This window comes from Cervus elaphus, chromosome X (genome assembly GCF_910594005.1).
Source record: "Cervus elaphus chromosome X, mCerEla1.1, whole genome shotgun sequence".
NCBI lineage: Eukaryota > Metazoa > Chordata > Mammalia > Artiodactyla > Cervidae > Cervus > Cervus elaphus.
Window position 1 is genome coordinate 162,192,598 of NC_057848.1, and position 288,358 is coordinate 162,480,955.

Genomic DNA, 288,358 nt, shown 5'->3' on the forward strand with positions numbered 1-288,358 from the left:
TTAAAAGAAGTTCTTCAAGCTAAAATGAAAAGATGCTAATTAGTGACAGAAAACCTATCAAAGTACAAAACTCACTGGTAAATATAAAGTCAAAATACTTTAATGTTGTAATGGTGGTGGGTAAATCCCTTGAAACTCTAGCATAAAAATTAAAAGACAAAAGGACTGAAAATAACTATAATTTGTCAGTGGATACATGATGTAAAAAGATATAAATTGTGACATCAAATACAAAATGGCAAGAAGTCTATAAATGTACAGCCTTTGTATATGTTCAAAATTAAGTTGTTATCACGTTAAACTGTTATAAATATGTTTTATGTAATCCCCAGGGTAACAGCAAAGTGAAGAGCTATAGAAGATACACAAAAGATAAATCTATGCATAACATAACAGAAAACCATCAAATCACAAAACAAGAAAAAACAAAGGAATACAAAACAATAAAAAAATTAAATGTCAAAAGTTACATACCTATCAAAAATTACTTTAAATGGACTCTGAAAAACAGAATGAACTGAATCACTTTTCTGTACACTTGAAACTAACATAACATTGTACAGTAACTTTACCTCAATTAAAAAAAAAGTGGACAAATGGATAAAAACAACAACAACAAAAGACCCATAAATAATGCTGCCCACAAGAGACTCAACTTTAGCTTTAAGGACAAACCAGATTGAAAATGAAGGGAGAAGACAGCTGGCAACTCATGAGCAGAATGCATCTGGATGGCCGTGCAGATACTTGTCGCTGGTCCCGATCTTCCTGGTGCACATTTCTCCACTTGGGGCTGACTGAGGAGCCGGCAAGATTATTTCTGAACATCCCTGGATGGGGTATGACTACGGGTAGGGGACAGATTCCTCCCTCCCCAACATGCTTCCTGACCCATGCTTGGCTGATTCCGGGGACTGGAGTTCACTTCCAAGTTTCACCATAGGTCAGCCTCAGCCAGCCCAAGGAGGTTGAGCAATTTTCACCATCATCCTCGGTCAGCATCACACTTTGTGCATGCATGAAGAAAGTTTCCTTCCCCCCTGCCCCACTGCCACCACAACAAGAGAACATCCATAAATGAGACAAAAACATAGTAATATTGAAAAAAAAATTTTAAAGCAGAGGTAAAAATTCTATGCAAATAGAAGTCAAAAGAAAGCAGAGGTGCTATACTTTTATCATACAAAGTAGACTTTAAGCCAGAGACTGTAACAATACAAAGGAGGTCATAATGTAATGATATAGAGGTCAGTTCAGCAAAACATTTAACATTTGTAAATATTTATGCAACCAATATAAAAGCACCTATATCACGAAGTACAGTAATCAAAACAGTATGGTACTGGCATAAAAACACACACATAGATCAACAGAACAGAATATGGAGCCCAGAAATAAACCTATGTATATATGGTCAACTGATTTCCAACAAAGGAGCCAAGACTATGTAAGAGGGAAAGAACAGTCTCATCAATAAGTGGTGTTGGGAAAATTGTATAGGCACATGCAAAAGAATGAAAACTGACCCCTATTTCACACCAAACACAAAAATCAACTCAAGATGGATTAAAGACTTGAAGACATAAGACCTGAACCCATAAAATTCCTAGAAGAAAACATACAGGGTAAACACTGGTTTTGATGAGGACTCTGATGTCACACCAAAAAGAAAAACAAACAAGTGAGAAATCAAAAACCTTTTGCACAGTAAAGAAAATAATAAACAAAATGAGATGGCAATCTATATAATGGAAGAAATATTTACAAACCACGTTTCTGATAAGGGGATAATATTCAACACATATAAAGAACTCCAATAACTCAATCCAACAACTCCAACTCTCACATTCATACATGACTACTGGAAAAGCCATAGTTTTGACTAGATGGACCTTTGTCAGCAAAGTAATATCTCTGCTTCTTAATATGCTGTCTAGGTTGGTCATAGTTTTTCTTCCAAGGAGCAAGTGTCTTTTAATTTCATGGATGCAGTCACCATCTGCAGTGATTTTGGAGCCCAAGAAAATAAAGTCTGTCACTGTTTCCATTATTTCTCCATCTATTTGCCATGAAGTGATGGGACCGGATGCCATCATCTTAGTTTTCTGAATGCTGAGTTTCCAGCCAGCTTTTCACTCTCCTCTTCCACCTTCAATAAGTCTCTTTAGTTCCTCTTTGCTTTCTAAGCCACAAGAGTGGTGTCACTTGCATATCAGAGGTTATTGATATTTCTCCTCGCAATCTTGATTCCATGTGGTGATTCATCAACTCTGGCATTTCACATGATGTACTCTGCATATAAGTTAAATAAGCAGAGTGACAATATACAGCCTTGATGTACTCCTTTCCTCAATTCTGAACCAGTCTGTTGTTCCATGTCCAGTTCTAACTGTTGCTTCTTGACCTGCATACAGAGTTCTCAGGAGGCAGGTCAGGTATTCTGGTATTCCCATCTCTTTAAGAATTTTCCACAGTTTGTTGTGATCCACACAGTCAGAGGCTGAAGTAGAAGCAGATGAAGCAGATGTTTTTCTGGAATTCTCTTGCTTTTTCTATGATCTAACAGATGCTAGGGCAAGTTGATCTCTGGTTTTTCTGCCTTCTCTAAATCCAGCTTGCACATCTGGAAGTTCTCGGTTCACATACTGTTGAAGCCTGGCTTGGAGGATTTTGAGCATGACCTTGCTAGCATGTGAAATGAGTGCAATTGTGCAGTAGTTTGATCATTAGAAGCCTAAGGAATAATAAACACCCCCAAATCTCCTTCCCGTTTTAGTATGGAACTTAATGGCCAAACAAGCATCACCAGCAAAGACAACTAGCCCAATCTGAATATGTAAAGAGGAAGGAATCCTCTAGGGTTTCACTGGAAAGACAGAGTAGACAGACCCTGCCTGTGTTATGCTCTGGGTGACCACTGGTTAGCACTGAAACTCTAGAATAGAAAAACATGTGTTTGTATTTTCAGGGACAAACCATAAGGAGAATGTCAGGGAAGATGGCCTCCTGTTTGACAGGTGGGAGCCCAACACTTAAGAGGAAGGGACACAACTGAAAGTTCGAAAAGGGAGGCCTAGAACTTGACCAATAAGATAAGTTCTCAAGAAGATATAACCTAAGACAAAAATGGAGGGAAAAAATAGCAGCTCATTTCAGTATAATGAAAGGCCTAAGAATGAGAAACCCTGAAGAGGTGTCACTTGACTAGATTATTTTTCATTTATTATTATAGTAGCAAATAGAAGTAAGAAAAAAAATCACACTGGATTTCACATGATTTTTATTGAGCAGTTTGTCTCACTACAGAGAACTCACAGGCCGTTAATTATGATATCGGAGTAAGAAGCTGGGCAGCAAACACGGCTACCATATGTCATCTGGTTCCTCATGGGAAAAGGCTGCAAAACTAAATTAGGGAAAGACAAAAATTTTTTTAATCTGTTATATTCTTGTCAAGTTTATTCTGTGATCTATCATGTTCTCATTCCTTTCCTGTGGGGTTTCTGCCCTTGCTCATGATTTTTATCAGTAATTTGACAGGTTAATAAAATGCAATAGATTTTTTTTTGAAGTCAGTCATTTTGACTGATTCAGTTACAGGCAGACTCAAATATCTGAACATTCCCCTAGCTGAGAATGAACCAGCAATATGATAAATGGTTTGCATAAGAACACAATGTTGGGGACACCATACCTTTCATCTTTGTCACTAGATGGCAGCGTGTCCAATTGTGAGCTCTCTCTGAACACCTTTTTGGAACTCTGACACAACGAGGCGGGGGGAGAGGAATTTTGCAATTAGATATATATTCAAAACTTTATGATTTCTCTAAGAACTGTTTTTGAAATATATAAGTAATTGAGTCTATAAAAGCAGTGACTTTTAAACATGACATTCAGCAAGCACATCAGAATAAGCTACCTGGAAGGTATTCTCAACATAGTACCTTAGACTTAGATAAAATATTACTGTCTCAGAACTAACTAACTCATTCATTATTCAATCATAGAGCTTTCATTTATTTCTTGTTCTGAAAATAATAAGATATCCCAACTTTTACAAACTGACAAATCAAAACTTTTTCAATCTTTTACTCAAACAAAAGCCATGATTTGTCAGGAGTGTCAGATATTGAAAAGGCTGGAACTCTATGTGACCTTCAGATTCTCTATGCTTTTCCCTCTGTCTCCAATGGAGACAGCAGATCTTTATCACAAGGTTTTCAAGTAAACCAGGACTTCCCTGGTGGCTCTGACGGTAAAGCGTCTGCCTACAATGTGGGATATCCAGGTTCGATCCCTGGGTCGGGAAGATCCCCTGGAGAAGGAAATGGCAACCCACTCCAGTACTCTTGCCTGGAAAATCCCATGGACGGAGAAGCGTTCTAGGCTACTGTCCATGGGGTTGCAAAGAGTCGGACACGACTGAGCCACTTCAGTTTCAAGTAAAACACAGAAGCCCTCAGCATTCCCCACCCACAGACGCCCGTCCACAGCATCAGCACCTTATCCGTGGTGTCCTGGTCTGGATTCTGTTGCAGGATTTTCATGTATTTCTCTAGAGGATTTTCACCACAAACAGATTTAGATTTGTCTTTCATTTCCTGAACACTTGATTCGTATTCTTTTTCAATTTCCAACTTCAATGATTCTTCAATTAGCCTCTGAAACAGATGGGTACCAAAATAGGAACTATACCTCTTTTAGAACTTCTAAGGGTTGAAAAACACAGTATTGTAATCCTGATCCTTTACCTACAACCTGCATGCCAGAGAACTGTTTTTTAATTGAAGTCACTGCTACCATCAAAGGGGCACAAGTGAAGTGGCCTGAGTAATCTGGGACCAGCCTAAGGGCCAGGAGCACATCAAAGAAAAGAGGACAGGGGAGCCCTGAAGCAAGAGGCTCTTTTTTTAACCTCATTTACAATGAGAAAATCAACTGCAAAACAAGGTCCTCCTCAATCATGAGCCTGTTTTCAGGACCAGATGAGGATGCACGGGACTGGGCTGGCCCTCTACCCTGAACCAGAAGGCCTGTGTGCTCCACAGCTGTCCTCAGGCCGCCTAAGGCTGGTTCACTTCCCCACTCCTCCTAGGACTTGGAGACACAGGGGACTCCCTCTCCCACCAGCATCACTACCCTCTCCTGCTCCAGCTTCTCAAGTTCTCGCCGCTCCCTCTGCAGAGTTTCCCGCCACTCGCTCTGCCTCTGCTCTTGCCCCTGCCTTCGTTCCCTCGCCTGCTGTTCTCGGAGTTTTTCTTCTTCCTTCTGTTCTCCAAGTGATTTCTGGTTGACACCTAATGGGACAGAAAATAAAGAACAAATAGCTTCTGGCAGCAGATTTTTCAGACAAACATGGGATGGGTATGCAGGGGTTTGGCTGAGCCCCAGGGAGACGGTGCAACTGTCAGCCGCCTCTGCTGGCCTCTAAGCCCTCAGCCCCAGACCTGGCAGCACACCCTGCGCACCTCTCGTGTCCCCAGCCCCTCCTTCCTCACCGAGGGGAGCCTTGTATTTCTGCCTCTGCATCTGGTTCTGAGCCCGCCGGATCCTTAGCATTCTGACCCGATCATTTGTCCCCATTTATTCCCACAGCATTATGGTCACTACCCCCACACTACTTCCACAGGGGTGCAAGAGTCTCCTGCCCAGAGCAGGACAAAACCACCAACCACCCTCCCCTCCCTGCTCAGGCCACCTGGCCATCACTCCATTCCCTCCAGGCGGATCCCTCCCTGGGGTTTGGGGCTGCCTCTGTCCCCATCATCCCCCATGTTTTCTCTTGTCCCTCTCTGGCCTCACACCAATGCTTCTACGGGGAAGTTCCCTGCCACCTGCATGTGGCAATCCCACAACGCTGGCTTCCTTTGCCGAGCTCACTCTACGCTCTGTCCACCAACCTCCAGGGCTTCGGGCTCCCACCTCTCCTCGTCCTGCTGCTGCAGTGAGGGTCCTGACCACCCTTCACCGAGAGTACCAACACCACAGTCTCTGCACTCCCTGACACCAGTCTCTCAGCCTTCAAGCCTGTATGCTTCCTTAGCACCAGTCACCTCCCAAAGAGAAGGGAGGGAGGCACTGAGCGCTGTCTCTGCTCCGGTCGAGTCCAGACCATGGCAGCCAAGGCCCCGACAACTGGTCTTTTCCTATCAGACTGACTTCCTCCACCATCACCATCACTTTTGCACATCCGACCTCCACACACACACACCCCCGGCACGTTCACTATCACCTGACTCCAGCTGCTCTTCTCTGCCCCCGCCTTTGCTCCCACAGTCTCCCCAACTCGACGTGCTCCCTCCCCATCTCTCCCCGGGGACTCCCCCCTCCTACCAGGTGAGCCCCCACCCTAGTGTACCCCGGTACCCCCACAGGGGCAGGGAACCTCTCCAGTGCCTGCCTTGCCCACAATGGCGTGCATCTATTTCCGTTCCTTCTGGCACGGCCCAGGCTTCATTTGCTGACTCCTGAGAGCCCACAGCTCAAGTCCCTGTACCTCATGGTTCAATCACCTTCCAACCCCGCTGATGCTTGTGTGACCTTTCTCCTCCAGCCCTGGCTGAAAAACCTCATCTCTGACCCACGCTACCCCCTACCCCCAACAGTGTGCAGAAACAGACGAATTCTCTAGTTCACCAGAGGACTCTGAATCTCTGTGCCGGGCCCTCGTTCCACGCCACCAATGGGAGACAACACAGGCTTGTCTGGCCCTTGATCCTGGCCATGAACCTGACTACCGGAGGCAGCCAGTACTCATTTCCACAGGCAGAAAGGCAATCTTCTGCTCGTTCCTGGGGGAGAAGGGTCACTCCTGAATGGTGCAGCCACACTTCTGAATACTCATTTTAGAAGACCTTATTATACTATCTAGTACCTCTCAGAGGCAGAACACCTATCTCCTCAGTTGGTTTCTCTTACTCTGATATTTTTATTACCATCTCCTCCAGATGGCTGCCACCATCCCTACTGACTACCCATCTGACTGGGGCTCCTTGGTGATGGCTTGCTGACCATCCCCTCCTCTACAACCTGCCCACCCTGAGAAGCTCCACAAAGCAGGGGCTGCTTGACTGCAGGATGCCCAGCCCCCGGGAAAGTGCCTGGCATAGAAAAAGCTCTTGAGCAAGCCATCCTGAATGGATGTTTTCCACAGTGATTTACACTGGACTCAGCAAAATCAACCCTCTCACAATCTTTCTTCCGTCAGCAATTCTTCCTGTTCCTGAGTACGGTGACTTCACACTGCCTACAAGAGGCTTTGCACAGCTTTGGGGGAGGATGGTTTTACTAGTAGGTGGTTTTACTTGAGGAAGGGTGTGTACAATGCTTCAACACTTTGGTCCAAGGAGAGAAAAGGACCTGTCCACTGGCCAAGGCCTGAACTGCTTCCACACACTGGTGAGGGAAGGGGGAGTCTGCAGAAGAGACAGGAAGAGAAAGTGGGCCAGATGGGAGGGAAGGATATAATGACCACTTTTCTTTCAGGGTCATCACTGTTTTGAAGACTAAAATATAACAGGTTAACCATCCTAACTTTTTAAGGTATGAAGGAAGCAAACAGATAGAAAGAAAGCAATATGAAATGTTATTATTGACATACCTCGTTAGTTAAAACAGAGGAAAACTCACCCGAGTACTGAAACGAGATGGGCCTGGTGGGTACAGGGGCTGTAGCGCCGTCCACATGAGGCATGTCGCCAGCATGATGGAGGCCATCTCTCTCGAACTGCCTTGGCACACTCCGTCCATCTATAAGAAGTGCAAGTGAATCTCCCCTAGCCCTCAGCAGCAGCAGGAGAAGAGAGGGTGGGGATAACTCCTTGCTGAGCACTGAAGTTTCAGACAAAGCAACTGGACCAGCCCTTTACTTACAGGGTTCCAGGAACTCACTGGAATCACTCGCCAATGTATCTGCTTCTTAAAGCATTCTTAGGAGATTCATTGACAAATTTGATTTGTTACCCAGGAGGGAAATCAGTCTAGTGACAGCAGAATTCATCTGGCTTGGCGAAAAGCATCTGAAGTCTATTTCAATAGCAGTGATTTAACATAGTTAATGAAGTTGGTTCCAAGATTTCATAAAATATACTAAGCCCTTTCATTTCCCTGTTCAAAGTACTAGACATTCAGACTTGAGGATGGAGTGCTCAAGGCAAAACTATAGGTTAACGCACAAATATAAAAACTTTCTGGGGGATGGGATCAAGATGGTGGAGGAGTAGGTCATGGTCATGTGGGTCACCTTCTCCCACAAACACATGTGTATGTGGAATGATTCTCACTACTACGAAAACATCAACTAAACACCTCAGACTTAACAGAAGGGCAAGAAAAACTCTAGGTAACTGGGTAGAATGGAAGAAAAAAAAAAAAAAGAAAGGAATTGGGAGTGGACCTGCACCCGTGTGAGGGAACTGTGAAAAAGGAAAGGTTTCCACACCCTGTGAGCTGAGGCTCAGCCTTCAGAGGTCAGAACCTGGGAGACAGCCTGAGGGCTAGAGTGTGGTATGCCACAACCAAAGGAGTACGGCAAGAACCTGGATCAGCCAGGTTGTTCATGGGGTCACAAAGAATTGCACATGACTTAGTGACTGAACAACAACTGACGGATACCTAGGTTGTTTCAAGTTTCCGGCTATTATGAATAAAGCTTCTACAGCCAAAAAAAAAAAAAAAAGACTCGGTAACCCAGAAAGAACCTCAGAGCTGGTTGACACTACATTCCTATTGTTTAGTGAAGCAGTAGGCTCTGAGGTTGAACAATCTAAGGCAGGACCAAAGCCAGGACAACAATTTCTAGTCTCTTAAGCTAATACTCTTTAATCTCCTTTCTGTAACTAAGGAAGGTATTTCTAAATCTGAGGCAATTGATGGAATCACTATAATTCAAAAAGTCACTTAACATGTTCACATTCCATAAAAGGGGGGGGAAGCAAATTTTAAGAAGTCACTTACTTTAAATCTGAGGCAATCCTAACCTTCACAAAGTAAGGATTCATTTACAAGCTTCATTTACCCCATGAACAGTATGAAAAGGCAAAAAGATATGACACTAAAACATGAACTCCCCAGGTTGATAGCTGCCCAATATGCTACTGGAGAAGAATGGAGAAATAACTCTAGAAAGAATGAAGTGACAGGGTCAAAGCAAAAACACCACCCAATTGTGGACATGACTGGTGACGGAAGTAAAGTCTGATGTTGTAAAGAACAATATTGCATAGGAACCTAGAATGTTAGGTCCATGAATCAAGGTAAATTGGAAGTGATCAAACAGGAGATAGCAAGAGTGAACATCGACATTTTAGGAATCAGTGAAGTAAAATGGGCTGGAATGGGTGAATTTAACTCAGATGACCATTATATTTACTACTGTGGGCAAGAATCCCTTAGAAGAAATGGAGTACCCCTCATAGTTGACGAGAGTCCAAAATGCAGTACTTGGGTGCAATCTCAAAAACGACAGAATGATCTCTGTTCGTTTCCAAGGCAAACCATCCAATATCACCGTAATCCAAGTCTATGTCCCAACCACTAATGCCGAAGAAGCTGAAGTCGAACAGTTCTATGAAGACATACAAGACTTTCTAGAACTAACACCCAAAAAAGATGTCCTCTTCATTACAGGGGACTGGAATGCAAAACTAGGAAGTCAAGAGATACCCGGAGTAACAGGCAAATTTGGCCTTGGAGTACAAAATGAAGCAGGGCAAAGGCTAACAGAGTTTTGCCAAGAGAACGCACTGGTCATAGCAAATACCCTCTTCCAACAACACAAGAGAAGACTCTATACATGGACATCACCAGATGGTCAATACTGAAATCAGACTGATTATATTCTTTGCAGTCAAAGATGGAGAAGCTCTATACCATCAGAAAAAATAAGACCAGGAGCTGACTGTAGCTCAGATCATGAACTCCTTATTGCCAAATTCAGACTTAAATTGAAGAAAGTAGGAAAAACCACTAGACCATTCAGGTATGATCTAAATCAAATCCCTTACAGTTATACAGTGGAAATGACAAGTAGATTCAAGGGATCAGATCTGATAGACAGAGTGCCTGAAGAACTATGGACAGAGGTTCGTGATATTGTACAGGAGGCAGTGCTCAAGGCTATCCCCAAGAAAAAGAAATGCAAAAAGGCAAAATGGTTGTCTGAGGAGGCCTTACAAATAGCTGAGAAAAGAGAAGCTAAAGGCAAAGGAGAAAAGGAAAGATATACCCATTTGTATACAGAGTTCCAAAGAATAGCAAGGAGAGAGAAGAAAGCCTTCCTTGGTTATGAATGCAAAGAAATAGAGGAAAACAATAGAATGGGAAAGACTAGAGATCTCATCAAGAAAATTGGAGATACCAAGGGAAAATTTCACACAAAGATGGGAACAATAAATTATTGGACAGAAATAGTATGGACCTAACAGTAGCAGAAGATATTAAGAAAAGGTGACAAGAATACATAGAAGATCTATACAAAAAAGATCTTCATGACCCAGATAACCATGATGGTATGATCACTCACCTAGAGCCAGACATCTTGGAATGCAAAGTCAAGTGGGCCTTAGGAAGCATCACTTTGAACAAAGCTAGTGGAGATGATGGTATTCCAGTTGAGCTATTTCAAATCCTAAAAGATAATGCTGTGAAAGTGCTGCACTCAATATGCAAACAAATTTGGAAAACTCAGCAGTGGCCACAAGATTGGAAAAGGTCAGTTTTCAATGCAATCCTAAAGAAAGGCAATACCAGGGAATGCTCAAACTATTGCACAATAGCACTCATCTCACATGCTAGCAAAGTAATGCTTAAAATTCTCCAAGCCAAGCTTCAACAGTACGTGAACTGTGAGCTTCCAGATGTTCATGCTGGATTTGGAAAAGGCAGAGGAACCAGAGATCAAATTGCCAACAACCACTGGATCACTGAAAAAGCAAGGGAATTCCAGAAAAACACCTACTTCTGCTTTATTGACTATGCCAAAGCCTTTGACTGTGTGAATCACAACAAACTGGAAAACTCTGAAAGAGATGGGAATACCAGACCACCTTACCTGCCTCCTGCGAAATCTGTATGCAGGTTAAGAAGCAAGAGTTAGAACTGGTCATGGAACAATAGACCGGTTCCAAATTGGGAAAGGAGTATATCAAAGCTGTATATTATCACCCTGCTTATTTAACTTATATGCAGAGTAAGTGAAAGTGAAGTCGCTCAGTCATGTCCGACTCTGTGACCCCGTGGACTGTAGCCAACCAGGCTCCTCAGTCCATGGAATTTTCCAGGCAAGAGTACTGGAGTGGGTTGCCATTTCCTTCTCCAGGGGATCTTCCTGACCCAGGGATTGAACCCAGGTCTGCCACACTGCAGGCAGACACTTTTACTGTCTGAGCCACTATATCATGCGAAATGCCATGTTTGATGAAACACAAGCTGGAATCAAGATTCCTGGGAGGAATAGCAATAACCTCAGGTATGCAGATGACATCACCCTTATGGCAGAAAGCAAAGAGGAACTAAAGAGCCTCTTGATGAAAATGAAAGAGGAGAGTGAAAAAGCTGGTTTAAACTCAACATTCAAGAAACTAAGATCATGGCTTCTGGTCCCATCACTTCATGACAAATAGATGGGGAAACTATGGAAACTGTAACAGACTTTAATTTTTTGGGCCCCCAAAATCACTGCAGATGGTGACTGCAGCCATGAAATTAAGGCACTTCCTCCTTGGAAGAAAAGTTATGAACAACCTACACAGCATATTAAGAAGCAGAGACATTACTTTGCCAACAAAGGACCATCTAGTCAAAGCTATGGTTTTTCCAGTAGTCACATATGCATATGAGAGTTGGACTATAAAGAAAGCTGAGTGCTGAAGAATTGATGCTTTTGAGCTGTGGTATTGGAGAAGACTTTTGAGAGTCCCTTGGACTGCAAGGAGATCAAACCAGTCAATCCTAAAGGAAATCAATCCTGAATATTCATTGGATGAACTGATGCTGAAGCTGAAGCTCCAATACTTTGGCCACCTGATGCAAAGAACTGACTCATTGGAAAAGACCCTGATTCTGGGCAAGATTGAAGGCAGGAGGAGAAGGGGACTACAGAGGATGAGATGGTTGGATGGCATTACTGACTCGATGGACAAGAGTTTGAGCAATCTCCAGGAGTTGGTGATGGACAGGGAAGCCTGGCAAGCTGCAGTCCATGAGGTCACCAAGAGTTGGACACAACTGAGCGACTGAACTGACACGCTTAGCTCTGATTTGCAATTGTTGTTTTTCAGTCCCTAAGTCATGTCTGACTATTTGTGAACCCATGGACAGCAGCACACCAGGCTTCCCTGTCCTTCACTATCTCCTGGAGTGTGTTCAACTCATGTCCGTTAAGTGGGTGATGTCATCCAACCATCTCATCCTTTGTCACACGCTTCTCTTCCTGCCCTCAGTCTTTCCCTAAGTTTGCAATTTAGTTATCCTGAAATTTTTAACAATGGAACTGAGAACCTAAAAATCTTCCGGATACAAAAACATGGTACTATACCTGTATCACTGATTTTATCAGAAAATAAAAATGTATTACTTTGTAACTGCTTTGCATTTTGTAACAATTGGTATGTTTTGCCAAAACGTTTTACATTTTGAAACAAGTTCTTCATATAAAAGCAAGTATTAATATTTAAACTTACATTCAAAAGATGGTTCAAATTCCTCATTATCCTTAAAAACGAGCTTGTCTGGATTTGAACATTCACTTTTGTGTTGAAGTTCTGTAGGTCTTTGATAAAGACTGGATGGGAAGAATAAAATTCAAGAATGTGAAGTTTAATAATGTAAGACACAAGAGCAGAAGGTGATGAAAAGCCTTTTGTGACTTGAGAAAATGCTTTAGAAAATTAATTTCTCGTGGACACATAGTGAATGGGAGCTACTCTGCACTGGGCGCTCTCCATGCACCAGACATCATTCCAAACCATTAATATGCATTAACTCAGTCACTCTTCCACATTGCCTCATGCCATGAGTTGGGTACTACCATTGTTAATAAGGAATATCCTGGCACTCTCAAAGCGGTTCCGAGGAGGAATTTTTATTTAAAGAACTTGAAAAATTTTTCAAAAAGCTCTTTATACCATTACCATGAGCCAGCTGAAGATGCCATGCATCACAGTGCCCTAACTCAGCCCACATGTGTCCTGCCTCTCTTTTTGGCTTTAACCCAGAAGGACCATTATGAAAAAAAAAAAAAACTACTTTAGGACCAGACAAGCACCTGTGCTAGTTTTCAACTTTGTACAGTAGATGAGCATCAACATACAGATGCCCAGGCCTGAGCCCAGAGAGGAGGAGTCAGAATCTCCCACCATGGGGACTGGGCACAGGTAGGAGGCCCACCCTGGACTTGAATCCCACCTGCTGCCCACCCCCGCCCCCAAGCTTCTCGATACAGCCACCCCATTGTGCTTCAGCCCGTGTATCCTAAGACTCACTACCACTTTTGAATTTATTTTAACGATTGACACTGTGGAACCTTATTTGCTTATATTTAAATCCCTAAATATTTGTAAGTGACTTCTTAATGATGTACAAAACTATTTAACGTTTACAGTGAATTGGTTTGCATTTGCAAATTTTTTATGTCTGTTTTATCTTTATAAACCAAGTCTATTCATGGAACTATGAAGATGCTTATTAACACCCAAGTACATACACTATAGGGCTTCCCTGGTAGCTCAGTTGGTAAAGAATCCACCTGCAATGCAGGAAACCCCAGTTCAATTCCTGAGTTGGGAAGATCCGCTGGAGAAGGGATAGGCTACCCACTCCAGCATTCTTGGGCTTCCCTTGTGGCTCAGCTGGTAAAGAATCTGCCTGCAATGCAGGAGATCTGGGTTTGATTCCTGGGTTGGGAAGATCCCCTGGAGAAGGGAAAGGCTACCCTCTCCAGTCTTCTGGCCTGGATAATTCCATGGACTGTATAATCCATGGGGTCACAAAGAGTCAGACACAACTGAGAGACCTTCACATATACACTATACATCAAGTTTAGCAAACAAGTAGAATTTTTTTTTCCTCCAGGCAATAATTCAAATGATTCTCAGAGATGATGCATCTTATAATCTGATTGCAAATTCTATCCTGCCACATGGTCTTTAACATTACCTAAAAAAACGGAGCCAGTCCTGGCTGAGACCACAGGAAGCTAACCAGCCTCAGCAGAGGCCTGGCAGAGAACGAGGTACTTACCCGGCCTTCTGCTCCAGAGGGCTGGACAGTGAGTGCACAGAGAGGTTGTGCCTGGACTCGGCAGGCGAAGGCTGTGGCTTTCTGTCGGGACAGGTGGCAGTCACAGTGGATCGGCCCAGACCTACGCGGCAGGAGGAACCAGGACAAGCACGTTACAGATTGTGTGGAGAAGATGGCAGTGCAGCTTCTAAAGATTTCTACCACTTTGAAAATGTCTTCGATCATCTTTGCAAGCAGTAGGGTATGTGAAAATCATCCACAGAACTAACAATTCAGGCATGAAAATGAAACTTCAGTGATAACAAGAGAATACATGAAACTAACCAGCAGCCAAGGAAAAGCCACAGTCACTCTCTGAAAACCTCCACGTGCCAAGCAAAATGCCGGCACTTGACCCTCCATCCTATGGCCTCCACACTACCTGTAACCTGGGGTGGAGGAGCCATGGTTTCCCAGGAGCCCACAGTTCAGAGGCTCCCATGACTCCCAGTTTATCAGCCTCCAGCTGCACTGTTACCCAGAGGAGACGGGGGATGAGGAGCAACCGACCCCCGTCCAGAGCATCCACAGGCCTGTATCCATAGCTCACCTTCTAGGTACATTTCACTATCAAGGCTTCTCGATTTGGGGAGTGGCGTGGAGGAGAGCCGTCTGGAGGCTACGCTCTTCTGTGACCTTGAGGCCATGCTGCTGGGCACCTCGGACACCTCGCTCTCGTCCCCTCCGCGCGTGCTCACTGGAGGCTGCTGAGAGGTGACTCTGGTGTCCACAAACACACACCTCTCGGGAACAGCTGCAGTGATGTTCTTGAGAGTTCCCGGCAGACGCAGCAGGGGTGGGCTCCTGGCTGCCAAGCGGCTCTTGGCAGGGCACTGACTGACCCTTTGATGGTAGCTCTGGAAAGCTTTTTCCAGGCGCTCTGCCTCCTGCTCCAGCTCTCTCACCCTTACCTTGGTACTGGCTACAAACTCGAGGTCGGAATCAGGGGAACTCCCCTCTGCGCTGGCATTTGGGTATTTGGGGATCCGCGGTGCAACTGGGCCTGCTGTCACCTCCTCTTGTCTCAGAGGATTTTTCAAGAAATCCCCACTGATGTCGCCATCACGAGGCACCACCCTGGTGCTCATTAACCCGCTGATGGAGCGATTCAGCAGACAGTGCTTCGGGTTGCGGTACACTTCGTTCTCTAGCGCTGCAGGTCACAAACAGAGAGTGTGAGACACAAAGGGAAAAGGTGGAGAACCAAACTGAAATGTTTCAGCAATTTTTAGTTGAAAAATCAACTAGCACATTAAACAGTTTGTGGCGTGTGATCAAGATGCTGGAGTAGTAAGAAGTGAAGCTCACCTCCACCCACAAATACATCAACAAACAATACATCTATGTGTGGAATGATTCTCACAGAATATCTACTGAATACTGGCAGAAGACCTCAGACCTCCGAAAGGGCAAGGAAATCTCCATAGAACCAGGTAGGACAAAAGGGGGGAAGAAAAGGCAAGGAAGAAGTTGGGACAGGATCTGTATCCTCAGGAGGGTGCTACAAAAGAGACAAGGTTCCTGTACCCCACGAGATCAGCCAAGATGGAGGTGAGCTCCAGAGCCTTGGGGGAGAATGCAGCCTTTGGTATGCAGCAGCTGGGAGGGAGAAACCTGCACAAAAGGTCAGCACCACTGCCCTATACTCCCCAGCCCGAGACATGTGTCCACCCAGGCAGGCAGAAGCTGGGTGCTGAAGCTCACACTTCGGAAATCAGACCCAGGGAGAGGGCTAGGGTGGGCTGTGTGGAAACAGCCTGAAGGGGCTGGAGTCTGGAGCGGTCGCTCCTGAGGGTGTACATGAAGGAAGCTTGGGTCGCCTTAGAGGCCAGGTGCTACTGATGGTTGGGGTGTGTGAGGGGAGTGGTGGGACACACCACTGCAGCCTTTTCTGCTGTGCACACTCTCAGGTGGCATCACACGGCCTACAGGAGTTCCAAGAGGGGTCACGAGCAGCAGCAACCGCCACCTGCGTGCCACAGGCTTCAGGATCTGTTCTGAGCCTCTGCTGTGACCTACTCCCTACCTCAGGCTACAGAACCAGTCTCGAATGGCCACCACTGCCGCCCTTCTGGGCTCCAGGAGTGGTCTCAAGCCACCAACGATCCCATCACCTGTTCTGGGAGTGTGTGAGATCCTCCACCAAAGCTGAGAACCTCAGGACTGGGCACCAGCCACCACATCTGCACACCCTGATTATAAGGGGGATAATGACCATGGCTAGCACACGCTGAGTAAAGAGGTCACAGGCATCCATACCAAAAACAGTATGCCAAACACACACTAAACCCACAGAAGCTACACAGTGATGCTTCCACATATAAATAGTCCCCCAAGACCACAGTAGATAATTTCTCTTCTGTAAGTTTGGGAGAGAAAATTACGTAAAATGAAGAAGAGGAACCATTCCCAGTTAAAAGACCAAGACAATTCCCCTGAAAGAACAAACAATGAAACAGACCTCTTCAGTTTAACAGACACTGATTTCAAAAAAGATAATGAAAATACTAAAGGGATTAAGGAAAAATTATCAGTAGAAAAGGAGAGTATTGCAAAAAGGGAATAGAAACTATAAAGAGGAAGCAAGAAAATTACAAAACTCATTTGCTGAGACAAAAACTGAACTAAAGGCAAAGAATAATGTAAAAAAACAGGCAATTCCCTGGTGGTGCAATGGTTAGGACTCCACACTTTCACTGCTGAGGGTGTGGGTTCAATCCCTGGCCAGGGTACTAAGATCCTGCAAGCCATGTGGCATGGCCGAAACAAAACAAAACAAATAATGCTGAAGAATGAATAAGTGACCCAGAAGATAGAATAATGTAAATCACCCATTGGTTTTTACAGACAGAAAGCCAAATGAAAAAAAGAAAAAGAAACCTAAACAAGAGACCTGAAAGTAGTGAAAGTGAAAGTTGCTCAGTCGTGTCCAACTCTTTGCAATCCCATGGACTATACAGTCCGTGGAATTCTCCAGGCCAGAATACTGGAGAGGGTAGCCCTTCCCTTCTCCAGGGGATCTTCCCAACCCAGGGACTGAACCCAAGTCTCACACATTGTGGGCAGATTCTTTACCAGCTGAGCCACAAGGGAAGCCCAAGAATGCTGGAGTGGGTAGCCTATCCCTTCTCCACTGGATGTTCCTGACCCAGGAATCAAACTGGGGTCTCCTGCATTGCAGGCAGATTCTTTACCAACTGAGCCAGAGACCTATGGGACAATAAAAAGCATGCCAATCTATACATAATAGGGATTCCAGAAGGGGAAGAAAGAGAAAAGATAAAAAATGTATTTGAAGAAATTATAGCTGAAAACTTCCCAAACCTGAAGATGTAAACAGATATCCAGTGCAGGAAGCAGACAGGGTTCCACATAAGGTAAACTCAAAGAGACCTACACCAAGGCATATTTTAATAAAAAATGGCAAAAGTCAAAGAGAGGATTCTAAAGGCAACAAGAGAAAGAGAGTAAGAAACTGTAAATTTACCCCCCTTCCTAGAATGTGTTAGAGTCTAAGGATGGAGTTAACATACTTGAAAAACAGGGTAACTACAATTCAAAAATATACAACAGATTCACAAAAACCAAAAAGAGCATAAATATAATACAAAAGAAAATCATCAAACCACACAAAGAAAAACAAAAAGAAATGAACAAGTATAAAATCAATGAGAAAACAAGCCTTAAAATGGCAATAAATGTATATCTAACAATAATCACCTTAAATGTAAATGGACTGAATGCTCCAATCAACAGACACAGAGTGATTGACATTGATGGGATTTAAAAAAACAAGAGCTTAGGGCAAAGGACACAGACTGAAAGTAAAGAGGTATAAAAAGATATTTCAATCAAACAGAAATGAAAAGAAAGCAGGGGTCACAATACTTTAATCAGACAAAATAGACTTTAACACAAAGGTCATAAAGATAATGAAGGACACTTTATAATGATAAAAGGATCAATACAAGAAGAAGATTTTACATGCGTTAACCTAAAATATATGCACCTAACACAGAAGCACCCAAACACATAAAACAAATACAAACAGATATAAAGAGATAAATTCACAAGAATATGATAATGGTAGGAGACTTTAACACGCCACTCCCATCAATGTACAGATCTTCTATGCAAAATAATAATAGAACAACAGAGATCCTAAATGGTACAACAGAGCAGTTAGACCTAATTGATATTTTCACGACATTATATCCAAGAACAAAAAACCAATACACATTCCTTTCAACTGCACATGGAACAGTCTCTACAACTGACCACATACTAGAGCACAAAACAAGCCTCAACAGATGTAAGGGTACAGAAATTATCTCACACATCTTTTTCTGACTACAAAGGCATGAAACTAGAAATTAACCACAGAAAAAGAAATGGGGAAAAAATGACTACATGCAGACTAAACAATATGCTAATATTTCCATATCCATGGAAAACCAATGGATCAACAAGGAAACCAAAGTGGAAATTTAAAAATACCTTAAGACAAATGACAATGAAAACGGAACCATACAAAATCTAAGGGACATAGCAAAAGCAGTTCTTAGAAGTTCACAGTAGTACAGGTCTTCTTCAAAAAAACAAGAAAAATATCAAATAAACAACATAATATACCACCTAAAAGAATCAGAAAAAGAAGAACAAACAAAACCTAAAGTCAGCAGAAAGAAGGAATAAAGATAGAAAATAAAGTAGCAATTAAAAAATGGAAAAAGTCAATAAAACCAAGAGCTGGGTCTTTGAAAGAGTAAACAAAATTGATAAACCTCTGGCCAGGCTCACCAAGAAAAGAGGCAGAACCCAAATAAATGAAATAAGAAATTAAAATGAGATACCACAGCCAATACCACAGAAATACACACACAAAAAAAAACCCTAAGGGAATACTAAGAACAATTATATGCCAATAAATTCGACAACTTAGAAGAAATGGACAACTGTGTAGAAATACAGAGCTCACCAAAACTGAATCAAGAAGAAATAATTTGAACAGACTGATCACTAGAAGTGAGAGAACCTGTAATTAAACAAACAAAAAACTCCATACAAAGTACAGGACCAGATGTCTTCACAGGTGAATTCTTCCAAACATACAAAGAACGTATACAGATCCTTCTCAAACTCTTACAAAAACTTAAGGAGGTAGGAACACTCACAAAGATCTTCTATGAAACCACCGTCACCCTGATACCAAAACCAGACAAAGACACCACCAAAAAAGAAAATTACAGATCAGTATCTTTGATGAATATACATGAAAAATTCCTCAGCAAACTATTAGCAAACTGAATCCAACAATACACACAAGAGATCATATACTACAACCACATGAGATTCATCCCAAGCTCACAAGAATGGTTCAACGTACACAAATCAATGTGAAACACCACATAAACAAAAGACAAAAACCACATGATCATCTCAATAGATGCAGAAAAACCGCTTGAGAAAACTCAACATCCAGTCAAGACAAAACTCTTACTAAGGTGGGTATAGAGGAAACATGTCTGAACACAATAATCACCATTTATGAAAAACCCACAGCCAACGTAATACTCAATGGTGAAAAGCCAAAAGCCTTTCTAGTAAAATTTAAAACAAGACAAGGATACCCACTCTAACCTCTTCTATTCAATACAGTACTGCTTTCAGGTATCCAAATTGGAAAGGAAGAGGTAAAATTGCCACTATATGCAGATGACATGAAACTACATATGTAGAAAATCCTAAGGACTCTACACAAAAGCTACTATTTCTAATAAATGAATTCAGCAAAGTAGCAGGATACAAGATTAACCTTCAGAAACCAGTTGCATTTCTTTACACTAACAATGAAATATTAAAAAGGGAATGTAAAAAAAACAGTACCTTTTAAAATTACTTCCCCCACAAAAAAAGAAAAAGAAACTTGACCGAGGTGAAAGATTTATACACTGAGAACTATAAAATAGGATTCTTTACCAGCTGAGCCACCAGAGAAGCCCATGAATACAGGAGTGGGTATCCTATCCCTTCTCCAGTGGATCTTCCAGACCCAGGAATTGAACTGGCGTCTCCTGCATTGCAGGTGAAATCTTTACCAGCTGAGTTACTATGGAAGCCCATCAAATATTAATAAAAGAAATTAAAGAGGATTCAAAGAAATGGAAAGAAATCCATGCTCTTGGACTGGAACAATACTGTTAAAATGGCAATACTACGCAAAGAAATCTATAGATTTAATGTGATCTCTATCAAATTACCCATTATATTTCTTCACAGAACTAGAATAATCAATCCTAAAATTTATATGGAACCGTAAAGGACCCAGAATTGCCAAAGTAATCCTGAGGGGAAAAAAAAGAAGCCATAAGGCATAACCCTTCCAGACTTCAGACAATACTACAAAGCTACTGCAATCAAAACATCATCATACTGACACAAAAACAGACATATGCATTAATGGAATAAAATAGAGAGACCATAAATAAACCCACACATCTACAGTCAATTATCTTCAACAAAGGAGGCAATAATATACAACGGGAAAAACACAGTCTGTTCAACAAGTGGTGCTGGGAAAGCTGAAGAGCTGCATGTAAATCAACAAAGTCAGAACACACCCTCTCACCATACACAAAAATAAACTCAAAACAGCTTAAAGACTTAAACATAAGACATGATACTATAAAACTCCTAGAAGAGATCACAGGAAAATATTGTCTGACATAAATCACAGCAATGTTTTCTTCGGTCAGTCTCCCAAGGCAATTGAAATAAAAACAAAAATAAACAAATGAGACCTAATCAAACGTACAAGCCTTTGCACAGCAAAAGAAACCATAAACAAAACAAAAAAACAACCTACACAATGGGACAAAATATTTACTAACAATGCTACCAACAAGGGCTTAATTTCCAAAATACATACACTCAATGGCAAAAAACCAAACAACTCAACTGAAAAATGAGAAAGAGTATGGAGGTTCCTCAGAAAAGTAAAAATAAATTACCATATGATCTAGCAATTCCACTCCTGAGCATATATACAGACAAAACTCTAATCCCAAAAGATATATGCACCTGTATGTTGACAGCAGCACTATTCACAATAGCCAAGACATGGAAACAACCTAAACCTTCATCAACAGATGAGTAAAGACGTGGTGTGTGAATACACACACACACACACAGAGGAATATTACCCAGTCATAAAAAGGCCAAAATAATGCCATTTGCAACAACATGGATGCAACTAGAGAATACCATACTAGGTGAAGTAAGTCTGAAAGAGAAAAATACCATGTGGTATCACTTATAGGTGGAATCTAACATGACACAAATGAGCATATCTACGAAACAGACTCGTAGACATTGAGAACAGACTTATGGTTGCCAAGGGGGAGGGAGTTGGGGGAGGGATGGAATGGGAGGCTGGGGTTAGCAGATGTAAGCTACTATGTATGGAAGGGATAAACAACAAAGTTCTACTGTAGAGCACAGAGAACTATATTATGATATAGTATCTTATGATAAATTGTAATGGAAAGCAGTACCAAAAGCAATCTATATATATGTGTATCCAAGTGAATCACTTTGCTGTACAGCAGAATCAACACAATAGGGTAAATCAACTATACTTCAATAAAAAGAAACAGTTTGTAAATCGAAAGTTATACCTGGTGGCTCAGAGGGTAAAGAATCTGCCTGCAATGCAGGAGACCTGGGTTCGATCCCTGGGTGGGGAAGCTCCCCTGGAGAAAAGAATCGCAACCCACTCCCGCACTCTTGCCTGGAGAATCCCATGGATGGAGGAGACTGGCGAGCTACAGTCCTTGGGGTCGCACAAGAGTCGGACACAACTGAATGACTAACACTTTCACTTTCACAGCAGAAATCAACACAATAGGGTAAATCAACTATACTTCAACAAAAAAAAGTCTGTAAAACCATAGTCAAAACAGTAATTATTAACATTTGAGAGCTTATGTGTACCAACTATTGCTTCATATGCCTTCTTTTGTAATGCATGCTATTATTTCACAATCCATTATGCACGACCTTGAAAATCCATAAAGCTCTGAGAACCGAAAAGGCATTCACAATGTATTCAGGGACAAAGCCTAACCAGACTTGAACTCATGTGGTTGAAAAATCTGACCTGATCTGATATAAACCCATTTATAATCTTTATTTCACCAGCAGGAAGATTCACACACTTGACTTCAAAACAATGAATGTGTCTCATTACAGGATGCCACCCCCGAACTCCCAGGGCTGCAGCAAAATCTACTGCATACAGCCTAAGTCTCAGAGAGGGGAAGAAGGGCGTGTGGTCAGGGCACCACCGCGGGCCCAAAACTCTCACTGCTCCCACGTCACGGACAGGAGACTATAGCTGAATCACCCAATAGCAAAGCACCAAGTCGCTGGGCTGGCCTAATGCAAAGCCACCACATGTGACCGCTCCTCTCCTGCAAGACCACCTTGATGATGCCAGGGACAGATGCTTGGGAGGCCCGTACTCGTGAAGCTTCCATCCTCAATGAACTATTTCTAATGATCTGAGCTCGGGACAGTTTCAGCAGTGGGACGTCTGGCAAATGCAGAGTTGTGGCAAGAAAACAAGCAACAGGGAAGAGTAGAGATGAGTGAAGGACGGAAATAAAAGCAGAGTGGGAAGAAGGGGCCAAGGGCCTGAGGAGGAAGAAGTGCAAATAGGAACTGAGGAAGGCTCAGAATCACAGTCTCACGAACTTCTGCTGGGCTTGAAAGCAGCTCAAGAAAGTGCCAAATTCAGCGCTTGTTATGAAGGAGGGGCAGATGTCATGCATCGACAGGAAGACACGGTAATAAAATGGCAGCTGTGGCCATTTGCCCAGTGTTTTACGTGCCCCAGGCCCTGCACTGGGGCTGACCACATAGCCCCTCATCCTCCACGGCACAGAAGGTATTACCCTCATTACAGAGGGGAATCGAGGCCCAAGGAAGTTGAAAGAAATGTACCCAAAGCCAAACAACTAACTGCAAAACGGGTACAAAACCAATTTTCTGATTTCAGCAGCAGTGCTCTTTCGGCCAGGCCATGCTGCCTCTCCCACTCACATAAACCTGTCAGGGAATGTATAAAACCACTCAAGAATTGACTGGTCTTATTATCGGGATGTGTGAGTGTTAGTCACTCAGTCATGTCCAACTCTTTGCGACCCCATGGACTGTAGCCCGCCAGGCTCCTCTGTCCATGGGTTTTCCCAGGCAGGAACGCTGGAGTGGGTTGCCATTCCCTTCTCCAGGGGATCTTCCTAACCCAGGGATCAAACCCAGGTCTCCTGCATTGCAGGCAGATTCTTCACTGTCTGAGCCACCAGACAGCAAATAAAAAAGGAAAGCCTAGGTCCAGGATGAATTTGGGGGCTTCTGTGTCGCTATCACACCTATCTGTGGTATGAGGTTCCCCCAAGCATGGGGCACCTGTGAAAACAAGTCACGTTAGCTGACCACCTGGCTGGTATCCCTGAAATGGACAGGGAGCTTGACTTCTGAGATGGCACATTTCTCTATGACTGTTCCCTACGAGGTGCTGGTGCTCAGCTGTGTCCAACTCTGTGGCCCCATGGACTATAGGCCACCAGGCTTCTCTGTCCATGGGATTCTACAGGCAAGAACACTGGAGTGGGTTGCCATTCCCTTCTCCAAGGGATCTTCCCAACCCAAGGATCAAACATATATTTCCCACATCTCCTGTGTTGGCAGGAAGGTTCTTAACCACTGAGCCACCTGGGAAGCTTCCCCCTACTATGAGAATTACTAAGAATTCAATGAGTAACAATCACATTTTCACAAATGTCAGAAGTTTTACACACACACACACACACACACACACACACACAGAGGTTAAAAATGTCTCTAACCTGTCTGAGTTTGTTTTAGTTGTGATTTTAAAATTGAAACCTGCGCAGTTAACCTCTTGACAGAAGCATCATATTCTAATACCTGGGCCTTCAGCTGGGTGGAGTGCTCAATCTGCAGAGAATCAGAGAAGAAAAGAAATGAACATAAAAGAAATCACAGCTCACTTCAAAGGGAGCTATTCTCTCATTGGGCTTATTCTCTTTTGCCCTTTTGCCAATTCTGAGCAGCATTACACCCTTTAACGCACAGGGTCCCTACAAGATGACAAACGATAAAACAAGTTTCCACCTCTTGTCACATGCAAGTTAGAGCAGCTACTCCAGAGCAGACACAAGAAAGACGGCAGCAATATTTCCAAGTCAGGGTGAGAATCAAGACACCGCCACTGTGGGCACCACCAGGACTTGAAAAATTGTGTGTTTAAGTGAGTTTGCTTGCCTCTGGATTTTGTGACAATTATGAATATAAAGTCACATGATCACTGGAGAGTTCTCTCAGATGAGAAAGCACACACTTTAGCACCTTGGGGGAGCTCTGATGTTGAAGTAAACCCCATTTACACTGGTGTGGCGTGTGCCAAGTTCATGTATCTATGCAGCAGACTGGCCCAACCCCTGGCTGCACAAGGAGCAATACTCACTTCGCTTTCAAGCTGTTTTTGTAGAGCTTGCTTGTGGGTTTCAAACTCCTTATGCTCAAGTGCAATAGCGTTTTCTGCTTTCTTTAATTCTTTCTGAAAAATCAGCAGTTCAGGAGACGGCTGAGCTATGCCTAGGAAAGTAGCAGAGCATGATTGTTATCAAACTGAAGTTTTCTCACTGACCTTTACTTTTAAAAGCAGCTAGAGAAGTTTCAAATTGTTCTTCCTTTTTGGGCATGCACATAATTTTCTATCAGCTCCATCAAATGGACAACGAGCAATTCTGCTACAGGAATTTCAAAACAATTTAATGCACATAAATGCAAATTTTAGTATTCTTGAGTCCTTCTCCATATAATAGAGTTCTTTTTAATCCTTAAATTAATTTGAAAGCCTGCCTCTCCCCTCTACCAAGCACAGAGGTAGAGAAGGAACGCTCTAGCAAAACCTATCCATGACTGCCCTGAGGTCCAATTCGATCTGTGCATCTGTGTCAGTGGCTCTCAGGGTCCAGGCAGAAAGCAGATGGCATCTCCAATTCAGGTCATTGGAGAAGTCTTCAAGGAAGACTGGCTTAGGCTGGTCCCTAGCCACAAAGGATGATGTAGTTCCCTAGACTGCTAATGGGGCCAGGCTGTTGGCTACCAGCCCTTGGGCCTGGAGGGCCTGGGAGGTAGAAAAACTCCCAGAAATGGGGAGAGTGAGCATAAGTCCTAGCCACGGCAATCAGAGACAAAAAAGAGATGAAAGGAATCCAAATTGGAAAAGATGAAATAAAACTGTCATGTTTGCAGATGTCATGATACTATACAGAGAAAACCCTAAAGATGCCATCAGAAACTAGAGCTCATTAATGAAATTGGTAAAGCTGCAGGTTACAAAATCATTCCACAGAAATCTCTTGCATTTCTATACACTAACAATGAAAGATCAGAAAGAGTAATTAAGGAAACAATCCCATTCACCATTGCAACAAAAAGAATAAAATACCTAGGAATAAATCTACCTGTATGTAGACAACTGTAAGGTGCTGATGAAAGAAATCAAAGACAACACAGATAAGAGAGATTTACCATGTTCTTGGATTGGAAGATTCAATACTGTGAAAATGACCAGCAAAGGAATGCTCAAAATTCTACAAGCTAGGCTTCAACAGTATGTGAACTGAGAACTTCCAGCTGTTAAAGCTGGATTTAGAAAAGGCAGAGGAACCAGAGATCAAATTGCCAGCATCTGTTGGATCATAGGAAAAGCTAGAAAACTCCAGAAAAACATCTACTTCTGCTTTATTGACTATGCCAAAGCCTTTGACTGTGTGAATCACAACAAACTGGAAAATTCTGAAAGAGATGGGAATACCAGACCACCTTAACTGCCTCCTGAGAAATCTGCATGCAGGTCAAGAAGCAACAGTTAAAACTGGACATGGAACCACAGACTGGTTCCAAACAGGAAAAGGAGTACATCAAGGCTGTATATTGTCACTCTGCTTATTTAACTTATATGCAGAGTACATCATGAGAAATGCCAGGCTGGATGAAGCATAAGCTGGAATCCAGATTGTTGGGAAAAATATCAATAACCTCAGATATGTAGCTGACACCATGCTTATGGCAGAAAGCAAAGAGGAACTAAAGAGCCTCTTGATGAAGGTGAAAGAGGAGAGTGAAAAAGCTAGCTTAAGACTAAACATTCAGACAACTAAGACCATGACTTCCGGTCCCATCATTTCATGGCAAATAGATGGGGAAACAATGGAAACAGTGACAGACTTTACTTTCTTGGGCTCCAAAATCACTGCAGATGGTGACTGCAACCATGAAAAGACACTTGCTCCTTGGAAGAAAAGCTATGACAAACTTAGCATATTAAAAAGCAGAGACATTACTTTGCCAACAAAGGTCCATCAAGTGAAAGCTATGGTTTTTCCAGTAGTCATGTATGGATGTGAGAGTTGGGACCATAAAGAAGGCTGAGTGCCAAAGAATTGATGCTTTTGAACTGTGGTATTGGAGAAGACTCTTGAGAGTCCCTTGGACTGCAAGGAGATCAAACCAGTCAATCCTATAAAAGAAATCAATCCTGATTATTCATTGGAAAGACTGATGCTGAAGCTGAAGCTCCAATACTTTGGCCACCTGATGCGAAGAGTTGACTCATTAGAAAACACCCCGATGCTGGGACAGATTGAAGGCAGGAGGAGAAAGTGATGACAGAGGACGAGATGGTTGGATGGCATCACCAACTCGATGGACATGAGTTTGAGCAAGCTCCAGGTGATGGTGAAGGACAGAGGAGCCTGATGTACTGCAGTCCATGGGGTCACAAACAATTAGACATGACCGAGCGACTGAACAACAACCCAAGGCAATCTACAGATACAGTGCAAACCCTATCAAATTACCAATGGCATTTCACAGAATTAGAACAAACAATTTCACTATCTGTATGGAGACACAAAAGACCTCGAACAGCCAAAGCAATCTTGAGAAAGAATGAAGCTGGAGGAATCAGGTTCCTTGACTTTAGACTATACTACAAAGCTACAGGAATCAAGATGGTATGATACTGGCACAAAAACAGAAATATAGATCAATGGGACAGAACAGAAAGCCCAGAAATAAACCCATGCACCTATGGTCAATTAATCTATGACAAAGGCAAGAATATACAATGTTGAAAAGACAGTCTCTTCAAGTGGTGCTGGGAAAACTGGACAGCTACATGCAAAAGAATGAAATTAGAACATTCCCTAACACAATACACAAAAATAAACCCCAAATGGATTAAAGGGCCTAAATGTAAGCCCATGCATGTGTGCTCAGTCATGTCCAATTCTTTGTGACCCCATGGACCGTAACCCACCAGGCTCCTCTGTCCAAGGGATTCTCCAGGCAACAGTGAAAGTGAAGTCGCTCAGTCGTGTCTGACTCTTTGAGACCCCGTGGACTGTAGCCTATCAAGTTCCTCCATCCATGGGATTCTCCAGGCAAGAGTACTGGAGTGGGTTGCCATTTCCTTCTCCAGGGGATCTTCCCGACCCAGGGATCAAACCCAGGTCTCCTGCATTACAGGTTATTCTTTACCACTGAGCCACTGGGTAAGCTCAGATATTATAAAACACTTAGAGGAAGACACAGGCAGAACACTGATATAAACTGCAGCAATATCTTTTTGGATCCACCTTGTAGAGTAATGAAAATAAGAATAAACAAATGGGAACTAATAAAACTTCAAAGCTTTTGCACAGCAAAGGAAACCATAAACAAAATGAAAAGACCACCCAAGAGAATGGGAGAAAACATTTACAAATGAGGTAACCAACAAGGGATTAATTTCCAAAATATACAAACAGGTCATGCAGTTCAAATAACCCAATCAAAAAGCAAGCAAAAGATTTAAATAGACATTTCTCAAAAAAAAATATAAATGGTCAAAAAGCACATGAAAAGATGCTCAACATGACTAATTATATTAGAGAAATGCACATCAAAACTACAATAAGATACAACCTCACACCAATTAGAATGGCCCTCATCAGAAAGTCTGTATATAATAAATGCTGGAGAGGGCATGGAGAAAGGGGAATCCTCCTTCACTGATGGTGGATATGTAAATTGGTACATCCACTATGGAGAACAGTATGAAGGTTTCTCAAAAAACTAAAAATAGAAATACCATGTGATCCAGCAATCCCACTGCTAGGCACATGCCTGGAGAAAACCATAATTTGAAAAGATATACGCATCCCAATGTTCACTGCAGCACTATTTACAATAGCCAAGACATAGAAGCAACCAAATGTCCATGGACAAATGAATGGATAAAGAAGATGTGGTATATATACACAATGGTATACTGCTCAGCCACAAAAAAGAAATAAAGCCATTTGCAGCAACAAGTATGCAACTAGAGAACACCATACCAAGTGAGGCCAAGTCACAGAAAAAGACAAATATCTTATGATATCACTTATACGTGGAATCTAAAAAGTGATACAAATGAACTTATTTACAAAACACAACAGACTACACAGACTCAAAACACAAGTTTATGGTTAACCTAGGGGAAAGGCAGGGGGAAGGATAAAATTAGGAGTTTTGGATTAACAGACACACACTACCACATATGAAATAGATAATAAGGACCGACTGTACAGCACAGGGAACTCGACTCAATAACCTGTAATGACCTACATGGGAAAAGAAGCTGCGAAAGAATGGATATGTGCATATGTATAACAGAATCCCTTTGCTCTACACCTGAAACACAATGCTGTAAATCAACCATACTCTAATCTAAAATAAAAAGTAAATTTAAAAATGTTTATTCTTACAGACACTATGAATTATGGAATAGCAAGCAAAAAAGAAGGAATTTCAATCTGAGAATTTTAATTTTATAAAACCTTCCCAACTGAAGCCTCCCCTAGAGCAGTTTCCTGGAACTTCCCTGGTGGTCTAGTAGTTAGGGCTCTGCACTTTCACTGCAGGGGGCACAGGTTTGATCCCCGGTTGGGGAACTAAGATCCCACATTCTCATGGTGTAGCCAAAAAAAAAAAAGCAATTTCCTAACATGAACCTAACATGAATTACAAATCATGTAAAAAAAAAATGACTTACGGTTTAGGAGATGCATGTTTTCACTTTTCATGTCTTCTACTTGTTGTTTAAGTAGTTTATTTTGTGCCTGAAGCTCCAGTTTTCCTTCTTTCAGTAGAGAATAGTCACTCGTCTCTTTAACCTTCTCACTTAGCATGTGGTTTTGCTTTGTTAACACCAAACACTGTGCTCTGACAGACTCCAACTCAAGCTGGAATTGGAAAAGGAAAACCTGTATTTGAACGGCGACTCTACAGGACTGAGTAGGTAGATGCTGACAGTCTGCTCTCAGCTTTGTGGCATAATTTAATTAGGGTCAGTTCGCTGGTCTGCTTCTCTGGAACAAGATGATTCTAACTACAACAACTTCTGTCTTGGAGCTGGAGCAAGTTCATACAACTCAATTTATGCAGAACCCTGTCCTACACAGCAAGTCCTTCAGATTCTCACCCAACTTTCCAGATGCAACTAAGGACCCAAAAGCCATCACAGAGTTAATAATGTCTTTTTTTTTTAATATGAAAAGGTGAGATAGATACTACTAAGGTGCTGGGAAGTGCTCTCCTTCCCTCAGTCTGATATATCTCATTTGAAGACAGGAGCCTATAAAGTTCTCAAGTAATACATCACAGTTGCAAAAACAAATCTTATATACAGAATATATTTTAAGTATCTGAAGGTCCAGTTCTGGGCTTTGGATAGCAAGCACAGAAACGAACAAAAAAAACTAACAGTATCATGTGAAAAATGCCTCTCATTTTGCTTTAATCTGTGAGATCCCAATATAGTGACAGGAACTTTTACCTTGTGCTGACGGGAAGGGAAAAGAAGCTGAGCAGATACTAGTACATGCCAGCCACCTGCTATGGAAAGGCAGAGAAACCAGCTGAAGTCCCTGAACAAACCATGGGATGTGGGCAATATTCCAGAGTTTACAGATAAGGGATCTGAGGTCACAGATCTTGCCCACAGGCACACAAACAGTGAGGGAGACAGGATTCATGGATGACTCTGGGCCCCAAAGGACATGCTCCTTCTACGCTTCTCTAGGAGACAAAGATTGAAATGAAGAGCTACTGAATTAAGTTCATCCATCACCCTCTGAATCATATAATAAACAGTCTAAACATACAAAGGATCACTTGAGATAAATTATGTGCGACTGAAGTTAAAATTTCCTGTGTTGTCTAACATCTATTTAAAAAAATAAATATGATTAACAATTACCTCGAGTTCTTTCACACGGTTTATAGAACGATCAAGTTCTTCCTTTTTACAATTAAGAGCTGCAAGTTCCTCTTGCAAATGTATAGCTTTCTCTGAAAGACAGAGCCAAGCAACTAAATATAAAGGTTTCCCAGTGAATACAAGTCATTTAAGCATTTACAGCCAGTATGTCAGACCTAATGACCATTATTTCATCATCTAAACTAACAGAGGGAATTCCCTGGTGGCCTAGTCATTAATACTCCATGCTTTCACTGCCCAGAGTGGTTTGATCATTGATCAGGAAATTAAGATCTCATAAGCCCTGTTGCATGGCCCAAAAAAAAAAAGATATAAAACAGCAGATACTGGGTCAAAAAAAATTAACAGGCAAGTAAGTCCTGTTACTCAATAGGTAATGTGAAGTCAGTTGTAACGGTCATATATGTGGTGACCTTCCTGCTACACACAAGTCACCAGGGTTACACCACCTGTGCGGAATGCGGGGCCCTCCTGCCAACAGCTCTGAATTTCCTTAAAGACAAAGAGTGCTCTGGTAAGATTTTATAGTTACTATTTTGTCATTATCACTTCATCTAATATAAGGCTATATAAATGTATCATCAAAAAGTCACAAGCTAACTACATGGCAATACCAATTCCTATAGAAGTATTAATATTAGTCTGAGCACAACAGGTGCAAAGGAGCAGCCACACACACCTGGTGACCTTCTGATAAGGAGCAAGTACCCAGCCCTGGTTTACTCCTTGGAATCCATTTGAAATATCTACCCAAAACTCTTGTCACAGGATAGTTCCTAGAAATACACTGCAATGTAAAATATCTGAAAGATCAATAAATTACCCAACTTTCCTCGTCTCAGGGTAATATATACAAGAGTTTAGGAGGCTATATGTGAAAATAAAATATCATGAAGCATAAATATGTGTTAGAAGTTAAAAAAAAATAAGAAACCAGGTCATGAGGTACAGAGAATTAAAATAAAATTTATCCTAAGTAAAAAATAACACCTCTCATGGTTTAGAGTAGTATTAACCAATAGCAGTAAGCTGCTGCCACGTTCTTGACATCACAGATTTATTCATCAAGATATACTGAAATACAGTTGAATAAAATTCTACCAATAAATCACTGATCTGTGAATATACAAAAAGTTAAACAAGAAACAAAAAATTAAAAGGACAAAATCTATGTCAGTTAATAGTAACAATGAAGTGGAAGGTACCTATTTTTTGGATTAAAGAACAGACCCAACTTAAGAAGCTAATAACCCGTGTCGAAATTGAAAAATACAGCTTCCTGCCCTGCCCCCAAAATCACCTTTATTTTTCCTTTCATCTTCGATCAGTCTGTTGGTTCTAGTGATATAGTCCTCCTTCAGTTCAAGTTGATACCTGAGAATCAGAAGGATGGAAAATGAGTTCCTGGTCACTTCCCTAGACAGACTGCTAACAACGATGGCGTCAGGGCACTGAAGGATACTAAACAGGACAACGCATGAACTTCAGGAGCACTCAGTGCTAAGGCCAGGGGTCCACATTCTGGCTATAAAAAGTCCACTAAAGTCTTGCTGCAGTTCTATAAACCGGGTCCCAAAACTCAAGCACAAAATGAAGGGTCATGTTATTGAGGCTATAGAGGGCACTGTTCCTCAGCTGGCATCCAGTGACACAAAAAAAGTAAATTTACTTACTTTATACTGTATACAGCAGACTCTAAATCCCAAAGGATAACAAGTCAGTCACTTCCAATCCACCTGTCCTGCCTTCCCACCCTCAAGCAGGATAAGACCTTTTGCCCTACGGAGCTGAAAAGTAGTACTAAGAGCTACTGTCAACAGCAAATATATTTGGACTGGTAATACCAGTCACATTTTCATGAAATTTTACCATCTCCACCAGCTGTTAGCAGCTGACTTTCTGGTTCAAAGATTGGAAAAAGGAAAGAAGTACTCCTGTGGTGAATACCCTCAGAACCTCAACACCTGCCAAAGTCATATGAAGACACCCACGGACAAAGATACCTGACAATTCCACTCCATAGCTGTATCAAGCCAACATACACACTTTTATTCACTTATTCCTAAAACTTTAACAACTATGGATTCTTTATAGAGCTTATCTCTAAAATAGACAAATCCATAAAATATGTGGATAAAAATCTACCACGTCAAAACTGATCCACAGAAAAGTGCTATATTTTTTATTAGAATTATTTTAAAGAATAACCTCCAAAAACCTTTGAAGGTACTATATCATGAACTATCAATGACAAATTATGGACAAAGCAGTAGAGAGAGGCCAACGATGAAGAAACATCGAGAGCTGCTGTGTTGAGTCATCACTTCACTATAAATTCACTGCATCAATAAACATTAAGTGAACACTTACTTTGCACCAGACGTCACACTGAGCACTGGAGAAAAAATTTTCCACATATGCACTGAATGCCTCTGCACTAAGATACTATCCACTAGAACACAACAGAACTCAGACTAGAGGAAAGCCGTGGTACCATAGCTGTACATATTTTCCTTTCCCTCTATTGTTTTTTGCTTTATACAGTTAATTCTAATTTGTTCCTTTTGATTCTGGCTTTACAGAATCTTGAAGGAATACAGATCAACAAATACTATAACGAATTAGCAGAATAATTTACAGATCATTAGATATTCCATCTGAATGGCAGTATGAGTAGGGTAGAGGAAAACATAAAAAGTGACTATAATCCCCATGTTATAGCTTCTCAGCAAGTTACAAGGTGCCCTAAGAAATTCAAACAAATCATAGGCCCTCAATAAATACTCCAGAAGTGACAAGAACAAGCAGAGGATGCTATTTCCTGTACTATATCTTTTTAAAACCATCCTAACTCGAATATTCACAGGAAAAGCTCGACTGTCAATGAACATGTGCATTTTTTTAAACATTGGATTGTGCCATAAAATACTAGTCTTATCTACTTTATTAGTGTTGCTGTGTTTCCATCAACTTAATTCAAACACGATACTTTTTCTTTTAAAGATGCCAAACAATTACTTTAGAAGTTCGTTCTTGAGCTTTTGGTCATAGGTCTCCTCAATGCTCTTTATATTCAACTCCCGTCTCCTCAGTCCATCAGTCATGCTTTTATTTTTTTCTTCTTGCAGCCTCTGGGCCCTGAAATTAGCAAAAACAGATAAGGCAAAATTGAAAAATATTAATATTGGGGAAAAGACACCATGTGTTTTTAGCCCCACAGCCTCAAACTGTTCTGTGACTGTCATGGCTAGAGAGTAAAAACAAAGGGCTAGAAGTGTCCCACTATTTTAGGAGCTGATCTAGTGATGATGGATCTGAACTACAGACAGAACTCAATAGTTCTCTGGCTGGGGCGAGTGAGAAAATGCCAAAACCAAAGTGGTGTCTCACAGGATATGGTTCACACTTTTAAAAAATGGTCACAAGTGGTAAGTGGCCATAATCAATTCAGGGGTAAAAGATTACTGTTTTAAGTTACAAAGCTACACACACACTTCAGTTAGCATACTCAAGTGCTTGTTTCTTTTATAATACTGTTTCTAACTGACTAGCCCATAGCTATTAAAGACATAAAATTTGTTCTGGCCTTTCATAATCTACTAGTTCAATATCAGTGAACCAAATCAATACTGAAGAGAAAATACTGAAAAGAGAGCAAAAGATAGATGGATCAATCAGAACATCCCAACACCGAAGAAAGGAATGGTCTTGATAGTGAAACCTCAAGTCAAGCACAAAATCAATTCCAGAGCCGGGGAACTGGGTTCACAGGGACTCAGATCAAGCTAAAACCAGAAGTGCTAGGGAACAGAGACTATTCCAAGCAAAGGATAAACCGTCTGTGTGTTAGCGCCCTCTGCTGGTTAATCTGTAAAACAAAGGACAAGTATTTAGCTTATATGATATGCTTCCCTGATGGCTCAGATGATAGACAATCTGCCTGTGATGCAGGAGACCTGGATTTGATCCCTGGTTGGGAAGATCCCTTGGAGAAGAAAAGAGAAACTCACTACAGTATCCTTGCCTGGAGAATTCCATGGACAGAGGAGCCTGGTGGACTACAGTCCATGGGGTCACAAAGAGTCAGACATGACTGACGACTAACACGTTCACTTTCAGTATGCTTAGAAAGGAGGAGGAGGGAAAATGGAGGTAAATAAGTGATTACATAATCATTAACTATCAGTGCTAAAATTGGTTTCCTTTTCTCTCTTATGGTCAATTTACCTCTTGAGTACTGCCCAAAACAGTAAGGTTGGCAGAGAGAAGAAATCAAACAAACCTAGCCTATATAAATGAGAAAACAACATTCATGAAAACAAAGACAAATCTTTTAAGGAAAGAAGATTCCTGGAGTACCTGTGAGTGCTGAATAATGGCAGCTCCCAAATGGGAAAGAACGCTTATTCCATAAACTATACAATGCTGAGCTTGCTATGTATCCTAGGTAAGATGTGAAGAATGAAAGACTGGTGAATGTATAGAAAAAGGCAACACACATATTACAAGAAACAGTTTCTCCCAGTACAAGTCAACTCAGAGCCACCGTGCTGCCCTTTTTTGCCAGCAGAGCAGGTCAATCTGGCAGGTCTGGCTGTCTGGAATTCAGTTACTACATGCACATGAAACTGAGATCTGAATGGTTGACATAAATGGGAAATGTACGATCTGTTAAAGCATTATTTGCTTCTCCAAATTATTTGTCTGGTCCCACTGTAGCCTGATGATGGCATTTCCTTCCACTTTCATCCCAGTGTCTAATATTAAAAAAAAAATACTCATCCTCATTTCTCCTGAAGTGTGCCTTTGAAGCTAGGTGATATCACCTTTACAACCAAGAACTCTATTCTGTAGTATTAGAATATGTAGACATATTTAGCAGTTCTTTTTCATCTCGTTCATTCTGAAAGTCCAAAATGGACACATTTTACTTACAATTCAAAGGCTTCAATTCTTTGCTTCAGCTCGGCTTCTCTGCCTCTCAGCAAATCTATGTCTTTTAGTAGAAGTTGCCTTTGAGCATAGATTTCTTTTGTTTCATTCTGTAGAAGAAAGCATTAATTTTTACCAAGCAAGCTAAAGAAGACAAAGGAGATTTGAACTAATACATTGCTCCTAAATTCTAGAAAACAAAGGGTGGACATTTAGAGGAACAATTTTCAAGAGGTTCCAATGCAAGGTATATGTTTTGCCTTTTTATCCTCACAAAAATTGATTCCCCTCCTCCCTCAAGGACTGTTAAGTTACATTACCCTGTATTTCCAGCATCCCTTGTGTATAATTACTTTGTTACGTCATTAACATCTCCCAGACACTTAAAAAAACTTCGTTAAGTTCTACAGCAAGAAAAAAAATGAAACAAAATGTTCATTCAGCAATAAGATAAAACTTAAAAGATGATGGCCCGAATGAATGGCCACACTTCCATGTATGTGTTCCCTGAACACCTATCATGTGTTCAAGGCCACACTGGGTGCTGGGTACACAAAGATAGACAGATACAGGTCAGTCTCCACCTTAAAAAAAACAACTCAGTTTATTCAGGGAGAGACAGACAAACCAAGAGTTACACTACAGCATGATGATTTCACAAAGTACATCAAAACTCCATGGGACGAATGATTCCTAGAGGAGTCCATCAGTGGGGCGTCAGGAGAGGTATCACGAGGACCTGGCATTCCAGCTGGATTTTGAAGGGCTGGATGGTTTTATCAGGCCAAGAAGGGGAGGGGCATTCCAGGTGGGGGAATAAAGGCATGGTGCTCTTCACAAACTGCAACCTTCTCAAGAGCCTTCAGAGAACAGTTGAATAAACCAGGGTTCGAGTCTGTGAACTGGTTGATCTAGTCAGTTGTCTTTTTTTTTAATGTTATTGAAGTATAGTTGATTTACAATGCTATTTTCTGCTGTACAGTAGTAACTCAGGTATACAAATATATCTTTGTTATTTTCTTTTCCATTATGGTTTATCACAGGATACTGAATATGGTTCCCTGTCCTATGCTGTAGGACCCTGTTGTTTATCCATCCTATAATAGTTCCCATCTGCTAATCCCAAACTCCCAATCCATCCCTCCTCCACACCCTTCCCCCATGGCAACAATAAGTCTGTTCTCTGTGTCTGTGAGTATGTTTCACAGATATGTACATTTGTGTCATATTTAGGACTCCTCACTTAAGTGATATCATATGGTATATTTATTTTTGTGAATTTGGACAACTCAGCAGTGGCCACAGGACTGGAAAAGGTCAGTTTTCATTCCAATCCCTAAGAAAGGCAATGCCAAAGAATGCTCAAACTACCGCACAATTGTACTCATCTCACACACTAATACTGTTCAAAATTCTCCAGGCCAGGCTTCAATAGTACGTGAACCGTGAACTTCCAGATGTGCAAGCTGGATTTAGAGAAGGCAGAGGAACCAGAGATCAAATTGCCAACATCCTTTTTGATCATCGAAAAAGCAAGAGAGTTCCAAAACAACTGCTACTTCTGTTTTATTGATTACACCAAAGCCTTTGACTGTGTGGATCACAACAAACTGTGGAAAATTCTGAAACAGATGGGAATACCAGACCACTTGACCTGCCTCCTGAGAAATCTGTATGCAGGTCAGGAAGCAACAGTTAGAACTGAACAAGGAACAACAGACTGGTTCCAAATAAGGAAAGGAGTACATCAAGGCTGTATGTTGCCACCCTGCTTATTCAACTTATATACAGAGTACATCATGAGAAATGCTGGGCTACATGAAGCACAAGCTGCAATCAAGATTGCTGGGAGAAATATCAATAACCTCAGATATGCAGATGACACCACCCTTATGGCAGAAAGCAAAGAGGAACTAAAGAGCCTCTTGATGAAAGTGAAAGAGGAGAGTGAAAAGTTGGCTTAAAGCTCAACATTCAAAAAACAGATCATGGCTTCTGGTCCCATCACTTCATGGCAAATAGATGGGGAAACTATGAAAACAATCACAGACTATTTTTGGGGGGCTCCAAAATCACTGCAGATGGTGACTGCAGCCAGGAAATTAAAAGATGCTTGCTCCTTGGAAGAAAAGTTATGACTAATCTAGACAGCATATTAAGAAGCAGAGACATTACTTTGCCAACAAAGGTCCATTTAGTCAAAAGCTATGGTTTTTCCAATAGTCATGTGTGGACATGAGAGTCAGACTATAAAGAAAGTTGAGTGCCAAAGAATTGATGCTTTTGGACTGTGGTGTTGAAGAAGACTTTTGAGAGTCCCTTGGACTGCAAGGAGATCCAACCAGTCCATCCTAAAGGAAATCAGTCCTGAATATTCATTGGAAGGACTGATGCTGAACCTGAAACTCCAATATTTTAGCCACCTGATGCGAAGAACTGACTCATTGGAAAAGACCCTGATTCTGGGCAAGACTGAAGGCAGGAAGAGAAGGGGACAACAGAGGATGAGACGGTTGGATGGCATCACTGACTTGATGGACATGAGTTTGAGTAAACTCTGGGAGCTGCTGATGGACAGGGAGCATGGACCGGCATGCTGCAGTCCATGGGGTCATAGAGTCAGACACGACTGACTGAACTGAACTGAATGGTCTTTCTAACTTCGTCACCTGTATTCAAGATGACACTGTTAGTGCTCACTTTGGCAGCACATATACTAAAAGTAGAATGATACAGAGAAGATTAGCATGGCCCCTGTGCAAGGATGACAGGCAAATTTGTGCAGTGGCCCATATTTTTCCTAGAATACTGCTTTGCCATTATTAATGAACTGTGAGAAGAAGCTCAAGACAGTGTTCCTCACCAGTAACTCCAGGTGAGGTTAAGTTGAAGACGACTGAAGAAAAGGCTGGCTGTTTAAGAAAATAACTAAAACCATCAGTTACTGGTTTCAGTTGATAACGGAATGGTTTGTTGCTGCCACTGTCCATGTCTACAGATAATTTATTTTGTATTTTTGAATAAAGACAGTTGTACATTCTTGATAAATGAGCACAAGAGCCATGTACCAATATACTGCTTTCAACTTAAATCACTGAGGCATTTTTACTACAATGCTGTTAAAATCAGGATTTTAGTGTTTGCCATCACCAGATGAGAAGTTAAGAAGCTTTTCTATGGAGAGTAAGAATAACTGTGTACAGAGTAGAGAAATATCCAATTATGTGAAAACCTTTCTGTAATAAAAATTGTTTAAAGTTAAGAAAAACAGATGATATTGTTAGTATAAACACAATCCAAGCCTCGCAAACACCTGTCCCTCCAACATTTATTTTACAGCTTGTTGTTGTTCAGTCACTACATCGTGTCCGAATCTTTGTGAATCCCATGGAGTGCAGCACACCAGGATTCACTGTCCTTTACTATCTCCCAGAGCCTGCTCAAACTCATGTCCATTGAATCAGTGATGACATCAAATCATCTCATCATCTGTCTCGCCCCTTTCCTTCTGCCCTCAATCTTTCCCAGCATCAGGGTCTTTTCCAGTGAGTCAGTTCTTCACATCAGGCGGCCAAAGTATTAGAGCTTCAGCTTCAGAATCAGTCCTTCCAATGAATATTCAGGGTTGATTTCCTTTAAGAATGACTGGTTTGATCTCCTTGCTGTCCAAGGGACTTTCAAGAGTCTTCTCCAACACCACAATTCCAAAGCATCAATTCTTCAGTACTCAGTCTTCTTTATGGTCCAATTCTCACATCCATACATGACTACTGGAAAAACATAGCTTTGACTATAGGGACCTTTGTCAACAAAGTGATGTTTCTGCTTTTTAATACACTGTCTAGGTTTGTCATAACTTTTCTTTCAAGGAGCATGTGTCTTTTAATTTCATGGCTGCAGTCACCGTCTAGTGATTTTGGAGCTCAAGAAAATAGTTTCTGTCACTGCTTTCACTTTTTCCCCATCTGTTTGCCATGAAGTGATGAGACCAGATGCCATGATCTTTGCTTTCTGAATGTTAAGTTTTAAGTCAGCTTTTTCACTCCCCTCTGTCACTTTCATCAACAGGCTCTTTAGTTCCTCTTCACTTTCTGCCATAAGGGTGGTGTCATCTGTATATCTGAGGTTATTGGCATTTCTTCCAGCAATCTTGATTCCAGTTTGTAATTCATCTAGTCCAACATTTCACATGATGTACTTTGCACAGAAGCTAAATAAGCAGGGTGACAATATATAGCCTTGTTGTACTCCTTTCCCAATTTGCAACCAGTCCGTTGCTCCATGTCCAATTCTAACTGTTGCTTCTTGATCTGCATACAGGCTTCTCAGGAGGCAGGTAAGGTGGTCTGGTATTCCCATCTCTTGAAGAATCTTCCACAGTTTGTTGCAACACACACAGTCAAAGGCTTTAGCATAGTCAGTGAAGCAGAAATAGATGTTTTTCTTGAATTCCCTTGCTTTTTCTGTGATCCAACAGATGTTGACAATTTGGATCTCTGGTTGCTCTGCCTTTTCTAAATCCAGCTTGTACATCTGAAATTTCTCAGTTCACGTTCTTCTGAAGCCTAGCTTGAAGGATTTTGACCATTACCTTGCTAGCATGTGAAAAAAGCATAATTGTATGGTAGTTTAAACGTTCTTTGGCACTGCCTTTCTTTGTGACTGGAATAAAAACTGATGTCTTCCAGCCCTGTAGCCATTGTGAGTTTTCCAGATTTGCTGGCATATTGAGTGCAGTGTTTTAACAGCATCATCTTTTAGGATTTGAAATAGCTCAACTGGAATTCCATCACTTCCACTAGCTTTGTTTGTAGTAGTGCTTCCTAAGTCCCACTTGACTTCACACTCCAGGATGTCTGGCTCTAGGTGAGTGATCACACTATCATGGGTATTCCGGTCATTAAGACCTTTTTTATACAGTTCTGTATATTCTTGCCACCTCTTTTGCTTCTGTTAGGTCCTTGCTGTTTCTGTCTTTATTGTGCCCATCTCTGCATGAAATGTTCCCTTGGTGTCTCCAATTTTCTTGAAGAGATCTCTAGTCTTTCCCATTCTAAGTGAGCCCAATTCTCAGAACTGCTTATACATAACTTGTAGAGGCGGTGCAATTACCATTCAATACCTGGGTCTTTTTGAGAAGCTCCAAGCAAAGGTGGACGCTGGGAGGAAGTCTCTTACTTTCAACACAACTTCCTGACAGAAGCCCCGGCTGTCCACAGGAAGCAGGGCCCCAGATGCAGTCTGGTCTAAGACACGACCTTAACAAAGGAACCAGCTTTTCCTAAAGCAATGGATCCAATCTCTCCCCACACCCACTCCTGCCACTGGGCAACCTCTCTACCTCCCGTCCAGCCACCATTCTGATGGACAGGATCACACAGCCATGTGGCAGCCCTGGATGCCTCCACCCCGGGGACCTCACCTCTGTACCCATGGCTGCACGTTGCATTTTGCTTCCATTCTTGACCTCAAACCCCTACCTGCAACTCTGTCCTCTTGACCCATCTTCTTCTTCCACCCATCAGAATCCCCAGACCTGCTTCTCAGTGTCTTTCAGGCAGCCATGTCACCGTCCCTGTTGCTTTATATTAGCGGCCACCTGCCATCTTGAGCTCCCTTCCCCACCCTGCCCGACCCGTGTCTTCCATGAAATGGGCTGCCTTTCTGAAGCCAAGGAGATTCAGCTCTCTCAAGCTCATCTCCCTGAGTAACTCCATTCCTCCAGCCTTGCCAACACTACACACCCTCCTGAGAGCTGCACTGGGGCCGTCACCTGGAAGCCCTGGACTTGGTCTACTGCCGGCCCAGGCTGCCCACCCTGGCTGAGCTTGACAGAGCTCAGCAACCCTGTCTGCTTTCCAGGGCTTCATTTCCTTTAGTGAAGGCAGCTACTTCACACCTCTGATCCTCCCCTCCCTGCTGTTAACCAAACCTCACAGCTGCTGCTGCTTTGGTGCAAATTTTTCCCACTCCCATCGTGGACCAGCCCATGTGCAGTCCGTTCCCTCCAGCTGTCTCGGACGAAGGACGCCAGTACATCCTTTCCAAGTCCCATGCTTTCCCTTGAGCTCTTGACTCTGGGCCCTACTCAAGAGATAGCCCGAAATGCCCCCCACCCCAGCAAATGATTTTAGAATGTTACCTCCTGGTGCTTTTGAATTCTCTCAAGGGTTATCTTTTCCTGAGACAGCAGGGCTTCAGATTTTGCTTGACAATTTCTCTCAAATTCGTTCCGGAACTCAGCAAACTCCTTCTCACACTTCCTCTTCTCTTCCATTTTAACTTTCACTATTTCAGTATCTTTAAAGTATTTCAACTGCCAATTAATGACAAAAAATTGTAAATACCAATAACTATAGTAAAGAAACAGTAACAAATTCTCTCTTCACTGTTAGCTTTATCATTAACGCTATCTAAATATATTTAGTTTAATTCATGTTCATGTTTCATCTCATTCACTACACTTACAGGGTGTATTCAAAAGTCATAAAGAACTGACACCATCTGGCAAGAGAAATAGTATGCACAACAGTATATTATCACATTCATTAGTAAAGATTGTAGTGATTTCCCCACATACTGAAAGTGAAGACATTAAAAGACAAACAAAAACATCACTCTTAATGATAACAAGATAAATCTTACCTTCTGACTCATTTCTGCCCGTAGCTGCTGTTCTATTTCCCTCTTATATTCATTTAACTTGACTTCTAAGGATTCTAACTTTGGCTGTTGAGGGCAAGCACCGGCAAACTCATTGTCAATAAGCTGAAGCTTCTCCGCTACCAAAAAATAACACAGAAAATGAGGTCAGAGAGACATAGGCAGGTGAGCAAAAGGCCAGAGCTCAGCTCATACACAGTGTATACTTAGGAGAAAGTGTTAAGGATGTCTGCCATTTACTTATTAATACAAATGTATCCAAAAAGTGAGAGAGCTTAATGGACAGACAGGTAAGTGATTAAGCAAGTGTAACAAATTTCATGGCAGATTCGAGGTGTGTAAGTGTTTGCCATAAAGCTTTCAACTGTTCTGAAAGTTTGTGAATCCTATCTAAAATATAAAATAGCAGGGGAAAAGAAAACAAAAAGTATACTTTAAGTCAAAAAACAGTGGCATCCCTTTCTAGTGTCTATGTGCCACAGGAGAGGGCTCTTTCGCTGCATTTTGCTTAGAGCTGACTCATGCTTTCAAAACACTGACCCTAAGAGGAATCAAAGATCACGTGTTTCACTTCCTCCACTTCACAGAGGAGGAAACTGATGCCCATCCAGTTGAAGGGACTTCCAGAGGGCTAAACAACTACATAATGGCATCAATGGGGCTAAGGCCAGGTCTATGATTGTCTCACGTTCCAGCAGTCTTTCCAGGAGACCCCCAGCCCTCAAACCAACTGTGGATTTGAAACCAACCAGGAAGCACACCGCAAACCTGGCCCTCTCATACCGTCTTAATCATGTGTGACACCAATATCACTAAAAAGCAGGCAGAGGAAAAAACGGCTGGCAGAAGCAGACTAAAATATGTGTGCTCATTTGTGTCCGACTCATGGACTGGGGCGTGCCAGGCTCCTCTGTCCGTGAGGCTTCTCCAGACAAGAATGCTGGAGTGGGTTGCCATTCCCTTCTCCAGGGGATCTTCCCAACCCAGAGATTGAACCCAGGTCTTCTGTACTGCAGGCGGATTCTTGACCGCTTGAGTCATCAGACAGTAAAATATTGGCAGTGATGTCTCTGATTGGCAAAATGTTAGGTATGGTTTTCCAACTACTTTTCTGTATTCTATAGAAGCCTGTACAGTAGAAAAGGCTCTGGGTCATGGACCAGAAAACTTGGACTCTTCTATCAATTCTGACCCAGACAAGGCATTGCCTAGTTGTTCTTCCTCAAGTGATCTTAGTTCTGTCAACTGTAAAATGAAAGGATGGCCCACTGACTTGTCTAGTTCCCTGCAATGCAAGTAGTCTGAGATCTTCCCACTTTAGTGGCTATAACATAAAGTCAGATGAGACAAAGGGAAGAACCTCCCAGTCAAGAGAGCTTCAACCCAACAAACAAGGAAAGAAGTGAGCCTCTGGATCCCCGTGAGAGTTGGAAAGCATAGCCCTGGTGGTCAGGAAGGAAGGAGCAGCCCTGGAGAGGAGTTCCTGGTCCTTCTGAGAAAAAATGAGCAATGATTCCAGAAAACATGCTACCAGCAGCCTGCAACCCTCTTAGTGAAGCAACAAATACATAATACAGTACATCAGGCTGTCGCCTTCACTGAAAAAAGAAAATGGAAGAAGTATAATTATGGAAGAGGATCACAATTACCAAGAGAGTCTTTGACAGGAAATGTTGAACTTGTCTGGGTTTCCATATTGCAACTTTTTTTATTCTGATGATATTCTGCCAATTCTTTCAGAAATTGTACAAGAAATCCTGAAAGACACAATGTATACAGTTTTGTTTCACAACTTTCTTTCATTCAACCATTGCTCAATCACTGTTTATGCAATCTTGGTATTATAGCATCATCTTTTTTACATCATGTATCTTTTAAGAATAATTTCTGAGGAAAGGCCTTTCCAAGTATGACATCAAACATGAAAATTAAGAACTTATATAAGGCATGAAATAACAAAGTCAAAAGACAAATGATATACTGGAAACAAGTATTTGCCATAATATGGAGACAGGACTAATTTTCATAGTATAAAGAGCTTTTAAAAATCAGTAAGAAAACAGAAAAATAGAGCAAGATATGGACAAAGTTTATAGAAAAAATTTTCAGTGTTAAATAAACATGAACAAAATAAAAATCAATGCAAATTAATACTACAAAAGAAAGATTATATTTTCCCAATACACATATTATCAAAGTTTTCATCTTTAGCACTTTAAGTGTTGGCAACGGAGCAGGGAAGCAGGCGTGCTCTTTCACTTGGGAGGGAAATTGGTCAGTGTTTATGGATATTCAAAATCCAAGTATTCAAAAACCCTTTAAGCCAGTCATTCTACCTCTCTGAATTTACAGAACTACACTTTCTCAAAAGGGAGTAGCACTGCACACCACATGCTTCTAATGGCAAACACCAAATAATAAAATCTTCATCAACATGGGGATAATTAAATACATTCTTTAAACATAATTAGTCTTAGTACACTGATAAAAATTTATTGCTGGATAAAGGAAGCAAATTGCACAACAATATAATATGATCCCATTTATGAACATATGTGGTTTAACTACATATAGACTTTGACCCCCATAAACTAAATGCTGGTAGGATACGCAAGACACTCTTCATTCTAGTTATCAGCAGAAAGTAAAATTAGAGAATATGAACAGAAGTTTCTATTTTTCTTTTACTTTATACCTTTCTGAATAGTTTGAAACTTTTTTTTTCTTTTTGGCTGTGCCACGTGGTTTGTAGGATCTTAGGTTCCTAACCAGAGATCGAACCTAGGTCCCCAGCAATGGAAGGATGGAGTCCTAACTGATGGACCACCAAAGAATTCCCTGAAACTTGTTTTTGGGTTTTTTTTTTTAAGTCATGAGTATAAATTTTATAAGTTTTCACTTTCTTAGAACAGATGACTGGATTTCTGAATCAGCCAAGGGCCTTTTTTCTTTACTACTGAAGATATTACAATATACTAGATCTTTTTAACTGTGGGTGATTGACAATGTTACTTTCCTCTGTACAGCAAAGTGATTCTGTTTTACATATATGCACTTTTTAAAGAACATTCTTTTCCATTGTGATTTATCATAGGATACTGAATATGGTTCTCTGTGCTATACAGTAGGACCTTGTTGTTTATCCATTCCGTATGTAAAGCTTACCTCTGCTAACCCCAACCTCCTCCCCCTTGGCAATCACAAGTCTGTTCTCTAGGTCTGTGAGGCTGTTTCTGTTTCCTTGATAGCTTCAGTTGTGACATAGCCTAGATTCCACATAAGTGATGTCACACAATGTATTGTTTTTTACTTTCCCCACTGGACATACAAACTTTTCTTTCACATTCACTGCCTTGTAACTCTTCTCTCTCATCCACCCTCTTCTCCGGACCATTTCCTGTGAGCCTGATCTCACCTCATCCCCCGCCTGTCACGCTGGGGCCAGATCTTGGCTCTCTCGATGGGAAAAGGTCAACATTTGGCAGAAACCTCTAAGATCCTGCAGCAGGTCATCTCTAGACATGAGCTCTTCCATCTCAGCGTTTCTAACACTGTCAGTTCTGCAGGGCTTTCCACAGGCCCCTAGACCCCTACTTAGTTCCACTTACCCGCTCCCTCCTCCACAACCCCCCTAAGAAGGATATGGCTAATCTCTTCCTCTATCCACTCATTTCTTTATATGAGTATGAATCCCCTACCTTATACTTTGGTAATTACAATTCATAGGTAATTCTGTAACTCATATATATAACCCAATCTTCTATTTTGTTGCTCCAACTGTTCTAGCTTTGGGGGCACTTTCATCGTTGAGTTTTTTTCTTAAGTACTTCCTTAGGCTCTAGCACTGTAAGGGGCTCCAGGCTCATTATCTTGGCTAGTCTCTGCTCCATTCTGGGAATCAACTACTGCTCCAAGGAGCCCTGGTTCCGATCATCATGGAATGGTTTTAGAAACTGAATCTTAGCACTGCAGACTGGGCTTGAGGTGTGCTCATTGCGACTGGGGTGTCACTGCTTCTAGCCCCTCAGCCTGCAGAGTAAGGAAATATGAATGTACACTAACCTATGTATACATGCTGCTGCTGTTAAGTCGTTTCAGTCATGTCCGACTCTGTGCGACCCCATAGACGGCAGCCCACCAGGCTCCCCCGTCCCTGGGAGTCTCCAGGCAAGAACACTGGAGTGGGTTGCCATTTCCTTCTCCAATGCATGAAAGTGAAAAGTGCAAGTGAAGTGGCTCAGTCGTGTCTGACTCTTAGTGACCCCATGGACTGCAGCCAACAGGCTCCTCCATCCATGGGATTTTCCAGGCAAGAGTACTGGAGTGGGTTGCCATTGCCTTTTCCATACGTATAAATACTTATTTATAAATATCTCTATGTCTCATCCATATCTATGTTAAGCTAAACATGAGTTTATACAGATATCTCCAATGCCACCATTACCATATGAATCTTAGCCTCCTCCTGTTTATCTCTAAGTTTCCACCTGGCTCCCACCATCTCCTATTCCCTTACTGTATTGTTCAACTCCAGCCCACACATATAACAGTTTCAAAACTGTCAACCAACACCCCCATGAGAAGTAACTCTCACCTTGACTACATAGCCTATGTATAGTTTCTTCTGTCTTCAGCTGCAGTCTTCATCCCTCTCCAGAGCTAGACAGGTAGGCAGATTTTTCCCCACTCCCTTCAGTGAGGTTACTATGGTTACATTGTTTTGTCACAATCAGCATTTAATCCTGAGGTCACCTGACCTCCTACCCTTGCATACATGAAGGCTCACTCTTTGTAAAGCTCCACAGGATTTGACAAATGTCTAGTACCATGTATTCTACCATTACAGTAATTTAAGAACACTTTCACCACCCTAAAAAACATCCTATGCTTCCCCTCTTCAACCTGCTACCCCTTCCCTCCACATCCTTAGCAACCACCTAGCAACAGGGTGGTCAGGTGTGCTGACCACCTCTATAGCTTTGCCTTTCCCAGGACGTCACATATATGGAATCATAGACCATGGAGCCTTTTCAGAGGGGCTTCTTATATTAACAACACAGAGTTGTGATTCATTTCTCTCTCTGCTTGATAACGCTATCAAGCTATCAAGCTTCACGGCTTGATAGCTCACTCATTTAGCTGAATAGTATTTCCCTGTTGGGATGTACCACAGCCTGTTTATCCATTCACCCACCAAAAGACATCTTGTTTGTTCCCAATTTCTGGCAACTGTAAATAAAGTTGCTATAAACATTCACATACAGTTTAAGTCACTTGGGTAAGTACCTAGGACAGGGACTGGTGGATCATCCAGTAAGACTATGTTTAGTTTTACCACCAAACTACTCCCCCCCACAAGGGGCTATACCATTTTGTACTTCCACCAGCAATGAGTGAGAGCATCTGTTAGTCCACGTGCTTCCAGCATTTAGTGTCATAGGTGAGCTGGATCTTGGCCATTCCAATAGGTGGGAAGTGTTATCTCATTTCTGTTTGAACTTCCATGTCTCATAACAAATAACACGGAGCACCTTTTGATACGCTTACTTGCCATCTGCTATCTTCTTTGGAGAGCTACCTGTTCAGACCCCTTGCTCATTTTTCAACTGACTTGTGTCTTCATTGTTGAGTTTTTAGAGTTCTTTGTATATTTTTGACACAAGTCCTTTATGGGATGTCTTTTGCCAATACCCTCCCCCATCCATAATTTGTCTTTTCACTCTCATAGAAAGGCAATTTTAAATTTTAACAAACTCTAACTAGTCTATTTTTTTCTTTCATTTAATCATGCTTTTGATGTTTGTATCTCATCACCAAAACCCAGGTCACAAAGATTTTCTCCTAATGTTTTCTTCCAGAAGTTATATCGTTTTGTGTTTTACATTTAGATATATGATTCATTTCCAGTTAATTTTTGTGTAAGCTGTAAGGTCTGTGTCCAAGTTCACTTTTGTGCATATGCATGTCCAATTGCTCCAGCATCACTTGTTGAAAAGTCTAACTTTCCTCCACTAAATTGCTTTTTCCTTTGTCAAAAACTAGTCAACTATGTTTGTATAGACCTATTTTTGGATTCTCTATTCTGTCCCGCTGATCTATTCTTTTGTCAATCACAGGTAAGGATTTTAACTTTCAAAAAGAAGAGCCAGTGTCCAAATTCTCCACCCAGCTATTTTCTGGGTACCATTTATCTCTGAAAGAAAAAATTAGGTGTGGGAAGGATGTGTGAGTGGAATCTAGGGGAAAGCACCAAAACCATCCAACAGATCCACATCCTCAAAGTATAAACACAGTTAGATAAGACCAAAGATCTCTGTCAGGAAATACACAACTGTCAGGTACAAAACATCTTCCTACATGTTTTTTGATGGTCTCAATTTCTTGATGCCAAAGCTCCAGTACTTTGGACACCTGATGTGAAGAGCTGACTCACTGGAAAAGACCCTGATGCTGGGAAAGATTGAAGGCAAAAGGAGAAGGGAGCGACAGAGGATGAGATGGTTGGATGGCATCACTGATTCAACAGACATGAATCTGAGCCAACTTCGGGAGATAGAGGACAGGGGAGCCTGGCGTGTTGCAGTCCATGAGGTCTCAAAGCATTGGACACAACTTAGCAACTGAACAATAACAATTTCTTAATTGGAAGTCACCAATTTTAAAATCATTTCATTGTAACAGTAGCTGTTTTACTGTTAGCCAAGAGTTTAATCCAAATTATGCCACTAGAATACCCGACGTGTCTGCAACTCAGTTTTTCTTACTTTCAGGGATTTTATTAGGAGGCTGGGTGAAGCTGGTATGAGATGTTGACCCGACGTCTTTCTGAACTAGAAAGACTCAAAGAGCGAGTTTAAAAGCGAAAAGCTATTTTTAATAATATACATACCTAGAAATAAGTGGATTATTTAAAAACCCCTTACAGCCCCTAATTCCTTTCTGAAATAGTTACACTACAGACAGCAACTATTTACTTAGACCTGTGCTGTCCAATGTGACAGCTAGTAGCCAAAAATCATGTAGCTATTTAAACTGTAATCTCAGTTCCTCACACCAATCACATCTGAAGTGCTCAATAACCCCATGTGGCTAGGGCTACCATATCAGAAAACACAGATTCAGACATTTCCATCATCACAGAGTTACACTAGACACCACTGTCTTAGAATCTACAACCTTGGATCACCTATCATCCTCAGCTTCAGTAAGGATGAGCTACTCTGCAGGTGGTTTATCTCGTGATCCAAATATTATATATAGCATGGATAAGCAACAAGATCCTACTGTACAGCACAGGGAACTATGCTCAATATCCTATGATACTGGATATGTGGGAAAGAATATGAAAAAGACTTTATACGTATGTATAACTGAATCACTTTTCTCTACAGCCAAAATCAATGCAATACTGTTAAGTCACCTATACTCCAATAATACAATGAAGTGAAGTGAAGTGAAAGTCGCTCAGTTGTGTCTGACTCTTTGCGACCCCATGGACTATACAGTCCATGGAATTCTCCAGGCGAGAATACAGGAGTGGGTAGCCTTTCCCTTCTCCAGGGGATCTTCCCAACCCAGGTCTCCCACATTGCAGGCGGATTCTTTACCAGCAGAGCCACAAGGTAAGGCCAACAATACAATAAAGTAAAACAAAAATAGAATGTCGTGTGATTCACTTATCCTCTGCTAACATTACGCTCAGGAGGCCAGGCTGTTAAGTGACAGACGAATGACTGGCAGAAAGTAGGTACTCAAGTGTTTGCCGAATGGTAATAAATGAATGTCCCAATGAGGATGGTAGTAACGTTGGCAACAGACAAAATCCAGGAGCATACCAACATGAAAGGGCCATTACATCATGTTACAGATTTTTTGAAAAGCTCTAAGTAACAGCTATGCAACACAGGCAGGTTACTGGCTTACGTTCATACTACCAAGTCCATCAAGTCTAGGCCGTGGCCTGGCACTCACAGCAGCTGTAAAGAGAGAAAGAACCTCAGCTTCCCTCCTTCCGTGTAGGCAAAAATCCACCTCCTTCACCTCTCCGCTCCCTGTCAGCCTCCTCGGCTTTTACACAAGACAGGGCACCACACTTCACTCCTGGCACCCCTGCTCACCCAGAGTGTGGGGGTGTCTCCCCTGCTCACCCAGAGTGTGGGGGTGTCTCCCCACACCAAACCACACTCTTCTGAGGCCAGCTGCGTGTCCTACAATTTAACTCAATTCTGGCACTTGTCTACCTGGAGCTAGGAACTGATCCCACAGGTGAAGGGCCTCACTCCCACAACACTGATCCCCCACCTCTCCCAGATATAGTAACACATCCTTCAGATGCCAGCCCCAAGCCCAGGTTGTCACCTTTGCTTCTGAGCAATGGCTATTGATAGGAGAGGCCATCCTCCTCCTTGGGCTTGTTGAATGTGTCTGACAGCTCACAGAACTCAGTGAAGCGCTTAGACCTGGCAGTTTATTAAAGGACATGATAAAGGATACAGATGAACAGCTGAACAGGAGAACTGCACAGGAGCGGAGCAGGAGCCTGGAGTTCCATGTCCTCTCCAGGCATGCCGCTCCCCCAGCACCTCCACCTGCTCACTGACCTGGAAGCTCTCTGAACCCCGTACTTTTGGGATTTATGAATCATCACACATGCGTGACTGATTATTAACACCATTTTTAGTCTTTCTCCCTTCAACAGAATGGGCGGCAGGGCTGAAAACCCCAAGCTTCTAATCACGGCTTGGTCCTTCTGATGACCAGCCCCTATCCAGGAGCACGCCCAGTGCTGGCTCATTCAAACAAGAGACATCCAGAAACTACAAGGGTTTCTGGGGTCCTGTGTCAAGAACTGAGGTCAAAGACCAACACCAGAACAAGAGCTGCTCCGTGTGCTCTTAGACATTACATGGGTTTGGGGAGCTGTGTGCTGGGACTTGGGGGCAGAGATCAATACATATTTTTTCTATTATCTCAGAGTAGTTGGGCTTCCCAGGTGGCGCTAGTGGTAAAGAACCCACCTGCCAATGCAGGAGACTTAAGAGACGAGGGTTCAATCCCTGGGTCAGGAAGATTCCCTAGAGAAGGAAATGGCAATCCACTCCAGTACTCTTGCCCAGAAAATTCCATGGACAGAGGAGCCTGGAAGGCTACAGTCCATAGGGTCACAAAGAGTGAGACATGACTGAAGCAACAGCATCAGATCTATATAAACACTTGATTACAAAAATAACATACAACATACAGTTCATTCTTCAAGCAAATATGAACACAATACTCGATATACTGTACTTGGGGGATATCTAGGATACAAAGACGGATGCCTAAACTGTTCTCTTTGTTTTGGAAATGTTCCATACAGTGGGTATCTTAAAAAAAAAAAAAAAAAAAAAACTAGCTTTCAACCTGTTGTAGGGCTTTTGATGCTATCTCTAGCTTTCTTATTTGAGTAAGAGCTATCTTAAAAGGTTGAAAATTGGGGGAAAAGGATCCACATTTGTCAAGACAGATGAATGGTTCTATTTTAAAATGAACTGCCACAAGAAAAAGCTGATGATTCAATTTAAATTCCCTATTCTTCCACCTAAAAATTATTAGCTTCATATTTTTATACAAAAAAAACACGTAACAAAAATGTTCCAATTCTCTACAAAGATGAAGTCTCCTACCTTTTTGGTTTTCTTTATCAAATCCTGAAATCTGTTAAAAGAAAACAGTTTACTTTCATTCAACTACTCAGTTATTATTAACAAACCAAAGCAGATTATTAAAAACTAAACAATCCTACCAGTGACTTGTAGAGGTTGGATTCAGGACTGATTTTAAAAAGATGCAATAGATTCTGCATAGTAAATGCCTTAAAAAAGAAAAAGTACACATATTTTAACATCAATGATTAAGTGATGATTTAAGCTGTTTCCAAATATAAGACTAAAAATCATGGTTCAGACTAAACAAGCTTATAAATACATGCTAATAACGTAAAATGTAAATTTTCTCATACTATTAAATAAATTACACTAAACTTTGAAGTCAAAAGGATAAAATTTCTCTTGATCATGTAATTAACCTCCAAATAATTCACATCAAAGATGATATACCTGGGGCTTCCCTGGTGACTCAGTGGTGAAGAATCTGCTTGCCAATATGGAAGACATGAGTTTGATCCCTGGTCTGGGAAGATCCCACATGCCAGGGAGCAGGTAAGCCTGTGCACCACAACTATTTTATTTAAATTGTGGCTGTTTATTTAAATTACACTAAACTTTGAGGTCCCGAGTTGATGGGGACCTCAGGGAACCTCTCACGTTACCTCAGGGGAGTCAGGCCTCCTTTCGAGTTGCAAGGGGGAATGCTGGATTGCTCTCGAGTCACTGCAGGGGAATTGAGAGTCATCTCACATAGAGGGGGGAACCTCGTGGTTTTTCTCGAGTTGCGGTGGAAAGCTCGGGGTTCCTCTTGAGTTACGACGGGAACCTGAGGGAACCTCTTGTGTTGCCTCAAGGGAGTCAGGCCTCCTTTCGAGTTGCAAGGGGGTACTTGGGATTGCTCTCGAGTTGCTGCAGGGGAATCGGGCCTCATCTCGAGTTGCAGTGGGAAACTCTACAGCTCACATGCTACAACTACCGAAGCCCCTGGGCCAGAGAGCCCGTACTCCACAAGAAGGGAAGCCCCGGCAATGAGAAGCCTCATGCTAAAACAAAAAGTAGCCCGCTTGCCACAACTAGAGACAAGCACATGCAGCAATGAAAACCCAGCACAGTCTAAAATAAATTCAAAAAAATTTTTAATTATCTTTAAAAAATGACATGCCTGACAGAAATAACAGAAATGGTTAATGGCTTACAGCTGACACTCAAATATCTGAGTTCACCCATGAACATGTGAGTGTATTCCAGGGTCTCTCAATGGCAATGAAGTTTTAAAATTACTATTGCTTCAAAATGGAAATAAACTAAGTTTTCACTCTCTTTGAAACTATGAATGTTTAAAGCTATTTTAGATATACCTGTGGTCAAACATTTTGAGTAATTTTTTTTTAATTTTATTTATTCTGGTTGCACTGGGTCTTCGTTGCTGTGCATGGGCTTTCTCTAGTTGTGGCCAGTGGGGGCTACTCTTCACTGCAGTGCGCAGGCTTCTCATTGCAGTGGCTTCTCTTATTACAGAGCATAAGCTCTAGGGCTTGGGAGCTGATTTGCTCTGCAGCACATGGGATCTTCCCAGGCCAGGGAATCGAACCCGTGTCCCCTGCATTGGCAGGAGGATTCTTAGCCACTCCACCACCAGGGAAGTCCCTTGAGTAAATATTTTTAACATGGATTTCTACTATCATGTGTATTGTTTATTCTGTCTACCCTGAGGACATTGATATAATCTTCAGTTAGTTTTCCTTTAAAGAAAATATTTTATAGTACAGAAACCTTTAAGTGTGTAAACTACATCAGTGCTATAACTATGTGATTGACTATTATTCGTTTGAGCGGCAAAATTGTGAAATATGAGAAACACAGATGGAAGGATCAAAAAGGAATTTCTAAGGCTGGTAAAATTTGGTTGTTTAAATATACTGTATCTATCCATTATTTATTTACTTAAGTATTTATGTACGTATTTGGCTGGGCTGGGTCTTAGTTGTGGTATGTGAGATCTAGTTCCCTGACCAAGGATTGAACCCAGAACCCCTGCATTGGGAGTGTGGAGTCTTAGACACCGAGCCACCAGGGACGTCCCTATGCAGGATATTTAAATTTTAAGTTTTTCCAAAATAACAACTCCGTTGTTCTCTTACAACTTCTGAGTATCCCACTTCTGGGCATTTATGGCCAAGATAAACAGCAAAAACACAGGGACAACCCCAAGACTGAACTCTGATGTAAACTACAGACTTCAGTGGATAATGAAGTGCCAATGTAGGTTCACTGAATGTAAAAATGTACATAGTAGAAAATGCTGGGGTTGGGGGGGAGGCTATGCTTGTGTGGGGTCAGGGGGCAGATGGGCCATCTCGCCTTGTGTTCATTTTTGCTGTGAAACTTAACTGCTATAAAAAAATTAAGTCTTTAAAAAAAACCAGAAAGTTGGCTATATCTACCTTTAAAATAACAAAGTGTAACTACCATGTTCAATGGTTGGTGGAGAGACAGTTAAAATAATTAGGAAAAAGCTGTTTCACTATTTAAGAACTCCACAGGTTTTTAAAAGGTACTTATTCTTCTCTTACTTAATCACAAACAGGACAAGTATCTGAAGAGACTGTAGCAGAGTCAAGAAAGTACACTGTAGATGTAGATTAATGCCCTGGTTGCCACTTACAAATCATGTCAGTTTGAGTAAATCATTTCACCCCTCCAGAGGCTGGATCCTCACCTCTAATCCATCACCTATTTGCAGAGTGACCAGCAGCACTAGTCTCACAACAGATGTTCAACATAAATGGCAGTTTAGGGTCTCAGACTACATAGAGTGTCAGGTCAATTCTAGCTCCAAAACATCACAATTTTATAAAGACAAACCAAGCCACCAAGGAACTGATAACGATGTTAGATTTCATACTCCTTTGTCGCATTATTAACAAATACATGATGTAATTTCAGAGACAAAAAAGAAACAGACCCAGCTCTCTAGGGAGCACTTAGCTATTACCTGAGGAAGAAGCTACCAACACAAAGTTCAGAAAAGCAAAGATGTTACCTTTTCTTTTGCCAAACCACTTTCCGGAAAGAAGACAGAAAGCGAATACTCGTAGCCACATCTCTGTAAGTGATCGGCCACTAGAGAGTTGGAAGCTCCTATTAAGAGGGAGCTCTCTTCCACTGAGATGGATGGGGACTGCACTTTGCCATTTAGAACAGGGTGCATCAGTTCGTGAATCAGCTGGTTTCTGAGTTGTGTCTAGAACAAATACAAAAATTAAACAAAAGAGAAAACAATTTCAGCACTGGAGGTACACGGATTTGTCGCATGAATTAGAATCCTTCCTTTTACTTCCAGAATGGTTCAAGATTCATGGCCAAAAGTTAGGAACCTTCTCCTTTGCACCCTGTGAGACAAACAGCCCAGTGGGTTCTGGAAAGAGCAGCTTGACTGGGGGTGAGCCACAACGTGGTGAGACTCACTTCACTTTCCAGTTCAGGAACTTTTCATTGGGGTTTCAAATATAGGAGAAAACTTGGCTACTCCCTCACTTCTCTGCAGGTTATTGGAGGAGATGAAAATATCTGGTTAAATATGTTAAAGTATATTAATCAAAGTAAAATAAGGTTCCCCAAAGGGAAATAATATATGCAAGAGAGAAATCAGTAAACCCAAAAACACTTATTAAGATTCACTTTCATGTGGACTGTTTATAATTCTAGACACTGTAAAACATCATAATTTTCCTCTATCTTATAAAGGAGAAAATTAAGGTTCAAGGTGGCTAATTTTCTCAAGGTTATAACATAAGCATCATTATTCCTTTGGGTTTTAAGAAAATCCCCTAAGTTATTTGAACTAATGGATATTTATTTTAAGTATTTTGCACATAATCTGGAAACATACAATTGGGCCGAGTTTAAGAGTACACTGCCTAGATTCATGGCACTTCAGCAGTAAATAACATCTAAGAAATTGTTATTAATAGAATACAAACAAGAAACAAATGGACATCTTGTTACATCTCTTCTATCCTTTAGCTAAAGAGCAGAAAGTATATACTTAGTAGTGTAGAACAGAATTTATTATATGTATATTTAAAATCCTATAGTAAACAACACTTTTACACTAAATGAATATACATGCTTTGCCTCATCTGATGCAGTTAAGTAACTGCAAGAAAACTATAGCCTTCCCCACCAGTAAAATGTAACGGTTTAATTTAATTTGAAACATAGGGAAGAAGAAATATATTCAGATCCAGCTTAATTAAAAGCATTTAAAGTGTCTTGCAAACAAGTACTGAAATGGGCAAGAATTAAATTAGGGATATAAGTTGGGTTAAACGAAAAGAAGAGTAGCAAACAGTGGAATGACATTATAGACGAATTTCCATCTAGACAAACACAAAAAGCACACCATCTACCACTTGCTAGAAGGAATCCAAAAAGTGGCTGGGGGCTTTCCAGAAGCCAGTGCAAGGCGGCAAATCTATTTTCAGAATTCAAGCCTGCAGTGTCCCTAAGACAGAAATAAGGACAGAGCCCTCACCAGAAAATCTGTCTATTAAAAATTTCTCCCCCAAAAGCACTGGGGAGTTTGGGATTTTGAGCATGAGCCACCTATTCTCCTTACTTGGCCCTGCAATAAACCTTTCTCTGCTCGAAAAACAAACAAACAAAAAACCCCACAAATGTTGTGGGGGGTGGAGGGGAAGTGGGAGAGATGAAAATTATGGATCCTCAGCACACCTCTCAGAAATTGACAGAGTATAAAACCAACATTACACTATCCAGTAAGGATCTCACTCATATTCAATGGACAAATCAAAAACTTAACAGACAAGCAAAAGCGAAGAGAATTCAACACCACCAAATCAGCTTTACAACAAATGTTAGAGGAACTTCTACAGACAGGATACACAGGAGAAGAGAAAGGCCCACAAAACAAACCCAAAACAATCAAGAAAATGGTGACAGGATCATACATATGGATAATTACCTTGAATGGAGATGGATTAAATGCTCCAACCGAAAGACACAGACTGGCTGAACGGATATAAAAACAAGACCCATGTACATGCTGTCTGCAAGAGACCCACGTCAGACATAAAGACACATACAGACTGAATATGAGGGGATGCAAAAAGATATGCCATGCAAATAGAAATCAGAAGAAAGCTGGAGTAGCAGTACTCATATCAGACAAATAAGACTTTAAAATAAAGACCATTATAAGAGACAAGAAGGACACTGCATAATGATCAAGGGATCAATCCAAAAACATACAATTATAAATATATATGCACACAATATAGGAGCATCTCAATGTATAAGGCAAATGCTAACAGCCATAAATGGGGAAATTGACAGTAACAATAATAGTGGTGGACTTTAACACCCCACTTACACCAATGGACAGATCATCCAAGACAGAAAATAAGGAAACACAAGCTAGAAATGATACATTAGACCAGATAGACTTAACTGATATTTATAGGACATTCCATCTGAAAGCAGCAGAATACACTTTCTTCTTAAGTGCACATGGAACATTCTCCAGGAAAAATCACATCTTGGGTCACAAATCAAGCCTCGGCAAGTTTAACAAAATTTAAACTGTATCAAGCACCTTTTCCAACCACAATGCTATGAGATTAGATATCAGTTACAGGAAAAAACTATTTTAGAAAAACACCTGGAAGCTAAACAATACACTAAATAACCAAGAGATCACTGAAGAAATCAAAGAGGAAATTAAAAATACATAGAAGCAAATGAAAATGAAAACACAATGACCCAAAACTTGCAGAGCACACAACAAAAAGCAGTTAAAGGAGGGAAGTTTATAGTAATTCAATATCACCTCAAGAAACAAGAAAAATCTCAACAATCTAAGGTTACACCTAAAGCAACTAGAGAAAGAACAACAACAAAATCCTGCAGTAGAAGAAATCATAAACATCAGAGCAGAAATACATGGAATAGCAACAAAGAAGACAACAGCAAAGATCAATTAAGCTAAAAGTTTGTTACTTGAGAAGATGAACAAAATTGATAAACCTTTAGCCAGATTCATCAAGAAAAAAAGGGAGAGGATTCAAATCAATAAATTAGAAATGAAAAAAAAAGAAATTACAGCTGACTTCACAGAAATACAAAGGATAAGAGACTACTACAAGAAACTATACACCAATAAACAGGACAACCTGGAAGAAATGAACAAATTCTTAGAAAGGTACAACCTTCTAAGACTGAACCAGGAAGAAATAAACAGATCAATAAGTAATAAAATTGAAACTGTAATTTAAAATCTTCCAACAAACAAAAGGCCAGGACCAGATGGCTTCACAGACCAATTCTAACAAACATTTAGAGAACAGTTAATATCTATCCTTCTCAAATTCTTCCACAAAACTGCAGAGGGAGGAACAGTCCCAAACTTGTTCTACAAGGCCACTATGACCCTGATACCACAACCAGACAAAGATATCACAAGAAAATTACAGACCACTATAACCGATGAACACAGATTGAACAATCCTCAACAAAACACTAGCAAACAGAATCCAGCAACACGTTAAAAGGATCATACACCATGATCAAGTGGGATTTATCCCAGGGATGCAAGGATTCTTCAATATACATAAATCACTGTGATATACCATATCAACAAGTTGAAGAATAAAAAGCATATGATCATCTCAGTAGATGCTGAAAAAATCTGACAAATTTCTATATCCATTTATGATAAAAAAAAAAAGAAACTCTCCAGAAAGTGGGCATACAGGGAACCTACCCCAACAAAAGCCTGGAATAAAGGCCGTATACAACAAACTCACAACTAATAACATTCTCAATGGTGAAAACCCAAAAGCATTTCCTCTAACATAAGGAACAAGACAAGGATGTGCACTCTCACCAATATTATGCAACATAGTTTTGGAAGCCCTAGCCATGGCAATCAGAGAAGAAAAAGAAATAAAAGGAATACAAGTTTTAAAAGAAGTTAAACTCTCACTGTTTTCAGATGTACTCTACATAGAAAAATCCTAAAGATGCCACCAGAAAAACTACTAGCACTAATCCATGAATTTGGCTTGCATTCCTATACACTAACAATGAAAGATCAGAAAGAGAAATTAAGGAAACAATCCCATTTACCAATGCAACAAAAAGAATAAAACACCTAGGAATAAATCTAAGGAGGCAAAAGGCGTGTACTCAGAAAAGACTGATGAAACAAAGTAAAGAGGATATAAACAGAAATAGATGTGTTAGATTGGAAGAATATTGTGAAAATGACTCTACTACACAAAGCAATCTACAGATTTAGTACTGCTGCTGCTGCTGCTAAGTCACTTGAGTCGTGTCTGACTCTGTGCGACCCCATAGACGGCAGTCCACTAGGCTCTGCTGTCCCTGGGATTCTCCAGGCAAGAACACTGGAGTGGGTTGCCATTTCCTTCTCCAATGAAGGAAAATGAAAAGTGAAAGTGAAGTCGCTCAGTCGTATCCAACTCTTCACCACCCCATGGACTGCAGCCTACCAGGCTCCTCCGTCCATGGGATTTTCCAGGCAAGAGTACTGGAGTGGGGTGCCACTGCCTATCAAATTACCAATGGCATTTTTCACAGAATTAGAACAAAAATTTTCACAGTTTGTATGGAAATACAAAACACTCCAAATAGCCAAAGCAATCTTGAGAAAGAAAAACAGTTGAAGGAATTAAGCTCCCTGACTTCAGACTATATTAGAAAGCTACAGTAATCGAGACAGTATGATACTGGCAGAAAAACAGAAATACAGATCAGATCAATGACACAGGATAGAAACCCATAGGTAGGCCAACACACCTACCATCACATAATCTGTGAAAAAGGAGACAGGAACATACAATGAAGAGAAAACAATCTCTTCAGTAAGTGATGCTGGGAAAACTTGACAGCAACATGTAAAAGAAGGAAATTATAACATTCTCTAACATGATACAGAAAAATAAACTCAAAATGGATCAAAGACACAGATGTAACACTGGACATTATAAACTCTTACAGGAAAACATAGGAAGAACACTCTGATATAAATCACAGCAAGATCTTTTTTGACCTACCTCCTACAGTAATAATAAAAAAATTTTTTTAATAAATAAATGAGACCTAAATAAACTTAAAAGCTTTTGCAGAGCAAAGGAAAACATAAACAAAACGAAAAGACAACTCTCAGAATGGGAGAAAATATTTGCAAATGAAGCAACTGACAAAGGATTTATCTCCAACATACACAAACATCTCATGCAGCTCAATATCAAAACAAACAACCCAGTCAAAAAATGGGCAAAGATCTAGACATTTCTTCAAAGAAGACATAAACATAGTCAAGAGGTACATGAAAAGATGCTCAACGTCACTAATTATTAGAGAAATGCAAATCAAAACTATAGTGAGTAATCAGCTCACACTGGTCAGAATGACCATCATCAAAAAATCTACAAACAATAAACGCTGGAGGGAGTGTGCACTGATGGTAGAAGTGTAAATTGATACAGCCACTAAGGAGAACAGTATGGAGTGCCTTTAAAAAGCTAAAAATAGAACTACCCTATGACCCAGCAATCCCACTACTGTGCATATATCCTGAGAAAACCATAATTCAAATAGACACATGTACCCCAATGTTCACTGGAGCACTATTTACAACAGCCAGTACATAGAAGTAACCTAAATGTCCATCGATGGATGAATGGATAAAGATGTGGTACATAAATACAATGGAATATTATTCAGCCATAAAAGGAAATGAAATTGAGTCATTTGCAGAGATGTGGATGGACCCAGAGTCTGCCATACAGAGTAAAGTAAGTCAGCAAGAAAGAAACAAATATCATATATTAACTCATGTACATGGAATCTAAAAAAAAAATGGTACACATGAACCTATTTGCAGGGGAGGAATAGAGACATAGACATAGAGAAGGAACATGCAGACACAGGGGAGGGGGAGAACGCATGGGAAGATTAGGAATGACATATATACACTACCATGTGTAAATAGACAGCTAGTGGGAAGCTGCTATAAACACAGGGAGCTCAGCTCGGTGCTCTGTCATGACCTAGAGGGGTGGGATGGTGGGTTCAAGAGGAAGGGAGGAATATATAGGTGATTCACTTCATTGTACAGCAGAAATTAACACAACATTGTAAGGCAATTATACACCAATTTAAAAAAAGAAACTGACAGACCAGATTCAAAATAAGGAAAAAGATTTCATAAATTTCATTTAACAGATACTGATATAACTTTGGACTTAACCATTAAAATAAATTCTTTTAAAACACTCAAACAGAATGTGAATTAGACCACTAAACACTTCAGGGAATTTCAAAAATTAGAACTCACCCAAACCAGTTCTTAAATTGAGAAAATAAATTAGCTCAGACTGAGAAAGTAAAAATTCTTCCTGTCATTGATGAAGCTAAAGTAACAGAAACCGAATGGTCAGCTGCAAAGAACAAAGAGTATTTCTGAGGGTAGGCTGCAGCTGTAAAGAGAACGCGGCTAGCATAATCCTGATACCAAAGCCATAAAAAGGATAATGATAAGTCACTATCAATGGTGACCACACACATGAAGTATAATCCTACTAAACTAAATCCAAAGCACAGTAAAAGAACATACACCATGCCTAGATGCAAAAAACGTTCTGCATAAGAAAGTGGACTAATGCACGACATACTACAATTAATTCCAAGTAGGTTAAAGACTTAACTGCAAAAAAATGAAACCTTTTTAAAAACTTAAAAATTGAATTTTCAAAAAAATTGAATATTCATTCTTAGTGGAAATGACTTACTGAGAATAATCAGTAGAAAATAGTGAACAAGAGATTTGACCATAGAAAAATGCAACTTTAGCCTTTTTAGAGCCAAAATAAAATTGAACACCAACAGTATTGTCACAAAATGGAAAGATGACTAATTTGCCATTAAAAGAGCATACATCAATAAGAAATACATCAATAATAAAACACTAGCACTCTAGGGGAAAAATACAGGCAAGGGGAACATGTCACAAACAGACAAAACAGTATGCCAATTGGTTGTGTTAGAGATGACGTCTCTCCTGTACGTTTTTCTATATTTCAGATGAGTTTGAAGTATTTTTAAGGTACAAAAACCATGGAGCAGCCAGAAGAAAAACTTTTCCCTCTATTTCCTACTTTAAGTGTAAAATACTTTTATGAAATACATATAGAAAACACATTTGAGCCAATCCTACTTCCTGCTGTTAATTCATACACAAAGTGTCCTAAGAAATATTTGCTGCTCAAGTATTTATACCTTTCAATATATTTTAAAGAAGAAATTTCTCTTTCCCCAAACTTTTCTCCAGTAAGTAGTCCCTTAATGTTTCCTATATGGTGTCAATATCCTCCATTCAAATATGAATATTACAAAACCACTTAATAACTCAGGAACATCTAAGATTTCTTAAAGAAAAAAGTTACTAAAATGTGTTTTTTTTAACGATTAAAGAGTTACACGGGAACAGAGCAATATAACTCACCAACACAATCTGTGTATCACGCCAGTTTTAAAACCCAAGACATGGATGTATTTACATGTACTACCTTTCACGGGTTACACTTGCAAAATCTACCTTAACAGATATGCCTAAAACTGATACCTTGAGTGTGTCCAGTACACCCCGATCCTTAAACGTCTGGTACAGCTTTTTGCGCAGATCATCTTGACTCAACACATCAGATTTGGGGAACATGATGGACCAGAAGAGAATCGGTTATGGTTTACCTGGCGGGCAGAGCAGAGAGGATGTTAAATTCTGCACACAGACCAATGGTCTCCAAGGAAGCCCTCACAAGCCCAGGGGAGAAAGGCGTTTTAACGGAACCAAAGGCTTCACTTCCGCCCGCCTCGAGGAGGCTGCAGGTGTATCTACCTGAGCCATCAGGTGTCGGCTTCCTCCCGAGCCCGCCCCACCGTGCCCCAAGTTTGAGGCCGAACCTGGGATGCAAGCCCTGGCCTAGGGGAACCCCTGCCTTCAGAGTCCTGCCTTAACCCCAGAGTACCAGGAGGAACAAGGTGAACCTTCCGCTTCGCACTGCGAACTAGGAACTCGGACAGAGACGCGCACTTCTTGGAAGTTCTGATAGGTGGGCGTGGCTATGGCCCACGAGCGACTCTCACGGGCGGAGACCGGAACGCTGAAGTCTAGAGAAAGTGCAGCATCGGCCGGAATTCGCGCCGCCCAGAGCCGATCCCAGCCCTCCCCGCCGTCCGGCAAACAGAGCAGCCTTCGTCTAGGGCATTACGGCGCAAGCGCCAAGCTGCGTAGGGCTGCGGCAGGAAGCTCCGCCCACTACGCGAGGGCGGTACCGCGGAGTCTCGCGAAGACTGCTTCCGGAGTCCCTACGGAAGTTGAGGAGCGCGGTTCCGTTCCGCGGCAACTGACGGGGCGTTTCGGTTGCCGGCGTCTCGCCGCAGGTAAGGGGATGGAGCGAGTGGACGGTTGACGCTTGGGGACTCTGGGGGATATGTCCTGTCCCGCGGGAGCCGGGTGTTGGCCCTTTCTCTCCCCTCTGTCCCTGGCCGGCTGAGCTCATCAACAGCCCGGCCGGCCATACCACACCGAGATTCAATCTGCAAACGTCCGCCTGCTTAGGCGCTTTGCTTCTTGTAATAACTTTCATTGGGTTGAGTTATTCAGCCCACCCTGGGTTTCTTAACTGCGGCACTATTGCCGTTTGGAGTCGGAAAATGCTCCATTGTGGTGCTGTCCTGCGCACTGTAAGATGCTGAGCAGCATCCTTGGTTTCCACCCAATCGATGCCAGTAGCACCTCCCTCCCAGTTCTGATAACCTCCTGACATTGCCACCTGTCCCTGGGAGGCAAAGTCGCCCCTGGTTAAAAACCAGTGAGCTACACTTGGTGCGTGCTGTGAAGAAGATAGGTGAGCTGGGTCCCCAAGGTGCTTAAATCTAATTAGAAAAGTCTCTCGAGAAGCAATGCTGAAAACGTAGCCAGAGAATTGGCTAAGAACTAAGATGCATTGTGGAAAGTGTTACTTGCTTAATTGTGTCCGACTTTTTGCCATCCCATAGACTGTAGCCTACCAGGCTCCTGTGTCCATGGAATTCTCCAGGCAAGAATACTGGAGTGGGTTGCCACTCCCATCTCCAAGGGATCTTCCCAACCCAGGAATCGAACCGGGGTCTCCTACACTGCAGGTGGATTCTTTACCATCTGAGCCAGAGATGCACTGTAGACTGAGTAAAGATTTTAGAAAAAGTGGTTGGGGATATACATGAGTGGGCACATCTCTGAAAACTGTGACTTCATCAGGGCATTGTTAGGTAGTGCTTGGATGGTGGACAAAAAGCAAAGGAGGAAGGGTGAAAATTCTGAAAGGAATAAAAAAAATCAGGACCCTTTCAAGAACAGTGAGGTATCTGGCCTGACTCCAGAGCCCCATGCTGTGGGTATAAGGTATCTAAGGCCTACCTATGAGGATGAAATTGGGCCAGTGTTAGCTTTGTGAGCAGCACTGAAGAGTACAGTGAATTTTCACCCCTAGCCATGAAAGGCTTAAACGATTTAATAAGCATCAAGAGTGACAGGACTTAAATAGGAGGTAGAGACCATGTAGGTTGGGTTGGGAAATACTTGGAGAAGGAAGGATTTGGGTAGACTTTGAAAGATGGGTAAGGTAAACATACAGAATTAGAGTATTCCAGGCATGAAGAGAGAAATAAGTCTGGACTGGAAACAATCAGCTGGAGAGGGAAAAAATAAGTATACCAATCCATTGTAGCTGAGGTAGAACAACATGGGACTAGGTTTTGGATACTGGTACTTAGTTAGATGAGAAGCACTAAGGCTTTTGAGCAGAATAGTGAGATGATGAAGAATGTTCTAAGATGTTAGTATGGAGTCATTTCACAAGGCAACCTGATAGTTCTTGGTCACTAAGTTCTCAATTATATTCACCCAAATGTCTTTCCAGGTAACTTCAAAGGAGCAGCCCTTGGCTTGGCCTCTGGAACAGTTTGGAATAAATCTGTCTAGTTCAGATTTAGCTAATGCTGGGCACTCGCATAGGCACTGCCCTTTCCCAAACCCATAGCAGATGTGGTAACTGATCACAGCAGTCTTTCCCCCGACCACCCTTAGTCTCAGAATCGTTCTCAGCACTAGTTCCTGGCCCTCACTACCAGCTGATTAGAACAAGCTCATGGGGAAAAACCAATTGGCGTCCCTAGTCAAATCCCTTCCCATGGACAGCATCATATTTATAAAGACTGCACCTATTCCACTGCCTCCCCCCACCCCCAACAAAAGGTCTTACCCTGCCTCCATTTTAAACATCCTCAGCTCCTTCAGTAGCTTTTATCTTGTTCCCAGGGCGTTCCTTAGCCTAAATGCTTCCCTCCTCCCAACGCACAAAGTTCAGAGTTAATGAATTTTAAAACTGTGATTCCCAGAACTGAGTATCTTCCCCAGAGATGGTGTTATTAGTCATAAGGACATTATCTTTTCTTAATGCAGTCTGGAATTGCATTAGCTTTTCTGGCCAGTGTATTGGATTGCTGCCTCTGACTATGCTGGCAGTAAATGAGAAGTGGTCCCTGCAGACGAGCTACTCTTACACTAGGCTTCCCTCATCCCCTTGTGCTGTTGATTTTTTCAGCCCAAGTATAGGACTTTATTTCGAATTCTTTAAATTCTGTCCTGATCGTGTCACGTATTTCTCCTAGCCATGGAGGTCTTTTGAATCCTAACTTTAGCCTTCTAATAAATTAGGTGCCCTTAGCATGTTATCTTTGAGTGTGAGAAGTTGGCTTCATCTCAGTTACTGATGCAAACCCCTTGAGCTGCACTAGGTTAAGGTCAACCTCCAAGGCTCCCGAGAGACCCCATGCTGTCCAGTGACATGGAGCATGTGAATGTTCCAGTCAGTCCCCTACTGTCCCTCCTTCAGCAGAGAACGTGCACGTCCTGGATCCCCAGCACTGCTCTTGCTCTGGGGGTACCAGAGGCTCTCACCCAGACTACTGGTCTCCCATGAGTTCTTAGGTGGAGAACCACATGAGTTCAGAAGGTGACTCACCATCTCCCTAGTTCCCTTCCACAACAGGGAGTGTAGGTCTGTAATGACTTGTTCTTCTAGAACAAGTGAGTAGTAACCCACTCTTTCTAAGGATTACACGTTAAAGGACTTACTTTATCACAGAAGTTCCCAGCATAGGGTCTGACTGAAGACAGGCATTTCATACCTGTTTCTGTTAGTGTTTTAATCTCTTCAGTAGTACTCAGACTTCAAGATAAAGTGAAAGTGAAGTCTCTCAGTCGTGTCCGACTCTTTGCGACCCCATGGACTGTAGCCTACCAGGCTTCTCCGTCCATGGGATTTTCCAGGCAAGAGTACTGGAGTGGGTTGCCATTGCCTTCTCCAGGGGATCTTCCTGATCCAGCGATCGAACTCGGGTCTCCTGCATTGCAGACAGAAGCTTTACTGTCTGAGCCACCAGCAGGGCCAACAAGATAAGCATTTTTGTTTTCCGAAAGTTGGCATAACAGTTACTAACCTCTGAAAGCCTGGCTCTTTCTATTCCTGTGATTTCTCAAATGTCCCTGGTCAGTAGTCACACCATCAGAATTGTTAACTCAACTGTTTCTTTAACAGGCCTGTCTTGGGGTTCATAGCCTGCCTAACCTAATGTCTTCCACACTTGCTGTGTGAAAACCATTCTTTGAGAAAACTCAAATTCGGCATACCTGTGTCCCGTGTTGTTTATACACCAGGGGCCTCAAATGATTGACCATTCTCCCTTGCTTTTTCCTGATAGTAGCCTGCACGTTTCTTGTTTTTAACATATAGCACACATTTCAGCTCGTGTGGGGCTTTTGCCCTTCTGACTCAAGCCTCCTGGCTTTCTGGTCCTACTTTATGACCATTACTAGCTAGTGCTCTACTTCTCATATCTTGTACATGGTCTCTTCAAGAAGTCCAGAGCTCCTTGTTGATTTCTTCAGTTCTCTGTCTCTCAAAAGCAGTTCAAGACATTTTAACCACCACAGACAGCTGTTCTCGGCACAGACAGGAATCCTGGCTCCCCTCTGTTCAGCCAACAAGTCCTGCCTTTGTAAAGGAGGGTTTCTTCATCCTATTTTAACAACTGTGGCAACTTCTAACAAATGTGCTGTTCATTACATGACACAGGCTTCATCAGTCAAGGCCCTGGAGGGCCTCGTCACTAGAACTTTCAGAAGGTTCTCGTCCTTGTTGAGGCTAGTTAATCCCGCCTCCCCCACCTCCTTCCTGCCTTCCCTTTCTTATATTCTGGCATTATGCCCTCCCCCTGGAGGAGGAGATCGCAACCCATTCCAGTGTTCCTGCCTGGAAAATCCCATGGACAGAGAAGCCTGGCAGGCTACAGTCCATGGGGTCACGAAGAGTAGGACATGACTGAACATACAACGCCATGCCCTCCCCCTGCTCCCTGCAGGTCTGTCCTGCGAGCACTGAGCAGTTTTCCTGTTAGGGGTATGAGACACTAGCTGGAAAACCCAGCCACTGTTCGCTCCACTCTCGTCCCTGTACTGCTACCTTGATGCACCATTGGCCCCCCATTTCCACAGGACTCTGAAACCTGTGACCCATGGAAAATAAGCTCACTTTGTCCCCAGTCTCTTCTACCTCCCTTTTTCTTAAGCCTGCAGGTTTTTTCAGTTTTGACGTGTTGTTGGTTTCCTACTGCAGCCATAAAGCATTACCACAAATTTACTGCCTTAAAACGACACAGACTTATCATCTTACCCTTTTGTAGGGCAGAAGACCAACGCGGGTCTCACTGGGTGTAAATCCCTTCTGGAAGCTCTCTGGAAAAATCTGTTTTGTCGTCCTTTCCAGCTTCTAGGGGCCACCCACATTCCTTGGTTCATGGCTGTTTCCTCCATCTTGAAAACCAGCAAGGTTTCGTCTCCTTGGTGATCCACCCACTGCCATGCTTCCCTCCCCAACAACCCTCGACTCTTCCCTGGGGTTCCACCCTCTTCCACTTTTTAAAGACTCTGGTGATGACACTGGATCCACCTGAGTAGCCAGGATCCTTGTCCTACCTGAAGATCAGCTGATGGGAGGCCTTAGTTGCATCTACAGCCTTAATGCCCTTTGGCACCTAGATTAATTTTCAGTTCCCCAAGCCTAGGATGTGGGTATCTTGGTGGGGGCCCAGGGAGCTATTTTGGCTGCCACCACACATGCAGAATTGACCTGTTCATTTTCATCCCTCTTCCTTCCCTTTCTGATTTCCTTTATAGCTTCATCACCTTGATATTCTGCTTGACCCCCTCAGCCAGACGTTTGGCAATATCCTGAATTCTTCCTGCAGTTCCCCAGTTTCACCCACTGCCAAGCTCTGTGTAACACCTCCACACCTCGAGACCTTGGAGACACTCAAAGGGCCCCTATTTCAGGTGACAGAAAGACTGCGTAAATGGAGATCATCTCTCTCCTCGCAGAAAGTTCCATCCATCAGACAGCACAGAATTCTAGAGCAAGTCTCAGCTCTGCTCACCACTGAGGCCAAGGAGGCCCCACATATTAAATAGTTGTAGACGTTGCCTTCCTAAGACAGGGAGGTTATGTGCTCTTGCCTCTTCCTTTTCTTCCACTACACCTCTCAGCTTCTCTGCATCCTTTCTTCAATCCTGTGTGAAATCATGTGACTAGCAGCTCACGTTCTGTGTAGCTGACGGCTTTGTGATCGCCCCTTTCTTTCTTGCAGTTTCTTGTTTATCCTCATGCTCTTCTTAGGATTGCTTTTCTCACCCACATGGGTCTCCACATGGGGCCGAGTGGGTTCGGGGGCTGGAGAAGGGTAATCTTCCTTTTACATATAGTGTCTCCTGTTGCTTAACATGTGTGCAGAGGGAGAAGTATCTTCCTTTAGTATTTTTTCCCTGCTGCTTAAATGTTTGTGCTGAAGAAAGCAAGCCCTTCCCTTGACAAACTCCACCTATGAAACCTTTTCCAGCAAGGAATGATGTCATTGTTTGCTCTGGAAATTTCAGGCTTCCACCCCCTCACTTGAGCTTGAGGATTCATTGCCACTTCTCCTAGTTGTGCAGAGCTTTGGTATCATCCCTGCCTTTGTCTTCAGATTTCATAGCATGGAAGTCCCGGTGCGGCTCGATGAGCCCTGGGTTCTGACACACCTTACTGTCGGTGCCTGGTTAAGTGGGTTCCCGCCCGACATCTCCGTGTGCCTGTGCTTGTGTCACTAGAGCTAGACATGAACCTAGCTTTGTCTGATTCAGACCCCATGCTAAAATTACACACATGAGTCCATCGCCTGTCTGTCCATCCATCCGTCCAGATTGTGATTGTGCTAAAAGTCACGGAATCATTGATTTCTCCCCCAGCACCCCTACTCTCTTTATGCCCTTAGCAAACCTATGAACCCTTGTTCCAAGAGCTCTTTATGCCTCAGAATGTCTTCCTTTTGGATTATGATTGCTTCCGTCTTTTCTAGAGTACAGCACCGTTTCTTCCTCTTTTGAAAGATTCCTATCATGGGCTCCTCTCTGTGCAGTTGCACTCACAGCACAGAGCTGTCTGGTGGGGAGCAGACAGGTACCTCCCGGTGTGTAGATGACTGTATAGCAGTGCTGTAAGTGCTCTGCAGCGGTACACACAGTGTTTCCTACTCAGCACCGGGTGTCAGCACCCAGGCTGACTGGTCCAGCCCAAGGTGAAGCCCGCTTACCGTAAATGGTCCACACTTTCTGATCAGGAGAATGTTGTTTTTATGATTTCATGTTAGAGGTCTTCGAATCTCCCTATGAAAATACAGTAGTGGAGTCTCCAGAACATATCATAAATAAATAAACTGTATCAGTCACAAGCTGTTTATCTATAGGAATGGAATGATTCTCGTCATTGTTTGCTCTGTGAAAATTGCAGGCTTCCACCCTCTTCCCCTCACTTGAGCTTGAGGATTATTGCCACTTCTAGTTTTGCAGCACTTTGGTATCATCTTGGCGTGGTATCTGTCACTTGGTATCTATCAATCTTGGCATGGAAAGCATGCCACTTTAGGGGCCACTTCCTCTACAGTTTAGGTTTAAGTTAAAAATGGAGTTCTTCACTTCCTGGTTTTTGGTACCGAGTACTAAAAATACACATTATTTTCATTTAATTAGGAGCTATATTGAAGACGATGTCTGGAAGCTTCTACTTTGTCATCGTTGGTCACCATGATAATCCAGTTTTTGAAATGGAGTTTTTACCAGCTGGAAAAGCAGAATCCAAAGTGCGTATGAAACCTTAAAAAAGCCCGTAGCACTTGTGGTGGTGCTGTAATGATACTGGTGTGATATGACTGTGGAATTGGAAGGGATCTGGACAAATGAGGTCACTGCGAACCCAGCACAACCACAGGTGGCTTGCTCTGCAGTCCCGCAGGTTGAGAGGAACCCACCGGGAGTGCCCTCTGCACTGTGTCTTCGTGCTCTAGTTCAGCAGCACTTGGCACAGGCTCAGAGGATGCCCTGCGTCTCCTCTCCCTGGTTGTCAGTCCCTAGACTCCCGTCAAAGGCGGTGATCGTACTGGGTCTGCAGGGGCAGGCGCTCCAGCCCTGAAATGCCAAGAAAGCCCCTTCTGTGCCCTCACATCACCTTTTTCAGCAGGACAGACAAGCTAGAGGGTTGAGAGAGACCTCGACTCCCATGTCCTCCTCATGCCCCCAGGATGGTGGCTGTTGTCATCAACTTCCCACAGCATCCACTGGCCATGTGGGGCCCTCATGCTCTCCTCCCTGGCGACGGCACCCAACTTTCTTGTTAAGAGTGGTTCCAAAAAAACCAGCTTGCTTCAAGAACGTGGTGCCACTCAAGAGTAAACAGACCTGTAGGGTCTTGGGATGAGGAGAGCTGGTCCCTCCATCTCGCTGTACAAAGCCATATTCCAAGTATATTGCTGACCACTGTTCTATGTTTCTCCCAGCCTCCAAAAGTAGACTTTAACGTCCTTTAAGACAGGAACTGATGTTTGAAATTAGTCATGATGTCCAATGTAGGACGCTTTTCAACTGTTCAGACCTTGCCACTGAAATAGGATGGAAATCTAAGGTATTGTCTGAGTAGGTGGTGTTGCTCCATCATTTGCCCACATTCCCGGGAGCACACTGCTGTTTGAAACCTGGATGGGAGGCATCGCTGCAGCAGTACTTGCTTTGTGTGGTATGCGGCTACTAAGATACAGTTTTTCTCTCATTTCACTGGCCTTGTGGTAGGCAAAGCGGTGCATATAAAAACTGTTGCATTACTTGATCTTAGGTCTTTCTCCTCCTACCACTCACCTTTGTAAACCACTCCTACAGTTTTCTTCTGATCTATCTAGTTTGCTCATCAGTGCAAAGGGAAAGACTGCCATGAGCCAGACACAAAACACATCCATTTCTCTGAGAAATAAATTAGTTTTGTCCACATGCTGAAGTATAAACGTGCTTTACTTGCGTGAGGGATTCCAGGGCACCTGACCACGTTCCTCCAGCCCAGGCACAGCCTCCTCAGCCAGGAAGTGCCATTCGTTTCCCAAGGCTGCAGTCATAGTACCAAACACTGGTTGCCCGAGGAGAGCAGAACCGGACTGTCTCACGGTTGGCGAGCCCAGAAGTCTGAGATGAAGCCGTCAGCAGGGCCAACCCCGTCCGAAGGTACTAGGGAAGGCCTGTTCCAGGCCTTGCTCCCAGCTGCTGGCAGTTTGCGCCTTGTGGCAGAATTGCAGTCTCCCGTGGCTTTCTCCCTGCATGCGAGTCTGTCTCCAGATTTCCCCTTTATAAATACGTCAGCCACTGGATTAGGGACCCACTCGCTGCTAGCATGACCTCATGGTAAATGATGACATCTGCAACGACCCTCTTTTCAAACACAGCCACATTCTGAGGGGTAGGACTGCAGCACAGGAATTGGGGGAACCTAAAACAGAGGGGTTCTTTGAAAAATGCACTTTGACAGTAAGCATCTCATGTGCGTGAGGCTACATTCCAGATTGTGAATTTCCTCTCCACAATCAAGGGGCACCGCCTTCTTCAGTTAGGCCTTTTAGGCCCATGAGAAGGACGTCTCCAGCTTTGACAGGATCACCTTGCGTTGTCACTACAGGTGACTGCACACAGCTGGCGCCGAGCCAGGCTGGCAGCCCTGGGATCTCCCTGCACCTCAGGGCAGCCAGTGCCAGGCTGTCTGCCCTGCGCACCAAGCCCTGGCCCTGCCCCGACCTGAGGCTGGTGCCTGCGGCTTTCCTCACCACCTCCCTGGCCTACCTTGTGTTTTCCTGTCTTCCTCCTCAAAAGATGTGTACTTCTTGAAAGCAGGATCTGAGCAGAGGAGAGGGGAAGGGGAGAAAAATTGAAAGCAGGATCTACTCTTTTTTTTTTTTTTTTAAAGGAAGTATCCTTTTTTTTTCCCCCATGCTTAAATGCTCATGCAACCTGATAACATCCTCCTTGGCAAATTTTAAAAAATCTTTATAGTTTCTTGAACACATTTCATAAGTAATTGACTGTTTCTATTTGAGTTTTAGATACCAGATTAGAAAATAGTGTGAAAACACTGAAGACCTTTTATAGCAGAAAGCTTCCCCCCACCCCCCATGAGCAAGCTGTGTCTAGAATTCCCTGTATGGAAGTGTTAATCTGGTGTCACTCACTGTCACCTAGGATGATCACCGCCATCTGAACCAGTTCATAGCTCATGCTGCCCTCGACCTCGTAGATGAGAACATGTGGCTCTCGAACAACATGTACTTGAAGACGGTGGACAAATTCAATGAATGGTTTGTCTCGGCATTCGTCACTGCAGGTCATATCCTTACCTGTTTAGAGCTCCAATGAAGGGTTGGGGTGACAAACCAGACCAGCCTGAGATGTGGATGCCAGGTTCTGAGTCTGTGGACTGCAAAGTGTTAGGTAAAAAATGACCATTGGTGGTGCTTTTTTTTTTTTTGAGGGGGGAACATCTTTTGTTTAACAGATAATTTTAAAGTCCAATCTCATAAAATTAAGGTTTATCTGAACCATATCAAGGGTGATTTTATTTTGTAGTTACTTTCTAACTTAAAAAGATTATGTTCTCTTCAAGATAAAACTAACCTAACTCTGAACCCAGTTTATGTGTTTATCTTTTCTATCACACAATACACTGCATGTGACTCGAAGAATATTGTATCAACTGATCAACTTTTCAGCTTTCATTTCTAAATATTATACCTTAATTATTTCACATATGAGATTTATTATGCTGCATGATGTCAGGCAAGAAGATGGAATCAAGAACTTCTTTACTGATGTCTATGATTTATACATAAAGGTATGGTATGTTCTGTACCTTGTAAAATCTGATTATAAACGACATGCCAACTTTGGCAGGACACTGGCCTGTAGAGGGAGCCCCCTTAGATGCACAGTTCTCCTCCCTGCCTAGCTTTCCCCCAGCAGGACTGTTCCTCGCAGCCCCCTCATCAGGCAGGTCTCTTAGCAGCAGCTTAACACGCATGTAGGACAACTCATAGTCATTTTTAGATCAGTTTCATTCTTTCCCTTTTGATGCACATAGTTCATTTTATGAGGGAACCCTAACTAGAGACACAGAAGTAGTCTATATAAGGGAAGTTGCTTCATGATTTTATTCCAGACTGTTTCCCATCTACTTATTAACAAGTAAGTTACAGTGCAATCAATGTAGATCATAAACCAGTAGGAAGTGATTCATGTACTATCAAAGTCACTCAAGGAGAAAGGGGTCACTTGCATTTCTCGATAATTAGGAAAACTGAAATAATAATATGTGAGTGGTTAAACTGCAGTGCTAACAGTATATTCTTAATAATTTAAATTTCTTTATTTGCACAAGATATTTTGCATATCAGCATAGTTAACGATCAATATTCCTAGTCAGAAGTAGCCGAGAATATTTAGTCCTCTTATAAAGATGGACAACACCAATTGATTAAGGTATAAAAGTTGGTAACTCCTTTCCTCACTCGTGATTCCATCCAGTACTAATTTTCCCTCACATATATTATGGTTTACTCATCATATTATCTGAGAAACGGATCACTTGCCTTGTGTTAAAGCAGAGTATTAAAAATCTGATTGTTAAAAATTACCAAACTTTTAAAAGTAGTGTGGTGTAACTTTTTCCTTCAATCAGAGCATATGGCAGATTTTTAGTGCATTTTATATAGCCAGAGGCCTTCCACATGAATGAACATCTTCATAGTTGAACATGAGTGTAATTGTATTTCACACACAGGGTGGATCCCAGGAGTTGGTTTTGCTCACACAGGTAGTGCTTAGATATGTGCTGCCATGGGTTTTGCCACAGGTACTACCCTAAAACACCAAGACAGAAATTTCCTTAGTGGGACATTAACATTTAATAATGGAACATCTTCACTGAAACTTAAAAATGTGGTCTTTAGACTTCTGAATGTCTTTGATGACTTAATTTAAAACTTTAAAATATTTTCCTTTTAGAGACCTATGATTTGTCAGCCTTTTTTACTTTGACAAGCTCACCTGAGTACTTTCTTCTCTCCTAGTTTGCAATGAATCCATTTTATGAACCCAATTCTCCTATTCGATCCAGCGCATTTGACAGAAAAGTTCAGTTTCTTGGGAAGAAACACCTTTTAAGCTGAATGCAAAAAAATTCAGAAGTACACAATGTCACTACAATGGGGTATACTCAGGAATGTGTACATTGTAAGTAACGATTAAATAGCATGGTAAAGTTTTACTTGTAGTTTGTTTATCTAAACCTAATGAAATTGCTTCTATATTTAAAAATAGCATATTCAGTTTCTTACAGCTAAGAACAGATTGATATTTGCTTGTGAACACTGTTATTTATAAAGAGCTCTTTATTCGTAATCTTGAAATATCTTTATTTTTAAAAATTGAGAATAAGCTTTTGACTTTCCTCATTCAGATAGTTGATCTTGATGAAGCACTCCAGAACCAAATATCATTGTCAAGATTTGGTAGACAGATTTAAAACTAAAAGCTTCTGCAGTAGGGAATGAAGTTGATAGCACATACATGGGCTCATCTATAGATCCAGAGATGTTATGAAAACACATAGGCAGTATACATAGCTTTGCCCAAGAAGCCAGAGCAGACCATGTTGCAGTGCCAAGTGCCACAGGCCTGTCCTTATCAGAGCCTAGAAACAGTGATCCTGCTGCAATTTGAGACTCCTCAGCCCAGGTTTGTATAGTGGGAGGCCAGGACCACTGTGACAGGTTCTGTTCTTGTTTCCTTTCCCTCAGACAATAAACTAAGGATTAAGTGAACCTGTTGATAGCTGTGCTAGTAGAAAGTCTTAAGGCAGTTTTAGAATTCTAAACAAAGAAAAGCTTGTATCACATTAGCACTTGTACTCGAGGCTTTTCAGGCTGTATACCTGTATACCCAAGTGGGCGGGGGTGGTCTTTTTTTTTTACTGTAACAGTGTGGGATCTTAATTGTAAACCAGTAAATGTCCATTGAAAAGCAAGTAAATGTTCATTGAAAACCAGGTATTTTCTGTGCTGTGAGCACTTGAAGAATATTGTTCCATTCTGAGTGACCTGAGCAAGGAATTCTCAGTTTGGTCTTGTATCTGTGTGTGAAGCTGCTACCACAGTTTACCCTATTTATTTGATTTCCTAAATAAAGATGTTTGTCCAAGATTATGGAAGCTTAGTATCAATTTTTTTTTTAGCTGCACTGTACAGCTTGTGATATCTTAGTTCCCTGACCAGGGATCGAACCCGGGCCCTCAACAGTCAAAAGCACCATTCAACACCAGGGAATTCCCAATGTTGATTTTTTAGGTGCTGCTCTCCCCACCACCTCGACCATTTTAGTCCTATCTCCCCTAATGAAAGTCTGCAAACATACATTGTAACTCATTTTACAGAATTCAGATCTCCTCAAACTGGGTGCCAGAGCTTTGGGAGCAGAAAAAGATAACTCAGAAATCCAGGAGTAACTCAGCCATGTTCACTGGAGAGACCCACACATGTACTTATCGTATATAGTTTGCTCTACCCTCCAGGAGCATATAAGGCAGAGGGAGGCAAAGCCCCAGTCAGGAGCTGAGCCGCGTTGTGTTTCAACAGGAAGTTGTCGGGTGGAGATGGTTTCCGTCCCCGCCCACCCACAGGACAGCAGTGCCCCGCAAATAGCCTTGCCACCAGGCTCTTGACAGTGAGATGGGAATGAGAACACAGGCCCTGTGGGCGCAGATCCCTGTGGCTAAGGCTTTCACATATGCCTGCCTCTGTCAGAGCGTGAAGGCAGATCCAGTGCTGGGCATAGGAGTGGGCAGGATCTCAGAGATGGGCTGTGCTGGGAAAGCCTGCTGAAGTAGGACAGCTGAAAGGATGGAACCAGGACTCATGTAAGGGGAAGATCAGGGACTGATCATTAGGAAAACAAAGCAAAAAAAAAAAAAGGCAAAAGAGCTTGCAAAAAAGAGCTAAGTGATGTCACTTAAAGTTCCGGAACACAAGACAAATTGGGGACATCAGTAGCACCCTGGGCATCAGGCCCACCGAGCATACTCAAGTCAGCATTAAGCCTGTCATCTACACTAGCACTCCCAGTGATCCAAATAAAATGCACAAGCCTGGTTCACTCCTCTTTCACTACCTAGGATGCTTCAGTGGTGCCCACATTCTCCACGTAAGCAGGGACCGTGGGTCTCTCCTCCGCCCTGCTACACCCACATCTATTCCCTCTATGGTCAGGACAACACTTCCTGGTTGACAGTCCGCAGTGGTAATTTCTCAGAATCCATGGGCTACACTGAGCCTTCTTCCTACCTACCGCTTCCCTGCCCCACCACCCCAAGCCGCCAGCACTGTCAAAGCTCACACAGGGTTTCACAGAAACATGAAACGCCAGGTTTTAACATGTGGACCACCTTCGATACTTTAACTTCAACTGGGGAGTTTTTCCCAAGAGGAAAGGAGGAGACAAAAACAGTTAAGTATTCACTAACAAATATGCACTTTGCCATCTTCCATGCAGCACACTGTAACCGCTACGTCAACTGTCAAATGTACATTTGTCCATCCTCCCAAGTTCAGCAGTTTGCCTTTTCCTTAACCCTGCCCTGTCTCAAAGGCTTTACATCCAAAGACAGCACAAAGCCCCCATCAGACCTGTAACCCTGGGGTCCCTGGTCCAGACAGGGACAGCGTGCCCCAGTCCTCCCCTCCTGCCTGCCCCCTTGGGGCTCTGCAGCTGCTTGCACCCTTCCTGCCACTGCAGTCGCCTGCTTTGCTCCTCAACTCTTTCTCCATTTCTCATCTTTGTGCAACACCAATCCGAGTGCCTTTTACTTTCTTAAAAGAATCAGACTTTCAGCTACCTTTTGCTGCAGCATGAAGAACTCTTCCATCAGTGAGTTGTTGCTGTGACGGCCGAAGCTCTTCAGTCAGGTCTTGTTCCTCCCCTTCTTGTCCCATTTCAGTTACTGGCTTTGCTCAGTGAGCCTCTGTTCACCAGGTCTTTTAAGTCACACTGTGAAGCTAGATTACTCCCCCTTCCATCAGCCTGTCTTTACACACACAAAAATATGGTCCTTTGATCAAAACTTGTTGCTGCCCAGCTCTAGACCTCTGAAATGCCAGCTAATCTTTAACTGGAAAAAGGTTACTGAAGAGATGCTTCAAAGTTTGGGAAAATGACTAAGCTATTAGTTAAATCTATACAAGTATCAAAATTATATATTTTATAAACACCTACACACACGTTGTGTGTAAGGGGCTGAATTGTGTTTCCCAAAATTCATATTCAACAAGCCTAGCCCCCAGTCCCTCAGAATGTGACTATATTTGGAGACAGGGCCTTTTAAAAGGTAATTCGAGTTAAAATAAGCTCCTTATATGTAAAATAAACAAGGTCCTACTGTATAATACAGGGAAATCCAATCTCACTAGTATTATTCCAAGAGAAGGAAATCTGGACACAGAGAGATGGGGTTAGGGAGGTAGGCAAAGAGTTGTATGCAGAGGAAAGGTCCTCTACAAGCCATGATGAGAGGACTCAGGAAAAACTAAACCTGTCAACACCTTGATCGTGGACTTCTAGCCTCCAGAACTGTAAGAAAAGAAATCCCCATTGTTTAAACCACCCAGTCCACATGTTATGGCAGCCCTGGCAAACTAACACAACATGCTTTCCTTATGTACTAAAAATCTACATGGATATCCAAGAGACTGATACATGGCTGCCTGCACAAGCAGGAAATGGAGACACTGGTTCCTTATGCCTTCTACTTTTCAACCATGTGACTCTATCATCTATTCAAATGATAAACAACCAAAAATTTACTCCTAATATCCATTGGTGACCAAGGTGTAGGAAACGTTAATATCCTACTGCTAGCTCGCTAGCAGTCAAGAACAGCTTGACTGTGAGACATCCATGCAGCAAATAAATGAGGTTGGTCTACTATAATGGAAATACATCCAGACAGATTAAGCAAAAAGGGCATGTCACGAAACAATGGGCACGCTCGGTTTAAAATAACAAAGCAAGTCCCCTAGAGAAAAAAATAAAGGCAATATATAACATACACTAACTTGTTAACAGTAGATGCCTATTTTTTGAGTGGAGGACTAGTTTGGAGAAGCGAAATTGATTATAAACAATAAAAACTAAAGCTCTGTCTTCTCCAACCTGAGAACATGAAGAGATTTAATCTCCCCAAATTTAAAATGTGAAAATGTTTTGTTTATGGCCAAACTGTCTGTTGTGTTAGGAAGTTAAAGACTTTCAAAATCTTAGCTTACTGCAATGATATTCTTTGTCAGTGGCTCCCAAGCTATGAGGCCAGGGAGAGAAGTATCTCAGTCAGCCTGTTCCAAAACATAGTCCCCTGCCACAGGACCACCACCAACCCGCCCCCCTCCCCGCCGCCAAAAGCATGTCCCTTGATCACCCACTGCTCTACAGCCCAGGGTGCTGTCCTCACTCACATGCAGTCCAGGCATCGGTGTGCCTCTGCAGCGCAGGATTGGCATGAAGGGCGCAACACCCACAAAAGACCGTAATTTCCTCTATCAATAAGTCTGGTCATTGAGGCAGAATTGACAAAAGATCTCCTTGCAACCAAATCACCACACAGTTCAGTGACACTGGATAAATACATGCCCAGATAAAGAGGTCTTCGCTTACCCTCACACAAAGTACCAGCCAGAAGTAGGATTTCCTCCAAACATGATAAAAGCTGGCTTCTATGTTGAAGGGGGTATGGCTCACGCGTGGCACACAAATGACAAGTGATTACTAGTGAGATCAATTCTGATAATGCAGAGTGAAAAAATGAACATAAAGAGAAAGAAGTAGTAATCAAATCACCACAGTGCAAATGCATTCAATTTTAATCTTTAATATCTAACATTATTGCTTTAGGACATGCTTTCCCTGAACCAGGTACAGAATGCTAATTACATAAAAATATACACATAGAAAAAGTAGTTCTCCATATTCCCAGGGAAAAGACAGTAACTTCTAGAATACTCAAGTGTTTTAATTATAAAGTCTTGGTCATTTATTAGCTCTGTAACATACATATTTAAATTAAACATTATTAGACAACCGTTACAATGGGTACATGTAAGGTGCCATTACTGAGTAAATGGATTCTCCCGTGAGGGGATGTGTCGCCTCTCCCACCCACTGATGAGGCAGCAATACGGTTAGTTGAATTTTTGAGTATGTGATGCATCGTTGCACACGCTTATCCTCTTCTCTGCCCAGTGCTGATCTGCGCATGTGGGTGAGCTGGTTAGGTTGCACTGGCTACCTCTCTAACTTCCACAGCAAGACGAGCTGGGCTTGGGCTTTCGGTGCAGACTGACCGTGTCTGTCTGAATCAAGGGATCTGACCTATCCTCGGTAGCAAGCACTCTTCGAACTGCTTCCTCAAAGGCTGCTGCGACATTAGTGGCATCTTTCGCGCTCGTTTCAAAGTAGGGATAGTCGCCGTTGTCCCGGCACCAGGCTTGAGCTTCTTCTGCAGACACCTGCCGCTCGCTGATGTCAACCTTGTTGCCCAGAATCACAAAAGGAAAGCTTTCGGGCTCTTTCACATCTGCGTAATATATGAATTCTTTCTTCCAGTTACTCAAGTTCTGGAAGCTCTGAGAATCATCGACACTAAAGGTAAGCAGGCAACAGTCAGAACCTCTGTAGAATGGCGTCCTCAGGCTTCTGAAGCGCTCTTGACCAGCCGTGTCCCAGATCTGCATGGTGACAAAGTGTCCATCCACCTCCAAATCTTTATTTAAAAACTCCACACCTATTGTATGGAAGAGCTGGGCATCAAACTTATTAGTCACATATCTGTTCATTAGAGAACTCTTCCCAACACCACCATCTCCAAGGAGAATGACTTTGAAAAGCGATGATTTTCCTGCCATTATTAATCTCAAGATCTCTGACTGTGGAACTCTGTAAAACAGAAGAGTACCATTACATTCCTTTAGACCTGTACCTAGCTCCATGTGCCTCTCTGAACATCAGTGCTAAGGGAAAGAAAACGCAGGCAATACCTGACAGCAAGAGATGTCACCTACTGAGCTCTGCACCTCGCGCCAGGCACCACCCGGCTGTCACTCCCTACAACCACTGCTGAGGGCTCGTTCTTCCCCTTCCTCCAGTCACCCTTGACTGAGGCTGGCTCTCAAAGTCGAGTCTAACCCCCAAACCGTCTTCTCAGCTCACAACAAGCCCTGCCACCATTTGTTAGAGAGGCAGCAGGAGACCGAAGTGGGCACATTTCTAGAGCAACTGCAAACCGCCCTCTGGTGGCATGGTGACCATGTTCACTGATGGCTTTCCTCTCAGGCCAGGGGGCTTCTAGACAATTCCCTCTTTCTCTTTCCCAACACTATCACCAGAGGAGCTGGCAAGCAGGGAACAAGAGACAGAGTTTACTGATGTGGCTGTGAACAGACCAAAGCCAACCACTTGAGTAAAGGACTCTGTTCTCTTCACTGGGGACACTTTTTTGCATTGGCTGACATTAATGTCAGCACCAATGGAATTTTTATCATAATAATATATATGATAACCTAGCACATTCTACCCACAAGATTCATTTGAGTAGCTCCAACACTTCTGGACAAATGTGAGCCTGGGCTGTTTGTTACTTGTATTTCGAGAGGGAATGCAATGAACCTTAAACCAAAATGTGGTATGGTGCCCATGCTTTAAGGGGAAGCCCTGGGGAAGCACTAGACTGCCCCTTGCACCAGCCTGGGGAAGTGAGGAGGGTAAGGGTGGGGTGGGGTGGCATATGGAGATTCAGACACCCATTTACAGCCTGGTGGGAGCGTTGTTCATATTTAAGGCTTCTATTTTAACTCTTTATTATGGAAAATGTCAAACATACACAATTTTGGAATAATGAGAATAATATAATGATACCGCACAGACCCTAAACCTAGTTTTGCCAATTATCAACTTACAGCAAATCCTATTTCCTCCATAGTATCCCCTTTTCCCTTCTCCCAAATTATTCTGAATCAAATTACAGCATTTAGTCTATAAATATTTCAGTATAAAATGGCTTTAAAGATATTAAAATTTGTAAAAGAAGACAATCTTTAGAGTAGTACCGTCTAACATTACTTTCTGCAATGAAGGAGACATCCTCCATGTGGACTGTCTGATATGACAGCCACTAGCTACACGTGGCTATTGAGCACTGAACTTGTGCCTGGTGGGAGAAAGGAAATGAACTTTAAATTTTATATAGTCTTAACTAATTTGAATAGTCACATTTAAAGAGCAAACAGCTGTACTGGACAGCACAGCCCTACAGCAAAAATGGTAATTAACTTTCACATGAAAGGAGATAATGTGAATCCCTCAATGGGAAAGTAGTAAAGGCATGAACAACAATTGCCATATTGACTAGGATGAATTTGCAGATTCACTGCAGTATGGACCTCCCTGGTGGTCCAGTGGTTAAGACTCCATGTTTTCACTGCAGGGGGCCCAGGTTCGATCCCTGGTTGGGGAACTAATAAGATTCCACATGCTGAGCCTCATCACCCAAAAGAAAAAATAAATCATTGCAGTAAACAAGCATTATCTGGCAGCCTCCTGGTATACACAAGCATGACCCAGTATAACGTAATTGAACACTTCCCATAACCAGCAAGAATTCTTCATCTCCTACTACATGGTACACACTATTCTCACAAACATGTGGCAACTTGCTGCTCTTATCGGCTCTTTGAAATTACTACAGCAATTACTACTATAATCTATACAATTTAAATTGGTGAGGCAATCAGGGAACATACTACCTGGAGACTTTCCAACCTTAGCACATGGTTCTGCCCAGTGCCCAGGCTAAACTACTGTCGGAAAGGAAACTGAAACTATCTCAAACCCCTTCATTTCCTGACATAGTAACAGCACACTAAATCGTTTCCTTTGTTTAATTCTTTGGGATCTTGCTTACATGACTTCAACCCAGAAAAAAAAAGTAGCAAAACCAAAAATGCACACCAACTGTTCTTACATAGAGAAAGTGAAAGTACTAGTCACTCAGTCCTGTTCAACTGTTTGCGACCCCAAGGACCATATCCCGCCAGGCTCTTCTGTCCATAGGATTCTCCAGGCAAGAATATAGGAGTGGGTTGCCATTTCCTCCTCCAGGGGATCTTCCCAGCCCAGAGATCAAACCCGCGTCTCCTGCCACTCCTGCATTTCAGGTGGATTCAAGACAGATTCTTTACCACTGAGCTACTGGGGAAGCATCTGCTAATGTCCCCTCCTTAACATTCTTTAGTGGTCTTCCAGACTCAGGTCTAAGTCCAACTTCTAAGGCAAGACACCTGGTCCTGTTCCCCATTCTTGGCATCAGCCATTCAGAAATGTACTGTCAAATGGAAGTGAAATTCAGATCCCAGGCTCAGCCCACAAACTCACCTTTACCCTGGCCCGCGCTGCTCCCCCTGCTGGCGACCCCACCCACTGCACCTAAGTAACTGTTGGCCTTCAGAACGCTCAGTCATCCCTAACACTGTAAACTTCCCCCAGCAGCCCCTCATTCTAGGACTGTTCCTTTCCCAGGGTTTTCAAGATACATAAACACGGACGTTTCATGTTGTGTTGTAAGGGTGTAAAAGACATGCTCAATTCTAGTCTATCATTTAGCCCAGGACTCTAGTTAAAGTCTCTAACTGCCTTGCTAGACACAAACTTCCACTTCACAGCATCAACTTGTTAGTTACATCACATTATAAACCAGACTGTGCAATCTAACAACCTCCACCCAGATGAGAGGTTACATATCTACCGAATTAAGTCTTAGAAATTCCTTGAGATTTGTAATCATAACTTTTATCAGGATACTTTGATAGTTCTTTTCTTCTTGCATAATAATGTGGGATTTGGGATATGCTAGACTCACACACCAGGAAACAGGTACATTTTTTACATTTCCCATATATAATTTGGGGCCTCCCAGATATCTTATTTGGGAGTATGCTGGCATTTGCTCAAACAACCAATATAGACATACACAACTCTCTCAGTCTAGCTGCAGCAATGAATATAGACACACATATGATAATTATACAAACTATCTTATTTCCCACTGACATCTAACAAAAGTTAGCTTGATGCAGTTATCATTAACATAACATAATTAGCTTACAAACATTAAATTTTTCCCTTTTTCTTCTCTAAAAACAGAAAAATCCTTTGAAACCTCTTTAATATAAGCTGAATGAATAAAGGTATCCTGCTATGTTCTTTTCAAGACTTACCTTAAAATGTAACATGAAGCCTTTTATACTTCAGTTTAGGATTGCCCAAAGGCAATAATCTTGACTCAGCTAAAAGATGACTTCAGCAATCAGCTAAACACTATAAAGAAATCTAAATAAGAAAAGCATAATACACAGGCCATAAATCTTACCTTAATTGTTCAGTTCAAACATCATCATTATCTGCAAAGAAAAAATGTGAAAGTTCACCTTAGCAATATACATTCAGTCTGTTTTCATAATTTTAAGAGTAAACACAAGAATTAAAAAGTAAAAGAAATGTTAGTTTATGGCTGATTCATGTTGAGGTTTGACAGAAAACAACAAAATTCTGTAAAGCAATTATCCTTCAATTAAAAAATTTTTTAAAAAAAGGAAAACTGCACCTGCAAGCTGTCCATGACCTTTCCCATAACCTTTCTCAGCCTAAAAGCAGCCCTAGAATCAAATACTACACTTTAACTACTGTTTTTTTTAAGAAATTTTTCACATGTCTGCATCCACCCTACTTTTCTAAGTATCCCATTCAGACAAATATAAAATCTGGTTAAGATGAAATATAAAACATTTCATTCATTGTTCAAATTCTACCCAAATTTTGAGTGATTTAGAATAATCATATTCCAGAGAATAAAATCAAGGCATCACCGACTCAATGGACATGAGCTTGAGCACCCTCCGGGAGATAGTGAATGACAGGGAAACCTGGCATGCCGCAGCCCACCGGGATCGCAAAGTCGGCTGAGCAACTGAACAATACCAACAAGGATAAAAGAAGGTCCACTCAAGGGAGAGGCACCCAATGTGACACAGAAAAATTTGGGCTAAGGCAGCACAGAATATCCTGAAGCTTCTTTCTGGGCAGCCAGAGCAGAGGGCAAACTTTCTGAGTTAACAGAAGCCACTGGCAGAAAGGAGAACTGGCTCCCTGTGCCAAAGGCCAAGAGCCCGTACCCGCGGCCAAGCTCTAGGACACCCTGCAGCTTGGGGACTCTGGCGACAGCAGGACCTACCGGAGGGCTGAGGGCAAGATTCACTGAGACATGGACACCAGGGAAAGCGGCTCACCACTGTGCCAGGCTCATGACCTGAGCGCAGACAGCTTCTGCAGAACAAACACGTGAAGAAGCCTTTACTGATAGTTTCATGGAAACCACACAGGTTTCTTTCATGGCCATTACTTCAGCCAAATTTCTGAAAGAGTCACAGGCAGAGCAAATGAGAGGGCAATGCAGGTCGACATTAGGAAGCCAAAGGATCCTAGTCTTACACACCAAATTCAGCGTGGAGGTTTTCTGGGCCAACTAGGCTGTGCTAAAGTGCTAAAAACCACTACAATATTGTAAAGTAATTAGCCTCCAACTAATAAAAATAAATGAAGAAAAAAAAATAATAAAGTGCTAGCCTCTTTCCATCTAAACCAACAGTTCCAAACTCCTCTCCCTCCCTTTTTTAAAAGCAAAGGGCATTTCTGCAGGACTTACATAAAGCAGCCTTCAACTGATAAATTCAATCAATGAAAAACACGATACCCTTCAAAATCTTGACATTTGGGGAATAAGGACACCACCACCACCACCCTCATACTGACTGAGCCCTCCAGGCCACTGACTTTGCATCTCTGCATCCACTCGCCACCAGCTACCCTAGGGATGAGGACTCTGACTCAGAGAGGTGACATTCCTTCCTGGCGGTCACACGGCTAGGAAAGGGGTGCAAGTGTCCACCCCAGGGGCCTCTGACCCGGACAAGTGGCTCTGACCACTGCACAGCTCCGGCTGGAGGAGGAAGGAACTGGGTGGGGGGTACGACTGGAACCAGGAAGCAGGACCGAGGTGCGAAGGCACCCACATGGCCAGGGAGAGCCCAGAGCGGGGAGCAGAGCACCTGGGGGTGGGGGCGGGGGGCTGTGGAGTGAGGAACGAGCTGTGGGGCCACGGGACTTCAGGGGCAGGCCATCAAAGGACTTCTGCCAACGCCCTTGAAGTGAGCCTACCCGCATCCCTAAGCAGATGCGGAGTCCAGAAAAGCAGCGTGTCAGCGGGCTCTGGGGTGGCTGGCCTCCTAGTAGAGACTGCAGTAAGCTACTCACCCCAAACCCCTCCTACTGCTCACCCCTGGCCAGGCGGCTAGACCTCAGCTCCCGGGAAGCCCTGCCCCCGCGCTCCTGGCACCCCCCGTAGACAACTCTGTATTCAAAGGCAATACTGAGATCAGCGTGCCTCCCATGGCAACTTCACGTTTGTAAAGAAGCAAGATCTCGAAAAAGATTCAGTTAAGGGAAATGTCTTATACTGTGATAAAAATGCCCAGATTTTTGAGTCGTCCATTTTCTAGATTACACCAAAAATACATCCCCATACCATTCTAAAACCACTCGCCCTCAAAAAAAAAAAAAAAGAAAGCAAGAGAGAAAAAAAATTGCAAAAATGTTCCCAGTGGGGCAAATGGAAATGACCTAAATGCATAATTGGGGATGCTCTGCAGCCCTTGAGAAGACTGGAGACACGAGTCTGTAGAAATGCATTAAGTAATAAACCCAAAGAACGTGTATGCCATGATGACACCATGTAAAAAATTCACAGGTTAACATGAAAGTCTGCAAGAAAATCTCGAACAATCAACACCAAGTCTTTGAAGTCCTGAATTGATTTCACACTCATACTCCTTTTTCAAATATCAAAAGTATTTTTTTAAAACAACAACAATCATTTATTTTGCTCTTGAATCTGCAATTTAGGCAGGGGTTGGCAAACTCAGAAGCATTCTTTAAAACTTCATTTCCACTTAAAGCCTAGCTTGACTGAATGCTGTAACTGAAATAGAAATAATTTTCTTTTAAATTTTCTTCAAATACTGCTATCCACCAGACCTTAAGGACAACTGCTTCCTAAATTTTTCTGTAACTCAGGTTATATCAAAAATAATTCAACATGAAACCCAAAACACAAGCAACAGATGAAAAAATAGGTCAAATGAACTTCATCAGAATCGAAAACTTTTGTGCTTCATACGGCACTATCAAGAAAGTGAAAAGACAATCCACAGGATGGGAGAAAATACTTGCAAATCACATATCTGATAAAGGACCTGTATCCAGGAACTCTTAAAACAGTAATTTAGAAAGCAATTTAAAAATGGGCAAAAATGGTCAATATCATTAGCCAGTAATGAAATGCAAATGAAAACTATAATGAGATACCACTTCACACCCAAAAGGCAGACAATAACAAGTGTTGCTGAGGGTGTGTGAAAACTAAACCTGTCATACACTGCAGGTGCGAAGGCAAAGTAGTGCAATGACAATGAAGACAATCTGCGGTTCCCCAAAAAGGTAAACACAGAGTTACCATCAGTTCAGTTGCTGTCGTGTCTGACTCTTTGTGACCCCATGGACTGCAGTACTCTCCTAGGTATGTACTCAAGAGAAATAAAAATACATCCACACAAAAACTTGTACATGAATAGCACAGTATTAATCATAATAGCCAAAACATGGAAACAGCACAATGTGCATCAACAGATGAATAACTAATAAAAATGTGGCCTCTCCATACAATGGAAGATTAATCAGTCACAGAAAAGAATGAAGTTCTGATACATGCAACTACATGGATGAACCTCAAAAACATTATGATAATTTAAGGAAGCCACACACAAAAGGCCATACATTATACCACTTATATGAAATGTTCAAAATAGGCAAATCCACAGAGACAGAAAGTAAATTTGTGTTCCAGGGAATGGGGAGTGACTGCTAATAGGTACAGGTTTCTTTTGTGTGTGTGTGTGTACGGAGAAGGTATATGACAAAAATACTCCAGAATTAGTGGTGATGATTGCATGATTTAGTGTCTATACTAAAAACAACTGAACTGTACACATTAAAAAGGTGAGCATTATTGTATGTGAATTCTAACTAATCTAGACATATTTTTATTGATACGCACACACACTCTGCCTGAGAATTAGCAATAAGACCCTAAAATTAGATTTATACGTACCACAAATGATCTCCTTGTCCCTTCAGCAGTATCCTTTTCAATAAGCCAGTTACACACACAATAAATACTCTGTTAGGATTACAAGATCATGTGCTGGCAACAATGAATGTTAAATATGGTGCACACTAATCTGAATGGGAAGTTGGTTAAGTAGGTTACTGGCAGGAAAGAAAATGAACTATGTTTTCAACAGATACCTCAAAACTAAAAGAGCATTGAATGCCAGCCCTTTCCTTCTTTTTTTTTCCCAATTATTTTTATTAGTTGGAGGCTAATTACCTTACAATATTGTAGTGGTTTTTGCCTTTCCTTCTTATAACACTATTTTCCAACAACTTTTCAATTGTACACTTTTATCTTGCACTATCAATTGTTTACCGACAGTGTATCATTAGGAGGCTTTTCTCTGGTCTCTATCTCCATGCTGGCTTTCAAAGCTGATTATTACAATAAACCAAGGGGGAGTCACCTTCAAGCATGGAGAATATATATCTCAAACAGAAATGTTTGTATGGATTAAAGGTAGACCCTTTTTATTGGTCATGGACCTAACTGCCTCCATTCGTACACATAACAAAACCCATTTCTTTCTTTATTACTTTTATTATATAGGATTTTGAGCACAGCATTCAAACAGCTCTCCAACCTCACATACTTGTCTTGTCCCATTTATAACCCTCCAGGTCACCACCCCCAAACCTATCAGGCATTTACTGTCCAGCCTTTGCTCAGGCCCTTATCTTGCACTAGGAGTTCCCTCCCCACATCTTGACAGCTATGAAAATCCTAGTTACCTAAAGGCCCACTTTTGCCACATCCCTCACAACCTAATCTTTCTCTTCATTTTCATAATCATTCCACTTCTGTTACAGCTCTCATTCATTTATAGTTTCCTAATTACAGTGTCAACTCCCTGGGACGGACACACAACACCTAATGCCACCCATTCACTGGTCCTTTTTTGGGTCTGCAACATCTAGAACAAAACTTTCCACACACTGAGGTACCAAATGGATGCTAAATTGAGAACAACGAGTAAACTACTTCCTCCTTCATTCTTGCTGTTCTATTCTTATTTTTCTATTTGTACTTCCCGTACTTACAGTTTTTTGTTTCTCTATCCAATCAGTTCTTCCCCCATTCTGTTTTTGAGGTCTATTAAAATATGTGGGAGAGGACAAAAAAAAATTTGATTCTTACTTGAAACTCAAATGAGAAAACCACTTTAAAATAAATACTCTGGAATGCAACAGGAAATGCTGAAGACCCACATTCCTGTTAACAAGCTGCCGAAGGGATGCTAGGGCAGAAGGGATGCTAGGTTTATAAACAGCTTCCTCAAATTTTCAGGTTTTCAAATCTGAAACCCCTTGACTAACTTTCATTTCCAAAAATTTAAACTGAATTGATCACTCCTGGTTTAAATTTAGGAACAAATCTTTTTTTTTCTTCTTTTCAAAATCACATGTTTCTTTTGCACTCACTCTTAAATGTCCCAGTTAGAGGCACACCACTTTATTTCATATCACGGCTTAAGAAACTGAGGCTCAAAGAAACTAACCAAGGCCACAAAAGCATGGTTCATCCCTCCATTGTTTCTATTTTCACCTAAGCTGTATTTATTTCCTTATCTCTTAATGCAGGTGTGTCTCGCTTAACAGCCTTTTAGCTCCCCTCTTTGATTTCCGGTCTTCCTGGTTGTCCTGCTGAACAAGGCATGGCAAGGAGGTCATTAAGTATAATAACGGGCACTATCTCTACAGCAAGAAGTGGGGCATAACAAAACGAATTAAGCAAATAGCACAGGCACAGACCAACCTGGGAGGCACAACTTGCCAGATGAAAACACGTTATCTAGGTGACCACTGAGCATTACCTCAGAGACAGCTGGAGAAGGAAAAAACTCTACAAATCAAACCACGCTATATCACGAAGTCAGAACAGCTCATCCTACTTAAAGAAGTCATTCCATAAGTGCTCTTTTATGAAGATCAGGCATCTAATTGAACTTTTAAGAAATATAAACTGTGTTTTGCTTAAAACAAGGTACCTTTGTAGTCAGATATACTAACTAATCATTAACAGTGGTGGAGTGAGTGGGTAGGGAGAAGAGAGGAGAAAAAAATAGATTTGGTTAAGGAACTCAATTTTCTTAAATTATCCTGAAAGTAGAGAGCAGTGTGCTCCAACACAACTTTCTGTGATGAAGGAAATGTTCTTACATTCAATATAGTAGTCACAAACCACATACAGCTACTGAGCACTTGAAATGTGGCTGGTCCAACTGAGGAAGTGAAGTGTTAATCTCATTTCAATTCGGTTACATTTAAGTTGCTACGTGAGTACTGCATTGGAAAGTACAGGTATGGAGTGTGCTTAACTGAGAGTCCATGAAAAAGCTGCAACGGGAAAACCTTCTAGAAGCATATGTGAGACAAGGGTGAGTGAATGGATGGAACTGTGTGCTTGAGCCTTGCTCTCGAAAGAGTCAAAAAGGTTTCATCAAAAAAAAAAAAAAAAAAAAGGTTTCATCAGATTCTTAATGGAGTATGCACCTCAAGAAATGATCAATTAAAAATATTTTTTTAAAAAGAAATGATCAATACGCATCTGCAACATTTGTATATTTCATGTGATTAATCTGTGTAGTTCATAAGACCCTCAAGACTTTTACCTTTACTTGCCATTACTATTTCGAGGTTCTCTCCCTTACCCATGAGACTTCATTAATATTACACTTGGACCATGAACTGTGACAGTTCAATCAAGAGACTTATTCACAGAAAACTGCTAATCCTTTAAGTGAGGAAAACATTTTGTTCTTTGTTTTATTTAATGAAGTCCTCAAAAGGAACAAGCATAAATTTACCTGTAATGAAGGCACCTAAAAAAGGCACTTGAAATGCTTGACAGAAAAGAGTGGGGATAGTTTTACGGCTGCACTTTGGGGGACAGAATTAAAATGCGAAGAAATGGATAAAAGTCACAAAATAGGAATACTACACTAGGAAGTAGAGCAGGGTATTTCAGGAAAAAGACCGCATTGTGAAAGAAATGAATGTGAATGTGCATGTTAGACAAATATATTAAGAGCAACAAAACACAAACTGAACATGATCTGCAACGCTCTGCTGTAACTTAAGGGAACCCTGGTTCTGACTCGTCTCTTCAAGTTAGATAAGAAACCTACTATCTTTAATTTGAAGCAGAAAGGGGTGAAGGCTGGAGAAACTTCCATGTACGCTCAGGGAAGAGTCGGTATAGCAACCCCGCCCACAAGGCAGGAGGCCACAGCAAGGTAGAACTTCTGGGCTGTTAGAGAAATTAAGTAAGAGGGTGGAATTTCCCAAGAAGATCTGTTTCAAGAGAACAGCTGTATATCCGGCATATAGGACTGAACGAGATTAGAGACTGCCATTCTGCTGGGAAACCGTCACCAGGTCAAAACGAGAAGAAACGTCAGAGCGCTGCAGGGAGCTTTCTGCAAAGTTCACTTCATCGCATGTCTCCATTGCTGATGCTGCAGTTTGCCCGACTAAGGTACTGAAGCTGACTTGGCTTACAAAAACCTCCCCGAGCCCAGACTTACTCCGCCATCATGACACACTTCACTCTGTGCCTGATCAACTCTGCACCTGCTCACTGAATGGAGGTTCCCAACCGCTCTGTTCCCCCTGAGCATCAGCAGAAGTCACAGGAGACTTCCCAAGGCCAGTCCAAGGGCTTCTCAGTCCTCATCTAAAACCCCTAAGGCGCACACAGCCCTGAAGCGATTGAAGAAAAACGTGCCCCTCTGAGGACTGCCCTGTGTACACTTCTACAAACACACCCTCATGGCTGACCAGTGTCTTCACCAGAGGCCCACCCAGTGGATAGTGAATTCTAAGATGGAGCAATTTGTCTGAACATATTACCTGACATCAAATCTCAGGAGTACCCTTCTGAGGGCATTTTTTTTTTTTAAAAACAGGTAAGATAATGGAGGCCCAAATGGGAAAGGGTCTTGCAACTACCACACCTCTAACTAGAGACATCAGTGGGACCTTCAAATCTTAGCCGGGACTCAGTCACCAGTACCGTCTCTCTTAGGTCTAACGGCCTGGCAATGACCTTGAAAACGCTTCCTACTTCATCGTCCATAAAGCTACCCTGCCTTCTCCGCCCCTCACCCCATTGGCCTTCTGCAACCCCAATCGCTCCCTTAGAGCCATTTGGCTCTCTTAGAGCATATCTAGCACCAGGCTGGTGCCCTTGCTGTCGTTCAGTCACTAAGGCATGTCCGACTCTCTGTGACCGAAGGACTGCAGCCTGCCAGGCTTCCCTGTCCTTCCCTCTCTCCCAGAGTTTGCTCACTCATGTCCGTTGTGTCCATGATGCCTTTACCTCTTCCCAAACCATATCTTCCTGGGATACACCACCTAGTGATTCCTAAAGTCCACCTCCACCCTTCTGCCCCTTGGGCGCCAGAGAAGAATTCCAACTCCTTTTATAATAGAGTCATCTGATGTATTCAGCTGGCAGTTCAAATTCAACAGATCTAAAAACCAAGCTAATTATTCTCCCCATTTTCAAAATCTCTTCTGTCTCACCCACTTCACCCACAAAAGAAACGTGTCCAGTTCAGTCCCTACCTACTGCCACTGTCTTGTTTGCTCAAACAACAAATGCTATGACTACAATAACATCAGCCGCCGCTGTTCCCTGAGTGTCTGCTAGGTACCTGGTGCAGAGCACCTTGAAGTCACCTGCAACTCAAGATGCTACCACCCGTGCTTTACAGCTCAATGAACCAAGTTCATAAAGATTGAATAACTTCCCCCTGGTATAATTGAACAGGGCAGGTCAAACATGTGTGACCTCCACCCCCATCAAAAGATAAAAAAAGTTAAAAAAAAAATACAAAGCCAAAAAAGACAGCAAGAAAATAACTGTAGGTGAGAGGCAGCAACAAAACCAGGAAGATGGAAAGCAAATGGTCCAGCAGTGACAAACCGAAGAGCCAGGAAACCTACCTGGGGAGAAACAGTTGTCAAGGGGGAATCGGCCCCCAAGGCCTGGGGCGCTTCTCAGCTGGCTGGGCAGAAAGCACAAGGGGAGACCCCATGACACCCCCTCAGCACCCAGGGGCCCCTCTCCCTACCAGCAGACCTACTTCCTAATAAACTGTTCGCAGCAGGAGTTGGGGATGGAACTCTCCAGATGAGGAGGGAGGGGACACCAAGCGTGCAGGAACTGGGCAGGGCAGGTTTTTGACACTTCAGAGGGCATCACAGAGGTGCTGGCGGTCCGCAGGATGCCGCACGACCGGCACTCAAAAGGGAGTTCACGAGTTCGCGGTAGGTCACACCACATTCCTTTCTATGACATCGGATCTTTGGGAGGCGGTGTTCCCTGGGGCTAGCATGATAAAAATCAAGTGCTGCACAAATATTAATGCGGAACATGGTATGAGGGTAGCAGCTGTTTGTTCCCAAACATTTCTGAAATTTTACTGAAGGGAACTGGAACTCATTTTGGAAATGCTTTGTATTCACCAACGCGTGGCCTTCCAGCAGCTCTTCTGTTCCGACTTCCATCGAAACCACAGATGTATGTTCAGGTGTGTCCACCTAGTCACTGCTCTGATTACACACCCCAGCACGAGACTGCGCCCACGAGAGCGGTCGCCTAGCCACATGTCGCACTCCAGCGAGTTCTGATATTTGCGAACCTGTTAAATCAGTCAAACCCTCCGTTATCTGTGATATGCTGCCACAGAGCAAGTGCCAGGAAGAGAAATCTGTAAGGCGCTTTTCAGACTTCTCCAACACTGACAAATACAGCCCCTCTCACAAGAGTGAACCTTCTGGAAACGACCCAAGCCTCTGTTCCCCCAAAACCTAACTCGGTTCACAAGAACCTGGGATGAAAACGGTTCAGCCCACACTGACCCAGCAGTTGGTTCACTGGCTGCCGTGCTCTGTGATCCTTCACTCCCAGATAATGAATGGGGCCACGGGAGGAATGTAGCAAGCTGTTCCATACTGTTTCTCCGTCCCCCTCTAACAATAGCAGACACTAGGAAGGCATCAGGCCGTGGACACAGTGGGGCCTGTGTTCTGAGTCCCTGCACTCAAACGAGCAGGTTGAGGGCAGCCAGTGTGGTGAGTCTCGCCCTGTTCCTCTTCCCAGACACAGGGCTGGCTCTCCCCAGCCTGTGCTGATCTAGCTGCGACCTCACCTACATTCGCTCACCGCTCGTCATCCTCTCTATGTTCGTGATAAGCACCAGCAAGCCCTACTCTGCACCCGGCATGGTCAAAAATTAACAGAAGGTAATGGAAGAACCCAGGATGTGCAAACACCCAGAGCTCAACTTCACAACACGTGCCATGCCAAGAGTCACGCTAGGGAAGTTCTCTCCAGAGCACAGGCACCCCCAGGCTTCCTGGCAAGCTCCAGCCTCGCCTCTCCAACCCAGGGCAGCCGGGCCCCTCCTCCACCTCCACACCTGGGTCCCCGAGCTCTCCTCCCACAGGAACCTTGACCTTTCATCTGCATCACAGCTCTCCAAACGCCCTGGGGCCTTTGGTGAGTTCACCACCCCCCTCAAAAAAAAATTCTTAATACAAGTTCTGTTGATGATCTACTTAGTCACGGGCTCTATTTTCTTTTCCTTGGTTTTGATTAACAAAGTTATTACTGAGCTACCTTTCAAGTGAGACCTGTTTCTCACACACACACTTTTCCATTTGGCTGGTTTCCTTCTGTTGCTTCACCAGCTTGCCTGAGGCAGAACTCCAGGCAGCCCTCCTTTTACTGCGCTTCAGTTATTCGGGGCTCTTTACAAACTGAAGGTTTCTGGCAAACTCTGCATGAAGCAAGTTGATGAACGCCATTTTCCAACAGTATTTGCTCACTGCTTGTCTCTGCGTCACGTTTTCATAATTCTTGGGTTATTTTAAACTTGTTCATCATTATTATATTTGTTACAGTGATCTGTGATCAGTGATACCAGCAGTGCAAAAAGATTACAACTCACTGAAGGCGCCGACAATGGCTAACAATTTTCAGCCACAAACTATTTTTTAATTAAACTGTGTATGTTGGTTTTTTAAGGCGTGATACACAGGTATGGTATTAACGTCTTATAACTTTCATAAGCAGTGGAAAACCAAAACCTCTGGTCTGAAACCAAATCCAAAACATCTCCGAGGTATATCTGTATTTGGAAGCCAATAATTTGACGTCTTTACTTGGTGTCATAGATCCACACAGGCATTACAAAGTACAACCAGCTCTCCATTTTACAAAGAAAGAAATGTGACCTAACGTGGCCAGAGCAGCAAACCAAGTGTACATAGAGCAAGACTCCCCAGAGGCCAGTGGGTGGGCCTCCTGCACCAATTTCCCTTGATCCTCCCCAGGATAAAGCCCCTCTGGTAGTAACAGAGCACACATCCCTCTGGTAGACTGCACTTGATAGCCATCATGTTTAGGTGTGTAATTCAGCATCCCCTCTACCCCACGGCAGACAACTCCTGATACAAGGCAGAGAAATCTCTTCATTGGCAATGAACACACTCAGTGTCCATCAGCACGAGGCAAAAAGCAAAGCTCCTCACAAAAGATGCCATGTTGACCGAATGAATAACACTCTCACAGCAATTCCTAAACAGAGCCAATCTTTTTTTTTTTTTTTTCCTGGCCGCGCTGCAGAGCTTTCAGGATCTCAGTTTCCCCAACCAGGAACTGAACCCAGGCCACGACAGTGAAAGCCCCAAGTCCTAATCACTATGCCACCAGGGAACTTCCAGGGCCTTTGGGACTCCTCTCACTCACAAAGTTCACCTAGGAGTTACATCTGCCACCAGAATGAAGCAGTACATGGACTGAAGGGGCTAGTTTTAGGCATGATGAAAACATGCCGGAAAAAGTCAGAAAAAAAATGCAAAAATCAATTAAAAATTTTTATCGCTTATTTCTTGAATTCATTGATAAAATCCATGCAGAACTATTGTCCACTGAAGCTAATTTAAGGAAGAATTTTATGCTCAACAAGAATGGCTTCCCGATTTGTTTCTTGTAAATATTCACAAGTGTTCAACTTACAAAGCTATCAAAACCACATCAACCAGAGCTTGGGATTAACATACACACACTACTATATATAAAACAGATAATCAACAAGGTCCAACTGAGTAGCACAGAGGATTCTACTCAATATTCTGTAATAACCTACATGGGAAATGAATCTGAAAAAGAATGAGTATGTATATATGTATAACTGAGTCCCCATGCCACACACTGGAAACTATACACTGTAAACCAACTATGGGGTAGTTGCTCAGTCCTGTCTGACTCTTTGCAACCCCATGGACTGTAGCCCACCAGGCTCCTCTGTCCATGGAATTCTCCAGGCAAGAATACTAGAGTGAGCTGCCATGACCTCCTCCAATAAAATTGAAAACAAAAAGAAAAAGAGAAACACATCAACCTTTCCCCATTTCACCACACACAGTAAATACCATGAAACAGGTACCTATGTGCTGGTGTGCAAATGTTTTGTTTAACACCACCTGGCCCACGACCTTGAGTAGGTTGGGTAATGAACTTTGTGGGAGGACAAAGTTAGAACCAGATCTCATGACTGTGTCCAGACTGTATGCTTCGGGGAGGGGGGGACTCCCCACTGCCCTTGGTATCACTAGCACCTTTTTATCAGCAACTGAAGAGCTACTCAGAAAATGTTTGCTGACAATTGGAATAATACTGAAACCAAATTTCCTAAGTCTGCTTTAAAGGCCCTAAATGCCCCTCGAGTTCCTTTCAACACTTTTGCCGACGAAATAGAAAGGGGGGGGGGATTTCTGTTATCAGAAATTTTTTGGTCACTCTTATTCTTTCAAATGGATGAATATGTCTCTTAGTCAAGGGAGATCTCTTCAAGTTCCCAAGTCCGGGAGGTTTCCTAAACAGGAACCCACAGCACATCTGAAGGACTTAACAGAAGCACTGACCATGAGCTCTGGAGTTACATGGACTGACGTCAAGCGGGATTTCTCAACCCCGGCACAAGCAACATTCTGGGCTGGGCAACTCTCCATGGGGAGCTGTCCTGGGCATTGTAGGATGTTGAGCAGCACCCCTGGTCTTTATAGACGCCTGCAGCACTCTCTCACATGTGTGAAACAAAAAAGGCTGCAGAGGTTCTAAATTCACAGGGGCCTACTCGGAATCCTGGCTCTTATCTTCAGTCCTCCAGAGAACCACAGTCTAGATGGAAGAAGCGGCTGAGGAAGAAAGAAATGGAAAGAGGAGAGCTTGGACAAGAGCGAACAGCACTGAAGTATTTCCTTCGTCTCCAAGAATTCGGCCAGGAGTCAAGGCCAACAGGGTTCTACTTAGTTTTCCTCGGCCTATTCTAACCTTCCAAATGACAAACCAAAAATCTCTCCAACTCATAAAACTCTCCAAAGTAAATAAGTCAGCAAGCCAGAAGCTTTTTAGTATAAACTAGAGGAATTTACTATTAATACAATACCCACACATAAAAAACTGAAGGCACCAGACGGCCACATCAGATGCAGAGTTTGAGACAAGTAGTGAAGGTAACTTCAACCCAAGGTTCTAAAAGAGAAACGAAAAACAATCTTCTTAAAAGTCCCTAGCAGAACAGTACTGAGCTTCCTTCATGTCTTGAGTTTTGTTCCAGTGAAAAGTTTCTGAGATTACAGGCAATTTAGGAATTTTCCACTACAATGATGATGGCAGAGAAAGACAAGCACGAAAAATAATTTTTCATTAATTTTTTAAAAAGCAACCAAAATCTATTTTTATCAGGCCACCGAAATCCTACATAAAGAGCGTGTTCACGTGACGATTTGGAAACTACCCGAAGTCATTCCTCAAAAGAACCCTGGTCACGGGATGTATCATCATTTGAAAAACAACAACAACAACAACAGCCCAAAACCCAACTGATAGTCTCTGACTTAAATAAAATTAAATCGACACAAAATTTTCATCTTGTCTCTTTAAAAAACCAAGTTGGAAGAACGAGAGGAACACGATTCGGAAACCTTGGCCAGAATCCGCATCCGACAACGACCCAAACCGCCTCCAGCCCCTAGGATTAGTTTTATATTGCCCCCCTCGTCTCGGGAGTGGTACTAACACCTCAGCAAACGTTCACCTGGGTCAGGTCACCTGGAAGCAGGTCAGAAGTCGCTAGTATCAAACCGTGCGCGCCTCTTTCTCTCTGTGAGTCACGTCAGAGTGGGTTGCTTTGGGGTGCCTGGGTGGATTTGTCCGTGTTTGTGTTTCCCTCTGGGTAGCATATGCCCTCTCTCCCCGCAGGGGTTGGTGTGGCTGTGTCCCTCTCCCTGGGTGTTTGGGTATGTGTGTCCCCAGCTGCTAAAGGATCTCTTTCCCCGTGTGCGTCTCCAGGACTTCTGGGTGTCTGTCTTGGGGCGTGTATCTCTCTCCCCGGGTGTGTAGGTGTGGGACCCCATCTTTCCACCTGCGTCAGACACAGTAGGAGGCAAGGGGCTACAAGTTGTCCCTTCTCCCGGGGGAGGGGAGGGTGGAAAAGTGACCCGCACTGGCCGCGCGCGCCCCCCGCCCCAGTGCCCGAGCCCAGGCCGCACTCGCCGTCGGCGGGCTCCGCTCAGACCCGGACGCCCGCGCAGCCGGCCCCAGCCCCCGCCCAGCCCCGAGGGGAGTCGGCGCCCCGCTCACCTCACGGCCACACGGAATAAGTTCGGGAGCTCCGGGCCGGTCCGTCCAGGGGCAGGGGGAAAAAAGTGGAGAGGGTCGAGGAGCCAGCGGGCAGGAGACGTGGGCGGCACGGCGCGGGTCAGTCTGCGGTTGCCCCCGTCCTGCACGGAGGGAACAACATGGCGACGGGCCGGGGCGGGGCCCGGGGAAAGCGGGCGGGACCTAGTCGGCGGGGCGGGGCCCGGGGTGGCGGGAGCCCTGGGAAGGTGGGGCGGGGCCTGGTCGGCAGGAGCCCTGGGAAGTCGGGGCGGGGCCTGGTTGGGGGGCCCCGGGCGCTGGGCCTCGAGGTCGCCTCCGGCCCGCCCTCACCCATTCCTTGCCTCTAGCTGAATCACGGGTTTTCTTCTGGTGGGCTATTTGTTTAGTCCTCCGGTTGTGTTCCCGGGAAAAGAGAGCACGGATACTAGTTACCTTTAAAAGCTGACGTAAAGTGGGAATAAACAGACCGCAAAAGCACTGTCACACGATGCTGTGACTACACGGCGAAATGAATATGCAAATAGAGAAGTGAATAGATTGAAAAAAGAAAACAGCTGTGATATTGTGAAATAACAGGATTTTTTGATTAATTTTTTAAAATTTCCTTGCTCTTGTTAAAATTTTTACTGCCTCTCGCCTCTCTAAATATAACGCAGTAGTGGGAAAAGGTATAAAGAAGCAGTGGGAAAAGGCGGTATTGAAACTCTTAATTCCTCACTTGAAATACGGAGTTAAGTGCAGGTCGATACTAGAGACCAGAGAGGGATTTTCAGTCCCTCTATAAATATATTTTGTAGGGCAGATTTAGTTTATTTTCCAAGAAAAGGATCTCACCTTTATTGCTTCCTGGGCCCACAATCATTAACGTCTGGCTCTTTACTAAGTCATTTTTGGGTAATGAATCTAATGTAATTATTCAGTACTAGAATGGTTCCCTTTGAGAGAGTTTGTCACAAGCATAAAAGGCAATTTTAGAATCCTTGTGAAAGTGAGGCATGTGACTGAATTCTAGTTTAAGCTTAAATGAATTTTTCTTTCATAGAAAAATGTCATATCCATGCAGGGTATTTCCCTAAGGAAATATGAGTAAAGGTTTATAAAACACAAATCTACTGATAATAGGGAGGATGAAGAGATTCATTATCTTATTTTAAAACACATAGTTAAAACTGCACAACAAAACATGTTAAGAACTTCAGAGTTAATCTTTCAAAAGAACACCAAAATGGGTAGTGTTAGATCCAGTGGACTAAATTGCAACAAGGAACCCATGGGTCACTAAGGAAATGCTCTCTGAGAAATTCTAGATCTATGTCATAATCATAGACAAGGAGTGATGCAGTAAGGGTTTATCATCATAATCGCTAATACCAACCAGCTATTTACAGGTGCACTTATGAAATTATTGTATCTTGACTTAAAGAAAGCCTTGAGAAATCTAAGAATTTTCAAGAAAGGGTCCTAAGAAGGTCCTACAAGTGATTCTCAGGCTGTTTCAAAATGTGAGTGAGCCATATAAGCATATCTGATTGCAACCATAGTCAGCACCTGAAGAAAGAACATGGTGGTGGTGGTTGAGTCACTCAGTCGTGTCCAACTCTTGCGACACCATGGACTGTAGCCTGCCAGGCCCCTCCGTCCATGGGATTCCCTAAGCAAGAGTACTGGAGTGGGTTGCCATTTCCTTCTCCAGGGGATCTTCCTGATCCAGGAATCAAACCCAGGTCTCCTGCATTGCAAGCAGATTCTTCACCGACTGAGCTATGAGGGAAGCCCCAAGAAAGAATATGGAAAGGTACTTTTTCTGAAATAACTCTTACTTGGACGCTAGCCAACTGACACATAAGAGTACTTGTATATTCTGGTCTCTTCCACCATCCACTTCTTTACCTAATTGATATGACAATGCGAGAGTAGGCTGAGTGGAAAGATTCTTCCCTGAAGGGCAAGTTTGGGGATTTTTCCTGTGGATGTGTCTAGTTGGCAAGCTGACACAAGTTAGATAAATATGGTCTCTATTTATTGCTCTTGCTTCATGAACTTGTTTATTAATGAAAAACATTGAAGAACTGACCTAGTTTGGCTCCATTCATCTAATTAGGGTTTTTGCCTTTATATTCTGTAAACATCTAGTGCATCACTCAAGGCGGAAAAAGAGGTCAAGGTTGCTGGGCATTAATCATGCCTTTCCTTAAGTAACACCTACTTATTACTATGAGTGCTAGGAGTTAATACTCCATTTAAAGCTGGAGTCTGAAAGAGATCACCTCTGGTATCTCTGATGAAAAGCTACAAGTAATAAATATTATAATATTTATTATAATAAATAAATATTATATTTATTATAATCAATAAGAAATATTGATCATAATTAAATTGACTGTGGACTTCCCTGGAGGTCCAGTGGTTAAGACCCTGTGCTGCCACTGCAAGGGGTGTGTGGGCTGGATCCCTGGTCAGGGAACTAAGATCCCACATGCCTCAAGGCGGAGCCAAAAAAAATTAAATTGATTATACCTTTCACATATAAGGAAAAACACAGAACTCAATGGTAGGCAATTTGACCATTAAAAGACAAATCTGAATAATCAGACCCTGGTGGCTCAGTGGCAAAGAATCTGCCTGTCAATGCAGGAGATGCAAGAGACCCGGGTTCCATCCCTGGGTGGGGAAGATCCCCTGGAGAAAGAAACGACAACCCACTTCAGGATCCTTGCCTGGGAAATCCCATGGACAGAGGAGCCTGGCAGGCTACAGTCCATGGGGTCACAAAAGCGTCAGACACGACTTAGTGACTCAACAACAAACATAATCAGATATGTGGCCCCTCAAGTACTAAGGCTACAGCGGGTAGACAAGACACTGGAGGAATTCAGGGGTGTCTCCAGACACTCTCCCACATTTTTGCTTCTATCCTCCAGCTGTGTTTATATTATATCATATGACCTTACCTTGCTGAATGACATAGATTCAGTCTGTTTCCTAAGAGAGCTCAGAAGAATGGAGGAGACAGTAAGTAAGTACACGGATATACAGTTATAAATTGGATGAAGGGCCTTGAAGGAAATAAACAAGGTGCAGCTGGTGGGAATACAAGGTGATGGGACCAGAGAAGGTATGAGTGAGGAGGTGATTCATACTGACCCCCAAAGATGAGCATGTGGCAGTGGGCAGGGCTGGTGCAAGTTGAGGGGACAGCAGTTCACCAAGAACCTAGCACATTGCTGCAGCCAAGAAAATGATAAAGATGCAAACTATTACAAAATCTTCAGAATTGGTGGAAAAGCTGAAATTATACTTGTTTCTCTAGTCATAACTAGACCTAATGTGCTATCTTAAAAATAACAAGTATGTGTTGAATAGGGCTGCTCTTTCTTTACCACACTGTAAACATAGCATAACCCAGGTAATTACAGAGGGCAGAATGAAACAGGCATTAACCTTCAGGAATGAGGTGGGGAATTTGATCCCTTTGCTGATTTCCTGATGAATGTGAGTCATAAACTGAACTTCACCTTTAAGGGCAGCAGAAGGAAAATCCCAGGCATACCATGGTATGTAAAAATATGCTTGTGTGTGTTTGTGTGGATCTTTGTACATATGAGTGTTTATTTAAAAAAAGAAGAAGAGTGGTAAGGAAGTAGGAAAATCAAAACAGTTGAATTGCTATGAGAATAGAATTTTGGGTAATTTTTTACTGAAATTTTGAATCCCACATTATAATATGCTTTGAGCAATAGGTAGAAATAGGTGAAAATAGGTTGCAAAGAGTCAGACATGGCTGTGTGACCGAACAACAACAACAATAGGTGAAAATTTTTTACTGAAGCAATATTAGGCACCTGTATAAATACTTGCTGTGATGTCAAATGTAATATTTGCCTTAGACTACACTGGTAAAATCACTGCAGATGGTGATTGCAGCCATGAAATTAAAAGACACTTACTCCTTGGAAGGAAAGTTATGACCAACCTAGACAGCATATTTAAAAGCAGAGATATTACTTTGCCAACAAAGGTCCATCTAGTCAAGGCTATAGTTTTCCCAGTGGTCATGTATGGATGTGAGAGATGGACGGTGAAGAAAGCTGAGTGCTGAAGAACTGATGCTTTTTAACTGTGGTGTTGGAGAAGACTCTTGAGAGTTCCTTGGACTGCAAGAAGATCCAACCGGTCCATCCTAAAGGAGATCAGTCCTGGGTGTTCATTGGAAGGAGTGATGCTGAAGCTGAAACTCCAATACTTCGGCCACCTCATGCAAGGAGTTGACTCACTGGAAAAGACCCTGATGCTGGGAGGGATTGGGGGCAGGAGGAGAAGGGAACGATGGAGGATGAGATGGCTGGATGGCATCACCGACTCGATGGACATGGGTTTGGGTAAACTCTGGGAGTTGGTGATGGACAGGGAGGCCTGGCGTGCTGTGATTCATGGGGTCGCAAAGAGTCAGACATGACTGAGCGACTGAACTGAACTGAACACTGGTAAGAGCCAGACAAAAATCCAGTTATCTTAGCAACTCATTCCTTCAGATAGAAGTCCTTCCAAATTCACGGACACATCCAAAATGTTGAGCTGCTCCTAGAACTCAGGACAGTAACACGAAAGTGTGGTCCTCCTACCTCCCCACTGCCATACGTCTGAGCACCCAATGCACATCAGCAGCTTTCTTGACCTTTTCAGTATAAGAGCTGAGACCACTATCATGCTCACATAAGCAATTTCTTTCCTCTCATGTCACTGTCATCCACATAGGCATACATAACCCAAGCTGGTTCAGGCTGCTGGCCACAGCTGTAGTTAGACTCAGCCTAAACTCAATCCCTGATTGGATTAAAGTGATAAATCCCTCAGCCCATCTGCCTATTGGAGGACAGAGGGAACTCTCAGTGGTGGAAGATATTAACTAGAGCACTTATTTTGCATTTATGCACAATGCCCAGCACACAGCAACAAAAAAAATTAGCCATGCCAAGAAGCAGCAAAGAGTGACTCATAATCAAGAGAAACCAAAACAACAGGGGCTTCCATAGTGGTCCACTGATTAAGAGTCTGCCCTGCAATGCAAGGGACACTGGTTTGATCCCTGGTCCAGGAAGATCACACATGCCATGGAGCAACTAAGCTCACATGCCACAACTGCTGAAACCCACGAGTCCTAGAGCCTGTGCTCCGCAACATGGGAAGCCACCACAATGAGAAGCCCTCACACCGCTACTAGAGAATAGCCTCTGCTCACCACAACTGGAGAAAGCCCAAGTGCAGCAACGAAGACCCAGCACAGTGAAAAATAACTAAATAAATAAAGTTAAAACAGCAGCAACAACAATAGAATTGAATATGTCATGACAATTTGAATGTATCTCAGGAATGTATGCTCACGGAAGCCTGGTGTCCATGGGGTCACAAAGAGTCGGACACGACTGAGCAACTGAACTGAGCTGAACAGGAATGCAAGGGTGGTTCAACATTAACAGTTTAAATGAAGGAAAAAACAATCAATTCAATAGATGAAGAAAATAGTACATTCAATTAACAGCCATTTGTGATAATCTTAGCAAACCAGGAATAAAAGGCAAGTTTCTTAACCTCATGAAGAATATCTATTGAAAACCTATACTGAATAGCATTCATTCTTAATGGTTAAAATCTGTTAAGTATGAGCTTTAAAGCAGGAAAAAAGTAAGTATATCTCTTTAATATTGAACTGGAGGTTCTAGCACACAGTAGTAAAAGAAAGAACAAAGGGACTGCAAAGGGAGACACAAAACAATATTAAACACAGATGATATGCTGACAAAATCCAAAGGACACAATAGAAAATTTACCAAAAAGTTTAACAAGTCGTCTTACTGTAGACTGAAAGTTTGTATCCCCTCAAGATGCATATGTTGAAATCCTAGCCGCCAATGTGATACTGTGGCCAATCACATACTCTCTTTGAAGGTCTGAGTCTCGGGCAAGCAACACAGAGATGCTGGAACAGTTCAGAGTTCATTCTTGAATGGAAGTCGTGGCCCCTGGTATCCAGTGACTAGAGATAATGCCAGTGGTGATGATACCAGTGGCAGGATCTAGTACCTCACAAAGACGGCATCTTAATTAAGTCATTCACGATCTGGATTCCTGTTTTCCTTGTGCGTGTGTGTGCAACCCTATGGACTGTTGCCCACCAGGCTCCTCTGTCCATGGGATTCTCCAGGCAAGAGCACTAGAGTGGTTTGCCATTTCTTCCTCCAGGGGATCTTCCTGACCCAGGGATCAAACCTGCGTCTCCTGTGTCTCCTGCATTGGCAGGAGGATTCTTTACCACTGCGCCACCTGGGAAGGCCCCAGTGTCCAAACTCCATGCTCCATCCTTGCCTCTAAGAGCTACCCAGTATCTCCTCAAGAAATTCCTTTTCTAAGTTGATGTCTTTATTTGCAACTAGGAACTCTGAATGGTACAGAGTGAGAATGTATCTTACAGATTATCTAGTGCCAACTTACTGTGATTCATCATATAAATGCAGCTAAATGGAATTATACCTCTCTTGATATTTTTGGATTGGCCTTGCTTAGGCTTAGCCACGGCAGTGGTAAAAAAAAAATGACCGCTCCCCAAATCTCCATGGCTTACAAAAACGAAGATGTATTCGTCACCTTCACGTCCATTATGGGTCAGCTGGGGCTCTGCCCCATGTCATCCTGCTGGACCCAAACTGATGAACCTGAGCTAGCGGCGCAGCCTCTGTCTGATATATTGCAGGTCTCAGTGGTTGAAAGCAAAAAGATCAAACTAATATCCCTGCTAGCTCTTAGAGCTCCCACCCAGAAGTGACATTCATCGTTTCCACCCATGCGCATCACCCACTGGGATGCACATTCCTTCTAAAGGGAGGAGCACTGCATGTCACGTGGCAAATCTGACCTGAGTGGTGTGTTCTACAACTGGCTCACTGGGAGGGTCACCAAATATTTGAACAGTAACACAATCAAACAGAGCTCTTACCACTCAGGGCTTTGTTTTATAAATTTGATAAGTTTTACAGTGTATAACAGCAATGAAATACATTTATTTTGAAGAAGTTCTTTTTCTGGAGGTTGGCTTTGAAACCTAAACAACAGTAACATTTGGTCTAGTTTATTAAAGTTGGATGCGGGCTTCCAAAGTGAGGGGTCGAATATGAAGAATACAAACACATAGGAACTCATACTGAAATTCCACTCTAAGTGAAAACCTATTTTACAAAGTCTCATTAAGCAGAGTTAGCCTCGGGGCTTTGAGAGAGATAAATACAACTAAGATGTGCACAGGGAACTTGATGGACAATTCAGGGGGAAAAAACATGTCCACAAATAATATAAGGCAATGATAAAATAGAGATAGGATAGAGAACAATTCATAGGATTAGCTAAGCGTGAAATCCTCCAGCCTAGAGATACTATAAAATTCTATGAGGAAGGCGCTACTTTACAACAAGCCATACAATTCAAATGCATAATAATTTTACACCACAGGGTATGTGTGTTTTAGACAGAGACATGCAGAGGACGAAAGACTGATCTAATATGTTGCTAAGAATTCCTAACTTTAGTCCTTACAATGGTTATAGTGATGACATTTGATTAAACTCATCTTTGCCAACGAAATTGAGAAACTAGGGGGAAATTTCCAAATTTCCTTTTTCTTAAAGAAAAAAAAATTATGACCTTTATCTTATAGATAAAAGGGTTTTTTTGCTTTCAAAATGTCAAATTTGGCATGTGGTTAACCAAAAATAATTGCTGACACAAAAGTTTGAAGAAGTGTAATTGTGACAGATGTAAATATTAAATTATTTGCGTAAATTCAGTTAAAGCTGCACTTTAAATAAAGGTCAGTAGAGTTCTTTTGGTTAGTAAAAGATGGCTTACTTCTTGAGTTTTCAAAAAAGCACACATGTGAAAGAAGCCAGACACAACAGACCACATATTGCATGATTTCATTTATAGGAAATGCCCAGGACAGGCAAGACCACAGAGATGGAAGATGGATGGATAGTTGCCAGGGGCTGGAGGCACAGGGGCATGAGGAGGGACTGCTAATGGGTATGAGGTTTCTTTTTGGGGATGAAAATGTTCTGAAATTGGGTAATGGTGATGGGGATACAACTTTGTAAATACACTAAAAACCACTGAATTGGAACAAAAAACAAATGCACAAAAGCTTAAAAAAAAAAAACTCTTAAGTTGCAAATAGGGTATATAAAAGACCCACATTTAGAAGTACTGATCTATAGTCAGGTACAGTCTGTAATGCATAAATAATCAGGTCAAAACAAGAAAATCACCAAGCAGCTCTTTTAATTCTATTCCTTATCAAATATTTGTAGGGTCTTCTGGCAAGTAAAACAGTGAACAAGTAGAATTTTATTTTTGATTTCCTTTTCCTTATTTATTCCTGGTGATAATGCTATTGAACATGAAAATGGAAAATGTAAAAGAAAGGGAAAGTTATAAGACAACTGGACAACCATCTGTACGCTAGTTTGAGCATGTGACATAATACTTGAAGGTGTATCTGATGCCCACTCAAAGACACTACATGGGGAAGAAAAGCTTGAAAATATTATGGAAAAAAAAAAAAGCATGTTCTCTCTTTTCCAGTTCTCCATTCTCTCTACTCTGAAACTGTTTTGCCTGTTGCAAATTACAATCACTCCTTCTAAACTTGCTTTTAATCCTTCATATAAATGTATGTATGTATCTACAGGTCACATTCCTGGCTCTTCTGGTTTTCTTAAGTACAGAACTTCCACAAATATTTATTGAAGGTTTTCTATGGGCCAGGAACTGTCCTAGGGGCTGTGAACCAAAAAGGCAAATATCCCTGACCCCATGGATTTCACAATTTAGTTGGGGGAGGGAGGAAGCAGACAATAAACTATATAAGCAAGGCATTGAATTTAAGTAGCAAATAAGCTCCATGAAAAAACAAAACAAAACAGGGTGCTAGAAAATGTAATAAACAGCCAGAGAAGCTTCAATGCCCAAGACGACATTTGAGGTATGGCTTAAGAAAGGTAAGTTAAGTTGTTAGGAATCTGCAGCAAGAGCATTCCAGGCAGAAGCAACCACCCATGCAAAGGTCCTGGGGCAGGCATATGCCTGGCACAGTCAAGGACTAGCAGGAGGCCAGCATGACTGAGTGCAGGACATAGTGAGGAGGGAAGTGGTAGTGAGTTGGGAAAGGCAGGAGAAAGTCTAGGAAAAGTAGCAGAGGGGCCAGACAGGTAAAGCTTTAAAGAAAGACCACTGTAAGAACTTCGCTTTTGTCATAGAGACAGAAACTAACAGAGAGTTTTGAATAGAGGGGTGACATGATTTGATGTGCATATTTCCCAGAATCCCTCTGGCTGTTGTGTTGGAAATACACCCAAGGGACAAGAGTGGAAGTCAGGCAACCATTTAGCAAGGTGTTGTGGTCACCCAGGTGGGGGATGATGCTGGCTGAGATACAGGATGGTGGCAGAGACCTTGATGCAGTCAGATTCTGGATACTTGTACCAGCTTTACTGAAGTACAATTTACATACAATAAGAGTCACTATTTTAAGCACACAGTTGAATGACTGTTAGACTTTGTATAGCCATCACAATCCAATTGCAGAGCGGCTCCATCACCCTGGTTGGATCCCTCGTGCACAAAGGCAGTCACTTCCCAGTCCTACCCCCAACCCCAGACTCATTTACTTTCTGTCTCTGGGTTTGCCTCTTCTGGACATTTCCTGTAAAGGGACTCATAGGAAGTGTGGTCTTTTATGACTGGCTTCTTTCACTTAGCTAATGTTTCCACAATGGTGGTTTAGTTGCTAAGTTCTGTTTGACTCTTGAGACCCCATGGACTCTAGCCCTCCAGGTTCCTCTGTCCATAGGATTCTCCAGGCAAGAATACTGGAGTGGGTTGCCATTTCCTTCTCCAGGGGATCTTCCTAACTGAGGGATCAAACCCAGGTCTCCTGCACTGAGGCAGATTCTTTACCAACTGAGCTACCAGGGAAGCATTGCTAAAGCACGTATAACTACTTCAGTCCTGTATGTTACTGAACAGTATTTCTTTGACTGAAAAGACTTTATTTTGTTTATCCATTTGCCAATTGATGGACATTTGGATTGCTTCCATTTTTTTGACTATTACGAATTATACTGCTAAGAATATGCACATACAAGTCTTTGTGTGTATGTCTGTTTTCATTTCTCTTGGATATGTACCAAGGGGAGGAAGTGCTGGGTTTTTTACGTAACTTCTTTTTTTCAATATTTATTTTTATTTATTTGGCTGCGCTGGGTCTTCGCTGCAGCATGCAAACTCTTAGTTGCGGCATGTGGGATCTAGTTCCCTGACCAGGGATATAATTCGAGCCCCCTGCATTGGGAGCACAGAGTCTTAGCCACTGAACCATAAGGGAAGTAGCTGCGTAACTTGTTAACAAGCGGCCGAACTATTTTCCAAAGTGACTGCACCATTTTACATTCCTACCAGCACTGTACGAGGGTTCCAATTTCTCCACATCCTCTCCAACACTTGTTATTTTCTAAGTTTTTATTATAGCCACCCTAGTGGGTATGAAGTGGTATCTCGTGCGTGTTTTGATTTGCATTTCTCTAAAGACTAAGGATTTGGGGTGTCTTTTCATATGCTCATTGGCCATCCCTGTATCTAATTTCATCTTCTTTGGTGAAGTATCTATTCAAATCTTTTGCCCATTTTTAAGTTGGGCTTCTGGATATATATTTGGAATAGAGCCAATAGGATTTGTTGATTGCTTGGAAGTTTGATGTGAGAGAAATAGAGGTATCACTCATGCCTTCAAAGGTTTTTAGCTCAAGTTATGCGAAGGTGGGTGGAGAAGGAAATGGCAACCCACTCCAGTATTCTCGCCTAGAGAATTCCGTGGACAGAGGAGCCTGGTGGGCTGCTGTCCATGGGGTCATACAGAGTCAGACATGACTGAAGCGACTTAGCATGCATGCATGCGTTGGAGAAGGAAATGGCAACCCACTCCAGTATTCTTGCCTGGAGAATCCCAGGGATGGAGGAGCCTGGTGGGCTGCCATCTGTGGGGTCGCACAGAGTCGGATATGACTGAAGCAACTTAGCCTGCATGCATGCATTGGAGAAGGAAATGGCAACCCACTCCAGTATTCTTGCCTGGAGAATCCCAGGGATGGAGGAGCCTGGTGGGCTGCCGTCTATGGGGTCGCACAGAGTCGGACACGACTGAAGCGACTTAGCAGCAGCAGCAGCAGCATGCAAGTGCAGAGTTGCCATTAAGTGGACAAGCAGTATTGGAGAGAGCCTTGATTTTAAACATGTTAAGGGTGAGATGCTTATTAGACATCCAAGTAGACTTTTCAAGTAGGCTGTTAGACTTCTGGGCCTGGAGTGCAGAGGAGAGATGCAAGCCTGAAGATAAGGAAGGGAAGTCATCAGCATAAATGGTACAGAAAGCCATGGAACTAGATAAATCAACAAAGGAATATGTGCAGATATCCGAGGTGTCCAAGGACTGAATTCTAAACCCTCCAAAATTAAGAAGTTGGGAAAATAACAAGGAAGCAGCAAATAATATTGAAACAGAGTGACCAGTAAGAGGGAAAGCCAAAGAAAGCACAGCCTACCGCAAGTCACCTGGGAAAAGGTGTCCTCATGATGGAAGCTAGCGTGTCAACTGCTGCTGCTAGGGTTCCGGGCTGAGACTTATCCCTTCAGTTTAGCAACATGGAGGGTGCAGGCGGCCGGTAATCAAGACAGGTGGGGAGAGCACAGTGCTGGTTAGGAACTCAGGCATTTCATCCAAAAGTATATGTAGGAAGACAGAGTTCATAGGCCCAGTTCCTGTGGACGAGTCAGCATCTCGCAAGTCATAACATACATAGGAACCACTCAGAGTTTTGTAGAAAGACAGACTTGGATTCATTAGGTCCGGGATGGGGCCCCCATTTCTGAACTGGATCCCAGGTGATGCTAGAGCTGCCGACCCCCTGGCCGCGCTGTGAGGAGCAGGAGTATAGGGCGAACTTTATCTGCAGCTTCTTTTCTGAGTGCAGATCTAACCACAGACATCAATGTCAGCCCGCTCTGGGTTGATTCTGTATGATTTTCTGTGTTCCAGAGGCTTGATGTCATCAATGGTGTAGCTCAAATGTGTGGCTTGAGAAATGGGGAAGAAACGGAAGGGGCAGTGATCATGGAGGGAAACTTTAGCTCTGTTTGTTGTGCGGCTGAAAGAAGGAGGGGCCTTCTATGCAGAAATGCAGAGGCCAGGGCCAGCACACGGCCTGGAGACAGGCCAGGGTTGCCTGCTGGAAGGCTCCTCTTTATCTGTCAGTGAGCTGGTGGGGTGCCTTCCGGAAGGCCCCTTTGAGGAAGACTGCCAGTATTTCTCCATGATATGTGTGAGTAATCGGGATCCTAAAGGTTCAGAATGACTCACTGAGATAAATATCCGATAGAGATTCTATCTTTGCTTTCCTTCCTCACTCTACCCTCATTTGACTTTTTAAAATAATACTTTTATTGAGGTATAATTCACAGACCATAGAATTCACCCATTTAAAGGGTATAATTCAGGAGACTTCCCTAGTGGTCCAGTGGTTAAGTCTCTGCGCTTCCAACTCAAGGGGTGGGGGTTCGATCACTGGTCAGGGAACTAAGATCCCACATGCCACACGGCATGACCAAAAAACAAACATAAATGAAATAAAGGGTACAATCCAATGGTGTTCAGCATATTGGCGGAGTTGGGCAACCATCACCACAATCAATTTTTGAACATTTTCGTCACCCCTCCAAAGAAACCCCCAAGTCCTTGAGTCACTGGCTCATGTAAAAATGATATCAAAATCCACTATGATGTTTAGAAACTTTCTGCTCAGTCATTTGTGAGATTTCACAAAGCTGGGCACAGGGGAAGGTTAAAAGTCCATCTGCTGCATGAAAACACTCTACAGAGATGGAAGTCCTCAGTCTAAGAAGACACTAAAGACCAGATTACATGGCCTGGTGGACTCAGAGATTGCCAACACATGATCCACTAGGAGCTCTTTCCTGTTGGACATGGGCGAATGTCACTTGGCCTGACTCACACCATCCCAGGAACCCTTGGAAATGTCTGAAGTTTTTGTTTCCACCCACAAAGGTGAAAGTAGCCAAATTATGATCCTATTTTGATTATTTAAAAGCAACCTCTGGGAGCTCTCTTTATTTATATACTGAATATATTCCAAAAAATTTGAAGTTTTGGAACAGGCCCTGTTTTTATTTGCTTATTAATTAGAGCTGTAACTTTTCCATGGCTGTTTTAGATTTTTTTTTAAATACACGTCATCATATGAAAAAGATTAATGACTACTTAGAACCTACTCCTATTTGTACCTTGTTTGCATTTTAAAAGAAAGCAAGACTATGTAAGACAAATGTATTTTAATTCTATTTATTTTCAATTTCTAGCATGTACATCTGTAGTAACTTAACAAAGGATGTAAAACAGCTTGCCTCTCTTGTCATAACTGATTATCTGTGTCATATATTAATAGTTTCCCTAGGTCATAAAGAAAGAGAATGAAAATGTAAAGGCCACTATATTTCATAGGAAATGGTATTTGCAACTGCATTTATATAGCCTTCAAACTCATAAAAGACACATACATGTCCCTTTAAAGTGTTAGTCACTCAGTCGTGTCCGACTCTTTGCAACCCCATGGACTCTAGCCCACCAGGCTCCTCTGTCCCTGGGATTCTCCAGGCAAGAACACTGGAGTGGGTTGTCATTCCCTTCTCCAGGGGATCTTCCCAACCTAGGGATCAAACCCACATCTCCCGCATTGCTGGCAGATGCTCTATTGTCTGAGCCACCTAAAACTACATGTTTTTGTATGTTATTACTAAAATGTAAGTATTTTATACATAACTAATGAGAACCTACTATTTAGCACAGGGTACTCTACTCACTGCTCTGTGGTGACCTAAAGGGGAAGGAAATCCAAAAAAGAGGGGAAACATATATATATATATATATATATATATACATGTATATATATATATATATATATATATATACATGTATATATATATATATATATATTTGTTGCTCAGTTGTGTCCAACTCTTTGTAACCCCGTGGACTGCAGCACACGAGGCTTCCCTGTCCTTCACCATCACCCGGAGCTTGCTCAGACTCATGTCCATTGAGTCAGTGATGCCAAATATGTATGCGTATAAATGATTGACCCTGCTGTACAGCAGAAACTGACACAATATTCGAAAGCAACGATACTTCAATAAAAATTCATTTTGAAAAGTTTAAGTATTTTAAAAATCACTTACTTTTCAGAAAACCAGATTAAGGCACCTGGGTATCACAAGAAGGTTCAAGAAGGTTCTCCTGTGTCAGGAGCACCAGCAACCACTGCCAGGCATTCCTGGGTGGTCGCTCCATAGAGGGACCCACAGCACTGTGCTGAGGTGACGGCTGCAAACCACACACTCCTGTCATTGGGAAAACAAACCACAATTGAAAAACAGCTGTACCTTGCATGCCTGGACGTTTCTGGAAGCAAACTGATATGCAAAAATAAAATTAAAAAAAACCCACCTGTTTTATATGAATAGCCCTGGCTTTGTCTCTGTGTACCCTAGGCAAGTAATTCAACGTCTCTCAGCCTCAGTTTTCTCATCTCTAAGTTGCTGGCTGGCTAGTTGTGAGGCTTAAATGAGATGCTATATATAGTGTCAGGATCTAGCAGGTCTAGTGATAGAACATCATCCTTGCTTCCTCTGCCTGGCTTATTCCTCTCAAGATTTGCCCTAGGGGTCATAGCCTCTTAAAGCCTTCCCTGACTCACTGGGTCCTTTGCACCTGTGCCTCTCTTACAGTTCTTGAAATATAAAATGACTCTGGCTACACCACCTGCACGTTGTGGGCCCTGAGACCTAGGATGACGCCTAGCTCATCTCTTCCCCCCCAGCACCTGGAAGAGTATAAAGCAATGTGCAATCATTACTTTATAGCATTTCTAGTAAAGCTTAGTAACATCTCTGGAAGTTCAGTTCAGTTCAGTCGCTCAGTCGTGTCTGACTCTTTGCAACTCCATGAATCACAGCACGCCAGGCCTCCCTGTCCATCACCAACTCCCAGAGTTTACTCAAACTCATGTCCATCGAGTCGGTGATGCCATCCAGCCATCTCATCCTCTGTCATCCCCTTCTCCTCCTGCCCCCAATCCCTCCCAGCATCAGGGTCTTTTCCAATGAGTCAACTCTTCGCATGAGGTGGCCAAAGTATTGGAGTTTCAGCTTCAACATCAGTCCTTCCAACGAACACCCAGGACTGATCTCCTTTAGGATGGACTGGTTGGATCTCCTTGCAGTCCAAGGGACTCTCAAGAGTCTTCTTCAACACCACAGTTCAAAAGCACCAATTTTTCAGTGCTCAGCTTTCTTCACAGTCCAACTCTCACATCCATACATGACCACTGGAAAAACCATAGCCTTGACTAGATGGACCTTTGTTGGCAAAGTAATGTCTCTGCTTTTTAATATGCTGTCTAGGTTGGTCATAACTTTCCTTCCAAGGAGCAAGCATCTTTTAATTTCATGGCTGCAGTCACCATCTGCAGTGATTTTGGAGCCCAAAAAAATAAAGTCTGCCACTGTTTCCACTGTTTCCCCATCTATTTCCCATGAAGTGATGGGACAAGATGCCATGATCTTAGTTTTCTGAATGTTGAGCTTTAAGCCAGCTTTTTCACTCTCCTCTTTCACTTTCATCAAGAGGCTTTTTAGTTCCTCTTCACTTTTCACCATAAGGGTGAAAGTGAAACATCTCTGGAAACCTAATTTTAAATAATAATGTAAATGAGACTATATGAAGTTATCATACTGTAAATGGGACTATAGGCGTTTTCATCAATGGGACAATAGGAAGTTATCAATAACGGAAATGGGACTATATGAAGTTGTCAGATTGTGGGTTCTTCTGAAAGCAAGAAGGCACCTTTTACAATCAAGGTATTTACAGTAAATAACCTCTGAGGGATGAAAAAATATTTTAGGAAAATATCTACCATTTACTGGGAAGTTATAAATAACAAAGCAAATCTGACCTAAAAGATGAAGGCCCAGTCCTTGCAAAGGCAGTGGAGCCCTGCTGGCTGCAGGCTTCCTGACTGGTGTTTAGAAATGGTAATCGGGAATGAAAGGAACCTCTCATCACAGGAAGTGCTCAGGGAAGAGACAGAGCTGCAATTGTATCCAATTTTTAATCTAAAAAAAAAAAAAAGCAGCATGGACAAAAGGAGAGCGATGTGTGAAATCCCATGAAGACACCCTGCTACAGTCAAGTGTAACACTGATGTTTATGTCCTGTGCGGGTGTTCCCCGAACCAGGGCAAGCAGGAGCCAAGCTATACATGTGCTGAATTTCTGTGCTGTTTGTTATTTTTTTTATTATAGGTCATGGGTTGGGAATTCAGGGTTGTGGTGTTTTATGAAACATCCATTTCCAAAACTGCCAATGTAGGAAAGGAAAAAATCGTTTTCTCTCCTAACCATCTAGTTCTTGGCTGGGCCTCTGAAACAAAAGCCAGATTAATAAAAAGAAAGTACACACGGTTGGGAAAACTGGACAGATACATGTAAACGAATGAAATTAGAACATCCCCTAACACCACACACAAAAATAAACTCAAAATGGATTAAAGACCTAAATATAAGGCTGGATACTATAAAAACTCTTATTAGAGGAAAATATAGGCAGAACACACTTTGCCATAAATAGCAGAAAGATTGTTTTTGATCCATCTTCTAGAATAACGAAAATAAAAACAAAAGATAAACACATGGGATGTAAAAGCTTTTGCACAGCAAAGGAAACCACAAATAAAACGAAAAGACAACTCTCAGAATGGGAGAAGATATTTGCAAATGAAGCAACCAACAAGGGTTTAATCTCCAAAATATACAAACAGTTCATGCAGCTCAATATCAAAAATAATAACTCAATCAAAAAATGGGCAGAAGATCTACATAGACGTTTCTCCAGAGAAGACATACAGATAGCCAAGAGGCACATGAAAAGATGCTCAATATCACTAATTATTACAAAAATGTAAATCAGAACTACAATGAGGTATCAATGGTCATCATTAAAAAAAATGTACAAACAATAAATGCTGGAGAGAATGTGGAGAAAAGGGAAGCCTCCCACACTGTTACTGGGAATATAAACTGGTACAGACAGCCACTATGGAAAACAGTGTGGAGGGTCCTTAAAAAACTAAAACACAGAGCTAGCATATGATCCAGCAATCCTGGGCATATATCCAGAAAAAACCATAATTTGAAAAGATACATGAACCACTGTGCTCACAGCGCTGTTTACAATAGCCGAGACATGGAAACAACCGAAATATACATCAACAGAGGAATGGATAAAGAATATGTGCTACACATATACAAAGGAGTATTAGTCATAAAAAGAATGAAATCATGCCATTTGCAGCAACATGGATGGACCTAGAGAGTGTCAGACTAAGTGAAGTTAGTCAGACAGGGAAAGAAAAATACAGGATATTGCTTTTATGTGGAATATATTTTTTTAAAGGTACAAATTAACTTATCTACAAAACAGAAACTGAGTTGCAGATGGAGAAAACAAACTTATGGTTACCAGGTGGTTATGGGATGTGGGGGGAGGATAAATTGGGATGTTGGAATGGACATACACACACCACAGTATATGAAATAGATAACCAACAAGGACCTACTGTGTACCACAGGGAACTCTACTCAGTTGTCTGTAACAACCTATATGGGAAAAGAATCTAAAAACAGAGTAGATATATGTGTATGTATAATCGATCCACTTTGCTGTATACCTGAAACTAACACAACACTGTAAATTGACTATACTCCAAGAAAAATTAAAGGGAAAAAACACACACATTTCTGTAATATAAATTTTATCCAATCTGGGAGGCTTCATAAGGAAATGAAGACTCAAAGAAACAGTTACCCCTGAGTGTTTCTAGGTCTGATGAAGGGTGGAGAGTTGTAGGAAATTTCAACCGGGGGAAACCCAACAAGGACAGTTCCTTCAGATTCCCTCCAGCATCGTTCCATCTGCAGAGAAAGGAATGCTCCTCTCCTCCGGTATAGGGGTGAGGAGCACCTCTAACCTGAGGGTCTTATGACCTGCCTCAGGGGAAGGGCAGAGGCCTTCCTGCACCTGCCATTTCTCAAATTCCTTCAGCTTAAAATATTCACTACGCCAAAGGGCCAAATGGGGTAGCGTGTCCTCAACCCCATCACTGAGGACTCCATCAACTATAAGGATGCAAGGAGCGCAGTCTTTGTGCACTCTTGCTAGAAACAAGTTAAATGACACTGGTGCCCCTGCCTCTGTCCTTGCTTCCCTCCTCATCTGCCTTTACACAGCCGCCAGAGAGATGCTTCCTGAGGTCATTCAAATTGCATCACTACCCACCCTCAGCTATCATGGTTTCCTATCAAGCTTGGCAAAAATTTCAAAGTCCTTGTCATGACTCACCAGGGCCCTCACGAGCCTGATGTCTCAGGCTCCTTCATCCCCTTCTTCCTACTGTGCCTTGTCTGTGTCAGACACCCTCCCATCCTGGGGCCTTTGGATTTGCTGTCCTTGTAAAAATGATTTTAACGGAAACGAGAGCTCCTTTACCCCATGAGTGCCTTAAAAGAGAACCCCTTTCTTTTCAGGAGATAAGCATAGGATGTAAAAGAACTCTTATCTATACTTAGAAAATGTAATGCTGTCTCATTGACTAAAAGAAAACAAAAAACGATTACTATTTTCCTATCTATAGTTGCAACAGTCACTGACAAAGTTGATACAAAATGAAGAAGACATGCATACATGTACATATGTCAGTTGCCCTGTTGTGTCCGACTCTTTGTGACCCCATGGACTGTAGCCCGCCAGGCTCCTCTATCCATGGGATTCTCTAGGCAAGAATACTGGAGTGGGTTGCCATTCCCTTCTCCAGGGGATCTTCCCTACCCAGGGATCAAACCTAGGACTCCCACATTGCAGGCAGATTCATTACCGTCTGAGTCACCAGGGAAGGCCATAAACTTAGAAAATGTAATGCTCTCTCACTGACTAAAAGAAAAAAAAATCACTATTTTTCTATCTATAGTTGCAACTCACTGACAAAGTTGATACAAAATGAGGAAGACAACTCAGATTTTTAGATCTTGGAGAATAAAGGAATTTCCATTTCAAGTGCCTCTATTCATCTGCACATTCAGTTTGCAAAATCCTGGTACAAATAAAAAACACCAAAATAAAAAACAAAAAAATCCTACCCGCTAAAACACACCCCAAAAGCCCCAAACCAAAAGACAAACCCTGACATGAACTAATCACACGCGGGTTTCATGTGCTGTGCTTTTTTCTAACCACTGAATAGTTTTTAAGACCGCTCCAAGCAAGTCACATGAAACCACACTTGGTGAAACTTGAAGTTCTAGTTGGCTGTGCAGAGTTCTTCTTTAAAAGACTGTTACATCACAATGGGCAGTGCTGGGAAGCCTCCCGGAGAAAGATAATCAAAACAGAATTCCTCCCAGAGGGCCTCAAGCTGCTTTCTTTAAAACCGTTTGAAAACACAAATATATTTGCTTTGTGTGTTCTGCACATTTCGGGGAATTCTGTCATGAGGCAGGTAAACTGTATAGTCCGTGAAGACTTCAGAGCTCTGCCAAAGGGACTTAGGAGAGTAAAGAGAGAAGAATGGTGAAAATGTGTAGGTTTGGAGGTAACTTACAAACTATAGTGAAAATGATAAAAAGTAAAATTCTATGAACTTCTAAAAAAAATCAGCTGTAATCACACAGAAGGACTGTTGTATTTGAACATTATACAGGTTGGTTTGACACTGCTTACAAAAGCCTCACGGAAGTGATTCCCTTTTCATCGAGGAGACAAACATTGGGAGATTCAAAGACCGAGGTAACGGACTTCCTCTGAGAGGTTAATGCCAGTTTTTACAAAATCAGAATTGGCGCTTCAGACTTGAAGGGGTTTGGAGCATGCCACCCTCAAAATACAAGGGCAGAAGGATCACTGCAACTGAAAGCATATGAAAAAGAGGAAACACGGCTGAGCTGTCTGCCCTCCCCCAACTGCCTGAAAGCAGAACCTAAATTCCCCTTGTGAATTCCCTACCAGGGGATAACCACCCGATCACTGGAGGCAGCATAGCACAGAGAGGCGTCTCCCCAACCCTGCTAGACGACCCATATCGTCCATCAGTTCCCTAAAGGACCTTCCCACAGCCTGCTGCCCCTAAAAGCCTACAGCCATTTTCCTTGGTATTAGTTGGAATTTCACTGAAAGTTGTTGTCTCTGCTCTCATGGCTCAGACGGTAAAGCGTCTGCCTACAATGCGGGAGACCGGAGTTTGATCCCTGGGCCAGGAAGATCCCTTGGAGAAGGAAATGGCAACCCACTCCAGTACTCTTGCCTGGAAAATCCCATGAACAATGGAGGAGCCTGGCAGGCTACAGTCCATGGGGTCGCAAAGAGTCGGACACAACTGAGCGACTTCACTTTCTTGGTCTTTCTCTACAAATGGACTGTTCTTTCTTAAAATGTTGTCTAAGCCCAAGTTCTAAACATCCCTTTGAGTTACTCATCACTGAGTTTCTCCTGCAGGTATAGGTGCTGTATGTGTAAATAAACTTGACTTCTCTCTTGTCCATCTATCTGTCTCGGCATTTCTAACTTGCAGGGTCCCAGCTATAGAGTCTAGGGTTTTTGGGTTTTTTTTTTACTTCCCTACAGATCTAAACACATGCCCTTGAGAACATGAGGACTCCCTAACATCAGTAACCAAATGTCCTAAAGAGTTTATGTACCCTGGAGAAATTGTGTGGAGGAAAAACAATGTGTCACTCCTATGACGGAGCAAGAGGGCTGGAAACAAAATTCTAACTGGAATTAATAGGGGAAATTTCAGGGCTCAAGGGAGACCTGTAAAGTGGAAAGAGAAAAGAGAATGGAAAACAACAAAGCCACGTCCCCCGATGTGAGAACTTGAAGGCACTATTCATTTAGTCCCACATCTCCAGGGCTGTATTTCTCAGGAGTCAATATGGAAGTCGTCTCAGACAGGGAATTAGAAGGAAGAAAATCTAGCCGCAGTTCATATGTGACTATTTATGGTTGTGCTGCGGAGGTGAGCCACAGGACGTCTGTGGACGTTTCCTCAACTGTGAAGTGTACAAAATAACACTCTTTTCTTAAAGGTGACAAAAGGATCAAGTGCAAGCCTTTGGAACTCTGACCGCATCTTCAAGTAACTTGAGGAAAGAAAACAGAAATGTTGATGCTGGGGCTGCATCCCCATAGTAAAAGTCAAAGTGTTAGTCACTCAGTCACGTCCGACTCTTTGTGACCCCACAGACTGTAGCCCGCCAGGCTCCTCTGTCCATGGGATTCTCCAGGCGAGAATACTGCAGTGGGTTGCCATTTCCTCCTCCAGGCATTCCACAGATCCAGATGTAATTGTCCCGGAGTGGGGGGTGGTCAAACTATCCCCCACAAAGCACAAAGAATGCTCCAACTACCATACAATTGCACTCATCTCACACGCTAGCAAAGTAATGCTCAAAATTCTCCAAGCCAGGCTTCAACAATACGTGAACTGTGAACTTCCAGATGTTCAAGCTGGTTTTAGAAAAGGCAGCAGAAACAGAAATCAAAGTGCCAACATTGGCTGGATCATTGAAAAAGCAAGAGAGTTCCAGAAAAACATCTATTTCTGCTTTATTGACTATGCCAAAACCTTTGACTGTGTAGATTACAATAAGCTCTGGAAAATTCTGAAAGAGATGGGCATACCAGACCACCTGACCTACCTCTTGAGAAATCTGTATGCAGGTCAGGAAGCAACAGTTAAAACTGGACATGGAACAACAGACTGGTTCCAAACAGGAAAAGGAGTACGTTAAGGCTGTATATTGTCACCCTGCTTATTTAACTTATATGCAGAGTACATCATGAGAAATGCTGGGCTAGATGAAGCACAAGCTGGAATCAAGATTGCTGGGAGAAATATCAATAACCTCAGATATGCAGATGATACCACCCTTATGGCAGAAAGTGAAGAAGAACTAAAGAGCCTCTTGATGAAAGTGAAAGAGGAGAGTGAAAAAGTTGGCTTAAAACTCAACATTCAGAAAACTAAGATCACGGTGTCTGGTCCCATTACTTCATGGTAAATAGATGGGGCAACAGTGGAAACAGTGGCAGACTTTATTTTTGGGAGCTCCAAAATCACTGCAGATGGTGACTGCAGCCATGAAATTAAGATGCTTAGCTTACTCCTTGGAAGGAAAGTTATGACCAACCTAGACAGCATATTAAAAAGCAGAGACATTACTTTGCCAACAAAGGTCCATCTAGTCAAAGCTGTGGTTTTTCCAGTGGTCATGTATGGATGTGAGAGTTGGACTACAAAGAAAGCTGAGCGCCGAAGAATTGATGCTTTTGAACTGTGGTGTTGGAGAAGACTCTTGAGAGTCCCTTGGACTGCAAGGAGATCCAACCAGTCCATCCTAAAGAAGATCAGTCCTGAGTGTTCATTGGAAGGACTGATGTTGAAGCTGAAACTCCAATACTTTGGCCACCTGATGCAAAGAGCAGACTCATTTGAAAAGACCCTGCTGCTGGGAAAAGTTGAAGGTGGGAGGAGAAAGGGACAGCAGAGGATGAGATGGTTGGATGGCATCACCGACTCGATGGACATGAGTTTGAGTAAACTCTGGGAGTTGGTGATGGACAGGGAGGCCTGGTATGCTGCAGTCCATGGGGTCACAAAGAGTCAGACACGACTGAGCGACTGAACTGAACTGAATCACTTTGCATACACTTGAAACTAATAAAACATTATAAATTAACTATACCTCAATTAAAAAAAAAGAATAGTATCTATAAGATTTAAAAGACAAGCATAAAAAGGTGGTACAAATAAATCACTTCAGTTATCTGCTCTTAAAAGAACATTTATTTATAATCACAAGCACACCCACTTGTTATGATACCACTGCTCCCCACACTCATTGCAGATGACATAGGTCATCATTTCTTCATCTGGGCTTGAATTCCGCACCCAACTTGGAAGGAAGAGTGTCCCTCTGGGGATGATGGTGACCTGGCAGTTGAATTTCTCGCAGCGCTTGCATTTTATTTTCCTGGTCGGCGTGCCCTCCACCACTTGGGGCAGGTAATGTTCCCGTAAGGCAGATTTTGTATAGGAGGCTCTCAACTGCTTCAGTTCCTGGCTGGCCATCTCCATGGCGGTCATTTCAGCAAATTCCTTCGGAGACGTGGTCCCAGAGAGCAAGTTCTGCTGTAAGTGAGAATTGCGGGGGTTCTTCAGATTGGCCACTTTGCTGCGGATGCATGTTTTGTATTTTTGGAGGTTCTTGGGGTGAAGGGCAAAAATGTGCGCTTCGATTTCTTGTGCCAAGTCGTGCCACACGTGGGCTCTGGGCTGGCCTGGGGAGGAAGCAGTCAGAGCTTTGTACAGCAGCTCTGTGCATCTGGCTCTCACGGGCACTGCAGGGTCTGGCTGCCCACTCGCTGCCAGGTCAGTGGACTGAGGGTCCTGGGTGCTGAGAGGCACTGCCTTAGGCTCTGCTCTGCCACAGCTATCTTCCGGCACGATCGTTTCAATGGCTCCTGCCACATCTTGGGATGTGAATAGAGGATTACACCTGGAGCCGCCCTGTACCTCCTCCTCCTGATTTGGGTCAGGAGGAAGGCCTTGATTTTCTTCTTGACTTCCACCCAGAGGAAATCGTTTAGGGCTGCCCTCTGGCTTGCAGAGAGTATACTTATACAGTGCTTTCCATTCTGACAGCAAATGCTTGGCTTTCTGTTTCAAAGCCGCTGTGGGGCAGTTTTTGAGGACTCTGTACACCGCCCTGACCACCTCCGTCTCCTGAAGGTGCTCTGGAGTCACATGCAGAGTTTCCAGCGCAGTGAGGTGATGGCCGAGATCCTCAAAATTCCTCTGAGACATCAGCTGCTCGATAAGGGAAACTCTGGCTGTTATCTGGTTTTTGTCAGACATCGTTAGAGCTGCCAAGAAAAAAGGGCTTTCCGTGTTCTCAAGCTTGCGTTTGCCGGGCGCAGCTCCCTCATACATGCACTGTGCTCTCTGCCAGGTACCTAGGCAGAGAAAAAGAAGAAGAAAGATGCTGAGTCGTGTCCAACTCTTTGTGACCCCATAGACTATACAGTCTATGGAATTCTCCAGGCCAGAATCCTGGAGTGGGTCGCCATTCCCTTCTCCAGGGGATCTTCCCAAGCCAGGGATGGAACCCAGGTCTTCCACATTGCAGGCAGATTCTTTAACATCTGAGCCAGGCAGAGAAAGAGTTAGGTAATAAAAATGGGTGTGACATGTTAGAAAATGCAATCCGCAATGCAGTGTGGTTCAGTCTCAAAAGTCTGAGTCTCAGTAGTTAAAAAAACAACAGCAACAACAACAAAAAAAAACAGCAGCCCTGTAAATAGCCTCTGCATTAACAATCACTTAAAGGAAGCTTGCTGAAAGAGCTGCTGTGACTTTCACATCTCTACTTTTACAAATGAATGCCCTTTCCAGATCAAGATTAGTCAACTCCTTTGTGTGGAATTTGGTGGTTATGTTGGGAATGAAAACATGCCAATGTCAGCGTCCATGGGGAAAGGCTGAGGAGGCCAGACTATTTTCCCCTGTGTTCAGCTATTTAAACTGAACTCCTTGCTGATTTTACAGTTTATTTTTTCTTTAATATATAGCTTTTATTGGCTGTACTGTGGCTTGTGGGATCTTAGTTCTCCAATCAGGGGCTGAACCTAAATTCTTAAAGAGAGTAACACAAGACAACCCGACCTGCCTCCTGAGAAATCTGTATGAAGGTCAAGAAGCAACACATAGAACTGGACACAGAACAACAGACTGGTTTCAAATCAGGAAAGGAGTACGTCAAGGCTGTATATTGTCACCCTGCTTATTTAACTTATATGCAGAGTACATCATGAGAAACGCTGGGCTGGAGGAAGCACAAGCTGGAATCAAGATGGCCGGGAGAAATATCAATAACCTCAGATATGCAGATGATACCACCCTTATGGCAGAAAGTGAAGAAGAACTAAAGAGCAAGAGATTTGCCATCTATTTGATGAAAGTGAAAGATGAGACTGAAAAAGTTGGCTTAAAACTCAAAATTCATAAAACTAAGATCATGGCATCTGATCCCATCACTTCATGGCAAATAGATGGGGCAACAGTGGAAACAGTGGCAGACTTTATTTTTTGTGGTTCCAAAATCACTGCAGATGGTGACTGCAGCCATGAAATTAAAAGATGCTTGCTCCTTGGAAGAAAAGTTATGACCAACCTAGACAGCATATTAAAAAGCAGAGACATTACTTTGCCAACAAAGGTCCATCTAGTCAAAGCTGTGGTTTTTCCAGTGGTCATGTATAGATGTGAGAGTTGGACTATAAAGAAAGCTGAGTGCTAAAGAATTGATGCTTTTGAACTGTGGTGTTGGAGAAGACTCTTGAGAGTCCCTTGGACTGCAAGGAGATCCAACCAGTCCATCCTAAAGGAAATCAATCCTGAATATTCATTGGAAGGACTGATGTTGAAGCTGAAACTCCAATACTTTGGCCACCTGATGCAAAGAACCGACTCAATGGAAAAGACCCTGATGCTGGGAAAGATTGAAGGCAGGAGGAGAAGGGGACAGCAGAGGATGAGATGGCTGGATGGCATCACCGACTCAATGGGCATGAGTTTGAATAAACTCTGGGAGTTGGTGATTGGACAGGGAGGGCTGGCGTGCTGCAGTCCATGGGGTCACAAAGTCAGACATGACTGAGAGACTGAACTGACTGTGGCTTGTGGGATCTTAGTTCTCCGATCAGGGGCTGAAACTGGGTTCCCTGGAGTGGAAGTGTGGAGTTCTAACCGCTGGACTGCCAGGGAATTCCCTGATTTTATAGTCTTGACATAGGACTTTTCTGAATATAAAAGCATAAAAAACAGAGCCAAAATCAGATGCTGTTCAGAAGTCCCAAGGAATCTACAGAAATGATGAAACACCACAGGTGGGGAGGCAGCTGGACACAGGTCAGATGGGCCCCAACAGTCACCAGGCCACATGGTGCTGACGTCTAAGTCTTCTGAACATCGGGGTCAAGGTTCTGACTCTGCAATCCAGAGGATTTAGGACTTTGGACTAATGGGTCCCTAGGCCGGAATTCTGTTCCATTAACTTTTTTCCCCCCACTTTTAGGTGTAAAAAGCTGGTTATGTCTGTGTGAACCTCATCCCGAGAAGGCAAAAGTTCACTTTATCTATAACCTGTCTCTTTTTCTCTCCACCTAATGCACACAACCTTGCGTACAAAATACCCTTGGATCTGTATCTCCCTGTTTGGTCTAAATGTGAACATAAGCATTTTGATGGCAGGGATATCATCTTTTCAAGACTCCATGGACTCTTGTTTTATAGCACGTGATATTAAATAACAATCACCAAAGACACACAGGCTCACAACACTGAAGTGATTATAGAGATAGTTAATGCAGTCTTCCTAGACACCATCTGACAAGTGCTGTAAAGTTTAAGGTCCTTTTAGTCAGCAATTCTATTTCTAAAAATTTACTTTAAGGAAATGAGAGATGTGGAGGCTGTTTTTGTAAGAATTTTCTGCAAACTTAGAAGAAACGATGAGGTTCCAAATGGCTAGGCTTGCACACGAGCATTCCTAGCAGCATTGCTCGTAACAGACAAAAAGTGGAAACAATCCAAATGTTTATCAACTGAAGAATCGAGAAACAAACCATAATATATCCATACAATGGGATGTTGACACTAAAATGAAATTCTGATACAGACAACATGGATGAGCCTTCAAAGCTTTATGCTAAATTTAAGACACAGATTGTATGGTTTCATTTACATGAGATGTCCAGAATACACAAATCTAGAAACAGAATGTAAATTTACGGTGGACGAGGGCTGGGACGGAGGGAATCAGGGAACCAGTGGGGTGGAATGAAGAGGCAGTGGCTATTAATGGGTACACAGCTTTTCTTGGGGGAGGTACAGATTCTTCTCTCAAATTGACTGTGGTAACTGTTGCACAGCTGTGAATATGATTAAAAAAACCCCACTAAACTGTACACTTAAATTAGGTGAACTTATGGTACAAAAAGTGTATCTGAACAAAACTGTTATTTAAAAACAACATCGAGGGAATGCCTTGGCAGGCCAGTGGTTAGGACTCAGTAGTCTCACTGCTGAGAGCCCGGGTTCAATCCCTGTCCAGGGGACCAAGATCCCATGAGCTGTGCAGTGCGACCAAAAAAAAAAAAAGCTAAAAATTAATAAAAATAAAACAACATCTAAAGTCTATTTATTTGTATCTTTAATATTTTTTCTGGTCATGCTGCACAGCTTGTGGGATCTAAGTGAAGTGAAGTCGCTCAGTCGTGTCCGACTCTGCGACCCCATGGACTATAGCCTACCAGGATCCTCAGTCCATGGGATAAAGTCTGATCCAAATTTTATTTAAAAATCACATGTGAAGAGAAAAGGCTGAAAATAGATACAAAAGATTTCTGCCAGTGTTATTTTCTGAATGGCAAGATCTCAAGTCATTTTTGTTTGTTCTTTTACTCTTTTTTTCATTTTCTATTGATGTATACATATGCACTGTTTTCCTAATCAGAAAAGTTATGGGTCTATTACAATTTCATGATAAACCCTATATGTTCCAGAGATTTGCCTACTGAAAAATGACATGGTACATGGATCACCCCAGTCCTACTGCCCTTTGGAATCAGGACACCAGAAGGGAAGCGCCTCACCTCATCTGTGACTCTGCATTCTTATCAGCTCTCACCTTCCTCAGAAGCCCACTGCTGCACTGGAAACCGTTCCGTCTCCCCTCAAACCTGATCCCCAAATATGAACAGGTGATCACCCACAGCTACAACTCTGAGGTTCCCACTGGTTTTTCCCCATTGCATAGTGCACATGATCAAGGTTCTGGGTCTTGTATTTTTACCACCTGGTGGTCTTTTTTAGTTATTATTCTTTTTTAGTCAGTTAACAAGAATGCAATGGGCCACTGATTCTGGATTGTAAGTGGTATTCTCTAATTATTGAGAACTGGTACTTCAAGATCATTGTTTTTCCTTTTTGAATCCATTTCTTTTTTTGAATGATCAGAATGAAGATTTATGTATTGATTAATTTTTCTGTACATAAAGTTTTATTGGAACACAATCCTACCCATTTACTTATATACTGTTCCTTTTAAAATTTTATTGTAGTTGATTTACAATGTTAATTTCTGCTGTATAACAAAGTGATTCAGTTATATATAAATATTCTTTTTCATATTCTTCTCCATGGTGGTTTATCACAGGATGTTGAATATAGTTCCCTGTGCTCTACAGTAAGACCTCATTGTTTATCCATTTGTATATAGCCAGTTTGCTTCTGCTAATCCCAAACTCCCAATCCTTCCCTCCCTCACCCTGTCCTCTTGGCAACCCCAGTCTGTTCTCTATGTCTGTGAGCCTGTTTCTGTTTCATAGAGAGGTTCACTTGTGTCTTATTTCAGATTCCATAGATAAGTGATACCATATAGTATTTGTTTTTCTCTGACTTATTCACTTAGTATGATAATCTCTAGGTCCATCCATGTTGCTGTAAATGTCATTATTTCATTGAAATCCACTGCAACAGTAAAAAGGGTCTTCCTAAGAATCAAAGGCTCAGTCAAGAACAGGCAAGACAGCACAGAAAAATTAAAAATACACATCCTCACTTGCTGACTACTGCTCTCAGCACTGTCTGCTTGAGATCTCGGGACCTGGAGGAAGTCAAGCAAGGGAGTCACGACGGTCCGGTCACAAGGAGCTCAGGGCACTTGAACCCTCCCCCACGTGTGGGAACATTTCCTAGCAAGGACTCAGTCTCCTCACGTTCTATACTCATTCTCTACGCATCGTTACCTGAGAAAGCAGGATTAAACTGGGCTGGATGTCAGCAAGGGGGTTAATAAGACACTGGTCTAGAGTTCCCCCAAGGAGGTTAGGCAATCTTTAACTCAGGTCGAATTTCTCAATGAAAGGTCAGAGCTTTAAGGAGACTCTAAAGGCGAAGTTAATTGTAGCTTCAGGGCTTCAGGGAGATGGAAGCACTGTTTGTTGAAACTTTTTCTTTACTCATGGAAATCTACTGAAGTTAAAGGTTTCATATATATAAGCACTCTGCTCTTCATTTCATAACCCTTTTATTTACTGTTCCTCTACATTTTAAAATTTTGAATTGTGGTAAAATGCACATATAATTTATCATCTTAACCATTTTGACATGGATGGTTCATTAAGTACATTGACACTGTTGTGCAACCAGCTTTTGGAATGCTAGTTGTCTTGCAAAACAAACTTTGCACCTATTCAACAGCTCTTCACTTCTTTCTCCCCTGCATTCCCTAGTAACCATCATTCTACCGTCTGAGTTTGACTACTTTAGATACCTCATATAAGTGGAATCATACAGTATCTGCTTTTTTGTGTCAGGCTTATTTCACACAGCATAATGCTCTCAAGGTTCATCCACATCAGAGTATCTGTCAGAATTTCCCTCCTTTCAAGGCTAGATAAGATTCCACTGGATGGGTAGACCACATTGTGTTTATCCATCCATCCGCTGATGGACACTTTAATTGCTTCCACCTTTGGGCTCTTGTCAATAATGCTGCCATGAACATGAATGCATAGATATCTTTCTGCTTTCAGTTCTGTCAGGTATTTACCCAAAAGTGGGGTTGCTGGATCATATAGGCATTCTATTTTTAATTTTTTGAGAAACTGCCATATATATTTTTTTTGGAGGAGAAAGTGGCTTTATTACTTGGCCAGGCAAATGGGGAACACAGTAGGCTAGTACCTCAAGAACTGTGTGCCTCTCTTCCATATTTTCTGCAGCATTTCAATGACGTCAAACTTTCTATTCTCCCTGTGGGAAAGTCATGTGGATAGAAAGCAATTTATTGCCTTAGGAGGCTGTAGTATGTAAGCAACTGGGATATAAAATTTTGACAACTGCCATAAAAAGATGAGTAGGCTGTGTGTCCAGTTTAGAGTTCTACACAGTTCACTGAATAAATATCTGTTATGTATCTCGTACATGATAGATGCTAAACCTAACGAGATACTCTCTGCCATAAAGGAGCTGACAGCCCAGCAGAATACAGACAAGAAACTGGCAAATACAAGGACAGACACCGCTGCTAAGGGGCACACGTAGGAGGGATACACAAACCTGTACTGCTGCTATCTGGCTGGCTCCAGTTCTTCACTGCTTTCACTCTACTCATGACATTTTGTTAGAGGGATCATCTTCTAGTAGAGATTTCAGCAAAAGGTCCCCTCCTTTTCTCGCTTAAGGCCCTTCAGAGATTCCCCTCTGCTCTCAGGATGGAGCCCAAGGTCCCTGGCCAGTAATGAAAAGCCCCTTTCCAGCCTCTTTCGTGATCTCACTGAATCACTGGCAGGCACTTGCATCCCCCAGCTCAATGCCTTTGCTCCACTAGGTCCCCGAGCCTGTGTGTCTCTCACCAAAAGTGGTTCTCACTCCTGCCTGCCAAGCTGTGTCATCTGGAGAACTTACACAGCCAAAAGAAAAACAATGCCAGGGCCTCACCCCAGACAGAATGAATATGAATCTCTGCGGGCAGGCCTGGGCACATTGCAGCTCTCCAGGTGACTATGATCTAAACCAGAGCCATCACCACGGCCCCGAACACACAGGCACAACCCCTCTCCTGCAGCAGGACCGACCCGGCTCGTGGGCCTCCACCCAAAGGCAGTTCCCGACCTGCTCCTGGGCTAAACACACACCACCTCTCCGACTTCACATTCTGCTGGAGGGAGCCTCATTAAATTGTGAAATGTTTAAAAAAAAAAAAAAAAAAACCTGCTGTGCACAACTCACCTGAAAACCTTCTCTACAAACTCCAACCGGTGACTGCAATGTTTTCAGCATCACTGTGTACCCAACCCCCTGCATTCATTCCTGCACTTACCTCCTAACAGCAGAAAGCAGTGCACGTGGAGTAAGTCTGCGTGCTATAGACGCTCAGCTCCATCCTCACAGGTACAGGGTTTACCGCCATCTTACAGATGAGGAAACCTGTTAAGAACATCAAATATTTGTACCTTTTTTCCCCACGGTGCATATCACACTAAAGAGGAGAGTGAAAAAGCTGACTTAAAACTCAACATTCAAAAAACGAAGATCATGGCATCTGGTCCCATCACTTCATGGCAAATAGGTGGGTAAGCAATGGAAACAGTAACAGATTTTTTTTCCTTGTGTTCCAAAATCACTGCAGATGGTGACTGCAGTCATGAAATTAAAAGACGCGTGCTCCTTGGAAGAAAAGCTATGACAAACCTAGACAGCATATTAAAAAGCAGAGACATCACTTTGCCAACAAAGGTCCATCTAGTCAAAGCTATGGTTTTTCCAGTAGTCATGTATGGATGTGAGAGTTGGACCATAAAGAAAGCTGAGCGCTGAAGAACTGATGCTTTTGAACTATGGCATTGGAGAAGATTCTTGAGAGTCCCTTGGACTGCAATGAAATCAAACCAGTCAATCCTAAAGGAAATCAATCCTGAATATTCATTGGAAGGACTGATGCTGAAGCCGAAGTGTCAATATTTTGGCCACCTGATGCAAAGAATTGACTCATTGGAAAAGACCCTGATGCTGGGAAAGACTGAAGGCAAGAGAAGGGGATGACAGAGGATGAGATGGTTGGATGGCATCACCGACTTGATGGACATGAGTTTGAGCAAGCTCTGGGAGTTGGTGATGGACAGGGAAACCTGGTGTGCTGTAGTCCATGGGGTCACAAAGAGTCGGACATGACTGAGCGACTGAACTGAATTGAATCACACTAAATAATTTTTTTCTTGTCTGTTTTCCCTACAAGACCACAGAAGAATGATGTTTGTTTCATTCACTGATACACATTTGGCAACACCTGGCCAGGGCTCACTATTACTCAACAAATTCTCTCCTCTCCGCTTGTGAGCATCATCCTTTGCACCACAGACTGGCTTGCTTGTACCCATTGCGCCTAAGCCCCTCAGCTTCTTCCATGGGAAACCAACCTTATCTCAATTTTAGTTCAGAAAATCATTTTAAAATATTCTAGTTTAAAAAAAAAAACCAGAAGCACAGTGCCTCCTGTGGGCTAATCAGCTGGACCCCAGGAGTCAAGTCATTTGGGGATAAGGAAGGACTAGAAGGCACAGTTCCCAGAAGTATGTTGAGTATGTTCGTGGTGGAGGGAGAATGCAACATCATAGGATTAATATGAGAATTAAAAGGGACAGTCCTTACAAAGTCCTTGGAACTATGTCACACACTAAGCCCAACTGAGGATTATATAGCAATGAAGAGGAATAATATATATTCATTATATATACAATGAAGAGGTTTACATGTATCTACCATACCTGACATTGTTCTAGAGCAGAGGTTCAGCAAACTTTTTCTATAAAAGGCCAGATGGTAAATACTTGAGGCTTTGTAGTCCATCCAGCTTCTGTATGGACTACTCAGCTTCACTGCTTTTGTAGCAGGAACAGCAGCCACAGACAGTAAGTATTGTGTTACTGGGTGGTTCAGACTGTAAAGAATCTGCCTGCAATGCGGGAGACCTGGGTTGCCTAGGTCGGGAAGATCCCCCAGAGAAGGAAATGGCAACCCACTCCAGTATTCTTGCCTAGAGAATTCCACGGACAGAAAAGCCTGGTGGGCTACAGTCCATGGGGTCCCAAAGAGTCAGACACACCAGCCACAGACAATATATAAATGAATGGATATGGCTTTGCTACAATAAATCTCTTTTTCCAAAGACAGAAATGCTGGATTTGGTTGCAGGCAGTGCTGTCCAACAGCAGTATAACAGCAAGCCAGACAAAGGATTTAAAAATCTCTAGTGGCCACAGAAAAAATATAAACAGGTGAAATTAGTAAAACATCTTATTTAACCCAGTGTATCCCAAACAGTCATTTCAACACGTTGATTGATATAAACAAATTGAGATAGTTTGCATTCTTTTTCATACTAATTCTCCAACATTTGCCATTTTACACTTAATGCACATCTCAGTTCCGACTAGGCACATTTCAGGTACTCAGCCTTATGGACCTAGTGGCTACCATACTGGACAATTCTAGAGTATATGCTAGAACCGATAATGCTGAGGTACACACCTATACCCCTAGCTACTCAATACATATCAAAAACAGAGTTTATACAGTGCCCGAAATATCTGTTGAAGGAATGCATACAAAACCTTGTTAATATTAACTGATGTTACAGGTATATGCAGAAAGTACACACATCTGCTCTAAAAGCTAACAACAGATCAAAGAGAAATCTCCAAAAGCTGGTAACAAATCAGCAATAACCTAGCTCAGTTTAGACCTAAGATCTAAAGAGAAATTTTAAATTTCTAGCCACAACCCAGGTATACCTCTTTGGCTATACAGGCAGCCCCTTCATCTATGGCGAGAAATTATGCTGTCAGGAGCATCGCGGTTTCTGAAGTGGCACAATACTGCTCTAGCGCCGTTCTGCTTTATGATGACCAATAGCAAATGTGCAGTGAGCGGAAGGGACAAGGGGAAAGGACTGACACAAGGGCCCACTCTGGCCCGGGTTCGGGTTCCAGTGGGTGGGGTGGAGTGACAAGCAAAGTCTGCTGCAAGACTTCCAAGGGTGGCAGCCTGGCACCCAGCGCGCAGGGAGCGGCGGCCCTGAGGGATCTAGCAGAGGGGAAGGCGAAAGCACGTCCGGGTCTACCGGCCCCGGCAACACCGACAGCCTCCCCGAGCGGGGTGGGCTTCCACTGGGAACAGTGGGTCGCCTGTCTGCAGCCAAAAAGACATTGGCGAAACCTGAACACCGCTCACCCAGAAGCACGGGCGAAACCCGGAAGTCCTCGGTGTCCTCGGGTTCCAGAGAGGACTTCCGGTCCCAGGGCGGGACCGCGAAAGCTCAACCAATCCATCCAGCGGACTGGAGAACAAGGCCCCCAACGCATGCGTGCTAGGAAAGTGGTGTCTGCGCAGAGCGATCGGCCGGCAAGAGGCCGGCCCCACCCCCGCCCCCAACCCCGTCAGCTCCCAAATTCGGGTCCCGGTCTGGGGCCGGCAATCTGCAGCCGGCCACGAATTGGAAAAAAATAAAAAGAAATAAACAAACAGCCCTACTGTTGCTTTTGAGCATCGAAGTTTGTTGAACTACCCTTTCTGTTTCCCATCAAGACAGTGCTCGGCTAAATGTTGACAACACTTAGGACGAAAACGAATTTACTTAACGCGGTAATTAATTCAACAAGTACTTATTGCACCCCTTCACATGCATCAGTTGATATGAAAGCAGAAGACATTCATTAAGGAGCCTGGTGCATGCTGCGTGTCCCACCTGTACACATTCTTTCCCTGCCAGAGTCCCGTAAAGACACCCTGATGGTAGGACTAGAGAAAGTGGCAGCCTTCTTTGCTGATCCCTTACTCTAGGGTAACTTGGGGGAAGATTCAAGGAAGCAGGTGACTGTATGATTGAGCCACGTGATAAACCTTACCTAGAAGGAGGGAGGATAGGACCAGGACTAACGCTATAATCAGTAACGCAGGAGCAGCGACTTCCTCTTAAAAACCTGAAACACTGCAGATTTATCCTAGATGAAATCTAAGAGACTAGTTTCAAAAAGCTATTGCTATGAAATTGTTTCCAGCACAAGAACAAAATGCTGCTGCTGCTAAGACGCTTGGGTCGTGTCCGACCCTGTGCAACCCCATAGACAGCAGCTCACCAGGCTCCTCTGTCCCTGGGATTCTCCAGGCAAGAATACTGGAGTGGGTTGCCATTTCCTTCTCCAAGAACAAAATGAGACACCTATTAATCTAATTTATTGAACAGCCCCAGCTCTGTAGGGTGTAAGTAAGAAGAAACTTTAAATTTTTTCTCACCATTGCCTTGAAACACACTCTGTTGGCTCTCTTCCTGCATCTTGGCTCCTCTAGGGCTGGAGCTTGAGGCTTGAGCAATCCCACAGCTTTTCTTTTCCTTCCAGTTTTATTGACATATAATTGATGTGCAGCACTGTATAAGTTTGGGCTTCCCATGTGGCTCAGCTGGTAAGGAATCTGCCTGCAGTGTGGGAGACCTGGGTTTGATCCCTGGGTTGGGAAGATCCCCTGGAGAAGGGAAAGGCTACCCACTGCAGTGTTCTGGCCTGGAGAATTTCATGGACTGTATAGTCCATGCAGTCACAAAGAGTTGGACAGGACTGAGCAACTTTCACTTTCACTGTATAAGTTTAAAATGTACAGCATAATGATTTGACTTATATACATCATGAAATGATGACCACAGTATGTTTAGCGAACATCCATCATCTCATATAAATATAAAAGAAAAAAGTTGTTTTCCTTGTGATGAAAGCTCCCAGGATTTACTCTGAACAACTTTCATATTCAACATACAGTGCTTGTCAATTATCTTTATCACGTTGTACATTATAGCCCTACTGCTAACTCGTAACTGGAGGTTTGTGTCTTTTGACTACCTCCATCCAATTCCCCTTCCCCTTACCTCCCCATAGATTTTTCTAGTCACTTTCAGTATAAAGAAACAATCTGAAGTTGTTAAAAAGTCCATTCTAATCAGACCTTCATTACTTAACCAATTCAAAGCACCAATGCTCCCTCAGTTCAGGTGTGATCTGTAATTCTGTGGACCAGCAAAGGACACATGGATCTATTCCTTCACTATCCTTCTTGTACCCTTTCTTGGCTTCCTGTGCTATGTTTTGGTCTCTCTGGGATAAGGACAGGAAGAAAGAGGGGTAAAAAGTTTTATCTGATTAGAATTGTGGATTGAATGGTGCTCTGCCTCCCCAAGAAAGATATATTCTCTTTCTAACACTGGAACCTATGAATGTCACCTTATTTTTTTTAAAGGGGGGGGGCTCTTTATAGATATAATTAAGTTAAAGATCTTGAGATAAGATCATCTCGGATGACCTGGGTGAACCCTAACCCCAGTGATGAGTATCCTTAGAAAAGACAGAAGAGAAGACACAGAGACAGAGGAGAAGCCATTGAAGATCAAGGTGGGCATCAGGGTGATGCAACCACAAGCCAAGAGACTCCTAGAGCCACCAGAAGCCACAAGAAGCAAGGAAGGATCCTCCCCAGAGGTTTTTGGAGGGGCATGGTCCTGCCAAAACTTTGAGATTGAACTTGTAGCTCCAGAACTGAGAGAATAGATTTCTGTTGTTTGAAGCCACCCAGTTTTTTATGGCAGCCACAGGAAACTAATTAATGATGGTGTTACCTGGTATCGGAGCACTCCGGATGCTGATATTCAAAGACTGCCTCTTTTGTGTGCTCACTTTGGGGATATTTTTTGGAGACCCCCCACCCCCTTGCTGGGGGGCCCCTACTCACCCATTCTCTGGTTCAGATGGTACAGTGGTTGACCACCAGCTCCTGCATTTAGTGGCATGTTGCACCCAGCCTTCTGTTGAGTCAGGCCACCTGCAGACAGGCCTCCTAGGTGAGGTCCTTCCAGAACAACCCAGCTACTTGCTTGCTATGCACTTAGCCCTTGGGAAAGTCCTAGCAGCTCTGCCCCACTCCCCACCCCACCACAAGCCCTGGAAGCAGAGGCTGCTCCCTCTGCCATCAGAGGTCGACTTAAGCAGCCCCTGCTAGCTCCTCACTTGTAGGGTTTTTCCAGGGAGTCAAGCACTTGTGCCCTTTCAATTCAGTTCAGGAGCATCTGTCAGTCTCTCTTGAGTGGTTCTCTCAAGTTCCCCTCCATTTGCCGGAAAGGCCGGAGGAAGTTTCTAGAATTCTAACAACCATCTTCCAATTTTGCCTTCTCTGGTGCATCAGCTGAAAAGGGGTGACAAACCATGGTTGGCAGATATAGTGTTTTGCTCCCCACTTAGCCCCATGTAGACTGTCTCTCTAGAAGAGTGCCCAGAGGGCACTTAGACACTGAGCTCAGATCTAGGTGAAGTCAAAGTCAGGAAATTCCTGTTTAATGTTCTCTTGCCCCTGAGGTGACCCGCAAGTCATTTCCATACCTCTTGTTCTCCCCTCCCACACCTTCTGTCCATTCTGCCCTTTCTCTGGAAGGGAAGTTCTTTTACCATAGATTTGTGGCAACAGAGTAGGAGAGAATGAAGGATCCACAAGCCTGGCTTCCATTACTTGGTGGTACATATCATTCAAGAGTCAGCAAAACAACATTGATACTACTTGGTCACTGTTGGGGGGAGCTTCACAATCCATGTAATCAGAAAGATAGAGAAAAAGTACAAAAAGAGATGGGATGAAAGGATACCAACTTAAATACCTCTGCCTGTCTATTCAGCTGACTCCTGCATTGCTGTTAACGAGTTTGAGCTGAAGCCCAACCCCTGGGACGTCACTCTGTCAGAGTTACCATGAGGAACACGTCTACCTGTGATGTGGACTATTCCATGAGAGCCCCCACTGCATTTGGTTCTCAGGGTTTTCTTTTACAAGGATGTTGTTTTGTAAGAGCATTTCATCAGAGGAGCAGCATGTGTCCAACTCTTTGTGACTGTAGCCCACCAGGCTCCTCTGTCCATGGGGATTCTCCAGGCAAGAATACTGGAGTAGGTTGCCATGCCCTCCTTCAGGGGATCTTCGAACCCAGGGATCAAACCCAGGTCTCCTGCATTGCAGGCAGATTCTTTACCATCTGAACCACCAGGGAAGACCAAGATGTAAGCAGTGAATGAAAATCCATCGATGTATGCTGCTACTTTGGTCTTTCGTGCTTGTACGCCACAGCCTGAAGGCTTATTGTCCCAGATTCACCACTGTACACAGAATCCACAGACCCCCTTTCCCCACATAACCAGGGCATGCTGCCAGAAGCGACCATTCATCAGGAACAACAATATGAAGGAGAACCATGCTCATCCCAGGTCTTCTGAGTCTTCAGTGGGAGATGCATTTGCCCAGAAGTGTACCATTCTGATTTATGGTGCCCAAGAGAAGCAGTTTTTCCATTTCAGCCTCACTTTCCCCCCAAAACAACCTACCACATTCTAGTTGCTACATCATTTGGTGCATATAATAGTATTTATGTTATTATTCATTTCAAACCTGACTGAACCACCACCTAGGTTTCTAGCTGCTGAAGACGATGGTGTTCAACTCCTTAGTCATGACAAGAGTAAATTACTTAGCTTGCTATGTTGGCTGGGACAATTACATGTACTCAATACCAGCTTTTATGTGACGGAGTTCATGTGGTGGACTCGGACAGGTTTTTCAATCCAGCTTTCACCCCACCTTCTGAACAGCCCATCAGGTGCCCTGCTCTGCCCTAGCCAGGGGACAGTTACATGATCCAAGGCGGCCTGATCGCACACCCCTCCCTGGAAAGTGACTTTTGTGGAGCAATGTGGAGAGTAACTTGGTGAGAGATTATTCCAGCAGATGGTGGCTTCCTGATCAACAATGGCTTTTTCCTATCTACTTCTAGCCCTGGAGCTCATTTCCAAGGCTGGGTTGCTGGGCTTTCCATCTTCCTACACACTCGTCTTTCCTTACTGTAACTTCCCTTTGCTGTAGGTTAGCAGAGGTCTGTTTTCTGTTGCTGGCTACCAGCAAACACTGACTCAGCCTCCATCTTAATGCAGCTGTGTGATCTGACTTATCAGAGGAGAATCCCTGATCTTGCACAGTGCTGAAAGTGCCTTCTTACCTGTTCCTTGGTATTAAGGCAGTGGAAGCTACTATTATAAAAGAGTAAGTATTATTTGGGCTTCCTTGGTGGCTCGGTGGTAAAGAATCTGCCTGCCAATGCAGGACCCGTAGGTTCGATCCCTGGGTCAGGAAGACCTCCTGGAGAAGGAAATGGCAACCTACTCTAGTATTCCTGCCTCAGAAATCCCATGAACAGAGGAGCCTAGCGGGCTACAGTCCACGGGATCGCAAAAGAGTCGGACACGACTCACTGACTAAACAACAACAACAATTACTTAGTAAGGTTACAGTTCCAGCTCTTTATTCCTTAAGCCTGAGTTGTTTTTTTTTTTTTTTTATAAGGGTAGTTTCCTTTTCATTTGTCAGAGATCAGCAGAATGGGACACAGGACAAGTCAATGTTGACAGGGCGAACAGGGAGAGACTAAGAGGCCTGCAAGCTTGGATTCTTCAAGATCTCAGGGGTGAGTGACTGGAAGGTTCTGGGTACCCAGAAAGAAGCATGGGTTCACAAGACACTAGGGAGAGAAGAGATGGAATGAAGAGGAAGCAAGAGATGCTGAAGACAGCCCTTTTTGCTGTTTGCCAGCCACACACGTGCACGGAAGCTGCCACGAGAGGGCACTGCTGGAACTTTGAGAGAGGAGCTGGAAACCAAAACAGGCAAGTGCCAACCGTCGCTTTCAGTGGGGGAGCTGTGGGACTCCAGCTCAAATTCAGGAGGAAAACTATTTTAAAAGGACAGTGACAGGGAGCGCAAAGGGGGATGCGGAAACTTTTATCACTGCTGAGAAAGACCAACAGATGTTGGGGAGATGGGGGTTCCAGGCACCCGAACAGCGGGGAAGAGACCCTCAGGCCTGAACCCCTGGGCCTGTTGAACCCACTCCTCAAGATTCCAATGCTGGGATTTCCCTGGTGGCCCAGTGGTTAAGACTCCGTGCTTCCAATGCAGGGGACCCAGGTTCCATCCCTGATCAGGGAGCTGATCTCATATGCTGCGTAGCATGGCCAAAAAGAGCCGGGGGTGGGTTCCAAAGCCATTTGTCCCCAGGCCAGGGTCCCTAGGTATCCTGGATGGCAGGCTAGGGAACATCCCCAAAGTCAAAGTCATTAGTGGCTGGATTATGCATGAGTCTGTGGAACTGCAGTCACAACCTGCCCGTATTGAGAGATGAATTCATGTCCCAAGTCAGCAGGCACCAAGTCACACTGATGAGGTTCATCTTAATGAGGGGTAACACTTTCACTTAAGTGAAACAATGACCACCCCCCGAAGTCCCCCTGTGTTCCTTCCTAGCACCCTCTCCAAGGGTAAACACAATGCCAACTTTGCCACCACAGATTCATTGCCTCTGATCTCAAAACTTATATAAATGTGTGTGTGTGTGGGAACATATATATGGAACCATACAGTATGTACTGTTTTTTTTGTTGTTGTTGTTTTGTTTTGTTTTTACTTTTCGGGTGTGCTGTGTGGCTTGTGGGATCATAGTTTCCCAACCAGGGACTGAACTCAGGCCCTTGGCAATGAGAGCATGGAGTCCAACCACTGGACCACCAGGGAATTCCCAGGCTTCTTTTGATCAATGCCATATTTCAGAAATTCATCAGTGTTCCTGTAAGTAGCATTAGTTTGTTTGTTCTCATTTCTTGCTAATATGTCCCTGAATAAATATACAGTTTATTTATCCATTCTACTCAAAAGGGACATGATGGATATTTGAGTTGTTCTAGTGTGTCTATTATAAACAATGCCATGATGCGTTTCTATCGAGTATATACCTAGGAGTGGAGTCCTGGGTAGGTAATATGTGCTGTTTTGGGTCATAAATGATGCATGACCATAAATTGACAGATCAAGTCTTCTGTATGATTTTTGTACCCAAAAAAAAGGCACTTCCAAATGTGTTTTGAGCAACATTGCCAGTGAAATACATATATAGGCTCTCAAAGAAATTACTGAGAAGGAGATAGTAATTAGTTCTTACCTAATTGCACTGAATCCACCACCCATCATGGTCTAGAAAGTGGCCACAGGGTGGGAGAAACCATAACAAACAAAACCACAACCTAGAAATGGAAAACAATTTCTATAACATTCCCAAACCGATTAGAGATATACACGGGACAAGTTTTGGTCAAAAATAGGCAGATGTAACCTTTCCATTCTAAACCCACTTTGGGGAGCCCTCCTCAGCTCCAGGAGGGGCTCTCACCGCCTCACAACTGCCTCTCAGATAAAAGTCAATTTGCAAACTGTTCTACAGAGTTTTTTCACATGTGTGCTAAGGATGGAATTTTTATGAAGCACGCTAGGATATTTAAATATGTAAGAGTTCCCCAGAGGTCATAAATAACTACTCCAATCTACAACTCCATTTTCCACAGGAAGAAAGAACCCCTATCTGTACACATTTACAGAAATCCCAAATTGCTAACTGCTTTGCCATTCCCTGGCCACACAGAATGAAGCTGCCTCCATGTAGCAGCAGGATAAGGCTTTGAGTGAAGACTGAACACAGCGATCTGGCATTTGCAGTCACTGTTTCACTGACTTGAAGAGGAAAAAGAAAAAGGTTGAACTCATTTACAGTGGCCTTTTAGATCTGACCTGGTCTAAACCTTCTCAAAGGGCCTCAGGCCTGTTAAAGGAGTTTTAAAAATATCTACAGGCAAAAGTGGTTAGGGGCATTCCTCTATAAAAGGCAGTTTGAAAATAGACACATGTGTCTAGACTACCCCTAGCCCTCATTCCTGCTTGGGGAGCAACTATCAGGCATTTGGTCTATCTGTCTGATAGCACTTCACCGACCAAAAGAACTGCATTTACTTGAAATGATGCTAAATAGTCATTATCTACTTGGCCCTGTCAGATTTCTACAGCACTTTAAATGTTCTAAAAGGCAAGCATATTTGACTTAAAAACAACCATTACTGGAGAAAAAGTATCAAATTATAACATATTCTAAAATTTTTGGATGCCATTTGCAGCAACATGGATGAACCTAGATTATCATACTAAGTGAAGTGAGTCAGACAGAGAGAGACAAATATCATATGATATCACTTACATGTGGAATCTAAAAAGATGATACGAATGAACTTATCTACAAGACAGAAACAGTATCACAGACTTTGAAAACAAACTTATGGTTACCAAAGGGGAAAGGTGAAGGGGAGGGATAAATGAGGAGTTTGGGGTTAACATATACACATTTATATAAAATAGATAATCAACAAGGACCTACTGTATAGTGCCAGGAATTCTACTCAATATTCTGTAATAACCTATATGGGAAAAAAATCTGAAAAAGAATGGATATATGGACATGTTTTAACTAAACCACTGTGCTGTACATATGGAATACAATATTGTAAATCAACTCTACCCCAATGTAAAATACAAATAAAATTACAAAAAATTAAAAAATTGATAGTTCTTTCTCAGAACATAAAATGATTTTACTTTATGTCTGTTTATTTTGCAGAAACTAATTCACCTGATTTCTTCTGGTCTGATTGGAAAAAGATTTAAACATCAGTCCTGGAAAAGTAAGTTCCAGAAAGCAGTAGTATCAAAGGTGAGAATGTTAGTTGCCAAGTTCTAAACTTCTCAGGAGCCCACACTGCTGCCCAGCTTTTCTCACTGCCATCCCCTCACCCAACTGACTCCTGAAAAGTCCTAAGGGGCTGCTGTCAGGAGGCCATTCTCCATGGGTCTCGTGTGTTTCTGCCCGTTTTCTGTACAAAGGCGTTGGCAGCTTTTGTTCTGTGCTGTCTTATCAAGGATGGTGGTAGGGCACACAGTCTGGGAGAATAGAGATAGTATCTTATTTCTCCAGAGCAGATTTGTTTCCTGACAAAGGCAAAAAACCCAGTCTCCTTCTAGGGCAAAGTTTGGGCAGGTGGGCTAGGGGCTTTCCTTATAAGACTGGGGCTTTCCTTAACTCAGGACTCTTCAGCTGGGACACAAGCTCACCCTGTATCTGGCATCCCTCTGGACCCGCCTCTTTGTTGCCCCGCCCCCTGGGAGACTCGGGGTGGGGGGTAAGGGGCAGTGGGGTGACCCTGAGGCCCATGCTACCTGTTGTCCCATAAGAAATAAAGTCTCTCTTTGACCCAGGAGGCTTTTCTTTTCTACTGATACCTAAGAAAACTGCGACAGGTCAACTTATTAGCTTTGCAAGGAGGGCAACAATTCTTGACATCTGAAAACATCTTCAGGCAAAAGTATTCCAGAGTCATTCCACAAGTATTCTGTGCCTAAGGAAAAAAGAAGAGCACCAAAAATATAGGCGACATCAGGCCACGCTAGAGATCAGTGCAGTCTTCAGGAGGCATCAAGTGCCCGAGCAGAAGGGGTTGTTCAGTATTCCTCCTTGCTTAGGAGAGGAGCAGGCGTGATGGGGAAGGGGCAGAAATGGTGGGAGTTAGTGTCTAGAGGAGGGAGCCCCTGACAGCGACGGGAGGAGAGAGTGGGAGAGGATGAATGACAAGGGGAGTTCCATGTTGGGTGGTGGCCAGGGTCCACAGGTATGGGAGTCGTGGCTGAATTATTTGACCTTGGGTTCGCCAAAGGAATCCAATGGGATTCCGTGCTGCTGCAGGCTAGAGATCCATAACTATAGGCTGTGGACTGGAATTCGAAACAAGATATTGGTATTTAAGGTCCAAGAAGTTAGCCCCAAAGACTGTGGTCTTGCAGTGGACATAGCCCCAGGGCAGCCCTCTGGGGCTCAGGAAGAATGGTCACCTGACACTGGATTATGTTTTGTTTGAAATCCTATCTGATAGGCCAAGAGAGGACTTATTTTTGTCTCATGTAACGTCAAGCAGTGACCAGTGTGGGACAGGGTAGACATGCCACCATGTCATCAGGAACCCAGCTTTCCTCCAGCTGTGTACTCCACCATAGTTTGTGGCCCTTGCCCTCATGGTCACAAGGCAGCTCCCAGAGCTCCTGCCTTCACAATCACATTGCAGGCAGGAAGGAGGAAGCAAAATGGAAAAAGGAACTGCCAACTGAGAGCCTTCTTTAATGATCCTTCCTGGAAGCCTCACCAATGACTTCAGTGAGCTCCCCGATCTGAAGGAGAGGCTGGGAAACACAGCCTTTTAGTTGAACACACTGCAGTCCTCCCATATATATTTATACATGGTTATACTGGTAAGGAAAAAGGTGAGAAAGGATATTGGGCAGGCAACTAGAAGTCTCTGCTACAGATACTAGAGAAACATGCAATATTACTAAATTCAATTTAAATCAGCTTCATATTGATTTTCTCCCTATATGTAACATAGTTGCAGGCCTCCCTATTTCATTTCAGTTTAACATCTCTTCCTATAACATGGGTTACTGGGGCACTGACTGGCCTTCACTGCACATTCTCCTCTCTATCTTCCTTTACTCTAAGCCATAACTATGCTCTCAAATTTCCTTGGTCACTGAGGAGACACGGTGGGGGAGGTCTTCTTCAGGTTCTAGCACAGTCATATAATAGAAATCACTTGTGTCAGTCAACTTTTGCCGTGTAACAAACCACCCCACATTTTCATTTTCACATCTTAACACAACCATTTTATATTATCTTTTACCATTCTGTGGGCTGATTTCACTGAGCCAGGCAGTTCTTCATCTGGTCTCACTAGAAACACTGTTTTGGGGGTTTCTATAACTAGTAGTTATCCTAACAGATACAGCCACAGTCCTGTGTCGACTTTCTATGGGCAAAGAACTTCACACTAAACGAAAACAATGTATTTTTTCCCACCATCTTAAAAGTTCGATTTAAACCCTTGTAATCCTTCTTCAGATCCAACCAGTCCATCCTAAAGGAGATCAGTCCTGGATGTTCATTGGAAGGACTGATGCTGAAGCTGAAACTCCAATACTTTGGCCACCTCATGTGAAGAGTTGACTTATTGGAAAAGACCCTGATGCTGGGAGGGATTGGGGGCAGGAGGAGAAGGGGACGACAGAGGATGAGATGGCTGGATGGCATCACTGACTCGATGGGCATGAGTTTGAGTGAACTCTGGGAGCTGGTGATGGACAGGGAGGCCTGGCGTGCTGCGATTCATGGGGTCGCAAAGAGTCGGACACGACTGAGCGACTGAACTGAACTGAACTGACTGAATCCTTCTTCTTGTCTTTTTTTTTCTTTTAAATAATCCTTCTTCAACAAAGAAGAAGGATTACTATGAGTTTCAATATAAAAAAACTAAGAAAAAGGCTACAAATTTTAAGGATTAGTAGGTGGACACATTCTCGCTTTCCTTCCTTTTACAGGTCAATGCCTTCGTTGCTTCCAGGGCTAACAGGCAAATATCTGGGGAATCTTCTGTTTGGGAGCTATCCCGAACTGCCTTCCAACCTAGAATCTTAAAACAGAATATACTTTCATCCACATGAATGTACACTCAGGATTCATTACCACACAAAGCAGTTCTTGAATTCAGAAGAAAAGAGAAATAGACAAGGAGGCATTAGTCTTTTTTGGAACCTGGTTACTAGCATCATTTGATTTAGATAATTCTCTGAGACCTTCAGTTCAACAATTTAAGTTAATTGGCATCATAGTTAAGAGGCCTAAGAAAGCAGTTGTGTGTTTCCATAATAGCAAGTAATTTTAAGAATTTTTAAGAATATAAGTCAAAAATAATATAAGTATTTTCACAGAAAAAATATAAATATAAAACACATTTTCTAGCAAAGCAAATAACCATACACATAATTAAGCATACAATCAACAACACATTTTATTACTTAGAAAAACTTTAACCATGACACAAGGTGGTTATTGGATATTATTATATTATTATTACAAAGGACTTAAATATACAAACTTGGTTGTAAAAGATCTGGCTAAGCCACTTAGGTAAAGTCTATCTGTGATGTTATAGTTTCTAAGAAGTGCCATAAAAGTCAAACAGTTAAACATTTCTCTGTGCTGCCTTTTTTTTTTTTTATAATTCTAGAAACATCACATAAAATGGTTCATCAAGTCATGTAGACACATCAAATGTACTGGGGTGGGGAGGGCTGAACTGATACATCCAAATTTTATAGACTCAGAAATGAATGAGAAGATACAATGAATGAGAAGTACAATGGTACTATATTTAAAGCAAATATCAGTATATTGTATACAAGAAAGGCATCTTACAATAATGAGTCTGTTTGTACACCACAATTTTTCAGTCTGTATTTCTAAAATGGTGGGGGGGAATCTATGATATATTATAAAAAAACAGAGAACTGACATAAAAAGTCAAATATAAAGATATAAAAGATAACAGTAACATTCAACCATCCACAGATAAAAGGCCATCTGGACATAAGCCTGAAACCAGCAAGACACCGTCCACTGCAATTTCTCCAGTCTTGCCCTTGCCACGTTCAGCTTCAAAAATGATCTAATAATGGAGAGGGAATAAAATATTACTTGAAAATATTTAAAGCAATGATAAAGTCCCACTATTTAATTGCTATTAAACTGAACTCAACTCATATGTCCCTATTCCATAGAAACAGGCTTTGACATTGAATACATGGTAATTTATTTTCCAGATGCCTGGTATCTACACTGAGTGAGCTACAATCAGAGAAAACAGGGCTCCTGCAACACCTAAAAGAATCTGGAAAGCCCTGAAAAGCTGAGAACAGTAAAGTTTAAGAGGAAATTTTGGAATTCCTTCCCATTTAGAAGGAAAAAAAAAAGCAAAACTAAAGGAATAATACGATTTTCTTTTCAAAACCCAGGCTAGAAGAAATTTAATTATCATCGTGAACCCTCCTACTCCACTGGTGGGAATGCAAATTGGTACAGCCACTCTGGAGATCTGTATGGTAGTTCCTTAAAAGACTAAACACAGAGCTACCCACTCCTGGGTGCCAAGAAAACTGTAATTTGAAAAGACATATACATCCCAATGTTCATTGCAGAGCTGTTTACAATAGCCAAGATATGGAAGCAACCTAGATGTCCATCAACAGATGAATGGAAAAGAAGGTGTGGTATAATGGAATATTACTCAGCCATAAAAAAGAATGAAATAATGCCATTTGCAACAATATGGATGGATCTAGTTGGTCCTACTGAATGAAGTAAGACAGAGAAAGACAAATGTGATATGATTTATATGTGGAATCTAAAAAAAATAGTGGAAAAAAATAGTACATATGAACTTATTTACAAAACAGAGCCACAGACATAGAAAACAAACATGATTACCAAAGGGGACGGGGTAGGGAGGGATAAATTGGGAGATTGGGATTAACATATATACACTATCATATATGAGATAGTAACTGGGAATTCCCTGATGGTCTTTTGGTTAGGACTTGGAGCTTGCACTGCCAGGGCCCAGGTTCCATCCCTGGTCCAGGAACTAACATGGATGGACCTAGAGAATATCACATTAAGTGAAGTAAGTCAGACAGAGAAAGACCAACACCATATGATATCAGTCATATGTGGAATCTAAAATGTGACATAAATGTGGACTTCCCTGGCAGTCCAGTGGTTAAGACTCTGCACTCCCAATGCAGGGGGCATGGGTTTGATCCCCAGTCAGGGACCTAAGATCCTGCATGTGGCACATTGGGGCCAAAAAATAAATAAAATAAAATATGAGACAAGTGAACCTATCTACAAAACAGAAACAGATTCACAGACATAGAGAACAGACTTGCGGTTACCAAGGTGGGGTGGGGGAGGGATGGATTGGGAATTTAGGGTTAGCAGATGCAAACTGTTAGAGAATGGATGAACAGCAGGTCCTACTGTAGAGCACGGGGAACTATATTCAATACCTTGTGATAAACCATGATGGAAAAGATTAGGAAGAAGAATTACAGTTAAGTCCCCTACAGATGAGCCTTCAAGTTTCTAGCTTTCAGAGATGCAAATGTATGTTCCATTCATGTCAGGCCTGAGTAACATTACAGCTCGCCCTCCGTCTCCTATTGCTGACGATCCTTCAGCTCTACCATCTCCCACCTCCTCTCCCTCCTCCATCGGTAACTCTTCTTGCCTGTCCACTCGATGCCAGCCCCTGTGTGCCAGCTGTTATTCTGCACTACTGTGCTTTTCGAGGTACTGTACTATAAGATTTAAAATGTTTTCTTTATTTTTTGTGTTTGTTATGTATTATTTGTGTGAAAAGTATTATAAACCTATTACAGTACAATACTATATAGCCAATTGTGTTAGGTAGGTACCTAGGCTAAATTTGCTGGATTTACAAATGCGTTCTAGGAACAGAACTCATTCATATGCAGGGGACTTACTATACAGGGGACTTACTCCATATAAAGGTAGAATTGAGTCACCTTGCTGTACAGCAGAAATGAACACAACATTATAAATTAACTATACTTGAAGAAAATAAATATTTTGGAAAATGACCTTCTAGTTTCCATTCATTGTGATAAGTGCTGGGCACAAAATCAATGAGCAGGATGTGCTTTTCTGTCGTAAGGAATTTAGAGCCTGGTTTGGAAGGAAGTTGGTGGGAGGAGCCTGACACATGAGCAGTTCATTTCCACAGAATATGACATGCCTGCATCTGACAAGTATTATCGTTAGTTGTGCTGTTAAATACCTTGCCTATTTCACTCCAGAATATAAGCTCTTTATTTAAGTGGAGGGGAAAGTCTTATTTATCTTTGTAGCCCCAAGGCCTAGGTACTTCAGTAAGTGTTTTGCTTTGTTTGTTAAGTCACTGAAAAAGAATGTAAATATCTCATTTAATACAGTTTTCCACTTACGCTTTTGGGAGTATCAATTCCATGATACAGCTGAATTTTCCCCATCTTCCAGCGTTCGTCGTCGGTGCTCCTGGTTTTCTCCCAGGCCAGGGCGCTGTTACTATTTTTTGCAAACACTCTAAGCTTCCCTACTTTGTTTCCAGCCAGCCGGTAATGAAAGAGCAAACAGAAGTTGCTGTGGGGTTGCAGGTTGGGGAGGAGAAGTTTCAAACGGCCGATGTCCTTCTTCTGACCTGTCAGGGCTGAAACAGCCATATAGTAGCCAACAGCTGGAAGAGAAGAAAAACCCACAGTTAATGAGGCCATTGCAAAGGGTTTGGCTACAGTGAATAAAATAGCTGTTAAAAAATGAACACTAGGCTCCTATAGGGAAAGCTCAAGTTCTTTTCATTTCAAATATTTAGGAACAAAATTTTCATGCTAACATGAATTTTAGTATCCTAGGGCTGAAATTCTTTGCTCTGTAGAGAGGAAAACTGAGAGTTAGAGAAACTGAGGAATCTGTTCACATTCACAAAGCTTGGTAGTAGTAAATATGGGGTAAGGATCTAATTTAATGGTCTTTGAGCACTGTAGATAATTTTCAGCTAACAGAAAACTTGTGTTCCAGAACTTTCCACCTTGGTTGTTTGACCCTGGAATGCATTTCTCCACTGAGTTGTATGTATGATGGCTAGCTGGTTAGGTGGGTCCACAGTATGGTATTTAATTCACAGGATACATGAATTTGTACTAATGGTATCATGGAGCTCAGCCACCATGTGTAACGTATCACTCCAAGTTCTGTTTGAAGATGGCAGGAACACAGATCACCTTCTGTTTCTCAGATCCTTTTCCCAAGAATTTTGTAACCAGTGTAGTAGATGTTTGCTCATCTGCAGCCTTCTGGTTGTGGCTTTGATGGACTTGAACAAAAACTCTCATAGGGTGGGGTTCGAAGAAGTTGACAAAAAGAAAATATTCCTCTAGTAGCCAGGAGAAAGACATGGTGGGTGGTGGAGTTTTCTGGTAGTCCAACTCCTAGAGACATTCTCAGGGCCCAGGTTGACATTGCTTTAGTTTTCACTGGACCCAGAGACTGTCTGGTCTTCTTCCCCCAGTTAGTAAGTTTGCCAGATTCAGAGAATAAAAGTACAGAATGCCCTGTGAAGTTTGCATTTCACATAAACAACATGTCTGAGATGTACTAAAAAGCATGTGCTGATTATCAGAAATTGAGGCATCCTACATTTTATCTAGCAGTTCTACTAGCTACAGTCTTTTGTGACCCACCGTGGTAGGTTTCCCTTTCACTCCAGTTCAAGCCCACTTTGATCTGTCCTTGAGATTTCATCCTTCTAAAAATGTTGATTCATCCCGTGTTGAGTGAACCTCAGAGTTATTTGCAAATCAGGGGTTTGTAAATAGTAGGGAACTTCTATCCTCTACCTTAATCCCATGTTCTAAAAGGAATTTTTGTTAGGAGATACCCAGGTTTCCTGATTGCATGTAAGGGCTTGCAAGGAAGGCTCTCAGGGAGGAATCAGTGTCAAGGAAGGATCTAGAAGGATCTTTTACCTGAGGGCTGGGCATATACCTCCCCAAATAAACACTTTGATTGGTAAAGAACCAGATTTCCTGAAGGTATAACAGTTATTTCTAATTACACTCAGCCTTAAATGACCAAAATTCAATAAATGCTCCAAATGGGATCTGCCGACCAAATGCTCTGCCTCAAAGGAAGTTAGAGCCCATCAATAGTAGACAGTGAAAAGTAGGCAACTCAAAGCTTCGGCAGAGAAAAATTCAAGGTTAACTGGAAAGAAAGAAACCCTCCAACGATAGGTGGGCGAGTCCAGTCCAGGAGTTCAGAATGCTGATCTGTTGCTTGTTATTATTTCAGTGCTCTGAGGGGTGACACTCCTAAAACTCCAGGTTTAGGGAAAGGTCATATTAATATTTTCTTTCGAGATTCATTTCCCCCTCCTCCTAAGCTCAAAAGAAAACCACAGAGCACCATAGCTGGTAAACTGGGGAAAGGAAACAACTTCCTTCTACCTTTTCCCAAATACTCTTAAACCTTATACAAAGTGCTACATCTGTGTCTCAGCAGCAGGGGAGTGAATATGGAAGAGGTTTGCTGGAGAATCCTTTACAGGGTAGGTGGGTGGGAAACAGACTAAGTCAATCATTTATCAGGGAAGACTTGGGAAGGTCTAAAAGCTTCCAAACGTGACCAACAACCCTGACTTCACAAGCAATGAGAACAATTACCCTTGAATCACTGGATAACTTTAATTCCGGGGCCGGATCACAGGACATGGATCAGAGAAGACTACATACCATTATCTCGGTCTGCAGGATTCCAGTCGAAATCATCTTCTACGTCCTGTTTCCAGTCACAGATGCCGTGGTCAAAGGTGCAGTCAACTGAGATATTTAAATCTGCTAAGAAAAAGGGTGCATTTCAGCATCATTAAGCGGATTAGGAAATGTTTTAACATTGGGAGCTTTGGAAGGCGTGGCCATGTTTGCAATTGCTGTCAAGAGTTTAGGGAATTTGGGACTAAAAGATGCAAACTATTATATATAGGATGGATAAACAACAAGGTCCTACTGCATAGCTCAGGGAACTATATTCAATATCCTATGACAAACCATAAGGGAAAGAATATAAAAATAAATATGTGCATATGAATGTATAACTGGATCACTCTGCTGTGCAGCAGAAACTAACACAACATTGTCAATCAAATATATTTCAATTTAAAAAAAAAGTTTAGCTAAGTATGGCTGTCTTGGCATCCATTTTGCTTGGCCCTGCAGTCTGCGAGGGCCTTAAACTGGCACTAGCCCTCACGCAAGTGCAAGCCCTAGATAAGAGCCCATGGAGTCACTAATAAAAGTGAGTTCCTCATATGACTTTCTTAATGTCCCCTGTGATTGACACCCTCCCCTGCTTCCCAGGGCCTTGTGTCTGCCTTAGATAAGATCCCCCTGAAGCTTACTAACACCCTGTTTTTGTTGGAATCCATCAATGCAACCTTAGCCCAACAAGCCCAAAGCACTACACACACATGGACTCTCATAGAGGCGCATGCCCCACATTCTGCTTGGACTTCCCTCTGGGGCCCCTGGAGGCCTTGCCATGTTATCCCCCCAGACCTGGAGTAATAAATTTGTCTATTTCAATTTCTTTTGTGGTCTTTTGTTGAAGCATCTGGCACCCAGGGGCTCGATCTAACAAATGTTCACTTAACAAATCCTAACAACTGCATGGAGTACAGGGTCAGCTAGCACAACCTTTGACCCAGTGCCTCCAGTTACTTTTATGTAGATTGGGGTCAGCAAACTAACATCCTGGCCCACTGCTTGTTCTTGCAAATAAAGTTTTATTGAAACACACCATGCCTATTCATTTACTTATTGTCTGTGGTTGCTTTTGAGCTGCAGTGATAGAGCTGACAGATGCAACAGACGGTGTATGGTTCACAAAGCCTGAAATATTCACCCTCTGGCCCTTTATAGAAAAAGTCTTGACCTCTGATGTAGGTGTCAGAAATTACCACTGGGAAAAAGAGGAAAGACTGAGATGTTTCTGATTTGTAACGAATACCAGACTCTGGCTTGGAATGGGGGGCTTTTGCAGTTTATACTAAGGAATACAGGAAGGGCAAAGAAAGGGGAAAAGCTAAAGTGATAAGGGGCAGCAACTGGTTGTTGATGCATTAAGGATTTGCAAAGCATTTTCATGTACATTACATCATTTGATGTGGCTGCCACAAAAATTCTACAATCATGCCCATTTTCAAGAAAGTAAAACTGAGAGTCATAAGTGATTTGACCAAGTCCTCCAAACACTGAAGGCTGGAACTAGACCTGACTCCTAAACTAGATTGGAATCCAGGCTGTCCATCTACATATATCTTAAGCCAGTACAAACACATGGCCTCTTCTCTCACTTTCCTTTCTTCTTAACCAGTATTTTCCCCTATTCCAAAAAAGATATTTTATTTCTAACATCTAAAATTAAAAGATGCCAGATAATGCTTGCTTCCATTCTTCAATATTCTTTATGAGTGCTATTACTCCTAAAATATACTCATTTCTAATATGTTACTCACCTTTGTGTTTCAGGTGGGATGATATAGTTTTTCTTTGGACCAGAACCAGATCAACTTCACCCGCTTCATTCACCTTAGGGGCTAACAATGAACACTTGATCAGTAAAAAAAAAATCCCTAAAGCCCCACATACTAAGAAGGTATGAATCAATGAACAAAGAGGGTTTATCATATATGGCTTATCATACACAGCTGGCCACTCATAACCACAGGCTCCACATCCACAGATTCAACCAACGACAGGTTGAAAATATATATTTAAAAAATCCAGAAAGTTCCAAAGAGCAAAACGTGAATTTGCCTTGCATGCCAGGAAACCATTTACATAGCATTTACATTGTATTAGGTCTTTTAAGTAATCTAGAGACTACTTAAAGTATAGGGGAGGATGTGTTTAGGTTATATATGAATACTGCACCATTTTATATAAAACTTGAGTATCCATGGAAATTTGTGTCTGCGGGGGTTCCTGGGACCAATCCCCCAGGGATACCAAGGGACAGCTGTGTTCTACTTACAGAGTACGTTACAGCAGTGTTTCCCTAACATTTCCAAAACATTCATATTGGTGCCAGTTTCCTCATCTAGAACATCTTTTTCAAAAGGTGCCCCTTTTCAAAAGGTGGACCTCATTAGGCATCACCTAACTAACCCAAACACAGCATATTAAAAAGCAGAGATATGACTTTGCTGACAAAGATCTGTATAGTCAAAACTATGGTTTTTCCAGTAGTTATGTATGGATGTGACTGTTGGACCATAAAGAAGGCTGAGCACTGAAGAACTGATGCTTTCAAGCTGTGGTGTTGGAGAAGATTCTTGAGAGTCCCTTGGTCTGCAAGGAGATCAAACCAGTCAATCCTAAAGGAAATCAATCCTGAATAGTCATTGGAAGGATTGATGCTGAAGCTGAAGCTCCAATACTTTGGCCACCTGATGGGAAGAACTGACTCCTTAGAAAAGACTTTGATGCTGGGAAAGATTGAAGGCAGGAGGAGAAGGGGACAACAGAGAGTGAAATGGTTGGATGGTATCACTGAGTCAATGGACATGAGTTTGAGCAAGCTCCGGGAGATGGTGAAGGACAGGGAAGCCTGGTGTGCTGCAGTCCATGGGGTCGCAAAGAGTTAGACATGACTGAGTGACTGCACAACAACAACAATGAGGCAAGCACAGATAAGGCAAAATAGAGAGGGAGCAACAGATGCCTGGTGAGAATGAAAGGGAAAGTCATAGACTGGGTCAACATGGAAATCCCCCTGCAGGAGCCGAGGCTGATGATGGCTCTGCATGGTCACCGGTGCCAATGGTGATTCTCCGGCTCATGTAGAAAACTGAAGCTTAAGCCCTATATAGAATGTTCCTCTGTCTATTTTACCTTTTTAAATTATAACCACACAACTCTGACATTCTCCTTTCACTGAGTGTGCCTGTAAAAAGTGCCTTCAAGAAGGAAAAAGGTAGAGATCAGCAGATCTACCTGGGCTGCAGGGGGGCTCTCTGGGGTTTAGGGGTGCATTGCATGCAAAGCTGGGCAGCCAGATGACTGAGCTGGAAGGACAAGCAGGCTTCCTTGGTCAGGAGCAGAATGAGGGGCTGCATCAAGTAGGACACCCCCCAGGTAAGTGGAAAGGACTGACCTTCTGTGCATCCCACAGCAGCAAATGTGATTTTGTATCTGCAGAAGATGTTAGTTTCCAGACTGTACAGAGAACCTTGCTTCTTAGGATTTAAAGCTGACCCCATCTTACTTAGGCTTCCCTGGTGACTCAGATGGTAAAGAATCTGCCTGCGATGTGGGACACCAGGGTTCGATCCCTGGGTTGGGAAGATTCCCTAGAGTAGAGATTGGCTACTCATTCCAGTATGCTTGCCTGGAGAATTCCATGGGCAGAGGAGCCTGGCGGACTACAGTCCATGGGGTTGTAAAGAGCTGGACACGACTGAGCGACTAACTGTCACACTTTACTTCACCATCTTAGTTATGGCATGAAACTATCTTCCTCTTTCCTATCATTTGCCAGGGAAAACTACAATTCACTTTTCATAAGGTGCATAAATTAACAAAAGTCATACTTGATACTCACAAAACACATCTCCACGAAGGCTTTGCTCCTGCTCCACATGGTTCTCATCTCTTTTCTCATCCTCCAGTCTTTCTTTCTTTCTGTGTTCATTCCTCTTTTTTTCTCCATGAGGGTTCCCAACTCTGGAAACATTGTCTTCAGAACTGAAGGACTCCAAGTCAACCTTTGGGGTGGGAGTCCCTCTGGATCCTTCAATGGTTTTCATTTTTACCTTCTTTCTCATGCTATTCTTGTGAGCAAGCAACTTCTTAATTCTGTCCTTGATGGTACCGGGTGCTCTGAGGAATTCTTTCACAGAATTTTCGGGGATAACTAAAACCAATAGTAAAAGAGAAGTTCCACACTGACCAATAATTAGATCTCTCACAAAAATGGAGCACTTAAAAAATGTCAAAGTGCAGTCAATGAATGCTTCCAGAATCAACACATATAAGGCTCAATCATCTGATATTTTAGAAAGAAATGCATTTGCATCTATTTTAAGTGGTTTCAATGGTTACAGCAGGATCTTAACTACCTTAATCATTCGAAGACAAACTTTCATTTTGCTTCATAAACTATGATGATGAAATACCTGCTCCTACCAAGCTGGGTTATAGATCACAATGTGATGGATTTTCCAGAATCCTCTAATATTTCTGCTTTCACATTGGTATTTGTCAAAGCTGCTGTTGCCCAGGGAGCCCTGCAATTTGTTTAAATGTGATGTTAAAAAAAAATTACAGCTAGCATTATGTTGAACCATATGTACATTGCCAATAATGAGCCATTTGTGACATACAAAAATGGTGATTTTTGATTCAGTGTATATGTATCTTTGAATTTCTTCACCTCAACCAACTAGTATCAAAAGCTAAATGATTTTACTTATTATTTATAGAGAGGCATCTATATTCAGTTTTACATTCATTTCATATTTCTCACCACTAAATTAAATTCTTTTTTAAAATGTAAATCCATGGCTGATTCATGTCAATGTATGACAAAAACCACTACAATATTGTAAACTAATTAGCCTCCAACTAACAAAAATAAATGGAAAAAAAATGCGTCTTTGTAATAGACTGACAGACATAGAAAGCAAATTTATGATTACTAAAGGGAAAAGGGAGGGAGAGATAAAATAGGAGTTTTGGATTAACAGATACACACTACTGCTATATGTAAAATTATCAATAAGGACCCTACTGTATAGCACAATCCCTGATTGGGGAACTTAGATTCCATAAGCCACTTGGTGCGGCTGGAAAAAAAAAAGAATTTAAAAAGATTAAAAACTCTGACCTTTAAAATCAAATATATTGTCTTTTTATAAAACATCCAGGCATGTGCTAGTCTGAGACTAAGCAGAAAGGGTCTAATACCATCTGAACCAATTCACTTGATTCTACAACCTGGATAGAGTTCAGAGGGAAATGAAATAAGGGAGTAGGCACCAATTTCAGTGTTCAAAAAGAATATTACAAAAAGGCATTGGATTGGGATTTTATTAGAATATTTTTCTTGTGTGTGTTAGTCACTCAGTTGTGTCTGACTCTCTGCAACCACATGGACTGTAGCCCGCCAGGCACTTCTGTCCATGGAATCCTCCAGGCTAGAATACTGGAGTGGGTTGCCATTTCCTTCTCTAGGACTAATACAAATAATGCATCATTACTCATTTACTTGACCTTCAGATAGCCCGTTTCAGTTGATTTGCCAGAAGCTGCATAAGTTCTGATTTTAAGTAATGTGCATATATACATCTTCCTCTGGAGGCCCCACTGTGCAACTCTGTCTACAGGACTCAGATTCCTTTCCCAGGATCCAGAGTGAAAAATTAACAGGAAATACCCATTCCCTGAAAATTTCCTTCATGCAATCAGTAACATGACACTAATGACCTTTAATATTATAAATAATGAGGAGAGGGTTTCAATCCACACCAGGCAAACCTAAACATCTGCCTTTGGTTTCTGCTTTGAAGTTTTGAGTTTTCCCAGTGAAAAAAAAATCAATCAAACAACGTTTGTGGTGTCAACAATTTCACTTCTTTAGTATGTAAAGAGCTGGGGCAAGGGCAAAACAAACTCTGCCTATGCATGACTATGAATGGATAGATTCGGCTGTGTCTAGGTGCTGCTGTTTCATATTGGACATAGCTGATGACTGTTTCTCTTGAAAATTTCTTGATTAGCACATCTTCTTTTTGAGAATATATAAACGTGGCAGGAAGCTGTGGCAGGAGGGTCTGGCACATTTGGGGATCTCAGACATAAAAACAGGGACTTCCAGGGTTTTCACATGCACAGGTCAGTCTTATGTAAGTGAAACTGACAATTTCTCTTGGGAGAGATCTGAGATTTCTCTAAATATCCACTTTGTCAAAAACTTCAACCTACCTAGATCCTCACTTTACTTGGAGAAGATCACAATGATGTGAGAACATCTTTCCCAGGAGGAGCATGACTCTGACAATTCATTTCCCTGTGCTGAGCTCAGCAGATGTTCTCCTATCACCTGGCAGCATAAACTCCCCTCTCATTCACATCTTAGACATAGTCTTGGGTGGAGAGGCTTAGTCATGGGTGAGGAATACACTGCACCATGAGATGCAGGCATTGGGAAGGGGGTAGGACAGCAGAAAAGCTGAGCCAGGAGTGTCTGATGGGGAGGGCCCAGGGGAGGCATCTACCCCAGAGGAGTAGCCATGAGTCACGGACACACCATGCTGCCTTGAGGCACACAGACCTGGAACCCAGGTTCCTGGGTATGACTCCCAATTCCTTACACTTTCTAGTCCTAGGACCTCGAGCCCACTTCTCTTTGCCTCAGTCTCTGCATTTTTCAAGCTGGGATAGGGACTTCCCTGGTGGTCCAGGGGTTAAGAATCAACCTTGCAAAGCAAGGGGCACGGGTTCAATCCCTGGTCGGGGAACTAAGATTCCTACATGCTATGGAGCAACTAAGCCAACATGCCACAACTAGAGAATCCATGTACCACAATGAAAGATTCTGTGTGCTGCAACTAAGATCCGACACAGCCAAATAAATAAATAAATGACAAGTTGACTTTAAAAAAAAAAGCTAGGATAAAAAGAGGGCATTCATAAGGTTGAAATGAGTGAATACATGTCAATTACTAAGATCAGTGCTCCACATATATTGGGCCTGTGTTTACTATTATTTTTAGAATTCACCACCAGAATGTCAAAAATCTTATACTAAGTTAATTTTTTTTCCAAATCATACCTCTTCTGCTTATGTTATTACTGAAGGAAAAAGTATTGGAATGGCCTTGTTGTACTCACACCTATATTCTTGAATATGCTCTGTAAAATGTGAACTTCTAATGATTAAAGCATATTTTCAATGACTAAAGAAGCTGCTTTCCAATGGGAACCATCATTGAATTTTGGTAAAGAAGCCATTGTCACTATTACTTCTCCTATGAGTGCATGGTTATAGAGCATTTAACACATTCTGGGCTGGAGTTAAGCCCTACACATGGATTTTTTTATTATTATGGATTATTTCATATAATAGCCAAAACAGTATTAAGACTCAGACACTATTATGGGCTTTCCAGGTGTCACTAGTGGTAAAGAACCCACCTGCCAATGCAGGAGACATAAGAGACACAGGTTCAATCCCTGGGCTGGGAAGATCCCCTGGAAAAGAGCATGACAACCCACTCTAGTTGCCTGGAGAATCCCATGGACAGAAGAGCCTGGCAGGCTATAGTCCATAGTGTTGCAAAGAGTCGGATATGACTAAAGTGACTTAGCATGCATGCACGCACTATTTTGAAGAGAGAAACTGAGACCCTAAAAGTTTAGTTTGTTCTTAGACCATAAGAATTAGGCTAGGGAGCCAGGAATCAAGCCAAGGTAATTTGATTCCAGAAGCCATGCTCTTGGTAACTAAATGACACAGTGTCCTTTCTTAAATTGACTGTTACTAACCAAGTTGGTTAGTACTAGAGTTTTGATTTCCTTAGAATGACATATAGCTGCTGTCAAACTAAGGTCAAATTATCTAATGGTGCATTATTAATACACACATATTCCCTGGTGGCTCAGATGGTAAAGAATCTGCCTGCAATGCAGGAGACCCGGGTTTGATCCCTGGGTTGGGAAGATCCCCTAGAGAAGAGAATAGCTACCCACTCCAGTATTCTTGCCTGGAGAATTCCATGGACAGAGGAGCCTGGTGGGCTGCAGTCCATGGGGTTGCAAAGAGTCAGATATGACTGAGAGACTAACACAAACACACACATATAAGAACAGTAAAAAAAAACAAACTACACACATTCACATTTAGGTTGCATTGTTCTTTGGATATAGCTGGTGCATAAGGATAATTGACTAACTCCTCTTCTGTACTGCCATGTAGGGTCTGGACTTTTTCAAAAATAATAAACTCATAATAAAAGCTGCTTTATTATTATATACAAGCAGTTCACATGGATACACATGTATTTTACAACACAGCATTTTATAATGCTGAACACTAATTAGATGTGATTCTCTCATTTTTCTATGACTTTTCTTTTCATGTAAGAGTGGATTTTGGCCATGCTTTAAGCAATGTGTGTTAAGACGTTAAGATCAATTTTCAAAAGAGACATGGCTGTTTATTTTACAGAGAATCAATCAAAGCAGAATGGAAAGGACTGGGCAAATAACATAGTGAGTGACCTGAAGATAGTTTTCTCTTGTAAATAAACATTTTGGCAAAAGACTAGAGAAATGATTCTGCCGCAGAATGGATAGTAACAAAATGGATGATTTTTCAGATATCAAAAAGAACATTGTGAAGAGTTTGAGGTTTTGAAGAAGCAAGAAAAATTTGTTTTAAACTACTCCCTTAAATAAGCTTAGAGTTGGATGATCAAAGGAAAAAAAAGTTTTCTTAGCATAAGAAATGTTTAGGTTGACCAAAATAACAAACAGCTCATGCAACTCTATGTCAAAAAAACAAGCCAATCAGAAAAATGGACATTTCTTCAAAGAAGACATACAGATGGCCAAAAACCACATGAGAAAATGCTCAGCATCACTAATTATCAGAGAAAGGCAATCAAAACTACAATGAGATATCACCTCATACCAGTCAGAATGGCCATCATCAAAAAGTCCCCAAATAGTAAATGCTGGCGAGGGTGTGGAGGGAAGGGAAGTCTCCTGCACTGTTGGTGGGAATGTAAATTGATACAGCCACTGTGAAGAACAGTATGGAGAGTACTTAAAAAACTAAAAAGAGAACTACCACACGATCCAGCGATCTCACTCCTGGGCATGTGTCCAGAGAAAACTCTAATTCAAAAGATACATGCACTGCTATGCTCATAGCACTATTTACAACAGCCAAGACATGAAAACAACCTAAATGCCCAGCAACAGAGGAATGGATAAAGATGTGGCACATATATACAATGGAATATTACTCAGCCATAAAAAGAAAAAACAATGCTATTTGCACCACATGGATGGACCAAGAGATGATCAGACTAAGTGAAGTCAGTCACATAGGGAAAGACAAATTTCATATGATATTACTTATACATGGAATCTAACTTTAAAAAGTGATACAAATGAACTTATTTACAAAACAGAAACAGACTCACTTATTTCAAAAACAAATCTATGGTTATCAAAGAGGAAAGGTGGAGGGGTAGATAAATTAGGAGCCTGGGATTAACACATACTCACTACTATATATAACATACATGAACAACAAAGGCCTACTGTGTAGCACAAGGAACTCTACTCAATATTCTGTAATAACCTATATGGGCAAAGAATCTGAAAAAGAATGTGTGTGTATATATATATGTATATATGTGGACACACACACATACATACGTATATATATACACACACACATATCTGAGTCACTTTGCGGTACACCTGCAACTAACACAACATTGTACACAAACTATACTTCAATAAAATTTAAAAACTGTTTGGGTTGATGTGGGATTTATAATCTCTAAACACTGGGCTACAATAACAAAAACATGGGTTGCAAACAGCTACCCACTGGCATGCTTACAAATGGTGCCTTCATTTGGACGTTGATGACACACTGCGGTTTCAAGAGGGAGCAAGTGATTAAGAAGGAAGAGCACTCCAGGTCTGTTTTGACCAGTTCTTCCTAATCTCTGTGATTCTTTGGTCTGGGGGGCAGGGATGAGTACATGGAGGTGAGGTGAGTTGCTCCCTTACTGACACAAGTATTTTCCCAGTGCATCTTTTTTTTTTTTTTCTATGCACAGCATTTTTCTGCATTTGCTTTTACAGGATTTCAGAGTCAGGAGGAGCTAGACCTTAATGAATATGATTGAAACTGTGCTAATAACAGTCTGAGCCAGAGCTAACTTTATTGAGCATCTACTTTGTGCCCAGCTGAACTAAGCCCTCTATCTATACTACCTCATTCAAGTCTCAGTGAACCTATGAGAGAGGTATTGGGAGGAATGTGGGGCCCTCAAACATAACCCAAGAAAAAGATTTGGGTGCTGGTGGTTTACTTAACAGGTGATTCCAGGAGGTGGAAGAGGGGTAAGAGGGACAGTGAGACAGGAAGGGAGGAGAGTCGAAAATGGTGCCTCAATGGACAGGTAATCACTGTGGGTGACGAGGGACATCTGGGGACCAGCACAGAACCCGCCTCAGAGTTGGCCCGCTGCACAGGGGAGGCTGGGGGATTGAGGTGTAGACCCTTGGCCCTCACGGCTTGAGGACTGACTGTCCCTGGGGGTGAGAACTTGGGGGTTTAGCTCCAGGGGGAAGCCGCAAGGCCACAATGCAGAGAGAGTCCACTGCCCTGGGGCTTGGGACATGCACAGAACTGTCCCCCACCTCACTGAAGTCAAGGGTCTCTGAGGGATGGCGGCCTGGCCCCTTCTGAGGACTTGCTAAAGGACCACCATGGGGCCCATTTCAGATAGAAAGACACAGAGTTTAGAGAGGTGAAGCACCTGGCGAAAGACCGCAGGCAATATGGGGTACAGCTCAGATTCAAATTCAGGCCTTCCTAGCCCTAAGCTGGGCTGTCGACCAGACGACCTGAGACCAGCGAGGCCAGAATGGACATGTGCAAATTTGGTGGCATGAAGGAGCCCTTGACCACTGATCCTGTGTGGAAAGTTTACTGATTCCATCTCTTCTCTGCAGGTCTTTCAAAATTATGGCATCTTTCCCACCATCCCACCTACCCATGCACATCCCTGCATAGGAAGCCAGTCTCTCAGTCTTTCTTTGACTAAAGTTTCAGAAGGACACACAGGCATGTCTACACAGAGGGACGGAAACCACAGCAACAAGCTATTGGAGACCGAGGAGTTGCTGAATCCCAGCTCCAGCCCAAGGCGGGGGCCCTCCTGGAAGCCATGGTCCCCACTCCACAGATTTTCTTCACTCTGAGACCCCTGGTGGGGAAATTTGTCAGAGAGAATGCAATCCCACCCTTGGCCTACTTCGGCTATGGGAAGGCACTTTTACTTTTGTTGCTGTTCAGTCACTCAGTCATGTCTGACTCTTTGTGACCCCATGGACTGCAGCACACCAGGCCTCGCTGTCCATCACCAACTCCTGGAGTTTGCTCAAACCCATGTCCATTGAGTCAGTGATGCCATCCAACCACCTCATCCTCTGTCGTCCCCTTCTCCTCCTACCTTCAATCTTTCCCAGCATCAGGGTCTTTTCCAGTGAGTTAGCTTTTTTACTTTACGTTCCTCAAAATATTGACAGACACTATGTCTGCTTTTCCACACTTTTTTTTTTCTTTTTTCTTCCAGGTTAAACACTGCCCAGTTCTTTTGGCAGTTCTTCAAGGAATGTGATTTCCAGACTCATCTTCTTTGCTTATACTCTTCTGTACATCATCTCATCCAGTGCCGCTGGGGTATGATGAATCTTTTATGAGTGTGGTGCTCAGAGTCCATCATGGTGTGTGGACTGTTTATTTTTGCCATCACTGAGTTCGGCTCTGTTGTCATCAGGAGTATCAGCCAGGTGGGGGTACAGGATGGGATACAGGTCAAGGGACGACTTACAGTCATATTTATTGGAATATGTGGCCATGCTCCTAAGGCATTTATGAGAGAGTAGAGTCAGGGTGGCCAACGAGTCTTGGCACACAATGAGCCAATGCTAAAAGGGACATGATCAGAGGATAAGCCCAGGTGAGTAAACAGAGTGGGACACAGTTGGTCAGGCACGTGACCATCCTGTAATCTTTGCTGGCTGGTCTTGGAAGACATTCAGGGTGCTCACCATGATTTCCAGTTTTCTTCTCTTTCAGGATGCATGACAGGATTAAATATATTTTCTCCCCTGCTTCCAAGCTTAATCATGATTGTCCACACTTCTTTAACTGCTGTGAAGAACCCTCAGCCTTGGATTGACACCGTGATACCATAAGACAGTGGGACCTCTGTCAACCTGCATTCCTAAGTGACAATGTGGACAAGAAACGCCCTGACAACTCTCTCTGGGTATAGCACAAGTGGCAAAAGAAAGTGTGATTATTGTTGTAGCTTTTGATGCAGTGATGTTTTCTTATTATACATTGAGTGTATCAGAGTTTACCAGCTGAGCATTAAAGAATTCATCAGCAAAAACCATGGGACTTGACTCTACATCAAAAAAAAAAAGTTTATAGAGGCTTGAGGAGGATGACAAAGGGAGGTTCATCGTACTTTTTTTTACAGCTGTACGTTCTGAAAAAAGTCCTGACTCACATGGTTAAAAACCTTCTCTGGTTCTAAGCCACTGATACTTCAGAACTGTTTGTTATTGCCCCATAACCGAGCCTCTCCTGACTGATACATTTGCTCAGTGTCATTGTCCTCAAATCTTATTTTCAGTATTTGAAAACATGTCGTGAGCAGAAGACCCTTCACAACCCTTGCAGTACTTTAAGTGCAGTGCCTACAACTTCTGTGAGAACTGGAGGTGTGGTCTGATTAGCTGAGACCACCAGTCGGAGGCAGAGTTAAGTTTCCAAACACTGTATGCATGCATCTTGCTCCCCCATCCTCCCCCAACACACAGAGGGGAAGGAGCAGGGAGAACAAAGGGAGGAAGAAGACAAGGAGTGAGTGCTTTATAGGGAAGAGCGAAGATACTGTGACCAAGTGTACTTACGGGCACACTGCAGTCCGCTGCCTTTATACCCTTGTTTGCACTTGCACTTGAAGGATCCCTGGGTATTGAGGCAATTGGCATGGAGGCTGCATGTGTGGGTATTCGCAGCGCATTCATTTATATCTGAAAATGTGAACAGTCCCATGAATCATCTTGTGATAACAGCACTTGCTGAAAGACTATCCCCTGAACTTGAGTAACTCCAGGGCCAACCACTCCACCCAGCCAGCGAACCCTGTGTGGCCGGGGAACTGAGAAGCACTGAGGATGCCTGGTGCCTTGGCCCAAAGCCCTGGCTTTGCTTGCTGCCCGGCACCTCCCCCACAGCAACCTCCTCTCCGCCTTATCAATGCTACTGACATCTCGAAGCTGTTTGGGCTTGATTGCTTAACATTGTCATCCGCCAAACATACCACTAAAAAACAATATCAGAAAGTAAATTCTGTACATGGAAGGGCTTGGGACTCCTAGCCCACAAAGAACAAGATGCACTAAGAAGCACTGACATCATCTGAAAAATGTGAACCTTTTCTTCACAGGCTGCCAGGAGCAGGGGTCAGGCCGGTCTGAGCTCGTCTGTTGGGTTTAGACTCAGAAAGTTTACTGAATTCCACCCATGTGACAGCTTCCTTGGCCTTTTTTCCCCTCCCACTTTTTTTCTATACTTCTTGAGGGCTTCCCATGTGGCACTTGTGGTAAAGAACCCATCTGCCAATGCAGGAGACATGGGTTAGATTCTTGGGTTGGGAAAATCCCTGGAGAAGGAAATGGCAAACCACTTCAGTATTCTTGCTTGGAGAATATGCACACAAAACAGGCTATTGTTTGCTTGTTTAATTAATTAATTTCTTTATGGCCGTGCCATGTGGCATGTGGGATCCTAGCTACCTGACCAGGGATCGAATCTGGGCCACCCTGCACGTGAAGTGCAGGACTGCACCGGACTGCCAGGGAGGTCCCCTAGGCTATTGTTTTTAACTCTGCCACAAGGGGGCTCAGGTGCTGATCTTAGTTCAGTACAGTTCAGTTCAGTTCAGTTGATCAGTCGTGTCTGACTCTTTGTGACCCCATGAATCGCAGCACGCCAGGCCTCCCTGTCCATCACAAACTCCCGGAGTTTACTCAAACTCATGTCCATCGAGTCGGTGATGCCATCCAGCCATCTCATCCTCTGTCATCCCCTTCTCCTCCTGCCCTCAATCCCTCCCAGCATCAGGGTCTTTTCCAATGAGTCAACTCCGCATGAGGTGGCCAAAGTATTGGAGTTTCAGCTTCAGCATCAGTCTATCCAATGAACACCCAGGATGGATCTCCTTTAGGATGGACTGGTTGGATCTCCTTGCAGTCCAAGGGACTCTCAAGAGTCTTCTCTAACACCATAGTTCAAAAGCATCAATTTTTTGGTGCTCAGCTTTCTTCACAGTCCAACTCTCACATCCACACATGACCACTGGAAAAACCATAGCCTTGACCAGACGGACCTTTGTTGGCAAAGTAATGTCTCTGCTTTTTAATATGCTATCTAAGTCGGTCATAACTTTCCTTCCAAGGAGTAAGCGTCTTTTAATTTCATGGCTGCAGTCACCATCTGCAGTGATTTTGGAGCCCCCCCAAAAATAAAGTCTGCCACTGTTTCCACTGTTTCCCCATCTGTTTCCCATGAAGTGATGGGACCAGATGCCATGATCTTAGTTTTCTGAATGTTAAACTTTAAGCCAACTTTTTCACTCTCCTCTTTCACTTTCATCAAGAGGCTTTTCAGTTCCTCTTCACTCTGCCATAAGGGTGGTGTCACCTGCATATCTGAGGTTATTGATATTTCTCCCAGCAATCTTGATTCCAGCTTGTGCTTCTTCCAGCCCAGCGTTTCTCATGATGTGCTCTGCATGTAAGTTAAATAAGCAGGGTGACAATATACAACCTTGATGTACTCCTTTTCCTATTTGGAACCAGTCTGTTGTTCCATGTCCAGTTCTAACTGTTGCTTCCTGACCTGCATACAGGTTTCTCAAGAGGTAGGTCAGGTGGTCTGGTATTCCCATCTCTTTCAGAATTTTCCACAGTTTATTGTGATCCACACAGTCGAAGGCTTTGGCGTAGTCAATAAAGCAGAAATAGACGTTTTTCTGGAACTCTCTTGCTTTTTCAATGATCCAGAGGATATTGGCAATTTGATCTCTGGTTCCTCTGCCTTTTCTAAAACCAGCTTGAACATCTGGAAGTTCTCGGTTCACATACTGCTGAAGCCTGGCCTGGAGAATTTTGAGCATTACTTTACTAGCATGTGAGATGAGTGCAACTGTGCGGTAGTTTGAGCATTCTTTGGGATTTCCTTTCTTAGGGATTGGAATGAAAACTGACCTTTTCCAGTCCTGTGGCCACTGCTGAGTTTTCCACTGCTGGCATATTGAGTGCAGCACTTTCACAGCATTATCTTTCAGGATTTGAAATAGCTCAACTGGAATTCCATCACCTCCACTAGCTTTGTTCGTAGTGATGCTTTCTAAGGCCCACTTGACTTCACATTCCAGGATGTCTAGCTCTAGGTGAGTGATCACACCATTGTGATTATCTGGCTGGTGAAGATCTTTTTTGTACAGTTCTTCTGTGTATTCTTGCCACCTCTTCTTAATATCTTCTGCTTCTGTTAGGTCCATACCATTTCTGTCCTTTATCGTACCCATCTTTGCCTGAAATGTTCCCTTTATATCTCTAATTTTCTTGAAGAGATTTTTAGTCTTTCCCATTCTGTTGTTTTCCTCTATTTCTTTGCACTGATCGCTGAGGAAGGCTTTCTTATCTCTCCTGGCTATTCTTTGGAACTCTGCATTCAAATGGGAATATCTTTCCTTTTCTCCTTTGCTTTTTGCTTCTCTTCTTTTCACAGCTATTTGTAAGGCCTCCTCAGACAACCATTTTGCCATTTTGCATTTCTTTTCCATGGGGGGATCTTAATCACTTCTTAAATCACAAAGATTTGCTTCCTTTGACAGTTTCCCATGTGGACTCCCCCCCGTCCTGTGGCATCTCCCTCTAGGTCTCAGGAAACAGGCTCCAACTCTGTGACACAGCCTGGAGATGGACCCCAGAGATGGTGGGGTCTGGAGCAGCTTGGAGGATCCCAGCTCACAAGAAGTGAGGATTTTACAAGCTGGATTAGGATGGCCTTTAGGCTTGAGGGAAGAGCTATGGAGGCTTCATACGATGTGTTCAAAACCCAGGAATGGATGCTACCCCAACACGATTACACAGGACACGTCCTGGTCAGCTCCGAGCTTAGGGTGGAAAGAAATCCTACTTTCCCTGCTGCTGTTAGCTTTCCGTGTTACGCACACATGTCTGTCATGTGCACATCATATAAACAGGACACTCCAGGGGGACGAGATGTCCATGGGACCAACCCCATCCATGCTCTATCAAGGGCAATGGAAAGCCATCTAAGGGCTCCCCAAATACCCCACTTCACTTGCTCATTGAGGCTTGGAATTCCTTCCCTAAGGACAGGATCTCTGATTTCACCCGTATCAGGCTGAGAGCTGAGTGATATCTCAGTCTTATCATAGACTGATCTTGATGACTCCAGAAAGTGAACATTTTAGGGGACATAGAGCTGGAACCATGGAAGGGTTGAAGGAGGAGTGAGGAAAGAGCACATCGCACCTCCTTCATTCATTTTTCTAAAGCCACTCCTGATGGAGACTTAGGCAAGGGCCGCTGAGATCAAGATTAAGCAGGACTTGGTATTCCTCCTTTTATCAAATATAAATATGCTTCACTGTCCTCATTTTTAGGGCTTCCCAGGTGGTACTAGTGGTAAAGAAGCCTCCTGCCAATGCAGGAGACATAAGAGATGCAGGTTCCATCCCTGGGTCGGGAAGATCCCCTGGAGGAGGAAATGGTGATCCACTCCAGTAATTTTGCCTGGAAAATCCCATGGACAGAGGAGCCTGGAGGGCTACGGTCCATAGGGTCACAAAGAGTCGGACACAACTGAAGTAACTTAGCACTTTTAGCTATACCTGGAGATAGAATCAAAAATATAAACAAAACAAAACCAATCTTTTTTTTTCCAAAAAACCCACAAAAATCATCTCAAGCTATTTATCTCCATAATAGAGCTGCAGAGACTGCTATTCTTTACTTTAAACTTTGACAAACCTGGCTTCATGTAATTCATGTCATCAGAGTTCCCAAATGACAAAAATTTAAAAAAATATTACTTTCTCTGTGTTGTTAAGCTGGTCAGTACAGTAGATGGTTCAACTAATAGACGGAACTGATGTCTAAATATCTGTAGAGAAAGCCTATAGGTTTCTTACCTACACAGTCGTACCAGCCACTGATATATTTCAGTTCAAAACCAACATGACATTTGCAATAGTAGCTTCCAAATGTGTTCACACATCTTCGATTGTAGGGGCAGAAGGCTTTATCAGAGGCACATTCATCAATGTCTAGGATGGAGAACCAGGACATGTCAGACACACCAAGAAAGCACCCTCCCTCAAACACTCTCATGCCCGCACACAGAGCACACAGTGCACACACGCACGTGTTGTTTCTTCACTGGAAAACTCTGATTATTTTGCTACCAAAGTCCTATCCTCTGGGAAGAGTTCTGGATCCCCGAGGCACATTCACTGGATTTCTATCACTTTATACACCTTGTTTTAGAGGTATTACCTTGCTGTAATGGCATTACTTATATGCACATTTTTTCTCTCATTAGGCCCTGCCTTTTCTGAGGCAGGGAACTTGGCACTTGGTACACAGACACTCCGTTTTGCTGAAGGAATTAATATTATTCCAGCTATGGATATTGCATGGCAAACTTAATACACAAACATTCAAAGCTTGCATTTTACAAAAGAATTATTTCATTAGCAACCGCCTCCAAGACCTGTCGTATTGTTCCAAATCACAGAAACACGGTTTTTAAAGAACGTACTGATACATAAATTGTGGGTCAAGTGGAATGAAGCCATGATGCAGCTTAGGAGACAAGAGGCTTCCTTCCTTTACTACCATGGAAAGTCACATCACAGGGGGGCCGACAACTATGCAGACCAAACCATTAAGACTCAGACTTTGCCTTAACTTTCAGATGTCAAATCAAGTAAATTTGGAACCATCATTATTTTGTAAGAGTGGTTAAACATGAAACTTGGGGCTGGCTTATTGTTCTTTTTGCATTCTTGATATAATTAACAAGTAAGTGTTGGATTGACCAAAATTATTTTTCAGGGATTACTTTCATATACATCAAGTTTCTCTTCCAATAAAAATGGCACTTGACAAATCAAAGAGGCGTGTGAACACTTGGATTCATTTGGCCAAGAATTAGCCTTAACATAAATCTGATTTTACTGAAGAGCACTAAACCCTGTGAATTGAATTAAATATTTGCCTGCTCTCAAAGAGCAGAACCAAATTTTTAATTTATACAGACTTCTTATTAAAGTCGTTAACTGATTTAGGATCTGTTTGGGTGCGCTTTCTAAATGTGGTTTATCAAGTTATGTATCAATACATTTAGGGTAAATAAGCACCAACCACCTCAAACAAAAAATATATTTCTATTGTAGTCCAGAAGTTAGAATATGAAATCATAGTGCTATTTGCTTGCTTCCATCAAAAAAGATTAAGAACTCTTTCAACATTCTGTTTGGTTTGACATCCCCTATTAATGCTATGTGTTAACTTGGTCATAATATTATCTATCTTTAGTGCAATATAGTTAAATACACTAAGAATATATACAACTTGGTAGTTGAAGCAAAAAGTGCAGGGTAAATATACAAAAATAAAATTACTTATATCTTTTTCCATTATGGCATCAGGCAACCCAACAAATTATAGAGAAGTGTTTTCTCTAGCATGGCAAAGTGTGTTTAGAACATATGTGCTATAAATGTCATGGAAATGGACATAAATCTGTCATTTCAGGAACTTTCGATGTCTAGTCAACAAGTAGGCTGTGGCAGATGAAAAAGGAGGAATGGAATAAAAGGAGAAGTCAGGGGAGGAGGTGACCCCGGATACTCTACCTAGACAAGCTCTTCCATTGGGGGCCAAGCGGAGGCCCGGGGAGGGACACAGACAGCGCGGCCCCTCTTCTGTGTCTTTACAGCCATACTGGCAGTTGGTCATGGCACACGTCCTAGAGTCTGTGAAAAGAGGCACGGGTCAGCCTTTTCCCCAAGAGATGATAAAAAAATGCTCACTAAGGAACAATCCCTGACCCCTGAGACATGAAATGTAACACGTGGAATGGTATCAGAGGACAAGCTTCATCATCTGAGTCCCAGATGGAGATCCAAAAGGAATCTGTGCAGGGGTGGTGTCTTGATGGCCCCATGGTTGATTCTGTTGGCCAATGCATTGCACTTGGCTGTCTTTAGGCAGAGCATGCACCCCTCAGTCACCAAAGACGGCATCTCTCTCTCTTCCTATACAAGCTCCAATGACTCCTTCACGTCACCTGGTTGGTCTCTACTATTGACTGAAATGAAACCTCTGAGGAAGATGAATCATTTGAATAAATAGGGTAAAAAAATGCCAATTCTATCCATCTCTCTATTCATATCTAGCCTCAGTGAGAGTCACTCAAATCACAAAACCTTGTCTTTTAGGTGTGTGTATTTTGTCCTACCTCCTTTCGAAGACAATGGGCTGCTTTTCTGGGCGCCTGATGACCTCAGCTAGCGATCAGAAGTTGTTTTGTGAAGTTTGCTCTGCGTTCAGTTATTCTTTTGATGAATTTGTAGGAGAGAAAGTGGTCTCCCCGTCCTACTCCTCCGCCATCTTCTAGGTGTGTGTATTAAAACACACAGCAGATAAGGCTGATCAGCTACCCAAAAGCCATTCCCATTACTGAGGCTGAAAAGCCAGTTACACATCTTTTTCCTAGCTTCCCCTGCAGCAACAAGGGAGTGGCCATATGATTCGGTTATAGCCAAAGAGATATTAAGATAAGTCTGCTGGAGTTTCTGGAAAAGATGCTGCTGCATGACAAAACAGATGGACATAAAAGAGGCGTTTGTTTCCTGGCATCACTCCTTTCCCTTCTGTCTTGCCTACCTTTGATGTGTGTGTGATATCTGGAGCTAGGGCAGCCATATTGTGACCACAAGGCCACAAGCATGAGGATGAAATCAATACCCTGAAGATGGCAGAGGCTGAGTCCTTGCTGACCTGTTCTGGAACTGCTTGCCTCCAGCTTTTAAAAATAAAGATAATTTAGTTCAATTTTTCTGTCACTCATTGCTAAATAGACCTTGTCTCACAAAAACACATATCCCTAGTAGGGTTCCGGTATATATGGATCAAAAGTGCCTATAACGGGAGCACAGTGAATATCCTCTCTTTATCCACCCGCATCTATAACATGCCAGTCAACCAGCTGGATGAAAGAGGCTGCAAAGGGCTGGGTAAATAAAATCAGCATTCAGGGCCACCTGGCCACTGCAAGCTATAAACAGGGAGGCAGAAGCAACCCTCACATGTATAGTAATAGACAAAGAGGGTACCAGGACAGATACACAGTATCTGTGTATACGGCAATATAGCAAACACTGACTGATGGTTATATTTCTAGTTTATCCCTTTTCTCTTGAGTTGTCTTCTTTCAAAATTAATCTTCAAAATTTACCTCATTTTATCTTTCCATTTGGAGAAAGATATCTTTTTTGGCACTAATTAGGCTTTTGTGGAATGTTTCAGAAACATCCATTAGCATATATCTTTTTAAAAATGTTAAGTGATGACTAGAAAACTCTGGACAATTGTTCCTAAGGGGCTGGGGGGTGAAGAGGGTAGCTCTGGCAAAGTTCTATTTGGTAGTGGTTACATGGATGCTGGCTTTATAAGAATTCATTAAGCTACATATTTGTTTCTTGGGGATTTCTGTTTAATTTATAATAAATATTTTTAAAAATACTCAAAAAAAAAAAAGACTCTGAATGCCTGCTTTATCTCTTAAGCATGCTTGCTAATGGAGACTCTAGTGGTGTTGGGGCACTTTGCCAAGTGCGGCGAGCAGCTAAAGGATGAGGTGGGGTGGGGGAAGTGAGCTATGCATTAGCCTGAATTTTACAACCGAGGGAGAGCCCAGGATAGGCTGGGGAGTCAGAGGACCCTGCAACCATGGGAAGCTGGCAGAAGGCACAAGCTGCAGGCTTGTTGGGGGTGGCAGGGTGGATGGATTTGCTTTTCAGCTGCAACATAAAACCTGAAAAGCCTTCCTTCTCAATAAGTGAACAGATATAGACATTTAGTCTCCCACAGGACATGGGTTCTCTTTATCAGAGAAGGGCTTTTCTTTTCAGGAATGTGAACTGGAATGGACTTCCAACAAGAGTCACTAATCTTTGAGCGTGGGGCAAGGGGCGTGAGAAAGAGAGCTGGTGGGAAGAACTGATGTCCTGAGATGGAACTGAGATTTATCACCTTCCTGAAACAATATGCTTATATTTTCAGTATGCTTATTTTTTTCATGAAGAATCCTAGTTCATCCCTGTATATAGAGAGATACTCAATTTATCTTTCTCCTCAGTTAGTCTTTTTATTTAAAAACGACGTGGCCAGAACAAGCAAATCCAGAGAGACAGAATGCAGGGCTGGGGTGGAGGAGATGAGTGGAGAGTGACTGTTAATGGGGACAGGGTTTCCTTTTGGGGTGATGGAGATATTCTGGAGAGTGGTGATGGTTTGCACAACATTGTGAATGTACAAAATGCCTGAATTGTACACTTAAAATTGTCAAAATGGTGAATTGCACAATATACGTATTTTGATACAATTAAAAGTAAGTCCTAGAGGGTAGGGACATATATATATGGCTGATTTGTGTTGATGTTTGGCAGAAACCAATACCATTGTGTAAAGCAATTATCCTTCAATTAAAAAATAAATAAATTGAAAAAAATAAGTGCTCAAAGATATTTTAGTCTAGGGTGATGTGAGAGTCTTTGGGGTGGGGGGTTTTCCCCTCTAATAACTCAAGTCAACTTTGCCCCAAACATTAAATGGCAAAAGTCAAGCCTCTGGGTTGACTGAGAGCAGGCCAGCTGCTGAAACTTACTGGAACATGTGGCGTCCGGCAGGAGCATGTGGCCGCTGGGGCAAAAGCACTTGTAGCTACCATGTGTATTCACACATCTGTGTTGGCATGGCCGGGGTTTGAATCCACACTCATTCACATCTGCAGGGGGCAGTCAGAAAATGGAGAAAGGTGAACTGAAGGAGGAAACACCCAGATGTGGAATGGGGTTGGCCTCCCTGGACCCCAGCTGTGGGGGTAGGTTCAAAGGGTGGTGACTCGCCTCTTCTCCGACCATCATTAAAGCTTTGGTGAGGATGTGGAGCAAACTGAATCATCATACACTGCTGGAGGGAATGCAAATATAGGTGCAACCACTCTGGAAAACTGTGTGGCAGCTAGATACAGACATACTCGTGAGCCAGCCATTCCACTCCTGGGCGAATGTCCAACAGAAAGAAACATGGGTACATGCCCACCAGACTTCCCTGGTGGCTCAGTCAGTAAAGAATCCGCCTGCAATGCAGGAGACCTGGGTTCAATCCCTGGGTCAGGAAGATCCCCTGGAGAAGGAATGGCAACCCACTCCAGTATTCTTGCCTGGAGAATCCCATGGACAGAGGAGCCTGGCAGGCTATACAGTCCATGAGGTTGCAAAGAGTTGGACACGACTGAGCAACTAAACCACCAAAAAATCACATGCTAAAATGATCACAGTAGCACTATTCTGAACTGCCTCAAACCAGAAAGAATTCAAATCTCTCCTCCTAAAAGGATGGATAAATGACTTGTATACTCATGCAATAGAATACTGTGCAGTAGTGAGACTGAACAAACCACAAGTACAAACAACTGTGGATGAAACTCAGAAACATGATATTGACTGGGAGAAGCTGGACACAAATGAGCACACTGAAACCCAGGCATGAGTGAAAGAAGCAAAACAAATCCAGGCCAATGACTCTGTGGTGTGAGAGACAAGGTACAGTTCGGTGTTGGGGGCTGGGGGCAAGTGATGGAAGGGAGCATGAGGGGTCTTCAGGGAGGCTGTTTCCATTTCTGGATCTGAATGCCAGCTACATGGGTGTTCTTGAACATTCATGGAGTTGTACATTGTTGACAGGTGTACAATTTTGTGTGTTTCCTACTTGAATAAAAAGTTAAAACATATCATCTAGACAACTGCTGCCTTTAATGCTGTCCCAGGTAGCCTATGATAGATGCCAACCACACAATCTCCTTTCAATTATTATTCTGAGCAGCCTCATGATGGCCAAATGGCCTTGTCTCACACCTTTCCTGAGGGAGCCCTGCCAGGCAGCTATTTATTACTGGTGGTCAGGTCACAGGACAATATTTAATCCCATATAAAGGTGCTCAGAGGATGCTGTTACACAAGAAGTTTACAAAAATATGTATATAGATACCACATTTTTAAAATAAGCATAGGAAAAAACACCTAGGGAAATTCCCTAGCAATCCAGTGGTTAAAACTCAGCATTTTCACAGCTGAGGTCCATTGGTCGGGCAACTAAGATCCTGCAAGCCATGTGGCACAGGCAGAAATGAAAAACCTTGGGAGACCAGGCTCTACACGTTTATAATGGTTACCTCCTGGGAAGATTGAGTGGGACTTTCTATTCTGGGCTTTTCAGGGTTTAAAACGTGAAACATTAAGAATGAATTAGCTTTTATTAAAATAAAAAATGATACACAAGAAAAAAACTTGTAAAGCCATCATGGGTTTCATCTTTGGGTACATGGTGATGTGGGTGCCACATGTCATAACTCCCTCAAGGCAGATACAGCAAGGAGAAAAGAACCAAATTCCATGTAATATCAAAATTCAGCACAGTAACAGGCAAAGGCCACTCTTGAAAATAAGTAAGTGGCTGTTTTCACCTCTGAAAAGAACCTTACGTGGAGATTTTCCAACACCTTAGCTGGACACTTGAACCCCCTTCTCTATCGCCAGTCCCCTGTACACTACCATCTCCTGTCTGGATCCTAACTGCTTCAAAGGCATGAATTAAATAATGCTGGTTGGACATAACAGGAAAGCCAGGGATATTCCATCACTTGGCCCTAAGTCAGAGGCGTCTCTTGGAAGAAGCATTTTGGGGAAAGACATCAGTTGGGTTGAGGCCTGTGGCCATCAGTGGATATACATGGACTTTGATCAGGCAGCCCTGGGGCAGGGAGGCTGTGGGGAAAAGCCAGACAGGCCCACATCTGAGCCAACTGGACACTCCCTCAAAGTGAATATTTTGCTGGGACTTGAAAAGCAGCATGAAAAAATGCCTTCTCCATTCCAACTCTTTTGAGAAGGTATCTTGGTACAGAATCCAAGACATATGGAAAAACAGGTCTTCTGGTGGGAAACGCTCTGGTAAGGGACATGGTTGAATTATTACTTATGAGAGCAGGGCTCCTGCCGCGCTTCCTTCAAGCCTTCTGGACACGGTTCTGAGGAGCCCCTTGATAGTGCTGGACCCCGTCCTGGGGTCGGGACAGGAGAGCTAGAGGGTCCTCCCTCAGCCTGCAGGTCTGCCAGCACAAAGAAAGGCTATGTGAGCATCTGGCCTTGGCAGTGAGGTTGGTGGCGGGGGTGGGGGGGGCGGGTTGCAGAGTGGGGCAGACCCCTGGCTTTCTCTGGAATTCCATTCTCCCTTCTAGAACCCTGGCAGGGCTCATTCCTAAGGGCAGCTGAACTGGATTTGCTGCTCTTTGCTTAACTGTGTTATAGAACTGGGGACCCTTTCTTAATGAGCGCAGGTTTCTTGGTGCCTGGGCTCCTCCACACTGTGGACATCTGGGGCCAAATCACCCTTAGCGGGGGGCTGCCCTGTGCACTATAGATGTTCAGCTGGGCTCTACCCACCAGAATGTCTCCAGGCACCGCCAGATGACCTCGGGGGTCAGACTTCCAGATTTATCAAATAAAAATACAGGATGCCCGGGTAAATGTGAATTTTGGAAAAAAGACTAATATTTGTTCAGTGTACATATGTCCCATACAACATTTGCAACATACATACACTATATAAAATTATTTGTTGTTTATGTGAAATTGCATTTGAAAATAAGATTTAAATCTAACTAGGGATATGTATTTTATCTGGCAAGTCTTCCTAGGGGACAAAACTGTCCACCTTCAGAACCACTGTTCTTAATATTATAACTGCTTTAATATCTTCAGATAAACAGCCTATGACAAAAGTCATAAACTGCCTTTTAAAATATATCAATTGCAATAAAAATATGCATGTCATTCAACCCAACAATTCCATTTTTAGATATTTACCCTATAAAAATACTCAAAGGTGCAAGGATATGCATAGGATAATGACTGATATAGTGCTATTTGTAATGGCAAAAAATTGGGGACAACTTCTATAATAGTGGTTAAAGTACTTTTACATAAATGACACAAGCATTTGCTCGCAGGACTAAGATAGAGCCTTAAAAATATGAGACAGCTCTCTATGTGCTGACATGCAGAAATGCCCATGAGAAATATCCATATTTGTAACTATAACAGAAAAGAAACTGCAGAGATTAACTCTTAGCTATGGGTGGAGGATGGACTGTGGGTGTTCACACTCACTTTTTAATTTATATCCTTTTGTTTTGTTGCATTTTCTTAAATAAAAAATATGCATTGCTTCCTTAGCTTAAAAAAACAATACACATTATTTGTTTTGAGGGAAAATAATGTTTTTTATCTGGCATCCTAACAAAAGCATCAGAATGACTTTGACATTTTTCTAGAAGAGACTGATGGAAAAATCTCATTCTGAAACCACTTTCGTTTGAAGATTGGAGTTACAAACTGCAGAATCCTGAGTGCTATGCTGTGTCCCAAACACCACTGCACAGCCTGAGTTGATTCTGCAAGCTCTGGGGTAGGTCTGTATTACCACCGTGGTCTCTAGTACTGACCTTGACTGCAGGTTTTCCCGGTGTATCCTGGAAAGCATCTACATTTGTTTGGCCCCACACACTCGCCGAACTTGCATCCAGGTTCACACATAGCTGTGGAAAGAAAAGGTATTTTGATGATTAAAAAATAGGAACCAATAGGCATATGAAAATATGTTCAACATGGCTAATTATCAGAGAAGGGCAAATCAAAACTACAATGAGGTATCATCTCACACCAGGCAGAATGGCCATCATCAAAAAGTCTACAAATAATAAATGCTGGAGAGAGTATATAGGAAAGGGAACCCTCCTACACTGTTGGTGGGAATGTAAATTGGTGCAGTCACTAGAAAGAACAGTATGGAAGTTCCTCAAAAAGCTAAAACAGAGTTGCAATCCCACTATTGGGCATATATCTGAACAAAAATTTAATTTAGAAAGATATATACATGTACCATCAACAATGGCCAAGACATGGAAATAACCAAAATATTCACTGAAAGGTAAACATATGAAAAAGATGTGATACATATATACAACGGACTATTACTCAGCCATAAAAAGAATAAAATACCATTTGTAACAACATGGATGGACCTAGAGAGATTATCATAATAATTGAAGTAAGTCAGAAAGAGAAAGACAAACAACTTATGATACCACTTACATGTGGAATCTAAAATCTGAGACATATAAACTTATCCGCAAAACAGAAATGGACTCACACACATAGACAACAGACTTGTGGCTGCCAATGGGAAGGGAGGATGAGAGAGGGCAGGACTGGGAGTTTGGGAGCAGCAGATGCAAACTAGTATATACAGGATGGATAAACAACAAGGTCCTACTGTAGAGCACAGGGAACTATATTCAATATCCTGTGATAAACCATAATAGAAAAGAGTATTACAAAGGAATACAAATATATATGTATAACTGAATCACTTTGTTGTATAGCAGAAATCAACACAACATTGTAAATCAACTATATTTCAATAAAGAAATTAAAAGGAACAGGGGTAGTCAGCCCAGTGAAATGCACACGTGTTAAACTTAGCTGCCTTCTGCGCGGCAGAGAAATCCACGGTGACATACAATACAGAGGGTGATCTGCTTCCTCTCCAGTTTGTTTTCACCTTTAAAATACTGAATAGTGCTTCGCTTCTGAACTACATTACCAGTCCCCATCCCCTCACCCCCTTCCACCCCATGAGTACAAGTTGACCTTAACTTTGCCTAGCACTGCCATACCTCCAGTGGCATTCAAAGAAAAAGAGAGCCTCTTACATCGCAATTAGCCAGTTTTGTATGTAAACACAAAAGATTTAACAAAAGGAATATGATTTGTGAGCTGGAAGAAACTCCATAGTTATACTGGGCCAAGGTCCTTCTCCCCCTTTCTACTGTTTTTTTTTTTTTTCCTCTTCTGTATTATTTTCCCCGTTTCACTTTTGAATGATCAAAAACTTTCAATTCTGTGTGTCATCAGCCAAAATGAACAAAGCACAGGTTGGAGGCAGGGAGACGCTGCCTCCGGTTCCAAGGATGGGAACCACAAGCATGATGGTGATGGTGATAGTGGTGGTGACGGAGGCATGCCAAAGGCAGGATTTGGCTTTCTGATTTATCCACTTCTGTATCCAGACACCTGCCACAAACTAGGAACTCAATAAACATCTGTTGGATGACTGAAGTGGCAGGAGAAACAAGAATAGGATGGGTAACAGATTGGATTGGGGGCAAGAAAATGTAGTCAAAGATGGTGGAAAGTTTGAGTCTGGCTCATAAGGAGGAGATAGGGAGAAAACACTATGGATAGAAAGAAAGGAAAATGGGAGAACCCCAAGACATGAGGGGAGTGAGAGGAAAAGCAATGAATGAGAGAGAAACTAGGCAGGTAGGGAATCATGGACTCTCACATTTTCTGGATCTACTAGGAGTTCCAGAAACAGCCAGCATATGAAAGGATGACTCAGCAATTGCCAGAAATGCTTGCTTACTTCTCTGCACATTGATTCTCTGGCTCATAGAAGGTCCACTCCTAGGCAAGCCTGTTCCTAAAGACTCTGGCATGTTCCCATTTGACCCAACCCTACCTTTGCTAATGTCACCGTTCATCTCCCAGCTACCTGGAGTCAAAATCTCAACCGTCTCTATTTATTCTTGTTCCCCAAACAATCACCTAACACACAATCCCCAAACAATCCCCAGACAAGCACCCTACCCCTTGATCCCTGTTTCTACCACCAATTTCCTCGAGTAAGTATTGGGTTAGCCAAAAAAGTGTGTTTGGATTTCTCTACAGTCACTTACAGAAAAACCAGAACGAACTTTTTGGCCAAGCCAATATTTATCCAGCTGCTTGGAACCACTTTGCCCATAGATGTCTGGGAGATTTGTCACATGCCTCTCTCTCTTTGCTTTCCTCACCACAGTCTGTGACCAGGGCTTGGCTGACACACAGGTCTAACAGCCTAGCCCCTGGTTTCTGGGCAGGACAAATGCTGCAGTGTAATTAACACTCCAGAGCTCCCTGTGGGATCAGGATGAAGTCAAACTTCTCTTTAAGCCACATCTTTGCCTCGCTTCTTCCCCAGTTTCCTCACTCCCTTACAGATTTCTCCCGAGTGCCTCTCAACAGGATATTTGTGCAAGAATCACCTTCACAGGTGCTGTTCCTAGGTTATCGATGTCCAATGTGACATTAAAGGGATATTCCAGAAGTATAGCTCTGATAATGCCATGCACTGCCTCAGTTCAGTTCAGTTCAGTCGCTCAGTCGTGTCCGACTCTGCGACCCTGTGGACTGCAGCATGCCTTCCCTGTCCATCACCAACTCCCGGAGCTTACTCAAACTCATGTCCATCAAGTTAGTGATGCCATCCAACCATCTCATCCTCTGTCATCCCTTTCTCCTCCCGCCTTCAATCTTTCCCAGCATCAGGGTCTTTTCCAATGAGTCAGTTCTTTGCATCAGGTGGCCAAAGTATTGGAGTTTCAGCTTCAGCATCAGTCCTTCCAATGAATATTCAGGACTGATTTCGTTGCCTAGAAGTCATCAAATAATCTCTGTTGGGTCCTGAATCCAGGACAGGGGTCATAACCATGACCTGGCCTCCGCCTTCTTTTAGTCTTACTCTGTTCCCTGAACCCAAGCAATGATGAGGTCAAACCAGACTGCCTGCTCTTCTCTGACCTACTCTGAACTTTCTACCCAATCTCTATTGTTACCCCACACTGCGGCACCCCTCCCCGCCACCCCAATGGTTAATATCCTAATAATCCTTCAAGGACTACCTTGTAGGGCCCCTCCTTCCAGAAGCTTGTACAGATTTCTCCAGCCACACATGAACTTCTGCTCATCTCTGAGAACTCCACAGAACTCTGGTAGGCTTCTCCCATGAAACTGATATCTTCATCTTATTCAATAACTAGCCAGATATTTCGCTTCTATGTTTGACTTCTATCTACTATCTGATACTAAGTGCTTTCAGAACAGGGATATAAACATTCATCTTTGTTTCTCCTCTTGCATTTAATAGTGTGAACATGTTAGACAATGAAATAGTTTTGAATGACAAATAAAGCACTAAATGTAGAACTTTGAATAGGGAAACATTTCAAGGCTTGAAGTAGATCGTGAGAGAAGGTAGGGGAAAACACACTTCCCACCAAAGTTCTTCTACTTTTGGAGGTAAATGAGATAGAACTGGATTTCCAGGGTCTATTTTGTTATGGTTATGTTCTTGGAGAAGCAGCTTTAACTGTAAATGTTAGAAAAATAAACCTTTTTTTTAAGCCCCAAAGACCTCTGATTGCTCCCTGGAAAGTTATTTTCAATGTAGTCCAGACAGGAAAGCCCAGGATAAATGCCAAATAGGAGAGAGGAGAAGTGGTGAATATTAATACCCTTGCTGTTTGGAGATCAGCACTCCAGAAAGACGTTTTTGATTTACTGTAACTTCGGATCTGTGATGGGAACAGCCAGTCTATGGCATAGGGAAATTCTGTTTATGTCTAAAATGGCCTGAGACTTAAGTGTGCTTTAGATAAAGGAAGCTCTCTTGTTTAATTTCCCTGCAAACTCCTCCATCTTTCTGGAGTGTTGGACGGCTCTTTATCCCATATCTCACTAAGTGACCCATATCTGAAGGCTAACGATACTGAGTGAAGCAGACCCTGCCCTGGGAGCAGATTTAAGCAGGGCGGAGGCTGAGATCTAGAAAGCTCTGGCATAGAAGCAGGGCCTCTGAAGGACTGAGGGGTGATTAGTCAATGGAGGTGAAGGCTGGGGCAGACTGCACCCTCACAGGCTGGAGCCTGGCTCTGCCTGTTTAGGCAAATTGGCATGCATTTCTATCTCATCACCATGCACCCCATGGCTTAGAAATCAGAGGCCTGGTGATCAGGGACTAACTAGTCTGTTACCTGGTGCTTCGAGAAGCATATGACTTTACCATCAAGAAGGACCATGCCGATTAGATGTAATATGATAGCATAGATACAAAAATCATTGTCATTTACTGTGTCAACATTTGACGGGGGCAGGCGATGGGCTGACCATCTCTTTGGCTTGCCAAACACGCAGTGGGAGCAGTGTGTTGGAATGCCCTTTAGCATCTGGCTTTCAATTCTCTTCAGGCCTCTGGTATGAATATTGGTCACAAAAGCAGTGAGAACGTGATTGGTTGTGTGCACCATGGTCAGACTGCTCCGATCTAGTTATAGAATAGCCCTTCCAGAAAAGCAAAGCTCACCCTCATTTATTCACCAGAAACATGCAAGTTTTATGGCTGGAGGTCCTGAGGTTCATGTGACTGTAACAGAGATTCCAAATCAGGTATCCTGTGTGGTTTTTGGCCCTTTCCACCTGACTGACTTCAAAGAAAAATGTATTATGTTGTGTTTAGAAGGAGAAAAAAAGCAACACTGAACCCCCTCATCACCTGCTGCTTTGATGGACAGAAGTCTGCAAGGGAGGAAATGGAGCCTGAGTGAGCTTATCTACCTTGCCCAAGGTCACCCACATCGGTCTGGTTCTCAAGACAATGCCCTTGATCATGACCCACCCGACCAGTGTGAGGACCACCCTTTTCAACCGACAAAGTCCCAGGGAAATGTTCTAACTTTCTTCTGCTAGGCAGGCAGTGATGGCCTTCAAACATTTCTTCTACTATCTTCACACTCTTGTCATCTCCTCGTAAGGAAACTGCGACAGTGCAGGGTTTTACATAGTATCAAACACGTGGGAGCGAGATCAATGTCCTCCAATGTTTCATGGATTTCGGATATGATCAAGTTCTGCCCACAGCTATGGTCTACCCAGGTTATTTTTTGAACCAGCTAAATCTAAGAGGAGGAGGTTGGGGCAGGGAAAGAGAAGAAAAAGAAGGTAGAATTATTCTTCTTAAAAATCACTAACACTTTTGGGCTTTATAGTTTATAATCCAATATGATCCGCACCAGTGCCTAAAGTATATGGGGCGTGCAAATGTCTGTTCATCCCACTTAACAGATTAAGGATTCAGTTTCTATGCCACCTACTAGATACACAAGGCCCCAAGACCAGATTCCTGCCCTGAAAGAATGGTTAGTCAGCTACGAAGAATACAGATTTATTCTTTTACACTGTGAGTGTCGATTATTATAGAAATTTACATGAAAAACAATGCAACACAAAACTCTGTGCTCATCCCTAGCCTCCCCAACTCTTGAAATTGTCAGAGGCCTCTCTTGGAGTTCCTAACACTGGTCTGAGAAATGAGGTCAAAAGCAAATTATGCAAACTTAGCTTGAAATGTACACAATAGAACCATGCATATCTTGCATCCCTTGCATCTTGCATCAAGGGATGCACGCATCCCTTGAAACCATCTAGAAATTGGCACAATGGACTTGAAAAATGTGAGTAACTGAACTACAAAGTAAATGGCTAACCTTTTTGTTTGTGACCAAAGCCTACTGGTTGGGTAATTCATAATTAAAAAGTGGAACTCATTAGAAATCAGTTGGAAAAATTATAATTAGAATGAGGTATTTCTTGACCTGTTTTTGCCTAACTCAGTTTCTCTAGATTAAAACAAAAACAGCCATACTGACTAAGAGAACAGCAGAAATAATTGATGAAACAGGGCTCCTAAAACAAACACATCATATCAAGGGTGATGGTGTCAGCCATATTTTGAATGGAATGAGATCTTAGACCTTGGGTGTCAGTTAGGACTGTGTCCCTGCTCTTGGAAAGCCACTGGTAACCTGGTGACAGCTTATGGTGTCACAGAGAAAAACCGCAGGACCCAGGCCAACTACCTGAACACAGGGTGGTCTGAGTTTTTACAAAAGTACCTTCACAGACTCCCTTGCTGCTCCTTCTCCAGCCATAGCAGCAGGCCAGTATGGTTCCATAGCGACAGACACCAGGCTGGAGTGATGATGCCAACAACTCGTGATCCCTTGGACTGTGGATAAAGAGCCACATGTTAGTACTGAGAAAACAGGAAGCACCACAGAGACTCTGCCCTGCTACTCTATGGACAGGAGACATGACAGTTACCTGGTCAATTTCCACAAACCTGCTGGAAGTGCTAGATCGGATTTTGAAAACCTGAATTTCAGATTGCCAGCCTCTGCTATCATCCCTTGCCAGCCTTCACCAATGATTGTGCTAAGTCACTTCAATGATTGTGCTAAGTCTGACTCTTTGCGGCCCCATGGACTGTAGCCCACTAGGCTCCTCTGTCCATGGGATTCTCCAGGCAAGAATACTGGAGGGGATTGCCATGCCCTTCTCCAGGTCCCCAATATTTAGCATCAGCCATTTCTTTCTTCCCCAGGGTTAAAAGAATTGGATTACATGGGACTTCCTTGGGGGTTCAGTGGATTCTTATCCACCTGCCAATGCAGGCCACACAGGTTCAATCCCTGGTCTGAGAGGGTTCTACATGCTGCGGGGCAATGAATCCCATGCGCCACAGCTAGTGAGCCCATGCTCTGCAACAAGAGAAGCCAGCGCAATGAGAAGCCTGTGCACCGCCCCTGGAGAGTAGCCCCCACTCTCTGCAACTAGGGAAAAGCCCGCGCAGCAACAAAGACCCAGCGCAGCCATTAAATAAAGAAATAAATAGAACTGGGTTACATATAATCTATGAAACTAGGACACATGAAAGTGGCCCAAATCGTCTGCTTCTGAGCCCTGGAGAGGGCCCGTTTTCAGATCTGCCCTGTACAGACACACTGGCTCCCCAGGTCTGTGTCCAGCTCCGTGCCGTGTGCTCACGTGACTCCCTGGCCCCCGTGGCTTTGTCCCAGACAAGAGCGCTGTCCCCTGCCCCACTGGCCACCTGGGGGCCACCGAACAAACTGGAATCTCGATACACTAGAGACGGTCAAAGCTGGAAAGATGCTACAGAGAGCCTTCATGCAAGCCGTCTCCTGTTCCAGATGAGGCAACTCCAGCCCGAAGGAGCAGTCACAACCCCAGCAGAGCCCTGTCAGCGGGTCCAGCCCAGAGCACCCTCCTCACTCCTGGAAACACAATTCACTCAACTCTTTATCTGTAGAGCAGAGGCTGGCAGATGTTTTCCATAAAGGGGCAGATGGTAAATAGTTTAGGCTCTGTGGGCCACGGGGTCTTTGTCCAAGTGCAAAAGCAGCTGCAAGCAACAGTAGATAGATGGGCATGGCTGTATTCAGTAAATATTTATGGACACTGAAACATTTGAATTTCATAAGCTTTCCACATGTCATGCAATAATATTCTTTTTTTGGTTTAGTTTTAACCATTTATAAAATAAAAGCCATTCTTAGCTCAAGAGCCACATAGAAACAGAGGGCCACCTAGCCTTGGCCTGAGGGCTGCAGTTTGCTGACGTTGACCTAGAGGCCGGAAAGAGTGGGCCCCGACCCCAAGCGCCAAGGCGGTAGCTCACTGCGCACTCAATGACTGGACAGGGTTACCACCAGATTCTGGAGGAAAAGACTTCAGCTATATATTTGGTGGATGGCTAGGGTTGTTTCCTCTTGCATATTAAATACACGGTAAAATGCATGTATATTGAACACCCGGGCACTTTAACAGACCAGGAATGTACATTTGACCATGCTCTTTCTGCTGCAACTGTCACCACCATCCAATTCTAGGACATACCTAACAGCACTTAATTCCCAATTCTCCCCTCCCTTCATCCCCTGGCAGCCACAAATTTACATTCTGTCTCTAGATTTGCCTATTCTGGACATTTCACATAAGTGTAATCATATATTATATGGTCTTTTTGTGTCTGAGTTTTTTCATTTAGCATGTTTTCAAGGTTCATTCATCTTGTGGCACATAAGAGTAGTTTGTTCTTTTTTACTGATGAATAATGTTCTATTATATGAATAGACCACATTTATCTGGTTGTCAGTTGATGGACATTTAGGATGTCACTACTCTTTGGCTATTAAGAATAATGTTACTATGAACACTGTGTATTAGCTTTTGCATGAACATATGTTTTTGTTTTTCTTGGGTATATACCTAGGAGTGAAATTGCTGGATCATAGGCATTCTATGTTTAAGTTTTTTAAGAACTGACACACTGTTTTCCTTCCTTTTCTCCTTTGCCTTTTGCTTCTCTTCTTTTCTCAGCTATTTGTAAGTCCTCCTCAGTCAATCATTTTACCTTTGCATTTCAGGAAATGAATGGAAGCCTGGCTGCAGTCCATGCAGTAACAAAGAGTTGGACATGACTAAGCGACTGAACAAGAACAAAACACTGTTTTCCAAGATAGCTGTATCGTTTTACACCTCCACCAACAGTGTATGAGGACTCCAACTTGTCCACGTTCTCAACAGCACTTGTTATTGTGCATTTTTAAAATTACAGCTATTCTAGTGGTTGAGAAGTAGTACTGTGCTTTGATTTGTATTTCCCAGATGGCTAATGATGTTGAACATTTTTTATGTGTTTATTGGCTCTTTGTGTATCTTCTTCGGAGAAAGGTTTATTCAGGTCCTTTCCCCATTTTCCAATTGGGTTATTTGTCTTCTTATCCTTAAGAATGAAACACAAAGATCAAAACTAATTGGTAAAAACAGCTGTCCCCATGCCTTGATGAATAAGGTAATGCAATTTTACCTCACCCTGAGAAAAAAAAAAATCTTCCATCTAGATCCTCAAAGAGTCAGTTTATTTTTACCATGTTTGTATTAAACTTTGACTAAGTGCCCACATCTGTTTTTTCTTCCTTTAACAACATGGAGCTGAGTTTGGGGAGCAGAGTGGAGGGAGAAACTGACTCTGCCCAGAAAAGAAGATGTCACATTTCAGGTGGATTTAAAAAGAACATATGACAAAGAAGAAACCTATAGAGAGGGATATTCTGCCTATGGGAATTTAACTACATATTTTTATAAGGAACGTGTAGTTCATTTAGTGAGATTTCAATCTATCAACAAATCATGGAGCTGACCTGTAAACTTCTTTTTTAAAATATTTTTATTTTGTATTGGAGTATAGCTGATTTACAATGTTGTATAGTTTCAGGTCTACAGCAAAGTGATTCAGTTAACATATACATATATTGAGTCTTTTAAAATTCTTTTACCATTTAGGTTATTACAGAACACTGAGTAGAATTCCCTGTGCTATAGAGTAGGTCCTTGCTTGTTATCTATTTTAAATATAGCAGTGTGCACAGGTCAACCCCAAACTCCTAAATTATCCCTCTCTCCTACCTTTCCCCTTTTCCCACTTTTCCCCTTCTTGACCTCAGATTTGCAAGCAATAAGTGCCCCAGCTCCAACAGGAAGGGCCTTACCTATTCCCTGATGCCAAAAAACCCAGCTTCATCCTCAAAAGGAGCCATCAAGAACATGAGGGGTGAGTGGCCTGTAAGTTGGAGCAGAGAAAGTGGTGTGTGTGTGTGGACCAGGGGAGCGAGAAGGGAAACAGACAGAACAGTGGGAGGGAGAAGGAGCAGGAGATAAACGAGGGCCAGAAAGGAAGGGCCTGTGTCCACATGAAACATTTGGCCCATCCTAAAGGCGCCAGAGAGTTATACAGAGATTTCAGACAGTTGGAAACAGCAAGGATTTTGCAAGACACAAAGCAGCTTCCATAGAAGTGAGGTGAACTCAACAGGCGCCAACAAGATTATTGAAACATTACACCAAAAGCAAAGGCAAGAAAAGCAAAAGCAAACAGGTAGGAACTACGTCAAACTAAAAGGCTCTGCACAGCAAAGGAACCCAACAGAATGAAAAGGCAACCTACCAAATGGAAGAAAATATTTGCAAATCATGTATCTGATAAAGGGCTAATACCCAAATATAAAATATAATGTAAATATTTATCATATAAAAGGAACTCAAACAACTCATTTCCAAAGAAAAAAAAAACCACTCTGATTTTAAAATGGGTAGAAAATGTGAAGAGACATTTTTTCAAAGGAAGACACTCAGATGGCCATGTGAAAAGATGCTCAACATCAACTAGTCATCAGGAAAATGCAAATCAAAACCATAATGAGGCATCACCTTACACCTGCCAAAATGGCTATCATCAAAAGATAACAAATAACTAGAGTTGGTGAGGATGTGAAGAAAAGGAACCATTCTACACTGTTGTTGGGAATAAATATTGGTACAGCCACTCTGGAAAACAGCATGGAGGGTCCTCAAAAATTTTAAAACAAAACAAAACAACCATACAATCTAGCAGTTACATTTCTGGGTATTTATCCAAAGAAAATCTATATGCTCCCCTATGTTCACTGCAGCATTATTTATAATAGCGAATATATGGAAACAACCTAAGTGTCTATCAATGAGTGAATGGATGAAAAAAGAAGTGGTATGTGTATACAATGGAATATTATTCAGTCATGAAAAAGAATGAAATCTTGCCATTTTCAACAACACGGATGGACCTTGAGGGCATTATGCTACGTGAAAGACAGATTCTGTATGACCTCCACTTAAATGTGGAATCTAAAAAACAGATCAGAAAACCACCCCAAGCTCAAAGATACAGAGAAGAGATCTGTGATTGCTGGCAGGAGCCACAAAACAGGTAAAGGGGATCAAAAGGTACAGACTCCCAGTTATACAATAAATGAGTCCTGGGGATGTAATATACAGCATGGCCACTATAGTTAACTGTGCGTGCTCATGCTCAATTGCTAAGTCATGTCTGACCCTTTGTGACCCCACAGACTGTAGACCGCCAGGCTCCTCTGTCCATGGGATTCCCAGGCAAGAATACTGGAGTGGGTTGCCATGCCCTCCTCCAGGAGATCTTCCCCAAGGATCAAACTCGAGTCTCCTGTGGTGGCAGGCAGATCTTTACTACTGAGCCACCAGGGAAGCCCCATCATTAATAATACTGTAATGCATATTTTAAAGTTGCTAAGATAGTAAATCTTAAAAGTTGCATCACAAGAAAAAAATGCTGTAACTATGTATGGTTTAGAGATGATAACTAGGCTTACTGTAGTGATCATTTTGCAGTGTATACAAGTATCGAATCACTGTGTTGTACATCTGAAATGAACATAATGTTTTATAACAATTATACCTAAAAAAAGATTATTGAAACTGTGAGATGTGAAATTACAAAGAACCAAAGTAAAATGTTGAAATATGATTTTTTTTTAAGAAAAGCTTACTTAGAAACTTTGGTGAAAAAGCCCAGGCTTCCCTGTACAGGTGGTCAAACCCATTTCATATGTATTTGTCAAAGTCAATTAGTTTTGATTGTGGAGAATACTGCCTGGGGTTAACTAAGAGGAGAAAGTTACCAGAAAGTGAAATTCATATACTGTTTGTACATTAACAGAACTCTACAGAGAAATCTGCTTTCTCGAGTTTTATTGCTTTCACATGTTTGCCTTTAGGTGAAAAGGTGAAACTGAGAAATCTGAGGTGTATTAATTTCTTCCAAGACATCATTTTTGACATTGTACAAAGTATCACTTGTAAAGTTCTCCAAAATGTTAATGATGAACACTTAAGCCATCAAAAACTTGTTAATGAAGTCAGATTTCTTATCTACTATCAGGGATTCTTTCCCTGGTCACAAATGCATTTTAGTATTACAGCTCTGTTGGAAGACATCAGAAATTCGACATTACATCTAGCCTTCTCACTTGTTTAAAATATGGAAAGAACAACTAAGACTCAACTCATGATTGAGAAATATACAATGGATTCTGGATGTTCAGGCAACCACACAAATCATAAAACATCGCTTCGGTCTCCAGCTGCTCTATGGATGCAGAGACATGTTCTGTGCATATTTCCTACAGGAGAGCAAGCACCTTGAAAGAACTCTGTAGAAAAAGCCATCAGAGAACCATGTGCGTCCATAAATGAGCAACGTGCCTGGTAATTAATGAGTGTGCAGTTCATGTAGTCACCCAGTTTTGAGAAACAACTTCAAAGGGATAGCCACAAATGGGATTTTACTGGTTTAATCATCAAATTCTACATCTGGTCAGGAAAGTGGGAAAACAGTTTAAAAGAGGGAAATCACTAGTGGATAGAATGGCTAATAATTACTTGCTGATTTGTAGATGCAGGAGGAAATTCATTTATTACACCAAGAATCCAGTTCTGCATTCTGTGCTTGCTAATTTTTTTAATTCACATATGGCAGCTATTTAAAATTATGGATAAAAAGAAAATTAATTATTTAAAATGTTTCTGATTAAGCTGAAACAATATTATTGAGGAGAAGAGAGAATCTACCACAAGCAAACACAATATTGATGATAACAGTGGGACACATTTTCTTATAAAATCTTTTTAAAAACTGCTAAAAAAAATTTTTTTAACTTTTTGTTTCTCGATAGTTCTCAAATGACATTGCAAGTAAATGTTAGTAAGGAATTCAGATTACTTTCCCAGCATCGTCTCCTACCTGCCTTTTGCCCTAATTCCAGGGCCAATCACTAACTTTCCCACCACTAATTCGATCACTGTTTTAATATCTAGTTGTGAGTACTCTGGATAAGAAATACAAACTATTAGGTGAAACCATATGAAACTATGATGTTAGAAGTTAAAAATGTCCAAATATCTGTTGTATCATATGTTACAATTTAACGATCACAGAAGAGAAGGCTAAGTGCTCAGTAAATCCATTTCTGTGTCTTCTGGGCACAAAGCTACACTATCCTTCCCAGCCAGCCTGCTGGTTAGGTGGGGACACATGACTGGTTTTGGCCAAGAGAATAGGAGTAGACCATCTTCAAGCCCGTGCACAAAGCCTCCTGTGGGATCCTCGACTCTGTTTCCATCAGCCCAATATAGAGGACACTGTGGCCCTAGCCAAAGATGGCTCCTCAAGATGGATGGAACCTGGTCCCATGTGAAAGCATGTAGCAGACTCTCTCAAATGTGTGTTGGACTTGAAGGCAGGCAAAGAAATGAACTTCTACTTTGTTCAGCCACTGTGATTTTGGGATGGTTTGACACATAGAGTTAGCCCACCTTGATGAAGAGAGTAATATTCTAAGACCATTTCTTTTCCTAAAGTCTAGTACACATGACGGAGAAGGCAATGGCACCCCACTCCAGTACTCTTGCCTGGAAAATCCCACGGATGGAGGAGCCTGGTAGGCTGCGGTCCATGGGGTCGGGAAGAGTCAGACACGACTGAGTGACTTCTTTCACTTTTCACTTTCACACATAGGAGAAGGAAATGGCAACCCACTCCAGTGTTCTTGCCTGGAGAATCCCAGGGACGGGGGAGCCTGGTGGGCTGCCGTCTATGGGATCACACAGAGTTGGACACGACTGAAGTGACTTAGCAGTAAGCAGTACACATGATCTTTTCCTCATGTGTGAATCCACTGAAACAACAAACAAAAACTTAGAAAGCTATCAGTGTGATTTGCATTTAGTTTCATATTTAGTGAAGCATTTTTTTAATGTACAAAACTGGAGCAGTGTGTTCTGGGAGATCAAGAATGCATGGTTAAGGCATAGTCCTGAATTTAAGAGATGTCTGAGTATAATGAGCTCATATGCATTTGGCTGGATTAATCCAACTCCATGGAACTTATAAATCTGGGGTGATCAATAAAAAACAAGTTCCTGATTCTTTCAGGAACTTAGAAAGAGAAAGCTAGAAAGAGAATTCTTAGTCTTGGACTGAAAGAATCCCACCAACATTCTCTGCCACCCTGGGAGGTCTGACCAGGCTAGACAGCTGCTGGCGCATGTGTGGTTGTGTGCTCTGCCTCTGACCTCTCTTCCTAAACAACACTGGACATATAGAAGGCTCAGGGCACCCAGTCCTGAGGCAGGGAAGTGGCACTGTGAACAGTCTCTGTGGGGAGGAGGCCCTGAGCTGTGGCTGTCTGAGCTACATGCTGAATTGCCCAGAGCTCCTTTCATGCATCATACAGCTTGCTGTCTACATTGATCAGATTAATCACAAATCGCCGTCTCCACAGCTGAAGTTAATTTTTAAAACATTCCAGGGATTGTGTAAGTCGTATAGTATTTCTTCATGGGATTCCTTATTTTCTGCACAAATACACTTTGCCAGAATTCTTAGTATGCTTGTTTATGGTAATGTTCCAGGAAACTTTATGATATTCTCCAAGACAAATTGAGACGCTAAAACTTTTTTGCTGATGTTTTTACATTTAAATATTGCCAAACGAAAGAAATGGAAGAGTTTCCTAAATACGGACAACAAGGGCCAGCCAGAAGAGATTTGTTTTTGCTTTCTCCTGTTTTTATCATAACTCCCAGCATGGCAAGTCCATAGTACCCAACTAGTTAAGATAAATTCTGGGCTCCCATCCATCTTTGACATACAGAGTCCAAGTCCAGCAGGCCCAGGGATGCCCCCAAAACATCTCACTTTACTGGATGTGTAGGCAGCTGAGAACCCAATCCAAAATGCTCAAGCTATCAAGTGTATCCCAGTGTGTGTTGATGCATCTTCAAATTTCCCATGCCATGAGTATACAAAACTTTGAACTCTCCACTGCTTCCTCTATTTCTCTCACTTATTCTTAATCCAATGGAGAGTCGCTGGAAGGTTTTAAGGAGAGGGCTGACCTGACCTAATTGATTCTCAAGGAGAAAACTCTAAGACATGGACTAGAGGGGACAAAAGAAGAAGCAAGGGGAAACCCTTGGAGGGGGGGTGGTTCCAGTGAGAGAGGACGGTTATGTGGCTGGGGGGTGGCAGGTAGGAGGGAGAGAAGGAGATGGACTTGACACATGCTCTGGAGTAGGACTTAGCACCTGACTGCGTAAAGTGGGGAGGAAGAGTGAGTTGTCAGGAATGATGCCCAGGTTTTCGACACCAATCAGTCTGGACACTCCTGGAATGGGGGGAATGGATGAGAAGCAGGGAATGAGTTTTGGAGAGCTGACCAAGAGTTCAGTTCTGGATGTCCTAAGCTCAGTGAGACATCCCGAAGGATAGGGCAAGAATTGACAAGGGATTAATCTCCAAAATATATAAACAGCTCATGCAGCTCAATATCAAGAATACAAACACCCCAATCAAAAAATGGGTGGAAGATCTAAGTAGACACTTCTTCAAAGAAGACACTACTCAGATGGTTAAAAAGCACATGAAAAGGTGGTCAATATCACTAATTATGAGAGAAATGTAAATCAAAACTACAATGAGGTATCACCTCACACCAGTCAAAATGGCCATCATCAAAAAATCTACAAACAATAAGAGAGGGTAGGGAGAAAAGCAAACCCTATTACACTGTCAGTGGGAATATAAACTGGTACAGCCACTATGGAGAACAGTATGGAGGTTCCTTAAAAAACTAAAAATAGAGCTACCGTATGATCCAGCAATCCCGCTCCTGGGCATATATCTGGAGAAAATTATAATTCAAAAAGATACATGCATCCCTGTGTTCATTGCAGCACTATTTCCAATAGCCAAGACATAGAAACAACCTAAATGTCCATCAATAGAGGAATGGATAAAGAAGATATGGTACATATATACAATGGAATATTATTCATCTATAAAAAAGAATGAAATAATGCCATCTGCTGCAACATGGGTATATCCAGAGATTGTTATACTGAGTGAAGTAAGTCAGAGAAAGACAAACACCATATGGCATCACTTATACGTGGAGTCTAAAAAAAGTCGGTACAAATAAACTTATCTACAAAATAGCAATAGAGTTACAGATGTAGAAAATAAACTTGTGGCTACCAGGGGGTAAAGAGGGGGTAAGGGATAAACCAGAAGATTGGGATTGACATATACAAACTACTATATAGAAAATAGATAACCAATAAGGGCCTACTATACAACACAGGGAACTATATACTCTGTAATGGCCTATATGGGAAAACAATCTAAAAAAGAGAGGATATATGTATATATGTAACTGATTCACTTTGCTGTACACTTGAAACTAACATTGTACACTTACTTACATTGTAAATCAAGTATTCTCCAATAAAAATTAGAAAAAATTAAAAAAGGGAATGCAGCAGAGAGAGCCTAAGATTTAAGATTCACATTTTTAAGTCATCAACATATAGATGGCATGAAAGAGCAAGGACTGGCAAGATCACCTAGAGATAGTTTAGATACGGAAGATAATAGGGTCAGAGACTTATCTCTGTAGAAATGAAGGCTGGGAAAGGAGGCTGAGGAGTAATCAGTGTGAGAGAAGGAAAATGAGAATGCTTTGTGATGTTTTTAAAATATGCCCACCAATTCTTTGATATTCCTCCTTTTAAAAGTTAAGCCCAATTCGCCTTCCCTTATGAAATAGAGCAGGACTCTATAGTCTTTCCCCAACATGTCTTCCTCTTGCTTTTTGTCTATAGAAAAATTTAATCAGATAAGTGAGAAAATGCAGAAGCAAAGGAGACACAATAATAATAGTTTCAGTTCAGTTCAGTCACTTAATCCTGTCCAACTCTCTGCGACCCCATGAACTGCAGCACACCAAGCTTCCCTGTCCATCACCAACTCCTAGAGCTTTCTCAAACTCATGTCCATCGAGTTGGTGATGCTATCCAACCATAATAATAATAGTTTGGTCATTAAGAAATGTCAAGGACCTTTAGTTCCTCCTCAAGAGCCATAGATAATACTCTGAGCTATATCCTTTGAGTTGTTTCATAGACACTAAAGCCCTCACCATGTGCAAGAATGTGACTATACAGTGACCAGGCTGTAGTCATGACATAAGCTGCCACAGTTCTGAGAACTGGCCTCAAAGAAATGGGAACAAACCAACCTTGGAAGCTGAAGATTAACTGCACTTAAAACAATCAAGATTAACACCGATCAGACCACCACATGATCAATTCCAAGATAGGACTGTCAGAGTTGACTATGTTGTTTCCACTTGTAGCCCCCTCCCTCCATCAATACACCCCTGAAACTCCCCTATGAGAGCTCTTGCCTACTGATTGTCAGTGAGGAGTTGGCCTTTGGACATGAGTTCACCCCGTCCTCTGAAATTAAGCAAACTTCCTTCCCACCAATCTTGCCTCTCAAGTATTGGCTTTTGAGTGGTGAGCAGTTGGACCTAACACTGATGTGGGGCTGTAGTTAGTGACTGGTTTCTGATGAAGAGATTATCATGGGAGTGATGGAGAGTAACTTCTGAGATTAGGACATAGGAGGCATTATAATTTCCTCTTTGTTATCTCTCTTTTGTAACTCTTGATATGTAGGAAGTCAGCTGATACCTCATAAGGACACTCAAGTAGCCTTATGGAGAGGTCCACAAGGCGAGGAGCCCATGGCTGTGTGAGCACGTCATCTTGAAAGAAGATCCTCCAGGTGGAGTCAAGCCTTTCGATAACTGCAGCCTCGGCCAACAACTCAACTATAACCTGGTGAAAAACCCCAGGCCCCTTTCGGGCATACTGCTCCTGAATTCCCCATTTGCTGAAACAGTGAGATAATAAATGTTGTTTTAAACCACTAAACTTTGCAGTATTTTGTTGAATAGCAATAGATAACTGTAATAAATGTGGGGACTAGAGATCGAACAAAGGGAAAACTTGAAGGACAAGGTGATGATCTTTATAAAGGTATTTGCTGCTTTGGGATTTTGATTTTTAATTTGTATTAATCAAATCTGAGATACTATGGACTATTACTATGTACACTAGGGGAAAAAATGTTGCCAGGTAAACTAACTTATTGCTCCTTATCTTAAAAATTATTTTGTGCAATTGTGTGATAATTATGAGCATGAATTGGAAATAATGAGGTTATCATTAAAGAATTCAGCCAGCGATGCCCTGCTTTGCTCTCTACTGCCCTCAGATCAAAGCTCAAATTCCTTACCCAGACATGCAGGGCTCCTTACAGAGCCCATGCTGCCTGTGAGCATGGCAAGCTGAACACGTAGACTCGGCATCCTCTGAGGCCCTCCACCAATGACTGCTGGGAGCACAGATAACCCAGCTCCTGAGCCTCAGCAGGGATCATTCTAAGGCTTGGGCCCTACTGTCTTCTAGAACTCCCCAGCAGAATTAAATCACAATAGTAACTTATTTATATAACATGTCTTTCCCTTCTCTATCCTACTAAAACTAGAACTTTTGGGGACAACCTCCCAAATAAACCATGCACATTTGAATTTTGGTCTCAGAGTCTGCTTCTTAGAGAATGGAAACCTAGAGAGGAAGGTCTTGGGAGAATGGAGCACCAGGAACTTCCCACTTATTCTACACACATCCCTTGATGGTGCTGGGCAAGCATCAAGCTCAACAGGCTCACTGGTGATAACATGTGAGAAAGTACTTTGTAAGAACGTCAGCTTTTATGTATTCAATTTTTCTTGAGAAACAAATTTGAAATATTGGAATGTCACTGTTGTTAGGGCAGAAGACCAAATCCAATGCAGTTCTTGAGGAATTATCTAATTTCAATTTTCTCCATCCCACTGTCTGTCAGAGACCCAATACTTATTTCTTAGGATTGAAGAGACAGTTGACTGAAATCACACTGAAAAAGTGTTGACACATAATAGTGTTTCAACAAAATTAGCTGAATGCCAATCTGATTTATGAAGACTAGATAATATACTTATTCATTTTAATGTTTACATAACCTTAGATTATGTACATAAATTACATAGAAATAGGACTTTAACACCCTTTAAACCAATGAAACGATTGAAACAAGACTGCTCAGAAATGATTTCTGTACTGTAATTGGGCATTTCATGGTCACCATTTCCTAGAAACACTCAGCTCTTGAGTTTTGGGTATATTCCCACAATCCCTGGTTTAAAGAATAAAGAAAGGAATGATATGCCAACCACTCACAAGTCATTAAAATCAAGTTTAAATATAAGATCCAATCCATAAAACCAAGAAAAACAGACTCATAGCTCAGACTTCCTGTGGCAGGCTGAATAATGACCCCCCAAATGATGGTCATGTCATAATCCCTGGAACCTCGAAATGTTACCTTATGGAACAAAAGGGAAATTTCACATGTGCTCTTGTGCATCTTAAGACAGGGAGGTCACCCTGTATTTTCTGGGTGGGCCAGGTATAATCACAGGGGTTCTTTTTAGAGGGAGGAACATGACTAAGAGTTAGAGAAAAGGCAAGGTGACAAAGGAAGAAGAGATGCAGTGATGTGCCTACAAGCCAAGAACTGTTGGAGCCTCTATAAGTCTAAGAGATAAGGAATGGATTCTCCCATGGAGCCTACAGAAGGAACAAATCCTGCCAACAGCTTAGTTCTAGCCCCATAAGACAAATTTTGGACTTCCAACCTCCAGAACTCTAGGAAAATAAATGTATATCCCTGCTCCCACCCCTGCCCTATGCTGCAAGGCTTGTGGGATTTAAGTTCCCTGGCCAGGGATCGAACTGATTTGATTTTAGTTCCCTGTGCCCTAGGCAATAGAAGCACGGAGTCCTAACCACGGAACCACCAGGGAAATCCCAAATTTATGCTATTTTAAGCCACTAAGTTTGTGGAAAATTGTGACAGTGGCACTTCCTTAGCAGGGCTCTGAGAAGAATCAATTCTCAAACAGGGTGTAGTTTGCAGAAAGCAGGCCTCTGTCCATGAATACATGAACTCAGTAATTCCTTTATCTCTCACATTATTGTTACTTGAACTCAATAGAGAAAAAAATGTATATTGCATAAATATAAGAAGGGAGTTGTTCCACACATCAAACTCAAGAGCAGCAAAGTTAATAGCATATTTATCTTATGTGCCCAAGGCAGAAAGGTACCAGTGTCAGGACCTGGAATGCTGGAGATGGAGTTCAGATCAGTAAGTGTTCTAGACTAACACCATGCAATAAAAATATAATTTTAGTAGCCATATTGTTTTAACTGTAAAAGAAACAGGTGGAATTAATTTTAGTAATATATTTTATCTAATGCACTATATCCACAACATTATCATTTCAACATGTATTCAATATAAAATGATTAGTGAGATGCTTTATGTTCTTTATTACAAAGTCTTCAAAATGTATATTTTGCAATCACAGCACATCGCAACTTGGACTGCTTATGTTTCAAGTACTCAACAACTACATGGGGCTAGTGACTCCTGTATTTACTGTATTGGACCAAGCAGGTTGAGAGCATCTAAATAGTCCCAAAGCCCAAATGGCATTAAAACGCATGGGGATCACATAGGGAAATAGTCAGTACTTTATAAGAACTCTGTATGGTGTGTCAGCTACAAAAATACTGAATCACTATGTTGTACACTTGAAAATAATACTGTAAGTCAGTGACACTTAGAATATTAGTTTGAAGTAGCATACAAGATAAAAGTAAAGGGTTTACGCCAAATTCTGACACTGAAGATGAAAAAAATGCATGCTGCTGAGGATTTATTCACTTGATGACTGTTAATTGACAGCTGCTGCTGCTAAGTCGCTTTGGTCGTGTCCGACTCTGTGCGACCCCATAGACGGCAGCCTACCAGGCTCCTCCATCCATGGGATTTTCCAGGCAAGAACACTGGAGTGGGTTGCCATTGTCTTCTCCATTAATTGACTACTAATACACTAATCACCATTTAAGAGGCATATAATCTTCTAGGTCACTGAAATTAAGGTACGGTGTCTCAATTAAAAAATACAACAACGGGTGCTTATCTTAGAAATCCCTATAAAGCAGTCAGTTTTTATTGAAAGTCGTAAAACCTCAGGAAATAACCAGTGGACACGCTCTCGTGCTCCGAGCTCCTTGCCTTTTTCACGTGCCGTCTGTAACCTGGGGGCTGGGGGTGATTACACCTGGTCCCTGGGCAGTTCCTGAAAAACTGAGCATGAGACGTTTCCAAGCATGTTGCACAGATAATGAGCGTACCAGTTCGTGAACCTGAGACCACAGAAAGAAACCACTGCTCACTTCTTTAAAACTGTGAAACTGCAAAATCCTGATGTCAAGCCTCCATTGTAATATTCTTGGGTTTAACCTGGGAGCTTTTCGACTTCTGATTTAATTTGGTGGCCCTCTGAAACTGAGGCTCCTGGACGTCAGTTTGTCCACTGCTAAAACAACTATTAATCTCATCTCCAAATAGCACTTGATGTTTCTTAAGTGGGCTTTCTAGCGATGCCAGAACCTCTAGCATTCCAGGAAATGTGATCATGAGCAAACTGCATCTCCTTACATTTTTATCATGAAAAGGAAATTGAAACTTGTGATCATACATTCTAAGAACTGGGTCTAAAGCTTATTCTATTTGAACTTCAAAATCCCTTAATGTTGTGACTGACACTGATGAAAGATTTTTCCTGTAATTCAAACAAAGATAGATGGCTCACCTTTAAGAAGCCCATTCCAAACCAAGGCTCTCAGCCAGCTCTCCACAGAAACTGTTGACTAAAAATCTAATAGTGCAGAGGTCCTGACTCAGCTGGAAACAACTGTGCAACCCCCCCAGCCCCATATCAGTACTTTGGGCAATGTCTGGACCCAATTCTGATTGTCACAACCTAGGAAAGTTGCTACTGATCTAGTGTGCAGAGGTTACAGATGCTGCTAAGAATCCTACAGTACATAGGACTGCTCTCTAACCACCCTGAACAAACAATTGTCCTGCCCAGCCCAATAGGGCTCAATAGTGCCACAGCAGAGAAAGAAACTAGGGTATGCCTTGGAAAGCAAGAGAAACAGGAATACTTTTTCAGTGAGTGATTCCCAAAAGGCTGTTCTAGGGCTTCCCTGGTGGCTCAAAAAGTAAAAGGTAAAGAACTCGCCTGCCAATGCAGGAGATGCGGGTTCGATTCCTGGGTGAGGAAGATCCCCTGGAGAAGGAAATGGCAACCCACTCTGGTATTCTTGCCAAGAAAAGTCCATGTACAGAGGAGCCTGCAGGGCTACAGTCCATGGGGTCGCAAACAGTCGGACATGACCCAGCGATTAAACAACAGCAACAGTGCAGCACTGGGGAAGAGCAGGGACTCCAGACCAGATGGCCTGGGCTTCAACGCTGGTGTTTTCATTTACTGACTGTGCCTCTTGGGGCAAGCTGCTGGACCTCTCTGTGCCTCTTTTTTCTCTTCTACAACACGAGGATTATAATAACAGTATCTTCCAGGCAGAGCACTTACAGACTTTAAATGGGTTCATAACTCTCACGTGTTTAGGACCCTGCCAGGCCTACACGGTGCACTATAAGTGTGTATTTATTAGGTGGCTTTGCTGATTTCTGGAAAAATAAGTTTCAGGGCTTAGAAAAGTTTGTGAGAAGTAAAGAAACAGCTTCAGACTGAATTGCCAGGCAAGAGAGAGTCAATTTCATCTGACAATCCCAGCCTTTCTTTCCAGTTCATCAACCTTAATCATAAAGGCATTGAGTAGAGGGCCCCCCAGCCCCTCACGGAGGGCTCAGTAAACCCTCACCATGGATCGTCCTCTGGTTCTCTCCCTCCTTCCCCAGCAAAACTAGTCACTGACGATCAGTTGGCCCCCTTCCAATAGAGTGGAAAATACAGGATGGTACAAGCACAGAACACAGCCACCCACAGACAGACACACACGCCGGCCCAACGGTGGATGTCTGCTGCCCACCGAGTCCGAACGGTGGGTCCGCGCACGTCTCCCTCCTCCTAAGGACGCAGCCAGGTGGGGCACAGCTGATGCCAAGGAGGTGCTGCGAAGCCCGCCAGAGGGGCGCGCGGGGGAGTCCATAGGCGCACCCAGCCTGACATCCTCTTTGAATTCCGGCTCAACGCGCACAGATACACATGCCCACGGGTGCCTAGGGGGACCGGGGACAAAGAAAAGGGGCCAACGGTGGGGGGGCGGGGAAGCTCATGGCCCGGGGCCAATCGTCAGCCAGACACTCACCTGGCTGCCTTCCCTACTCCACCTGCCACCCAGGAGAGCAGAAGTGGGAGCGCCATAGCCCAGGGCTGCAGCATCTTCGCGGGGGGCCTTCTTCTTCCGTGCCTCCTGCTGCGCCCCCTCGGGAGGGCGCGGAACCCCGGGCGCCCCGGGGCCACCACCTCCGCTGCGGTCAGCCGCTCCGGGCCTCGGCTCCTCCTGGGGCTCGGTCCTCGCGGGCGGGAAGGGGACGCTGGGCAACTGCGGCTGGGGCGCTCGCGGTCCGGGAGAGGCTAGGGGCGCCCCGGCGAGGCGCACTGCGGCTCCTCTCCGGGTGCGCGAGGGAGGGCGGGGCGGGCCGTGCACAAGTGGCCGGGAACCGCCTCCAGCACCACCCGCCGTCCTTCACTCTCTCAGTAAGACACTTCTGTCTTACTTTCTGCGCTTTCATACTCTGCGAGGTTTTCTTCCCAGACGGCAAATCACGGGCGGCTAGAGCTGGAAGGTCACTAGGTCCTGGGCGACCCCTTCAGCTGACAAGTGATCTCTCCTGCTCATTTGCAACAGCTTTCCTGACATGGGGGCCGCCAGAGGATATTGTAATATAATAACCAGTGCAGAAATCACGGTAGAAACACCAGTGCTACATGAGCTCAGAGAATCCACGTGGGTATTTAGAGGTTTTTGTTTTGACAACTTGTTATAATAGAATGAATGACTGGTCCCTCCTGCACCCCCTCCCTGCATCCACACCCTGTAGCTTCATGGTGGGCAGAGCCTCTGGTCCCACACTTTGGCTTTGGACGTGGCTGTGTGACTTGCTTTGACTAATGGCATAAGGACCAGTTCCACGCCTAGACGTTAAGACCTGGGCCTCTATTACGGTGGTGAGAAGACGATGCCCCAGCCAGCCTCATGACTCAAGGAGAATGAGAATCAGGGGGAACAGAGCTACTTGGTCAACTGCAGACCTGTAGCAAGCCTAGTGTATACCAGCCAACCCGCAGATGCATGAATAAACTCAATCATGGTCAGCAGTGCCAGCCAAGCTACTGAGGCTTATTGGGATTAATTTGTTACACAGCAATAACAAACAGTCTGATACACCTGTAACCTGGTATCAGAAATAAAATGAAAAATATAGAGAAAGAGGAGATTTGTCTTGACTGTAAGCTTGACTCCTGGTTACATAATGGGTATATGCCTTAATTCTAGGCAGTGAAATATGCAAAATGGGGATATGGCAGATGTCTGCTGCAGACCATGGACATCCGTACTGGTGTAAGCAATGCTCCACTGGATCTTCTGTTTTATGCATGAAGACATCTTAATGGACTCAGTATTCTTGGTTAGTAACCACTTAAGCCTTGAACTGTTCATAGCTAATAGTGACAAGCATTATCCTAAACACTTTACACACATCTTACTGAACATTCACAACTGTATAGGTTAGGGGTGAATAGCTCCCTCATGTTTGAAGCATCCAACTGAGAGGCAGAGAGGTGAAATGACTTGCTCCAGTTCACAAAGCTAACAAGTATAGCACCAGGATTGGAAACCAGTGCCAATCTCCCCCTGGGCTGTGCCACTATTATACTGACCCCTTTTTTTCATCTTCTTACTCCTTGGTAACTTCAGATGTCAATGAGTCTCATGAACAAGGTAATAAGATGATCTCTTCAAGGCCATTACTAAAACCCTTTGAAATCTTCATATCATAACTAGTTCTATCAACTGAAAATGTCAAAATTGAATGGAAAGAATATAAAGGCATGAAGGGCATACCTACAAGTATTTTAAAGCAAATGCAAGATTAAATTTGTTTAAGTGTGGGTTTTCCCACAAGCAGATGCTAAGGCAAGGATTTGAGTGGAAGTAGATTGCTCTACCGGAGAAGGAACTGGCAACCCACTCCAGTATTCTTGCCTGGAGAATCCCAGGGATGGAGGAGCCTGGTGGGCTTCCATCTGTGGGGTCGCACAGAGTCGGACACGACTGAAGCGACTTAGCAGCAGCAGCAGCAGCAAATTGCCCTACAGGCGCACAAAACAGTAGTAGGGGAGTGAGGGAGTGAATCGGGAAGGGAGGAAAACAATAGCAGGAATGTATCAAGTTATCATGGGGCCACTGAAGCGTCAGGCTGCCAGCATCACCCAGAGCCAGCCTAGATTGTGCATCGCCACATGATCTCGCTCAACAGGCGAGGGAGCTTTTAGACACCATCTGAATTCAGAGATTGCCTAAAGGGCACTGCCTTCTATCCTAGGACTTCTGCTTGCTGAGCTGGGGGCAGAGAAAGCTGAGGGCAGAGAGCTGAGCCAAAGAAAGCCCTTAGTCCTGCAGATGCCAACTGGTGAAGTCCTATTGAAATGTTAAGGCCGGAGGCATGTGGGCAAGGCACCACAGTGACTGTGACCTAAAATCTAGAAATTGAATTGAACTGAGACTTAAGTTTTCACCCATGCCACTTATCCCCAAACATTCAGACCCAAATCACTCCCTCCTCCACAAACACCATTATTCAAAAAAGTCCTACTAGAACACGACGAGCCTCCCACCGGGGTAGCCCTGAGTTATCAAGGGTCAGAATTACATCTCACGTAGCATTTATCTGTCACTTCCTAGCTTTAGTTTCAGCATTTTGATGCCATTTCTGCTTTGTTTTTTTCAGCGGTGACTTTTGTTTAATTAAAGGAGGTGATGAACATGACAAGGGGAACATGAAAGGGGAAACTTTCAGAGGAAGTCAAACACTCCTCCGCCAATGCACCCATTATTTCCTGGGGAGAGCTATTGACGAGGGCATGGTTAGGAAACATGAGGAACAGAGAAGAAAACCTGGAAATGATGTGCAGCCAGGCGAGAAGATGCTGGTCACAAACTGCCACTTAGAGGCAGGTGTTTGTAATAACCACACCGGCAGGGCTGACTTTGAAGAGAACTGCTCTTTAGACGGCCCTACTGAATTCTACAAAGGAAAAGCAATCTTTGATCAGAATCATAAAATCACCCGCCCTTTTTACAGGGATACTTATTTTTTCCCAATCTATTTCCACTTAGCCCCCTGCATGGAACAGGTGTGATGGGGTATTTTTGTGCTTGCTGAATATATACACATAACACACATATAAAGCTTTCAACCCTTATGATCTGCCTGAGGTTGAGATCCAGAAGTTATATTGAAATATCAACACCAGAAGTAAAGCACTGTTGGATGAAAAGGCAGGGTGGGAGGGTGTCCAAGCCAGAGTTTTCAAACTTTAATGTCAATACAAATTACCAGGGGGTCTCTTGTTAAAATGTTCCCAGGTGGCACTAGTGGCAAAGATCCTGCCTGCCATGCAGAAGACACAAGAGAAATAGGTTCAGTCCCTGGTCTGGGAAGATCCCCTGGAGGAGGGAATGGCAACCCACTCCAGTATTCTTGCCTGGAGAATCCCATGGACAGAGGAGCCTGGCAGGCTATGGTCCATAGGGTCGCAAAGAGTCGGACATGACTGAAGCGACTTAGCACGCACTTGTGAAAATGCAGGTTCTGTCTGTGTGGCTCTGGAATGAGGGCTGAGTCTTGATTACAAAAAGGAACCCAAGTGGTGCCCAGGCAGTTTGTTGAAAACCACTTAGGGCAGTGAGGGTCTAGAGACCACCTGGCCCAGTAGTTCTCAAGTTCAGCTGCATATTGGGATCATCTGGGAAACTTTGAAACTACTGATGCCTGTGACCCACCTAAGGTGAGTCTACTGTCTGGACTATGGCTTGGGCATGGGGACAGTTGGAAACTCCTTGGGTGGTTCTATTGGAGAACCAAGATTGAGATCCATTGATCTGGACCAGTGCTGACATCTTACAGATGGAAAAACTCCATGTGTGAGGCGCCTTGCCTGAGGCCATACCCAGGATGAGTTTCCATCACATCAGTCCTCCCCTTCAAACTTTACAACATTTTCTCCATCACCAATCCTACCGAAGAAGAAAATGGCATCGCTTCTTCACCTTCCCCATCAATTGTACCCCAGCAACATGGTCTAGAAATGGATGTCTTTTCCTAGTCTGTTTCTTTTCATGTCTGCTTGTTCCATGAAAGGAGGCAGTGAAGAAGTGTTAGACTCAATGCAGACACTGTTAAATTCTGCAGGAGAAAGTGTGTCTTTAGGGACACACTGCTTTCCTTCATCCCGTGCCTGTCAAGGACTCTGTTCTCAGGGATTTATGGTAGGAAAAAAAAAATTCCAAACAACTTCATTCTTCCTTCCTTTTCTCCCTTCCCACCTCACTGCCTCCATCCTTCCCTTTCTATTCCTACCCTCTTTCCTTACTCAGACATTTACCTGAGTGCTATATTGCTGTCGTGTCCGACTCTTTGCAACCCCATGGACTGTAGCCTACCAGACTCCCCCATCCATGGAACTTTCCAGGCAAGAATACTGGAGTGAGTTGCCATTTCCTTCTCCAGGGGATCTTCCCGACCCAGAGATTGAGCCAGGGTCTCCTGCATTGTAAGTAGACGCTCTACCATCTGAACCACCAGGGAAGTCCATAAAACATTTACCTAGAAGCTACAAAATGCCAGGCCTTGGTATTTATTGTCCACTGAGTGAGGACATTTAGTGGAGATGGGTACACAGATGGTCCCTGGTTCCTTTTACTCCCTGGTGACATGGGCTGGACAACCAACAATATAAGAACATATGATCTTTAACAATAGGACTCTCACTTCTTAGGAAGCAGGAAAAAATGAAGGTAAGATTAAAAGAGGAAAAAAAATCATAATCCATATTCTCCTCAAATTTTGCCAACTCCCCACTTGAGATTTGGGGAAGAGAAAGTAATTGATATTTGTTGAGTGATTATGACATGCTAAACATTTTAGTCTTCCCTGATAGCTCAGTTGATAAAGAATCTGCCTGCAATGTGGGAGACCTGGCTTTGATACTTGGGTTGGGAAGATTCCCTGGAGAAGTGAAAGGCTACCCACTCCAGTATTCTGGCCTGGAGAATTCCATGGACTGTATAGTTCATGGGGTTGCAGAGTTGGACACGACTGAGTGACTTTCACTTTCAAACATTTTAAAGAGAGTAACTGTTTACTCTTAACAACACCTATATAAAGTACATATCACTACACAATTTTACATCAATGGGAGATTTAGAGCAGACAAAATCTTAAGATCACTTATCAACATAACAGAAAGAACATGAATTTTGAAGTTAGACCTCACTGAAGATCAATTTTGCCACCAGATTTCATTCTTCATGACATGAAGTGGTGGTGGTGGGGAGGGGAGTGGGGATCAGTTCACCACCAGCAACAGTGAATAATGTTGTATGTGGAGGGGAGGGGAATATGTTATAGTGAGGAGCAATAGGAGTTTCTTCAGATTTTTAAGTGAGTCTATGACCCTTTCAATATGGTTACTTTATAGAAAAATCCCCTTGTCCATGAATAGAATCTTGTTGTCTGCATGTGAGCTCCCTTGACTTTTACCAAATTCATGTTTCCAACTTAAGGCACTCAATCATCAGGGGCTTTTCTGTCTTTATTGGGGGAAGGTATGGCTTGAGTTCATCCTGAGCACTTCCTTCCTGTCCCGTGTGTAAACATCTTTTGCTATTTTCTTGTTCACAATTGAATGTAATAATAACTTGGCATACGCCTACCAGGCTTGTCTATTTACTTTTTCCTACGTAAACCCTATAGAATGATTTCTGAGAGCTAAAGCCAGGAAACTCAGTTTAGATAGGCCTTAACAGTAAAGGCTTTTACTCAAAGTCACTCCAACTTGATTTAGGAAAGTTGGGTTGAGAAATATTCTGTGAACTCTAAGATTAAAACTACATTTGTGACCTTTTTAAAAAAAAAGATAAAAATAGGAAAATTTGTTAAAAGGAAAAATTTGTTAAACATATTTGCCTCTCTATTTTCAAAAAGTTCTCATACATGGTTTATAGATTTATTCATTCTTTTAACAAACATTTAGTGTCTCCTGGTCATCATGGGCTGGACAGTGTTTGGTTGTGATATAAAGATGACTAAGACATAATCCCTACCCCTAGGTGACAGAAATGTAAATATATTATTAGAATAAATAGCCTAAGTCTTAAAGAAGTACTTTAGGGTGCTGTGGAAATAAAAAAGTGAAAGTCGCTCAGTCGTGTCTGACTCTTTGTGACACCAGGGACAATACAGTCCATGGAATTCTCCAGGCTAAAATACTGGAGTGGGTAGACTTTCCCTTCTCCAGAGGATCTTCCCAACCCAGGGATTGAACCAGGTCTCCCTCATTGCAGGCGGATTCTTTACCAGCTGAGCCACAAGGGAAGCCCACAGAAATAAAAAAGGGAAAAGGTAAATTCTTTGTGTTCTATACATGCAAATGTTTGTCCTTGTGTGACTCCCTGCATTCATGAATTGTCTTATAAAATGATTTTTAGATGGCAAGATTTCTAGAAAATAGAAAACCCTGACAACTGTATTCACTCAGATAATAACTTGCCCCAAACCCACTGTCCTGACTCGCAGGAGTTCTGCTATTCTTGAGTGAGGCACTATTTGTTTTTTTTTTTTTTTTAAAGCCCAGAACTGGAAATTAGAAGAATCAGAATTTAGTTCCAAGTTCAATCCAGTTTGCCTGTTTGGGTCTCACTTTCTACATGTATATTATGCTGGCAAAGGATTCTGGGGGCTTCCTGGGTGACTTAGTAAAGAATTTGCCTGCCAATGCAGGAGATGCAGGTTTGATCCCTGGGTCAGGAAGATCCCCTGGGGAAGGAAATGGCAACCCACTCCAGTATTCTTGCCTGGAAAATTCCGTGGACAGAGGAGCCTGGCAGGCTATGGCCCATGGGGTCAGAAAAGAGTCAGACACGACTGAGCGACTAAACAACAACAAAAGGATTGTGGACCCTTCACCATCTTTCTCCAAAGTTGCCTGATTCAAACATTTTGTTTGGGAGGAGGGTCGGGAAAAAAATCATCTATGTCCCCAAAGACCGTATTTGAAATGGCAAAGTTGGGTTAACTTCAGCAAAGGAATCTTGATCTCAAGAATCAATGGATAGGCAAATGAGTGGATTTTTTTCTTCCATTGTGGTTAAGATCCATCCTGCTTTGCTTCTAAGAGTTTATTCCACATTCTGTGAGAGCTGTTACATGTACACATTAATTTGTTGAGTATCTATTTGGGGCCAGGCACAATGTCTGGGGTTGGTGATATAAAGTTCAGGATGTCTAGCGTTATTTGACATTAGTGCCCTCAGCCATCATGTCTACCTTTAAAGCCACTGTGAATTTTCAAAACACCCTCATGAAAGTGGTACTGTCCTGGTGAGAACCACTGGCCTAGCATGCTGACGAGCTTCATGAGCCTGGCTGAAGGGTTTGGACTTCATCCTATGGGCTCTGGGAGCCATTGAGGGACTTTAAACAGGGAGTAACATGATACATGCCAACAACTATTGGATCATCCAAAAAGCAAGAGAGTTCCAGAAAAACATCTACTTGTGCTTTATTGACTATGCCAAAGCCTTTGACTGTGTGGATCACAACAAACTGTGGAAAATTCTTCAAGAGATGGGAATACCAGACCACCTGACCTGCCTCCTGAGATATCTGTATGCAGGTCAGGAAGCAACAGTTAGAACTGGACATGGAACAACAGACTGGTTCCAAATTGGGAAAGGAGTACGTCAAGGCTGTATATTGTCACCCTGCTTATTTAACTTATATGCAGAGTACATCATGAGAAACGCTGGCCTGGATGAAGAACAAGCTGGAATTAAGATTGCCAGGAGAAATATCAATAACCTTAGATATGCAGATGATACCACAATTATGGCAGAAAGCAAAGAACTAAAGACACTCTTGCTGAAAGTGAAAGAGGAGAATGAAAAAGTTGGCTTAAAACTCAACATTCAGAAAACCAAGATCATGGCATCTGGTCCCATCACTTCATGGCAAATAGATGGGGAAACAATGGAAACAGTGGCAGACTTTACTTTCTTGGGCTCCAAAATCACTGCAGATGGTGACTTCAGCCATGAAATTAAAAGATGCTTGCTCCTTGGAAAAAAAGTTATGACCAACCTAGACAGCATATTAAAAAGCAGAGACATTACTTTGCCAACAAAGACATTACTTAGCCAAGTCAAAGCTATGGTTTTTCCAGTAGTCATGTATGGATGTGAGAGTTGGACTACAAAGAAAGCTGAGCGCTGAAGAATTGATGCTTTTGAACTGTGGTTTTGGAGAAGGCTCTTGAGAGTCCCTTGGACAGCAAGGAGATCCAATAAGTCCATCCTAAAGGAAATCAGTCCTGAATATTCATTGGAAGGACTGATGCTGAAGCTGAAACTCCAATACTTTGGCCACCTGATGCAAAGAACTGACTCATTGGAAAAGACCCTGATGCTGGGAAAGATTGAAGGCAGAAGAGGATGACAGAGGATGAGATGGTTGGATGGCATCAAAAGTTTGAGTAACTCCAGGAGCTGGTGATAGACAGGGAGGCCTGGTGTGCTGCAGTCCATGGGGTCACAAAGAGTCGGACATGACTGAGTGACTGAACTGAACTGAACATGATACATGATCAAATATGTGTGTTTAAGGGCACCGAGACTTCTGAATCCATTAATTACCAAAGGCTTCTTACTGTGAACACCTGCAACTCTTTGAGAGTTTCTTAGTCACTGATGGCAGCCTGAAGCCAATGATAGATAAGGACTTGGTGAGTCAATACCCCAGCCACCTCACCCCTTGGTTGGGAAAACTGAGTCATATCGTACATGCTCCCTTAGCATCCCCAGTGGGAATGATGTCCAGAGGCCCAGAGTGGAAACAGGCTTCATAACTTACTCTCCCATGGCTTCCTTCTCTTCCTTGGCTCACTTTCCTCTCCCTTGCCAGTGTTTCCAGGAATCACCTTCCAAATACCTGCTGGCATTCACCTTCTTGCCTCCAGGGAAACCCCAAACAAGACATTTATATATTCTGGTAGAAACAATTTCCATTCAAACTTTGAATTATGTCTTATGGCAGATTTGGAAACAGAATCTCCTTTTAATTCCATCTAGCCTAAATTCTATTGTATTTGTGAGCTCTGAGGTTCCCCAAGGCCAGTTTGAGAAGAGTGGGGTGTTTTGCTCTTCTTTAGATGGAGAACTCGTCATTTTGGTATGACCCATTCATTTATTCTAGTCTGATTATAACCAAGTGGATAAAACCCATGAGTCTAATCCTAAATGACTAAATCATTTAGTCACACACCTTTCACTTAGTGAACTTGTAAGAATGTGGTATTTTCTCTATGGTATAAAATTTGTATGGTGTGAAAATGAAGAAAACACATCTTTTAAATTTTGTTTTCAGTGCAACAAAGTACACTATAAATTCCCTAAATCACAGATTTATGACATATGTGAATTCTGGTATTTCCTTCTTTTGTCAAATGCATGGTACTGCTTGGATGCCAGGGACATGAATTTATGTAATGAGAAGCATATGGTATAAACACAATATGAAAACTATTATATATTTCTTTGATAAACAGAAAAAGAATATGTATTTTTTTTATGCTAACTACTCTTCAGATTGTAAAGATAAGCTATCCCATGTTTGCTACTTGGCTCCATTAAGATGACTTAATTACTACAACTTTTTAGATGACTGCATATTCTCAAGAATTAATAATACAATATAGATCTGAAGGAAATATGTGACTGTGATCAGAGTTTACTGCTGAAAAGTCTATTTTGTTTGCTTTCAGTCAATAAAGGTTTACATGGCACAGATCCATGGGACAAAGCAGGGAACAAGAGAAAATTCCTGCTCTGAGAACTTCCTTATAATGAGGGAAAACAGGCAATTAACAATTAGATAAAAGCAAACCAAACCCAACAATACCTAAAAAAGATCATACACCATGATCAAGCTGGATTTATTCCAAGGTCACAAGGATAGTTCAACATAGGCAAATCAATCAGTGTGATACACAACATCAACAAAAGACAAAAACCACAAGATCATCTCAACAGGAGTAGGAAAAGCATTTGACAAAACTCAATATTCATTCATGATTAAAAACTCTCAAAATGGGTAGAGAGGGGCCATATTTTAACATAATAAAGGTTGTTTACAACAAACTCACAGCCAACATAATATTCAACAGTAAAAAGCTGTAAGCCCTCCCACTAAATTCAGGAATAAGACAAGGAAGCCCACTCTCACCACTTCTATTCAACATAGTATTAGAAGTCCTAGACACAGTAGTCAGACAAATATCTAGGAATAAATTTAACTAAGGAGGTATAAGACCTACACTCTTAAGACTTGAAAACATTGATGAAGAAAACGGATGATTCCAAGAAATTGAAGGATAGCCCATGCTCTTCAAATGGAGGAATTAAAATTATTAAAATGGCCATACTACTGAAAGTAATCTATAGATTTAATGCAATTCCTGTCAAAATACCCATGACTAAAACAAATAATCCTAAAATTTATATGGAACCAAAAAGGACCCCAAATTGCCAAAGCAATCTTGATAATAAAGGACAATGCTGAAGATATGACCCTCCCAGACTTCAGATAATACTACAAAGCTACAGTAATCAAAACAGCATGGTATTGGCACTAAAAGAGACACATATATTAATGGAACAGAGTGGAGAGCCTAGAAATAAACTGACACGCCTACAGTCAGTCTACAACAAAAGAGGAAAGAATATACAATGGAAAAAAGACAATCTATTCAACAAGTGGTGCCGGGAAAATTGGACAGCTACATGTAAAATAATGAAATTAGAACATTTTCTCATACCATATACAAAAATAAACTCAAAATGATTTAAAGACCTAATTGACCTGAAACCATAAAACTGTGAGAATAGAACATAGGTTAAACATTCTCTGACACAAATCGTAGCAATATTATCTTGTGTAAGTCTACTAAGGCAAAAGAAATAAAAATAAATGGGGCCTAATTAAACTTTTGCACAGCAAAAGTAACCATCAATAAAATGAAAAGACAACCTACAGATTGGGAGAAAATATTTGCAAATGATGAGACTGACAAGGGGTTAATATATGAAATATACAAACAGTTCATACAACTCAATATCAAAAAACCCAAACAACTTAGTCAAATATGGGAAGAAGACCTAAATAGACATTTCACCAAAGAAGGCATACAGATGGCCAACAGGGACGTGAAAAGATTCTCAATATTGTTCATTTAGAGAAATGCAAACCAAAACCATAATGAGATATCAGCTCACACCTGTCAGAATGGCTATTATCAAAAAGTCCACAAATAAGAAAATGCTGGAGAAGATGTGGAAAAAGGGAACCCGCCTATACTACACTATTGGTAGGAATGTAAATTTGGTACAGCCACTATTCCAGTCACTGTCTGGAAAGCAGTATGAAAGTTCTTAAAAAACTAAAAATAGGGCACCATATGATTCAGCAATACAACTCCTGGGTATATATCCAGAAAAGATAAAAATACTAATTTGAAAACATACATGCCCCCCAATATACATAACAGCATTATTTACAATAGCCAAGACATGGAAGCAACCCAAGTGTCCATCAACAGACAATGAGGTTTAGAAGACATAGTATATATATATGTATATATACTATATATATGTGTGTGTATATATATACATACATACATACATACTCAGTATATACATATACATATATATATATATACACACACACACACATATATATATATATATATATATAGGCTTCCCAGGTGATCCTAGTGGTAAAAAATCCACCTGCCAATGCAGGAGGCTTAAGAGACGTGAGTTCAATCCTTGGGTCAGGAAGATCCCTGCCTAGGAGGAGGGCATGGCAACTGGCTCCAGTATTCTTGCCTGGAGAACCCCATGACGGACAGAGGAGCCTGGAGGGCTACAGTCCGTAAGGTTGCATAGAGTTGGACATGACTGAAGAAACTTAGCAGACATGCAGGGTATGTATATATACACACATATATGTATGTTTGTGTGTGTATATACACACAATGGAATACTACTCAGCCATAAAAAAGAATGAAATATTGCCATTTGCAATGTGGCCGGACCTAGAGAATACTATGCTTAGTGAAATAAGTTGGACAGAGAAAATACAAATACCATATGATATTATCTATATGTGGAATCTGAAAGATAACACGAATGTATATGCAAAACAGACACAGACTTGCAGAATATAGAAAACAAACTTGTGGTTGCCAAAGAGGAGAGAGAAGGGGAGGAGGGACAACTTTGGTATATGGGATTAACAGATGCAAAATACATATATATATAAGCAACAAGCATATACTGTGAAGCATGGGGAATTATATCCATTGTCTTATAATAACCTATAATGAAATATAATCTACCAAAATACTAAATCATTTTGCTATATAGCTGAAGTTAATACAACACTATAAATCAAATAAACTTCATTAAAAAACTATAAAAATTTAAAACCAACTACATAAATGTGTAAGTAATATAACATGTTTTTAATCGTAGAAAAAATTTTTAAATAATCTGGACATCTTGTTACATACCTAGGCCCTCTCTTGATTTGGCTTTATAAATCACAGGAAAACAGAAATGGAGATTTTAGTCAAGTCATTAACTTGTATTTGGCTTTACAAGTCATTTATTTAAACTGCAACTGCTTTTTAAAGCCTATCTTTCAGGACTTCCCTGGTGGCCCAGTGGTTAAGATTCTGCCCTTCCAATGCTGGAGTCCTGAGTTTGATCCCTGGGCAAGGAACTAAGACCAGCACATGCTGCATGGTATGGGGGAAAAAAAACCCTGTCTTTCAAAGAAACATTTTAATTAAGATTTTTTTAAATAACAAAACATTCATTTGGTCTCCTTTGGAGACATGGAGAGGGGTATTAATCACAGCATGTGTACTTTTCAAATGTGACTTTGGACCTCATGCAAAATAGCAGTCCAAAGCTTAATTATTACTAAGTCCCAACTGATCATGAATAATTCAACATCAGGAAATGCAGAGAAATAATAAAAGTGCAAACTTCAGCAATAAAGTCACACAAGACTTCCTACTTCTCAAATAAGGTCAAATGCCTTTAGAGTAGTTGTGTTATATTATTGAGCTTTGCTTCCACTTTGGGGAGCTAACTTAAGAATCTTTTCTCTATTGTTCTTAATGAATCGAACCACAGACATGACCCAAACCTGCAAATGAGTGTCACCTGGATGTCAACACTACTACTGAAGTACAGTCCAGCTCCAATCTCCTTACCCTGAATGTGACATGCCCTGTTTTCTTGTAATGAGAGCATCATGAGCATGTAATTCTGAGACCAAATACGGCTGGACTTCCAAGACTTACAAACCAAGTGTTCTATCTCAAGCTGCTACTAATTCTTGGTGAAAGTGAATCATTTGCTCATGGTATTTCTTCACCAGTTTTGAGGGTCAATGAGAATACTCTTAGACGTTTGACATTTAGAATATTTGTAAATGATTTAACTGTAAGTACAAATAGGTATGAGACACTGTCATTGGAGGAGGTGACAAGTCTGCTGTACTGTGTGTGCTTAGTTGCTCAGTCGTGTCCGGCTCTTGTGACGCTATGGACCGTAGCCCGCCACGCTCCTCTGTCCATGGGATTCTCCAGGCAAGAATACTGGAGTGGGTTGCATGCCCTCCTCCAGGGGATCTTCTCAACCCAGGAACTGAACTCATATCTCCTCTGTCTCCTGCATTGCAGGCAGATTCTTTACCTACTGAGTCACCTGGGAAGTTCCCCAAGTTTGCTATCCATGGTTTAATCTCTTCTTATGCTTTTCCCTTTCTGTCCTACGCAAATTGATGCAAGGCCAGCTGGAAGTTCTGGTTTCCACTCTTATTCATAAAGGCATGGACATGAGAAATAATGAATTCTAAGACAAATTTTGGAAAATAAACTTCTACAGAAGTAGACCCCATTTTACCTGATTATCCTCTATCTTTATTTTGTTTTGACTTTATTTTATGACATAAAATTTCAGAGCTAGATGGCACCTTGTGCATGTTCTGGATCACTTCCACAAATATAGAACTGAGGTTAAAGCCCCACTTCTTACTAACTGCGTCACATGGTATGCATTATTTTTTTTCTTAATTTCCTTAACTGTGAAACAGGAAGAAGCTGCTTTGCAGAGTCATTGAGAAGTTACATGAGTTGATATAAACTCAGCCCTTAGAGGAGAAGGAAATGGCAACCCACTCCAGTATTCTTGCCTAGAGAATCCTGTGGACAGAGGAGCCTGGTGAGCTGCCCTCTATGGGGTCACACAGAGTCGGACACGACTGAAGTGACTTAGCATGCATGCATGCATGCGTTGGAGACGGAAATGGCAACCCACTCCAGTATTCTTGCCTGGAGAATCCCAGGGATGGAGGAGCCTGGTGGGCTGCTGTCTATGAGATCACACAGAGTCAGACAAGACTGAAGCGACTTAGCAGCAGCAGCAGCAGCCCTTAGGATGGGCTTCCCCAGTGGTTCAGTGGTAAAGAATCTGCCTGCAGTGCAGAAGGTGCAGGACATGTGAGTTCGAACCCTGGGTGGGAAGATTCCCTGGAGGAGGGCATGGCAACCCACGTCAACATTCTTGCCTGGAGAATCCTAGGGACAGAGGAGCCTGGCGGGCAACAATCCATAGGGTCACAAAGAGTCGGACACAACTGAAGTGACTTAGCACTCACACATAGCCCTTGGAATGCTGCCTGGCACAGGGCAAGCACCCACTAAGTGTTAGATGACATTGGGGTTGGAAATGTTTTTTGTGAGATGTATCCAAGGCCCACAACTAGAGAAAGGCAACCAGGACTTCTGACTCCCAGCCCAAAGTTCTTTCTGTAACACCACACTATAAAACTAACCTCGGTTTTGGAGTTTGGGGGTTAAAAAGACGCTCACCTCCCAGTTATATTGTTGATTAGTATACCAAAGAGGCTGTATATTGTCACCCTACTTATTTAACTTATATGCAGAGTATATCATGAGAAATGCTGGACTGGATGAAGAACAAGCTGGAATCAAGATTTCCGGGAGAAATATCAATAACCTCAGATATGCAGATGACACCACACTTATGGCAGAAAGTGAAGAAGAACTAAAGAGCCTCTTGATGAAAGTGAAAGAGGAGAGTGAAAAAGTTGGCTTAAAACTAAACATTCAGAAAACTAAGATCATGGCTTCTGGTCCCATCACTTCATGGCAAATAGATGGGGAAAGAATGGAAACAGTGACAGACTTTATTTTTTGGGCTCCAAAATCACTGCAGATGGTGACTGCAGCCATGAAATTAAAAGACATTTGCTCCTTGGAAGAAAAGCTATGACCAACCTAGACAGCATATAAAAAGCAGAGACATTACTTTGCCAACAAAGATCCATCTAGTCAAAGCTGTGGTTTTTCCAGTGGTCATGTATAGATGTGAGAGTTGGACTATAAAGAAAGCCGAGAGTCAAAGAATTGATGCTTTTGAACTGTGGTGTTGGAGAAGACTCTTGAGAGTCCCTTAGGCTGCAAGGAGATCCAACCAGTCCATCCTAAAGGAAATCAGTTCTGAATATTCATTGGAAGGACTGGTGTTGAAGCTGAAACTCCAGTAATTTGGCCACCTGATGTGAAGAGCTGACTCATTGGAAAAGACCCTGATGCTGGGAAAGTTTGAGGGCAGGAGAAGGGGATGACAGAGGATGAGATGGTTGGATGGCATCACTGATCCGATGGACATAAATTTGAGTAAACTACGGGAGTTGGTGATGGACAGGGAGGCCTGGTGTGCTGCAGTCCATGGGGTCACAAAGAGTCGAATATGACTGAGCAACTGAACTGTATACCAAAGAGGTATACATTTGGTAGACCTAATTTTGTGCATAATGACAAATACAGACCCAATATTAAATGTAAGAATTCCGCTAATGCTTCCTAACATAAAACGATTCTCTAAAAGTTGTCTTCTTTAGCTTCCTATTTTCTATAATAAATCCTCTAAAGCTTTATTCTTCAGCTATGTTAGATCCCAAACACAATCACGTCAATAAAAAAACTCAGTCTAGGACTTCCCTTGTGGCACAGTAGAAAAGAATTCACCTGCCAATTCAGGGGACACGGGTTTGGTCCCCAGTCTGGGAAGATTCCACATGCCGAGGAGCAACTAAGCCTGTATGCCACAACCACTGAGCCCACACTCTAGAACCCACAAGCCCCAACTACCAAGCCTGTGAGCTGCAACTACTGAAGCCCACATGCTCTAGGGGCGGTATGTCACAACTACTGAGTTCATGTGCCAAGAGCCTAGGCTATGCAACAAGAGAACCCAGCGTAATGAGAAGTCAGCCCACTGCAACAAAGGGTAGCCATCACTCGCTGCAACTAGAGAAAGCTCATGCAAAGCAACAAAGACCCAGTGCAGCCAGAAAATAAACAAATAAAAAATGTTATTTCTAAAAAAAGAAAGCTCAGTCCAAAAGTGTGTACTATCCATACACCCTAAGATTCATAGTAGCAATATTTACACTAGCCAAGACATGAAAGCAACCTAAATGTCCAAAATCAGGTGAGTGGATAAAGAAGGTGCAGTACAAAATACAATGTAATATTACTCAGCCATAAAAAAGAACCAAACAATGCCATCTGGACCTAGAGGTTATCATACTAAGGGAAGTAAGTCAGATAGAGAGATACAAATATGATATGATACCACTTCGTGTGGAATTAAAAATATGACATAAATGAACTTATTTACAAAACAGAATGAGACTTATAGTCATAGAAAACAAACTTCTGGTTACCAAAGGGGGAAGGGAGGGGAACAGAAATAAAGAAGTTCAGGATTTGCAGATACAAGCTACTATATATAAAACAGTAAACAACAAGGTCTTACTCTATAGCACAGGGAGCTATACTCAGTATCATGTAATAAACCATAATGGAAAAGAATGTGAAAAGGAATATATGTAAATATATATAAAACTGAATATATATATATATATATAACTGAATCACTATGTTGTACAATAGAGACTGATACAACACTGTAAATGAATTATACTTCAATTTAAAAATAGTAAATGGAAAAAATATATTATGGTGGTGTAGAGAAACATTTATGCTTCAATGAAAAGTACTGTTTAGATCACACCCTTCCTGGTTTTCTGAGTCTAGCCTTTCATTGTCTTTGAGCTATTTTATTGCAAGCTGTAAGTTACTAGTATAACAATGCAAAATCATTCATATCTACAGACATGTACATCCTGTCTTCTGGAGATTCACGTAACTTCCCTCCCTCATGGTGGAAGAGGACAGTTTTGGTTCCATTTGAAAGCTCATTTCAACATTTCTGATTTATATGTGTCTGTTCTTTGGCTTCTCCTTTGAACTAGTTGTAATATCTTACTAGTTCCCACAGTAATTAAATAAAATCTTTAACATGTGTTTATATCTTTATCATTTCACCTTTTTAAAAATTATCTTTTAATTAATCTTAACCTTTATAATAAGAGCTATCTGACATATTAGATGAAATATTTGAAATATAATACAAACATATATATATACATATGTATACATATATTTAGGTTTTATTTTATTTGTGAGGCATAGATTTATTAACTAAAACATTTCCAGTTGCTGTTGCTCTAGTCTATGTTACTTTCATCAACTTAGATTCCCTAACCAGTTTTCTTGGTCACAATTTATTTCCACTTAACTCAAACATATTTCTTAAATTTGAATAATACAAAATATCTCTCCCACTCAAATTTGTTCAAATAGAGATAATAAAATTTAATTTTAAAATTAGTATATCAAAAATAAAATTCATATATCATATCACATCAAAAAGAATAATGCCTAGGACTAAATCTAAAACTATCAGACACTGATGAAAGAAATTAAGGATGAGAGAAACAGAGGGAAAGTGAAAGTGAAAGTTGCTCAGTTGTGTCCGACTCTTCACAACCCCAGGGACTACATACAGTCCATGGAATTCTCCAGGCCAGAATACTGGAGTGGGCAGCTGTTCCCTTCTCCAGGGGATCTTCCCAACCCAGGGATTGAAGCCAGGTCTCCCACACTGCAGGCGGATTCTTCACCAGCTGAGCCACAAGGAAAGCCCAAGAATGCTGGAGCAGGTAGCCTATCACTTCTCCAGTCGATCTTCCAGACCCAGGAATTGAACCAGGGTCTCCTGCATTGCAGGCAGATTTTTTTACAAACTGAGCTATGAGGGAAATCCATTTAAGGATTGGAGGAATGAATATTGTTAAAAAGTCCATACTTGGGCGTGAGAGGAAGATTCAAGAGGGAGAGGATATATGTATACTAACAGCTGATTCACGCTGTTGTATGGCAGAATCCAACACAACATTGTAAAGCAATTAGCCTCCAATTTTTAAAAAAATTTTTTTAAAATGGAGCAGGGGGAAAAGTGAAAACAAAAACTGGGTCACAGACATCGTTAGAGCCTAGAATAAAGCCTCATCTGAAAGATTCCCTCTCAATTAATCAATTAAAGGATCTAGTAAATGTTTTTTTTTTCTTAAAAAAAAGTTCACACTGACCAAGGCAATATACAGATTCAATGCAAAATCCTTATCAAATTATCAATGGTATCTTCACAGAATTAGAATGAATTATTCTAAAGTTGATATAGAAACAGAAAAGGTCTCAAATAGCCAAAACAACTGGAGATACCACACTCCCTGCTTTCAAACTATACCTCAAAGCTAATCATCAAAATGGTATGGTACTGGTGTAAAAACATACACATAGATCAATGGAACAGAATAGAGAACCCAGAAATGAAACCAGACATATGCAGGCAATGAGTCTATGACAAAGGAGGCACAAATATACAATGGAGAAAAGACAGTCTCTTCAATAAATTGTGTTTGGAAAACTGGACAGCTATGTGCAAAAATAATCACACTGAACTACTCTCTCATACCATGCACAAAAAGAAATTCAAAGTGGCTTAAAGACTTAAATGTAAGACCTGAAATCATAAAACTTCTAGAAAAGAACATAGGCAGTAAGCTCTTTGACATGACTTCTAATATTTCTTTCCATATGACTCTTTGGGCAAGGGAAAGAAAAGCAAAAATAAATAAATGGGACTACATCAAACTAAAAAGCTTTTGCACACCAGAGTAAACAATACACAAAACAAAAAGGTAACCTATTGAATGGGAGAAAATATTTGCAAACAGTATACCTGATAAAAGATTAATGTCCAAAATATACAAAAGATTATACAATTCAATATCCAAAAAAAAAAAAGAAAGCAAACAACCCAATTTAAAAAATGAGAAGAGAATCTGAATAAACATTTTTCAAAGGAAGACATATAGATGGCCAACAAGTACTTGAAAAGAAGCTCAACATCACTAATCATCAGGGATGTGCAAATCAAAACTACAAGGAGGTACCACCTCACACCTGTCAGAATAGCTATTATCAAAAAGACAACAAATAACAAGTGTTAGCAAAGATGTGCAGGAAAGGGAACCCTTGTGTACTGTTGATGGGAATATAAATCAGTGCAGTTCAGTTCAGTTCTGTCGCTCAGTCATGTCTAACTCTTTGTGACCCCATGGACTGCAGCACGCCAGGCCTCCCGGTCCATCACCAACTCCTGGAGTTTACTCAAATTCATGTCCATTGAGTCAGTTGCCATCCAACCATCTCATCCTCTGTTGTCCTCTTCTCCTCCTGCCTTCAATCTTTCCCAGCATCAGGGTCTTTTCCAATGAGTCAGTTCTTCGCATCAGGTGGCCAAAGCATTGGAGTTTCAGGTTTGACATCAGTCCTTCCAATGAACACCCAGGACTGATATCCTTTAGGATGCACTGGTTGGACCTCCTTGCAGTCCAAGGGACTCTCAAGAGTCTTCTCCAACACCACAGTTCAAGAGCATCAATTCTCTGGTGCTCAGCTTTCTTTATAGTCCAACTCTCATATCCATACATGACTACTGGAAAAACCATAGCTTTGACCAGATGGACCTTTGTTGGCAAAGTAATATCTCTGCTTTTTACTATGCTGTCTAGGTTGGTCATAGCTTTTCATCCAAGGAGCAAGCATCTTTTAATTTCATGACTGCAGTCACCATCTGCAGTGATTTTGGAGCCCCCCAAAATAAAGTCTCTTACTATTTCCATTGTTTCCCCATTTATTTGCCGTGAAGTGATGGGACTGGATGCCATGATCTTAGTTTTCTGAATATTGAGTTTTAAGCCAACTTTTTCACTCTCCTCTTTCACTTTCATCAAGAGGCTCTTTAGTTCTTCTTTGCTTTCTGCCATAAGGGTGGTGTCATCTGCATATCTGAGGTTACTGATATTTCTCCCAGCAATCTTGATTCTAGCTTGGAAGGGAAGGTTATTTCCCCAAAATTACCAAAGTCATTCCAAATATACACCTTTCCCCCCCCCCCCCACAAATAGAATCAGAACACAAAAGTATTTGGAAACTGAAACTTAAATGAGTAACTATGTCATTCATCTGAGTTTCTGGAGAATGAAGATACGGGAAACACTAAAACCATTTGAACATTTATCTGTGATAGGTAATCAGAGACAGAACAGTAGGTAATTCAAAGTGACAATTTCAAACATTTTACTGGGTGTTAAACATTTTGGGAGCGAGGGCCTCATCAGACATCATAGGCAATGTTCAATTTCCTGTCAAGATGCTTTTCCCATTGTACACCCAGAATAGATGACTGTCATTTTAGTAAACACTGTCCTTAGTATACAGGAAAAGGCAAAGTCACAAATGACCCATGTGTAGAGATTATCATACTAAAAAAAGTAAGTCAGACAGAGACAAGACAGATATCATGTGATACTGTATATATGTGGAATCTAAAAAAATGACACCAACGAACTTATTCATGAAACAGAAGTAGACCCATAGACATAGAAAACAAACTTATGGTTACCAAAGGGGAAGGGAGGGAACAAGTTAGAAGTCTGGGGTTAGGACTTACCTGGTGGTCCAGTGGCTAAGACTCTGAGCTCTCAATGCTGGGGCCCCAGGTTTGATCCCTGGTTGGGGAACTAGATCCCACATGCCACAACTAAGACCCTGCACAGCCAAATAAATAAATAAAAATAAATACTTTTATTTTTTTTTAAAAAAAAGAAGTTTGGGGTTAGCAGATACAAATTACTATATACCAAACAGATAAATAAAGCCCTACTGTAGAGCATGGGGAACTATACTCAGTGTTTTGTAATAATATAAGAGAATAGAATCTGACAAAAAATATATATATAATAAATATAACTCAATCACTTTGCTATATACCTGAAACACAACATTGTAAATCAACTATATTTCAATCAAGATTTTTAAAAATATTTGAAACCAGAAAAAAAATGACACATGTTCAGTGAGTTGTATATGACACACAAAAATATAGCCAAAGACTTTATAAATATCAACGTCTGGGTACTATAAATGCTGATATTCAAAATCTATCATTTAAGCAGATGAAAGAATATATATCTGGAGGGAAACATACTGGCAGGAAGGTTATGGTTCCAGACGTTCGGGAGTTTAAAGGTTTGTTTTTTTTTAAAGATAGTTTGAAGTTGGTTGAGACAGGACTGGTGTTTTAAATAAAATATGGGTTTCAACAGCAGCACATATTTCCTATGCTATAAAGATGCTATTTTGAGTTTAGAGCTGTAGTGTTAAGGATTTTTTCCTGCTATTTCCTTCTGGAGAGGCACAGGACAAATCATTTCATCCTGAAGTCTAAGTGACAATAATGGTTCTAAGAAGACTACAGCATCGTGTCCTGTTCATTCCTAGAACCGTTGTCCAGGGACTAGATCTCTTCCATAGGTATGGAGAGCCTGGACTTTGTTGGAAAGATGAAGCCTGTAGGATTCTGGCAGTAGGAACTGAAGAAAAGGAGTCAAAGAAGGAAAAAAAAAGAATCAAGATTTGATAACAAAATCAATATAAGTAGTAAGAAAGCAGAAACAAAAGTTAAAGACAATCTTAAGGTTTTCATTTGGGAACCTCTCACTGCTTCAAAGCAAGCTGTTAAAAAAGTATCACATCTGTATGAGAAAGAAATAAAGAGAAACTTATTCAAAGAACGATGTCCAATGAACAGCTAGAAGCATGGAACTAGGGTTCAGATAAGAAGTTGAGGCTGATCCACATTGAAAGCTAGTTACCCACAATCTTGGAGCGTTCTTTGGATTTATAGAGAATGAAAATTAATTTTCTTTGTAGACATTTGAGAAGAGGCTCTGTACTATCATTTATAAACAAAAAGATTGAGATTTACTACTTAGCAATAGCCCATCCTCTGAAGTTGTTATAACGGTGCTGAAAATGTTCAACAGAATGATAATTTCTGGCCACATTTAACATCATTGGCAACAAATTCTTTTGATGAAAAGGGGCATTGATCTCAGAGAGTGTGAGGCAGCCCTGGCCCCTGAGAAGGACATGACGTGGACATGGTCCCACTGAGCACAGACATGGTGAGTCCCAGTGAATCCGGGCAGACCTCTGCAGCCCTGAGCTACAAGGATGCTCACCAGCTCTGTCTTAGCAACTTGCCCTCGTGTACTCAGGCCTCAGCAAAGACCGTGAAGGTCATGGGCAGGCTGCCAAGGTCCCGGACCTTAATGCAGAGCGGTGAAGAGTGAAGTTGAGAAAAGCAAACTTCTCCCGGTTGTCAGGGGGGTAGTGGGGGTAAGGCACTGAAGTGAGCATTTCTAATGAGATCCCAGGAGCTGGGCAGGACCACCCCTCCATCTCTGTCACACTACCTGTTTCATTTTTCTTGTGACATTTCACATTTTGAAATTACTTATCTGTTTGTGTACTGGATTGTTCATGGGTGGGCTGATCTGTTCGTCTACTAGTCAATTCCCTAAGAGCAGAAGAGCGGGGACTTTTTTTTTTCACACGATTCTTTCTTATACTTTAATCTTTGTATTCTCAGCGTTAGCAGAGTTCCCCTGGTGTTCAAATCAAGTAAGTGGGGAAAAAAATTGTAATCTGCTTATCTGAATCCTATCTCCTTGTGATAATCTGCTCCCAGTGGAACATACTAGATACAGCACTGCCTAGATTCTGGCCTCAGTGGAGCCAGGCTCACTATGATCTCAGACTAGCTCAACTAAATGAGGACTCTGGTGGGGAGAGTGTGACTTCAGTGAACATAAAACATTTGCTGTGCAATTTTTGGGAAAGATTCAGCTGCAATATTCTACACTGAAGGGAAAATCCTCCAAATGGGACAGGGGGTTCATGGTGCTCGGCCTCCAGTTTCTGTTGAAGCTGAGTATGATCACTATCTCATTGTTCAATGTAAAAGACAAGGCCTGAAAGTTCTCAACAATGCATGTTTGTGTCATAGACTTGGGGATTAAAACCACATTTCTCTGGATGGGGGACCGGATCAGAACCTGGCCTGCAGTTTTTGTGCTTTGCAGCAATCTCCTTAATCTTGGGATCTTCCAGTAGGGAAGAGTCCTCTGGGTTGGCCTGAGGTTTATCTGGAGAGCCCAGAGGGCTATGTAGGCTTCCCAGGTGGTACTAGTGGTAAAGAACTCGCTTGCCAATGCAGGAGACACAGGAGCTGACAGTTCGAGCCCTGGGTCAGGAAGATCCCCTGGAGGAGGGCATGGAAACCCACTCCAGTATTCTTGCCTGGAAAAGTCCATGGATAGAGGAGCCTGGAAGACTGCAGTTCATGGGGTTGTAAATAGTCAGACTCGACTGAGCACACACACACACCAGAGGGCTATATAGTATGACAGTTATGCCCCTGGAGTGGCATTACTGGCTCCATTCCTCCTTCCTGTATGAAATAGCGGTGACAATCTGGTTAGTCACTGTATTTCATTCCGGGTCTGCTCAACAGCATTGTGTGTCTGAACATACAACAAGGTACTACAGTAGAGTACAGAGAACATATTCAATATCCTATAAGTCATATGGAAAAGAAATGTTTAAGAAAAGATGTGTATATATATATACATTAATATGTATATTAGTGAATATATATATATATATGAACCACTTTGCTGTACGGCAGAAATTAACACAACATTGTTGGTCAACCATACTTCATTTAAAAAAAATTTTATTTATTTATCTGGCTGTGCTGGTTCTTAGTTGCAGCATGTTCTTCGTTGTGGCATGTGGGATCTAGTTCTCTGATCAGGGATCAAACCCGAGCCCCTGCATTGGGAGCTTGGAGTCTTAGCCACTCAACCACCAGGAAGTCCCTATACTTCAATTTTAAAAAGAGTTTTTTGTAAAGTTAAATAAAGAGTCCTTTGATCTGGAAGTCACTGAAGTTGGAGATTCCAATGGCTTTCACCAACCCCACCATGGTCTCCCAGGCTTCCAAGAATGCTATTTTACTGGTGAGGACATCGCCTTTCTTGTGTTTGGGGAAAAGTCTTCCCCAGGTTGGAATCCCAGCCATTAAGATAAATGTCCAGATGTTCCAGTTTTAAGTCCTTAAGGATCTTCTGACAGATTTCCTTCACCAGCTTCTCTCAAAGAAGATGGACCATAACTTGTTCATGATGAAGAGGTCCCTGTGCTTCACAACCTTCTCTCAGATGACTTCCCCCATCTTATTCTTCTTCTGATAAGACACAGGCACAGTCAGCGTGGTGGTTTCCTGCACCAATGGCCTCCTTCACAGGCTCCTTGACTTTGCCGGTGGGAGACTTTCATGTGTCCAGGCCCACAGTGGATGCCCCAGCTTTGGTATTGAGCACCAGAAGGTGGCCATGGTCAGTGCAGACACAGTTCTGAGCAAGGAGATAGGGACCCTGTGCCCTGGTAAAGAGGACTGACCCTCATGCGGGGACTCTGTTCAGCATACTCACTTTTGTATTCCTAGCACTTAACACAGAACTTGGCAGATCACAGATGCTCCATAAGTACAGGTGAATGAATGAAGCTTTTCAAGATTAATTCCTTTATCCCTTTACTCCCCTCTTACTGCTTCAGTGACTGCTCCTTCATACCATAGGATCTAGACTATAAGTGACAGAGGGCAGTGCCACCTGACTGCCAGTCCAGGAAGTGCGAGTTACTGGTCTAAGCTGAGATACAAATCTTCTACCAAAATGTACATCTGATATGCCAGTCAGCAGTGTTTATCAGGATGACTTTTTTTTTTCATAGTAAGATTTTATTGATGAAGGAAATTGCACTCCATTCTAGCACAGGCTCATCTCATAAAACAGTGTGTGAAGTGGTACCTGTGTTCAGGATGCACTGTGACCAGCACAGACACAGGGGTTAAACAACTAATAAAATATATTTTCTGACTTCAGAAAACTCACAGGAAGGAGAAATACACAGTTTAAGACACAATTACCAACTCTGTGTTAAGTCGTATAATAAACAGTTGTGGGAGAAAACACGGAATTGCGGAAATAATAAGGAATTGTGGGAAAGAATGGAAAATTGTGAGAGCTGTGGGAGAAAACAGAATTTTAAAAGAGAATGGAGAATCAACACAGAGAAACAGAAGTGTGAGAGGAAACTGAATTGTGAGAGAAAAATGGAGAACTGTGTGGGAGAATGGAACATCCCAAGAGAACACAGAGTATTTTAGGATAGAGGATTATAGACGAGATATGGAACTGTGGAAATGAATGGAGACTGAAGGAGCTGTATGGAACTGTGGAAAAAATAGGGACTTGTGAGAGTTGGGAATTGTGAGAAAGAATGAAGAATTGCTAGAGAATAGATAGCTGGGAAAGAGAACAAAGAACTGCCTGACAGGAAAAAATGGGAGAGAAAACATGGAGTTGTGGGAGAGAACAAGAAATTTTGGGAGAAACAGTGACTTGTGGTGACAATGAGGAATTGAGGGCACGAGTAAGGGATTGTGGGGGCTAGATGGCATTGTGGGAGAAACTTATATGGAGAGGTTGCATGGAATTGTGGGAGCAAGTGGGGGATTTTGGGGGCCGTGGGGAATAGTGGAGGGTACACAGAATTGTGGGAGTGATGGGGATTATGGGGGCCACGAGGATTGTAGGGGAACAGTGACAAGTGAGAGAGAGGGCTTTGTGGAATTGAGGGAAAATAGTAGGGGCTGCCTGGAATTGGGCCAGAGAATGAAGAATTATGGGAAAAGCAGTGATGGGGGAGTGAGTAGGAAATGGGGGAAAAGAGAATTATAAAAGAGCAAAAAGAATCATGGAGAGATCAAGAATTGTAGGAAATATAGGAAACTGGGGGAGGGAATGGAGAATTCTGGAAGAGAATGAAGAATTGAGAGAGACAAGGAATTGTGGAAGCTGGAGAAATACAAAAGGAGCACTGATAAAGATGAAGAACTATAGATTTGGAAAGGCAACTCACTTTATGAGGACCAACCCTAAATTGAGCTAGCAACCCAGAAAGAGTGGCTGATTGACCTCTGCTAACCCTTCAGGTCTGACAGGGGCAGTTCCTATCACAGTGTCATGGGCTGGCAACCTCCTAGGCACTGCCTCATGTGTTCCAAGGTCTGGTATTATTATTCCAGACCGTGCGGCTGCTCCTCTCCTCACAGGGCTGGCTCGGCCTCCATTCAGAAAGTTAAACGCAGCGGATTAGTGCACTTTGCCACACTTGAAACTCTACCCCGAGGAGCCCTGAAATGTGTGCCCCACACCCATTTTTCATGTCACTTTGAGTTGTCAGTCCAAAAAGAAAAGGAACATAGGTCTTTGCTCAGTGACATTTTCCCTCTTTTGTACTTTATTTTCCATTGAAACTAGAAAATCTGCTCATTCATCAGGAAATGGCCCATTTATCATTTTTATGAATAAATGTAATGAGAATGCTAGTTTCAACTTGGAAGTGTTATACATATAAATCATTGGCTTTGGAATGGAAAAAAAAATCTTTGCTGACCTCTGGCCAAGAGCTGAGAGCTTTGTATTGCTGCATTTATACATCGATGATTTTGTGTTTATAATTATAACCAGGGAGATCTCCTGGATGTAATTCAGGACTCTTTCACTTCTTGGTCAATAACACTTTCCATATGTTAGTTTAGAAATGCTGTACCTCTCTGTTAGCAGCCTTTCCCCCTCTAAAATGCCAACAGCTTTTAAAGACATAGGGATATTTCACTTTTTCAATGGGAAGAACATTGTCACGTTACGGATAGTTACCTTCTCTCTGAAGTACTTTCATGCCTATACATATATGCATGTGTGCTCAGTCGCTTCAGTTGTGTCCGACTCTTTGTGACCCCCTGGATTGTAGGTCACCAGCCTCCTCTGTCCATGGGGGATCTTCATGCAAGAATACTGGAGTGGGTTGCCATTTCCTCCTCCAGGGGATCTACCCAACTCAGGGATCAAACCCACATCTGCGTCTCCTGCATTGCAGGCAGATTTTTTATACACTGAGCCACCTGGGAAGCCCCTGTACATACATATGGACTCTTTAAAGACTCTTTAAGCCAAAAGTCAGCCTCCCTTTTGCCTGTGTCCTCTCATCACTCAATATCCCTTCCTGGAGATAGTATTACCATTTCCTATGTACAAATGACTCATTTTCAAAATGAACATGTGTTTGAACTCAAACTGTTTTTCACTAATATTATTCAATATTTGATGTAGCAAAATTCCACTCCAACAACATAATTTGCAATGAACTGAAACGATATGACCCGAATGCATGTAGCCCCACAATGACTGTAAATGGGGTTAAGTAGTAAACCAGCCAGTGAGTACACTGGAATCAGACACCTGAATTATCACCTAGTCAGTGACTTCTGGGCCAGGGGAAACTTTGGGGGTCATTGTCAATCTGTAATTTGCTTTCACGTGCACCAAAACTTCCTACCATTTTAACCCATTTCAACAGCTTCAGTCCAACTTAGAAAGGCAAAGCCCAGAATGTCCTGAGATAAACAAAAGACCTGCTAAGTCACTGGGGAATGGCAGCCAGTGTTTTCCACCCTGTATCAAAGTTGAGACGTAATGTGCTGGAATTTCTCAAATCTGTGCCATAACAGTTAGGGACGGCAGAATCTAAATCTTAAAAACATAATCAATAAAGGATGTACACTCTCTGAAAAGAAATCACAGACTAAGACTTGTTATCAGTCGTGTCTGATTCTTTGCCACCCCATGGTCTGAAGCCCACCAGGCTCCTCTGTCCATGGGGATTCTCCAGGCAAGAATACTGGAGTGGGTTGCCATTCCCTTCTCCAGGGGATCTTCCCAACCCAGGGATCAAATCCAGGTTTCCTGCATGGCAGGTGGGTTGTTTACCTTCTGAGCCACCATGGGCCCTTATAATTGAGACAGAGCATTTAAATAAAAGAAATCATACAGGTGAGACTGGCACAAAACACCCCCCAGTGTGGGGACATGAGGCCCAAGGACCACAAACAGAACCAAGACTCTGGGTTGGGCCCTGTGTTAGTGTAGGTCCTCTGTGAAGCATTCACAATGGGCTTAAACTGTGAGGATTTTATGAGAGCAAACGCCTATGGGAGAAATTGAGGAGGACGCTGGGGAAGGCTGGAGCCACTTCAGTCCTTGATGGAGGTCAGACCCCAGTGAAGGGGAGCAGGAGGGCAGGCTGGTGGAAGCACCCTAGACTCCTGTGCAGACTAAAAAAGGGTCAACCAGGCTGCTCGGGTGTCTTGGAGCCCAGGTCCACCAACAGAGTGAAGTGTGTCTCGGGTAACAGGCTGCCTCAGGATCCTGTCACTCTTGGCCACTGGCGGGGAGCCCCGCTCAGGAGGCGTGGCCTCAGCACAGATGCTGAGATGGTGTTCCAAGCACAGCCGCTGGGGCCCTTAGTTAACTAGGCTCCTGTAGGTAGAAGTCAGCAAGGCACGTGCTTATAACATTCTCAGGCTCTTCTGTTTCAGAATCAACATTCTCATCTAAAGCTGACTTGGGAGTTGATGTCACAACTAGTCCATCTCCTGCAGGTTGGACCCCTGGGTGGAGAAGATCCCCTGGAGGAGGGCATGGCAACCCACTCCAGTATTCCTGCCTGGGAAATCCCATGGACAGAGGCGCCTGGCGGGCTATGGTCCATGGAGTCACAAGAGTCGGACACGACTGAAGCCACTGAGCACACATATGTACTAGTCCGTTTCCAGCCTTGTTCTGATCAATCTCTATTTGCTCAAGCTCACCACAATCAGCTCTCTGTAACCACAGGTTCCAAATCCATGGATTCAACCAATCATGGGTCAAAAATACTCAGACAAAAAATTTCCTGAAAGTTCCAAGAAGCAAAACTTGAATTTGCCACAGTCCGGCCACTATTTCCGCAGCATTTTCCATTGTGTTAGTATTATAAGTAATCTAGAGATGATTTAAACTTTACGGAAGGATTGAGTCGGTTATATGCAAATGTTATTGAACCATAATCAGTATCAAAGCTGCAAAGAACAAAGAGCTTTACTTCTTACTTAGTTCCTAAGTCATGTCTGACTCTTTATGACTCCATGGACTACAGCATGCTAGACTCCTCGGCCCATGGGATCTCCCAGGCAAGAATATTGGAGTGTGTTGCCATTTTCTTCTCCAAGAGAAGACCTGGGGTGTAAGAAATTTCAATTCAGGAGACACAGATTCAGATAAAACAAAGACTGACCTGGGGAAAAGAAAGGTAAAAGTCACGAGGTTATTAAAGTTGTCCTGCAAGAATTGTGATTGCTTCTGATACAAAAAGGATGTATTTGTCCTTAAGGGCTAGGCTGTCACAAGTTATTTAGGATAAGGATCCCATAAGTATCTGAAATTTCTGGAACACTGTGAAGATGTTCTGGATGCTTTCGTTAAGACAAAAAGTGGTCAAAAGTTCAGATTCTATCTGGGCTGAGATATAAAACAACCTCCTCAGAGACCTCCTGGCCCCATTTTAGAAAGCTCTCTTAGCAATACTGGGCTTCCCAGTTGACACAGTGGTAAAGAATCCACCTCCCAATGCAGGAGATGGCAGGAGATATGGGTTCAAACCCTGGACCGGGAAGATTCCCAGGAGAAAGAAATGGCAACCCACTCCAGTATTTTTCCCTGGGGAATCTCATGGACAGAGGAGGGAAGGCTCCAGTCCATGGGGTTGCAAAGAGTTGGCCACGACTGAGCACACAGACACACTTAGCAATACTGACTCTACTTTGATTTTCCTTTCACAGTACTTCCCTATTTTATATAATGGACTTGGGCATCCATGGATCTTGGTATCCAAAGGGTTGGGGGTGGGATGTCTTAGAACCAATTCCTTGCAGATACTAAGGGAAAACTGTATTTAGAAAGCTGTACAGAGTTCATTTCCTGAGAGTAGGTTTACTTATTCAGCTATTATGATATCTTTAGTAAAAGAAACTTATAAAGTATTGTTAAGACAACTGGACTGGTGAACTTTAACTGGTGACTGATATCAAGTTTCTGGTGCTCAGAAGAGGTAGATCAAGTGAACAAACACTCTATACAACCTGGGTCCTGACAAGACCAGCATCTTTGGGAGTGCAAATGCTGCCTATGCACCTGTAGGCTGGAACATTGACACACTGATGAGGGCATGGTAAGACTTCTGGCTGAGGTCGAAAATGAAGATTTCAAAAAGATGAGTCCCCAGTGGTGAGAGAAAATCCTTCAACTCTGCCAAATTGTCTTCAGTCAGCTTCACAAGGGCTCCATGTGACAACTACAGGGCTTCAGCAAAATCCCTTTCAACAGAGGACCAGGAATGCTCTATTCACATATACTTGGGCTACAGTTTGGCTCCTCTTTTATGACTTGTTCTTGTGTAGGAGGTGGAGATAAGAAAACTCGGCACATTCTTGGAGAGTAGAATGCCTATCTGTACAATCAAACCCAGAGAGAGAGGGTGGACTCTGCATGCAGCAATGTGCCACCTTCACCCACACAGCACCCCTCCCACGTGTAGCAGGAAAACTCAGAGCCAAGCCATCAAAATACTGGAAAGTGTCTAACCTCAGTGCTTTCATCAAAGTTCTAAGAAACACTGGCCACAGATACATGCACCCTGGTGTTCACTGCAGCACTGTTTACAATAGCCAAGACATGGAGACAACCTAAATGTCCATTGACAGGTGAATGGATACAGAAGATGAGGTGTATACACACACACACACACACACACACACACACACACACACACACAATGATATATTACTCAGTCATAAAAAAGAATGAAATAATGCCATTTGTAGCAACATGGATGGACCTAGATATTGTCATACTGAGTGAATTAAGTCAGATAGAGGAGAAATATTGTATGACATCCCATATATGTGGAATCGAAAAGAAATGATACAAATGAGCTTATTTACAAAATATGAACAGACTCACAGACTTAGAGAATGAACTTATGGCAACCAGGGGGGAAGAGTGAGGAAAAGAGATAGTTAGGGAGTTGGGGAAGGACACATATACACTGCTGTATTTAAAATGGATAACCAAGAAGGACCTACTGTAGAGCACAAGAAACTCTGCTCAATGTCATGTGGCAGCCTGGGAGGGACAGGAGTTTGGAGGAGAATGAATACATGTATATATACATGGCTGAGTGCCTTCACTGTTCACCTGAAACTACCACATGGTTAATCTGCTATATTCCGGTATAAAATAGAAAGTTTAAAAAAAGAAAAGAAACATTGCCCAAGAAAGAGGTTTCTGGAATTTTTGGTCTTCTCTTATTTAAAGTTTATTTTTAAATTTTGTATTTGTTTAAACTTCTATTTTTTTTTTTTTTTTTTTGGCCACACCATGTGGCACGTAGAACTTCCCTGATCAGGAATCAAACCCATGCCCGCTGGAGTGGAAGCACAGAGTCTTGACCACTGGACTACCAGGGAAGTCCATAAACTTCTAATTTTTGGACAGATAAAATTCACAAGTACAAAGTGCATATGCAAAGAAAAACACACCCTGTTTCTTCTCTCTGCAATAACGGCATTGATCTCTCCTGGAGCCCTGTGTGCATGGAAAATGGTAGAAAGTTAAGAAATATCCCTATGCTTTTGTGTTCCAGGAAAAGGCTTACTGCAAAGAACCACCTTTCCCCATAGGACTTAGATAAGACTCGTGCACAAAACCCTTGTGATGTACTACAAGGCGAGATACAGGCTCAAAATGCTTTTTTGCCTTAAAAATGATTTGCCGAACTGTTGTCTCCAGTGATCCATCAGAACAAAATGCTTGACAATCAAACTTTGGTGAAGTTCCTCTCTTTTCCCGAGACCCTGAAATCCCCTCAGCTTGAACCAATAGATAACCCTCCTGAGGACAGGCAAGGCTTCCGGTGCAGGCATTCTTGGAGGACTGTCCCGTGTCCTGCCTTACCTGGTCCTTCCCTATGGAGGAAGACCCCTTCCTATCTAACCCTTGAGAGCCGGAAGATCTGTGCTGAGGTGTTCTTCCTGTTATAATCATCTCTTGCACCCCATCACTACAATCTTTCTGAATAAAGTCTTGAATTATTGGATCTGGTTTTCATTTGATACCCATCTCCCAATTCTCCCCCTTGGAGGCAACCACTATTCCCAGATTCGTACAAATTCTTGCCTGGTCTCTATCAATAAAAATGTCAGTATTTACATAATTTCTACTTCCTTATTTCCATGTAACAGGGTCATTTACAAATTATTCCCTGTTAGTACAAATGAATGACCTTATTGTGTTTGAAGTCTATAGTTTTCTATGGCGTTCTATGGGTGCGCCATCATTTATTTACAGTTCCCTATTGATGAACATTTAGGTTGCTGTACAAACTCTAATGCAATGAATTATGCATATGTTTGTCATTTTTAAACCTGTGTATACCCACAAGAGAAAGACTGTAAGCAGATAGGGTAATGGTTCCCTGGAGAATGAAGCAGGCAAGGCTTTCTTGACATAACAGGAGCCATATTTGGCCTAAGCCATTTTGTGATCTAAGCCTGGCCACAATGCTTGCCCTTGAACAGGTCTCAATAATTAATGATTTTAAGGGAAAAAGAAAGAAAGCAGGAACAATGCCTGCTATAATGCAAGAGAAGTAACAACAGCAAAGATCAGGTGAAGAAATAGACCAGTAAACATAGAAAACAAACTTATGATTACCAAAGGGGGAAGAGTTGGGGGGAGAAGGGATAAAATAGAAGTTTAGTATTAACATATGCACACTACTATATATATATTATATATATGTATTTTGTATACATATATAAAATAGACAACCAACAAGAACCTACTTTATAGCTTGGGGAACTATACTTAATATTGTGTACTAACTTATCAGTGAGAAGAATGTGAAAAAGAATATATATATATGAATCACTGTTCTGCACACCCAAAACTAATGCAACACTATAAATTGACTACTATTATTGTTCAGTCACTCAGTTGTGTTCAACTCTTTGTGACCCCATGGACTGCAGGATGCCAGGCTTCCCTATCCTTCGCCATCTCCCAGGGCTTGTTCCAACTCATGTCCATTGAGTCAGTGATGTCATCCAACCATCTCATCTTCTGTTGTCCCCTTCTCCTCCTGTCCTCAATCCTTCCCAGCGTCAGGGTCTTCTCCAATGAGTCAACTCTTTGCATCAGGTGGCCAAAGGATTGGAGCCTCAGCTTCAACATCAGTCCTTCCAATGAATATTCAGGGTTAATTTCCTTTACAGTCAGCTGGTTTGATCTCCATGCAGTCCAAGGGACTCTCAACTGTACTTCAATTAAAAATTTTTTTTAAAAAATCAGTTGTAAAGATCCCCAGTTTTGCTTCAATAGTAAAGAGTAGCCTGAAGTGCTCAACCACAGGATCAACTGGAATCTAAGGTATGATAACGTTGACCTGTGTGACCCTCATGATTTCAACCAAGCTTGGACTCTGTTGACTGCCCAAAGCCCCTTCATGAATACACATGAACCCTTGGCTTAAAATTGCTCCAGTTTTGCTGTTGGCGAGACACTGCTTTGGGAAAGGTTCCTGGTGTTCTCCTTACTTGCTGCAATTAATAAATCCTTCTCCTGATCTTTGGCTTGGTTGTGCCTTTTGATACCCACCGAGAGGGGAACCCAGTTTTCAGGTAATAATACCTTTGGAGGAATTCTGGGTCAGGCAAATAGATATTTTTAATTTTGGTAGCTTGTGCTGGATTATTCTAGAAAACCCAAAGTGTCAATTTACATTCCACTGACCAAAAAAAAAAAAAAAAAAAAGCAGAATCTCAGGTCTCGGCTCAGATTTACTGAATCAGGGTTTGCATTTTACCAAAGCTCCAGGCGATTTGCCTACTCCTTCAGGCTTGAGAAACTGCCCCCAGAGCAGTGGTTCTCCTCCAGCCAGAGACTGGAATCAGGTAATTTAACGTTGGCGGACTAAGAGGGGGTCCCTTTGGCCTGCATGACCTTTGATAGTGCTGTATGAAAACTTTTGTTTTAACCACATCTCTGTCTCTTTTATTCAGCCCAGTTTTTAACAACCATCTAAAGATTTCCACTTTGCTGAAATGAGTCCTGTGGTTTTTCCCTTGCTGTTTTCTCTGTTTCACTCCTGTCAATATTTCTGCACTTAATATCTCAATAATCTTTTAAAAATTTCCACCAAGTTCGGAAGAGTCCCTTGACTCCCACTGGACCAACTGAATCAGACTACTTGGGGGCAGGCACTGGCCATCTCAGGTCATCAACTATTTCACAGAATTGAGCACCACTTCATTCAAACCTTCTTACCCTCCAGCTCAAACTCACTTGTGAGTTCTTTGGGATGGACTGATTTATCTTTATAGTTTTTATTTTATTTCAATACCCTTGTAGATCTGTTCATCTCTTTCTCTCTCTAGATCTGTGCTGTCCAATATGGTAGCTACTAGCTGCACATACAATTATAATTTAAATGAAAATAAAAGAAGAAATTTAGTTCATCAGTTGCACTAACGATGTTTCACACACTCAAAGGCAAAAGGTTAAGTTAAAATTAATTAAAATAAAATAAAGTAAAATAAAATTCCATTCTTTAGTCCCACATTTTTAGTGTCTAACAGCCACATAGTTACTGATTCCTCTATCAGACAAAGCCGACCAAATGAGGGCTAATGTGATGGAGTGACAGTGTGTGTAAGGGCTGCATGCTCTGACAAGGTACAGCACAACTATTTTTTAAATTGGGAGAAAATGGAGACAGCATTTGTGGGTTTTTTTTTAATGTTTCAATAATCATATTGGTGGGAGTGTGAGGACTGTTATTCTGAGGCCATTTGATGTATAATATGAGATAAAGCAAACGATTACAGATTACATTTGCAGTATTCTAATTACATTATGTCTTATGTCTTGGAAAACCAGGATACTTGGTGTGGAAGAAAGGAGTTATAAATGTAATGGAGAAATGCTTAAGTCAAAGTTCTGTATTCTTACATTTGAATTGGAAGTAGCATTACGAGCTCATGAGATTTTATGTGTGTGTGCACATGTATGGATTACCCCATCCTACTCCCAGGCTTGAGTCACTGAAATGGACTAGAAACAGTGACTGACTCGGTAGCAATGAATATCTCCAGTGACCAGACTGGACTAATTAATTATTTCTCACTAAAAAAACCCCAGGACTTCTTGGAGAGACAACTGACTCCAAGTCTGGCCCAGGAAATATACAAGATGAACCTGCATGATAATTGCCTGACATAAGGCTCTTGATTGTCAAGGTACCCATTTCAAAGACACCTATCTCAATGGATAAAGAAGTTGTGGTACATATATACAATGGAATATTACTCAGCCATAAAAAAGAACAAATCTGAGTCAGTTCTAGTGAGGGGGATGAACCTAGAGCCTAATATACAGAGTGAAGTAAATCAGAAAGAGAAAAAACAAACATCATATATTAACCCATATATATGGTATCTAGAAAAATGGTATTAATAAACCTATATACAGGGTAAGAATAGAGACACAGACATAGAGAATGGGCTTACAGACATGATGCGGGAAGGAGAGGGTGGGAAGAAATGAGAGAGTAGCACTGAAACATATATATTGCCATATGTAAAATCGATAGACAGTGGGAATTTGCTGCATAGCACAGGAAGCTCAAACCTGGTGTTCTGTGACAACCTAGAGGGGTGGGATGGGGTGGGAGGTGGGAGGGAAGTTCAAGAGGGAGGGGACACATGTATACCCATGGCGGATTCATGTTGATCTATGGCAGAAACTGGGGATTCCCAGGTGGCTCAGTGGTAAAGAATCTGCCTCTCAAGCAGGAGACCTGATCCCTGGGTTTGATCCCTGGGTTAGAAAGATCCCCTGGAGAAGGGACCAGCTACCCACTCCAGTATTCCTGGAGAATTCCATGGACTATATAGTCCATTGGGTCACAAAGAGTCGGACACAACTGAGAGACTTTCACTTTTCACTTTCACAGCAGAAACCAACACAACATTGTAAAGCAATTATCCTCCAACTAAAAAAAAAAAAAAAAAGACAGCCATCTTGAATAAACACAATGCCAGTTGTATGACACAAGCTACTAATAAACCAAGTAGACAAGGAGTCAGGCCACCCCGACCCATGAAGTTCCCCTTTTAGAAAGGCCCTGGGTGGCCTAGACAACTGACCACTTGAGTGACCCCATTTCTCCCTTCACACTCCCTCACTGCCACTCTTAAGCTTTCCATCTGCCACTGAAGAGTGAATCCTTGAAACCCTAGATCCCCACCTTCAGACCCTAATAAAGGTAGAGCCCCAGGTCTGCACATCCTCCCCCTCCTCTCTCTACCTGTGACCTGGCTGTATGGTCCTTGGGTATATCAGGTAGCTTCCCAGATTTGTGAGTAATAAATCTCATTCTTCAAAGTTCCCTGAGGCTTGGTGCTAAGGTACATTTCGTAATTATAAGAACCACAAAGGCGGGTCCACCCACAATATTGGCTCTGGTTTGGGAAGTGTCTATGGGGGTTGCCACAGGTAGTGGGGGTCCAGGTGAGTGCTTCAGGCATTTATGGACAATAGCATCACTGTCAAAAGGCTGACATGACAGAATAGAGTCTGGAACATCTTCTGACACCAGATAGCAAGGACACTTTCAAAAGCATCCAGGATCACATCAGACAACTTAGAAATCAACTTGATGAGGCTCCCACTGGCCAAATATAAGCTCTAAGAATAATACTAATTGCCATGGACTGAAATCCATCAAATGTTTAAATACATGAGTTCATAATAATATTCAGAATGATGATGATGATAATTGCCACCTTTATAGGTGGATGGGACACTAATTCATAGTCTTAAAAAATGATAAATGAAGTGAATCAGAGATTTATCCGACCTTTCTTCTTTGAACTATTCAGTTCAGTTCAGTCACTCAGTTGTGTCCGACTCTTTGTGACCCCATGGAATGCAACACACCAGGCCTCCCTGTCCATCACCAACTCCCGGAGTTAACTCAAAGTCATGTCCATTGAGTTGGTGATGCCATCCAACCATCTCATCCGCTGTCATCCCCTTCTCCACTCACCTTCAATCTTTCCCAGCATCAGGGTCTTTTCCAATGAGTTAGCTCTTCGCATCAGGTGGCCAAAGTATTGGAGTTTCAGCTTCAACATCAGTCCTTCCAACGAACACCCAGGACTGATCTCCTTTAGGATGGACTGGTTGGATCTCCTTGAAGTCCTAGGGACTCTCAAGAGTCTTCTCCAACACCACAGTTCAAAAGCATCAATTCTTCAGCGTTCAGCTTTCTTTATAGTCCAACTCTCACACCCACACATGACTACTAGGAAAACCATAGCCTCGATTAGACAGACCTTTGTTGGCAAAATAATGTCTCTGCTTTTTAATATGCTGTCTAGGTTGGTCATAACTTTTCTTCCATGGAGTAAGCATCTATGAACTTTACCAGTAGGTAACAGAGAGTGAATGAGGAGACTCTATAAAAGTATTTCAACTAATAAATGAAAAAGAACAGATAAAATTTAAAAAATAACCATTTTGCAACCCCTGACAAATATACAGATAATGTATAGGTGTTAGACATCAGTGGCTGGTGACGTCATTGAAACAGAGACAGACAGACACTGTGAGCCCTCTGACAGGAAAACACCTTGCCATCCTGTGGTCTGGGTCAAAGAGAAGTGACTTGAGCCTATCAAATCTCAGGATCAAGATGTTGAATTGCAGAAATATGGAAGACAGAGGAATATATTGAGCTGTGTGAGTCAAGAGTGCTGTGTTAGTTATTTACTGTTGCATAACAAATGACCCCAAAACATAGTGGCTTAAGACAACAATTCACATTTATATTCACAGTTTCCTTGGGTCAGGAATTCTAGAGTGTTTTGGCAGGGTGGTTCTGGCTCAGGGTCACACATGAGGTCACAGTCAAGATGTTAGCTGAGGCAGATGTCATCTGAAGGCCTGACTAGGGCTGGAATACCTGCTTCCAAGGTGGGTCATTCACATGGCAGCTAAGTTAATTCCAGCTGTAGGTGGGATGCCTCAGCTCCTCCTCACATGGGCCTCTCCCAGGCTGCTTAAATGTCCTCATGATGTGGTAGCTGATTTCCTGCTGAGTAATCTAAGGGAGAAAAACAGAAACAGTACAATGTCACTGATGGCAAAACCTTGGAAGTCACACACTATCACTTTGGCTGTATTCTGTTGGTCACACAGACCAACCCTGATACCATGTAGGATGGGACTATACAAGTATATGAATGACAGGAAGCGTGGGTCATTGGCACCCATTTTGAAAGCTGGAAACTATGAGTATGCCATCAGCAAATGCCATGCTGTCAAAACACTACTGTTCAAATAGTCTATGAACTTCATCAGATAAGTTATAAGCAAAAGAAAGGAATGAGCAGGGAACTTATAGATTGAAAGAGATATAAAAGCCATCAAACTTTAAAATGTCAGCAAAACTATATAATATCTAGGTACATCTATCAGGATAACAAAACTATTTAAGAGATTACTAGAAAAGTAAATTAATATTTTCTCTTGTAATATTAATTATAATAAATACTTGGTGCTTGGAAGTGATTACTAGAAAAGCCAAAATGGTTTCTTATGGGGAATGGGTGGGAAGAGATGAGGACTGGGCACAAAGAAGGGGCTTTTGGGTTGGCTCACAAAAATCTTTCTGGATGTGGTAATGGTTACAAGCACAAGGGTGCTTGACTTAGACTACTTCACTAAGACATATATTTGCTTTGTGTGATTTCTTGTGTTTATGCTTTATCTTACAATAAAAATTAAAAAAAAAATAGAAATCCTAGCCCTGGAGGTGTACTGTTAAATCTTCTTAAAGATATTTGTTGAACTTCGTGCAAAAGTCACGGTTCCTTTCAATATTAGAAATTAGGAGGCCAGAACACAAGTCTGACTATCTATCTACCCATTTATCTATTCAGCTGTGCTAAATCTTAGTTGAGGCACATGAGATCTTTACTTGCAGCATGCAAACTCTTAGTTGTGGCATGTGGCATCTAGCTCCCTTACCAGGGATTGAACGCCAGCCCCCTGCACTGAGAGTGCAGAGTCTTTAGTCACTGGACCACCATGGAAGTCCTCACAAGTCTTTTTTTTTAATGAAAATTTTCAAAAGTACAAAAGGAAATATTTACAACATTCCTACAGTTTTTTTTCCTTCCACTAATTTTCAAGGTAGTAAAAATGAGAAATTTCAAATAACTCCTAATGAACTGTATAAGCACAATTATTCTGTCTTTCCTCAAAACCAAATCATTGTATTTGAAATGGAAATAGGAAATTGAATGTGATGGAATGTCCTTCCACCCACCTTTCAGGACAGGAATATTCAATGCAAGTAGCACCTGTATCCCAGGCCTGCGTTTTGAATAAAAGAATGAAATCCATCTCCTCCTACCTCCTCTGTCAATAAGCTGGGCTTACCAGGTGGCCCTAGTGGTAAAGAACCCACCTCCCAATGAAGGAGATGCAAGAGATGTGGGTTCGATCCCTGGGTCAGGAAGATCCCCTTGAGGAGGGTATGGCTACCCACTCCAGTATTCTTGCCTGGAGAATCCTATGGACAGAGGATTCTGGCGGGCTACAGCCCATGGGATTGCAAAGAGTTGGACACAACTGAGCAACTTAGCATGCACCCAAAATATTGGAGGCTTCCCTGGTGGCTCAGACGGTAAAGAATCTGCCTGCAATGAAAATAATAAAAGAAATAACCTCCCAGCTAAAGATGTAGGTTCTCATAGTTCCTTATAAAGCCCAAGAAAAAGAAAAAAGAAAACATACTACTCTAATCTCAAGATATTACTTAGCTATTGGAGCTAAAATAGAAAAGCAAATCCAGTCAGATCCATCTTTTTTCTCAAGTGGAAATGATTTTGCAGTGAAAACCAGGTAAATTTTACTGGTGAGTTGCTGAGTGAACTGTTTCCACAGGGTATCTTTTAGTTTTCTAAAGGCTGTTACAAGTTCAGGGCCGCTCATTATTGGTGGAGAGAAACCAGTTTCTGATCAACGTTGCTTCAATCAGTCACAGTGAGCTGAATTTCCTGTGTGCTTACCACCCTGTTATGTATGCCCTACTCTCATATTAAGGAATGTTTTTATAAACTGGGTACCAAAAAGGGAAGAAGAGCCCTAATGAAAGTCTCCCTGGGATGCTCGGGGACTGGGCCAGAGTTGAAGAAATTTCTGGAGCTTTTCATGTGTCTGTCAGGAGTGGACCAAGCCTGCATTGCCTCCACAGCAAACTGAGGGCTTTGCTGTCCTTTTTTCTTTCCTTTGACTCTTTTTCTTCTCAGTTCAGTTCAGTTCAATCACTCAGTCGTGTCCGACTCTTTGCAACCCCATGAACCACAGCACGCCAGGCCTCCCTGTCCATCACCAACTCCCAGAGTCCACCCAAACCCATGTCCATTGAGTAGGTGATGCCATCCAACCATCTCATCCTCTATCGTCCCCTGCTCCTCCTGCCTTCAATCTTTCCCAGCATCAGGGTCTTTTCCAATGAGTCAGCTCTTTGCAATAGGTGGCCAAAGTATTGGAGTTTCAGCTTCAACATCAGTCCAGTCCCCCCAGTGAACACCCAGGACTGATCTCCTTCAGAATGGACTGGTTGGATCTCCTTGCAGTCCAAGGGACTCTCAAGAGTCTTCTCCAACACCACAGTTCAAAAGCATCAATTCTTTGGCGCTCAGCTTTCTTTATAGTCCAACTGTCACATCCATACATGACTACTGGAAAAACCATAGCCTTGACTAGACGGACCTTTGTTGACAAAGTACTGTCTCTGCTTTTTAATATGCTGTCTAGGTTGGTCATAACTTACTTGGGTTTCTCTTACTTTGGACGTGGGGGTATCTCTTCACGGCTGCTCCAGCAAAGTGCAGCCGCTGCTCCTTACCTTGGACATGGGGTAGGTAGCTCCTATCAGCCGCCGCCCCTGACTTTGGATGTGGGGTAGCTCCTCTTGGCCGCTCCTGCGCCATCGCAGCCGCTGCTCCTGCGCCGTTTTTCTCCTCATCCTCCTCTTTTTATAGTTTAGAAATTAAATTTTAATAACATTTAATATATATTTATATAATTATATATATGTGAAGTGAAGTGAAGTCGCTCAGTTGTGTCCAACTCTTTGTGACCACACGGAGTGTAGCTTACCGGGCTCCTCCATCCATGGGATTTTCCAGGTAAGAGTACTGGAGAGGGTTGCCATTTCCTTCTCCAGAGGATCTTCCCGACCCAGGGATCAAACCTAGGTCTCCCACACTGTAGGCAGACGCTTTTCCGTCTGAGCCACCAGGGAAGTCCTAATTATATATATAATATTTTATAGTAATATATTATATATAATATAAAAACATATATAATAATATACGTAATGTTTCATAATAATGTTTATATATAATAATGGTGATGTGAATGACATTCACTCTTCTCAAACATGTTGGTTCAAGAATCTCAAGGCATGTCAAATTATCTGGGCCAGGTGGGTAGTTCCTCTATCTGTGTTGTCTGAGAACAGTGAATGTCATTCACATAATCATTATTATATATAAATTTAATTTAAATCAATTCGGTGAACACTGAAAATATTTTAGATATCAGATTTTTTTCTTTTCAGGCATCAAATATACAATATCAATATGATCTCTTTCCATCAGTGGCATTTTGAGCAAGGCCTGGAGGTACAAAAGTAGATTCACACACCACAGAGAACCTCCAAAGGTCAAGGATCTAAAGAAACGTTCGTTTCTTTAGATCCTTGACCTTTGGAGGTTCTCTGTGGTGTGAATCCCGATCCCCCCTCCCACCTCCCTCTCCACCCGATTCCTCTGGGTCTTCCCAGTGTACCAGGCCCGAGCACTTGTCTCATGCATCCCACCTGGGCTGGTGATCTGTTTCACCATAGATAGTATACATGCTGTTCTTTTGAAACATCCCACCCTCACCTTCTCCCACAGAGTTCAAAAGTCTGTTCTGTATTTCTGTGTCTCTTTTTCTGTTTTGCATATAGGGTTATCATTACCATCTTTCTAAATTCCATATATATGTGTTAGTATGCTGTAATATCAATGTACGACAAAACCCACTGAAATGTTGTGAAGTAATTAGCCTCCAACTAATAAAAAAATTAAAAAAAAAAAAAAGAAACGAATGGAATCTGGATTCTGACCCACAGACTATCTTACCTGTGTTCAGAGACATGTGAGTAGGCAGAGGAGGAAGACTATTAGGAATGCCGCTCTGTTGGTATCCTCTGCTTTAATCAGTGGACACCTCCTCCATGTTGGGATGAGCTAACTGGTACATCCATCACAGGACTGATCAACTGGAATGACAGAGGAGTGGCACTCTGAGTATGTTTCCTAGGAAGTATAGCTTGGAATTTAGTCTTTCTGAAAATTTTTCTTGAAAAAAAAATATTTAGGGGAGCTTGCTCAAACACTACATGTTCCATCCATTGCTCTAGTTGGCATTTCTCAAGGGAGTTTTGCATCAGAACCACGTGGTAAGGGAGTTAAGAATACATGGGCATGGCTCCATCTGGGATACAGATTCCCAGGTCTAGGGTGATGTCAAGGCAGTTCATGGAGAACACTCCCTAGGTGGTTTTGTGTCTGCTCCAGGTGACCCTCTCACCACAATCACCATTCTCCATGAGGTTCCTGCCCCAACACACAGGAGTGATTCACTTCAGGCTCATTGTTAGTAAATTTCAGGACAGACATCCTAGAGTTCTATAATGGAAGAGTATGTAAAAGAGAATATATATCTGAATCACTCTTCTGTACACCTGAAACTAATAGAACATTGTGAATTGCTATTATTTCAATTAAAAAAAATCCAAGCGTCCTAGTAAATCTCAGAGAGGATGGCAATGGGGAGGTGCTTATGGAGTTTGAAAAGATCCCCAGCTGATTCCAACATTCGGATCATTTTCCCAATTATTCTAAGAACCACACCTCTACCATTTATCCTTGGACAAAAGGATCCATCAGAAAGATTCTCATCCAGACAAAATTATTTTGATCCCTAAGCTCTTTGCTTCAGAATTGCTTTTTGATTTCCATTGGCCTTACTAGAAGAACAAACATACCAAATAATTTTTTATGGGGTCATGGATAAGGTCCTTCGTCACTTTTATATGGTTCTCTTTGCTAGGACTGGGGAGAAGAGAACACTTTAAGAATTAGTTTATGCTTTATGAATGCTGGATCATGTAACTGCCTGTGTTTCTCTTCTTGTCTTGGCTGTTTGGAAGTTTAGAACTAATTATGTTGAGCAGTTCACTCTATTTGCTTCTGCCCAATTTCTTCACTTACTTCTTTTTTAAGATTTTTTTTTTTTGATGTGGACCATTTCCAAAGTCTTTATTGAATTTGTTACAAGATTGCTTCTGTTGTTTCTGTTCTAGTTGTTTTGGCTGCAAGGCACAGGGGATCCCAGCCCTGACCAGAGATCAAACCCACATCCCTGTCAACTACAAATTGGCACTTGCCATGGGTGCTTGCCATCTATCTCTACAAGGATTAGATCGTGTGCTGCTGCAGCTGCTGACCTCTAACACCCCTGAAAGAGTTCAGGGTGGAGAGAAGAAATGAGGCCCTCTGTGCTCTGGGAAAAGTGGCAGGACAGGTCTTCAGATAGTTAGACATTCTCAGGAGCTGATTTTATGAGCCCAATTCTTGTATCTCCTCATATCTAGAAAACCACTAAAATCCTTCATGGTGACACTGTTCCTCATACTAGTGAAGACTTCACAAGACTAGTAGAAGCCTTCTGGAAAAAGTGCTTCATGGCATGGATTTCCCCTTCACCAAAAATCATATATATACTGACCTTCTCCCCTGCCTCTTTGGAGCAATTTCTCAGAGCTATCCGAGGTGCTGGCTCCAGGGCTGCAGTCTCCATTTTGCCCTAAATAAAACTTCACTTGCAACTCTCACATAGTGCATTTTTTCTTTTAAGTCGACATCCTCATATCTAGAAAGGCACTGAAATCTTTCATGGTGACAACTGTTTCTCATGACTAGCAGAAAGCTTCTGGAAAAATATGTGCTTGATTGCATGTATTCCATCTTCACCAAAATCACACATATACTGACCTTTCACCCTGCTCATTTGGAGCAGTTTCTCAGAGCTATCTGAGATGCTGTCTCCCAGGTTACAGTCCTCATTTTGCCTCAAATAAAACTTAACCCGCAACATTCACATTATGCATTTTTTGTTGTTGTTGACATCGCCCTCATTGGAAGGTGAAGTCTCAACTACCTGACCACCAGAAAGTCTCTCCACTTATTTTTAAAGTTAACTTTACCTCTTATGTTTAAACACTGTTCAATGGATACTTCTGAGATATAACAATCAATACATTTAACACAACGTATAAGAAGTATACTAGTGAACAGTATATTTATAAAGATTGATAAATTTGTAGCAGTTGATGAGTTTCAAGAATATGTAATGTTTTGTATTTGTCTTAGATCCATTCTTGAAGGATAGCCTGCTATAAACAAACAAAACAACAGACAGACACTACTGTTTCCTAGATATACTGATGAAATATTTGGTAATTTAATAGGAATATGTCTGACTATTAGTGGGGGAAGTGGAGTCCATAGGCAGACTACAGTTTACTTTCAGTTCAGTTCAGTCACTCAGTCATGTCCGACTCTTTGCGACCCCATGAATCGCAGCATGCCAGTCCTACCTGTCCATCACAAACTCCCGGAGTTTACTCAAACTCATGCCCATCGAGTCGGTGATGCCATCCAGCCATCTCATCCTCTGTCATCCCCTTCTCCTCCTGCCTCCAATCCCTCCCAGCATCAGGGTCTTTTCCAATGAGTCAGCTCTTTGCATGAGGTGGCCAAAGTATTGGAGTTTCAGCTTCAGCGTCACTCCTTCCAATGAACACCCAGGACTGATCTGCTTTAGGATGGACTGGTTGGATCTCCTTGCAGTCCAAGGGACTCTCAAGAGTCGTCTCCAACACCATAGTTCAAAAGCATCAATTTTTCGGCACTCAGCTTTCCTCACAGTCCAACTCTCACATCCATACATGACCACTGGAAAAACCATAACTTTGACCAGACGGACCTTTGTTGGCAAAGTAATGTCTCTGCTTTTTAATATGCTATCTAGCTTGGTCATAACTTTCCTTCCAAGGAGTAAGCGTCTTTTAATTTCATACAGTTCACTTTAGTCAGTGTCTTTTCCAAATGGTTTTCATCTAGGGCCTTCCAAAATGGAATCACTTGGGGAAACTGGAATAACAGATCTGTTTTCTCAGCTACATCCAAACTGATGATCCTTTCTAGATTTCTAGGGTTCTCGTGGATGTCTGACTCGTGATTGTCTCTAGTGTCTTCTTGATATTAATGGGGAACCCAGACACAATTTTTTGCATACACCAAACACACATACATACATATATATACACATATGCATGTTATATGTTATATAAAGTATGTTTTATGAAAAATAACATTTAAAAAGGAGCAATTCTTCTTTATCAATTCTTCTATTCTTTCTTCTTATTCCTATTTCCTGACCATGGTGGTATGTATTTCATATGGTGCATGTATTTTCTTTAAAAATAAGAGAATGACCATTCTATAAATAATTGCTTTGAATCTGGGCACATTTTCTTCTTTGCTCTGGTGAGATCCTTTATAATACACCATAAAATGAGACCCCAATTTCCTCAGCCTATAAAATATCCAGAAGTATTCAAAGCTGCCTTCAAAATGCTAGAAACCATAACATCTGAGGCCAGTCCTCAGAGGAATGGCCTGGGCCTCACATATGGAGAAGCTGTTAAAACTTCATCGCAGAAGTGTTCAGTTCTTTGGTCTGGAAGTCCTGCTTTCAAGTATGTGAAATGTGTCCTGGTGGAAACAGCATGTGAGCTGCTCGGGGGCTACTGAGACCCCGTGAGCAGGTGGCAAGGGCAGCGGGGGGTTGGCTGGATATAAAAGACATGGAAAATAATAAGCTTGTACTTGACGGTGATTGCCAGCTTAGCTGTTTCTAGCTCCCTTCCATTCTATTCAGAGAACTGACCTTAATAAGGTGTCCCCGGAGCATTTGGAAAATGACCAGAAAGAAAGCTCCAGGGGCATATTTAGAGAAGAGAGCACAGACACCACTTTGCTGCATGCTTAGACGCGTGCTGGATAACAGAAGTCTCTGCAATGAGGCAGACATTCTATGTCCGTGCTGTCCAACATGGACCCCACCAGCCACCTGTGGCTATGAAACCCTTGAAACATTGCTATTGTGACATGAGAACCAGATAACTTTATTTCACTTTAATTCACTGAAATTTAAATTGCCGCATGCGGGTAGTGGCTACTCTATTAGTTTCATGAGGATAATGGAGTACGATTTGGCTCACCTACATGCAAAACAGTAGGACTGTTCAGTCTGTAATTCTTAGCTACTTTCTATCTCTAAGTCTGTGGTCCCTGAGGATTTGTATCACTCACAATGACTGTGTCTGCGCTCCAGCTTGTCTTTGTCGTTCTTGCTGTTGCTTCCTCCTTTGCAAATAAACTTGATTTCTTCCTCCCCAGCCTGCTTCTTGCACATAATGCCAGAGGACAGGGCTGTCTTGCTAGCACTCGACCCCAAGGCTTAACTCAAAAGGCTGAGAACAAGTCCCTCAGGGCAGATCTGCTTAGACAGAGTTCTCCAGCACAGGGCTGGAGCCATCTCCCTTGACACGACTGGGCTACCTCCTCCAAACAAATGTCAGGTGAATTTAAATCACTTCCAGATGAGGAATGTAGGTCAGTGACAAGGGCGAGAGCCTGAACAAATTGTGAGCTTGATAACTGTTACTTCTAATTGCACTTGAGCCAGGCTGTGTGATGGCTGAAAATCAAGACAGGACTCTAAATTGGGCTAGCTCACTAAGTTACTTTAATGCCCCACAAGTGGGAACTCTGGTGGTCTTAAGCCCAATTAAAGAACTTGGCCCAAAACACAAGATGTGGTGAACCTGCCTGACCACATTTTACAGTGCTAATCTGGATCACAGCAGGGCCAGCGAAGCCCCACATCTGACAGTAGCAAATGAAAACTCGACCCAAAATGCGTGAAAAAAAAGTGAGTGTATCTAGAAACACAATGATTGAAGAACAGGGATTAGTGGTTACTGTATGTCAGGCCCTAAGCTGGGAGCTGGAAATACAGATAGAAAGGAAACCAAGCCTCTGCCTTCAAGTTGCTGTCTAGTAAAAAAAATAGCAGAAAAGACCCAAATATTGTAATAGACTGTGGTAAGGACTCTCAAGAAAGAGCGGGTGAAATACTGTGAGAACACATAAAAGAGCCTGGATTCAGCCTGGGGTTTCACCAAGGGGGCTTCCTGGAGGCAGTGGCATGGGAGCGGGTTGCGGCTGCTTAGTCACTTCAGTTGTGTCCGACTCTCTGCAACCCCATGGAACTGTAGCCCGCCAGTCTCTTTTGCCCATGGGATTCTCCAGGCAAGAATACTGGAGTGGATTGCCATTTCCTTCTCCAGGGGATCTTTCTGACCCAGGGATGGAACCCAGGTCTCCCACATTGCATGCAGATTCTTTACCGTCTGAGCCACAAGGGAAGCCCTGACAGCAAAGTAGGAGTTTGCCAAGTGGGCAAGGGCATCCTGGACAGAGGCATCTGTCCAAAGGCAGAAGTGAGAAATACTTGGTGTATCTGGAGTAAGTTAGATGTTATATCCTGATCCTCAGGGTGGAAAGTCAGTTTATTTGACAACTCAGGCCACACAGAACTGCCTAAAGTAGAAAGTCACATGAAATACTTTGCTCCAAATTCCATGCTCCATAGACGTCCACTGCTAACTATGTGATGGATCCTTACAGACTGTATATATAGTGGTGACAAACAGTGCTCAGCGCAGAGTTCAACAGATAATAAATAAGGTTAGTTCAATAAATGCTGTGCCTGCATGGACACAGATGTATGGAATGGCCACAAAGACCAGACACAGGCTCCCTCATTCTCCCACAAACATGTATCTCCCCACATGCTCCTGAACATCTTCCTCTCTGAAACCTGGAAACCTCCAGAGGGAGCATTTTCAGCCGGTTCGGGGTCTTGATTGTGAAACCGTCTCAGGTATAGAGCTTTGAGGCCCCTGGGTGTTTTTGCTGGGAGGTTGATTTTAGAAACTCCCACTCTCATCCTGTTGAATGCTAGACCCTTTTGAATCCTGGAGGGCCTGTCCCTAGGAGGACTGCCTTGGAAGGCCTAAGCTACCATTTTAAACCTATGCAGTCACTTGGCTGACAAAGGTCTGTATAGTTAAAGCTATGGTTTTTCCAATGGTCATGTATGGATATGAGAGTTGGACCATAAAGAAGGCTAAAAGCTGAAGAATTGATGCTTTTTTTTAAAATTTTTTTTATTAGTTGGAGGCTAATTACTTCACAACATTTCAGTGGGTTTTGTCATACGTTGATATGAATCAGCCATAGAGTTACACGTATTCCCCATCCTGATCCCCCCTCCCACCTCCCTCTCCACCCGATTCCTCTGGGTCTTCCCAGTGCACCAGGCCTGAGCACTTGTCTCATGCATCACACCCTTGAACTGTGGTGTTGGAGAAGACTCTTGAGAGTCCCTTGGACTGCAAGGAGATCCAACCAGTCCATCCTAAAGGAAATCACCTCTGAACATTCATTGGAAGAACGTACGCTGAAGCTGAAGCTCCAAAACTTTGGCCACCTGACATGAAGAGCCAGCTCATTGGAAAAGACCCTGATGCTGGGAAAGATTGAAGGCAGGAGGAGAAGGGGATGACAGAGGATGAGATGGTAGGATGGCATCACCGACTCACTGGACATGAGTTTGAGCAAATTCTGGGAGATAGGGGAGGACAGGGAAGCCTCGTGTGCTATAGTCCATGGGGTCACAAGAGTTGGACACAACTGAGCAACTGAACAAGTTTCTATCAGCCTAGTCCTTTGCTACTCAGTGTAGTGCATGGATCAGCACCACCCGGGAGCGTGTTACAAGTGCAGAGTCTTGGGCCCCACTGGACTGGAATCTGCACTAGAGAGCCCCCAGTGATTCCGGTGCATGTTACAGAAGCTCTGGCCCAGTCAACATCCCTGTTCCTAGGAGAAACACAAGTGCTGGCCTGGACCACAGCTTGGCCAGCCCTTTCTCCTCTCCCTCACTTGCCCTGGCTTTTGAAATTCCCATAAAGAGAAATCAGTCAATTTCTGGAGGGTCCATTGTAGCATTTTCTTCTTGCTTTAGCTAGGAGCCCTTCTTCACTCTCTTCCTGACCCTCCCAACATCCTGAGTTATCCTTGGAATTGCTACTCTGAGCGTTGATCCTCTGCTGGTCCATCTTGGTGGCTTCTGCCCTTCTGGCCTCTGCATCACCCCGTTAGAGATGCAGAGAGACAGGACGGTCTTTGAATGAATGACCTGTGGCTCTTCCCTGTCATGGGTTTGAATCCCAACCAGTTGTGTGACCTTGGGGAAGTTATGCCACCTCTCTGTGCCTCTTTGCCAGCTCCTGAATTTGCTTGCCTAGACAATTACCCACACTGGCATCTAAATCACACCTCATGTCATTGTTCCAAGATGGCCACATCTACCATCTTCTAAGGCTAACTCAGGCCAATGTGACAGAAACATTCCAGACAGTGAATGGATTGATTTATTATCTTCCTGGTTGTTATTTATATAGACTGGCTGGCTGTTGGCCCTACCTACAGGACAACACAAGGGTAACAAATTGTTTTTCTTGGGATTCCTTAGACCTCAACTGACTATTATAGGTTCTTTGATAGCTACCCTATCTGGGAATCAAGTGTCCCCATGAAGGCAGGGTGATACTCTCTTCCTTGATGTTCTATTTATTGAAGTAGGAAGAGGATACAAAAAGGATCCAGATACAGTAAGAATTATCCAGATCTGCCACTTGGTTGGTGTATAAAATGTATAGATACATAAGACAGATTTTAGTTTTAGAAGGAAAGTTCTTTAAAAATAAGATACGATGTACATACATATAATCTGGTAGCCTACCATAAGTAAGTCACTGAGACTCTTAACTCCCAGCTTAACCAAGATGACAAGAGAAGAATGTAATGTGGGGGTGTGGGCAGGTCGGGGTTAGGGAAGGGGGGTGGCATGGCTACAACTACAAAAAAGTGAAACAGTCCATAGGGGAGAAGGCTGTATGTGAGTATAAGGGGAAAGCATTATTTTGTCCATGTAAATGATTGTGAAATCCAGTAGGATTTATACTGCTATTTATCCTGAAGAAAGAATTCAATCACTTAACTAAAATGGAATCAGAGGATAGTGGTATCTAGGAGATGATCACTCAAAACCCATTATCACGGAGGTATCTTCTGGGATGAAGGCACCTCTGTATCAGGAAGACACACATCACTACATCTCTTGCTCTGACACACCTTCTTTGGCCCTCTTATGTGATGGCACCAAATCTGCAATAAGATCTTTGATCTTTAGGTTGTGATGATGTCCCCATAGTGTCTGAGCTGTTAAGGAATGTTGTGGAATAGAAAACAAAAGGAAAGGAAAATAACCCAAACTCTGCTTCTCATGAGCTGCATGGTCTGTGGTTTATGAATTTTGTTAAGAACCCTAAGGATTGGACATAAAATTCCTTGTAGAAAAATGTTACTTTGCCATGGATGAACCTTAAAATCATTATGCTCACTGAAAGAAGCCAGATACAAAGAGCACATATTATATGATCCCGTTTGTGTGAAATATCCAGAAAGGCAAATCTACAGAGACAGGGCTGGGGGTGGGGGTGACCATAAATGGGTACCAGGGGTCTTTGCGGGGTGATGGAAGTGTCCCTAAACTGGACTGTGGGGATGGTAGCCCAACTCAGGATGGTTCCCAAAGGTCATTGCATGGTACATTCCAAATGGGAGAAGCTGATGGTATTTCTGAAATTATACCTCAATAGAACTGTTAAACATTCACACTGCTTCACTCCATCAAGAGCATCACAAAGGCTTCCTCTGGGGCTCAGTGACATTGCTGTGGCTCACTCCAGCCCTTCTAGCTGTCAGCCTTTTTGCCTCTTGATCATCACCTTTAATTCGTAAAATGCACACAGTGAATGCAGGGTGATTTGGGATATGCAGGGGAGGGGTAGGCACTGGAGACGTGTCTCTGATGCCAGTTAATGTGGTATAGTGTGAATTTCCAACACCCTGGTGCTACCATAATCATCATTATGAGCTTACTGGACCAATAAGATAAGGACTGGAAAATAAGCTGCAACCTGATTTGCCTTCTCTTTGAGTCTTTAATTCAGAGTTGGCCAAATCATTGCTCACTTAATCTAGCCCCTCTTCCATGTGGGGCTGGATTTTTTTAAAGACAGTTTTTTAAACAGCAGTTGTATGTTCCAGAGGAAGGTATAAAGGGCTCCATACATTCCCTGGCTTCACACATGTGTGTCCTCCCCATTATCAACACCCCCACCAGAATGGGACATCTGCTACAATTGATTAACCTATATTGACACATCATAAACACCCAAAGTCCATAGATTACATTAGCATTCACTCTTGGTGTGATATATTCTATGGGTTTGCACAACTTTATAACAACATTTGTTCCTCATTATTGGGGCTGGATTTTTAGTTTAAAACTACTGGAAAATGCTGGGCTTTCCTGGAAAGATAGCACTGTGTCCATAGAGAGTTGTAATGTGTCTGATACACAAGGCTGTCTTAATCCTATTCCCCTTTGGAGGTGTGCCAAGTAGATACAGCTGAACCTGTTATGAATTTGGAAAGACCTGGGGAAAATTCTGATGATCAAATCTCATTATATTGTCCCTCTGTTGTTAAAAACTAACTGTTGCTTGGAGACTACAAATGTGTCTGTAGAAGCTGTTTTGTTCTTCTTCACAAAGAAGCTGTTGCTTGGAGACTACAAATGTGTCTGTAGAAGCTGTTTTGTTCTTGATGTAATTTGTCAAGGGGCTTGGCTGCCAAACCTTTTATCTATTCTTGTGCATAATTCTACAGTGCATAAGAAATAAGACATTTCTTTAAAAAGAGCATGGCTCGCTAAAAGAAAAGAATATGTGCCTGAAATAATTTCATAGCTAATAACAGCATTTGATAAGATAAGTAGTTCTAAGCCTTCTGTGGGACCCCATGGCACATCCTTACTTTAACCTAGCAGATGTTTGAAATTGTTAGCTGCTCAGTCATGTCTGACTCTTTCGTGACCCCATGGACTGTAGCCTAGCAGGCTCCTCTGTCCATGGGATTCTCCAGGCAAGAATACTGGAGTGGGTTGCCATTTCCTTCCCCAGGGGATCTTCCCGACCCAGGGATAGAACCTGGGTCTCCTGCACTGCAGGCGAATTCTTTACCATCTATTTAGATGATGCTTAATACTTGCCTTCCCTCAGTGATTTGAAGTGTTTAGTAATAGCTGGAAGAATTTTTTTTAATTCAGTTGTTTCTGTTTCAAAGCACTCTTGATTTTAGTCTCACCAAGATGGCAATCTTGGGCATGTGTGAAATAATGGTTCGGTTCAGTTCAGTTCAGTCACTCAGTCATGTCCGACTCTTTGCGACCCCATGAATCGCAGCACGCCAGGCCTCCCTGTCCATCACAAACTCCCGGAGTTTACTCAAACTCATGTCCATTGAGTCGGTGATGCCATCCAGCCATCTCATTCTCTGTCGTCCCCTTCTCCTCCTGCCCCCAATCCCTCCCAGCATCAGGGTCTTTTCCAATGAGTCAACTCTTCACATGAGGTGGCCAAAGTATTGGAGTTTCAGCTTCAGCATCACTCCTTCCAATGAACACCCAGGACTGATCTTCTTTAGGATGGACTGGTTGGATCTCCTTGCAGTCCAAGGGACTCTCAAGGGTCTTCTCCAATACCACAGTTCAAAAGCATCAATTTTTTGGTGCTCAGCTTTCTTCACAGTCCAACTCTCACATCCATACATGACCACTGGAAAAACCATAACTTTGACCAGACAGACCTTTGTTCGCAAAGTAATGTCTCTGCTTTTTAATATGCTATCTAGGTTGGTCATAACTTTCCTTCCAAGGAGTAAGCATCTTTTAATTTCATGGCTGCAATCACCATCTGCAGTGATTTTGGAGCTCCCAAAAATAAAGTCTGCCACTGTTTCCACTATTTCCCCATCTATTTCCCATGAACTGATGGTACAAGATGCCATAATCTTAGTTTTCTGAATGTTAAACTTTAAGCCAACTTTTTCACTCTCCTCTTTCACTTTCATCAAGAGGCTTTTTAGTTACTCTTCACATTCTGCCATAAGGGTGGTGCCATCTGCATATCCGAGGTTATTGATATTTCTCCTGGCAATCTTGATTCCAGCCTGTGCTTCTTCCAGCCCAGCATATCTCATGATGTACTCTGCATGTAAGTTTAACAAGCAGGGTGACAATATCAGCCTTGACGTACTCCTTTTCCTATTTGGAACCAGTCTTTTGTTCCATGTCCAGTTCTAACTGTTGCTTCCTGACCTGCATACAGGTTTCTCAATAGGCAGGTCAGGTGGTCTGGTATTCCCATCTCTTGAAGAGTTTTCCACAGTTTATTGTGATCCACACAGTCAAAGGCTTTGGCATAATCAATAAAGGAGAAATAGATGTTTTTCTGGAACTCTCTGGCTTTTTCAATGATCCAGTGGATGTTGGCAATTTGATCTCTGGTTCCTCTGCCTTTTCTAAATCCAGCTTGAACATCTGGAAGTTCACGGTTCACATACTGCTGAAGCCTGGCTTGGAGAATTTTGAGCATTACTTTACTAGCATGTGAGATGAGTGCAATTGTGTGGTAGTTTGAGCATTCTTTGGCATTGCCTTTCTTTGGGATTAGAATGAAAACCGACCTTTTCCAGTCCTGTGGCCACTGCTGAGTTTTCCAAATTTGCTGGCATATTGAGTGCAGCTCTTTCACAGCATCATCTTTCAGGATTTGAAATAGCTCAACTGGAATTCCATCACATCCACTAGCTTTGTTCGTAGTGATGCTTTCTAACACCCACTTGACTTCACAGTCCAGGATGTCTGGCTCTAGGTGAGTGATCACACCATCGTGATTATCTGGGTTGTGAAGATCTTTTTTGTACAGTCCTTCTGTGTATTCTTGCCACCTGTTCTTAATATCTGCAGCTTGTGTTAGGTCCGTACCATTTCTGTCCTTTATCGAACCCATCTTTGTGTGAAATGTTCACTTGGTATCTCTAATTTTCTTGAAGAGACCTCTAGTCTTTCCCATCCTATTGTTTTCCTCTATTTCTTTGCATTGATAACTGAGGAAGGCTTTCTTATCTCTCCTTGCTAGTCTGTGGAACTCTGCATTCAAATGGGAATATCTTTCCCTTTCTCCTTTGCTTTTTGCTTTTCTTCTTGTCAAAGCTATTTGTAAGGCCTCCTCAGACAACCATTTTGCCTTTTTACATTTCTTTTCCATGGGGATGGTCTTGATCCCTGTCTCCTATACAGTGTCACGAACCTCCGTCCATAGTTCATCAGGCACTCTGTCTATCAGAGCTAGTCCCTTAAATCTATTTCTCACTTCCACTGTATAGTCATAAGGGATTTGATTTAGGTCATACCTGAATGGTCTGGTGGTTTTCCCTACTTTCTTCAATTTAAGTCTGAATTTGGCAATAAGGAGTTCATGATCTGAGCCACAGTCAGCTCCTGGTCTTGTTTTTGCTGACTGTATAGAGCTTCTCCATCTTTGGCTTCAAAGAGTATAATCAATCTGATTTTGGTGTTGACCATCTGGTGATGTCCATGTGCAGAGTCTTCTCTTGTGTTGTTGGGAGAGGGTGTTTGCTATGACCAGTGCATTCTCTTGGCAAAACTCTATTAGCCTTGCCCTGCTTCATTCCATACTCCAAGGCCAAATTTGCCTGTTACTCCGGGTATCTCTTGACTTCCTACTTTTGCCATCCAGTCCCCTATAATGAAAAGGACATCCTTTTTGGGTGTTAGTTCTAAAAGGTCTTGTCCATCTTCATAGAACAGTTCAACTTCAGCTTCTTCAGCATTAATGGTTGGGACATAGACTTGGATTACCGTGATATTGAATGGTTTGCCTTTGAAACGAACAGAGATCATTCTGTCATTTTTGAGATTGCATCCAAGTACTGCATTGGTTTGGTATGGGCTCCTAATAACCAAGGGCCTCCTTCAGTGCCTTTGAAACCAAATTAATTGTCAAAACTGAGTGGCCTAATGTATGTGTAACTGAATCACTGTGTTGTACACCTGAAACTAACACAACATTGTACATCAACTATACTTCAATTTAAGAAAAAACACCACTAGATAAGTGTATGGAATTGGGAGATACAAACTACTACATATAAAATAAAGAAACAACAAGAATATATTGTACAGTACAGAGAAATATAACCTTTATTTCACAATAATTTTAAGTGGAGTATAATCTATAAAAATATTGAATCACTATGGTACACACCTGACACTAATATAATATTGTAAATCAATTATACTTCACTAAAAAATAAAAGGGGCATCCCTGATGGCTCAGATGGTAAAGAATCCATCTGCCAGAAGATGCAGGTTTGATCCCTGGGTTGTGAAGATCCTCTGGACAGGGAATGGCAACCCACTCAGTATTCTTGCCTGGGGAATCCCATGGACAGAGCCTGGCAGGCTACAGTCCATGGGGTCGCAAAAAGAATCAGATAAGATTTAGCAAGTAAAGAACAACAACAACAACAAAAACAGAATAAAATTGCAATGCCCCCCCCAATAAAAAACTGAGTAGTCTAAGAAGTACCCTACTTATAAGCTGTGAAGTTGGCTGCCAGTTTCCCAGAGGCAGGCAGAACAGAGACAAACACAGCCAGCAGCGGGAGCTTCCCGTTTCTTAAGTTCCACAAGGTGATAAGGAAGTGGGCCCAAAGGCCCACTGTAACGTAGAGGCTCTGTGTCAAAGCTGAGGAACTTCAAGTTTAGGAAAATCCCAACCGCTTAAGTGGGCTGCAAACAACTCTGCCCAAACTTTGTCCTGGAGGGGGACATTATCTTTATTAGCTTGGTCATGAAATAAATCTGCCGTTGGCCTCAGAGGGAGAGACCATCTCTGTACTCCAAGGGCAGTTTGCTATACAGATATCCTTGGAAAGATAATCTGGAAGAAAAGCTGTCAATGCCTTTGCTTAAAAGTTGGGCAGAAATGCAAGAGACCTGTAGAGACTTGCCCCCAATGCCACTGTCTCTATTCAGCTGTCTGCTCAGATGTCCCCTCTCTACAAGTCACTTGGTACCACTGCTGCTACTTTACATTTCTATATAGTGCCTGTATAGTCAGGCCATTCAAAATGGCTGTTCTCATGCTCTCTATATACCCCCTGACCCACCAGTCCCTGCTTCACTCACATGACTAGCCAATCCTCTTCATTACAGAGCTTAATTAGCCCCTGATTACTGATGAGCCCACTTGACATCAATTGCCCCCTAAGAACAGTAGCCTCTGACGACCCTGAGTAGTGAAGACTGCTGCCACATCCCAGTTGCTACCTGCCACAAACAGTGGGGTGTCACTTCAGGGCACTTTGCTTAAGATCCCTTGTCCAATAAACCACAAATGTCTCTGTCACTGTCTCTGAGCAACTTCAAGTTTTGCAGGCCTGTGGGGAACAGACCAATAGCACACATGGCATCCTAATATATTGCATGAATATTTGTTATATGTTTTTTCCACTAGAATGCAAACCCCATGAGAGCAGGGTATCATCTGTTTTGTTTCTGTTGTACCAACAGGGTTTTAAAATGTTGCACATGTAACATAATAGGTGCTCAATAAATACTTACTAAATTAGTGAATGAACACATGAATTTGCTGCCATGGTCCTTTGTCCTAGGCAGTTTACATTGAATAACAGTACCATGTGTGCTGTGTGCTGTGCTCAGTCACTTCAGTCATTGTCCAATTCTTTGTGACCCCATGGACTGTAGCCCTCCAGGCTCCTCTGTCCATGGAATTCTCCAGCAAGAATACTGCAGTGGGTAGCCATTCCCTTCTCTAGCAGAAGCTTCCTCAGGGTCAAACCTGGGTCTCCCTTATTGTAAGCAGACTATTTACTGTCTAAGCCATCAGAGTGGCACTAATCAGTAAAAAAACAAAAAACAAAAACCAAAAAACTGTATGCCAATATAGGAGGACCCAGTTCCATTTCTGGGTTGTGAAAATTGTGCAGTTCATTTGCTAAGTCTTATCTGACCAGCCTTCCTGTCTTTCACCAACACCCGTGCTTGCTCAAACTCATGTCCATTCAGTTGGTGATGCCATCTAATTGCTTTTTGCAATGTGGTCCCTTTATCCACCTGCTTTCAATCTTTCCTGGCACCAAAAAATCTCTTGGAAAACCCCATTCAGTGTTATGGGAATCTTACCAAAGATTCCCATACAAGATGGATGAGGAAAAGGACATGCCCCCATCTTCTCCTGGGAGAAGTCCAAAATTACAACTCAGTGCTGAACAACTGTCAACAGGAGAATGTTGGATCCCACCAAAAAAAGACACCCCACGTCCAGGGGCAAAGGAGAAGCCCCAGCAAGATGGTAGGAGGGGTGAAATTTCGTTTAGAATCAAATCCCATACCCGCCAGTGATGCTTGGAGGGCTCAAAGTAAACCATGTGCACACCAGGGCTCAGAGACCCCACAGAGACTGAGTCAGGACTGTGTTTGAGTGTCTCCTGTGGACGGACGGTGGGTGGGCATGGCCTGCCGCAGGGGCAGGGGCTCTGGGTGCAAGAGCCCTGGTCACACACCCTGTGGCATAAGCCCTCTTGGAGGAGGTCGCCATTAACCCCAACCATAGAGCCCCCGAGCAGACGACCCACAAACTGCAGAACAATCATACCAAAGAAATTCTCGCACTGTTCAGAAAGTTCTAGGACCCACAAGAGATTTACCAACCTGGGGATCTGGCAAGGGAACGGAGAACCCCCAAGGAATCTGACTGTGGAGGCCAGTGGGATTTGATTACAGAACTTACACAGGACTGGGGAAACAGGCTCTTGGAGGGTACAAACAAAACCCGGTGTGCCCCAGGACCTGGGAGAAAGGAGCAGGGACCTCCCCCCCCACAAGGGACTGACCCAGCCTTGCCCGTGAGAGTCCAGGAGTCCCTGGCAGAGGCGTGGGTCGGCAGTGTACTGCTGCAGGGTCGGGGGCACTGAGTGCAGCAGTGCCTGCCTGGGACCTTTGGAAGGAGGTGGCCATTATCTTCACTACCTCCACCTCAGTTTGGTCTCGGGTCAAACAACAGGGAGGGAAGACAGCCCTGCCCATCAACAGAAAATTGGATTAAGCATTTGCTGAGCATGGTCCCACCCATCAGAATAAGACCCAGTTTCCCCCACAGTCAGTCTCTCCCAGCAGGCAGCTTCCATAAGCCTCTTATCCTTATCTGCCAGAGGGCAGACAGAATGAAAACCAGTGTCACAGAAAACTTGTCAAACTGATTACATGGACCACAGCCTTGTGCAAATCAATGAAACTATGAGCCTGTTCAGTTCAGTCCAATCACTGAGTCATGTCTGACTCTTTGCAACCCCATGGACTGCAGCACGCCAGGGTCCCTGTTCATCACCCACTCTGGGAACTTCCTCAAATTCCTATACATCGAGGAGGTGATGCCATCCAACCATCTCATTCTCTGCTGTCTCCTCCTTAAGTCTTCAATCTTTCCCAGCAACAGGGTCTTTTCCAATGATTCAGTTCTTCGCATCAAGTGGCCAAAGTAGGTACCCAAATGTTGACTTTTAAGCCAATGTTTCCACTCTCTTCTTTGACTTTCAGCAAGAGGCTCTTTAGTTCTTTTTTCGCTTTTTGCCATAAGGGTGGTGTCATAAGCATTTCTGAGGTTATTGATGTTTCTCCTGGCAGTGTTGATTCCAGCCTGTGCTTCATCCTGCATGGCATTTCTCATGATGTACTCTGCATATAAGTTAAATATACAGGGTGACAATATGCAGCCTTGACATACTCCTGTCCCAATTTGGAACCAGTCTGGTTTTCAATGTCCAGTTCTAACTGTTGTTTCTTGACCTGAATACAGATTTCTCAGGAGGCAGGTCAGGTTGATTGGTTAGTAAGATTGCTTGGTGTTTGGTCAGTAAAGTACTCATCAGCACGAATGGGTTTTCCAGGAGATTTTTCTGGTGCCAGGAAAGATCAAACACAGGATGAGAAAGGGACAACATTGGGGAAAATGATTAGATAGCATCACCGACATGGTGGACATGAATTTACGCATGCCCCAGGAAATAGTGATGGATAGGAAAGCCGGTCAGACAGAACTGAGTAAATGAACTGGACACTCTTTACGATTCAGGGATGGAACCAGGCCCTCCTATTTTGGCAGTCATTTTTTTTTTCTTAAACAGTGATTAGAGTCACCCTCAAGGCCTAGACAGTAAAGAGTCCATTTACAAAGTGGGAGACCCAGATTAGCTCCTGGGGAAGCATCTCCTGGAGAAGGGAATGGCTACCCACTGCAGTATTCTTGCCTGGAGGTTTCCACGGACAGAGGTGCCTGGAGGGATATGTTCATGGGGTTGCAAATAGCCTGGGCGCGACTTAGTAGGTTTGGCACTCTATTTCATTTAGCATTATAGTGAACCTTCTCTGTGTCAATTGCAGCGCCCATATATCATTATCTTAAGCCGTCAACAAAATCCTTATTCAAAAGAAATCAGAACATAGCTTTTTTGCTCATAGCTTTTCTTCCGAGGAGCAAGTGTTTTTTAATTTCATGGCTAAAGTCACCATCCTCAGTGATTTTAGAGCCCAAGAAAGTAAATTCTCTCACTGTTTCCATCGTTTCCCCATCTATTTTCCATGAAGTGATAGGACCAGATGCCATGATCTTTGTTTTCTGAATTTTCAGTTTTAAGCCAACTTTTTCACTCTCGACTTCCACTTTCATAAAGAGGCTCTTTAGTTGTTCTTCTCTTTCTGCCATAGGGGTGGTTTCATCTGCATTTCTGAGGTTATTGATGTTTCTCCTGGTAATCTTGATTCTAGCTTGTGCTTCATCCAGCATGGCAGTGTGCATGATGTATGCTGCATGTAAGTTAAATAAGCAGGGTGACAATATATAGCTTTGACGTTCTCCTTTCCCAATTTGAAAGCAGTCTGTTGTTCCATGTCCAGTTCTAACTGTTGCTTCTAGACCTGCATACAGATTTCTGAAGAGGCAGGTCAGGTGGTCTGGTATTCCCATCTTTTGTAGAATTTTCCACAGTTTGTTGTGATCCACGCAGTCAAAGGCTTTGGCGTAGTCAATAAAGCAGAACTATCTTGTTTTTCTTCTGGAACTCTTTCCTTTTCAGTGATCCATCGGATGTTGGCAATCTGGTCTCGGGTTCCTCTGCCTTTTCTAAATCCAGCTTGAACATGTGGATGCTCCCAGTTCACATAGTGTTGAAGCCTGGCTTGGAGAATTTTGAGCATTACTTTGCTAGCATGTGAGATGAGTGCAGTTGTGTGGTAGTTTGAGCATTCTTTGGCATTCCTTTCTTTGGGATTGGAATGAAAAAATGACCTTTTCCAGTCCTCTGGCCAGTGCGGAGTTTTCCCAATTTGCTGGCATATTGAGTGCAGCACTTTCACAGCATCATCTGAGATAGTTCAATCGGAATTCCATCACCTCCACTAGCTTTGTTCCTAGTGATGCTTCCTAAGGCCCACTTGACTTCCCATTCCAGGATGTTTGTCTCTAAGTGAGTGATTGTGGTTATCTGGGCCTTGAAAGTCTGTTTTGTATAGTTTTTCTGTGTATTGTTGCCACCTACTGTTAATATCTTCTGCTCTGTTAGGCTCATACCATTTCTATCCTTTATTGTGCCCGTCTTTGCATGAAACATTCCCTTCGTATCTCTAATTTTCTTGAAGAGATCTCTAGTCTTTCCCATTATGTTGTTTTCCTCTATTTCTTTGCATTGATACTGAGGAAGGCTTTCTTTTCTCTCCTTGCTATTCTGTGGAACTCTGCATTCAAATGGGTGTATCTTTCCTTTTTTCCTTTGTCTTTAGCTTCTCCTCTTTTCTTAGCTATTTTTAAGGCCTCCTCAGACAACCGTTTAGCCTTTTTGCATTTCTTTTTTGGGGGGGATGGTCTTGATAACTGCCTCCTGTACAATATCATGAACCTCCATCCACAGTTCTTCAGGCATTCTATCAGATCTAATGCCTTGAATCTATTTGTCACTTCCATTGTATAAATGTAAGGGATTTGATTTAGGTCATACCTGAAAGGTCTAATGGTTTTCTCTACTCTCCTCAATTTAAGTTTGAATTTTGCAATAAGGAGTTCAGGATCTGAGCCACAGTCAGCTCCCAGTCTTGTTTTTGCTGACTGTATAGAGCTTCTCCATTTTTGGCTGCAAAGAATATAATCAACCTGATTTTGGTATTGATCATCTGGTGATGTCCATGTGTAGAGTCTTCTCTTGTGTTGTTGGAAGAGGGTGTTTGCTATGACCAGTGCATTCTCTTGGCACAACTCTGTTAGCCTTTGATGTGCATCATTTTATATTCCAGGGCCAAATTTGCCTGTTACTCCAGGTATCTCTTGACTTCCTACTTTTGCCATCCAGTCCCCTATAATGAAAAGGACATCTTTTTTGGGTGTTTGTTCTAAAAGGTCTTGTAGGTCTTCATAGAACTGTTCAACTTCAGCTTCTTCAGCATTACTGGTTGGGGCATAGACTTGGATTCCTGTGGTATTGAATGGTTTGCCTTGGAAATGGACATAGATCTTCATTCTTTCTGGAGTTATTTCTCCACTCTTTTCCAGTAGCATATTGGTCACCTACTGACATGTGGAGTTCATCTTTCAGTGTCCTATCTTTTTGCGTTTTCATACTGTTCATGGGGTTCTCAAGGCAAGACTACTGAAGTGATTTGCCATTCCCTTCTCCAGTGGACCACGTTTTGTCAGAATCCTCCACCATGACCCATCCATCTTGGGTGGCCCTACATGGCATGGCTCATAGTTTCATTGAGTATGACAAGGCTGTGGCCCCTGTGATCAGTTTGGTTAGTTTTTTGTGAGTGTGGGTTCCATTCTGTCTACCCTCTGATGAATAAGGATAAGAGGCTTATAAAAGCTTCCTGATGGGAAAGACTGACTGTGGGGGAAACTGGGTCTTGTTCTGATGGGCAGAACCATGCTCAGTAAATGTTTAATTCAATTTTCTGTTGATGGGTGGGGCTGTGTTCCTTCCCTGTTGTTTGACCAGAGGCCAAACTATGGTGGAGGTAATGAAGACAATGGCCACCTCCTTCCAAAGGTCCCATACAGGCAGTGCTGCATTCAGTAACCCCGACTCTTCAGTAGGCCACCACTGACCCACACCTCTGCTGGAGACCCCTGGACACTCACGAGTAAGTCTGGGTTAGTGTCTTGTGGGGCCACTGCTCCTTTTTCCTGAGTCCTGGTGCACACAAGGTTTTGTTTGTTCCCTCCAAGAGTCTCTTTCCCCAGTCCTGTGTAACTTCTGGCAGCTCTCTGGTGGGGTTAATGGCAACCTCCTCCAAGAGGGCTTATGCCATACCCAGGTCTACTGAACCCAGAGCCCCTGCCCCTGCAGCAGGCCACTGCTGACCTGTACCTCCACAAGAGACACTCAAACACAGTTCTGGCTCAGTCTCTGTGGGATCTCTGGGTCCTGGTGTGTACAAGGTTTGAGCTCTCCAAGCGTCTCTGACAGGTATGGGGTTTGATTCTAAATGTGATTTCCCCTCTCCTACTGTCTTGCTGGTGCTTCTCCTTTGCCCTTGGATGTGGGGTAACCTTTTTAGGTGGGATCCAACATTCTCCTTTTGATGGTTGTTCAGAAGAAAGTCGTAATTTTGGAGTTCTCACAGGAGAAGATGAAGGCACGTCCTTCTACTCCATCATCTCGTAGGTATGTACATGCCATGTAGGGCCACCCAAGATGGACAGGTCATGGCGGAGAGTTCAGAAAATATGTGGTCCACTGGAAGGGCAATGACAAACCACTTTTGTATTCTTACCTTGAGAACACCATGAACAGTATGAAAAGGCAAAAAGACAGGACACTGAAAGATGAACTCCCTGGGTCAGTAGTTGCCCAATATGCTACTGGAGATCAGTGGAGAAATAACTCCAGAAAGAATGAAGAGATGGAGCCAAAGTGAAGACAATACCCAGTTGTGGATATGACTGGTGATGGAAGTCAAGTTCAATGCTGTAAAAAACAATATTGCATAGGAACCTGGAATGTTAGGTCCATGAATTAAGGTAAATTAGAAGTGGTCAAACGGGAGATGGCAAGAGTGAACATCGACATTTTAGGAATCAGTGAACTAAAATGGACTGGAATGGGTGAATTTAATTCAGATGACCATTATATCTACTATTGTGGGCAAGAATCTGCTAGAAGAAATGGAGTAGCCATCATCGTCAACAAGAGTCTGAAATGCAATACTTGGGTGCCATCTCAAAAATGACCAAATGATCTCTGTTCATTTCCAAGGCAAGCCATTCAATATCACAGTAATCCAAGTCTATGCCCCAACCAGTAATGCTCAAGAAGCTAAAGTTGAATGGTTCTGTGAAGACCTACAAGACCTTCTAGAACTAACACACCAAAAAGATGTCCTTTTCATCATAGGGGACTGGGATGCAAAAGTAGGAAGTCAAGAGATACCTGGAATAACAGGAAAGTTTGGCCTTGGAGTACAAAATGAAGCAGTCTGACAGTTTTGCCAAGAGAATGTACTGGTCATAGCAAACACACTCTTCCAACAATGCAAGAGAAGACTCTACACAAGGATATCACCAGATGATCAATACCGAAAACATACTGATTATATTCTTCACAGACAAAAATGAAGACGCTCTATACAGTCAGCAAAAACAAGGCCAGGAGCTGACTTTGGCTCAGATCATGAACTCCTTATTGCCAAATTCAGACTTAAATTGAACAGAGTAGGGAAAACCACTAGACCATTCAGGTATGACATAAATCAAATCCCTTACAATTACACAGTGGAAGTGACAAATAGATTCAAGGGATTAAATCTGATAGACAGAGTGCCTGAAGAACTATGGATGGAGGGAGGTTCGTGACATTATACAGGAGGCAGTGATCAAGACCATCCCCAAGAAAAAGAAAAGCCAAAAGGCAAAATGATTGTCTGAGGAGGCCTTACAAATAGCTAAGAAAAGAAGAGAAGCTAAAGACAAAGGAGAAAAGGAAAGATATATCCATTTGAATGCAGAGTTCAAAGAGCAAGGAGAAATAAGAAAAGCCTTCCTCAGTGATCAATGCAAAGAAATAGAGGGAAAGAACAGAATGGGAAAGACTAGAGATCTATTCAAGAAAATTAGAGATACCAAGGGGACATTTCATGCAAAGATGGGCACTATAAAGGACAGAAATGGTATGGACCTACCAGAAGCAGAAGATATTAAGAAAAGGTGGCAAGAATACACAGAAGAACTACACAGAAAAGATCGTCATGACTCAGATACCACAATGGTGTGATCATTCACCTAGAGCCAGACATTGTGGAATGGGAAGTCAAGTGGGCCTTAGGAAGCATCAGTAGGAACAAAGCTAGTGGAGGTGATGGAATTCCAATTGAGCTATTTCAAATCCTAACAGCTCATGCTGTGAAAATGCTGCACTCAACATGCCAGCAAATTTGGAGAACTCAGCATTGGCCACAGGATTGGAAAAGGTCAGTTTTCATTCCAATCCCAAAGAAAGGCAATGACAAAGAATGTTCAAACTACAGCACAATGCACTCATTTCACACGCTAGCCAAGTAATGCTCAAAATAGTTCAAGCCAGGCCAGGCTTCAACAGTACATGAACTGTGAAGTTCCAGATGTTCAAGCTGGATTTAGAAAAGGCAGAGGAACCAGAGATCAAATTGGCAACATCTGTTGGATCATCAAAAAGCAAGAGAGTTCTAGAGAATCATCTACTTCTGCTTTATTGACTACACCAAAGCCTTTGACTGTGTGGATCACAACAAGTGTGGAAAATTCTTCAAGAGATGGGAATACCAGACCACCTTACCTGCCTCTTGAGAAATCTGTATGCAGGTATGAAGCGACAGTTAGAACTGGACATGGTACAACAGACTGCTTTCAAATTGAGAAAGGAGTACGTCAAGGCTTCATATCGTCTCCCTGCTTATTTAACTTGCATGTAGAGTACATCATGCAAAATGCCACGCCAGATGAAGCATAAGCTGGAATCAAGATTGCAGGGAGAAATATCAATAACCTCAGATATACAGATGACACCACCCTTATGGCAGAAATCGAAGAACTAAAGAGCTTCTTTATGAGGGTGAAAGAGGGGAGTGAAAAGCTGGCTTAAACCTCAACATTCAAAACATGAAGATCATGGCATCCAGTCCCATCACTTCATGGCAAATAAATGGGTAAACAATGAAAACAGTGAAAGACTATTTTTTTTGGTGGGGGGGGGGGGTCCAAAATCACTGCAGAAGGTGACTTCAGCCATGAAATTAAAAGATGCTTGCTCCTTGGGAGAAAATCTTTGCCCAACCTAGACAGCATACTAAAAAGCAGAGACATTACTTTGCTGACAAAGGTCCATTTAGTCAAAGCTATGGTTTTTCCAGTAGTCATGTATGGATGTTAGAATTGGACTATAAAGAAATCTGAGGACCGAAGAATGGACGCTTTTGAACTATGGTGTTGGAGAAGATGCTTGAGAGTCCTTTGGACTGCAAGGAGATCCCACCAGTCAACCCTAAAGGAAATCAGTGCTGAATATTCATAGAACGGACTGATGTTGAAGCTGAAACTCCAATATTTTGGCCACCTGATGTGAAAAAGTGACTCAATTTGAAAAGAGCCTGATGCTGGGAAAAATTGAAGACAGGAGGAGAAAGGAGCAACAGAGAATGAGATGGTGGAAGGAGGAACGGATGACAGAAAATGAGATGGTTGGATGATTTCACCAACTCCACAGCCGGGAGTCTGACAATTTCAAAGAGTTCATGATGAGCAGGTAAGCCTGACTTCCTGCAGTTTACGGGGTTGCAAAGACTCTAACATGACAAAATGAACTTAACTGCCTGACTGAACCAATATCAGGCCCCAAGGTCTCAAGTGACAAACATACAATAAAAGCATTAAATGTAAAAGGCCTAAAAAAATTGCCCACCTCTTACTTCCATTTTTTCCACACCAGAATATTAGCATTTTTTATCTCACAAGGGCTCGAAAAATTAGGGGTTACTCACATTTTTTGGCTACCTAACCAGACCTTAACTCAAGGCAAGACTCAGTTCGAGCACAAGCAAGAACAGGAGTAAGAATACTGCACCGTCCCTATGCATATACTGATGAGGGGATGTTCCCTCTTAACACAGTGAGGCTGAGGAGCGTCAAGGGTAAGTCCGGGTCAAGACTTTGCAGCAGATCTTTTCAGGTAAATGGTAGAAGGCTCATTCTTTGAAATACTATGTTTAAAAGATATCTATGATAAAGTGAAGTAATAAATTTAAAGTATCTTGGTGCAGTGCATTCTGGTTATTCAAAGGAACGCTGAGTCCCCACCCCTGAGATCCAAGCTTTTTCCACCCCAGCTCAGGTAAAGCCAGCTTCCAGTCCATTGTTCCCGGGAACCTGACTCCATGTCTTCTTCTGGACGCTCTGAGTCTGATTTCTTTTGAAGAAACGGTTTTGTTGATGGCTTAAGGTAATGATATATGGGCACAGCATTTGACACAGAGAAGCTTCACTATAATATCAAATGAAATACAGTGCCATGTGTGCTCAGTCGTGCTTCACTATTTGCGACTCCATGGACTATAGCCCTCTAGGCTCCTCTGTCCATGGAATTCTCCAGGCAAGAATACTACAGTGGGTAGCCATTCCCTTCTCCAGGAGAAGCTTCCCCAGGATCGAACCTGGGTCTCCCGCTTTGTAAGTGGACTCTTTACTGTCTAAGCCATCAGGGTGACTCTAGTCACTATTAAAAAAACAAAAAAGGTTACTGCCAAAATAGGAGGGCCCGGTTCTATCCATGTGTCGTGAAAATTTCCCAGTTCATTTGCTCAGTTCTGTCCGACCGGTTTTCCTATCCAACCCTAAATCCCAGGGCATGCACAAACTCATGTCCACCAAGTCGGTGATGCTATCTAATCGTTTTCCCCAATTTTGTCCCTTTGTCCTCCCGTCTTCAATCTTTCCCAGCACCAGAAAAATCTCTTGGAAAGCCAATTCATGATTATGAGAATCTTACTGACCAAAATCAGTCCTGAATATTCCTTGGAAGAACTGATCCTGACATGGAAACTCCAATACTTTGGCCACCTGACCCTAAGAACTGACTTACTGGAAACGACCTTGATGCTGGGAAGGACTAAAGGTGGGAGGAGAAAGGAGACAACAGAAAATGAGATGGTTAGATAGCACCATTGATTAAAAGGGCATGAGTATGAGTAAACTCTGAGAATGGGTGATAGACAGGGAAACCTGAAGTGCCACAATGCACGGGGTTACAAAATAGTCTGACACGACTGAGAGTCAACTGAGCAGATCAAAGCCTAACCTCAGGATTTAACACGAAAAACCACATAGAAAGCTCTTAAATATAATAACCCCAGAAAAAAAGCCTGCCACAAAACTTTCACTTTGCATGGTCTGTTTTTGCATACAACGATATTGGCTTTGTTTATCTCACAAAGCCTCCAAAAATTGTGGGTAACACAGTTTAAGTTTTTCCTCAGGCCTAACCAATTGAATATTAAGTGCATGGCAAAAGACCCAGCTTGAGCATGAGCACTCCTAATACAGTGAGGCTAAGGAGCGTCAAGGGTAAGTCCGGGTTAAGAGTTTGCAGCAGGTCTTTTCACTTAAGGGGGCGAAGGCTCATTCTAAAAATACTATGTTTAAAAGAAATCTACAATAAAATGAAATAGTAAATTGAAACTATACTGCATGCAGTGCATGCTGGTTATGCAAATATTTGCTGAGTCCCTGCCCTGGAGTATTGCCCCTTTCCACATCCCAGCTCCCGTAAAGCCAGCTTCCAGTCCCTTGTTCCCAGGCCCCTGACTCCATGTTTTCTCCTCCTCGACACTGAGTCTGATTTCTTCTGAATAAGGATTTTGTTGATGGCTTAAGATAATGATATATGGGTGCTGCATTTGACACAGCAAAGGTTCACTATAATGCCAAATGAAATACAGTGCCGAACCTACTCAGTCATGCCCAGACTATTTGCAACCCCCACGGACTGTAGTCCTCCAGGCTCTTCTGTCCATGGAATTCTCCAGGCAAGAATTCTGCAGTGGGTAGCCATTCCCTTCTCTAGGAGAAGCTTCCCCAGAATCGAACCTGGGTTTCCCATTTGTGAACGGACTCTTTACTGTCTCAGCCATCAGGGTGAACTCTAATCACTTTTTAATTAAAAAAAAAAAAGTGACTGCCACTATAGGAGGACCCGGTTCCATCCCTGGGTCATGAAAATTGTGCAGTTCATTTGCTGAGTGTTATCCGAACAGCCTTCCTGTCTGTCACCAACACTCGTGCTTGCTCAAACTCACGTCCATTCAGTTGGTGATGCCATCTAATTGCTTTGTGCAATGTGGTCCATTTCTCCCGTGCTTTCAGTCTTTCCTGGCACCAAAAAATCTCTTGGAAATCGCCATTCAGTGTTATGGGAATCTGACCAAAGATTCCCATACAAGATGGATGAGTAGAAGGTCGTGTATTCATCTTCTCCTGGGAGAAGTCCAAAATTACAACTTGGTGCTGAACAACTATCAACAGGAGAATGTTGAATCCCAACAAAAAATGATACCCCATGTCCAAGGGCAAAGGAGAAGCCCCAGCAAGATGGTAGGAGGGGTGAAATTTCGTTTAGAATCAAATCCCATACCTGACAGTGATGCTTGGAGGGCTCAAAGTAAACCATGTGCACACCAGGGCTCAGAGACCCCACAGAGACTGAGTCAGGACTTTGAGTGTCTTGTGGAGGACAGTGGGTCAGCAGTGGCCTGACACTGGGGCAGGGGCTCTGGGTGCAGAAGCCCTGGTCACGCACCCTGTGGCATAAGCCCTCTTGGAGGAGGTTGCCATTAACCCCAACCATAGAGCCCCCAAGCAGATGACCCACAAAATGCAGAACAATCATACCAAAGAAATTCTCACACTGTTAAGGAAGTTCTAGGAACCACAGCAGATTTACCAACCTGGGGATCTGGCAAGGGAAATGAAAACCCCCAAGGAATTTGACTGTGGAGACCAGTGGGATTTGATTACAGAGCTTACACAGGACTGGGGAAACAGACTCTTGGAGGGCACAAACAAAACCTGGTGTGCCCCAGGACCCGGGAGAAAGGAGCAGGGACCCCCCACCCACAAGGGACTGACCCAGCCTTGCCCGTGAGAGTCCAGGAGTCCCTGGCAGAGGCGTGGGTCGGCAGTGTACTGCTGCAGGGTCGGGGGCACTGAGTGCAGCAGTGCCTGCCTGGGACCTTTGGAAGGAGGTGGCCATTATCTTCACTACCTCCACCTTAGTTTGGTCTTGGGTCAAACAACAGGGAGGGAAGACAGCCCTGCCCATCAACAGAAAATTGGATTAAGCATTTGCTGAGCATGGTCCCACCCATCAGAATAAGACCCAGTTTCCCCCACAGTCAGTCTCTCCCAGCAGGCAGCTTCCATAAGCCTCTTATCTTTATCTGCCAGAGGGCAGACAGAATGAAAACCAGTGTCACAGAAAACTTATCAAAATGATTACATGGACCACAGCCTTGTCCAACTCAATAAAACTATGAGCCATGCCCTGTTCAGTTCAGTCCAGTGACTGAGTCGTGTCTGATTTTTTTCGACCTCATGGACTGCAGCACGCCAGCATCCCTGTTCATCACCAACTCCTGGGACTTCCTCAAACTCCTGTACATTGACGCAGTGATGCCTTCCAACCATCTCATTCTCTGCTGTCTCCTTCTCCTCAAACCTTCCATGTTTCCCAGCATCAGGGTCTTTACCAGTAATTCAGTTCTTCACATCAAGTTACCAAAGTAGGTACCCAAATGTTGACTTTTAAGCCAATGTTTCCACTCTCCTCTTTTACTTTCACCAAGAGGCTCTTTAGTTCTTTTCTCGCTTTCTACCATAAGTGTGGTATCATAAGCATTTCTGAGGTTATTGATGCTTCTCCCGGCAGTGTTGATTCCAGCTGTGCTTCATCCAGCATGGCATTTTGCGTGATCTACTTTGCATATAAGTTAAATAAGCAGGGTGACAATATGCAGCCTTGACATACTCCTGTCCCAGTTTTGAACCAGTCTGGTTTTCAATGTCCACTTGTAACTGTTGCTTCTTGAACTATATACAGATTTCTCAGGAGGCAGTTCAGGTTGATAGCTCAGTAAGATTGCTTGGTGTTTGGTCAGTAAGGTACTCACCATCGTGAATAGGTTTCCCAGTAGATATTTCTGGTTCTGGGAAAGATCAAAGATGGGAGGAGAAAGGGATGACATTGGGGAAAACGATTAGATAGCATCACCAACTTGGTGGACATGAGTTAGTGCATGCCATGAGAGATAGTGATGGATAGGAAAGCTGGTCGGACAGAACTGAGAAAATGAAATGGACAATTTTTATGACCCAGGGATGGAATCGAGCCCTCCTATTTTGGCAGTCACTTTTTTTTTTTTTTTAAATAGTGACTAGAGTCACCCTGATGGCTTAGACAGGAAAGAGTCTGCTCACAAAGTGGGAGACCCAGATTAGATCCTGGGGAAGCTTCTCCTGGAGAAGGGAAAGGCTACCCACTACAGTATTCTTGCCTGGAGAATTCCATGGACAGAGGAGGCTGGAGGGTTACAGTCCATGGGGTCGCAAATAGTCTGGGCATGACTGAGGAGGTTCTGCACTCTATTTCATTTAACATTATAGTCAACCTTCTCTGTGTCAAACATAGCGCCCATATATAATTATCTTAAGCTGTCAACAAAATACTTATTCAAAGAAATCAGACCCAGAGTGTCAAGGAGGAGAAAACATGGAGTCAGGAGCCTGGGAACAAGGGACTGGAAGTGGGCTTCACGGGAGCTGGGGAGGGGAAAAGTGTGAATCTTGGGGCAGGGACTCAGCATTCAGTTGCATAACCAGCATGCACTGCACGCAATGTAGTTTCAATTTACTATTTCAGTCTATTGTAGACTTTTTTTAAACGTAGTATTTCGAAGAATATAAGAGAAAAGATCGGCTGGAAAATCTTGACATGGACTTACCCTTGAAGCGCCTCAGCCTCACTGTATTAGGAATGCATGTTCCATCACCCATATGTGCAAAGGCACACTGCACAATTCTTATGCTTATTCTTCCTCATGCTCAAGCTGATCATTTATCTTGTATATAAGATTCGGTTAGTCAGGCCTGAGGAGGAATATAAGCTGAGTTAGACAGAATTTTCTGAGGCCTTGTGAGATAAACAAGGTTAACATCGTTGTATGCAAAAACAGACCTTGTGAAGAGAAAGTTTTGAGGCAGGGTTTTCTTCTGGGGTTATTATACTTCAAAGCTTTCTGTGTGTTTATCGTGTGAAATCCTGAGGTTAGGCTTTGGTCTGCTCAGTTAACCCTCTCTATCACTTCCGACTATTTAATAATGCTGTAGACTACAGCACATTAGGTTTTCCTCTCTATCACCATTTCTCGGAGCTTACTAATGTTCTTTGAATCAAAGGTGCTATGTAACCATCTCATTTTCTGTCATCTCTTTTCTCTTCCCACCTTTAGCCCTTCCCAGATTGCTTGTTCTTTGTTCAGAAAGGCTCTTATCATCATGAATGGCTTTTCAAGCAGATTTTTCTGGTGCCAGGAAAGACTGAAGACCAGAGGAGAAAGAGACAACATTGGGGAAATGATTAGATAGTATCACCAACTCGGTGGACATGAGGTTGCACATGCCTCAGGCGTTAGTGACGGATAGGAAAGCTGGTCAGACAGACTGAGGAAATGAACTGGAAAATTTTCACGACCCAAGGATGGAATCGGGCCCTCCTATTTTGGCAGTAACGTTTTTGTCTTAGTGATCAGAGTCACCCTGATGGCTTAGACAGTAAACAGCCAGCTTACAAGGTGGAAGACCCACATTCGATCCTGGGGAAGCATCTTCTGGAGAAGGGAATGGCTACTGACTACAGTATTCTTCCCTGGAGAATTAAATGCACAGAGGACCCTGGAGGCCTACAGTCCATGGGGTCTCAAACAGAGCACGATAGATTAGTTCTGCAACTCTATTTCCTTTGACACTATAGAGAACCTTCACTGTGTCATGCAGTGCCCATATATCATTATGTTAAGCTCTAAAAAATTCCTAATTCAAAACAAATCAGACACAGAGTGTCAAAGAGGAGAAAATATGGAGTCAGGGGCCTGGGAACACGGGAGAGGCAGTGGGCTTCACGGGAGCTGGGGCGTGGAAAGGCGTGAATCTCAGGGGTGGGGCCTCAGCCTTCATTTGCATAGCCAGGATGTACAGCGTGCAAGACGGTTTCAATTTACCATTTCAATTTATCGTAGATTTCTTTTAAATGTAGTATTTCGAAGAATGAGCCTTCACCCACTTAAGAGAAAAGATTGGCTGCAAACTCTTGACGTGGACTGACCCTTGACGCGGCTCACCCTCACCGAATTAGCAGTCCGTGTTCCCTCATGCCTATGGGCACAGGCTGGGTGTGATACTTTTATGCTTATTCTTGCTCATGCTTAAGCTGAGTCTTTTGTCTTGTACTTGAGATTCGGTTGGCTAGGCCTGAGGAGAGACGTAAGCCCAGTCACGTGCATAATTTTTGGAGGCCTTGTGGGATAAACAAGGCTAATATTGTTGTATGCAAAAACAGACCTTCCGAGATGAAAATTTTGAAGCAGGGCTGTTTTTGGGGTTGTTTTACTTAGGAGCTTTCTGTGTGTGTGTGCTTACCGTGTTAGGCTCTGGTCTGCTCAGTAGATGCTGTCATCGTGTCCCCCTGTTTTGTAAGGCCATGCACACACACAGTTTTCTTCTTAGGCTTTTATCCTTAAGAGCTTCTGTGTGTTTATCGTGTGAAGCCTTGAGGTTAGGCTTTGGCCTGCTCACTTGAGTTTCAGTCGTGTCTGAATATTTTGCAACCCCGTGGACTGTGGCACCTTAGGTTTCCTGGTCTGTAACCGATTCTTGGAGCTAACTCTTCCTCCTGCCCTTCGAGTCAATGGTGCTATGTAACCATGTCATTTTTCTGCCGTCTCTTTTCTCCTCCCACCTTTAGTCCTTCCTGGATCACTTGGTCTTTGGCCAGTAAGGTTCTCATCATCGTGAAGGGGTTTTCCAGGACATTTTTCTGGAGACGGGAAAGATCAAAAATGGGGGGAGAAAGGGACGACATCGGGGAAAAGGAGCAGGTAGCATCACCGACTCGGTGGACATGAGCTTGCGCATGCCCGGGGAGTGAGTGACGGATACGAAAGCGGGTCGGACAGAACTGAGGAAATGAACTGGGCAATTTTCACGACCCGAGGACGGAACCGGGCCCTCCTAGTTTGGCAGTCACCTTTTCTTTTAAAGCAATACAACACAAAATAGTCATTAGAGTCACCCCGAGGGCTTAGACAGGAAAGAGTCTGCTTACGAAGCGGGAGACCCAGATTCGATCCTGGGGAACTTTCTCCTGGAGAAGGGAATGGCTACCCACTGCAGTCTCCTTGCCTGGAGAATTCCATGGACAGAGGAACCTGGAGGGCTGCAGTCCATGCGGTCGCAAATAGTCAGGGCACGACTGAGTAGGTTCGGCCCTCTAGTTCATTGGGCATTATAGTGAACCTTCTCTGTGTCAATTGCAGCACCCATATATCATTGTGTTAAGCTGCCGACTAAATCCTCATTCGAAACAGATCAGACTCAGAGCGTTGAGGAGGAGAAAATATGGAGTCAGGGACCTGGGAACACGGGAGAGGCAGTGGGCTTCACGGGAGCTGGGGCATGGAAAGGCGTGAATCTCAGGGGTGGGGCCTCAGCCTTCATTTGCATAGCCAGGATGTACAGCGTGCAAGACGGTTTCAATTTACCATTTCAATTTATCGTAGATTTCTCTTAAACATAGTATTTTGAAGAATGAGCCTTCACCCACTTAAGAGAAAAGATTGGCTGCAAACTCTTGACGTGGACTGACCCTTGACGCGGCTCACCCTCACCGAATTAGCAGTCCGTGTTCCCTCATGCCTATGGGCACAGGCTGGGTGCAGTACTCTTATGCTTATTCTTGCTCATGCTTAAGCTGAGTCTTTTGTCTTGTACTTGAGATTCGGTTGGCTAGGCCTGAGGAGAGACGTAAGCCCAGTCACGTGCATAATTTTTGGAGGCCTTGTGGGATAAACAAGGCTAATATCGTTGTATGCAAAAACAGACCTTCCGAGATGAAAATTTTGAAGCAGGGCTGTTTCTGGGGTTGTTTTACTTAGGAGCTTTCTGTGTGTGTGTGCTTACCGTGTTAGGCTCTGGTCTGCTCAGTAGATGCTGTCATCGTGTCCCCCTGTTTTGTAAGGCCATGCACACACACAGTTTTCTTCTTGGGCTTTTATCCTTAAGAGCGTTCTGTGTGTTTATCGTGTGAAGCCTTGAGGTTAGGCTTTGGCCTGCTCACTTGAGTTTCAGTCGTGTCTGAATATTTTGCAACCCCGTGGACTGTGGCACCTCAGGTTTCCCGGTCTGTAACCAATTCTCGGAGCTAACTCTTCCTCCTGCCCTTCGAGTCAATGGTGCTATGTAACCATGTCATTTTCTGCCGTCTCTTTTCTCCTTCCACCTTTAGTCCTTCCTGGATCACTTGGTCTTTGGCCAGTAAGTTTCTCATCATCGTGAAGGGGTTTTCCAGGACATTTTTCTGGAGACGGGAAAGATCGAAAATGGGGGGAGAAAGGGACGACATCGGGGAAAAGGAGCAGATAGCATCACCGACTCGGTGGACATGAGCTTGCGCATGCCCGGGGAGTGAGTGACGGATACGAAAGCGGGTCGGACAGAACTGAGGAAATGAACTGGGCAATTTTCACGACCCGAGGACGGAACCGGGCCCTCCTAGTTTGGCAGTCACCTTTTCTTTTAAAGCAATACAACACAAAATAGTGATTAGAGTCACCCCGAGGGCTTAGACAGGAAAGAGTCTGCTTACGAAGCAGGAGACCCAGATTCGATCCTGGGGAACTTTCTCCTGGAGAAGGGAATGGCTACCCACTGCAGTCTCCTTGCCTGGAGAATTCCATGGACAGAGGAACCTGGAGGGCTGCAGTCCATGCGGTCGCAAATAGTCAGGGCACGACTGAGTAGGTTCGGCCCTCTAGTTCATTGGGCATTATAGTGAACCTTCTCTGTGTCAATTGCAGCACCTGTATATCATTATCTTAAGCTGTCAACAAAATCCTTATTCAAAGGAAATCACAGTCAGACCTTTTTTGGTCATAGCTTGTCTTCCAAGAAGCAAGCGTCTGTTGATTTTTGGCTGAAGTCACCGTCGTCACTGATTTTTTAGCCGAAGAACCTAAAGTCTGTCACTTTTTCCATCGTTTTCCCATCTATTTCCCATCAAGTTCTGAGACCAAATCCCATGATCTTCGTTTTCTGAGTTTTCAGTTTTAATCCAACTTCTTCACTCTCCTGTTTCACTTTCTTCAAGAGGCTCTTTAGTTGTTCTTCGGTTTCTGCCATACTGGTGGTGTCATCTGCATATTTCAGGTCATTGATATTTCTCTTGGCAATCTTGATTCTAGCTTGTGCTTCATCCAGCATGGCAGTTTGCGTGGTGTATACCGCATGTAAGTTAAATAAGCAGGGTAATAATATACAGCCTTGACTTTCTCCTTTCCCAATTTGAAAGCAGTCTGTTGTTTCATCTCCAGTTCTAGCTGCTGCTTGTTGACCTGCCTAAAGATTTCTGAAGAAGCAGGTTAGGTGGTCTGGTATTCCCATCTTTTGTAGAATTTTCCAGCTTGTTCTGATCCACACAGTCAAATGCTTCGGCATAGTTAATAAAGAAGAACTATCTTGCTTTTTTTCTGGAACTTGCTTTTTCTTTCTGGAGCTCTTTCTTTTCCAGTGATCATCAGATGTTGGCAATCTCGTCTCAGGTTCCTCTGCCTTTTCTAAATACAGCTTGAACATGTGGATGCTCCCAGTTCACATAGTGTTGAAGCCTGGCTTGGAGAATTTTGAGCATTATTTTGCTAGCATGTGAGATGAGTGCAGTTGTGTGGTAGTTTGAGCATTCTTTGGCATTGCCTTTCTTTGGGATTGGAATGAAAACTGACCTTTTCCAGTCCTCTGGCCAGTGCGGAGTTTTCCCAATTTGCTGGCATATTGAGTGCAGCACTTTCACAGCATCATCTGAGATAGTTCAATCGGAATTCCTTCACCTCCACTAGCTTTGTTCCTAGTGATGCTTCCTAAGGCCCACTTGACTTCCCATTCCAGGATGTTTGTCTCTAGGTGAGTGATCACACCATCGTGGTTATCTGGGTCTTGAAAGTCTGTTTTGTATAGTTCTGTGTATTGTTGCCACCTATTCTTAATATCTTCTGCTCTGTTAGGCTCATACCATTTCTGTCCTTTATTGTGTCCGTCTTTGCATGAAATATTCCCTTCATATCTCTGATTTTCTTGAAGAGATCTCTAGTCTTTCCTATTCTACTGTTTTTCTCTATTTCTTTGCATTGATCACTGAGGAAGGCTTTCTTTTCTCTCCTTGCTATTCTGTGGAACTCTATATTCAAATGGGTGTATCTTTCCTTTTTTTCCTTTGTCTTTAGCTTCTCTTGTTTTCTTAGTTATTTGTAAGGCCTCCTCAGACAACCATTTTCCTTTTTGCATTTCTTTTTCTTGGGGATGATCTTGATCACTGCCTCCTGTACAATATCATGAACCTCCATCCACAGTTCTTCAGGCATTCTATCAGATCTAATGCCTTGAATCTATTTGTCACTTCCATTGTATAAATGTAAGGGATTTGATTTAGGTCATACCTTAAGGATCTAATGGATTTTTGTGCTCTCTTCAATTTATGTCTGAATTTTGGAATAAGGAGATCATGATCTGAGCCACAGTCAGCTCCTGGTTTGTTTTTGCTGACTGTATAGAGCTTCTCCATTTTTGGCTGCAAAGAATATAATCAACCTGATTTTGGTATTGATCATCTGGTGATGTCCATGTGTAGAGTCTTCTCTTGTGTTGTTGGAAGAGGGTGTTTGCTATGACCAGTGCATTCTCTTGGCACAACTCTGTTAGCCTTTGATGTGCATCATTTTATATTCCAGGGCCAAATTTGCCTGTTACTCCAGGTATCTCTTGACTTCCTACTTTTGCCATCCAGTCCCCTATAATGAAAAGGACATCTTTTTTGGGTGTTTGTTCTAGAAGGTCTTGTAGGTCTTCATAGAACTGTTCAACTTCAGCTTCTTCAGCATTACTGGTTGGGGCATAGACTTGGATTCCTGTGGTATTGAATAGTTTGCCTTGGAAATGGACATAGATCTTCATTCTTTCTGGAGTTATTTCTCCACTCTTTTCCAGTAGCATATTGGTCACCTACCGACCTGTGGAGTTCATCTTTCAGTGTCCTATCTTTTTGGCTTTTCATACTGTTCATGGGGTTCTCAAGGCAAGAATACTGCAGTGGGTTGGCATGCCCTTCTCCAGGAGAATATTCCCCAGGATCGAACCTGGGTCTCTGCATTGTAGGCTGACTGTTTACTGTCTAAGCCTTCAGGGTGGCTCTAATCAGTAAAATAATAATAATAAACTGCCTGCTATTATAGGAGGGCCTGGTTCCACCCCTGGGTCGTGTATATTGTCGAGTTCATTTGCTCAGTCTTATCCAACCAGCCCTACTTCCTTTCAGTCACCAACACCTGGGCTTGCTCAAACTAACATCCATCCAGTTGGTGATGCTATCTAATCATTTTATTCAATATTGTCCCTTTTCCTCCTGCCTTTAATCTTTCTGAACAGCAGAAAAACCTCAGGGCAAACCCCATGCAGTGTTATGGGAATCTTACTGACCAAAGATACAGCAGAAAAACCTCTTGGAAAACCCCATTCAAAGTTTTGGGAGTCTTACTGACCAAAGATAAAACCTGTGATCTCAAATGATCAACCACACAGAAAAACTCTTAGCTGCAAAGTCCTAGAGAAACTGCCTGAAGTTCCCTACTTTTCAGGATCTACTTTTTCACACAAGAATGTTGGCCTTGTTTATCTCACAAGACCTCAAAAAATTGTGGGTAGCTCGCCTTTTTTAACCGTTGGGCCTACCTAACCAAATCTTAAGTGCAACACAAATGACTCAGTTCAAGCAGGAGCAAGAACAAAGGTAAGAATCCCATACTATACCTGTGTACATATTGATGAGGAGAGATACACTCCTAACACAGTGAGGCTGAGGAGCATCAAGGGTCAGTCCCGGTGAAGACTTTGCAGCAGTTCTTTTCAGGTAAGTGGATGAAGGCTCGTTCTTTGAAATGCTATGTTTAAAAGAAATCTATGATAAATTGAAGTATTGAATTGAAACTATATTGCGTATAGTTCATTCTGGTTATGCAAGTGATCGCTGAGTCCACACCTCTGAGATTCACGCCTTTCCCACCCCAGTTCCCACGAAGCCATCTTCCAGTCCCTTGTTTTCTGGCCCCTGACTCCGTGTCTTCTCCTCCTCGAGGCTCTGAGTCTGATTGCTTTTGAATAAAGGACTCATCACCAGGCCAAATCTCAAAATGATTTTATGGAGCAGGTTTTTTTTACCACCTGCTCGGCCTTCTCAGTCTGGGTGGGAAAACCTTCAATCTGTCCTGTGAATGTATCTATCATGACTAGTAAGTATTTATACCCTTTAGAAACTGGCATCTGGGTGAAGTCTATCTTCCAGTCCTCTCCTGGGTAGGTCCCATGCTGTTGGATGGGCTGGGCCAGCTTCAAGCTCCTTGGGGGTTATTTAACTGGAAAGTGGGACAAGAGGAGACCACTTGCCTTATAGTCATTTGGAGGCCTGTTCCTCTGAAGGACCTTTCTAGTAATCTTTGGAGGGCCTTCTCTAAATGAATGGTAGCATGTAAGGAGTTAACCAACTTCCACTAGAGGTTCCCAGACAGAAAAAGGAGTCCCTCCTTTTGGAACCACCCATATGATCTTGAAAGCCCTTACTCTTAGCTTTAAGAGACTTACCTTCAGTATATGAAGGATTTTCTAGCAAATTAGCCCGTGGAACTAGGGTGGCAGCCCCTATTAGGTCACTGTTCTGTAATGCTGCTCTCTTAGCTGCCTGATCAGCTGCTTGGTTCCCTTGTGCCACTTCTGTGCTCCGTTTTTGGTGTCCTTTACAGTGGGAGACTGAAAACTCAGTGGGCAGATGGACTGCCTCCAAGAAACTAAGGATTTGATCACCATACGTGATTGGGGACCCTCAGGTGGTCAAGTGGCCTCTTTCTTTCCAAATAGCAGCATGTGCATGTAGCACCAGAAAGGCATACTTGGAGTCAGTATAAATGGCTGTTGTTTTTACTTTTCCCAGCTCTAAAGCTCAAGTCAGAGCTATGAGCTCAGCCAATTAGGCTGGAGCATCTGGTGGCAAAGGTTTAGCATCTGTAGCCTCAAAATTGGAGACTACTGCATATCCAGCTCTTCTTTTTCCATCTAAGATAAAGTTGCTTCCATCAGTATACCAGATTTCCTCAGGATTCGTCAGAGGATCTTCTGACAATCCATCTCAGGGTTTTATCCAATGGTCCAAAGTTTCTAGGCAAGAATGAATGGGGAGAGAGCCTTCGGGGTAGGCAGGAGAGTAGCTAGGTTGAGAACCTCACAAGGGAATATAGTCAGACCTGGATTTTCCATCAGCACTACTTGATATCTGATGATCCTTTGATCAAACATCCATAAATGGCCTCTCTCATTCAGGAGTTGTTTCACTAGGTGGCTGATAAAAATTATTTAATTTGCCCCCGAGAGAGTTTTAAAGCATCTTCTATCAGGACTGCAACAGCTGCAAGATTTCGAAGGTAGGGAGGCCAACCTCAGGTGGTTGGGTCTAGCCTCTTGGATAAGTAAGCCACTGCCTGGGACTTGGGTCCCAACCTTTGAGTTAAGACTCCCAAGGCTATTCCTTCCTTTTTGTGGACATATAGTTGGAATGCTTTTTCCAGGCCTGGCAATCTCAAGGTGGGTGCTTGAGTTAAGGCTTCTTTTCCTGTAGCCTTTGCCTCCTTTGGAGGAGTTGCCTTTGTCAATGGGATTGAATCACCTGTCCCTTTAAGCTTTCATATAAGGGCTGGGAGATTAGACAATAGCTGGGTATCCAGATTCTACAATACCCGGTCAGCCCCAGGAAAGCTCACAATTGTTTTCAAGCCGTGGGGGAAGGCAACTGCAGGATTCCTTGTACTCAGTTGGAGGACAGCCTCCTAGACCCATGTGTCATCTGAACTCCAGGGTAAGTGACCTTTGTCTTAAACATTTGTGCCTTAGCACGGGAGACTTTATATCCCCCTCTGCCAAAAAGTTTAGAACCTTAATCACATGTTGTTGGACATTTTCCTCATCTGGAGAGCAGACTAGTAGGTCATATACATATTGCAATATTTTCCCATTTGGTCCCAGGTCCAGATCTAGGAGATCCCCGCGAAGAACCTGTCAAAACAGGTGGGGGGCTATCTCTGAAACCCTGGGGTAATACTGTCCAAGTCACTTCAGCTCTAGGGGCTGAAAAGTTTTCTACAAGTTTATCACAAGGGTGGCTCCCAGCTTAGTGAGTATATCTCTTCCCAACAAGGGAGTAGGACACTCAGAGACCACCAGAAACTGGTGGGAAAATATTTGTCCACCCCAGAAACAAAGAATTGCTCAGGTAAATCTTGTTGTAATTGTTTTTCTTGTAGCACCCAAAATGGTACAGGTTTAGGAGGAGAAGGCTCCGGAGTAGGAGGTCAGGACAGAATAGGTAGCCTCTGTGTCAACCAAGAAATTCTCGGACCTACCTGCCACATCCAGTTGAACCCTTGGCTCCATCCCCATGATGGTTATCTGTGATAGGTGGGTTGGCTGGAGTGGGCTGCTTCAGTCCTGTTGAACCATCATATGGGAAGGCTTGGCACTTGACCTTGAGGCTCTTGGGTCCTGAGGGCAGAGTGCTACCCAGTGTCCCAATTGATAGCATTTGTAGCAAGCCATTTTAGGAGACTTGCCATGGTTTGGACACTCTTTGGCCCAATGTCCCGCCTGTCTACAGATTAGGCATTTGTCTCGTGCCTTGTCCTTCAAGGACTTGGGGTTTGCCATAGGGCTTCCCTGGAGGGTGGCCAGCATGTGGGCATGCCTTATCTCTTTCCTTCTCTCTCTTTTGGGCCTTGGACTCCCTCTTCTATTCTCTGTGATAAAAGGTATTGGTGGCTATCTGGACCATCTCATCTAAAGAGGCAGCAGGGTCCTGCTGCTATAGCTGTTGTATATTTATCCTTATGTCTGATGCACACTGGGACAGGAATTTGTCCTTTAAAATCACCTGTCCATCATAAGAGTCTAAGTCCAGATTGGTAAACTTTGGGAGGGCCTCTTTTAGACTTTCCAGAAAGGCAATGGGGTTCTTAGACTCCTGAGTTATTGTTGAGACTGGGCACAGTCCCACAACTAATAGGCTTCCTTCTATTTCATGGGTGGACTTACTTAGGAGTGAGTCTTTCTGAAGTTTATCCTACCCAGTACTGTTGCAACCTGAGAGCTGGGCATCCCCAAGTCAAGGTGCAGATCCTCAGGCAGGTTGAGGCATGTCAACCTTCTAGAGATTGAATCCCAGGGCAGGTCGAGGCATGTCAACCTCCTGGGACCCCTGGACTGGCAGATCTCCGAGAGGGCTGAGGCGTGACAACCTCCAGGGAACCAGATCCCTAGGCAGGTCAAGGCAGGTCAACCTTCTGGGATCCCCAGGATGGAGCTGGGCGTCCCCAAGGTCTCCAGTGTGACTAGCGCTGGGTAGGATTAAGGGGCTGTAATCTTAACCCATTGCTGGTTTGTCCACCCCGGATGGGAAGATACCGTGAGGTAAAGCAATCCAAGCCTGTACCTTAAGACTGGAAACCTGGCAAAATAGCTCCAAGCCTAATCCTCTTAAGGTGATATAAGTCACTGATTTCTTCCTCTAGTCCTCCATAAGAACAATTTAAGGTGTCTCCAATGGTAAACATTTCATTGTCATAGACCCATTCTAGGTAATAACAGAAGTAATGACAAAGGAGTGAGTTAACTGGTCCTGTTAGGGGCGTTAAGAGTGCTTTAATAGTAGGCTGGGTGGAGCTGGATGTTGCCTGAAGAGGGGGCAGGGTCCTGGTTGTAGGAGTTAGTAAGTGGCTTAAGGACAAAATGATAAGAGGCAAGAGACCAGCTGTTCCATAGAAGTGTAGTGGAGATTTGATTTGGGGGTATTTTCACAGCTTTAGGAGAAGGGTGGTAAGGGTTTGGGCACAAATGGCCTGCAGGGTCAACCTTCAAAGTGGCAAACATTGTCCCTGGAAGCCCAATTGCCCTTGAAGGGATGCCACCAACAGATGGACTTCTAGCAGGCATTTGTGTGCCTGTCACCTGCCCTAGCGGGTTCACTGAGAGGTGCTATTGTCACATATGTTGTAGGAAACATGGAAGATGAAGGCCTGAATCTCTAGAGGGATTGGATATTATACAGTATTTTCTTCCCAAGGGCCAGCCATTTTCTGGTTTGTCCCACCAGAAGACTGTAGACACAACATTGTGGGCCCAGATGGGGCTCATGAAAAGAGCATAAAACAGGAGGGATGGGGGCAGAGCACAACTTTTGAAAGAATGGCATAGCCCAAGGACATAACATAAACCAATTAAAATCAAAAGGGTCCAAAGTGGCAGTCAAGTTTACTTCAACTAAACCTTGATCCTCAATCTGTAAGCTATGACACACCCAGAGGCGCCATGACAGTTCCAAGGCACTAGCAAAAGATCAAGGACTGGGTGGTTTCCCAATTGTTGGAATGATCCTCCCACTCATTAGCATATGAAATTACCCAGCCCATAAAAACTAACCACACCACATTTCATGGCTGCCTCACTCGCCCTCTGTGATGGCCCACACTCTGTGCAGTGTGCTTCTCTCTGAATCTGAACAAATCCATTTCTTACCTATCACTTTGTCTCTCACTGAATTCTTTCTGCAATGAGATATCAAGAACCTGAGCTTCATTAGATCCTGAAACCAGGCACCATGGGTGTTGGCTGGGTTTGAGTCCTTGCCACAGGGTTCGAGTCCCAATCTCGGGTAAACGGTTTCAAGCACAATTCTGGAACTGTGGAAATGGAAAGATGATGACCTGCTCAATACTTTGTAAACAGTGGCATAGATGGGGAGAGGAGTTGAAGGATGGGAGGAAAAAACAATGGGAAGAACGTGCTGAGGAACCCCCTTAATAACCTGCCAGAAAAACTGCTAAGTGCCTGACCTGTGCCCACAGTTTTCATTGGCCTGATCCTTGGCACAAAGGAGATTAAGGACAGAAGAGCCCTCACCCGCTTAGGCAACAGCTACCAGGGCACAGCAGTTAGTGGAGCCTTCAGGACATGCTGACGGGTAGCTCCTGCCAGAGTCCCTCAGTTGCGCCCACTGCCGCTTGCCTGTTCACAGGGGGTTCCAGGAAACAAGAAACGAGAGATTGTAAAGGAATTAAGATTTTGTGAGTCATATGTCCTCCTAGCCACAGGGGCGAGGACTTCCTACCTTAACCGGAGGTCTTCTGGAATCTGAGATTGAGCCGCGTGAGCTTTCTGCCCAGCTGATTTTTGCTGTACTGGTTTCCAGCACGCTAGGCTTCTTGTTCCTTCCACTGTGCTGTGTTTCCTTCGAGTTCAGCTTCCAGAGCGTGAGCTGTCTCTGGGTTGGGCTTCTGCTGTGCCTGGTCTCCACCTCACTGGAGCCTAGCTGAGAGTCTTTCAGCCGGGTTACTTCCAGGTCACGGCAACCAGTTATGTCCGGAGGCTGTGTAATTTCCTCTGTTCTGTCTTGCCGAAGCAAAGATTTGAAAAGGCGGAGCAGTGGTGGGTTGGTTTTTTTTTTTTTTTTAAATGGTGATGGGATTAATTTCCAGGTTGTCTTTGGTCAATCGTTCTGACTCAGGGTCCTTCCTAGTGGCGCACGCATTGCTCAGCCAAGATGGATGCCAGCGAGCAGGATTCTGAGAGGTGGAAGGACACATGGCATCTCCTTTTGACCTTTCCTGAATTCTCCCAGTTGGTGGCGGCTTGTTAGTTCCCTGTTCTTGTTAGTCCCTTGTTAGTTATTCTGTCTAAAATAACTCACGCAAATGGTTACTATGGTGCCTGGCCAGGGTGGGCGGTTTCAGTGTGCTTCCCCTAATAAAAGGATTTCATAATAAGCAAAGATAAAGAGTTCCCTGGTGGTCTAGTGGTTAAGATTTGGTGTTGTCACTGCCGTGGTCCAGGGTTCAATCCCTGGTCGAGGTCTGGCCAATAACAAAAAAAAAAAGGAAAGAATAAATAAGCATAGCAGAAATACAAGACAAAGAATCCGGGAAGCCAAAATGAGTTTTTAAAAGAGTTGATCAAAGAAAAGAAGAAGGCACAAATAATAGCAGGAATGAGATATGGGATATAATCAAAGATATAAAAGTGTGGCTGGCCAGGCTGCTTCCCTCTCCAGTATCATTTCTCTCCATCCTCCCTACTAACAGTGTCTACATTAGAAGGGGCAGCAATGTGATGTTCTAGGGCAAAACGTCATTAGAAGTAGTATTAGAAGATACAGTTGAGACTGTCTTCTAGAAAAGAGAGCAAAACAAGAGGTAGAAAAATGGACAGCATGTATACTATCTATGGTGAAACAGATCACCAGCCCAGGTGGGATGCATGAGACAAGTGCTCGGGCCTGGTGCACTGGGAAGACCCAGAGGAATCGGGTGGAGAGGGAGGTGGGAGGGGGGATCGGGATTGGGAATAAAGACCTGCCCTCTGTAGTTGAAAAAAAAAAAAAAAAAAAAAAAAAAAAAAAAAAAAAAAAAAAGAAAGAAAAATGGGAGAGAAAAGACAAAAATTAGGGGCTCATTCCAGAATGTACCATATCTAGCTACAAGAAGTCCAGAAAGAGAAAACAAAATGAAAAGGAGAAAATTAAGAAAGAACTAAGGAAACTTTTCCAGCACACATACACACACGCACATGCACACGCACACAGGCCTTTCCCCATCACCATCTTCCAGATGTAGTTGTTTTTGTTAATCTAATTGTGTTAATCTAATCTCATTTTTTACATTATTTCATGTGAATATTATTCACAAGCTAGCCATCAAGTGACCTATGAAGACATTACTTATCTTTTTTAAAAAATAATTATTTATTTGGCTGCATCTGGTCTTAGTTGTGGCACATGGGATCCTTTGCTGAGGTGGCTCTTGGGCTTAGTTGCTCCACGGTATGCGGGATCCTAGTTCTCTGACAAGGAATCGAACCTGCGTCATCTACATTGCAAGGCAGATTCCAGGGGGACCAGGAAAGTCCCCCTACATTATTTTTCTTCTTCAACTTTTCTTTTGGTTTCTGACTTAACAATTGTCTTAGTTTTTATTTACTTGATTTTCTATACACCTATTACTCACTCTTTTCCAGAGCCTCTGCTAGAAATGTTAGTCTACTTTCAATATATTCCAACACCACAGGTAATTTAGTCATTTCAATTACTTCAGGAAACATCCCACCAGAAATCTTATGCCTTTCTCTATTCCAATCTGGACCATTTATTCTCTTGAGCAGGGATCTTCCTTCCTTTACCTCTGTCGAGTTCCTGTTGTTATACAACTTAACACTGTCAATCAGCCTTGAGCAGAGCGTACTTCCGTTTGCATTCCCTTTCCTGATCCGTGGCGGGTGTGTGCGTGCTAAGTTGCTTCGGTCCTGTCTGACTCATTATGACCCTATGGACTGTAGCCCGCCAGGCTCCTCTGGCCATGGGATTTTCCAGGCATGAATACTGCAGTGGGTTGCCAAGCCCTCCTCCAGGGGATCTTCCCAACCCAGGGATTGAACCCTCACCTCCTGTGTTTCATGCATTCTTTACCGCTGAGCCACCGGGGAAACCCGTCAATGAACATAGGGGTGCATATCTCTTTTCAAATTAGTGTTTTTGTATTCTTCAGATAAATAGCCAGAAGTGGAATAGCTGGATCGTATTGTAGTTCTGTTCTTAATTTGGGGAAGAGTCTCCATGCTGTTTTCTATAGTGGCTGCACAAATTTATGGTCCCACAATCAGTGTATGGGAGTTCCCATTTCTCCACATTCTCAACAACACTTGTTATTATTATTATTTTTTTTTTTTTGCCTTTTTGATAGTAATCATTCTAACAAGCCAGAGGTAATATCTCATTGTAGTTTTGATTTGTATTTCCTTAATAAAAATTAGTGATGCTGAGCATATTTTCATGTGTGTGTTGGCCTAGAGCGGAATCTCTGGTGGCTCAAATGGTAAAGAATCTACCTGTAATACGGGAGACCCAGGTTCGATCCCTGGGTCGGGAAGATCCCCTGGAGGAGGAAGTGGCAAACCACTCCAGTATTCTTGCCTGGAGAATCCCATGGACAGAGGAGCCTAGTGGGCCACACTCTATGGAGTCACAAAGAGTCAGACTGGACTGATACTGGCCTAGAAGGGTTATTGACTTGCCTTCCCAGCCTCTGGATGGAGGAAAGGGACAAGAGACAAATGGCGCCACCTGCTGTCCTGTAAGAAGAAACCAGCCGCGCTACGTTTCCACTCGCAGACACTTTGCCACCTCAGCTCCGACGGAAGCTGGGAAATACGGTCTTATTCCTGATGTTCATGTGTCCAACTAGTACTTTGGGGTTATTCCTATTACTAAGGAAGAAGGAAGAATTGATCTCAAAATGGGCAGGTAGAAGTCTCTACCATGATCTAAAACTGAAAATCCTAAGACAGCTTAAAAAAAAAAAAAAATCCCAAGCCTATTAGTCCAAACTATCATTGCAAGTAAACAGACTGTTTAGCGATGAGAATAGTGGCTTTCACATAGTGGGAGTTGAGAGATGGGGATGTGTGGAGGGGAACGTGGGATCATAGTTCCCTGACTAGGGATTGAACCTGGGTCCTGTCAGTGAACGCTCAAAGTTCTAACCACTGGACTGCCAGGGAATTCCTGGAAACCGTTGATTATTTTTAACCTTTTTTTTTTTCTTGGAAAGAAAAGTAGACCCTCTGCCCTGTGTGTGTCCCGCGCAGAAAAAAAACAAAAAAAAAAAGAAAAGAAAGAAAAGTAGAACACACAAACAAATGTGTAGCTTAATAAAGTATTTTCAAGCAAACACCCTGGTAACCATAGTGCAGATCAAGAAATAGAGCTTTGCCAGCCCCCTCATCCCCATCCCCTCTGAGGATCCTGGCTGAGTCACTACCCGGTCCGTCCCCAGGATACCTCTATGGTCATCAGGTTTCTTTGTGGTTCACCCATATGTGCACGCCGAGACAGTATCGTATCGTTCAGTCTTGTCCATTTTTTTAAATGTGTCCTTTAAGTCGGTTTTATCTGCAGTTTCCCCTCCGTCTCTTTTGTTTACAATTTATCTGTAGAGGAACCCTAGCCCTTTAACTCCGCTGCTCTCTGATTGCAAACTCACAGTGCAGCTCCAGGAGTAACTACCCCGCCCCTTGGTATTCCGGCCACCTGGCAGTTGGATGCCCAGGCTTGATCCCACTCACTTTTGATCACATTGACACAAGCTTATGTGGTGGGTGTTTTGCATCAGGAGGCATATAAATGACAGCTGGTTTCTCCCAGTGGACCTTGAGACCTGTTGATACTCAGTTCCCTGTTCACCCATTCACGAGGAATGCAAAATCGCCATATTCTATTACTAAATGGTTAAAATGGTCAATTTTGTGTTGTGTATATTTTGCTATTAAAAAAAAGTTGAAAAAAATGCATGCTTGTCCTACCACCGGTGTATCTAGACAAAATGGAAGGCTGTCCAATACAGTGGTAATAATGGCTCTGTCTTGGTAGTAAGATGGTAGGTGATCATTCCTTACTCTGTGTTAATCCAAAAGCTTTTCACTTGCATTATCCTAGTTTTTACTGGAATAGAGTTGATTTGCAGTGTTGCGTCAGTTTCAGGTGCACAGCAAAATGGGCCAGTTTCACGTACACATATACACACATCCAGGCAGCCGCTCTTTGTTAGAGTCTCTCCCATACAGGCCATTACAGACTGTTGAATAGAATTCCCTGTGCTACACAGTAGCACCTTATTAGTTATCTATCTTAGGTATAGTAGTGTGGGACTTCCTCTGTGGTCCAGTGGTTAAGACACTGCACGTCCACTGCAGGGGGTATGGGTTCAATCCCTAGTTGAGGGAAGTTCCACATGCTGTGTGGTGTGGGCAAAAAAAGATATATATATAATAGTATGTATATATCAATCCCATTCTCTCAGTTGACTCCCCCCCATCCCCTGGTAACCATACTTTCTTTTCTATATCTATGACTCGACCTCTGTTTTATAAATAAGTGCATTTGTACCCTGTTTTTTGAGTCCACATATCAGCGATATCACATGATACTTGTCTTTCTGTGTCTGACTTCCTTCACTCAGTATGACAATCTCTAGGTCCATCCATATTGCTGCAAATGGCATTATTTTCTTTTTTTTTAATGGCTGAGTAATATTTCATTGTGTATATGTACCACATCTGCTCTATCTGTTCCTCTGTTAATGGACATTTAGGTTGCTTCCATGTCCTGGCTATTGTAAATAGTGCTGCAATGAACATTGGGTGCATGTATGCTTTTGAATTATGTTTTTTTTTTCTGGATATATGCCAAGGACTAGGATTGCTGGGTCATATGGTAGCTGTATTTTTAGTTTTTTAAGGAACCTCCATACTATTCTCCATAGTGACTGTACCAATTCGCATTT

The 288,358-nt window shown here is 42.6% G+C and overlaps 5 protein-coding genes, 1 long non-coding RNA gene and 1 other non-coding gene across 21 annotated transcripts; 2 read left to right on the forward strand and 5 right to left on the reverse strand.

Moving 5' to 3' along the window:
* Positions 1-3,263: 3,263 nt before the first annotated feature.
* On the reverse strand, positions 3,264-66,291 carry OFD1 (OFD1 centriole and centriolar satellite protein). Of its 5 annotated transcripts, none has more exons than XM_043896772.1 (23): positions 66,202-66,291; positions 62,594-62,718; positions 54,965-55,165; positions 52,059-52,127; positions 51,940-51,970; positions 43,924-44,031; positions 42,257-42,393; positions 41,754-41,927; positions 35,615-35,721; positions 33,698-33,817; positions 31,980-32,053; positions 30,659-30,750; positions 29,453-29,642; positions 24,830-24,960; positions 24,189-24,300; positions 14,831-15,433; positions 14,242-14,362; positions 12,684-12,784; positions 7,633-7,752; positions 5,143-5,300; positions 4,506-4,664; positions 3,695-3,762; positions 3,264-3,406 (listed from the first exon to the last, which is right to left on the reverse strand). In XM_043896772.1, the coding sequence occupies exons 2-23, from the start codon at positions 62,684-62,686 to the stop codon at positions 3,364-3,366; spliced, it is 3,012 nt and encodes a 1,003-aa protein (XP_043752707.1). In that variant the 5' UTR covers positions 62,687-62,718; positions 66,202-66,291; the 3' UTR covers positions 3,264-3,363. The 5 variants fall into 5 exon arrangements, with proteins under 5 accessions (XP_043752707.1, XP_043752706.1, XP_043752705.1 ...); XM_043896771.1 differs by lacking the exon at positions 66,202-66,291 and adding an exon at positions 63,016-63,222; XM_043896770.1 differs by lacking the exon at positions 66,202-66,291 and adding an exon at positions 62,997-63,222.
* Positions 38,304-38,410, forward strand: LOC122691016. Its single transcript, XR_006340266.1, has one exon. It is a non-coding gene; the product is annotated as a U6 spliceosomal RNA (small nuclear RNA).
* Positions 63,303-75,669, forward strand: TRAPPC2 (trafficking protein particle complex subunit 2). Its single transcript, XM_043896780.1, has 5 exons — positions 63,303-63,411; positions 70,133-70,242; positions 72,653-72,797; positions 73,216-73,301; positions 74,536-75,669. The coding sequence occupies exons 2-5, from the start codon at positions 70,150-70,152 to the stop codon at positions 74,632-74,634; spliced, it is 423 nt and encodes a 140-aa protein (XP_043752715.1). The 5' UTR covers positions 63,303-63,411; positions 70,133-70,149; the 3' UTR covers positions 74,635-75,669.
* Positions 75,670-79,359: 3,690 nt separating this feature from the next.
* On the reverse strand, positions 79,360-98,691 carry RAB9A (RAB9A, member RAS oncogene family). 2 transcript variants are annotated; one of them, XM_043896284.1, is made up of 4 exons: positions 98,502-98,691; positions 84,792-84,883; positions 83,931-83,961; positions 79,360-80,443 (listed from the first exon to the last, which is right to left on the reverse strand). In XM_043896284.1, the coding sequence occupies exon 4, from the start codon at positions 80,410-80,412 to the stop codon at positions 79,801-79,803; it is 612 nt and encodes a 203-aa protein (XP_043752219.1). In that variant the 5' UTR covers positions 80,413-80,443; positions 83,931-83,961; positions 84,792-84,883; positions 98,502-98,691; the 3' UTR covers positions 79,360-79,800. The 2 variants fall into 2 exon arrangements, with proteins under 2 accessions (XP_043752219.1, XP_043752218.1); XM_043896283.1 differs by lacking the exon at positions 84,792-84,883 and having other exon boundaries at positions 98,502-98,690.
* A 14,179-nt stretch (positions 98,692-112,870) lies between these two features.
* Positions 112,871-132,710, reverse strand: TCEANC (transcription elongation factor A N-terminal and central domain containing). Of its 9 annotated transcripts, none has more exons than XM_043896279.1 (4): positions 132,599-132,710; positions 129,690-129,796; positions 128,552-128,620; positions 121,571-122,757 (listed from the first exon to the last, which is right to left on the reverse strand). In XM_043896279.1, the coding sequence occupies exon 4, from the start codon at positions 122,732-122,734 to the stop codon at positions 121,598-121,600; it is 1,137 nt and encodes a 378-aa protein (XP_043752214.1). In that variant the 5' UTR covers positions 122,735-122,757; positions 128,552-128,620; positions 129,690-129,796; positions 132,599-132,710; the 3' UTR covers positions 121,571-121,597. The 9 variants fall into 9 exon arrangements, 7 of the variants coding, with proteins under 7 accessions (XP_043752214.1, XP_043752213.1, XP_043752210.1 ...); XM_043896278.1 differs by lacking the exon at positions 132,599-132,710 and adding an exon at positions 132,160-132,592; XR_006339881.1 differs by lacking the exons at positions 121,571-122,757; positions 128,552-128,620 and adding an exon at positions 112,871-113,030.
* An 11,641-nt stretch (positions 132,711-144,351) lies between these two features.
* EGFL6 (EGF like domain multiple 6) lies at positions 144,352-199,130 on the reverse strand. 2 transcript variants are annotated; one of them, XM_043897640.1, is made up of 12 exons: positions 198,811-199,130; positions 181,854-181,966; positions 175,527-175,619; positions 171,627-171,746; positions 168,592-168,711; positions 166,864-166,998; positions 162,545-162,667; positions 153,411-153,722; positions 151,324-151,404; positions 149,543-149,644; positions 147,221-147,489; positions 144,352-144,864 (listed from the first exon to the last, which is right to left on the reverse strand). In XM_043897640.1, the coding sequence occupies exons 1-12, from the start codon at positions 198,882-198,884 to the stop codon at positions 144,754-144,756; spliced, it is 1,653 nt and encodes a 550-aa protein (XP_043753575.1). In that variant the 5' UTR covers positions 198,885-199,130; the 3' UTR covers positions 144,352-144,753. The 2 variants fall into 2 exon arrangements, with proteins under 2 accessions (XP_043753575.1, XP_043753574.1); XM_043897639.1 differs by having other exon boundaries at positions 149,543-149,647.
* A 62,397-nt stretch (positions 199,131-261,527) lies between these two features.
* Positions 261,528-261,958, reverse strand: LOC122690220. Its single transcript, XR_006340014.1, has 3 exons — positions 261,925-261,958; positions 261,705-261,710; positions 261,528-261,662 (listed from the first exon to the last, which is right to left on the reverse strand). It is a non-coding gene; the product is annotated as an uncharacterized LOC122690220 (long non-coding RNA).
* Positions 261,959-288,358: the final 26,400 nt, after the last annotated feature.

Excerpts from the sequence above, each read along its gene's own strand:
- OFD1 (XM_043896772.1), bottom strand. The coding sequence starts at position 62,686 with ATGTTCCCCAAATCTGATGTGTTGAGTCAAGATGATCTGCGCAAAAAG. Across the intron at positions 35,722-41,753 it reads GAATTCAAAAGCACCAGGAG|AATGAAACAAAAGAAATCTA; the intron begins GTAACATTCTAA and ends TTTCTTCTACAG. Across the intron at positions 4,665-5,142 it reads AGAAGCTGGAGCAGGAGAGG|AGGCTAATTGAAGAATCATT; the intron begins GTAGTGATGCTG and ends CATCTGTTTCAG.
- TRAPPC2 (XM_043896780.1), top strand. The coding sequence starts at position 70,150 with ATGTCTGGAAGCTTCTACTTTGTCATCGTTGGTCACCATGATAATCCA. Across the intron at positions 72,798-73,215 it reads GGCATTCGTCACTGCAGGTC|ATATGAGATTTATTATGCTG; the intron begins ATATCCTTACCT and ends TAATTATTTCAC. Across the intron at positions 73,302-74,535 it reads TCTATGATTTATACATAAAG|TTTGCAATGAATCCATTTTA; the intron begins GTATGGTATGTT and ends CTTCTCTCCTAG.
- RAB9A (XM_043896284.1), bottom strand. The coding sequence starts at position 80,412 with ATGGCAGGAAAATCATCGCTTTTCAAAGTCATTCTCCTTGGAGATGGT.
- TCEANC (XM_043896275.1), bottom strand. The coding sequence starts at position 122,734 with ATGTATGAGGGAGCTGCGCCCGGCAAACGCAAGCTTGAGAACACGGAA.
- EGFL6 (XM_043897639.1), bottom strand. The coding sequence starts at position 198,884 with ATGCTGCAGCCCTGGGCTATGGCGCTCCCACTTCTGCTCTCCTGGGTG. Across the intron at positions 181,967-198,810 it reads GGAGTAGGGAAGGCAGCCAG|TCCAAGGGATCACGAGTTGT; the intron begins GTGAGTGTCTGG and ends CTTTATCCACAG. Across the intron at positions 175,620-181,853 it reads CAGCAAGGGAGTCTGTGAAG|CTATGTGTGAACCTGGATGC; the intron begins GTACTTTTGTAA and ends TTCTTTCCACAG.